The 288,358-nt window shown below is 27.5% G+C and overlaps 12 protein-coding genes and 2 non-coding genes across 31 annotated transcripts in view; 7 read left to right on the top strand and 7 right to left on the bottom strand.

Annotated features, from left to right (window-relative positions):
• Positions 1–84,288: 84,288 nt before the first annotated feature.
• On the top strand, positions 84,289–90,236 carry LOC113552305 (venom protease-like). Of its 4 annotated transcripts, none has more exons than XM_026955115.1 (9): positions 84,289–84,307; positions 85,645–85,789; positions 86,174–86,280; positions 86,985–87,203; positions 87,292–87,446; positions 87,511–87,632; positions 88,931–89,190; positions 89,285–89,457; positions 89,545–90,236. In XM_026955115.1, the coding sequence occupies exons 3-9, from the start codon at positions 86,178–86,180 to the stop codon at positions 89,719–89,721; spliced, it is 1,209 nt and encodes a 402-aa protein (XP_026810916.1). In that variant the 5' UTR covers positions 84,289–84,307; positions 85,645–85,789; positions 86,174–86,177; the 3' UTR covers positions 89,722–90,236. The 4 variants fall into 4 exon arrangements, with proteins under 4 accessions (XP_026810916.1, XP_026810914.1, XP_026810917.1 ...); XM_026955113.1 differs by lacking the exon at positions 84,289–84,307 and adding an exon at positions 84,776–84,911; XM_026955114.1 differs by lacking the exon at positions 84,289–84,307 and adding an exon at positions 84,896–85,025.
• A 7,601-nt stretch (positions 90,237–97,837) lies between these two features.
• On the top strand, positions 97,838–108,394 carry LOC113552086 (hemicentin-1-like). Of its 3 annotated transcripts, none has more exons than XM_026954768.1 (14): positions 97,838–97,939; positions 99,262–99,391; positions 99,712–99,877; positions 99,976–100,199; positions 101,204–101,401; positions 101,483–101,682; positions 101,876–102,008; positions 103,612–103,830; positions 104,077–104,241; positions 104,302–104,432; positions 104,619–104,786; positions 105,294–105,450; positions 107,250–107,500; positions 108,266–108,394. In XM_026954768.1, exons 2-13 carry the CDS (start codon positions 99,280–99,282, stop codon positions 107,435–107,437), a joined length of 2,061 nt encoding a protein of 686 aa, XP_026810569.1. In that variant the 5' UTR covers positions 97,838–97,939; positions 99,262–99,279; the 3' UTR covers positions 107,438–107,500; positions 108,266–108,394. The 3 variants fall into 3 exon arrangements, with proteins under 3 accessions (XP_026810569.1, XP_026810568.1, XP_026810570.1); XM_026954767.1 differs by having other exon boundaries at positions 97,880–97,939; positions 99,276–99,391; XM_026954769.1 differs by lacking the exons at positions 107,250–107,500; positions 108,266–108,394 and having other exon boundaries at positions 97,880–97,939; positions 99,276–99,391; positions 104,619–104,797; positions 105,294–105,445.
• A 186-nt stretch (positions 108,395–108,580) lies between these two features.
• On the bottom strand, positions 108,581–119,235 carry LOC113552077 (fibroblast growth factor receptor 1-like). Of its 5 annotated transcripts, none has more exons than XM_026954747.1 (13): positions 119,078–119,235; positions 118,130–118,245; positions 117,436–117,601; positions 117,113–117,330; positions 114,314–114,511; positions 114,024–114,232; positions 113,238–113,370; positions 111,590–111,808; positions 111,239–111,400; positions 111,049–111,179; positions 110,779–110,946; positions 109,712–109,868; positions 108,581–108,843 (listed from the first exon to the last, which is right to left on the bottom strand). In XM_026954747.1, exons 2-13 carry the CDS (start codon positions 118,218–118,220, stop codon positions 108,656–108,658), a joined length of 2,040 nt encoding a protein of 679 aa, XP_026810548.1. In that variant the 5' UTR covers positions 118,221–118,245; positions 119,078–119,235; the 3' UTR covers positions 108,581–108,655. The 5 variants fall into 5 exon arrangements, with proteins under 5 accessions (XP_026810548.1, XP_026810550.1, XP_026810549.1 ...); XM_026954749.1 differs by having other exon boundaries at positions 117,272–117,330; XM_026954748.1 differs by having other exon boundaries at positions 119,128–119,150.
• An 8,227-nt stretch (positions 119,236–127,462) lies between these two features.
• Positions 127,463–140,888, bottom strand: LOC113552634. Its single transcript, XM_026955481.1, has 13 exons — positions 140,773–140,888; positions 139,853–140,071; positions 139,610–139,764; positions 139,424–139,545; positions 137,213–137,472; positions 136,946–137,118; positions 136,688–136,858; positions 132,261–132,314; positions 131,094–131,290; positions 130,477–130,764; positions 129,478–129,746; positions 128,799–128,962; positions 127,463–128,171 (listed from the first exon to the last, which is right to left on the bottom strand). Exons 1-13 carry the CDS (start codon positions 140,882–140,884, stop codon positions 127,941–127,943), a joined length of 2,415 nt encoding a protein of 804 aa, XP_026811282.1. The 5' UTR covers positions 140,885–140,888; the 3' UTR covers positions 127,463–127,940.
• A 1,793-nt stretch (positions 140,889–142,681) lies between these two features.
• Positions 142,682–149,377, top strand: LOC113552633 (serine protease snake-like; the record flags this gene model as incomplete). Its single annotated transcript, XM_026955480.1, has 5 exons — positions 142,682–142,961; positions 143,056–143,228; positions 143,316–143,486; positions 149,025–149,072; positions 149,147–149,377. Coding segments are annotated over 5 exons (903 nt in total), but the record flags the coding sequence as incomplete, so codon positions are not given.
• Positions 149,378–151,654: 2,277 nt separating this feature from the next.
• LOC113554812 (fibroblast growth factor receptor homolog 1-like) lies at positions 151,655–185,844 on the bottom strand. Of its 2 annotated transcripts, none has more exons than XM_026958858.1 (17): positions 185,408–185,844; positions 161,687–161,809; positions 159,421–159,577; positions 159,070–159,353; positions 158,638–158,814; positions 158,362–158,561; positions 157,950–158,082; positions 157,672–157,863; positions 157,293–157,484; positions 156,963–157,150; positions 156,086–156,224; positions 155,753–155,994; positions 155,392–155,623; positions 155,010–155,308; positions 154,628–154,821; positions 153,521–153,661; positions 151,655–153,152 (listed from the first exon to the last, which is right to left on the bottom strand). In XM_026958858.1, exons 2-17 carry the CDS (start codon positions 161,796–161,798, stop codon positions 152,954–152,956), a joined length of 3,081 nt encoding a protein of 1,026 aa, XP_026814659.1. In that variant the 5' UTR covers positions 161,799–161,809; positions 185,408–185,844; the 3' UTR covers positions 151,655–152,953. The 2 variants fall into 2 exon arrangements, with proteins under 2 accessions (XP_026814659.1, XP_026814661.1); XM_026958860.1 differs by lacking the exon at positions 156,963–157,150 and adding an exon at positions 156,476–156,660 and having other exon boundaries at positions 151,656–153,152.
• A 6,772-nt stretch (positions 185,845–192,616) lies between these two features.
• On the top strand, positions 192,617–192,689 carry Trnar-acg. Its single transcript has one exon. It is a non-coding gene; the product is annotated as a tRNA-Arg (tRNA).
• Positions 192,690–194,011: 1,322 nt separating this feature from the next.
• On the bottom strand, positions 194,012–194,084 carry Trnar-acg. The gene has a single exon. It is a non-coding gene; the product is annotated as a tRNA-Arg (tRNA).
• A 40,566-nt stretch (positions 194,085–234,650) lies between these two features.
• LOC113551958 (26S proteasome non-ATPase regulatory subunit 1-like) lies at positions 234,651–240,029 on the bottom strand. Of its 2 annotated transcripts, none has more exons than XM_026954565.1 (11): positions 238,807–239,954; positions 238,477–238,735; positions 237,347–238,413; positions 236,948–237,068; positions 236,294–236,461; positions 236,039–236,230; positions 235,656–235,918; positions 235,453–235,563; positions 235,140–235,218; positions 234,870–235,059; positions 234,651–234,792 (listed from the first exon to the last, which is right to left on the bottom strand). In XM_026954565.1, the coding sequence occupies exons 1-11, from the start codon at positions 239,952–239,954 to the stop codon at positions 234,782–234,784; spliced, it is 3,609 nt and encodes a 1,202-aa protein (XP_026810366.1). In that variant the 3' UTR covers positions 234,651–234,781. The 2 variants fall into 2 exon arrangements, with proteins under 2 accessions (XP_026810366.1, XP_026810365.1); XM_026954564.1 differs by having other exon boundaries at positions 234,717–234,804; positions 238,807–240,029.
• A 2,832-nt stretch (positions 240,030–242,861) lies between these two features.
• On the top strand, positions 242,862–244,754 carry LOC113552631 (tektin-B1-like). Its single transcript, XM_026955479.1, has 6 exons — positions 242,862–243,064; positions 243,121–243,337; positions 243,420–243,634; positions 244,018–244,240; positions 244,301–244,524; positions 244,619–244,754. The coding sequence occupies exons 1-6, from the start codon at positions 242,862–242,864 to the stop codon at positions 244,752–244,754; spliced, it is 1,218 nt and encodes a 405-aa protein (XP_026811280.1).
• Positions 244,755–245,923: 1,169 nt separating this feature from the next.
• On the top strand, positions 245,924–248,814 carry LOC113551862. Of its 2 annotated transcripts, XM_026954410.1 has the most exons (3): positions 245,924–246,090; positions 248,279–248,491; positions 248,559–248,814. In XM_026954410.1, the coding sequence occupies exons 1-3, from the start codon at positions 246,081–246,083 to the stop codon at positions 248,729–248,731; spliced, it is 396 nt and encodes a 131-aa protein (XP_026810211.1). In that variant the 5' UTR covers positions 245,924–246,080; the 3' UTR covers positions 248,732–248,814. The 2 variants fall into 2 exon arrangements, with proteins under 2 accessions (XP_026810211.1, XP_026810210.1); XM_026954409.1 differs by lacking the exon at positions 245,924–246,090 and having other exon boundaries at positions 248,257–248,491.
• Positions 248,564–261,165, bottom strand: LOC113551861. Of its 2 annotated transcripts, none has more exons than XM_026954408.1 (6): positions 260,893–261,165; positions 256,919–257,005; positions 251,486–251,713; positions 249,658–250,412; positions 248,805–249,179; positions 248,564–248,705 (listed from the first exon to the last, which is right to left on the bottom strand). In XM_026954408.1, exons 2-5 carry the CDS (start codon positions 256,961–256,963, stop codon positions 248,810–248,812), a joined length of 1,398 nt encoding a protein of 465 aa, XP_026810209.1. In that variant the 5' UTR covers positions 256,964–257,005; positions 260,893–261,165; the 3' UTR covers positions 248,564–248,705; positions 248,805–248,809. The 2 variants fall into 2 exon arrangements, with proteins under 2 accessions (XP_026810209.1, XP_026810208.1); XM_026954407.1 differs by having other exon boundaries at positions 248,572–248,705; positions 248,816–249,179.
• Positions 261,166–269,857: 8,692 nt separating this feature from the next.
• On the top strand, positions 269,858–270,895 carry LOC113554101. The gene is made up of 2 exons (XM_026957792.1): positions 269,858–270,322; positions 270,388–270,895. The coding sequence occupies exons 1-2, from the start codon at positions 270,033–270,035 to the stop codon at positions 270,599–270,601; spliced, it is 504 nt and encodes a 167-aa protein (XP_026813593.1). The 5' UTR covers positions 269,858–270,032; the 3' UTR covers positions 270,602–270,895.
• Positions 270,896–271,712: 817 nt separating this feature from the next.
• LOC113552114 (dynein heavy chain, cytoplasmic) overlaps positions 271,713–288,358 on the bottom strand; it is a 21,514-nt gene continuing 4,868 nt past the window's right edge. For 2 of the 5 annotated variants that reach the window (XM_026954816.1, XM_026954818.1), the window contains 49 exons: positions 288,225–288,358; positions 287,893–288,153; positions 287,608–287,833; positions 287,259–287,518; positions 286,900–287,109; positions 286,382–286,528; positions 285,947–286,119; positions 285,137–285,875; positions 284,779–285,061; positions 284,453–284,710; positions 283,607–283,841; positions 283,346–283,532; positions 283,155–283,278; positions 282,989–283,077; positions 282,858–282,887; positions 282,515–282,750; positions 282,237–282,414; positions 281,668–281,892; positions 281,439–281,596; positions 281,158–281,368; positions 280,858–281,017; positions 280,608–280,795; positions 280,415–280,533; positions 280,161–280,320; positions 279,905–280,098; positions 279,525–279,786; positions 279,241–279,432; positions 278,893–279,073; positions 278,593–278,837; positions 277,959–278,532; positions 277,680–277,878; positions 277,499–277,616; positions 277,199–277,414; positions 276,979–277,134; positions 276,735–276,908; positions 276,505–276,669; positions 275,508–275,805; positions 275,051–275,439; positions 274,591–274,989; positions 274,218–274,510; positions 273,939–274,152; positions 273,685–273,879; positions 273,410–273,612; positions 273,208–273,338; positions 272,821–273,152; positions 272,555–272,752; positions 272,309–272,486; positions 272,153–272,249; positions 271,909–272,080 (listed from right to left, as the gene is read on the bottom strand). The exon at positions 288,225–288,358 is cut by the window's right edge and continues 50 nt beyond it. In XM_026954816.1, the coding sequence (XP_026810617.1) occupies positions 271,909–272,080; positions 272,153–272,249; positions 272,309–272,486; positions 272,555–272,752; positions 272,821–273,152; positions 273,208–273,338; positions 273,410–273,612; positions 273,685–273,879; positions 273,939–274,152; positions 274,218–274,510; positions 274,591–274,989; positions 275,051–275,439; positions 275,508–275,805; positions 276,505–276,669; positions 276,735–276,908; positions 276,979–277,134; positions 277,199–277,414; positions 277,499–277,616; positions 277,680–277,878; positions 277,959–278,532; positions 278,593–278,837; positions 278,893–279,073; positions 279,241–279,432; positions 279,525–279,786; positions 279,905–280,098; positions 280,161–280,320; positions 280,415–280,533; positions 280,608–280,795; positions 280,858–281,017; positions 281,158–281,368; positions 281,439–281,596; positions 281,668–281,892; positions 282,237–282,414; positions 282,515–282,750; positions 282,858–282,887; positions 282,989–283,077; positions 283,155–283,278; positions 283,346–283,532; positions 283,607–283,841; positions 284,453–284,710; positions 284,779–285,061; positions 285,137–285,875; positions 285,947–286,119; positions 286,382–286,528; positions 286,900–287,109; positions 287,259–287,518; positions 287,608–287,833; positions 287,893–288,153; positions 288,225–288,358 (10,766 nt within the window). Of the gene's footprint in view, positions 272,081–272,152; positions 272,250–272,308; positions 272,487–272,554; positions 272,753–272,820; positions 273,153–273,207; positions 273,339–273,409; positions 273,613–273,684; positions 273,880–273,938; positions 274,153–274,217; positions 274,511–274,590; positions 274,990–275,050; positions 275,440–275,507; positions 275,806–276,504; positions 276,670–276,734; positions 276,909–276,978; positions 277,135–277,198; positions 277,415–277,498; positions 277,617–277,679; positions 277,879–277,958; positions 278,533–278,592; positions 278,838–278,892; positions 279,074–279,240; positions 279,433–279,524; positions 279,787–279,904; positions 280,099–280,160; positions 280,321–280,414; positions 280,534–280,607; positions 280,796–280,857; positions 281,018–281,157; positions 281,369–281,438; positions 281,597–281,667; positions 281,893–282,236; positions 282,415–282,514; positions 282,751–282,857; positions 282,888–282,988; positions 283,078–283,154; positions 283,279–283,345; positions 283,533–283,606; positions 283,842–284,452; positions 284,711–284,778; positions 285,062–285,136; positions 285,876–285,946; positions 286,120–286,381; positions 286,529–286,899; positions 287,110–287,258; positions 287,519–287,607; positions 287,834–287,892; positions 288,154–288,224 lie in introns of all 5 variants that reach the window. The other 3 variants (XM_026954819.1, XM_026954820.1, XM_026954817.1) reach the window with 2 other exon arrangements.

Genomic DNA, 288,358 nt, shown 5'->3' with positions numbered 1-288,358 from the left:
ATTATATTTCATGATATAGGTGCTTATCGCCAAACTTTTTGTAATATTTATTTAAATGTTTTTTGTGTAAACAAATATTTATAAAGGCATGGGATGCAGTTGGCCAAACGTGCACCAAAAAACTATGAGATTCATTTTATAATTTTAATCATTTTATTTTACTTGTTCGGCCAAAAGGGTTGTGTTGTTTTATGATATTTTATTATTGATATTAAGTCAAATCTAAGCAGTAGAATTCATTTTTTTATACTTTTGATTTTTATTATTTAACTACATAATTTATTATTAAAATCATCATCGATTGTGCCGAACCGGCATACTTAATTATTATATTTTGTACGTGTTTGGCTCAAAAGGGCCGTACATTATTATTTTTTTATTATACTAAATACCTTTTATACCGGCTTGCGCCAGGGGGACGCACTGTCGCCTTCATTATTCAACCTAACTCTTGAAAGAATTATAAGAAATATCCATAAACAACGGCAAATGAAAAAAAGTAGAGAATCAGTGATGTTGCCTTATACCGATAACATTGTAGTGATGGTAGAAACCAGGGAGGAAATTGCTCAGACAACCGAAAAACTACTTAAGGCAAGCATGTCCGTGGGCTTATATCTAAATGAAAATAAAACTAAGTACATGGTGATGTCAAGCACCAAACTAAACATAAACGACCTATTGGTAAACAATTGGAAATTCGAAGCAGAGGACAGCTTCAAGTATTTGGGAGTAAACGTCAATAACAAGAATAATATGCATCAAGAGATGTATGAAAAAATCACGAGTGGGGACAGGTGTTACTATAGTATAATTAAGCTGCCAAAATCAAAATTACTATGACGGACATCAAAGATACGCTTATACCATAGTAATTTGCGACCAACAGTGACGTACGCGAGTGAGACATGGTCATTAACAAAAGGCTATGAGAGAAAGTTAATAATATTTGAAAAGAAAATACTCAAGAATATATTTGGACCACGCTTTAACGAAGAAACAAATACATTTGACAGAAGAAAAAATGAAGAGCTACAAAAGTTATACAGAAGACCAAACATTTTAGCCTTTATCAGGAATAAAATACTAGAACAGTTTGGGCACACTTGGAGAGTGGATGATCAACTAATAAAAAAAGTACTTATGGAAAAAATGGACAAAAAAAGACCCTAAGAAAAACCAAAGACCCGGTCGATTGATGTAGTTGCTAAGGATGTGAAAGCCGTAGACCAGAATGTGACATATGAGTTGACTTACAATAGAGAGTGATGGAGAGATTTGTTGAAGGCAGCAATGGTCCTTAATGGACCGGTAAGCTGAGAAAAAAAACCTATTATTAACTACTGAGTTACTATTTATTTAGTTACCTATCTGTTTTAATAGTTAACTACACACACACGCACACACAAAATACACACCACCCACACACTAGCACTCACAGGTTTCACTCACTTTCTGTTGAGTGCTATTTACAAATATACGCATAAATCACATAGATCTGTCTGTATGTAGAGCGTGTGAATTATTTTGGTGACCAGGTATATTATAACATATAAAATTATTATCATATTACATATTAGTAAATGCTCCTGGCCCGTTCAATATGTACCTGTATTAGAATAAGAGGGGTCTTGATAACAGTAAGAAAAACATTTTTCCCTGTTTATACTTATATCTTGTAGAACAAACGGTTGAACATTTATTTATTTGATTATCTATACCTAATAAACATATATTATATTAATAGCAGTCTTCCGTGTGCATTTGAAAACATAAGTTGCTTAATTATACCATAAAATAGTAATGTACCATATGTATTAAAACCTTTTTAGAAACATATTATCATAATATTATGATTTGATTTTCAGTACAAGGAAAGTGGGTCATTATAGTATTTTATTTATTAAAACAGTATACATTTTGGTTTTAAATAATTATTTCTTCCTCCTTAAATTAGCGTTTAGTCGAAATTTTTTTTTTGTGAGCGGTACAAAATACCAATAAATCATACAAATTAATTATATAATATACTAATATTTACTTATATTATTTTCATCATTTTAAAAATGTATTATAAATCAACTTACAAAGTAATAATCTCAAGTAAAAGAAAAAATTATTTAATATAATAACAAAAATATTAATATAAAATATAAATAATATAAATAAATTTAATGAGAAAATGATAATATATAATTGTTATCGATACCCGATAACCTGAAAACTAATATAGTGATTTCAATTTTACACATTGTAAAATAACATAATTATTTTCGTAATTCCATCATCACTACATCTCTCCCCTCCCAGCAGATTCTAAATTCCCCCCTGGGAGGAATTCTCCCCTGATACGGAATTTATTTTTCGTTTACGACCCGGTTTTTCTGCAAATATCCTTATTGGTTTAGCCATGTTGAATACATTTGTAAAATTATTTATATGAGTATTAGATCGTTTACTGGACTGAGTAATACAGTATTCGTCCACAGGTCCATAGGTTTTATTCAAAAATTCTGCAAAATTAATCGGTATTAGATTGATTAAATGTTTACCAACAGATTATCTTTTAATAAGTTTATTATTAAACTTGAATAGAATTGTACCTAATTAATAAGAATGATTTTATTCACAACAAAATCAGAATTTTACCTCAATAAATTCAAATTAATAATATTATAATATATATGTTGTAGGTCATATGAAAAATTATTTTTTTTGCAAAAAGCCTAGGCTCTTTGCAATGGGGTAGCTCGTTTGCAAACTACTTATTATTTTTTCAAACAGCCTGCTGTTTTTCAGATTCATTGTATACAGACTAACAGCAGTTAGGTCTTTTAAGAGTTACAATCATTTTATGGTAAAAACCATTTTAATTATTTTATTTTAAGGGTTATTGATAATAACACAGTGCAATATAATATTTAATATAAATATAATGTGTAGCATTATTATTCATTACTTATTACTTATTAATTTTGTACAGTTGTTGACTATTTGACTAGTTGTTTAATTGTTATCATATTATATTTATGTACAAAATGTATTATAAATATTATTACATTCAATTACTATTATATAAAATTCTATTTTTGCACAAACTTTTGTAAGATGTTATCTCTACTAGCAGTACTAAGTCATCATGTTGTAGAAATTTGAACACATTCTTTTATAAAACTTCAAATTATAAAAAATATGGTTATTAAAAAATACGAGTAGATTATGTAAGAGTAAGTGAATATTAATATTATACTCATAGTAGGGTCAATAGGGATTTATATTGCAGTAGGTATAATATTATTATTTAGTCATAATTAATAATCATAATTGAATTTTAAAACATCAATGCTTAACTTAGTATTCCTTACACATAGTAAGTTATAATAATTTTTGAGGTATTATACTATAATTATAATACCTCCATTACTAAAATATTGAAATAGTTACAGATTTTAATTTATTATAAATTTATTTATTAATTTTCTTGCATAGGTAATAAAACTGTTTTTTTTCAAAGTTATTAATAAACCAAATAGATACAAGGTACCTAACTAGTTTAAAAAAATAGTATGTATTGATCAACATAGTATGATAGCTGTCGCTGATAGCTCTGGCTTTTATAAAACCAAATTAGTGGGTATTATTACAGATAAGTAATATGTGTAAAAGGTGTCAAATCAGATAATGTTTGTTTCATTAGTGCCATATTACTTACAAAAGTCTTAAAATTATTTAATATTTAAAGTTAAATGAAAATCTAAAAATTAGTATGTCTATGAGATATAAATAACTATTTTACAAAATTAATGAGTGGGTAATGAATAATAATGTTACACATTACAATTATGTTACATATATTGTACTGTGTTATTGTCAATAACCTTTAAATAAAATAATTAAAATGGTTTTTACCATAAAATGATTGTAGTTCTTAAAAGGCCTAACTGCTATTAGTCTGTATGCAATGAGCCTGAAAAAAAAGAGGCTGATTGGAAAAATAAGTAGTTTGCAAACGGGCTACCCATTGCAAAGAGCCTAGTCTTTTTGCAAAAAAATTAATTTTCCATATGGCCTACGACATATATAACATAGGTTGTATTTAAGTATTCATAGTAAATATTGGTAAGTACACAATAATACATACCAGAATAAACATTTTGGTAATTGTTTGCTATAACTGTAAAAATAATCTAAATTGTTATATTTTTATTGAATTTAACGTTATAATTATTTTATAAAAGTAGTGTGGGAATAATTTATAACTAACAAATATCAAAGAAATTGATACACGTGATAATGATAGACCTTTTAATTTATTATACTAGTTACAGTGCTGTAGATAATAATGACAAAATATTGTCTAGATTAAAATGAGGTAACAACATATTTATGTAAAAAAAATATAGACAATTACTTATTATTTTTTTTTTATATACTCATATTTGTTACCAACCCCCAGCGCCCGGGCCGACAACGGTATAGGAGCGGTGGAACGGTACCGAACGGCCGGTCGTAAGTCTTTACCTTTCCACGTAGTACACACAATCACCGTCCGCCACCTTTGTGTCTTGGTTATTCTACGCCCAAATAGTCACATCCGATCACTTTGTTTTTTTTTTTTTTTGTTGAACCCCGCATTGTTAAATTGTCACCCCCGCATCACAGTGCGCCAGTTATATTGTTTTTATTTTGCGCTTCGTTTTCACTTAGACGAAATACTTAAGTTGCCCACGCCCCGGCGTACGAGTCATTGCACTCAAGTTCAAGACTCTTAGTTTTCTTGGTAATTTTTTTCACTAGAACGAAAATAAAGTTATTTTGCCATACGCAACGGTGCGTATTTTCGTCGTTTTGTTTTCGTTTTATTCCCTTAAATTCCGCCCGTGCCATCAGAGTTCACAGTCACCACATCAACGACACGCGGCCAGTCCAGCCACCGACGTCCCGTGTCATCATTATAACAACGGATTTTTCTGATTGTAGTTTAGTATAATCGCGCATTAAATATGATTATTTTTCATGGAATATGTGAAAAATAAAACATCATAACACATTTCAATAAATTTGACTAAAGATGTTTTCATAAGTTAAAATATAATTCAATATTTACAAAAATTGTTAATAAAAATATATAAAAATATTTAACGCACCCTAATAGTTATAAATATAATTTACATGTAATTAAATTAATAACATACTTACTATTTACTATTTCAACTAAAAAATAAAATTGTTAAGTTGTAATTTTAATGAGATATAAACTGTATCTTAAATTATGGTTCATTTTTATAAGAATCCATGTGGATATAATATCCTTTTTCAAACAAGCGTAGACTTTAAAAATTATAAAGTGATATTTTTATTTTTCATAATTGTACATCGTACTCGTAAAGTGAACCAATAATAACGGTCAAAAATACAACAAGAGATTCGTAAATCAAATTTGTTTGCAATTTCGATGAATCAAGTATATACAATATTAACTGCCGTATAAAAATCTATGAATAATTGGTATCAAGAACCAAATATAAACAATGTTTTACACCGCAAATGTATACTTATAAATAAATGTCTATGAACCGCAATTGCTACTTGTGCACAATCAACTTGTATTTTTATGTGAATATATCTACCGGAATAATGATGATTATGATAGTCATATCCTATGTCTTATTGAACGATTTTATACATATGGTTAGCAGAAAGTAAGTAGACATTTAAAAGAATAGCGATCATAAAAAATTTCAATACGTCAAATTTAAATATATATATAATGCACTCACTGAAATAATCTGGAATAAAATGAAAAACATGCTAATTAATAAATAATATTATACTCTATGAACCTATCTCACAATATAATTAGAATATTGATGATCTAACATTGTGTTTATATAAAATATTTATCAATATGTAGACTAACCCAAACTAATCTAACCTACCTACTGAGTTTTTGTTCTCTTTCTATTTCTTTATAATTCTATCCAGTGAATATTTTTTTTGAATGTGTGGTAGCATAACATTCAACAATACGGGCATGCCGTCTCATATTTGAAGGAATTTGACACTGTGTAGGATCAATATACAAATTTTAAGAGAACAAAAAGTCGTTACATTAATAAAATAATGCAAAAATCATGAGAGAGAGACAGTGGAACACAAAGAGGGACGTCAGTTATACAAAATCATATTCCATGAACTCTTTCAATTTGCTATCTGTTAGATAAGTATTAAGCTAAACACGATAACAATAGAAAAACCTGCGTGTTGTAAGAAGTTATGTAAATTTTTTTGATTTATCCTATCAGAAATCAGAAGTCAAAATAAATTACACCAACCTGGGCATGATTTTAAATCACGTCCATAATATATATAAAGAAAATCAAGGTTTTGAGTGTTGAAATGTAACGTCTACGAGTATCAAGCGTAGACGTTACATTTCAAGAAAACCAACAAATTTACATTTTGCCATCAGAATACATATTTTAAAATTTACTTAAATGAATTCAGGGATAATAAATAAATTAAATAAATAACTCATTATCGCACAAGGCATTTAAAATATTATTAGATAGTTTTGGACAAAAAAAGCTGTTTTTATAACACAATTCTATTTATTAAATATGTTTAGTCATCAAATAGCTTAATGTTAAATGTATGTTATAACGTTTATACAGTTCCTATAAACAAACGTTTGTGTTTTCAACTCACAATATTGATATTTATGAAATATGACTCTTGTCCGTATATTAAATAAATATATAAAATTGTGATGCATAACAGTACTTACAATTTGAAAACTATTATTAAATTAGTAATGCATATTTGTCATACGAAATATTTACTTTTGTTCCTTTAACCTTAGATTATGAACATTCAAAATTATTTACAAGATTCTAGGTACATGGTATTTCTGACAACTCTTTCAATATATAATGAACTTTGAACCCTTCTATAGTACAGGCATCAAATTATATACAATTGAAAGTTGTATCTAATTTTATATTAACACCTAATTAGAAGGTGCCTAGGTTGGGTTAGATTAATATTTCGTATTTTTGAAGCAATGAACAAAACTCTACAACCCCGGTATTTTTAACCACGAATCGTGTGGTCTAGGATTTATGATGTGCAAACGTTTAACTCCGCTATCGATAAACTGCAGAGTATAGGATAACTTATAACTGCGAAACATTCGTATTAAACATATAAATACGGCATTCACATATTCCCTAAGCTTTTTGATCAACATTATAGAGAGAAATGATGGTTCTGGTTCGCAAAGAATCTTTTGAATGTCAAATAAACCTAAAACACATGAAGAATATTCACTCTAGACTCTAGAGATTTAACGATGTTGCGATTATAAATGTTTGCAACTATATTGATTAAGGAATTTGTATAAAATGCCGCATCTATAAGCTTAAAAACAAAGCCAAAAACTGAATTTTAGTTGTCTAACATAAAACTCTTTACGTACTTCTAATCACTGTGATAATATAAAGAAAAAAACAATAATTTTAATAATATAAAATGTTAGTAATTATACTACTATAGTATATAGTTAATATTATTATATAAAAAGCAAGGTTATTAACATAATTTATTATTTATTTGTTTCTAATTCATTAGTAGTAATTCCATTGTAGAAGTACTTAAACTTCAAACTATAATACCATTTTTTATTAATAAATAAAATATGTCATTGACCATTTGATTGTTAAATTATTTTTTTTTCAATCAGATATATTTTAATCTTACTATATAGTATTACAACATTTATAATACTGAACCATCAAATTAATATTATATTTTTACACAATTAATTGAATATGAAATTACTATATGGTAATCTCTAAATTATTTTATACGTAGATAGGTTCTATTTACTTTACAATAAAATAATAGCGTGATTTAAAAAAAATCATTGGTGAACTAATTAAATACTAATTTGAATCATAAAGATATTACCTTCAGCTTTATCTGCAAATAAATAGTTATTATAATTGTTTGTGATTAAGTAATAAAAAAAAAAAATACAATAAATTAAGGTGTTTTATTATTTATCGTGATTTCAAAATGGCCAATGGAAGTTTAATTTATTAAATTTAGTATCTTATAGGTTTTGATTGAACTATAAGTTTTAATTTCAGAAATGGACAGTTTATAAAATAAACTGGGAACAACCAGATGTTTTTAGAAATGATTTAACATGAATGTCTATACTTTAATTGTATATTTCGGGCACTGTCCAATCGTACTAATCGTTGATGGGAGATGTACGGTATTTGACATCAATCGGTCAGACGACTTTTTATTTTTATTGAGATAATGTTGCAATATAAATATATTTACTAGCCCTAAAAAGTGTAATGAAAAATACATTGTCTATAAAATTTTCTGACAAAACACAAAGTTTTAGGCCATATTTCAAATAAAATACTATTATTATATACAAAATAAAAAAAATAACACTTACAATTTTCATCTGTGAACAATCATATTTTAATTAATTTTCCAATACGTACATATTGTAATATACAATATTTCTATATTATACTGAGTGATTCTATTATTAAACAGCACTTATTGTTTTAAAATCTATTAAAGTTTTGTAGAATATTTGTTTTTAAATAATTTTCAGTTTAATTAAACCATCTCAAAACATTTTAATTTTTTATTTTTTTGAATTACTGTCATATATTTATTATCTTATATTTTGGATCAACATTTTTTTCGGTGTAGGTATTAATACATTATATTAAATATAAATATATTTAATTTTATTTAATTTTATCTTTTTCCATATTCTCTGTAACTTATGTCTTTCCGGCGTTGAAATTTTAATAAATAAAACATATGTTTGTTTGGGAAATAGATAGAAGAAACAAAATTTAATACACAGTTTTTTTTTAAAACAACGATATAAAATTTCAAATTTTTTTTTGTATATTATAGGTTTACTTTTAAACATTCATATTATAAAGATTTATTCGTTTTGATTGCATAGTATTTAATTTTTTAATTTAATTTCTATAAAAAATAGAGATATGATATGAATTATATACTACTTTTACGAATTACGAATTTTAATATTTTATATATTGCAATACTTTAAAAAACATTTTTCTTCAGAATGTAAAATTAAAATGTGTATTGTCATGATATAAATATAATTTTTTTTAAAAAATTATTTTTATTTCAATGGTAATTCAAAAAATAAATGTTTTGAAATGCAACATTTTATGCAAATAAAATTAAAAAATACTAATTATATTCTGCGTACCATGAGCTGGGTCATCTATAAAAAAATAATTATAATTGTTACTAATAAATGTAGTCTTTTAAGTATTTGAATACTTTTTAAAGTCATTTTTGGTATTTTCAATGCAATTTACTTAAGTATTTTTAAGTATTTTAAACAAAATTTAAATACTAGTATTTAAAACCATAAAATCCGTAATATTAATTATTTTTCACAGACATTTGATGTACAATGAAATTTCATACTAATAAATTAAAAAATGTAATATTATTGTGCGTACGAAAAAACTTGCGATCTAAAAAAAAAAAAATTATAATTATTACTAATGAATGCAGTAATTTGGTAAGGCGCAGCCCGCTGTGGCGTCTGTACTGGTGACCATTGCGTACCGTGTCACTAATCAAGTATTTTTATGGTATTCTTAATTAAATTTTCTAAAGTATTCTTTATATATTCTGAATAGTTTTTAAAAGTATCTAAATAAAAATTTAAATACCATAAATTTCGTATTATTAACTATTTTTCAGAAAAATTTTACAAAAATATTTAAAATTTAATAATTAAATCAACATTACTTTGAACATCTATATATTGTAAAAAAAAAATATTTTTATTTGTGGCATTGCTAAAGTCTATGGTTATGTATTAATACTATAAATACTTAATATTTAAAAAAAAATATGAAAAGAGGAGGATTTTTACATTAAACTAGTTTTTAACCAAGTTGATTATCTCATTTTGTTGTCATTTTATAACAAATAATCGTACTTTTTGCATTGTTATGAGTTGCGGATGCGTTACCATGTATAAATGTTATTTGCTAATTTTTACCACCATTTTTAACAGCAAGATTCTATGTTATATATCAAAAATATGGAACTATAGAACTATATTTACCGTTATGAAATACATTTAAAATATAAAATTGTAGCCATGTTCTACGCGAAACCCTTTAATTAAAAATTAATAAATAAATAATACGTACCTCTTTCAAACTCTGTGGAAAAAAATTACTTAATTAATTTGAAATATGTAAACATTGTATGTTATATAAACAAAATATATATTTTCCTATCAATTAAAGCCACAAAAAAAAATAATCTACAGCCTACGTATAAATTATTTTCAAAATTTATTTAGTGTTGTTGGCTTTAATATTATGCTGATTTTATCTAATATCTAACTTAAAGGTAAAAAATAAAAATACTACCTCAAAGTTTAATAATTGTTTAATTATCTTCAATAATAAAGCTAATAACTCAAACCAGTTTCTCTGATAATAAATTAGCTAAATTAGACGTTTGAAAAATATAATTGACTCATACAGGTTAGGTACAACTAATGAGATAATAATGGAAGTAATAAAGCTTATTAAACTTTATTAAAATAATTTATTAGTTTAATATTATTTTCGTAGTTTAATACAAAATTATAGACATTGATAATCTCGTATGTTTTTGTGATGATCTATTCACACAAAAAGAAACAATATTAATTGAGAAGGTGATGAAGGTCAATGGTGATGGAGGAAACACAAAAGATGAGTTTTCAAAAATTTCAATCAGGTTTAGCATAAAAGCAAAATTGTATGAATAATTTATAGTAATATGTACGGCGGTTATTGATTTATATAAAACAAAAAAAAACACTTAAGAGTCCCAGAAGAACTATTCGACAATAATGATGGTTATAAGACTACCAAATAGTTAAATTTAAACATTAATAATTTGGTTTTCCATTTAACATATTTGCGTTAAAAACGGATATAAAAAAAAAAAAAAGATTTTAACAAGTTTTTATTTTATAGCACATACATTTTATTATCGTTAATTTGAAATTTCGTACAAATAAAATTAAAATACAAATTATATCTACGTACTCGAAATCACATCTAGAAAAATGTAATTATAAATGTTATACTAATAAGTTATTAATAATAATTATTATTGAATTAACACTTATAAATTATTGGAATTTTAAAATATTCAGTTGTTCTTTAGGAGAATTACATAAACTTCAAATTATAATATCTTCTTATACAGTAAAAAATTCTTCAGTATAACCACTTGGTTATCACATTTTTTTTCCGTTTAGTTAGAACTTTATTACGCGGAAGTAAAATTACTATTCATTTATTTACACACCGATAATAAGATATTACTTTTTGGTAATATCTGATTTATTTACCCATATAGAATTGTTCACTGTATTATAGAACCAAACCGTTCTATTTTTATCATAATCAAATAATAGCTGTAATAAATGTAAAATAAAAATATATAATAATTTCATACTTATATTATCTAAAAAAAAAAAAAAAAAAAACTAATTGTTGATGATAAAGTAATAAAAGAAATAAATAATAACTTAAAATGTATTATGAATAATCATAATATTCTGTATTTTATTTAATTAATAATATTGGAATTTCACATTTGCACTATCAAATTAATGTTAAATTATTTTATCGATAAATATAAGTTATTACTTTTTGGTAATCCCTTATTTATTTTGCCATATAAAATGAGACTATTTGTTTTTTATTGTACTTCAGAACTAATCAATTTTATTTAGATCAAAGACTGATTGGGTTACAACTCGGCTGCACAAAAAAACATTATCTCGATTTCGCACATATATTTTGACTACCTGTGACAAATATCTATAGTATCATTAGAACTCGTTCGGGCACACACATTCTTTTTCATTTTTACAAGCAAAGGATTGTCTTCTTCAAACAGTCATGATTAAAAATTTGTCTACGAGTGTATGTTTAATAAAGTATCAAAACAATAAAACATATATCATCATAGTATTGTCGCATTATCGTCATATAAATATATACTATGTTCAATACTTTGAATTATCGTCGTATTTCGTCATTTGTGATTCGAAACCTATGGCGTATTAATTTGTTTCGTTTTATACTCAAATAATTTTCATCACTATATGTAATGGTTCTTGTAGTGATTTCTATTATCAGTGTTCAATTAATATACTCATAACTATTTATAAATATTTTAGGCAACGTTTCACGCAAAATACCATAATTTTAAACAAAAGAAGTAAATAAATAATACATACTTGACGAATCTGTGGACAATAATTTTTAAGTTAATTTTTAATATGTACATTAAGTAGCCCCGCTCGTGATAAAATTAGCCGAGTCAATGATTCCCTCTTTTGTTTTCAAGATGGACAGATTGTTCAAGAGTCTAGAAGATAGAGACATTTAGAAATATTTTCATATATTTTGCGTAAAATCTATGATAGTTTTATTTGTAGATACTATGTTTATTTCATGAATTCATTATTTTGCGTATTATATAAACAATCTTTAATTAATTTTAAAAGCTTTTCTGCATATGACTTCTTATAAATACGTTCTACTTATCCAAATAAATCATAAAAAAAACATGAAAATTATTTACCGATTTGTCCTATAAACAGTATGTATAGAATATCGTAGTATTAATACAGTAATTATAATATTAAATAATATAATAATTAAAAAATTTACAATAATGACCATCATTCTGTTGTTTGCATATTTACAATACTGGCTTTAATATTACATGCAAATAAGAGTATTATTAAAAAATACTGCTCATTTTATTTTGTGTTTTTCCAGTTTTGGGGGTGTAACTATATATTTTATTATTTTTTTTTTTTAATACTCCAATAAAAAATTTTAAATGACAATTTTGATGCTTTTAAAATAATTCAAGAACTCATAGGTACTTCTTGATTAATATGTTTTCTAATATTTCTGAATTCCAATGTCTAATTACGAAAAAATTAACATTATAGATAATAGCTAATGGACGAAATAATTTATTTTTCAATATAAACTTAAAACCTCGAACAGAATAAAATAATACATTTTAATAAAAATAAAATAAAACAAAAATATACTTACTCAGTGTATCTAGAAAATGGACAATTAATAGATATATAAAACTGATTTAAACGGTTATATAAAGTGGAATTAATATTTTAATCTTAAAAAAATAAAAGTAAAACCATACTGACACAAGTACAGAATATTTGATTTTTTTTTCCTTTTAGTATTTTATTTCTATTATATTATGATCTATTGGTGATAACAATTATTATAGGTAATGATAAAAATTTACTGTAAGAAACGTATCACATAAAAATATATAATAAAATTGTGTAACGCGCAATAAAAATAAAAACTAAAATATTACGTACTTATCAGTTCTTCTAAATAAAATAAAAACATAATATAGGTATAAGTAATTATTCATGTTTGTAGTTGATATAATTAATTAAAATAAACCTTGTATAAAATGTTATTGAAATTTAACTAACCGTAATTTCCTATAAAAATTAATTAAAATATTATTTTGTAAACAACATAATGTCAATATAATTTACAATATTTTATTTTACTATATAGTTATTAATAATTGATAATATAGGAATGGGGGCATCAAAAAAAAAAAAAAAAAAATAATAATTAAATCTTTTAAAAACGATTAATAGAAGAGAAATTTAAAAATCGAATTATTTAGAACGTCTAGTATGATGTGAATCTAAAGCAATTTATTGTTTCAATTCAAAAAACTATACATCGCCATTACGACGTTTCTTGCAAGTATTTTTTTTTTTGTTATAACCAATAGTGTCTGCCGTATAAAATATGGCTTTATAATATGAAATATATTATACAAATGTCTTTAACATGGCACCATGATGGAAAATTTGTGAGACACAACATATCAACATGAAAAAAAACTTCCACTGTATATAATCCTAATTCTGCAGGACCACATAATCACCTAATTAGTGAATCATGAGGTGTACAGGTGGTAACTTAGGTGTCCCATAGGTCTTCATAATTTAAAATTTACTGTATGAAACAAATTCTATAATAGCGTTATATGATCCTAACTACTGAAAGAAATGAGAGTTATTCGATTTAGTTCAATTATCCTATCATTGACAGATATTTAAATTTGGATACATACAAAAATAAATTAATCTCCTGGAGACATTGAATAAAATTACGGTGTTGGTGGTAATAATCATAAAAATTAATGTTAAAAAATCATGGAAGGTAGTGATGGTACAAAATATTAGAGTGACGATGACATTAATTCATCAGAAGCATTCAACCATCAGTTTTTGACACAAACAAACGGGTTAGCCGATCAACTACAAAAACTCTTACGGTAATTCGTCACTAAATATAATGACAATAATTTTATTTGTAACTTAAATTTCAATTCGTGATACCATAATATAGAACATAATAGAAGCGACAGTCAAACACTTGATCGATTTGTTTACATTTTGTCGGCTACATTGTTGACTACATAATATAAGCAGCGACGACTTTCGATGATCATGGAACATGATCTAATACAGATTTTTAATGACTATACTCCAAACCTCCGCTGCCAATATGTCAAGCAGCACGAACTAATTTTAGGTCAACTAATATATTTATCAGTGAATAATGGCATTTTGACAGCTGTTTCTGCCATTAGGTTTTATGGTGATACCGAGTGCCAGTGTGACATCTAACCTTATTTTTTACTTCAATAAATCAAAATATTAATCTCTTAAATAGATATTTACTTTCGTCATCTATAAAAACAAATATATTAAGTTTAAAATTAATTGAATAATTCTAGTACATATTTTGTCATTTTTTATAATTGATTTTCTTTTGTTCTTGAGCTAAGTCGATGTTCTGATATACTGCTTTGCTATTTAGCTTATAATTTTACAATGGTTTTCAGTTATTTAACTGTCGCTGTCTCCCGTAGTTTTGAATGTGTTATACTACTCAACTGTAGTAATCATTATATTCGAGTACGTAAAATTAGGGTTTTAATAGAATATCTATGTCATACGATCACATAAATCACGAACCACGACTTAGACATTCTCATTATAAAAAACTATGATATTGAGTGTGTTTAATTAAATACAACCAATAATTTAATAAATAAAAACTTATTATACATGTCGATTATATAATGTGTCTGAAGAACAAATACTTACCGATATAATTATCTATAAAATGAAATAGTCATTTATTATTATACGGTTAACAATTCTTGACAATAGTGAGAATGTTATAGGTTAACAAAAAGTATAACATTATTAAGTGTGTCGAAATAAAAAATGTGGTCTTGAACAGTTCTCAAACAGAACTTTTTGTACATGTTATTTCAAACCGAACACGCACCAAGTATTATTAATATTTCTAAACAGATAGTTCTTATACTACTTATATGTGATCTAATAATATATTTTCAAAAATATTGATCCTTTGTTTAAATTTTTATCAATATTTATATAAAAAAAAAAAAAGCCATTAAATTATTGAAAACTTGGCATACTTATAAATAGCTCAAAAAGAGTTTAAATTGTTTTTTTAATTTTATCACGATGTAATAAAAATAATAATATATACAAAAATTTGTATGCTTTTTTAACTACAAAATAACGTAATATTGCAGGTTTTCACGAATTTAGTAAGAATTCTGGATTTTTCCCTCATGAAAATATTGTGACTAAATATTTTTTAAATTTTTAAATTAAGAAAGTTTTGAAAATTATGCTATGAATATAGATCGATAATGTAAATTCTTAGTTTATAATAATAAACTCTTTAGAGTACAAATTAAGTCCAATTTTTTATCTAAAACCCTTTCCATTTATAAAAAACCTAGAATTTTATCGACTACTTATTATGCATCTATATAAAAATAACATAAATTATTGTTAAATAACAACAACACAACTAGAATGCATTTCAAAATAATAAACAAGTATAAAATACTGATATGTTAAGTGTCGGTAAAATAGACAATAAAATAAAAAAAACATTGATTGCTCGTAATGTGTGTAAGAAGTGGATTTTAATTATCAAATTTAAAGCTTTTTAGTAAGATTTTTTTAAAACTACGTTCGAATTTCACACTCGAACCGAACGTCTGAATTTCTGGTCAATTATTTGGACTTCAAAATCTAGTATATCAGTTCATAACCAAATTCAAATAATAACATTTTAATAATGTCAACAGTTTTTAATTGTAATTGTATCTATGGTATGTTATATGATCTTTAAAGATAGTTTGTGGTTTAGAACATCCCTTTAGTAATTAGTTTGTTAATTAAATACACATTAAATATTAAAATTCAATTAAAAAAATGTGTTGAAATGTAAAATGTTTTACTGATTACTGGTTTATTATTTGTCACAATTGATGATTATTACATTTTAATAAGTAGTTAGTAGTTTAGATAATAAAATTGTTAACTTTAAATTTTCACAATTTTATTTTTTTTTAATTTGATTTATATAACCTGAAAATGGGTAATCTCCTTTATTATATTATTGAAAAAAAATAATTTTAAAATTGATTAAAAAAAATCACAAAAAATACCTACCTATATTGACTAAAAAAAAAAAAAAAAAGATAGGAAAATAGTCATTAAAATAAATAAAATATATGTATATTAACAACATAAATCAAAATGAATAATGAGTGTTCTTATGACCTAAATTCAAGCGTTTTTATATTACTAACCGTCTTGTCGTTATCAATCTGTCTGATATACTATTTGTGATAGAAAGTACTGATCTCAATATGAGTGGGTGTCGTAACTTTGTGGTGACTATACTATACGGGTCATAGTGATCTCACCATAACATTTGATATTCTTGTTAACTTGTTTCTTGTTGGCGGACTCCCGAATCCGACTTCTCTACAATCTTCAGTATTAGATATAGTTTTTTTCAAATAGCACTATGCTTTTCACGATGGTCTTAACACGTTTGTTTTTACAAACTGCCCGAATACTTGTGTCAACACACCTTTCGTGTGTGGGTTTTATTTAATAACTTTAATATAAATCCCCTAGGTATGCAACAATCATATCAATGTGTACGATGTTTAGATTAATCGATTCTATATATTGATTAAGAATTGTAAAACATTTGAATGTTTTGATTTAAAATTAATTGTTTAAAAGTTGTTTCTCAATACTAAATATAAGAGTTTTATGAAGTGTATAGTTGCTCTGTTTTTAGAGAAGTTTAAAACTTAAAGAAAATGACGACCAGGCGTACTTAGCGGAGGTCTAGATGGGCTTGAAGCCCGGGCGGTAAATTTGAATTTTGCAGAGCATTTTGATATAATACGGTAGCTATAGTTTTCTTACGTGGGCGCAAAATTACGCAAAATTCCTAAATACGTCTCTAATGATAACTAATTTGAAGTTACATACATAAACTAAAGATGTGTAGAAAAAGTTCCACCATAAATAATATTATAAATTGTATTTAGTTTTTTTCAAATAATTACATTTAAAAGGCACTCTTTCTTCTCCTTGCGGATTATCTGTAAATGTATTATATAAATATAATATAAAGCATATGCCAAGTAAAATTATTGAATGTAACCGTTTCCAAATATTATTTTAGACCACTGCTCAGTAACCTATAAACTAAGTACAAGTAGATATGAAGTATTGTTGAAGGTACTTGAATTTTATATTAAACATTCGTAATAATAGATAACAATCTTGGGGAAGATAATTTTTACTTCTATAAAGTAACAAAGAATAAAATACTGTAGCTTTTTAAAGAATAACAATCAATAAAACATTTTTTATTGGTATTTTACCTTTGTTGCATTAGTGTGTCGAATTTTGTATAGGTTGTTAGGTTAGGTTATTAGTATGTTTTGCAAGGTTTTATAAAATAATATTTTATTTCAATATTTCAAAATAATTTTAATTTACGTTATAAACAATAATAAATAATAGACAACTATAGAGGTAATATAACTTGTCGTCATACAAAACATTAATTATTGTAGGTGTCAATGCTTATATTTTTTTATAATAGTTAAAACTATAGCAAATATTCTTCAAAGAACTATATTATAAATGCAATATATTTACTACTTCATAATATAGATGCTTACCCTTAAATCCAGCAATATCTATTAGAATAACTGTTAAATTTCGATATAATTCATATTAATTTATTATATAAGACTTGCTTTAATTAGCTTAAAAATTGATACGATTCAAAAATATTAAATAAACTAACATCGTTTTAACGGTAACTACGAAGTGCCTTGCTTACTATCGATTGATTCAATATTTAGTGGTATATTTTTTTACTATCTGTTATGGGGCTATCAAACAGTTTTATCTATACGAGATTTCAAATATGAAATAAACAAAAAAAAATACTAAATAGGTTTTAATAATTAATTTAACAACTTTAAATAAAATACCATCAATAATTTGTTGTGTGTTTGACTAACCTAAATACCTAACCTTATACAAATCATGATACAATTATCAGATATTTTAAGTCGATTACAGCTTATTAGGAATCAATTATATTTTTTAAGGTTATTATCTGTCAATATATTTTTTTGAAGTTGTTAAAAAAAAAGAATAAAAAATGTTAAATATCTATGTATAGCTTTAAAATATTTTAATTATTAAAATTTTTCATTTTTAATTAATAAAAAATACTATCATAAAAATGTGTTGAATATTCTAAATATCTATATGGTTATCAATTATTCATAGTTTTTTAGATAATATACCGAAATCGATTTTATTTCAAATAGAAATTCCATTTTCATATATATTTTTTGCTCAATTTATTTAATTGATACGTGGAATTTTCAATTATTTCATCTGTCATCGAACTATCAAAGACACTATAAATATACAATATAAAATATCAACCTTTTAATATTTAATATTTTATTTCTTATTTATTTACTAATAAAAGTTAAAAACATTACATTTAAGATTGGCTGAAAAAAAATAATATATAGTTATATAGTAATATAGTATAACTTATGACATTATTATTTTAAAATTTGCGATTAGTAATAATTTGTTTAAATATAACAGCTATGATAACAGAGTAAGTACATAAAAATGTGATATACATCAAATTTAATATTTTTTTTATGTTTATTATATTATTTTTTTTTAAAAATCTTCACTCTTAACGTTTTCAATACTTATATATGGGTAATAAATATAGGCGGCACCCGTTCGCCAATATTCCGTTTCAACCAAAGCTATTTTAGTCGTTTTTAAATTAAGTTGGCAATGATGTTTAGATAATGTAATATATATATATATATATATATATATATATATATATAATTATTAAATATTTTTTTTTTAAAGTGATAGGAAATGTTTTTATAAAACACATATTTAATAATATATAATTATAGTTATAATACAAATGACTAGGGTTGGGATTTTTATGCAATATTGTGTAAAACTTTAAAGTAAAAACGGTGTAAGTTTTGATTCTCTCTATTAAATATTAAAATATCTTTGATTGTTTCTAGTTTCTAGATAATTTATAGTAAAGTTTACAAACCATTATAAATAAATATCAATACAATAACAATTTAAAAAATAATTATTATAATACATTTTACCATACCAGCATCAGTTTTGTCATATTGTTGAGACTGAAGTGGTAAGTTAATTTCTGTAAAAAACATAAAATGTAAGAAATGGTTAAAGTTATGTAATGAATATCAATATAATAACAATTAAACTTAGAAAAATAGTAATTAAGAAACAATAAATATAATCACACCCTTAAAATGTTCTTTATATTGGTCATATGCAGTTGCAGAAGTAATCAAAAATGGGATAACAGAGATTGAAATAGTTATAAAATACTGTTTAAAAATATTCATTTTAATTATTTTATGTGTATAAAGAATGATAATTATGTGAACGTAAAATTATAGAATGACAATAATAATACTCTTTAGTTACTTTTATAAAAAATTCCTTCCTACCTCACTCTGCGATAATAAAGAATTAAAAACAATCAAATAATACATAACAACAAATATACTATGACAACAAAAAATACTCATTATTTGTCTTCTTATGTTTAAATCGATACATTATGATATTTTTAAACTATTAGTCACGTTGTTTTAACTATGAGTATACGTTGTTTTAACAAACGTGCAAACAAAATAATATATATTTAGTAAAACAGTCTTCAAAACTAGGTTATGAATACAGGTATAAATGTTTAAATAGTAATGCATATAAGTACTATCTAAAAAAAAGTATATTTTATATACACATTTTCGATTTTGAAACACGAAGCTTAATCAAAATAAAATAATTTTGATTAAAGGTTTTTGATTTTGTTTACTACGATAAGTAAAACTTACAATAATCCATGTATTCAATTTTGAAGATTTTTTGGAATGCCAATTGTTTTGTATTTATATTTTAAAAAAAACTTAGAAAAATCGAAAATTTCAGTAGTCTATTAGTTCCTTCAAAATGTAATCGTAAATAGATAACGCTAATATTAACATTAAATGGAAATTTACAGTATTTGCAATTATTCGTTTTTGAGTTACAGCAAAATAACAAAATCTATTTTGTCTCAAACTGGTTATGCGTAACAATCCCCATTTTTCCGTTACTTTTTTAGGGTTTTCCCTCACACGTGATGAAAGACAAAAAAAAAAAATAAAAAAATCACACACCTTTGTAGAATCAATACATTCTCCACTTGGTTCAGAATCTAGAAAAAAATGTATAAGATTTTAATATCATTTGAGTTAAATATAAAAGCTAGAGTAGTAGGACTCATGAAAGTTTCGCAAATTATTGATAACTTTGCGAACTTAAAAGTTCGTAAAGTTAAATGTTTACTGTTAATAATATATAACTATTATTTGTTAATAAATTATAAATCTATATGATTGATGGCGTATATTGATATTTCTCTCTGAATATGAATGGTGGATTAATTTGTAAAACCGTTTTTATTGTATCATAGTTGACCGCGGGCTTGTACACAAAATATAATTTCGGGGTTGGAAGGAGGATTTACCTTTCCCCCTGTCCATATGTTTGTTTGACCGTAACCATGTTTTGACGATATCCATTTCTTTTTTTTCCAATTGACAAAATGCTTTTTTAGGTGTATTATTTAAAATAAATAAAGGATAACGATATTTTTTTTAGGTTGGGGGCGGGGCTAAATCATAATCAGAGGGACCTAATCCCTCTTAGTTGTGCCACTACTCTTATCTTATCAACAACTTTGAACGATTGTCAAAACCCCGAAATCACTTTAGTACAACCCAAAAATTAAATGTTAACAGGATTTATTTCAGTTTTTTACTTGATAGTTATATGTATATATATATATATAACTTATTACACAGGTATATTATAAAATTTTATGTGCCTATGTTCTTTCAATCTTAAACGAAATTTAAAAAAATATATATGTATAGTAGAAAATAATGTGGACATTTTTGAATTTTCCATAATATTACTTTTTAACAATTTAATTAAAACCATTTTTAATATCATGATATAATATATATATATATTATTATTATATTATGTTTATTATCATAAAAGGAACAATAATTTTTTTATTTCAGAAAAATTAATAGGTTGGTTTAGTCATCTGAATTTCAGAAAGATGACTATGAGTGACTAAGAAATTTAAAAATAATAATTGATATTCATAGAGATAAATAAGTATGTAATTTTTATTTATAGTATAATCATATTTTATGATGAATTGCCTTTTAAAAGTACCTACGTTGTATTAAACTATATTGTATAAAAATAATTATTACAGACTAGGAAGAAATTCTTTATAAATATCAAGTATACTAGTATAGAGGTAAATCCTCTTATTCTTCTAATCACTTCTAAAGTGATCTCGGGAGAATTGACAAATATCCAAGATTGTAGACAAGATAAGTGGTAACATTTCAAAATGTACTATTGCTACTTTTCACATTGTTCGGAAAACACGATTTTCTATTCTGAACTGTTATTAAATTGAATAAAAAAAGTAAAATACGAGGCATATCCAGAAAGTAAGTGTACTAAGGCTCTCACGACCACAGGAAATATTTTTTTAATATGTTCGCTACACTGCTGTATAGCATTACTCCTCTCGTTTATAACAAGACCATCACAAGTTCAATACGTTGAAAACTGTGGTCACAAGAATTTTTCTCATGAAACATGTCGATCGAGTTTGCCGCCAAGTGCGAAATCCGCGCCGTCATTCATTACCTCTATGGAACGCTAGAGGGTAATAATTTTCTCAAGTCTATTGTTACTGGAGATGAAACTTGGGTTGCACACTATATGCCTGAAACCAAGAGACAGTCCGAACACTAGTGTTCACCCTCAACCAAAAAGTTCAAAACCGATTTCAGTCAAAAAAATCATGGCATCGGTGTGTTGGGACCACAAAGACGTCATATTGATTGAATATTTACCTCAAGGTGAGACCATCAAAGCAGAAAGGTATTGTGAAACCCTATAAAAATTAAGGAGAGTTATTCAAAATAAAAGGAATGGTCTGTTAACAAGAGGAGTCTGCCTGCTGTACGACAACTCCAGACCCCACACAGCCAATATCGTGAAACAATTTTTGGGCTCATTTGGATGAGATGTTTTGAACCGCCCTCCGTATTCCCCGACCTGGCGCCTTCAGATTACCATTTGTTCACTTCCCTGATGAAGCACACGGGTGGAAAAAAATTGTTTACTGACGAGGAGGTGAAGGGGCGGTCGAGAAGTGGTCAAAGGAGGTGGCGGCAGACTCGATCGACATTATTCACAAGAAAAATTCTTATGACCACAGTTTTCAACGTACTGAACTTGTTATGGTCTTGTTATAAAGAAGAGGAGTAAAGCTATACAGAAGTGTAGCGAACATAGTAAAAATATATTCCCTGAGATTGTGATAGCCTCAGTGCACTTAATTTCTGGATATGCCTCGTATGTTAAAGATTCAGGAAAATATGCCAAAATGTCTTTAAATATATTAGGTATTTCTTTATGGTAATAATATAATAAATTATACAAAAAAATGATTTAAAAGTGAGTGTCATGTACACTTGAAATTTTATCATTTTGCTGATTTGAGCTAACTTAATATGTTGATATATACATATAAAATCTGTATTTATTTCGCTATTAGGCTTAGTAATTAATTGATTTTTAATTTTTATATGGAAAAACAGTTTTAAGCGAAACAAAATCATTCTTTTAAATGATAGATCAACCATTATTTTGTTTTAATTTAGAGAGAACTTTCCGTTACGTATCATTTTTTATTTTTTAATAAAATATATCAATAATTTTATATTTATAAACGAAAAAATTGAAAATTTTACAATCTTTAAAAAATAATTATTTTGAAATATGCAACACCCTAACGGAATTTCCAATGTACCTATATGTTTTTATAACTAAAGGTTCAATAAGATTAAAATTGTTATAACGTTATCAAACTACAGAGAATAATGAAAACGTAGACAATAATTATTTTATTTTATTGCGACATAAAAGTCTGTTGTCTAACCTAAATTTCTGACGTCATACGTACCGATGTTACGATGACACATGCAGTGACCGCGTATCTATTATTATCCTTCTACAAAACTTTTTTAGTTATCGTATTATTTATCATGACAATAATATATTTTCATAATCTTTTAGTACTTGAATATTATGTGTATTATCATAATATTATATTGTGCGATGTCCATTGGTTAACTAATATTGAGCTCCATTTTTTTTTTGGATTGAAATATAGTAATAACTAGGGCTAGGAAATTGATGCACTAAAGCCTACAATAAAAGCATTAAAAAAATGCCATTAATGTAACTAAAAAAGGCAATTTTAACCAGAAAATATGCATCCAAAAAAGACTTGAAAATGTAAAAGTTTAGCTGAAAAACATTTTTCAAATCAAAAAATAATTTATTAAACACATTTTTATATGTTCAAACAAATTAATTCTTAGAACAACTAAATACAATTTAATAAATAATAAAAAAAAGTAAATTAAAAACTGTTTTATTAATTTATAAACGAAAAAATTTGAAAATTTTACAATATTTAAAAAATAATCATTTTGAAATATGCAACACCCTATCGGAATTTCCAATGTACCATATGTTGGTATGATGGTGTCTTACGCCTCAAAACAATTTATATCTACACGCCGATAAACTACACGCATAAAAAAAGTTCAGGATGCAAGGTAGCAACCTTGCAAGAACCTCAGCCTGAACCTGAGGTTATTATTATATAAATATAGATTTACAAATTTGAAGTTATACCCAAACATTTTTTTTTACTAATTTCAAACTCTTAAAATATAAATTTTGAAAATTCCTTTCTTAGTGCACGGTGAAATTATAATATTAATTTATCCTCAAAATTCATGTTTTTATTTTTATACGGAATAACATTTTTGCGCTAAACAAAATCGTTCTTTTAATAAAATTGATAGATTAGTCAAATTAGTTGTGTAAATCAGGAGAAAGTATCTTGATATAAGATTCTGAACGAAGTAATGAATGTAATGATTTTTCAATGGTGTCTGTTTTTTTTTTATTATTTTATTTTTTCTTAAAAAAGAATAAATAGAAAATATTTTTGGCACACCATTTTATAACTATTGTTAAAAAAAACCCAATAGTTTTATCTACTTTTATTTTCTATTTTATTTTAGATTGAAATATACTTTCTACACATGACATTCATGATACATTATGTATAAAATATAATTTTTTTATGATAAAAACATTATGCTATTGAGCTTGGAATAGAAAGTTCTGAGTCTTTGTTATTAGAATATATAGCGTTTTGATATTTACTAGGCAGAATTATTTTTAATTTTATTTAGTTGTCCTAGTTGAGTATAATTATTTGAAATTACAATTGTGTCAACAAACTCGGTCGTTCGAAAAACGTAATATTTTCATATAGATAAACAAGTATGTAATTATTATTTATAGCTTATATCTTAAATCAAGTAGCACTAGAGTAAATCCTGTTCTCGGTTTTCACTTCTAAATGATCTCGGCAAAGTTGTAAATTGTCCATAATTGTAAACAAAATACGGCCATACGGGTTGACGTTCCAAAATGTACTATTGCAACTTTTCATATTGTTCAGGAATCACGATTATCTATTGTGAATTGTTATTAAATAGAAAAAAATAGTAAAAAATGTGGGCCGAGTTGACGGGATTATATTCCCCGTTCTGAGTTCACAACCGCCCCTTTGCAATGTATATGTTTTTATAACTTTAGGTTCGATAAGATTAAAATTATTTAATACTGTCAAACTACATAGAATAATAAAAACGTCAACAAAAATTTTTTTATTTTATTGGGACTTAAATGTCTAACCTAATTTTCTGACGTCATGCTTACCGAAATTAAGATGATACTGACTGGAACTGTGTATCTATACATACGTCTACAATATAAATATTTTCTAATTGCTATCTGGGATTGTTTCCGTTATCGTATTGTTTATCACGACAATAATATATTTTTGTTATATTTAAATGTTTGAATATTATCTGTGAATTGAAATATTTCTACGGTGGATCGTTTTTTAATTAAGAAACGTAAATTAAGCGAAAAATTGCCTGGTCCAAATAATGCTCATAAAATTGATGTTGAGGAATTGCCTGGTCGAAGTTCAATACTCCTAATGTTGAGGTGAGTGCGAGTAATAATGCTAACGTACGATCAAAAAATATTATTACGGAAGCTATTTATCATTTGGTTTCACGTCGAGTGGTGGAGAAATACCTATACCTCCATGCCTTATGTGTAGTGAAAAATTATCTATAAATTGTTTGCTAGAAATATTATACTGATATAAAACTACTTTGGTATTAATATTTAATACGATGAAAGTCAAGTATAAAAAAAAAATATGCATACATATATAAATCAATGACAGGTGTGCCGCGGCTAAATATGGGTTGGAATTAGTTTGCCGCTAGGGAAAAAGGTTGGGAAACGCTACTTTAAACAATGAGGCGATGAATTGATTACAAAATTATCAACTATACAAAATGCATGCTCATCATTGAGTTTAGCATTAATAGTGATATAGTAAAAGATAATTTATTCACAATAAATTTTTAATTATAATTTGTATTTGCTGTTCAATAAATAATATTTTCAATAACAAAAATAAGTTATGTAACTAAATATTATTATTCGGCGCATTAGATAGGCTATTAAGATACACCATTTCCTCCTGCTCCAACATATGGTTATATAAGCGAATATGCACTCAAAATAATATAATCATAATATTCGCAATATAGTTTAATTAAAATTAGTAAAATCTATTAAGTTCAATTCAGTTTTTACCTATGCACATAAAGAAGAATACACAGTGTAAGACATTAAGGTTGCACAAACTCAAATTGTTTCGAATAAATTTATAAGAACCTGTCCACTTCCTTTTGAGTGCTATTTACAATTATATGCATAATACACATAGATTGGTCGGTGTGTAAAGCGTGTGAAGTATTTTGGTGATCGGGTCACGTATATTATATCATATAAGACTATTATTTATTATCATATTACATATTTGCTGTATGCTCCAAGCCCGTTCAATACATAATAGTACCTGTATTAGAGTTGGAGAGGTCTTGACAACAGTAAGAAAGATATTTGACCCTTTTTATAACATCTAGTAGAACAACAGGTCGAACATTTATTTATCTATACCTAAGAAACATAAATTATATTAATAGGAGGAGTATTTATACCACTGTTAGCCCTAATCGTGATATATATGTCATATGTTAAAGCTGTTGATGAATTGTTGCAGTCTTCCATGTGCACTTAAAAGCCTAAGTTCACATCATTAAATAGATATGTATCATATTTCTTTAAACCTTTTTAGAAACATTTTATCATAATATTATGATTTGATTTTCAGTACAGGGTATTTGGGTCATTATAGTATTTCATTTATTAAGTAGTATACATTTTAGTTTTAAATATAATACTTTTAACATATTTATAGGTTGATCTATAAATATTTATAAATTGTTGAATTTAAAATGGTTTTGTATAAAATAAAAAGTTTCCCTCAATTTTTTTCCTTTTCTATTCCATTTATTGATAAAATTATAACATAAGTCTAAATGTACATATAAATATATATTATTATCTATTGTATTTGTATATTACATTTAACTATTGCTTGATTGTAAACATTCAATAGTTAATATACATAATAATTTAGATAAAGGTACTATAACATTTATTAAAATTATTAACTTAAAAAAAAAACTGTAGCCTTGACTATTTTATTAAATAAAATATTTTAATTTAAGCAAGGTTTTGTTTTTTAGCACAATGATTCCCAAAATTTTTCATTGTACGCTCACCTTGTAAATTTACTAAAATTTCATTCCTCATCCTTAAATAAGTATTTAGATTAATTTTTTTTTTGAGCGGTACAATATACAACTATATTTATTTTTACTTTTATTATTTTCATAAATAATAGAATCATAATATTCGCAATATAGTTTAATTAAAATTAGTAAAATTAAGATACATAGTAATAATATCAAGTAAAAGAAAAAATGATTGAATATAATGACAAAAATATTAATGTAAAATATAAATAATATAAGTAAATGTAATGAAAAATTAATAATGAATAATTTTTATCGATGCCCGATAACCGGGAAACTAATAAAGTAATTTCAATTTTACACATTTTAAAATAATATAATTATTTTCGTAATCCCATCATCACTATATCCCTTCGCGCCTGAGCAGATTTTAAATTCATTGTTGGGGAGGAATTGCCCTTGATTGGGAACTCTCAGCATTAGAAAATATATTTTTTGGTATGGCATCATCAAATATAATTTTAAAATATTTTATATCAGCATTCGGAGTATTGTCTTGAATACTGGTCATAGCAATACAATATTCATCTATAGGTCCATAATTCGTGTTTTTAATAACTGCAAAATTAATCGGTATTAGATTGGAAGAATGTTTACCAACAAATCATCTTTAAACTGGTTTATGATTAAATATGAGTGGAAATGTACCAAGTTAATAAAAATAATATTATTCACAACAAAATCAAAAACACACAATAATTAATACCTGTACAATTGTTTTTATAATGGGTTGCTATAACTGTAAAAATAAAAAACTACATTATTATTTTTATCTAGAATTTAATGTTATAATTATTTTATAAAAATTGTGTGGGGATATATTTCCATAACTAACAAATATCAAGGAAATGTATAGATGGGACAATGATAGACCTTTTAATTTATTAAACTAGTTAACTGGCCTGTAGATAATAATAACAAAATGCTGTCTAGATTAAAATGAAGTACCAATATATTTTTATAGACAAATTAGAGTTAATAATTATTTTTTTACTATTATTTGTATTTTAATGTATAGATTTACAAAGTTATGATACTTATGATAACAGTGGATTTTTCTTATTGCCATTTAATATAATCGCGCATTAAATCTAATTTGATTTTCATGGGATATGTGAAAAATATAACATCATAACACATTTTAACATTTATACCAATACCACTATTCAAATTAATATATTTCATTGAATTTTTAGTATTTATTATTATACTTCTACTGAATTTATCCGTGCATATAATAATTCATACAAATAATTAAATTATATCATCAAATAAAATCTAACATTTAAAAAAAATCTTGCATATGTATGTATCTAAGTACTTGCACTAACTGGCAATTTTACCAATTACTAAAAATAATATAGTTAAGACGCTAGTTACCACATTTCTTGTTTTGTATGTATTGATTTACTCATTATCAAATATTTAAAGTTTGGTCATCTCAAAGAATTAAATTTTAAATTGTTGACCTTTTAGTGTACTTTAAACACTTTAATTTTCAACTTGGAGACTGGATTCTTGTATAAAATTGAATAAAGGTGGTTTTTTGTGGATTCAAAGTATAAAATTACCAATATTTATCTAACTAACACAATAATTGAAAAAAAACACAAAAATGTTTTTACTATACCAATATTTGATACAATTGATTTTGATTTTGGTTGTAAGAAGCGTAAGTATTTGAAATTTTCATTAAATAAATGTATTAACAATTTCGAAACGTAGAACTATCTTATATATATTTTTACTCTTTTTGAATTATTTATTGATTTAAGGATTTTTTAATTTATTTCAAAAAATGTGTGTAAAGATGTTTTTATAAGTCAAAATATAATTCAATATCCCTCAAAAATTGTTAATAAAAGTATATAAATTATTTAATAAAAAACACCCCATAATAATTATAAATATATTTTGCATGCAATTAAATTAATAACATACTTACGATACACTATGGCTTCTAAAAAAAAAAAATTTTAAGTTTTTATTTTAATGTGATATAATCTGTATCTATTCCCACAATCAAATCGAAAAAAAAAAAATAAACTCATATGCGTTTAAAATTGTTATAAACCAATTTTAAATCAAAAGTAATAATACATGCTTGAAATATTGATGATAATAAATTTCAAATTATAGTACATTTTTATAAGAATCAATGTATATAAAATAGATGTTCCGGTAGATAATTTGTTATAAAGCGGGTACCGAGTACTGGTTGTACTAGTAAGTGAACATTTAAAAGAATGGCGATAATTAAAAAGTTTTGAGAAACAAAATTCTTAAAACGTTCAATACGTCAAATTAAAAAATATATTTATGTATAAATAATGCACTCACTGAAATAATCTAGAATGAAATGATAAACATACTAATTAATAAATAGTATTATACTCTATGAACCTATCTCATAATATTATTAGAATAATGATGATCTAACATTGTGATTATATAAAATATTGATCAGTATGTAGATTAACCTAAACTAATTTAACCTACCTACGGACATTTTTTTATTATTCTATCCAGTGATTCATTCTTTCGAATATGAGGTGGCATAATATTCGACAATACGGGCATGCCACCTCACATTCGAAGGAATTTGACACTGAATAGGAGCCATATACAAATGTAAAGAGAACAAAAACTGGTTATATTAATAAATAATGTAAAAAGCATTAGAGATAGGTGCCAGCCTTGTGGAACAGAAATAGGGATGTCAGCATACAGAATCATATTCCAGGAACTCTTAAAAATTGCATTCTGTTAGATAGGTATTAAGCTAAACACAATAACTATAGCAAAACCTGCGTTTTGTAAGAAATTGAGTAAATCTTTTTGATTCATCCTATCAAAGGTATTCGAGAAGTCAAAATAAATAATATCAACCTCCACATAATTTTATATCACGTCCATAACGTGTAAAATGAAAATCTAGGTTTTGAATGAAAACCTGGATACTCGTAGACGTTACAACTTTTCAAGAAATCCAACCAATTTACATTTTGTAATACGAATCCATACATAAAATATACTTAAACACATTCAGGGCTAATAAATAAACAAAATAAATAACACAGTTTCGGAAAGCATTTAAAATATTATAAGATACTTTTGGACACAACAAGGTGTTTTTATAACACAATTGTAGTTATCAAAAATGTTTAGACGTCAAATAGTTTGATGTTAAATAAGCTTCAAACTAGAATGATTACACTGATCCGTTAAACAAATGTTTGTATTTTTTGCACACAATATTTATATATTTCATGTAATATAACGTGTAAATATATAAAATAAATATATATAAAAATGTGATGATCTGCGGGACTTTCAATTTGAAAACTATCATTAAATTAGCAATGCTTAATACGAAATATTTACTTTCGTTACTTTAAACCTAGATTACACGCATTAAAAATATTTACGAGATTCTACGCACACCGTCTTTTTGACCTTGTATTGAAATTTAGTAATTAAAAATCGATAAATTAAAATAATCATTAGTTCATTGTTCTTGAATAAATAAAAATTTTCAGATGCTTTTATTAATGTTTAATATAAACAAATTAAACTTAAATATAAATGTTATTACATAAAAAGTTATATCAAAGTATGCCCCCCTCACAGTCTTTTAGACATTTTTTTCAATAAATAATATACCTTGACCCCTTATATAATACACACATCAAATCGTATAAAATTAGGAATTATAGATTATCTCCTAATTAGGAAATTTCTAGGTTGGGTTAGATAAATATTTTGTATTTTTGAAGCAATGAACAAAATTCTACAACCCCGGTATTTTTAACCACGAATCGTGTGGTCTAGGATTTATGATGTGCAAACGTTTAACTTCGCTATCGATAAACTACAGAGTATAGGATAACTTATAACTGCGAACCATTCGTATTAAACATATTAATACGGCGTTCATATTGTCCAAAAGCTTTTTGACTAACATATAGACAGAAATGATAGTTCTGGTTCGCAAAGAAGATTTTGAATGTCAACTAAACAAAAAATAAATGAAGAGTATTCACTTTAGAGGTGTAACGATGCTGCGATTATAAATGTTAGCCGTTATATTAACTAACAAATTTGTATAAAATGCCGCATCTATAAGCTTAAAATCAAAGCTAAAAACTTAATTTTAATTGTCAATTATAAAACTCTTTACGTACTTCTAATCACTGTGATAATATAAAGAAAAAATAATAATTTTAATTATATAAAATGTTAATAATTACTCCATTACAGGATAAATAATTTTGTTAAATAATTATTTAAAAAGCAAGGTTATTAATATAATTTGTTAGTTTATAAATCTTTATTGATTTCATTGTAGAAGTACTTAAACTTCAAATTATAATACCTTCTTTTTGAGTAAATAAAAAAAGTGATTTGTTGAATTATTTTTTCAATTCGTTATAACATATTTTAATTATAAATTATCAATAATTAGAATTATAGTTTTACACAATTAATTGAATATGAAATTACTATTTGATAATTTCTAATTTATTTTACACGTATTGGTTTCACCACTGTTTTTTAGAACCAAAAAGTTCTATTTACATTAAAATTAAATAATAGCGTACTTTAAAAAAAATCATTTGGTGAACTAATTAAATATTAATTTGAATCATATAATTATTACCTAGAGCTTTATCTGCAAATAAAAAGTTATTATAATTGTGTATGAAAAAATAAATACAATAAATTAAGGTGTTTTATTATTTATCGTGATTTCAAAATGGCCAGTAAAAGTTTAATTTATTAAATTTAGTATCTTATAGGTTTTGATTAAACTGTAAGTTTTACTTTCAAAAAATAGATATTTTTTTAAAATAAACTGGGACTAACCAGATGTTTTTACAAATAATTTAACATGAATGTCTATACTTTGTATATTTTAGGGACCCCCCCTATCTTACTAATCGTTGATGGAAGATGTACGGCATTTGACATCAATCGGTCAGACGACTTTTTTTTTTTTTTTTTGAGATAATGTTGCATTATAAATATTTTATATAAAGAACACATATTCTTTAAAATTTTCTGACAAAACAAAAAATTTTAGGCCATATTTCAAATAAAATACTATTATTATATACAAAATAAAAAAAATAACACTTACGAATTTTATCTGTGAACAATCATATTTTAATTAATTTTCCTATACGTGCATATTGTAATATAATATATTTCTATACTGAGTGATTCTATTATTCAACAACACTTATTGTTTAAAAATCTATTAACAATTTTGTAGAATATTTGTTTTTAAATAATTTCCAGTTTAATTAAACCATCTCTAAACATTTTAATTTTTAATTTTTTACTTTTTTGAAATACTGTCATATATTTATTATTTTATATTTTTGATCAACATTATTTTCGGAGTAGGTATTAATACATTAATATTAAATATAAATATATTTAATTTTATTTAATTTTATCTTTTTCCATATTCTCTGTAACTTATGTCTTTCCGGCGTTGAAATTTTAATAAATAAAACATATATTTGTTTGGGAAATAGATAGGAGAAACAAAATTTAATACGCAGTTCTTTTTTAGAACAAAGATTTCAAATTTCAAATTTTTTTTTTGTATATCATAGGTTTACTTTTAAACATACATATTATAAAGATTTATTCGTTTTGATTGCATATTTAATTTTTAATTTAATTTCTAGAAAAAATGAGAGATATGATATGAATTATAAATTACTTTTTGTTGGGTTATCTAAAAAAAAAATAATTATAAATGTTAATAATGATTGTAGTACAGTTAAATATTTGGATACTTATTTAAGTCATTTTTGGTATTTTCAATGCAATTTACTTAAGTATTTTTAAATATTATAAACAAGTACTTTAAACAAAATTTAAATACTAGTATTTAATACCATAAAATCCGTAATATTAATTATTTTTCACAGACATTTGATATACAACGAAATTTCATACTAATACAATTAAAATAAATAATTTTATTGTGCATACCAAAAAATTGGTGATCTAAAAAAAAAAAAATTATAATTATTACGAATGAATGCAGTAATTTGGTAAGGCGCAGGCCGCTGCGGCGCCTGTACATTGTATTGGTGACCGTTGCGTAATAATAAATTAAATACCATTAATTCCGTATTATTAATTATTTTTCAGAATAATTTAAAAATATTATTTAAAATTAAAAATATTATTATTTGATCAACATTACTTTCAACACCTATATATTGTGAAAATACAATATTTGAAAATTTATTTACATTTAAATAGACAGACATGTTATAGTATTTGTGACGTTAAAATCTATGGTAAGTATTAATACTATTATAGGTACTTATACTAATATAAGCTTCGATTTACAAGTTTGGGACTAGTTTCTAGTAGTAGAAAATTGAATCAACTTGGTACATTATACATCGGCGATGAGTGATTAATTTCCACAATTCCTCTTAGACAATTAAAAAAAAACTATGAAAAGACAATGATTTTTACATTAAACCAGTTTTTAACCAATTAAATTATTTCATTTGGTTGTAATTTAATAACGAATATTCGTACTTTTTACGTTGTTATAAGTTGCAACTCAGGATATTGATTTTTTTTTTTTGGGGGGGGAGGGCTAAATTTAAATCATTTTTAATTATTAATAGTAGTTATAATAATATAAACAGAGGTCTCTCCTCGGGCCGGAAATGACAGGTATAAATATATAATATAATGTTGTACCTAAGCCCGTTAGCCACCCCCTTAGGTGCGCCCTTGTGCGAAAGAATTACCATTTATGAATGTTATTTGCTAATTTTGACCACAATCTTTATCAGCAAGATTCTGTGTAATATACCAAAAATTTGTATCTAACCATAGAAGCATATTTACTTTTATGAAAAAAATTTAAAATATAAAATTGTAGCCAAGTTATACGCACAATACTTTAATTATAAAAAAAAAAATTAAGGAAATAATACGTACGTGTTTCAAAATCTGTGGATAATAAATATTTAATGAATTTAAAATATGTAAATTTGTATTTTATTTAAAGAAAATAGATATTTAAATACCTATTTAAACCACAAAACAAAATTCTTATTAGCCTACGTAGAAATTATTTTCACATATTTACTTTGTGTTGTTGGCTTTAATATTATGGTTAATTGATCTAATATCAAACTTAGAAGTAAGAATATCTTTCTTTGGATAATGATTTTTTATACAAATTATCGGGATTTATTTATTTTCATATTTTAAATATTATAACTTACTTAAAAATTTTAATATTGCAATATAGATGTAAAAGATAAAAATACTTCCTTTAAGTTTGATAATTGAACAGTTGTCTTTAATATTAAAGCTATCAACTCAAAACCAATTCCTCTAATAGCAAATTAACTACGTTGTTAGGATTTATTTAACTTGATTAAAATAATTTCATAATTTCAATACTAAATATTATACACATTAGATATTATGTCGTATATGTCGACTCACACAAAATGAAACATTATTAATTGAAAAAGTTATGAAGGACACACAAAAGCTGAACTTTCAAAAATTTCAATCAGCTACAGCATAAAAGAAAAATTGTATGAATAATTTATAATAATATATAAGGCGGTTATTGATTTATATAAAACCAAAAAACATTTAAGAGTCCCAGAAGTACAATTCGACAATAATGATGATGGTTATAAGACTACCAAATAGTTAAATTTAAATATTAATAATTTGGTTTTCCATTTAACATATTATGCGTTAAAAAACACGTTTGTTTTTTAAAAAACAAAAAAACGATTTTAACAAGTTTTTATTTTATAGCACATACATTTTATTATCGTGAATTTGAAATTTCATACAAATAAAATTAAAATACAAATTATATCTACGTACTCGAAATCACATCTAGAAAAATGTAATTATAAATGTTATACTAATAAGTTATTAATAATAATTATTATTGAATTAACACTTATAAATTATTGGAATTTTAAAATATTCAGTTGTTCTTTAGGAGACTTACATAAACTTCAAATTATAATATCTTCTTATACAGTAAAAAATTCTTCAGTATAACCACTTGGTTATCACATTATTTTTCCGTTTAGTTAGAACTTTATTACGTGGAAGTAAAATTACTATTCATTTATTTACACACCGATAATAAGATATTACTTTTTGGTAATATCTGATTTATTTAACCATATAGAATTGTTCACTGTATTATAGAACCAAACCGTTCTATTTTTATCATAATCAAATAATAGCTGTAATAAATGTAAAATAAAAATATATAATAATTTCATACTTATATTATCTAAAAAAAAAAAAAAAAACTAATTGTTGATGATAAAGTAATAAAAGAAATAAATAATAACTTAAAATGTATTATGAATAATCATAATATTCTGTATTTTATTTAATTAATAATATTGGAATTTCACATTTGCACTATCAAATTAATGTTAAATTATTTTATCGATAAATATAAGTTATTACTTTTTGGTAATCCCTTATTTATTTTGCCATATAAAATGAGACTATTTGTTTTTTATTGTACTTCAGAACTAATCAATTTTATTTAGATCAAAGACTGATTGGGTTACAACTCGGCTGCACAAAAAAACATTATCTCGATTTCGCACATATATTTTGACTACCTGTGACAAATATCTATAGTATCATTAGAACTCGTTCGGGCACACACATTCTTTTTCATTTTTACAAGCAAAGGATTGTCTTCTTCAAACAGTCATGATTAAAAATTTGTCTACGAGTGTATGTTTAATAAAGTATCAAAACAATAAAACATATATCATCATAGTATTGTCGCATTATCGTCATATAAATATATACTATGTTCAATACTTTGAATTATCGTCGTATTTCGTCATTTGTGATTCGAAACCTATGGCGTATTAATTTGTTTCGTTTTATACTCAAATAATTTTCATCACTATATGTAATGGTTCTTGTAGTGATTTCTATTATCAGTGTTCAATTAATATACTCATAACTATTTATAAATATTTTAGGCAACGTTTCACGCAAAATACCATAATTTTAAACAAAAGAAGTAAATAAATAATACATACTTGACGAATCTGTGGACAATAATTTTTAAGTTAATTTTTAATATGTACATTAAGTAGCCCCGCTCGTGATAAAATTAGCCGAGTCAATGATTCCCTCTTTTGTTTTCAAGATGGACAGATTGTTCAAGAGTCTAGAAGATAGAGACATTTAGAAATATTTTCATATATTTTGCGTAAAATCTATGATAGTTTTATTTGTAGATACTATGTTTATTTCATGAATTCATTATTTTGCGTATTATATAAACAATCTTTAATTAATTTTAAAAGCTTTTCTGCATATGACTTCTTATAAATACGTTCTACTTATCCAAACAAATCATAAAAAAAACATGAAAATTATTTACCGATTTGTCCTATAAACAGTATGTATAAAATATCGTAGTATTAATACAGTAATTATAATATTATATAATATAATAATTAAAAATTTTACAATAATGACCATCATTCTGTTGTTTGCATATTTACAATACTGGCTTTAATATTACATGCAAATAAGAGTATTGTTAAAATGTACTGTTTATATTTTTCGTGTATTTCAAGTTTTACGGTTGTATCTATGCATGTTCTCTAATATTTCTGAACTCCAATGACTAATCATTTAAAAATTAACTAGCTAATAGACAAAATAATTAATGTCACAAACAAATCTTAAAACATTGAACGGAATAGAATAAAATATTTTAATAAAATAAAATATATATATATACATACTCAGTGCCGCTGAAAACGGACAATTAATAGATTATATAAAACTCATTAAAACGATTTTACATAGAAAGATTGATGTTTTAATCTTAAAACAATAAAAGTAAAATTATAATGACACTAGAACAGAATATTTGATTTATTTTCCTTCGTGCTGTATTCTATTTCTGTTATTTTATGATATTATGATGATAACAATATCATAATACTAATGAAAAATATACCACGCACCACTCATAGTACCCATGAGTTAGGTGTAAAGGTCTCCCCGCACAGACGATCACAAATTAACTACCTAATTAGGTCACTGAAACTATCAGCCACGTATACCGTTATTATTATTATTATTATTATTATAATTAATCATCTGCGCGGCGTATGTGACCCTTTCCGTCGCCTGTCGTCTGTTCATGCCAACCACATATCATGGTATCGGCCGAAAACGTAAAGGCACAGCACTCCATTTTCTCCCGTCTTAGCAAGATGAGTAGAAGCCGTTTTTCGCTGGTGCGCCAAGAAGCGAAACATCCTCACACTTCACTGCTATTGGTATTGTTTCTGGTTAACACCATCATTTTTTTAAGTACATAAACAAATATATCACTGTAGCCGGTACTTTTATGTTTTATCATAATTAATTATGATTATTAAAAAGGTATTATTTATTGTTAATATTGCTTTCTATTCTGACCGAGTTTTATGCCAGGTGGCTTTCTTGCCACCAACTTACGCTTTTAAGCAAAAATATGCAAATAAATATTTAAATACTTCGTCTCCCCCAAATTGTTGTTTTTTATTATATTACTGACTACACTTATATTACTGTCCAAATGTCCCTACAACACTTATTCCCTTATGCAATAAAAAAGAATACTCTACGACACTCCGGCCTTCGGGCCTCGGTCCGTGATTGGTGACCCTAAAAACCATGTTTGAGGCGGACACATCACTCTCGACAGGAAACAAATTTGAGTCGAGTAGTCACAACACTCACGACTCTGTAACACAAAATAAAAATAAATACCAAAAATGTACGTACTTTTCAGGTTATCTAAATAAAATAAAAACATAATATAGGTATACGCATTGATTAGTATTTATAACCAATGGTATAAGTAATTCATTTTCATAGTTAATATATGTAATTAGGATAAACTTTGTATAAGAATGTTATTGAATTTAAACTTACCGTAATTCGCTATTAAAATTAGTTAAAATATTATTTTGTTAATAACATAAAATCATATTTTATTTTACTATAATAGGAATTAATTAAAAAATATAGGGATTGACATATCAACAACAAAATCAAATATTTTTAAAATGATTAAATGAAGATATATTTAAAAATGTAATTATTTAAAACAAGCTTTATATTGTGAATTAAAAACAGTTTCTTGTTTCAATTCAAAAAATTACATATTGGCATATTGACATAAACTACTTTTCGTGCAAGTATTGATACTGTATACTGTTAATAAGATGAATTTTCTATTCCACTAAAATTCGAGTCTGCCGTATAAAATATGGCTTAATAATATGAGATATATTATTGAGAGTAACTATCAAACTAATAGTTTGGTTTTACGAAAGTTAAATCTACGGTAGATGTCATTGATGGAGATGGCGTTTTGCAAAAAAAAGCAATATACAATTTCACAGTGAAATGTACTATCCATACTATCCATACAAATGTGTGTCGATTGTTTTAATTGACATGACAAATGTCTTTAACATGACACCGTGGTGGAAGATCGGTGAGATACAACATGTCAACATGAAAAACAACTTCCACTGTAAATAATCCTAATTCTGCAGGACAATACAATTACCTAGACAGCAACACACGAAGATTAGATGTGATAACTTCGGTGTCCCATAGGTCTTCATAATTTAATATTTACTATTTGAAACAAAGTCTATAATATTAAACTTTGGTCCTAACTGCTGAAAAAAATGAGATTTATTGGACTTACTTCAAAAATCCCATCATTGACAGTTATATTATTTGTAACTTTAATTTCAATTTGTGATGCCTTATAGAACATAATAGAAGTGAAAGTCAAACAGCTAACCGATTTTTTTACATTTTACAAGAAGATCAGCATAATTGACTTGCAGTAATCATAGAACCAATTTTAAATGTTGATACGGTTACAACATCATGCTAAGCCTCCGCTGCCCAATCTAACCTAACCAAGCAACCGGAAAAATTTTAAGGTCATCTGAAATATTTATCAGTGAATAATGACATTTTGTCCATTGTCACTTCTATTAACTTTTTTGGTGTTACCGAGTGCTAGTGTGACATCAAACCAGCAACATTCAATACCAATAATTATTTTTTACTTCAATAAATCAAAATATTAATCTCTTAAATAGATATTTACTTTGAAAACCTATAAAAACAAATATATTAAGTTTAAAATTAATTGAATAATTCTAGTATATATTTTGTCATTTTTTATAATTGATTTTCTTTTGTTCTTGAACTCAGTCTGGGTTCCGATATTTTGTTTTGCTATCTAGCTTATAATTTTACAATGGTTTTCAGTTATTTAAGTATCGCTTTCTTCTGCAATTTTGAAGGTCTTATATTTTATTTTATTTTATTTTATTATAATTCTATTATTTTTTTATTTTTGTCCATGCGAGATTGCTGAAATTACAGTTTTAATGGAATATCAATATCTATAATCACAAAAATCACGAACCATGACTTAATCATACTCATTATATAAAACTTTAATATTGAGTGCGTTTAATTAAATATAACTAAAAATAAACTAATTAATATAAACTAATTAGACATGACGATTATACAATGTATCTGAAACACAAATACTTACTGAAAAAATATCCTATAAAATGAAATAGTCATATATTATTATACGGTAAACAATTCTCGACAATATTGAAAATAAAGAAGGTTATAAAAGTATACAATTGTTAAAAGTGGATCGCAATCAAAAATATGGTCACGAACTGAAATGAACTGAAACAATACTCTTTGGACAAATTAACATCATTGACTAAATATTTATTAAATTTTAAAAACAAGAAAGTTTTGAAAATTATATTATAAATATAAATCGATAATGTAAATCCCTAATTTATCATTATGAACTCTTTAAAGTACAAACTAAATCCAATTTTTTATCTAAAACCCCTTCAATTTTTGATAAACCAAGCATTTTATCAACTACTTATTATGAATACTATATTTACTAATTAAAGATAGTTCATGGTTAAAATTATGCTTATTATGATAAAAAAATCCACACAATATTTTAAAATTTCATTGAAAAAATGTGTTGAAATATAAATCGACTTAATGAAAGTGGTTAAGTGTTTTTCACAGTTGATGAGTTAATAAATAATGAGTAATTTAGATAGTAAAATTATTATTAACATCAGTTAAAATTTAAATTTTTACAACATTATTGAAAAAACTTAATTTAAAACTTGTTAAAAAAAAATCACAGAAAATACGTACCTATATAAACTAAAAAAAACAGATAGATAAATAATTATTTAAAAATAAATATTTATTATAAAAATAAATCTTTTTTTTTTGCGATTAGTGATTACTGTGATGCTATGGTGCAACTAGAAATGTCATTTATAATTTAGTTAATTTTTTATTAAATCAGTATTCAACAGTCATATAAAACTGTACAATGTTTAGGTTAATCGATTGTTTATTGATTAATAATTGTAAAACATTTGAATGTTTTGATTTAAAATCAATAATTTAAAAGTTATTTCTTAATATTAAATCTAAGAGTTTTATGAAATTTATAGTTTCTCTGTTTTTAAAGAAGTTTAGAAATTAAAAAATATGATAACCATGCGTATTTAGTGGAGGTCTAGGTGGGCCCCGGGCGGTAAATTTGAGTTTTGCAGAGCGTTTTAATATAATACTGTAGCTATAGTTTTCTTACGTGTATAGCGATATTCCTAAATATGTCTCTAACGACAAGTATTTTGGTGTTATATACATTAACGAAAGAAATGTAGACAAATATCCACCATAGATAATTTAAAAAAATATATTTAGTTAACTTCAAAAAATTACTTTCATGTTGCACTATTTTTTCATATAGCACATCATCTGTAAATGTATCATATAAATGTAATATAAAGCATATATGTCAATTTTAATTATTTAACTTAACCGTTTCTAGATATTATTTTAGAACACTATAACCATATACAGTAACCTATAAACTTAGTACAAGTAGAAATGAACTATTGGCAAAAGTAGAACTTAAAAAGTAAAGTTAAACTTTATATTTAAAATTTTTAATAATAGAAAACTATATAACGAAAGATAATTTGTATTTCTATAAACTAAAATTATTCAGGAATAAAATACTGTAACTGTTTTAATTATAGCAATTAATAAAAAATAATTTATTTGTTTTTTATCTTTGTTGCATTTGTGTGTCGAATTTCGTATGGGTTGTTAGGGTGCGAGATTTTAAAAATAATGTTTTATTTCAATATATTTCAAATAGAGGTTCTAAAGATGACTACTATAAAGGCAATATAACTTTTCGTCATACAAAACATTAATTATTGTAGGCGTCAATACTTATAATATATTATAATTGTTATAACTATATCAAATATTCTTTAAAGAAAGATATAAGTACAATACAATTACTACCTCGTAATACAAAAATTCTTACTAGTAAATCCAGAAATATCTTTTAAAAAATCTGTTAAATTTTTAAATAATACATAATCAATTATTATAAAAAACTTTGTTTTATTAGCCTAAAAATATTGTTTAATTTTACGATTCAATAAATATATTAAATAAACTCATCTCGTTTTAACGGTAACTACGAAGTGCCTTGCTTACTATTGATTGATTCAATATTTAGTGGTATTTTTTTTTACAAACTGTTATTGGGCTATCAAACAGTTTTATCTATACAAGGTTTCAAATATGAAATAAACAAAATAAATACTGAATATGTTTTAATAATTACTTTAACAACTTTAAATAATATACCATCAATAATTTTTTGTATGTTTGACTAACCTAAACACCTAACCTTGTACAAATCATGATACAATTATCAGATATTTTAAGCCCATTATAGCTTATTAGGAATCAATTATATTTTTTAAGGTTATTGTCTGTCAATATATTTTTTTGAAGTCAATAAAAAAATAGAATAAAAAATGTTAAATATCTATAAATAGTTTCAAAATATTTTAATTATTAATATTTTTCATTTTTAATTAATAAAAAATAAAATTATAAAAATGTGTTGAATATTCTAAGTATCTATATGGTTTATCAATTATTCATAGTTTTTAGATAATATACCGAAATCGATTTTATTTCAAACAGAAATTCCATTTTCATATAGATTTTTTTGCTAAATTTATTTAATTAATACGTGGAATTTTTAATTATTTAAACTGTCATCAAACTATCAAAGACACTATGAATATACAATATAAAATATCAACCTTTTAATACTTAATATTAAAATTATGCCGATTTCTTATTTATTTACTAATGAAAGTTAAAAATATTACATTTAAGATTGGCTGAAAAAAAAATAATATATAGAAATATAGTAATATAGTATAACTTATGGCATTATTATTTTCATATTTGTGATTAGTAACAATTTATTTAAATATAACAGCTATGTATACAGAGTAAGTATATGTATAAAAATGTCATATACATCAAATTTAATGTTTTTTTTTTAGGTATCAAAAACAATACAATTTTGTTATAAAAAATAAAAATATGGTGTAAGTTATGTTTCTTTCTATTAAATAGTAAAACAATATCAATAATATATTATTTTTAGTTTCTAGATAATCTATAGAATAATCTACAAACCATTATAAATTAATATCAATACAATAACTTGAATAAAAAAATAATTATTGTAAATAAATACATTGTACCATACCAGCATCATTTTTGTTATATGAAAGATACGTATTTGGTAATTCCAATTCTGTAAGAAACATAAAATGTAAAAAATGGTTTAAGTTATGTATTGAATATCAATACATTTATAAATAAAATTAGAAAAAAATAATTAAAAAACAATAATTATGACTATACTCGTAAAATATTCGACATATTCTTGAAATGCAGTTGTTGGAGCAATCAAAATTGGTAGAGTTGAGATTGTAATACTTATAAAAAAACGCTGAAATATATTCATTTTAGTTACTTTATGTGTACGAAGAATGACAATTAAGTGAACGTTAAATTATGAAATGACAATAATAATACTGCTTTGTTTCTTTTAAATTTGATCCCTTCCTACCCTACTCTTCAGTGATATAGAATAAACATTTAACAAATAATACGTAACTACAAATGAACAATGACAGAAAATAATGTTCATTATTTGTCTTATTCTGTTTTAGGCAATATACATCATGATATTCTTAACCTATTAGTCACGTTTTAATTAAAATAAACTAGGTTAAAAAAACAGATTTCAATGTACAAATATTAATACATATGAGCCATATCTATAAATAGTGTATTTTATATACACATATTTGATTTTAAAACATAATGTTTAATCAAAGTAAAAAAAAATTGTGACTAACGATTTTTGATTTTTTCTTTTACTACGATAAGTAATAGTTAAATTAAACCTTGTATTAAATTTTAAAGATTTTTTGGAATGCCAAAGGGTTTTTCCTGGTGCATTTAGAAACTACTAGAAATTTATTACTTTTCACCTCCCCTCCTCAATGTACAAACTAGATTCACTTTTATTTTCAAAACGGGGCTGAAGTTATAAATCAAAGCGTTATTACTACTCCAAAACGTGATGATCGAAATAATATAATAATTAATCCGTTTAGAATATATAACAGTGTTAAATAAAATATAATAATTATAAATACTTAAATTATTTATTACAATATTGCCGTCTATGACATTTTGTACGTTATGTATTAGCCAAAAATCTGTTTAAATTTTTTCATTTAATAGCTATATATTAATATTAAATATACATAAACATAATTTTTTAAGACTATTTATCAGTCTTCAGTTAAAATTGTTCTTCAGAAATAATTAAATATAATTAAATTAAAATGTAACTCATCAATTACAACGATCAACTAAACTCCTATACACCACATATTAACAGTTATTTTCCCAAATTTTAAATCTTGAGTAGAGCAATTGAAGTATTGAATTAAATTTGCTGTTTGTGTTTGTGTACATTTTTTTTGTGTGTATAGTATATGATGTATACGCGATAGAATTTTTCGGTTTTAAACTTTAAGAACAGTTTTGAATAAAGAATTAGATTTTGTGAATGTTGACAAAAATATATTTTGGATATCTACTTCTTAATTATTATAATACCAACATTCTATCAGATAACATAGATTGTTTCATTTTTAAGTTGAATTACCACGTCTACCGATTACTAATGTTACTTTATCACAGTAGAGTACAAGGTTATTATAGGGTACAATTACAGCTAATGATACAAAAATAATTTACTCTAATTGTTATTAAAATCAATGTTTGTATGAAGAGTTTGTTTTACTTTTGTATAATATTTCCTGACAGTTCATATAAATATTTGTTTACGTCAGTTGTTAATCGTTTTTTTGAACGCTCTTTGAGTATAACATAAATGATATGTACAGCGTACACTACAAACAGAAGGTTGTGCAACAGGGTTATTGTGTTTAAGTTAAAATGTGGTGGTAGCAACACCAAAATGCGGTAAACACTGAACTGACAACGTATTGGATATTTTATACCATAAGATTATATTTTATTTATAGTATTTTATTATCATTCGAGTCAAATATAAAAGCTAGAGAAGTAGGACTCATGAAAGTTTCGCAACTTATTGATAATTTTGCGAACTTAAAAGTTCGTAAAGCTAAATGTTCACTGTTAATAAATTATAAATCTATATGTATACAAAATTTAAAAAAATAAAAAAAGGCAATTAAAATACACTATGAAGGAGATATTACATGCACCTAGTTTTCTTATTTCATATTTGAAACAAATAAGAATGGGGCCTTTACTTTTTTCGCATTGTGGCAGAATTTTTATACATGTACCATTGTATCGTTAGCACTTGAAATTTGTTTAAAATTTTTTCTCTATCAATAGTGTTTGATAAGTTTCTCTCAATATGAATGGTGGATTTATTTGAAAAACCGTTTTTTATCATAGTTGACTGCGGGAACGTACACAAAATATAATTTAAACAAATAGTAGTAGAAAAAAAATATATATGTATTACAATTCAACTTTAGATTATAATACTATGTATCCTAGGACATACATAATCATCTACATTTATAATTATTTTTCGTATCCAATGATACTTGTCATTGTATTCAAATTTAACACATCCATTATAGTGACCTACTCTCAACCACTACTATCCAGAAAAGCGATACCCACTTGCACAAATTTTGCTTTCTTTTTTTTTTATAAAGTTGGTTAAATTATGTTTTTTATAACTTAAAAAAACTTGAAACTTTAAACTACGCACAATAAAATAATCGTGTCTAATAATTTTTAATATTTTTAAACTATAATACACATGGAACAAAAGAACTCATCGCCCTATCAATACTTTCATTAGTCCACTGTATAATCTGAAATTAAATATTGATTGCATTATATATCCGGTAATTATATCACATTATATATATATAATACAATTGTAATGATTGTACATATACTTTTCCGAAATATGTGTGTTTTAGGGTCTAAATAAAATATAATAAAATATTTTATTATAATCATTTTATTTTTGTTTTTCACTAAATTATACAATATAATAATTAAAATATGTGTATAAAACCGTTTTTATTGTATCATTGTTGACCGCGGGCTTGTATACAAAATATAATTTCGGGGTTGGAAGGAGGATTTAACCCCCCCCCCCCCTGTCAATATGTTTGTTTGACCGTAACCATGTTTTGACGATATCCATTTCTTTTTTTTCCAATTGACAAAATGCTTTTTTAGGTGTATTATTTAAAATAAATAAAGGATAACGATATTTTTTTTAGGTTGGGGGCGGGGCTAAATCATAATCAGAGGGACCTAATCCTTCTTAGTTATGCCACTACTCTTATCTTATCAACAACTTTGAACGATTGTCAAAACCCCGAAATCACTTTAGTACAACCCAAAAATTAAATGTTAACAGGATTTATTTCAGTTTTTTACTTGATAGTTATATGTATATATATATATATATATATATAACTTATTACACAGGTATATTATAAAATTTTATGTGCCTATGTTCTTTCAATCTTAAACGAAATTTAAAAAAATATATATGTTTAGTAGAAAATAATGTGGACATTTTTGAGTTTTCCATAATATTACTTTTTAACAATTTAATTAAAACCATTTTTAATATCATGATATAATATATATATATATATATTATTATTATATTATGTTTATTATCATAAAAGGAACAATAATTTTTTATTTCAGAAAAATTAATAGGTTGGTTTAGTCATCTGAATTTCAGAAAGATGACTATGAGTGACTAAGAAATTTAAAAATAATAATTGATATTCATAGAGATAAATAAGTATGTAATTTTTATTTATAGTATAATCATATTTTATGATGAATTGCCTTTTAAAAGTACCTACGTTGTATTAAACTATATTGTATAAAAATAATTATTACAGACTAGGAAGAAATTCTTTATAAATATCAAGTATACTAGTATAGAGGTAAATCCTCTTATTCTTCTAGTCACTTCTAAAGTGATCTCGGGAGAATTGACAAATATCCAAGATTGTAGACAAGATAAGTGGTAACATTTCAAAATGTACTATTGCTACTTTTCACATTGTTCGGAAAACACGATTTTCTATTCTGAACTGTTATTAAATTGAATAAAAAAAGTAAAATACGAGGCATATCCAGAAAGTAAGTGTACTAAGGCTCTCACGACCATAGGAAATATTTTTTTAATATGTTCGCTACACTGCTGTATAGCATTACTCCTCTCGTTTATAACAAGACCATCACAAGTTCAATACGTTGAAAACTGTGGTCACAAGAATTTTTCTCATGAAACATGTCGATCGAGTTTGCCGCCAAGTGCGAAATCCGCGCCGTCATTCATTACCTCTATGGAACGCTAGAGGGTAATAATTTTCTCAAGTCTATTGTTACTGGAGATGAAACTTGGGTTGCACACCATATGCCTGAAACCAAGAGACAGTCCGAACACTAGTGTTCACCCTCAACCAAAAAGTTCAAAACCGATTTCAGTCAAAAAAATCATGGCATCGGTGTGTTGGGACCACAAAGACGTTATATTGATTGAATATTTACCTCAAGGTGAGACCATCAAAGCAGAAAGGTATTGTGAAACCCTATAAAAATTAAGGAGAGTTATTCAAAATAAAAGGAATGGTCTGTTAACAAGAGGAGTCTGCCTGCTGTACGACAACTCCAGACCCCACACAGCCAATATCGTGAAACAATTTTTGGGCTCATTTGGATGAGATGTTTTGAACCGCCCTCCGTATTCCCCGACCTGGCGCCTTCAGATTACCATTTGTTCACTTCCCTGATGAAGCACACGGGTGGAAAAAAATTGTTTACTGACGAGGAGGTGAAGGGGCGGTCGAGAAGTGGTCAAAGGAGGTGGCGGCAGACTCGATCGACATTATTCACAAGAAAAATTCTTATGACCACAGTTTTCAACGTACTGAACTTGTTATGGTCTTGTTATAAAGAAGAGGAGTAAAGCTATACAGAAGTGTAGCAAACATAGTAAAAATATATTCCCTGAGATTGTGATAGCCTCAGTGCACTTAATTTCTGGATATGCCTCGTATGTTAAAGATTCAGGAAAATATGCAAAATGTCTTTAAATATATTAGGTATTTCTTTATGGTAATAATATAATAAATTATACAAAAAAATGATTTAAAAGTGAGTGTCATGTACACTTGAAATTTTATCATTTTGCTGATTTGAGCTAACTTAATATGTTGATATATACATATAAAATCTGTATTTATTTCGCTATTGGCTTAGTAATTAATTGATTTTTAATTTTTATATGGAAAAACAGTTTTAAGCGAAACAAAATCATTCTTTTAAATGATAGATCAACCATTATTTTGTTTTAATTTAGAGAGAACTTTCCGTTACGTATCATTTTTTATTTTTTAATAAAATATATCAATAGTTTTATATTTATAAACGAAAAAATTGAAAATTTTACAATCTTTAAAAAATAATTATTTTGAAATATGCAACACCCTAATGGAATTTCCAATGTACCTATATGTTTTTATAACTAAAGGTTCAATAAGATTAAAATTGTTATAACGTTATCAAACTACAGAGAATAATGAAAACGTAGACAATATTTATTTTATTTTATTGCGACATAAAAGTCTGTTGTCGAACCTAAATTTCTGACGTCATACGTACCGATGTTACGATGACACATGCAGTGACCGCGTATCTATTATTATCCTTCTACAAAACTTTTTTAGTTATCGTATTATTTATCATGACAATAATATATTTTCATAATCTTTTAGTACTTGAATATTATGTGTATTATCATAATATTATATTGTGCGATGTCCATTGGTTAACTAATATTGAGCTCCATTTTTTTTTTTGGATTGAAATATAGTAATAACTAGGGCTAGGAAATTGATGCACTAAAACCTACAATAAAAGCATTAAAAAAATGCCATTAATGTAACTAAAAAAGGCAATTTTAACCAGAAAATATGCATCCAAAAAAGACTTGAAAATGTAAAAGTTTAGCTGAAAAACATTTTTCAAATCAAAAAATAATTTATTAAACACATTTTTATATGTTCAAACAAATTAATTCTTAGAACAACTAAATACAATTTAATAAATAATAAAAAAAAGTAAATTAAAAACTGTTTTATTAATTTATAGTAAATATGTACGTAAATTTTCAATAAATGTCGAATATGCGTATAATTATCAAAAACTACAACAAAAGTACCAAAAAAGCATTTATTTACGAATATCATAAAAAAAAGCCAAAAAAGTCAAAAACAAAATTGTATATCTGAACACTATGATGTTTGAATTGAATTTTGTTTTTTTTTTTAGCTGTGATCTAGAGTACTGTGAAAGAAAATGAAAATGCTATAAGATCCTAGCCCTAGTCATAACATATAATACTTTATTTTCTAACATTTATTAAATCAGATATATTATACCGATTATTAATTATTTATATTATACTAGCTTTCCCCCCGTGCACTCCGTTGCCCATACTAAATATACCCCTGTTAAGTTGAGTCGCCCATATTTCTAACAATGCTAACAGTTAGTTTCAGAATAACAACTATTTTTGGTTTTCTGATTTGGTGTATTTATAAATGATAATATCTCTGACATATCAATTTTACATTACTGTCCCTCCTAGATTTGCGTTTTTTCAATCGATTAACCGATTATATATCATTCGTTAAAAATAATCAATTATTCGAATAGTCGATTAATTAATCGCATAGTCTTTAATTAAACATAATAACAATACATTATAATTGAACTAGTCGATGACTTACGCCTCAGAACAATTTATATCTACATGCCGATAAAATGCATGCATAAAAAAAATTTCAGGTTGCAAGGTAGCTGGGAAGACATGGGCTGCCGTGCCGTACTGTATTTCCTGTTATCGGCAGATTGTTATTGTTACGACAATAAATGTTTTTATTTTTATATAAAATTACATTTTTACGCGAAACAAAATCTTTATCTTAATAATAATGATAGATTAATCACTTTTTTTTTCGTTAATAAGGAGAAAATATTCCGTGACGTAACGTTTTTTATATTCCAATAACTTGTCTTTATATTAGATTCTGAACGAAGTTATAATGTATTGAATTTCAATGATATGTGTTTGTTATTATTATATTCTTTTTTGTGTGTATCTATCAACAAATTTTGGAGTAGAAATAATATTTTGGTTTTTGCCTTCAGCTCCTCTTTGAACAGTAAACTGAATTTAGTCGGTGCTTTGAGGAGACAACATTTCCTGTATATTTTAATGTTCTAGTAGTATTCAAAAGCACCAGGAAAAACAGAAAAAAGTAACGGAAAAACAGGAATTCTTTCGCATAATCAGATAATCGATATTTTTATTTTGCTGTAACTCATAAACGAATCATTGTAAATTCATTAAATTTTCACCAAATGTTTTTATTAGTGTTGATTATTTAGGATAAAATTTTCAAAATATTTAGAATATTTTTAACAATTGATAGACAATTAAAATTTTAGATTTTTCTATTTTTTTTTTTTTTTGCATGAATTTCCTTTAAAAAATAATTTTGGGCACATCATTATATCTATGGTTAAAAAACCTAACACAAAGTACTCCATAACTTATTTTTCAAATAACTTTGAACTCTATCGGTAATTTATAAAAAATTTTATGAGCGTATGAAATTTATTTTTTCACGAGATCGCATAAAATAACGATATATTATTACAATTAAATATAGGTAATAATGTAATATATCCTATTAATTATTCTATACGAACTAATCATTTCCGTTCAGAATCGTTTTTCGTGTAGAATGATACATGTCATTGCATTCAAATTTCACACATCCATTATAGTGACCTACTCACCTTCTCTGCTATACAGCAGAGCAATTCCTACTAGCCCACCCATTCTTATATTTATAATCAAAAAAATAGAAATTTCATTATAATTTTTTTTTCAAATATGCAACACTCTATCGGACTTTCTAATGTATATGTTTTTAGTTTTGAGTCCTAGTTATTAGAATATACAGAGTTTTGATATAAACTTGGCAAAGTTATGTTTAATTTTATTTAGTTGTCCTAGTGTAGTAAAAATATCTAATATTACAGTTGTGTCAACAAACTCAGTCGAATAACGTAATATTAAAAAATAAAAATCGATTTTCTTATAGGTAAACAAGTATGTAACTATTATTTATAGCTTATATATTATATTGAATGTTTTTTAAAAGTACTTACGATGTATTAAATAATAATGTAAAAAAGGATTGTTACAGTCAAAGAAGAAATTATTTATAACTATCAAGTAGTTCTTAAATAAGTACTGTTCTCGATTTTCAATCTTGAAAGTCGTCCACAATTGTAAACAAAATACGGCCATACGGGTTGATGTTCCAAAATGTACTATTACTACTTTTCATATTGTTCAGGAATCACGATTATCTATTGTGAATTGTTATTAAATAGAAGAAAATAGTAACAAATACGGAACGAGTTGACAGTAGATCTTTTGAATATTTTTTTTCCTCTGACTGAGTTCACAATCGTCCCTTTGCAATGTATATGTTTTTATAACTTAAGGTTCGATCAGATTAAAATTATTTTATACTTTCAGACTACAGAGTATAATAAAAACGTCAATAAAAATTATTTTATTTTATTGGGACATGAAAATCTAACATAATTTTCTGACGTCATGCGTCCCGAAATTACGATGATACATGCGGCGGCCGCGTATCTATTATTATTGTTCTACAAAACTTATTTTCGTTATCGTATTGTTTATCACGACAATAATATATTTCCATAATATTTAAACATTTAAATATTATCTATGAAATATATTTATAACATATAAAACTTCAATTTCTTACATTTAACAAATCACAAATGCTATACCTAATAATTAATGATTTATACTATATTTTTTTATCTTTCATTTAATGATATAACTGTGCTAGAGCCTAAAAATCCGGTTATATAGCAGATAATCAATGATTATTTAAACGAATTAATATATAGATTGATCATTGAACTATAATAGGAAATTTATCGATATCGTTTAACTTTTTCACTAAATATTCTCTAACGATTTTAAAGTGGCAATCATACTGTTAAAACAATTTTGTGGTGAACGTATTGCTATAAAATCCATGTATTATTTGTATATAATAATATTAATAAATATTACATTACAGTATTCGTCGTGGCTTATATTTATTGGCTATTATAATTATGAATTGACATTTTAAAAACTTATATTTGAGATGTCTATTTCAGGTTTGTTATGATTATTTGAGTACTCTGTAAGATGTTTTATTTAATTTGTAATATATGTTTAATATTTATCCTACAGTTCTCAAATCTAACTGGGCACAGTATACTATGCCCGGACAATGTTAACTTATTACAAATTTACTCTTGATGTTCGGGAAATGTGCATTGCTAATCTTTGTTACTTAGCCCGTAAAATATTATATATAAATGTTTTTGTTAATAATGCATAAATAAAAATTATATTAATACTAAACTCAATGAATGTGATATATATTACCCTAAATTATGTAAAACTATTATTTGAATGTTTGTAATGATATTGAAATTGTTATGGAACATAAAAACTCCATAATTAGTTATCATCATAACACAATTATGTGTCATTATTAAAGCCAATAAATAATTCTATAAAACTATGTATGAATTATAATTCTCATTGACATGTATATAATTTATTATATATTATATTTATATAATTTATATTTATATTTATTAAATATAAATTATTATTAATATGACAAAATGTACTGTAATAGAACACATTTTGTACGTATGCACATTTTATATAAACAACAATAATTTTAAATTGAATAAGAACAAAAGGTCAGTATTAAAAGTAGAACATAATTTTGTTATGATGGCCAGCGTCTTCAACAGTCTAATACGTTCATAGATGCCTTTAATTTGGCTACTTTTGTTTCATTACAAATTATCAACTATACAAAATGAATGCTTATATTTGAGTTTAGCGTTAATAGTGATATAATATAAATGATGTCATTCATAATAAAATTGTAACTATAATTTTTATTTACTGTTCTATTAATAATATTTTCAATAACAAAAATAAGTTATTTACCTAAAAATTATTATTGTACGGCGTATTAGATAGACTATTTAGATACACCATTTCCTCGTGCGCTAACATTTTGGTCACATGAACGAATAGGTACTCAAAATAATATAATCATAATATTAACAATAAAGTTTAATTTAAATTAGTAAAACCTATAAAACTCAATTCAGTTTGTACCTATGCACATAAAGAAGAACTCACATCATTCTCTTGCGTGCCAGAATTCAGTTTTTACATGAAATGACCATAGTTATACAGTTGATACCAATCGTTGGGTATAGTATTTTAATAGAACATCGAGATGGTTTTCTTACCATTCATTATATTCATCAGCCTCTACTTCTAATTGTCATGGTTATTTACAGTGTAAAACAGTAAGTTAGCACAAACTCAAATTTTTTCGAATAAATGAAATTTCTTTTTAATCGGCAATAATAATTAACGTTTACATTTTTTGGACAAGTTTTCAATAGGTATATCATATTTTTTTTAATTCAAATTGTATACATACATTATATATATTTTATATTCGTAAAACTCAATCACCATATATTTGAAATATTCGATGCTTTAAAGCATGTGTTTAATTATGTGATATAAATTAAAAAATGTTTATTTAAAATTCAAAAATTGACGTCGGAAACTAATAGATAAAGAGGAATTCATAAGAACAGCGATGATGTAATTATAAAATAGTGAACTTAGTAGAATTATATATTATGAAAAAAATTAGAATATACAGAGAGCCTTTTTTTTTCTCTTTTGGTATCGAGAGCCAGAGAAGGAACCGCGTTAGCATTACGATCTATGATATAGAGAGCTGAGCAAGGTTTCTCAACATTTTGAGGTACATACCCCTTTCATACCATTTATGATTGTCACACCCCCCGCAACATAATGAGATTGAATTATGCTTAATGTATATATTTATAAACTTAATATTTAATTTGTAAAATATAGGTCATGCCTTTAATGTTGGTTTTTGTATTAATATAGAAGAAAATCAATGGAAGGTAACGTATTAATAAATAATAGTTAACTTAAAAATGTATTGAATTAATATTAATAATCAAAAATAACGTTTTATGTTTTTTGTTTTAAATTCATGCCTCCTTATAGAGCACGCCCCTCCTCCAGGTGGAGAACCGTTGTTACATAGGATTATCAATAGAAAAATAGATATATAATAAATTAGTGCGTAATATTATGTTGTAGATAACAATATAGACGATATTATACTACAACCATAATCCAATAATTAATTGAATACAATTGTATAATACCTAATTTAAAAATTAAAACAATTATAAATTTATAGTATACTGACAGCTCTAAGTCTGCAAAGGTGGGTAGGAAAATAAAAAATGTAATAAAGTGGAATAACAGAATTTTTTTTATATATATTTTAATATATTATACCATATTATATTGATATTAGTTAGATTATACACTGATAAGTGATTTGGACAGACTTCTCTAAGATCTGGCATAAAATTTGGACAATCATCTTAAAATCATGTGAGTGTATCGTTCGGAAGGTAACTTCAACACTTTTGCATTACCGTTGTCAAATCATTCGTTATAAATAACACTGGAAGCAATAACATTAATACAATTTTACGCCTTTAGAAAAATTGTTATTTTTTTCTTTAAAAATATAGTACTAGTTTGTAAACTATTCTAAAAATTCGAGAGATGCAACATGAACTTGGCAATCCGAACGAAATTTATTTCTGTTAAAAATATGCGGTATCAAAACATTTTTAAAAATAGTGTATACAATAAAATAGGAATGCCAACGTAATCGCAGCACCCCGATCTAAGTTTACTTAATGCAGTTGTTAAAAATAAATTCCAAAACTTGTTGCAAATTGTATGTCAAGCACGTTTTTCTGTTTCAATTGCATTCGATGCCACCGAATTTAGTCATTAGAAACTAATTATAATATTAACTTGAACATTCATATTTTTAAATTGTGATAGATTTTTTTTTTAAATGAAAGTGGCCCAGCTATTTAGTTAGAATCTGAGTTAATAGATTTGTTTGGTGTATAATTTTGATATACTCAGTAAATTCGTTTTAGAAATATTTAGAGGAAATAGTAAGACAGGTTTATATATTTATAGTGTTTATAAATCATATTTTAGAAGGTATAAAATAGCTTAACGTATAACTAAACAAAATTTAAGTTTTATATTTAGGTATATTTGTACTTCCTTTAAAATAAAATACAATATTAGTTAGCTTTTCTATAATTATGTAATTAAGTACAGTATTATACGAATACGAAGCATAAAATTGAATTAAATTAAATTATTAGTTCCATACCAACAATTGTTTGGGCATTTATTAACTATGCATGATATGACTTTTTACGGTACTGTCTTCATCACATGCAGCTCATGAATATCGTTGTTATTGAATGTAGAACATATCAAACCTGATTCAATTTATTTTAACCAAAAAACATGGTTTTTTTAGTTAAAAAAATACGGCCTTCTAAAGGGTTTTACGTTAAACACCTATCATACAAATTTGAACGACAATTTTCACAGAACCGAAAAAATCATGATTTATGACATCTTATTTTGATCATCTAATATTATGTTTTATTTAATTAATTTCCATATGATTTTTTATTTTTATCGTTAAATTATTATTTTTTGTTAGTATATTATAAGTATTGTTTATTGCTAGTGTTTTTGTTTTTGTCATATTTCTGAAATGCGCAATTCACCCCTTTTTGTTATATTTTTGCACATCGTGAATCTCCCTCTGTCTTACTATTGCAAGGCGTGAATCGCCACGATTGTTGTTGTTATATATTCTGTGCGCTAATTGGCTCATTTCTATTTTTTTTTTTTATTATGATTATACGTACACAAATCGCCGTTTTATTATATTGTATGTTATAGGTGCTAATTGCCAAATTTCACTATTTTTTTTTTCTATAGACGCCAATTGCCTAACTTTTTTAATATTTATTTTAATGTTTTGTGTGTATATGATTATTTATATAGATATGGGTTGCAGCTGGACAGCCGTGCACCGACAAACTATGAGTTTTATTTTATTATTTTGATTTTTTTGATTTTTCTTGTTTGACCAAAGGGGTCGTACTGTTTTATAATTAGAGTTTAAACGAATTTTTATTTTTTTGTGAGTGGTATACAATATAAAAAAATTATAGAAATATATATATTATATATTATACAACTATATAACTATATAACTTTATTATTTTTGTAGTTTTAAAAATGTATAATAAATCAACTTACGAAGTAATAATATTAAATATAAGAAAAAATGATTGAATATAAAAACAAAAATATTATAAGAAATTCATAATAATTAATTGTTATCGATGCCCGATAACCTGAAAACTAATATAGTGATTTCAATTATACACATTGTAAAATAACATAATCATTTTCAAAATCACTATATCTCCCCCCCCCCAGCATACTTTAAATTCCCCTCCGGGAGGAATTCTCCCCTGGCAAGGAAGATCTAGTTCGTTTGCGACCTGGCTTAGCAAATATTCCTTTTGGTTTAGCGTAGTTGAAATTATTTGTAAAATAATTTATACGAGTATTAGATCGATCACTGGTCTGAGTAATACAGTATTCGTCCACAGGTCCATTAGGCCTATTATTTACAAATTCTGCAAAATTAAAAGGTATTAGATTGATTGAATGTTTACCAACAGACCATTTTTAAACTAGTTTATTATTAAACTTGAATGGAAATGTGTTTAGTCAATAAAAATGATTTTATTTACAACAAAATTAGGATTTTACCTCATTAAATTCAAATTAACAAAATTATAATGTATAGAACATGGTTGTATTTAAGTATTCATAGTAAATATTGGTAGGTACACAATAATACATACGTGCAATAACATTTTGGTAATGGTTTGCTAAAGCTGTAAAAAAAAACTAAATTGTTATATTTATCTAAAATTTAACGTTATAGTTATTTTATAAAAGTAGTGTGAGAATAATGTATAACTAACAAATATCAAGGAAATTTATAGATGGGATAATTATAAAACTTTTAATTTATTTAACTAGTTAACAGGCCTGTAGATAATAATATCAAATTATTGTCTAGATTAAAATGAGATAACAATATATTTATATAGAAAAAAAAAAATTAATAACTATTATTAGAATATTGATGATCTAATATTGTGTTTATATAAAATATTTATCAATATGTAGACTAACCTAAACTAATCTAACATAGGTACCTACGGTACTGAGTTCTTGTTTTATTTACTTTTCTTTATTATTTTAGCCAGTGATTTATTCTTTCGAATATGAGGTGGCATGCCTGTTTTGTCGAATATTATGCCCCCTAAATTTGACACTGGATAGGATCAATATACAAATGTTAAGAAAACAAAAACTCGTTATATTAATAAATAATGTAAAAAGCATGAGAGAGAGAGCTTAAAACTAAAATGTTTATATTGATCCTTTAAACAAATATTTGTAATTTATGCACACAATATTGATATATTTAATGTAATATGATATGTCAATATATGTAATAAATAAATATATTAAAATATGATGCTTAACGGGACCTATAGTTTGAAAACTATTATTAAATTGGCAATGTTTACTACTCATTATTTACTTTTATTACTTTAACCCTAGATTAAGCACATTAAAAATATTCACGAGATTCTACGCACACGATTTTTTTAACGTGTATTTAAATTTAATACTTAAAACTCGATTAATTGAAATAATCATTATTTTGTTAATCTTAAATAATTACAAATTGTCAATTGATTTTCGTGATACTTAATATAAACAAATTAAACTTTAATATAAATGTTATTACATACAAGGACATTTTTTTCTATAGATTATGAACTTTTAGCCCTTTCATAGTACAGACATCAAATTGTATACATTTAAGAGTTGCATCTAATTTTAATTTATCACCTATAATGTCCTAATTAGAAGGTGCCTAGGTTGGGTTAGATTAATATTTCGTATTTTTGAAGCAATGAACAAAACTCTACAACCCCGGTATTTTTAACCACGAATCGTGTGGTCTAGGATTTATGATGTGCAAACGTTTAACTCCGCTATCGATAAACTGCAGAGTATAGGATAACTTATAACTGCGAAACATTCGTATTAAACATATAAATACGGCATTCACATATTCCCTAAGCTTTTTGATCAACATTATAGAGAGAAATGATGGTTCTGGTTCGCAAAGAATCTTTTGAATGTCAAATAAACTTAAAATACATGAAGAATATTCACTCTAGACTCTAGAGATTTGACGATGTTGCGATTATAAATGTTTGCAACTATATTGATTAAGGAATTTGTATAAAATGCCGCATCTATAAGCTTAAAAACAAAGCCAAAAACTGAATTTTAGTTGTCTAACATAAAACTCTTTACGTACTTCTAATCACTGTGATAATATAAAGAAAAAAACAATAATTTTAATAATATAAAATGTTAGTAATTATACTACTATAGTATATAGTTAATATTATTATATAAAAAGCAAGGTTATTAACATAATTTATTATTTATTTGTTTCTTAATCATTAGTAGTAATTCCATTGTAGAAGTACTTAAACTTCAAACTATAATACCATTTTTTATTAATAAATAAAATATGTCATTGACCATTTGATTGTTAAATTATTTTTTTTTCAATTAGATATATTTTAATCTTACTATATAGTATTACAACATTTATAATACTGAACCATCAAATTAATATTATATTTTTACACAATTAATTGAATATGAAATTACTATATGGTAATCTCTAAATTATTTTACACGTAGATAGAACCTATTGGTTTTAACACTATTGATTGGAACCAAAAAGTTCTAGTTACATTACAATAAAATAATAGCGTTACTTATAAAGCATCATTTGGTTATCTAATTAAATATTAATTTGAATCATATAATATTTACCTAAAGCCTTATCTGAAAATAAAAAGTTATTATAATCGTGTGAGATAAAGTAATATAAAAAAAAATACAATAAATTAAGGTGTTTTATTAATTATAGTGATTTCAAAATAGCCAGTAAAAGTTCGTTATTTTTTAAATTTAGTATCTTATAGGTTTTGATTGAACTATAAGTTTTAATTTCTTAAAAATAGATATTTTTTTAAAATAAGCTGGGACTAACCAAATGTTTTTTAAAAATAATTTAACATGAATGCTGTACTTTGTATATTTTGGGGACCGCTATATCGTATTAATCGTTGATAGGAGATGTACGGTATTTGACATCAATCGGTCAGACGATTTTTCTTATTTTTTTAGGAGATAGAGTACAGACCTACTTCTATCGAATGTCAGAGCTGATTAATAAAAAAATGATATTGATGATATTATATTTTAGATTTGATAATTTTGCAATTTAACTATTTTTACTAGTCCTAAAAATGTAATAAAAAACACATATTGCTTAAAAATTTCCTACAATTAGTTTTAGGCCATATTTCAAATAAAATACTATTATTATATACAAAATAAAAAAAAAAACTTACGATTTTCACCTATGAACAATTATATATTCATTAATTTTCCAATACGTACATATTGTAATAAACTATACTTATATACGGAGTGATTCTTTTATCTAACAACACTTATTATTTTAATGTTTATTAACGATTTTGCAGACAATTTTTTTTACACAATTTCCAGTTAATTTCAAATAACATCTATAAAAATTTAAATTTTTAAATTTTTACTTTTTTGAATGACGTCATATATTTTTAATTTTAAATTACGGAACAAACAATTTTTAAGAGTTGTTATTTATACGTTAATATATTGATATTAAATATGAATATAAATATATTTAATTTAATTTAACTTTATCGTATTCCATATTTTTTGAACTTTATTACGTTGACATTTATATATATAAGATACATTTTTGTTTTGGAAATAGATAGGAAAAACAAGATTTAATATTATATATTTCTTTGTTAAAACAAGGATTTTAAATTTCAAAATTTTTATTGTGTATTTTAGGTGATCTTCCATGCGTGCATATTTTAAAAATGTATTCGTTTCGTTAGGAACCCCTACATATTACTGGAGTATTTCAAGTGTATTACTTTAGTATAGTATGTAAAGCTTTGTGCATTTATTTTGTGATGTGGCATTTCCACGAAGAAGTCGCTCCGGGGGACTGAGCATTAAAAACGTGCTGATTCAACCCTTTGATTGGTAGCTCTGGCGTCGCTCGATTGCGGTCTAAAGTAATCTTTTAACAATTTCACTTATCCCGATTGAGGCATGTGTATAATATGTAGGAAATACTATTTAAGTGGTTATCAAAACTAAATAAATATCCTCATTGCGTCCAATACGTATTTTGACATAAATATAACTATCGATTATACACGATTGAACGATTTACACGATCACCAATAATCGGCGTGGTAATTCGGTGCTGCTAAATAGATTTAATCTCTTTATACAACCTTCAGTCTAAAATACAAATATTTTGTAACAATTTAGTAGAGACTTATATTAATGATGATTCTGATTTTCTTCCTAAAATATGGAATACTTGTAGTTCAAGTATGTATTTGACAACGACGCGTGTGAAAGTTTCCATTCGAAATTAAATTCACTATCCAAGTATATTAAATGTTTTCATTTTTTGGAAATTTTGAAACAATGCCAAACAGCTACTAAAATAAAAATGTAATCTATTGTTTGGAATCCTAAGGAAACAACCAAATAAATTATTAAAAAACATTTGTACAAACCCAGATTACAAAATTTAACAACTTAGAAATATCTATTTTTTTTTTTTTAATACTGAGTTAAAAATCTACCACTAACACTATAAATATTTATTATTTATTGATATATTAATTGTATTTTGTCTTTGTAAATTATGTAAAATATTATCTTAAAAAACGAAAGGTTATACTAATAAAATTAAAAAACTAATATATTTATGCGTACCAAAAGTTGGTTGAACTAAATAAAAGAAAATTATATTTTTTATTAATTAATATAATGAAATGTAAGTGAATTTAGTAAGTTAGTAAGGGAAGGGACAGGTCGCTGCGGTGCCAGTACTTTGTACTGACGACCGTTGCAACCCTGTCAACTGTATATTTATGGTATTCTTAATACATTTTTCTTAAGTATTTTTTAAGTATTCTGAATACTTTTTAAAAGTATCTAAATACAAATATAAATACTATAAATTCCTTATTATTAAATTATTTTTTAGAAAAATTGTACAAAATTAACTAAAATTAAAAATTTAATAATTTGATCAACATTACTTTGAACACCTATATATTTTGAAAAACATATTTGAACATTTATTTACCTTTAAATAGACAGTCATAATATAGTATTTGTGACGTTGTTCAAATCTATGGTAAGTATTAATAGTATTATAGGTGCTTATACTAACATAAGCTTCAATTTACAAGTTTGGAACTAGTTTTTAGTAGTAGAAAATTGAATCAAGTTGGTACATTATACATCGGCGATGAGTGATTAATTTCCAAAATTCCTCTTAGGCAATGAAAAAAAAAACTATGAAAACACAAAGATTTTTACATTAAACCAGTTTTTAACCAAATAAATTATCTTATTTTGTTGTTATTTAATAACGAATAATCGTACTTTTTACATTGTTACAAGTTGCGAAATTTATGGATGTTAATTGCTATTTTTTACCAACACTTTTACCAGCAAAATTCTATATTATATATCAAAGATATGTAACTATAGAAGTATATTTACTGTTGTGAAAAAAAATTTAAAATATAAAAAATTGTAGCCATGACTTATATGAATTACCTTAATTATATAAAAAAAAATAAAGAAATAATATTACGTACGTGCTTTAAAATCTGTGGAAATATGTAAAAATTATATGTTATATTAACAAAATAGATATTTAAAAATCTATTTATACCACAAAAAAAATACTCTATAGCATGCATAAAAATTATTTTCAAATATTTATTTTGTATTGTTGGCTTTAATATTATAGTGAATTTTCTTATTATCAAACTTAAAGGTAAAAGATAAGAATACTACCTTTAAGTTTAATAATTGATTAATTATCTCTAATATTAAAGCTAATAACTCAAAACCAATTCTTCTGATAGCAAATTACCTACGTTGTTAAGATTTAATTGAATTTATCAAAATAGTTTTTTAATTTAATATTATTATCGTAATTTTAATACTAAATTATAAACATTGAAAATGTCGTATGATTTTGGCGACGACCGATTCACACAAAAAGAAACATTATTAATTGAGAAGGTGATGAAGGTCGATAGGAATGAAGGGCACACAAAAGCTGAACTATCAAAAATATATACGAAGCTTATTGGCTTATTTAAAAATTGTAAAGACAAACAAAAAACTGTACAGTCCCAAAAGCACAATTCGACGATAATAATGATAATTATAAGGCTACCAAATAGTTCAATTTAAAAATGAATAATTTGGTTTTCCGTTTATCAAATTATATGTTAAAAATGGATTTAAAAAAAAATCAATTTTAACAATTTTTTGATTTATAGCACGTACATTTCGTGAATTTGAAATTTCATACAAATAAAATTAAAATACATATGATATTTACGTACCTGAAATCTCATCTAGAAAAATGTAATTATAAACGTTATACTAATAAGTTATTAATAATAATTATTATTGTATTAACATTTATAAATTATTGATAATTAAAATATTCAGTAATTCTTTAGTAGAATTACATAAACTTCAAATTATAATATTTTCTTATACAGAAAAAATTATGTCAGTTCGAAATCAAAAAGTTCTACAATATAACCATTTTGTTAATTTTTTTTTTGTTTAGTTAGAACTTTATTACGTGGAAGTAAAATTACTATTCATTTATTTACACACCGACAATAAGATATTACTTTTTGGTAATATCTGATTTATTTTACTATATAGAATTATTCACTGTATTATAGAACCAAACCGTTCTATTTTTATCACATTCAAATAATAGCTGTAATAAATGTAAATTAAAAATATATAATAACCACATACTTATATTATCTAAAAAAAAAAAAAAAAAACTAATTGTTGATGATAAAGTAATAAAAGAAATATACAATAACTTATAATGTATTATGAATAATCATAATATTATGTACTTTAATAAACCAATAATATTGGAATTGCACATTTGCACTGTCAAATTAATGTTAAATTATTTTATCGATAACTATAAGTTATTACTTTTTGGTAATCCCTTATTTATTTTGCCATATAAATAGAGCCTATTTATTTTACATTGTACTTTAGAACCAATCTCTTTTATTTAGATCAATGATTGATTGAGTTACAACTCGGCTGCACAAAAAAACATCATCTCAATTTCGCACATATATTTTAGATACCTGTGACAAATATCTAGAGTATTATTAAGACTCGTTCGGGCACACACATTCCTTTTCATTTTTATAGGCTAAGGCTGTCTTCATCAAACAGTCATGATTAAAAATTTGAGTACGTGTGTGTTTAATGAAGTATTATAACATAAATCATCATGGTATTGTCGTAGTATCACCGTATATAAATATACTACATTCAATAATATGAAGTATCGTCGTAATTCGTCATCTATGTTTCGTAACCTATGGCATATTAATTTGTTTCATTTTATGTACAAATAATTTTCTACACTACGTTTAACGGTTCATGTAGTGATTTCCATTATCAATGTTGAATTATTATACATACGATTATTACTATTTGTATTTATTTTATGCTAAGTTCCACCCAAAATACCACAATTTAATACAAAATAATTAAAGAAATAATACGTACACGTCGTATCTGTGGACAATAATTGTTATGTTAATTTTTAATATTTACATATAATAGCTCCACTCATGGTGGAATTAGTCAATGATTCCCTTTTTTTCGCCATGTAGGACAGATTAGTCTAGGTTTTAGAATAAAGAGACATCTAGACAGATTCTTATTTATTTTGCATAAATCTATAATAGTTTTAGCTGTAGATACTAAGTTTATTCCATTAATTAATCGTTTTGTGTATTAAATAAACAACCATTTATTCGTTTTTAAAGCTTTTCTACGTATGACCTATTATAAATACGTCCTATTTATCCAAGCAATGCTACAATATACATCAGGAGAAACAAACATTAAAAAAGCAGTAAATAAATAAACATAAAAATTATTTACCAATAAAATCTATAAACAGTATGTATATAATATCGTAGTATTATTACAATTATAAAATTATATAATATTATTAATATTAAATTTACAATAATGTCTGTTTTTTGCATATTGATAATAATGTCTTTATTATAATATATATATTAAAAAAAAAATATGCATTTAAGGGTATTAAGATACTGTTTATTTTACTCCGCGTATTTTCAGTTTAACGGGTGTTCTATGTATTTTATTCAATTTTTTTTTATATTCCAATACAAATAATTAAATGACATTTTTGGGGCTTTATAATCCAAGAACTTATAGGTACTTCTTGATTAATATGTTCTCTAATACTTCTTGAACCCCAATGATTAATTATGTAAAGATTAACATTATAGCTAATAGACGAAATGATTAATGTTACAAAACAATCTTAAAATATTGAACAGAATAAAATATTACATTTTAATAAAATAAAACAAAACAAAAATGTACATACCCAGTGCCGCTAGAAAATGGACATAGATTATATAAAATTGATTTAAACGATTTACTATAGTAGGATTGATATTTTAATCTTAAAAAAAATAAAAGTAAAATTATAATGACACTAGTATAGAATATTTAATTTTTTTCTTCATGTAGTATTCTATTTTTGTTATATAATGATATAATTATGATAACAATTATAATAATAACATCGATTAAATTTATTCAATACATTTAATCAATGGTAAAAATAAAAAATATACTGTCAGAAACGTATCACATAAAAATATAAAATGAAATTATGTAACACGCAATAAAACAAAACTAAAAAATTACTTACTTATCATGTTCGCTAAAAAAAAAAATAAAAACATAAAATAAATATAAGTAGTTATTCATGTTCGTAGCTAACAATATAATTAATTAGGATAAACCCTGTATAAAAATGTTATTGAAATTTAACTTACTGTAATTCGCTAATAAAATTAGTTAAAATATTATTTAGTTAATAACATAATGTCAATACAATTTACCATATTTTATTTTACTATATGTATATCAATCGTAAAATATAATTGTAAAAAAAAGCAAATATTTTAAAAACGATTAATAGAAAAGAAATTTAAAAATCTAATTATTTAGAACGTCCTTTATAATGTGAATCAAAAGCAATTTCTTGTTAAAATTCAAAAAACTACATATCGACATTACGACGTTTCGTGCAAGAATTGATCCTGTAAACTGTTAGTAAGATGAATTTGCTATCACACCAAAATTTGATTTTTTTTTTTTTTGCTATTACCAATAGAATCTGCTGTATAAAATATGGCTTTATAATATTAGATATATTAATATCATTGAGAATAACTATCAAACTAATAGTTTGGTTTTATGAAAGGTAAATCTACGGTAGATGTCATTGGTGGAGAATGGCGATTTGAAAAAGTGCAATATACAGTTTACAGTGAAATTTTTACTACCTATTAAAATGTGTGTCGTTTGTTTTAATTGACATGACAAATGTTTTTAACATGGCATCGTGGTGGAAGATCGGTGAGACACAACACGTCAACATGAAAAACAACTTCCACTGTATATAATCCTAATTCTGCAGGACTACATAATCACCTAATCAGTGACTCACGAGGTTTACAGGTGGTAACTTCGGTGTCCCATAGGTCTTCATAATTTAAAATTTACTATATGAAACAAATTCTATAATAGCTTAATATGGTCCTAACTACTGAAAGAAATGAGAGTTATTGGATTTACATAATTTATTCCTTCATTGACAGTTATTGAAATTTTAATTCATACAAAAAAAAAAACATTATCTCGTAGAGACATTGAATAAAATTACGATGTCGGTGGTAAAGATCATTACAAAAATTTTAAAAAGTGATGGTAGGTGGTGATGGTACAATATGCTAGCTTGGATGACATTTATTCACCAGAAACAATCAACCATCCTGTTTTGGTATGGGTTAGCGGATCAACTATAAAAACTCTTACGGGAATTCGTCGCTACTCAAGGGCCGGCATATTAGATTTTTTATACATAAACGCCGTAAATAATTATTAATAATAATACACCGAACGTATTTATCAGTGAACAATGGCATTTTGACAGCTGTCACTTCCATTATGTTTTGTGGTGTTAACGAGTACCAGTGTGACATAAAACCAGTAACATTCAATACTAATAAGTATTTTTAATTCAATAAATCAAAATATTTATCTTTCAAATAGATATTTACTTTCGTCATCTATATAAACAAATATATTAAGTTTACAATTAATTAAATAATTCTAGTACATATATTGTCATTTTTTATAATTGATTTTCTTTTGTTCTTGAGCTAAGTCGACTTTTCGATATTCTGGTTTTCTATATATCTTATATTTTTACAAGGCTTGTATGTTATTTAACCATCACTTTCCCCTGCAGTTTTAAAGGTTTTATATCTACTCAACTGTATAAATCATTATTTGCGTCTACTCGAAATTACAGTTTTAATGAAATATCAATATCTATGATCACAAAAATCACGAACAACGACTTAAACATACTCATTATATAAAACTATAATATTGAATGGGTTTAATTAAATACAGCCAGTAATTTAATAAATATAAACTTATTATACATGTCGATTATATAATGTATCTGAAAAACAAATACTTACTGACAAAATTATCTATAAAATGAAATAGTTATTTATTATTATACGGTTAACAAGTCTTGACAATAGTGAAAATAAATCAACGTTATAGGTTAATAGAAAGTATAACATTATTAAGTGTGTCGAAATCAAAAATGTGGTCTTGAACAGTTCTCAAACAGAACTTTTTGTACATGTTATATCAAACCGAACACGCAACAAGTATTTTTAATATTTTTAAATAACATAAATCATTGTTAAATAACAACACCACAAATAGAATGCATTTCAAAATAATAAACAAGAATAAAATACCGATGTATTGAGTATCGGTAAAATAGACAATAAAAAAAAAAAATAAATAAAAAAAATACTGATAGCTCGTTAGGTGTTAGAAGTGGAATTTAATTATCAAATTTAAAGTTTTTTATTCGATTTCAATGTAGTACGATTTATTTAAAACTATGTTCGAATGTCACTCTCGAACCGAACGTCTGAATTTCTGGTAAATTTTTTGAACTTCGTAATCTAGTATATAAGTTTATAACAAAATTCAAATCATAACATTTTAATAATGTCAATAATTTTAAATTTTTATTGTATTCTATAGTATGTTTTATGATCTGATAGTAATTAAAGATAGTTTATGGTTAAGAAAATCCCTTTAGTAATGATAAAAAATATACATAATATATCAAAATGTATTTAAAACAATGTGTTGAAATCTAAAAAGGTTTAGTGATTACTGGTTTATTATTTGTCACAATTGATGATTATTAAATTTTAATAAGTAGTTAAGATAATAAAATTGTAAACTTTAAATTTTTACAATTTTATTTTTTTTTTATTCGATTTATATAACCTGAAAATGGGTAATCTACTTTATTATTTTATTGAAAAAAATTAATTTTAAAATTGATTAAAAAAGTCACAAAAATACCTACCAATATTGGCTAAAAAACAAAAAGATAGGTAAATAATTATTTAAAAAATAAAATATATATATTATCAACATAAATCTGTTTTTTTGTGATAACTGTGACATTACAATGCAACTCCAAATTCCTAAATACGTCTCTAATGACAACTAATTTGGTGTTATATACATAAACTAAAGAAATGTAGATAAAGATCCACCATAGATAATTTTAAAAATTGTATTTAGTTAATTTCAAATAATTACGTGCATAATTCACGGCCCCATCTTCCGAATTATCTGTAAATGTGTTATATAAAATGTAATATAAATCATATGTCAATTTAAATTATTTAATTTAATAAAACCGTTTCTAGATATTATTTTAGAACACTGCCTCGTAACCTATAAACTAAGTACAAGTAGCTATGAACTATTGAAAAAGGTACTTGAATTTTATATTTCGAATTTAATAGATAACTATCTTGGGGAAGATAATTTTTACTTCTATAAAGCATCAAAAAATAAAATACTTTAACTGTTTGAAGAATAGCAATCAATAAAACATTATTTATTGGTCTTTTACCTTTGTTGCATTAGTGTGTCGAATTTCGTATGGGTTGTTAGCAAGAATGTTCCCATAGGGTATTTTACATATACGCCGTATATTCTCAAGATTTTTTTTTAATATTATGGGTATACTGTGTATGCTCTATATCTCAATATTTTTTTTATATTATTGACACGCTCTTTACTGGCTTTACTCCTATAGATCATAAGAAAAATATTCTTATTGTATTAAATGTTCATATTTTATAATATAGTTTACTCACGAAAAAATTAATTGAAACACATTTTTAGGTTAGGTTATCACTATGTTTTGCAAAGTTTTATTTCAATATATTTTAAATAGAGGTTATAGGGTACTATAGAGGTAATATAACTTGTCGTCATACGAAACATTAATTATTGTAGTAGTCAATGCTTATATTATGTTATAATTGTTATAACTATATCAAATATTCTTCAAAGAACAATGCAATAACTACTTTATAATATATAAATGCTTACTCGAAAATCCAGCAATATCTATTAGAAAATCTGTTTAATTTTAAAATAATACATATTCAATTATTATGTAAAACTTGGTTTTATTAACCTAAACAGTTGATAAATTTTACGATTCAAAAAAATTAAATAAACTAATCTCGTTTTATCTGTAACTACGTACTTTCTTGTTTACTATTGTCGGATTATTTAATATTTAGAGATTTTTTATTTTCATTTTGGTATGGGGCTATCAAATTGTTACGTCTAAACTAGGTTTAAAATATAAAATAAACAAACTAGGTGGTCTAATTGTGAACATGGGTAATTGTAAATGAGGTTGGAAATATAATATAACAAATAAATTATAACCATTGAACTTGATAATATAGTCATTTAATATAACATATTCATCTATGAAATATAATGATCACAGCATTTCATATATTACATATTTTGGTGTATACAATATAAAAAAAATACTATCTTATTATTAAAAATATTCATTTACATTTTTTCCATACACAATGTGATGATAACTTTATGGCTTATTCTGTTACTTTACATTTCCCCCAAAATCAAGGGGTAATGGTAAATGTCTGGAGTAAATATAAATAACAATTTCTTTTTGTGATGAAAAATTTATTAAAATAAAATTGAAAATATATTTATTACATCCACTAGTATTGCTATGTACTGATGAAATAGATTTATATGTGAGTAAACAGTCACAAACACAGCTTCAAAAATACTTTGTTAGAATCATTCACAATTACCCCACTTTATTATATATACTTAGTATATTTTAATAATTACTTTAACAACGTTAAATACAATACAATCAATAATTTTTTATATGCTTGACATATAAACTAACCTAATTTTACGTAACCTTATACAAATCATATTACAATTTTCAGATATTCTTAGCCAATTACAGATTATGATATTTGTTAAGGTTTTTAACTATGAATATATTTTTTCGAAATCGATAGAAAAAAAAATAGAATAAAAAATGTTAAATATCTATAAATAGCTTCAAAATATTTTGTAAAAACGTTTAGAAGATACTATTATAAACTTTTGTTGAATATTCTAAGTATCTATATGGTTAATCAATTATTCATAGTTATTTAGATATACCGAAATCGATTTTATTTCAAACAGAAATTCCATTTTCATATATATATTTTTTACTCAATTAACTTAATTAGTACATGGAATTTTCAATTATTTCAACTGTCATTGAACTATCAAAGACACTAAGAATATACAATATAAAATATCAACCTTTTAATACTTAATATTAAAATTATGCCGATTTATTATTTATTTACTAATAAAAATTAAAAACATTACATTTAAGATTGGCTGAAAAAAAATAATATATAGTAATATAGTAATACATTATAACTTATGGCATTATTATTTTCATATTTTCGATCAATAATTATTTATTTAAATATAACAGCTATGTTTACAGTGTAAGTATATAATAATATTATATACATCAAATTAAATAGTTTTTTAGTTATCACGAACAAAACAATTTTTTTTAAAACCTTCACGCTTAACATTTTTGATACTTATAATATAAGCAATTAATATTTTGTAAAAATGAAAATCAAACAATTTGTGTAAATTATATTTCTCTCTATTAAGTATTAAAATATCAACAATTGTTTTTAGTTACTAGATAATTTATAGAAAAATATACAAACCATTTTAAATGAATATTAATACAATAACAATAATAAAAAAATAATTATTGTAAATAAATACATTTTACCATACCAGCATCGTGTATGTTATATTCAGGATACACATGTGATGAGTTCAAATCTGTAAAAAAACATAAAATGTAAGAAAGGGTTTAAGTTATGTAATGAATATCAATACGATAATAATTAAAAAACTATAAATATGATCACACCATTAAAATATTTTTCATAGTCTGCATGTGCAGTTGCATGAGTTATCAAAAATGGGATAACAGAGATTGTAATAGTTATAAAATACTGTTTAAAAATATTCATTTTAATTATTTTATGTGTAAGAAGAATGAAAATTATGTAAACGTAAAATTATAGAATGACAATAATAATACTCTTTAGCTACTTTTATAATTGATTTCTTCCTACCTCACTCTACGATAATAAATAATTAAAAATAATCAAATAATACGTAATAAAAAATATACTATGACAACAAAAAATAATCATTATTTGTCTTCTTTTGTTTAAATCGATACATTATGGTATATTTAACCTATTAGTCACGTTTTATTTATGAGTATACATTGTTTTAACAAACGTACAAACAAAATAATATTGATTTGGCGAATCTGTTTATATTTTAAAGGTACCTTTAATTTTATAATTTAGAAAATCAACTTTTATAATTTTTAAATTAAAATAACGATGCTAATTACTATTTATAATAACTTTTATTTTTAATTAAATATTTTAAATATTTTAGATTTAAAACATTCCTTGGGATTATATTAATATTATGGATTTTATTTCATGCAATTACATTTTCGAAATACAAAAAGGAGGTAGTATCATATTATTTAATTAAAATTTAACACATCCATGTCAGTGGCAGTGACCCACTCGAAACCTATTGTACAGTAGAGTAATACTCACTGCCACCAATTGTTTTAGATTCTGAATGGAGTGATGAATGTATTGATTTTAAAATGTGTGTTTTTTTATATTTTATATATATTTTTTTTTTACTTTTGTACCTACTGTTCTCACGTTTTGAAGAAGTAATAGTGCTTTGATTTTTAAATTCAGCTTTGATTTGAAATGGAAAGTGAATATAGATGGTGCTTTGGGGGGTCAAAAGTAAAAAATATCTAGTAGTTTCCAAATGTGCCAAGAAAAGCCTTTAAATAGTAACGGAAAAACAGGAATTGTTATGCATAACCAGTTTTTGAAAAAATCGATTTAGTCACTACAAAAAATATTTTAAATGTCTAAGAGTGATTATAAAAAAATTAGCTTCGTTATTTTAATGTAAAAATTATAAAAGTTGATATTTTAAATTTTAAAAGTACAACCAGACCAAATAAATAGACCAAAAAGTGAAACATATAATATACACAGCCCGATACAGTTATATATGAATAATAAAAGTGTCTATGTTCTTTCATCTTAAACGAAAATTTAAAAAAAAGTATATTTATCGTTGAAAAATAATATGGACATTTCTGAATTTTCCGTATTATTACTTTTTAACAATTTCATTAAAACTATTCTTAATATCTTGTTATTTAGTTTAATATCATAAAAAGAACGATCATTTTTTTATTTCAGAAAAATTAATAGGTAGGTATAGTCATCTGTATTTCAGAACGATGACTAATCTTCAAGATTATCTGTTTGAATATTGCCAATATTGTTAGTTTAGTATACTTATTTCGATATTACAATTGTATCAACTAACTCATGCGAAAGACCTAGATTTTGAAAATAATAATTGGTATTCATAGCGAAAAATAAGTATGAAATAATTATTATTTATAGCATAATTATATTTTATGACGAATTGCCTTTTAGAAGTACCTACGGTGCATTAAACTATATTGTATAAAAATAATTATTACAGACTAGGAAGAAATTCATTATAAATATCAAGTATACTAGTATAGAGGTAAATCCCCTTCTTCTTCTAGTCACTTCTAAAGTGATCTCGCGAGAGTTGATAAATGTCCAACGTTGTAGACAAGATAAGTGATGACATTTCAAAATGTACTATTGCTACTTTTCATATTGTTAGGAAAACACTAAAACATTTTATATTCTGAACTGTTATAAATTAAATTGAATAAAAAAAGTAAAATATGTTAACGATTCAGGAAAATATGCCAAAATGTCTTTAAATATATTAGGTATTTCTTTATGGTAATAATATAGTAAATTATACAAAAAAATGATTTAAAAGTGTGTGTCATGTACACTTGAAATTTTATCATTTTGCTGATTTGAGCTAATTTAATATCGTTGATTAATGATTTTATAATATATATTATGTCACCGTGCACTTTATTACTCGTACTAAAAGCACCCATGTTATGTTTGGTTGACTATAATGCTAACATTTAGCGTAAGAATAAATACTGTTTTTGGTGATCTAATTTGGTGTAGGTATAAATGATAATATCTCTGATATATAAATTTTTCATAACTGTCCCGCCTAGAGTTGCATTTTTACAATCGATTAACCAAATATATATATATATCATTCGTTAAAAATAATCTATTATTCGAATAATCGATTAATTAATCGCATAGCCTATAATTAAATATAATAAAGAAATATCATAATTGAGCTAGTGGGTGTCTTACGCCTCAGAACAATTCATATCTACACGCCGATTTATACATGCACAAAAAGTATAGATAAACAAATTTGAAATTACATGTAAAAAATTATTTTTACCAATTTCAAACTCTTAAAATATAAATTTTAAAAAGTCTTTTCTTAGTGCACGGTGAAATTATAAAATTAATTTATCCTCAAAATTCATGTTTTTATTTTTATACGGAATAATATTTTTACGCTAAACAAAATCTTTCTTTTAATAAAATTGATAGATTAGTCAAATTAGTTGTGTAAATCAGGAGAAAGTATCTTAATATAAGATTCTGAACGAAGTAATGAATGTAATGATTTTTCAATGGTGTCTGTTTTTTTTTTATTATTTTATTTTTTCTTAAAAAAGAATAAATAGAAAATATTTTTGGCACACCATTTTATAACTATTGTTAAAAAAAACCCAATAGTTTTATCTACTTTTATTTTCTATTTTATTTTAGATTGAAATATACTTTCTACACATGACATTCATGATACATTATGTATAAAATATAATTTTTTTATGATAAAAACATTATGCTATTGAGTTTGGAATAGAAAGTTCTGAGTCTTTGTTATTAGAATATATAGCGTTTTGATATTTACTAGACAGAATTATTTTTAATTTTATTTAGTTGTCCTAGTTGAGTATAATTATTTGAAATTACAATTGTGTCAACAAACTCGGTCGGTCGAAAAACGTAATATTTTCATATAGATAAACAAGTATGTAATAATTATTTATAGCTTATATCTTAAATCAAGTAGCACTAGAGTAAATCCTGTTCTCGGTGTTCACTTCTAAGTGATCTCGGCAAAGTTGTAAATCGTCCACAATTGTAAACAAAATACGGCCATACGGGTTGACGTTCCAAAATGTACTATTGCAACTTTTCATATTGTTCAGGAATCACGATTATCTAATAGTATATTTATTTTATATTACAATCGTGTCAACAAACTCAGTCGAATAACGTAATATTAAAAAATAAAAATCGATTTTCATATAGATAAACAAGTATGTAACTATTATTTATAGCTTATATATTATATTGAATGTTTTTTAAAAGTACTTACGATGTATTAAATAATAATGTAAAAAAGGATTGTTACAGTCAAAGAAGAAATTATTTATAACTATCAAGTAGTTCTTAAATAAGTACTGTTCTCGATTTTCAATCTTGAAAGTCGTCCACAATTGTAAACAAAATACGGCCATACGGGTTGACGTTCCAAAATGTACTATCGCTACTTTTCATATTGTTCAGGAATCACGATTATCTATTGTGAATTGTTATTAAATAGAAGAAAATAGTAACAAATACGGGACGAGTTGACAGTAGATCTTTTGAACATTTTTTTTCCTCTGACTGAGTTCACAATCGTCCCTTTGCAATGTATATGTTTTTATAACTTAAGGTTCGATCAGATTAAAATTATTTAATACTTTCAAACTACAGAGTATAATAAAAACGTCAATAAAAATTATTTTATTTTATTGAGACATGAAAATCTAACATAATTTTCTGACCTCATGCGTACCGAAATTACGATGATACATGCGGCGGCCGCGTATCTATTATTATCGTTCTACAAAACTTGTTTTCGTTATCATATTGTTTATCACGACAATAATATATTTATACCCAATAATTGATGATTTGTATTATATTATTTTATCTTTCATTTAAAAATATAACTGTGCTAGAGCCTAAAAATCTGGTTAGATAGCCGATGATTATTTAAACGAAACAATATATAGGTTAATCATTGACCTATAAAAGGACATTTTATTCATATAGTTTAACTGAGTTACTATTTACTAAATAATCTGTAGAATTACTAAGTTAAACCATATAACGACTTTATAGTGGCATCGTGTTGTTATAAAACCTATGTATTATTTGTAAAATAATAATAGTACATTACACTATTTGTCGTGAATTATATTTATTGACTATAATGATTATGTAATGAGATTTTAAAAACTTATGTTTGAAACGTCTATTCCAAGTTTTTTATGATTATATAAGTACCTTGTCAAATTTTTTTATTTAATTTTTAATATTTTCTAATTGAGCGCAGTATATAATGTCCGTACAATGTTAACTTATAACAAATTTGCCCTTGATAATCAAGCACTGTGCACAATGCTCGACTTTCTTACTTTGACGTAACATATATATATACATACAGTAATATGGCACCTTTATAACAATAATATATTTTAACTAATCGAAGATATTTTTATAAAAATAAATAATAATAATATATAGTAAAATAACGTAATTAAAATGCACGTCCCTATTAATTAAAACTTATTAAATAATATACTAGTTAATATGGGTATTGATGTATTAATAATTCATTCATAGCAACGCTAGCTCCTACTATTGGTTCATTACAAATTATCAACTATATAAAAAGTATGCTTATATTTGAGTTTAGGGTTAATAGTGATATAATATAAATGAAGTCATTCATGATAAATTTGTTGTTATAATTTTTATTTTCTGTTCAATTAATAATATTTGCAATAACAAAAAAAGGTTATTTACCTAAAAATTATTATTGTACGGCGCATTAGATAGACTATTTAGATACACCATTTCCTCGTGCTTTTACATTTTGGTCACATGAACGAATAAGTACTCAAAATAATATAATCATAATATTAACAATAAAGTTTAATTTAAATTAGAAAAACCTATAAAGTTCAATTCAGTTTGTACCTATGCACATAAAGAAGAACCCACATCATTCTCTTGCGTGCCAGAATTTAGTTTTTACATGAAATGACCATAGTTATACAGTTGTTACCGATCGTTGGGTATGGTATTTTAGTATTACATCGAGGTGGTTTTCTTACCTTTCATTATATTCGTCAGCCTTTACTTCTAATAGTCATGGTTATTCACAGTGTAAAACATTAAGGTTGCACAAACTTATTTGTCTCGAATAAATGAAATTCCTTTTTAATCAGCAATAATATTTATCGTTTAAATTTTTTAATTTTAACTCGAAAATTAATTGAACAAGTTTGCAATAGGTATATCATATTTTTTTAATTCAAATTGAGTACAATTATATATATTTTATATTCGTAAAACTCAATCATCATATGTTTTAATTAGTCGATGCTTTAAAGCAAGTATAAATGATATAAATTTAAAAATGTATATTTCAAATTCATAAATTGACGTCGGAAACTATTAGACAAAGAGGATTTTATAAAAACAGCGATGGTGTAATTATAAAATAGGGAAAGTAGTAGAATAATATATTTTAATGGAAAAATTTAGCATATATAGCAAGCCTAGCTTGGGTTCTCAACATTTTTAAGTACATACCCTTTTCATACTATTTTATGATGTCACGCCCCCCGCACCATAATGATATTGAATTATGCTTAATATATATACTTATATATTTTATATTTAATTTGTAAAATATACATCATCATGCCTTTAATGTTGATTGTTGGATTAATATTAAAGAAAATCAATGGAAGATAGGTAACGTATTAATAAATTATAATTGACTTAAAAATATATTGAATTAATATTAATAATCAAAAATAACGTTTTATGCTTTTTGTTTTGAATTCATGCCTACTTTTAGACCACACCCCTCCCCCAGGTTGAGAACCGTTTATATATAGTATTCTCGATAGAAAAATAGATATATAATAAATTAGTGCGTAATATTACGTTGTAGATAACAATATAGACGATAATATACTACAACCATAATCCAATAATTAATTGAATACAATTGTATAATAACTAATTTTAAAATTAAAACAATTATAAATGTATAGTATACTGACAGCTCTAAGTCTCCAAAGGTGTGTAGGAAAATGTAAAATGTAATATAGTGGAATCACAGAATTCTGTTTAAATAAAATGTTTTATATATATTTATACCATATTATATTGTAATAACTAATAAGTTAGATTATACACCGGTTTGTGATTCGGACAGATCTCTCTAAGATATGGCATACAATTTGGACAATCATCTTTTGAATATGTGAGTGTATCGTTCAAATGGTAACTTCAACATTTTCGCATCACCGTTATCGAATCATTCGTTATGAATAACACTAAAAGCAATAACTTTAACAAAATTAAACTTCATACGCCTTTAGAAAAATTATTGATACATTTTTTTATTATTTTTTTTTTTTTTTAAACTTGTTACTATTTTGGAGATTATGTGACAAATTTGAAAGATGCAACATGAACTTTTAAAACTATTAAAATTTAAATAACTAATTGTTGAATGTACATTGTACACTATGAGCATTTTTATACAAAGCCAATAGATTACTTTAAAATGTACTAATTAACATTATCAGTTATTTTATTTATAATTTTTTGATTGTAGATTACTACCTACCTATTTTTTTTTAAAAAACAATTATACAGTTTTACATCAATTGTACATTTAAATTATCTATCTTCTATAAGCTAGGCTTGTGATGAAGATAGAGAGTTACAAATTGATACATATGCTTAAAAACTAAAATTAAAACAATATTATTGCGTAATAATTATACAATACAAAAAGAAAGAAAATATAATAAAGTTAACCTAAATTACATTTAAAGATACGTCATGTAGCTATTCATTAATTAAATTTTTAGCATTATTATGTTTATAATTAATATTAACATTCTTCTTTATAGAAAATGGCATAGAATTGTAATAAATAGGACCAAGATAATCAATAAATTTTTGACTAACTGATTTTTTAAATGGTGATGTTTTAGCATCGAATAACCGAAAAGCTCTTTTATTACTAATTTAATTTTTATCAACCCATTGATATAAATGTTTCACTACCCACAAACTATCCATTTTTTTTTAAATAAGATCAACTGGTAATACGTTGAGCACCTTAAAGTTAAGACCAGTTGATCCAACATAGTCTGTTTTTTGTAGACATACGCGCACTATCTATCGTTGATGAAGCAATAAAGGTGTTAAAGCGTTATCCGAGAAGCCTCTTCAGATTAACAGACCATACTGAAATATTTCTTGATATTGAGTTAGATATACAGTATGAACAGATACAATTTTACGTAGCTTATTTAAACTGTAATTTAGACTTCGAAGACGCATGACTATGTTATTCACATGAAGATTCCATCTCGGGTGATTGTCAAACGTTAAACCTAGATATCGTGTACTAGATACTCTAAATAATTTTTGACAAATTATGCCATTACACAATGTACCATTTTCACAGAAATGTAAGTTCATCAAAATTATCTTTAACATTATTTATCGAAAAATTCATAAACATAGTTTTTTTTTAATTGATAAATAGACTTCTAAGTTTTAAAAATTCCACGACAATTTTGGATTCTCGAGTTGCTTTGGTACTAACATCGCCCCAAGAGTCTCCACAATAGAGTAAGCAGGTGTCATCTAAATATGTAACTATTCTTCCGTCAATGTCCAAATTACACATAATATATGATTTATGTACAATATAAATAAGAGTGGACCTAACACACTTCCTTGAGGAACACCATAGTTTATAAACAGATCATCACCAATAATACCATTAACACGAACAGTTTGCTTTCTGTTTTCCAAGTAACTTGTGAACCGACTTAGGCTTGTTACAGTGATACCTATCAAAATTACATAAGATATTAATTATTTTTGTATGATTAACTGTATCAAATGCTTTGGAATAATCAAGAAAAATCGCGATTAATTTCTTACTGTTGTCTAGAAGTTTTTTTTTATAAAATTTGTTGCGCTATATAAAGCACTCTCCGTTCGCAATCCTGGTCAACGAAACTGCTGTTTCGAAAGGAGTTCATATTTTTCTAAAAATGTTATGAGCCTGTTTTTAACGATTTTTCCAGAATTTTCGAAAAATTGCTGAGCATAGAAATTGGTTTATAATTGTTTATACAGGTTTTATCCCCATTTTTATATATTGATTTAATTATAGCTATTTTAAGTTTCTTGGGAAAAATATCATTTTTAATACTACAATTATATTTATATGTCATAGGGCTTATAATACTGTCTATCACAAGTTTTAAAATTCTTACCGAGATACCATTAAAACCCACAGCAGTATCATCTTTAAGTTTATTTATCATTACTCGAACATCAGATTCTTTAATGTTTTCATTGAATGTACTGTTAAATGATATAGGAGTAATGTTCTACTCAAACTTAAATGTCGACCCCTCACTATTACAAGCTAGACTGTTACCAATATTTATAAAGAAATTGTTAAATATATTTGCAATATTGAGTGGCTCATTTTTGACATCAAAAGTGTTATCATCTAATTTAATAACTTTAACCTCATCATTCTTATTATTATTCTTATCTAATATCTCCTTAATTACCTTCCAAATGAGTTTTGAATTAAACGAAACCTCCTGAAATTTGTTTTTATAGTAATTAATCTTTGAAACTCGTATAATAGTTGTTAATTTATTTTTGTATTTATTATAGTATATAGCAAGTCTAATATTAATGGGTATTTTCTAACTTTTAATGATAATTTTTGTTAAATGTGAACCGAGCAAAGACGGCCAGCTGTAATCCATTCTCTAATTTTCTTATTTTTAGAGTCGATAACTTCTGATATTGTTGAAATTTTGACAAAAGTGTTAATTTTGTCTAGGAAAATATCCATACAGCTATTTACATCCTTGCAGTTAAAAAAATCCGCCAATAATTCCCTTTTAAATGACTTTTCCAAATCATTATAATTTATTGTTTTAACATTAAAATTAAAGACACTCTTTCCTTTAATAATTTCTATTGCCAAAAACGTGAAAAAGTGATTAGTAATATTTGTCTGAATGACTGCTGCTTCAATTTTGGAGTTCAATTCATTGCCTGATTTAATAAAAATATGATGCAAGCATGAATGTCTTTGGCCAATTGGGGTTCTAATATAAACATTAATTAGTGACCTAAAACCTTTTTTAGACATAGTATCAAGGTATTCATTTTCATCACAATCAGATCCAATAATATTTAGATTCATATCTACAATTATTATAAAATATCAATTTATACATTCATCATTAGACAGTATACTACTTATAATGGTCAAAAATTTGTTCTTATCACTAGAAGGTGATCTATATATAGAATAAACCTCAAAAATTACATTACATATCTTTACTGTGACTTTCATAATATTAGCCTCTATATATTTGTATTCAAAGATATGAACACATAAATGAGTTTTAACAAAAATTATAACACCATCAATTTGATTTCTTTTAAGTTTAGAAAAATACATATTATACCCATGTATAGAAAAATTACAAAAATTTACATCATGCCAGGTTTCAGTTAAGATAATTAAATCTAGGTTTTTATTATGTACATCATTTTCCAAAAATAACAAAAATTCATCAACATTATGCCTTTTACTTCTAATATTACAGTTTAGTACATTTAGAGTCGTATTATAAAGTAGATTGGATTTACATATGAATTCAGATATAGAGTTAAAATATTGCGTTTTATAATGTAGAAAACGATTAAATAAATTAGAATTATAATTAATTATTTATATGATATATAGTTTTGTTTAATTAATTGTTTTGTGTATATTATAAGCATTTTCACGGTATTTTTAGTTAAATTATCCTCGCCCAAGCGGTATGCATAGTGTACCAGAACTATTTAACAAATATAGTAACATTTGTAATGGAAGTTTGTTAAATAGTCTTGTTATACCTTATTTATCTATTCATCCAAACGGTAGATCATATATTGGGTCGATTCGCCCAAACGGTCTAGGCCCGATTTTAAACCATTAATTATACATTTAGTTGTTTTGTAGTATTTCACAATTTTTATTAATGTGTACATAGAAAATTTACATACGTTATTATAATTTATTAAATAACAAAAAAATACATTATACATAAAATAAAAACATAATATAGAATTACTATATTATTATCAACAAAAATTAATTTAGTCTACTTATGTAATACAATAGTAAAATAAAAAAATAATTTGTAAGTATATATTATCATTGATTTTGTAATATACATTACAATAGATGAACAATATTAGATAAGCCCAAATCTGCAAAATTATAAATTTGCACGTGTGATATACATGACACACATTTTAATCATTATACGGTATAATTTAGTGAAAAATATATTTAATAAAAAACAAAAGTAAAATGATTATTATATAAATATCAATATTCGTATTTCGAAAATGTAATTGCATAAAGTAAAATTCGTAGTATAGTTACGTAAAAGTTTTAAATCTCCATGCTTATAATAAAATAATAAGTACCGTTATCTTAATTTAAAAATTATAAAATTAGATATTTTTATACATTTATAATTTGTAAAATATAATATGTATTATGAAGAGTTCAAGTAAAAATTAAATGAAAATTTAAAAAAAGTATGTTTTATCTAAAAAATAATTTTGTCGACATTTTTAAGTTTTCCGTAATATTTTTTTAAACTATTTAATTAAAACTATGCAGTATACATAATATTATATTATTTAGTATACCTATCATATAAGGAATAATAGCTCTTTTATTTCAGAAAAATGATTAATTACCATCATCCGTTTAGAATATTACCGATGGAAGTTTTGATAATTTTTATTTTGATATTACAATTGTGTCAACAAGTTCATTCGAAAGACGTAATATTACAAAGTAATAAGTGATTTTCATATATATATATATATGCATGTAAATTAATAATATTTAGTAGCATACATTTTTATATTAATTGTTTTTTTTTTTTTTTTTAGAAGTATGATGTATTAAATTAAAACGTATAAGTCAAAATAATTTAATTCTAGTAGGTCACAGTGCCTTTATAATTATTTTTGTACTAACTTACCTAAAAATGAATATAATTTATATTTATTATATTATACAATTAATTAAAAATTGGAAAATTAATTTAAAAGATCTTATATTATTTCTATTATATCTTATAATGATTGATTAAGTATTTAACGTTATTTTATGTTCTAATTAATATTAAAAATGAATATTACAACGACATACAGACAATGTCACACTTTACTTCTAACAAAATTATCAATGTAAAATGTATGCACTAATGCACTATTATTATTTATATACGTTTAGTTTATTTATGTGAATCAATTATATACCTTCTGATATTATGTCTTTGGAATCAGCTTGATGGTACCATTTCACTACCAATAAAAATAATATAAAAACATTCATTGGTAAATTTCGCATTAAAATCAAATGATAGATCATTCATCTGAAATAAAAAAAAACTTTTTGTTATATGATATACTAAATAACATAATATTACACATATTTTTAAATTAAATAGTTAATTAGTATAGTTAAGAATACGTTTCTGTGTTTCAAAGAATAAAAATCCCCAATTTAGAATCTTACCGAAGAGCTAAATGTATTGATTTATACAAAGACGTTAATAAAATATGCAAGAGTATAGCCTAGCAAAAGTAAAAAAAAAAAATAAAACAAGCAAAAACCAAATTATATTTTGCTGGTGTTGGGTATTTAAATAAATATAATTTGACACAATTTTTATGTCCTGCATATTATTATTATTTTTTTTATAAAAAAATTAAAAACGTATATAAATATTATTTCATCATCGTACTCTTTTATAACCTAGTTAAATTAATTAGAGTCACCAAAATTCAATAATTAATTAATTATATGAATAATAAATATTAATTATATTATAATGCTTATAACAATAAACGAAGATGACGCGAATAAGTCTCTAATAATGGTGGCAGCAAGGAAAGCGTCGATACTGGCCGGCATATACATTGTATTTACTTGTATAATTAGATAATAATTAACGTTATTGAAATAAAATAAATGTGTCTAAAGTCCGACAACGGTGCGAGCGATATCAGAATCAGAAGGTATTGCGAATATTATAATATGTTACGCGTATATATGTATAAATTACAAAAATATAATTATCACAGCGGCGAAAGAACAACACTGGTTCATACACACCACGAAAGTGACGGTCTACACTTAAACACAACAGTTCTAAATAATTTAAATATATAAAAAAACATACAGATTTTGTTCGCGCGCTTAAAAAACGTGTTGCACTGAAGATCAACGGAACAGAACTGATTTCGGATTTCCTAGTACGAGAATGTTGACCAGACAGTCGATGAACTGGACTAAGTCTCACGACTCGCAGTATCGGTCAAACATGTATATTTTTATATTATAAAAAATGTAAAACTGCCTACCGAAAAAATATTAAGTTTTTTTTATTGATAACACGAACCTTTTAACGCCTGTGGTATTAATGTGATATTAATTTATAAGACAAGTCAATAACTAAAATGTTATATAATATATTATTACGAGTATATCGATAAATAAATGTAAAATTATTGATAAAAATTAGTCGAACGTGATACGACTACAATAGATAAACAAATGGTTAATATTACTTTTTATATTATGAGAATTAACCGGTGAAACGCAGGGATCACTAAATATATTTCTGTAATGATATTCATATTTTATATCATCAATAATAATATTAAAATTATATTTATATATATATATATAATTGTATATACGTATAGTTGTGATTTCACAGTTTAAATTAACAAGTATTTTAATTAATTCACCTAAAAAGTAAATTATTTGCTCTGTCTTCAACTGTTCTGTGGACTTTCACTTTGGATTCAGCACACAGAGGGATTAGCTCTATTTAAAGTTCACAATTATGAAGTAAGTGATCATACTATAAAAAACATCAAGCATAAAGGACTTACATTAAGTGTGATAAAACAATAAGGTTTTAAATATATACAAATAATAAAGGTTTAATTGTAATACAATATATATGTAACTTTTAATAAATCTGTACTCACTAATCACTACCCCAAGATACGTTCTCAATAGTAATAATGTATAGGCTTTAACTTATAGCAGGAGTAAGGTCAGGATTGTAGCAACTCCTAATAATATAATAATTAAATCGTTTTTTATTAGTTACGATAAAATAATAATAATTGTATGTGTAATATTCATTAGTACGGTTCATAGTATGCTGTTATTATAATTTAGTATACAGCTTGTAATAAGAAAATAAATATAAAAAATGATTACTATTAAAAGTTTTTATCACCCTTTATCTGGTTTCACACATACATAATACGAAAATAAAAAAGATAAATAAACCACGAACATTCATAAATTAAAATAAGTAACCTCTAATAATTGTTATAATATTTACAAGCAAATCAACGTCTATCTAATAGTTATTTGGTCTAGTTACGATATAGTTACATCGTACATTGAGCACGGGTATATTTTAATTTTACAAAGACTAGTAAGTGTATACATTTTTTTAAATATTTAATTACTTTAAATTTAATTGTTAATTTACAATAAAAACGCTTAGTTAAATTTAATGGGGAAACTGGAAAGATTACAGCCATAAAAGGTATTAAATTGACACTTTTTTAATTCCGCTTCTTTTTATTTAGGATTTGAAACAAGATTCTTCATTTACTTATTAAACATTTTACTGTAAGTCACATACATTTTTTATGACTGTTTGAAGTTCAATTTTTCTTTACACAAATGTCAATACCCAAATATTTATGCGTAAAATAATTTTTTATTCTTAAATATTATTTAATATTATTTTATAATTAAAAAACGACGAATCGTTCGTAGACGTAAAGAACTTTCACCAATCTTTAGTTAACATTTCCCACATAATTTCTAAATTTTTAAATATTTTTGCTGTATAATTAACACTCAAACATATTTTTAACAGCAATTTTTAATTATTTTTTTAGTCATTTTTCAATAAATATTCAAGGTAAGGTAAGGGTCTGCTAAAACGTGTGTACCTTTTTAAAGTGTTAAATTGGATACTTATATGGTATTAAAACTTTTATGTTTATTACATTTAAATAATTTATCAATTTAATATAAAAACACATAAAAGGCATTATCTATTTAACCTACATTAGATTCAATGGAATTAATTTCTATTAATAATGTTTGAGTGAAAAGATTTTTTGTTTAACCTTTATATTGAAATATCTTTGCAGTGTTCATTATTCTGGTTTTTATGAGAAGGAATCAATTAAATAAAATGTCAAGTCAATACGACGGGATTATATATTAATGTGCATATTTTAGAACGAAGTTCAAAACCTTCAATAAAATATATAAAGGGAGTTAAATGAAATCTTGGTACGTCCTGGTTGAACATTTAATAACAATTTTTTAAAATAGTAATATTTAAGTTTAAACATGTTCTTGAATTGTTCAAAAAGTTCCAATATATTTAAAAAAATATATTACATCTATATTCTATAAGATGTTAATACAAAATACTCGTATTTATACTTCGTGAAAATTTTTTTTTAGTAATTTTTTTTTAGTAGAATATTGGTAACCATTTACTTTGTTCCAACTAAATCCACTTATTTATTTCTCCACGCAGAATATAAAATGTGAATTTTTCTTAAATTGAAACATAGAAATTTATTTAATATTTACTATCTTAAAATTGTGCATAAATAATATCATGTTTTTGGTATATCATTAAAGTAACGATATTTTTTTTTGTTTTAGAACAATGATTATTCCGTTGAAAATACTACAAACAGTAGTTTTGGTAATGTTTTTATTGGTCAATCAACCATTGTGCCAAAATTTTTCGATGAAAATGATACAAAAAAGTAAAACATTATATACATTTTATATAAACACATTTATTAAATACATGTTCTAAATTGATTGTCAAATTTTTAATTGCTCCGAACTATATTAAAAGAAAAACCTAAGTAATAGCGCAAAAATCTTTCAGTTATTATTATACATAAAAATGACGTGTAATTAATTGCCTTAATTAAAAAAAAAAAAAAAATATATAAAAATATTTTCTACACAATAACAAACATATCATTATTTTTCAACTAAAACAGTGGCGTGTCTATATAAGGGTCAGCCTCGAACAGTTTCTTTTGGGCACTAGCTCAACTCATAGTATGTACGATAAACAATAGTAGAACATAGTATTTCATACTGTTAAATTATTTTAAATTTGAACGCAACAATAAACAATTGTTGTTGAATAACGATTTCGCGTAAAATAAGATGATGACTGTTTATGGAACAATACACCTTTAAATGTTACTTAATTAACAATCAGTTTTATTGTAAAAATGACTATATACACATTTAAAACTAATCTATAGGATACATATTTCATTATTAGTGTTTATGCTCAACCAATATTAAATTATATAAAAAATAAACTTACTTCAATATATTATTGAATAATTCTAACTTATAAAGTATGTGTTTTTAATTTGATTGTGCAAAATTATAATTATCATTTCTTAAATCTAGTAAATTGATTGAAATCTATTTATAAAATTAGGTATAGGTGAAGTTTGCCGCAAAGGTGATGGGATATCTTCTGACTACATATGTATGGATATTAAGGACTGTCAAGTTGCAAAAGAAGGACTTATGAAAAACATTTTTCCTCAACATTGCTTATTCGACAGAACAAATCCAAATCCAATTGTTTGTTGTCCGCAAGATCCTACAAAAAACAAAACAAACAATATTATTAACTCATATTCTTCCACTGAAAGTAAGTATAGGCGATAATTAATCTGCTAAAAAATATGTACTCAAATATTATTTATTACTTTTAAATATCATATTTTAACGATTAATAGTGTGTGAAGAATATTCAAAATTAATTTATCGTAATATTATGAACCCAATACCATCAGATGATCAGGATTTATACATACAATTTGCAGATTGTGTTGATGCCCATATCTTAATTACTAATGGTACACAATCTGAACCAAAGGAGTTTCCTCACATGGTGACCACATAAAATATAAAATTTTTATTTTTATTGTACTTATTGATATTTCATAATATTTCAGGCTTTACTAGGTTATGATGAAAAACCAGACATGTATTCATGGTTATGTGGAGGTTCACTGATAAGTAAGAGATTTGTACTAACAGCAGCCCACTGTGAAAAATCAGGCACTAAAGATACACAGTATGTACCTATATTTATTTACACATTATATTTACGGTTTATAGAATAAACAATTGTGTTCATGTAAAAGCTCAAAACGATCTCTCAAACATTTATCTTACAGAATACAACTTTCTAGAGAAATTTATTCTGAGCGTAACAATGTTCTTAATGAACATAAATGACATATCTTTCTTAATATTTCAAAACCTAAAAAATGATAATTATATCATTTTGCTGACGATTGCTAAATATATTGTAGTATAATTAAAATTATTACTACTATAGAATTTCATAAAAAGTACACCTTATACTGAATTACACTAATTCAACAAAACAGAATTCTTCTTATTCTCTTATAAAAGTCAATAAGTACATCAAATTTAATTAAAATTCACACTAACAGACTGTTTCAATAAGCTATTGGGATTAAAAAAATGGCATTCGATAACCAAATTAATTATATCCTAGATCTAAACAAACTAAAAATTATACTTTCATTTAACTCGTTTATATTAAGTATAGAGAAATAACCAATAAATGAGCTAATTAGCTTTACTGTAATAAGTTATTTTTCTTTATTTTTAACCTAGTATACTTTTTTTTTAAATGTATATCAACAATTCGGTTCACTTAAACCATTACTAATCACATAACGCTTAATGTTAGGTTTGACAACCAAATTTAATACTGTCTCATTTTTTTCGGACAACTAAATGTGCAGGGACAGCTAGTATAGTATTTACCTATAAAAACAAATATTTGAATAACACATTTTTCTTCTGTCATATTTTCAATGGTCATAATTAACTATTACCATAATATATACATATTAGTCACGTATATGCAGTACTAACAGAAATAAATTGAAATGATTGTATTGGCTTATCAAGTACTGCTATACTAGCATTAGTAGAAATGTTCAAAATAAAGTTAAAAATAATGATATATAAACATGTATATCATATATATTATATATATAATTAATAGATACTAAACAATAAACTAAAACATTTTTTTATTAACACGTGGGAAATGTTAATTAAAATTTTTAATAAGTAAATTAAATTATAAAAATTGGTACGCTCAATGACAATTTAAAAAATGAAGTTATCTAAATAATTAAATAAATAATAAAATGCCAAAAGCATAACATTTATATTATTGTTCTTACTATATCATTAAAACGTATAAAACACACATTGCAAATATTAAAACATTTTATTTTTTAGTGTTAAATACCTGTAAAACAGCGGCTTATAACTTTATCTGTGAAGTATGTAAATACATAAATAATCAAAAAATACCTATATTTTTAGGAGATTTGCAATATGGGCTCGCTTAGGTGAACTAGACTATCTTTCGATCAACGAAGATGCCAGACCTACAGACTATAGAATAGTAGAACGAATAATACATCCGAAATACAAAGCATATTCCCATTACAATGATATAGCATTGTTTCGTTTAGAAAGAGATGTAGATTTCTCATCATATGTACGACCTATTTGTCTCAATAGAAATCATTCTTTGACACCACCAGCAGTAATAGCTACGGGATGGGGTAACACTGATACAGGTAAGTTAATTGTATATATTCAATATAAAATATGAAACTTACATACATACATTTATAATTTATAAACGTAATGAAAATATTTATACTTATTTAGCTTCACTTGGCAGCTCACATTTATTAAAAGTACAAATACAAACTGTTTCGGCCGAAGAGTGCAATAAAAATTTTTTGTATCTGCCAAATAAAGAACAAAAATTAGCAAAAGGAATCCTTAAAGACTTAATGGTGTGTGCTGGCAATCCAGAAGGCGGAAATGACACTTGTCAAGTAAGCAATTTGTGTTCCTGTTTAAATAATTACATTTCTACACTATTAATATTTTATTAATTACCATTTATTTTACAATTTTTTTAGGGCGATTCAGGTGGTCCTATTCAAATAAAACATAATAGTTACAAGTGCATGTATTCACAAATAGGGATTACATCATTTGCAGGGCCATTTTGTGGACAAGCCAATTCGCCTGCTGTTTATACACGAGTATCAAAATATATTTCATGGATTGAACAAATTGTCTGGCCAAAAGTTTAAAAACTTATTATTAATTAAATTGTTTAAACGCTATTTATAGTCATATTTCTAAATTGTTTAGAGTACCAGTAAATTATGTTCATGTTTTTTATGGTTATACTCTTATATTGTCTTTGCTTATATCATAATAGATGTTCAATTAATAGCACAGATACATAGAAACCTTATATTATTATAATCATAATATACATAAAATAAGATTATTGCTCTTTAATAACCTTTAAAATTCAATTGATACGTTGTACTTATAATTATAATATCACAGACATACTGACGTGATTAACAATTACCTCAAACGATATATGTGATATTAGATTTTCTGATACGTCAGCATTTTGGATGCTGTACAGGAATTCCATTCATTTAATTATTTTTTACTTTAACCACATTCTTGATTACGATATTCGATAAGGTATATTTTTTTTTATTTATATTTTTACACTGTAGTAATTAACAGTGTCACTTGATGTGTATTTACAAATTATTCGGTAAAAATATTACCATCTATCTCATTATATACTATTTTATTTTATTATTTTTTTCATTTATAAATGTATCAAATAGTCCGCACACGCAAACTAGTATTTCCACTTCATGCAGATACATTGGAAGTTCATAATATGATATATGCCTTCAGGTTTTTCATGACGTTGTAGTGGGCTAGCAACTAGTTGTCTAAAGTACAAATCGTGTCGAAATAAAAAGAGTCGAAAAAATTCTAAGTGTCGTTTATTAATTATAATTGAAAATATTAAGTACAAATGACAAATTTCTGGTGTAGACTGACTTGAAGGTGCTTGCGCTAACTCTGGTAAATCACGTCTGCAGCAGTCCTATCCAAGGCCCCTTTATATAGTCAGTGTCCCCGACCTACTACCCATGTATCCTCTGGTCTATTCCTAAGTGTGTCATTTGTTCTCACGCTATTACGCATTTCAGGATGCACGTGCGATGATTAATCTATACATGATATATCCGGTGATGCTTGCCCACCCGACTGTGGTCAGCGTCGCTCGGGATTCTGAGAACTCAAGATTAATTTAAAATCATATTTCGATTTTAGACTTACAATGTATCATTGAGTTCGTTCATCTCCGATTTCCGAAGCTTAAAGTAACAGATGTTTTTAATTCTCCTATTATTATTTTTCATATCGATTAGGCCTAACATATTACCGCCCACTTCCCAGGTGTGTAGATATTCCCCATTACATGTAGATGTTTATTTCTACTTCGTAATATCCTTATTGTGCGTCATGTTATTATAATATGTAGGTAATTGTTATCCTAATACTTAAGCCTACGTCGTAGTATCCTTTATTGTGTACTATATTATTGGTATGGGACATCAGAGCACGTAGCAACGTTATGGTGAACCTCTCCGTATCACACAAATTTATAAAATTACCTCAGCCATAAGACATATATACGTCAAAAAATATCGTATACCTAATCACAAAAAAAAATCTTTATTTTAATTGTTGACATATTCATGAAGTCATATTTAATTATCATAAAAATTATTATTATATAAATAGATGTCATATGATCTGATTTTCAGTACAGGATAAATGGGTCATTATAGTACTTTATTTATTAAAACAGTATATATTTTGGTTTTAAATTTAAAACAATAACATATTCACATTTTGATTTATTAATATTTATAAATTGTTATATTTTAAATGGTCTTGTATAAAATAAATAGTTTTACCCATTTCTGTTTTTTGCTTTTTTTATTCCATTTATTGATAAAATTATAACATAATTCTAAATGAACATATACATATTTTATTATCTATTATATTTTTTTTTCAAAAAATGTTTTTTAATAATTTAATGTATTCACTTGTTACATGTTATTTAGCTTTTGCTTGATTAAAATATGCAATAGTCATTATACAAAACAATATAAATAAAGGTACTATAACATACCGGAAACCGGTCCCAAACAGCCAGTCGTCATTATTTACTTTTCCACGTAGTACACACACTCACCGTCCGCCACCGTTGTGTCTTTTGGTTATTCTAACGCCCAAATAGTCACATCCGATCACTTTGTTTATTTTTTTTTTTAACCTCATCTTGTTAAATTGTCACCCTCGCATTACTGTACGCGATTTTCATTGTTTTTCTTTTGCGCTTTGTTTTCACTTAGACGAAATACTGAAGTTACCCACGCCCCGGCGTACGCTCACATGCGCGACTCTTCGATTTTTTTTTTGATTTTTTCCAGTTGAACGAAAATAAAGTTATTTTTCCATAGGCAACGGTGCGTATTCCGTCGTTTTGTTTTTCAAAAATAAATTAACAACACACACATATGCACATACACACAGACCGCACATAATACACCGTAAACCTTGACATACTGAAATCAGAAAAGATATTAACAGGGTTCACGCTAAATGTCCGGGAAATTCATCAATCAACTCACGATCTCAAAACTACGTTACGAATGCAAACAGCGCGGATTGCACGCAGGGGGAATAAAATCTGACCTGGATGTACGACTTGCTCGATACCTAGAGATCAATGGCATCGCATCGACTAACGTCAGGTCCATGCCACAGGAAAGACGTACCGCCGGGACTGGAGAACACACCTTGGAACCGATGGAGAATAGTCAAAAATAGGGTTGTGTGGTCCACACAAGCCACACAAATCGACGCACACCCCCCGCCATAGCAGAAACCAGCGGATATTCCCCATCGTTACCCGATATCGAGACACACGCGGCTCAGACAATTAGCCGACACAACCACACGGCTTCTGGAACAATCCACGGTGATACCGTACGATCATATGCGCATAGCAAGATTGTCGCTGCCCAAATACAATGGGTAGATGCTCGAGTACCCCGTACGGTACAACACCGAGTGATATTACAACAGGCGAACATATACAAGTCAGGCTGGACGAAAACCGTAGAACCGCAGCTGAAAGGGACAGCCACGACTTGATGGAACACCATCAAGTTATTGGATCTGGCCAGGGACGAATTTTGAACGGAACGTATAGAAAAATTTGACAACGCAGAAATCCAATCAAAATGGAACCTACCAAACCATGGAGGAGGGCAACGTCCATACCTTGGGCACCGGGCAGACTGAGAACCCTGGACAGAAAGGTGGAAAAAATACCATCCCCCGACCAGTGTAGGTACTATGGAGCGGACCACTGGAACAGCGACTGCCCCAAACACCCACCCGTTTCGGGAAACGGCGGAACTTAGTCCGACACGCCGCCTCATCAACAACATACATGTCACCACCACAAAGATAACTTATAATAAACATAAAAACCAAGCCAGCTTTATTTCGCTCACGACCTTCTATATAGCGGCAGGCACCCGTTACAACACACACACGCGCTAGTCACGCCCCACGACAATAGAACGGGTGGACATGCAACTGGTTAGGTTGTAAACATTTTTTATTCCTCAGCATAATTTGCATAAGGCCAGAGCTTTTGGGCACTCACATAAAGTAAACCAGACCATAAGAAAATCCACTACTCCAAGTATTAATCGACACTATTGAATGAAACATGTAGAATAAATGAAATGCACCTATAAGCTATCAGATATACGCAGAGAGCAGATAAAGGCCCCCGGCGAGTCGGCAAGGCAGTTCAGTTAGTGTTCCCGGTCATTACGCTCACAGCTGATATCTGGTTAGCACTTGATCCTTCTTTCGGCTGCCGTAAAAATCGAGTTAGAGAAGGGTCAGTGTTCGGCCGATCAGCTGTGGGCTGTAATCAGTCATCGTATCGTTTCGTGCCGCGCCTTTTGTTGTTATCGTTCGTACCACGGCAAGTAAAAGTGCTGTTTATTCACATGTTATAATTTGTCGTGCCGCGCCGAGTAAAAGTGCCGTCTACCCACGTGTTGTAAATTTTCGCGTAGCGCCGAGAAGTGCCGTATCATTATCACCGGGTATTTTACCGCGACGTGCCGTCGGAATACCGCCGTGTATTCATTTTTACGTACTGCGACAAAAGCGCCGTTGTAATATCGCCGAGTATTACATTTGCGTATCGCGCCAAATATATAGTGTTGAGTATTCACTCATAAAAATACCGACGCGGGTCTAATTATTTAAAATGTCGTGTGTTCACCATATAATACCGGTGCAAGTTTCATAACAGCGTTCGCTAAAATATCGACGCGTAGAGCCTATTCCCTCCGTCGTCGCTCCCAATAGCAACAATACTATCGTCCGGTGTAAAATCCCCGTTTTGGACATATCACGCTCTTATGGCCGGTGGTCCATGTTCATATGTTGGTGTTTGACTGGGGAACCGCTGAGCAAATATCGTCGCGCTGAAAGCCAGTGCATTCAACAATCTGGTAATCTACATTGTTGTGAGTAACCAAAATTATAAATATATATGTGTGTGTGTGGGGGATTGTAGTATGAATTGTAAATCGCTAAACATTCTTATTATATTCGGACACCATTGTATTACGATTAATACATCGGTATATATATATATATATATTTGTGTGTGTTTAAAAAATATAATGTATGAATATAATCAATATTGTAAACAAAATGTATATTCCTTAAAATATTATGTTGAATAAAGCATCAAAATCTAATAATGTCAAATCAAGTGTTAAAATTATTTGTAAATAGACAGTAAAATAACACATCTATTACAAACTTAATAGCAATAGTAGCGCAATATTAATTAATCCATTTGTTATTTATTCCTGAAATTAAAAATAAACAGTAACAGTATTAATAAATATTAAGTCATCCTACAAAAAGGCACGTAAGCCTAAGTAACATTAGTAATATGGCCCCTTTATAATAATAATATATTCTAACTAATCGAAGATATTTTTATAAAAATAAATAATAATAATGTATAGTAAAATAAGGTAATTAAAACGCACGTCCCTATTAATAATAACTTATTAAATCATATACTAGTTAATATGAGTATTGATGTATTAATAATTCATTCAGAGCAACGCTAGCTCCTACTCTTGTTTCATTACAAATTATCAACTATATAAAAAGTATGCTTATATTTGAGTTTAGGGTTAATAGTGATATAATATAAATGAAGTCATTCATGATAAATTTGTTGTTATAATTTTTATTTTCTGTTCAATTAATAATATTTGCAATAACAAAAAAAGGTTACTTACCTAAAAATTATTATTGTACGGCGCATTAGATAGGCTATTTAAATACACCATTTTCTCGTGCGCTAACATTTTGGTCACATGAACGAATAGGTACTCAAAATAATATAATCATAATATTAACAATAAAGTTTAATTTAAATTAGAAAAACCTATAAAGTTCAATTCAGTTTGTACCTATGCACATAAAGAAGAACCCACATCATTCTCTTGCGTGCCAGAATTTAGATTTTACATGAAATGACCATAGTTATACAGTTGTTACCGATCGTTGGGTATGGTATTTTAGTATTACATCGAGGTGGTTTTCTTACCTTTCATTATATTCGTCAGCCTTTACTTCTAATATTCATGGTTATTCACAGTGTAAAACATTAAGGTTGCACAAACTTAATTCTCTCGAATAAATGAAATTCCTTTTTAATCAGCAATAATATTTATCGTTTAAATTTTTTAATTTTAACTCGAAAATTAATTGAACAAGTTTGCAATAGGTATATCATATTTTTTTAATTCAAATTGAGTACAATTATATATATTTTATATTCGTAAAACTCAATCATTATATGTTTTAATTAGTCGATGCTTTAAAGCAAGTATAATATGATATAAATTTAAAAATGTATATTTCAAATTCATAAATTGACGTCGGAAACTATTAGACAAAGAGGAATTTATAAAAACAGCGATGATGTAATTATAAAATAGGGAAAGTAGTAGAATAATATATTTTAATGGAAAAATTTAGCATATATAGCAAGCCTAGTTTGGGTTCTCAACATTTTTAAGTACATACCCTTTTCATACTATTTTATGATGTCACGTCCCCCGCACCATAATGATATTGAATTATGCTTAATATATATACTTATATATTTTATATTTAATTTGTAAAATATACATCATGCTTTCAATGTTGGTTGTTGGATTAATATAAGAAAAAAATCAATGGAAGATAACGTATTAATAAATAATAATAAGCTAATGATAATTAACTTAAAAATGTATTGTTTAAATATTAATAATCAAAAATAACGTTTACATGTTTTTTTTGAAAAATTCACACCTCCTTAGAGAGCCCCCCCCCCAGGTTGAGAACCGTTGATATATTGTCGATAGAAAAATAGATATATAATATATTAGTGCGTAATATTATGTTGTAGATTACAATACAGACGATATTATACTACAACCATAATCCAATAATTAATAGAATACAATTGTATAATAACTAATTTTAAAATTAAAACAGTTATAAATGTATAGTATACTGACAGCTCTAAGTCTGCAAAGGTGGATAGGAAAATGTAAAATGTAATATAGTGAAATCACAGAATTCTGTTTAAATAAAATGTTTTATATATATTACAATATATTATACCATATATTGTAATAAGTTAGATTATACATCGATTAGTAATTCGGACAGACTTCTCTAAGATATGGCATAAAATTCGGACATTCATCTTGCAAATATGTGAGTATAATATTCGGATGGTAACTTAAACACTTTCGCGTTACCGTTGTCGAATCATTCGTTATGAATAACACATAAAGCAATAACGTTAACAAAAGTAAACTTCATACGTCTTTAATTTTTTTTTATTTTTTTTTTAAACTTGGTACTATTTTGGAGTTTAAACGACAAATTTGAGAGATATAACATGGACTTGGCACTCCGAATGAAATTTATTTCTGTTAAAAATATACAGTACCAAATTATTTTTAAAAATATTGAATTTATTTGGACATAATACAATAAAGTTAGGATACCAACGTAAACACAACACCCCGATCTAAGTTTGATTATTGCGGTTGTAAGACTATGTTCAAAATTCCAAATCTTGTTATAAATTGTTTGTAACACACGTCTACCTGTTTCAATTGCATTCGATGACACCGAATCTATTCATAAGAATCTGATTATAATATTAACTTTAACATTCATATTTTTAAATTGTGAAAGACTTGGCTCAAAGGTAATTATACAAGTCAGAACCCGAGTTAATAGATTTGATTAGTGTATAATGAATAATTTTGGCACACTCAGTAAAATTGTTTTAGAAATATTTATAGAAAATATGGCAGGTTTAGATTATTCATATAACATGGTACACTAATGATTACGTCAATTGTAGTAATAACTAATAGCATAGTCGAAAAGTCGAAAGATCCGCTCCGGCTGTGCGCTGGCGGCCGTACTGTAGATAATAATCTGTACTTAGTAATTATTATATTTAAAAAAATCGAGGACAAGAGCGGCTTCAGCTACAAGGTACAGAGCCTGGTTTATTTAAACACAGTTTAAATTTAATTATTATTTAAATGAAAAAATGATCAAATTTTATTAGTATTTAGAAAATACATTAAAATGTAGTACCTATAGATAACAATTATATGGTCAACGGTCAACAAGACGGTAATATAGACTTTTAAACTATTAATTATACATTTAGTTGTTTTGTTGTAATTCACAAGGTTTTATGTGTACATACGACATTTACATAGGTTATTATAATTTATTAAGCAACAAAAAATACATTATATATGAAATAAAAACATAAAATACAATTACTATATTATTATCAATAAAAATTAATTCAGTCTACTTATGTAATACAATAGTAAAATTAATTACTACCTATGTCTACATAATAGTAAAATCAATAAATAATTTGTATGTATATATTATCATTGATTTTGTAATATACATTACAATAGATCAACAATATTAGATAAGCCCAAACCAGCAAAATGATAAATTTGCACGTGTAATTTACATGACACACACATTTTAATCATTACACGGTATAATTTAGTGAAGAATATATTAAAAAACAAAAATAAAATGATTATAAAATATTTTATTATACCTTATCTAGACTTTATAATACACATATTACGGGGGAAAATATGTTTAATCATGAAAACTCTAGTATATTATATAAATCCAAATCAGTTTACATTCATAACCGGATCAACGACTACTTAAAAAATAATTCTTCATCACACATAAAACATTCATATCAATATAAAATAAACAGTAATAAAATAAGCAAAAGTAAGTATGTACATTATTCTACATAAAATAAGTTAATAACTTAAAAACTTAAAAAGTTTAATTTTGCAATAAAAGTAATGAATTAAATTAAATGTTTAAACAGAATTAAAATATGAAATGTTATATTTTTATAAATTTTCAAAATCTGTCAATATAATATTAAACAAAATTTAAATTTAAAGTTTAAAATTATTATATCATCTTGTGTGTTGAAATGTTTTAAGCTTTTTAACTTGTAAAATACAAAATATAACCAGTATATCTTTAAAAAAATAAAGGTAGCAGTAGTTACTGCTCTGGTGTGTAATAGTTGTCAAGTGGGTTAGTGTATTGCATAGGCGTAAATTTGCCTTCTTAGAAGGGGGGCTAAAATTATAAACACAGAACAGGTCCGCGGAGAGTTTCTCCCCGTACCCCTATGTATAAATTTTACAATTTTATTGTAACATTTATTGTATAAGATGTTTATAAAAACTTTAAAATTATTTACTTAACGGCGTATAATACATGACTTTTTATCGTTGTCATTAAAAATATTATAACATATAGCTCGATCATTTAATTTTATTATAAATTTATAAATTTACAATACAAAATAAATTCATACATAAAGTTTAAATATTCACATATAACACATACCTATCGGATATCCTGATTAGGAATTACGTTTTACATTTAATAATTTTCTCTATTAAATAACCTAAAATTTCTTGAAAAATTTTAAAAAATGTAGGGGAGCTAAGCTCCCATAAGTTCCCCTCCCAATTTACGCCTATGCTGTATTGAATATATAGATATCTTATGTATAGATTAAATAATATTATGATTATACCACCTTTCCGTAAAATCGTTAAATAGTCTGAATAAGTGCATGGTATATTAATATAGGTAATATATAAATATCAATATTCGTATTTCGAAAATGTAATTGCATAAAGTAAAATTCGTAGTATAGCTACGTAAAAGTCTTAAATCTCCATGCTTATAATAAAATAATAAGTACCGTTATCTTAATTTAAAAATTATAAAATTAGATATTTTAGATTTTAAAATTTAACCTATAAAATATAAATAAATCAAAAAGTAAAACATTAATAAAATTATATTATTTTTATACATTTATAATGTGTAAAATATAATATGTATTATGAAGAGTTCAAGTAAAAATTAAATGAAAATTTAAAAAAGTATGTTTTATCTAAAAAATAATTTTGTCGACATTTTTAAGTTTTCGGTAATATTTTTTTAAACTATTTAATTAAAATTATGCAGTATACATAATATTATGTTATTTAGTATACCTATCATATAAGGAATAATAGCTCTTTTATTTCAGAAAAATGATTAATTACCATCGTCCGTTTAGAATATTACCGATGGAAGTTTTGATAATTTTTATTTCGATATTACAATTGTGTCAACAAGTTCATTCGAAAGACGTAATATTACAAAGTAATAAGTGATTTGCATATATATATATATATATATATGCATATATATTAATAATATTTAGTAGTATACATTTGTATATTAATTGTTTTTTTTTTAGAAGTATTATATCTATTATAATATGCAATTAATTAAGAATTGGAATATTAATTTAAAAGATCTTATATTATTCATTTGTATAATGATTGATTAAGTATTTAACGTTATTTTTTTTTATTTAATATTTAAAATGAATATTACAACGACGCAGAGATAATGTCACACTTGAATAGTTTTAACATTTTATCTTATATTTCTAAACTACTGTATTGTTTTCATTGTAGATGAAGAAAATGTTATTATTATAATTGGAAATGATCCTGGCGATGATAAAAATTTAAACGTAAAATGCGATTATTCGGGAACTTTTATGATCAATAGTTTTCAATGGAAAAGAGTTAAATCCAATAAATGGCACTCACCAAATGAAATGTTAAGAGAATCACAATGGTACTTTCCTATTACCTATATCATTATTTCTATAACCAACAATTAAGTATATAATTTTAAAATACGAATTAATTTCTTACATGGTTATATCAACATAGGTTGTGTTTCCAAAATGCGAGAGATGAAGATGAAGGACAATATATTTGTACAATAAATGGTTTTAACGGAAGTGGAACGTTTTATGAAAAACGTAGTTTTATTTTGAATTTTAGTGGTGCATATGATGTCACTAAAGATGTACCAACATTTCAAGAAATTGATATAGCAGAAAACGTGCCGTTATTAATAAATAGTACTTTACATCTAAATTGTCCATTTATGAGTAAGTAATTTATTTTTATAAACAATCATTATCGATATTATAATCTTATAATATACTTCATCAATGCCAAAAATTGTCTTCACTAACAGCGTTGATCAATAAACAAAATAACCGTTGATGAGTTAATTTTGTCAAACAATTTTTATAGATTATTATTATTTTTGGTGGTGAAATATATAAGTGTTTAATCAGTATGTTTTTAGGGACAGATTGTAATTTTTTTCCCATATTCAAAAATTATATTACCTGTCTTGACAATTCGTGTGCTCCCGCAATCCCCCCCATGCACAGATTAAGGAACGAGTTTCGTATTTTTTTTACTGTAATCTCCGTGTCAGTTAACGACACAATTACTATCCATTTTCCGAAACGAATCAGAACTTTGAAACTATGCGACGTATATACACTTTTGACATAATTATATTGTTGAATAACCACCGGTAATTAACAATAAATATATACGATAATTATTGGATATTTCCATCTAAAACAGGGGTCGGCAACCGTTTGAAACAGCAAAACTAAAAGTTACAATTTAAATAATTTTCTAGTTTTTAAGGAACCGCAAAACATATAAGTTTCAATATTTTAATATTTCCTTATATATAATTGATTTTTAATTTAAAATAAACGAATTTATATACGAAATAATATATATTCATGTAAAAACATACAAATACTTTAGCAATAATATCATAAATAATACAGTTATTGAGTAATAGATAGTTATATAGTTAGATCGATGGGAGCATTGGTTTTGTATGCATTTGGAAAGTTTGGTACACACTTTTAAATTTAGTTGATTACGATGGCCTGTGCAGGTACATCATATTCTAAAAGCGACAAAAATATAATGCAAAATAATATGTATTTTTTTTTTTTGATACCTAATAAAATGATTATTTTTTCGTGTGGACCTAGAGAGCCGCAACTTAATATCGAAAAAGCCGCAGGTTGCCAACACCTGAACTAAAATAATATATAAATTATGTTTAACACTGCAGGTACAAGTGATACTGTGTATTCATGGTATAAAAATGACAAATTACTTGTTGAAAGAAAAGCAATAGTTGACGGATTTCATAGGTTTGATAATGATTACAATTCAAAGTCGGTAAGATTGTCAGATGCTGGAAATTATAAGTGCGTTGTGAAAAATACTATGGGCTCAATTCAATTCAAATTCAACGTAGTTGTTTATGGTAAAGACAATTTTATTATAAACAAATTATTACATATTTTTTTAGTTAACTACATTATCAGTTAATACAATAAATCTACAGATGATGAAAAAAAAATGCCTCTTTCTTTCGCTTATCCACGAGATTTGTCATTAAAGTCTGGAGATTCGGCTCGGTTTTATTGCCAGGCTATTGCATGCAACTGTCTTCGACCTTTAAATTGGTATTATTTGAATAATACAAATCCAATGGACATTGATATACAAACTGTAGATCTTTCACAATTTAAAAAGATGAAGCATGTAAGATTATATTAATACTATATTTTTAAAAGTATATTCATTTTAATTCTTATTTAACGTTTAGTAGAAATAAATTTAGTTTTGATTTCACAATATACACATATAACTAATCACAATAAAAATACAGACATGATACATTTTAATTTATTGATTTAAACTGCAAATCATTATCTTTAAATATTTTTGAGTAAAGGTGGGATTGAATAACTTTAAGTTGATACTAGAAAACGTTACAGTTCGTGATTCTGGTTGGTATATTTGTGTTAGAGCAGGATCTAATAAAATGTTAATGGCTGAAGCCAAATTGGACGTGGACAAAAGATTGGGTATGTCTTCAAACATTTAATTTTATTAACTTTAAATTAACAACATAATACTGTAATAACACTCAAATATTATTATCACAAAATTTTAGTTGAATCATTCTGTGAGTTGAATGCTATATAATTCACAACTTGTTTGAAAAAAATACGAACAATTTCTGAATAATATCGATTGAAAACGTTTATTGCTATTTATAGGTATTTTAAATTTAATTATTTGGATCTTTTATTTTTTTCATTTATGTAGATACACATTTTAATTTCTTTTGGCTTCTAAATCATATTGAAAATGTTATGCAAGGTTTCTCATTTATAAGTCAGGCATTAAATTTAGCAAAATTTACCTACTTTTGAATTTTAAAAATTCAATTCACAGCTTCAAATGTTACCTAGGTCCTAGATAATAACAAGGATATTTAATTTAGATTAATTAAAAATTGCATATGACATATATAAATATTCAAACTTTTTAATTTAATAAATTAGTTTTTCGGTGATAAAATATTCTTTGATTTTTCTTTGTTTCCCAATTCTAGACTTGTATTTAAATATTTTATAATTTATCTTAAGTTTGAATTTACCATGATTTTTTTAATGGTTTATGGATTTTTGTAGTAGATAATATTATATTTTTACCTTTAATCTGATGTTGTAAATTTATCAATTAAATAAATCTTTGAAACAAAATGTTCTTTAGAAGTCTCATTTTAATTTGTTAGATTAATGAATATGACGCGATAGCTCCAATCGTTTTTATCGTTATCTTTCAAAATTAGGGTTGTGTTAAAAGACAGAATGGTCGATGATCAATGATCATCGTCACGGACCTGGTTAGACCAATTATTGTGGGATAATTTTTAGTATGTTGAGAGATTACGTGACCTAGCAGCTTAATTATGTCTATATAGTAAATAAATTTATGCTGTTAGCTTTAATATTAGAATCAATTTACCTATTATCAAACTTATAGGTGATTCAATAATTAAACTATCATCAAGGCACCTCATAGCTTTTATTAATATTTTAATTTTAAAGTGACTTACAAGCATTTTAAACTATTGATATTTTACATAACTATCAGTCGTATAAGTATGAAAATATCAATAAGATGTCTTAGATAATATTAGTATCTTTAAGTTTGACAATAGGTTAATATTGATTCTCTTATTGTAACTAACAGCATAAAATTAATTCCACTGGACGCAAATTTGCTATGTTTGACGTTCGTAAGATTTTTTGAAAAACAGCCATAACTTATTAGTCATTATGTATCTAGAGTGCCATATTCTTTAATTGTGCAGGGCTCTTAAAAAAAGGTTTTAAAAAAAAGTGTCTCTGTAAGTTTTGTATTATAATGCTTACGTTGTAATAATTAATTACAGTCAAGTCGCAATAACTCGAAAAACTTGACAACTCAATTTTTTTTTATTCCCCTAGAAATATAAATATAAATTAATCTAAATTCTAGTTAGATATCTCTAATAATACATATTTAGAAGCGAATTTTTATCTTCCTTCAACTTCGAGTTATTGCGACTCGACTGTATTTATTTTTTACAAGTCCGATGTTTGGTTATGTTTGATTATAAATTGTTTGTACTTATAGAAATGTGTCCTCCTCTAAAATCAGATAGTTTAGATATTAGTTGCTCTCTTAATGGTAAGTATGCTGATTGCTCAGATCAATCAATACCTAATACAATAGCAAGACCATCATGCAAGGCAAAATACATTGTGGAAAACGAAGAAGAATCAATAATGTCGCCTGAAATAACTTGTCAGTCTAATGGAGTTTGGAATTATAAATTATTTAAATGCATTCCAAGTAAATATTTTTTATCGTTTTAACATAAATTTTATCAAAATATATATTATAAATTAACTAAATTATCAATGCATCCAAATATTATGTTCGTTAAAATTTAAGATGAAAAAATAATCGATATATATTTGATATATATTTTTAAACCTCCAACATTATGGATTTATTTATTTTATTACTTACTAATAAGAAATTATTATTATTATTATTATTATAATCATCTGTGTTTGTATTCAAATTTTATTTTAGATTGTGGTATAGCATATATAAAAAACCAACCCACGATCAATGAAGGCGATAAAGCACTTGTTGGAACAGCACCTTGGAATGTTGGAATATATCAGTTAAATAGTCAAGGAAATTATGACATGATATGTGGAGGATCAATAATAACTCTAAATTTAGTAATCACTGGTAAAACGTTTTTACAATTTATTCGGGGAACAATAAAAATTAATTAAATTATATGTCTAGCGGCACATTGTTTTTGGGTAAAAGGTATATCTAAAATAATATCAGTAACAGGAGGTCAATATAAAATTGCTGTTGGAAAATATAAAAGAAATTACACAGTAAATGACAATGATTTTACTCAAATAATGAATGTAAGTTAATTCTTTAGACGTAATATCTTAGAATCTAATAATAATTGATATTACATTACGTATGAGTATAATATTAACTTGTCCAATATTGTCTAAATGTAGGTTAATAACCTGTGTCGTTAAAGCCTTAATTTAATTAAAAATAATAGTAATAATAATAATATATTTACTAAAACATTTTTATAGGTGACGAGAATTTACTTGCATGAAGGTTTTAATGGACCTACTGGATTCTATACTGGAGATATAGCTATCGTAGTAATGTCAAATAAAGTTTCTATTAATAATGGCGTTTCTCCTATATGTATCGATTGGAAAAATCATTTTAATGTACTGAACGGAACTCAAGGAAAAGTTGGTTTGAAGTATTAACTAAATTATATTCTTGTCGTGATTAAGAACACTACTAAAATATAATTTATACAATTATGCATAATATTTATCCAAAAAAAAAAAAAAAAAAAAAAATAAAATTATATTATATAATTATATAACCTGTGTCCCTCGATCCATAATGTGTGTTCTTTCAATATACGATATATAATTCGTTGTTGTATCATAGTCACTTTGACATAGTTAACACCTATCTATGATATCTATAATAATAACACTAGATATTTTAATAAAAAATAAAATATAAATATTGGCATACCTATAATTTCATATTACCACTATTATAGCATTATTTATAGTGATAAATATTATTTTTATTTTAGATCGTTTTTCAAAAAAAAAAAATTAATCAGTAATATACTAATACTTGATAACTTAATTTACTCATTGCCAACAATTACACAAAACTAGATTAATATTGAACATTTATTATCATTGTATGTTATACAATTATTTTATACTTAACAGATTGTTGGTTGGGGAATAATGACAAATAATAAACCAAGTCCGGACTTATTAGAAGCAAATTTATCATACATCGACCATATTTCTTGTCGAAGTATGTTTTCAACCGGATTTGAAAAAAATGTAGCTGGTGATAAGTTTTGTGCCGGTTCTACATCGGGTAATACAATATTAAATTATCAATATCATGAAATCATTTAAGTAATAAATTAATTTTCATCAAACTTATCTTATGTAATATATTAAACAATTAATATTAATACAAATACTTCTTTTAAATATGAACATTTATTTTAAATCCATTAAATTATTAAATCAAATTTTACAATTGATATAAGAATACAAAATATATACCTACATTAGTACGACTTAAATCAGAAAATTAGTTGTTAGATTAAAAAAATGGGTACGTATAAAAATGAATGAAAAAATATACGTACGTATGTACCATGTACCTATTCATAAATGCATATTTATGTGTACGGTTACTATCTTGATCAAGTATTTTGATTATTCCTGTTTTTTAAATTAATGTGAATGTTGTATACTTTTGTTTTACTTCTTGAGACTTTGGAAACAAACAAAATAAAACACTAGAAACGTACAAATAAATCGACAGCTAACCTATTAGTCGACTATAATTCATTAAGAATTGGCGAGATACGAGACTACGAGATTATGTAAGTGCGTTTAGTGTTATCCTATCGCAGTGGTTGAATTGGGAGTGGACGCGGGGAGACGAAGTCCCACTTCTATTTTAAAAATATTTTGCGTACCCCTTCTAATTTCTTTTAATGGGACGCTGAAGACAAATCAAACATGACATAGATCATTAATATAAACATTTATGGGCATATTTAAATGTATAAAACAAATAACAATTATTATTATATATACTATAATATATTTTTGTTTTTAATTTTTAAATAAAAAGGAATATTTATTTATTGCTGTAATTTTGTAAAATAAAATGTCATCGCAGCTAAGAGGGAGGGGACATATGCTACCACTTAACACTAAGACATTTAAATGTTCAGGGACGCACATATTTTTTATAATTTTGCATCCCCCCCTTTTTTTTCAATTAAAGCACTGTCCTATCGGATATAATATATTATGAGTTTCCAAATCATATCGTGTGCGTCGTATCAATAAAATCAAATTTTCAAATGACAATATTGTATTTTCGTGTATGAAAAAGAAGAAAGAAAGAAAATATTGGATACTGAGGTTGTTGGAGTAGCGAGTGTCGGTTAGCAAAGTCCTATTGTGTTTAAACAAATTTATCGAATAAACTTATTATACCTACATATATGTGATACTATAGTTGTTACATTACTTTAAGTCAGTTAACATCTTAAATTTCTTGATTATATTATATTATCATATTATTATAGTTTATCATTGACTATATATAGGCAAAAAGGTATTTTTAATACTGTTAAACTTAGTTGCCAAATAATCTGTAGAAATACTAAGTTGCATCATCTAGTGGCTTCGTGGTTTTTAGGTACCAAATTAATGACTTTTCAGACAAAGAGATTTTCTGCATCATTATTGGTTCTAAAATTAATAAAAGATAACTTAAGCCAATATATTATGTAAAATATGAGGAGTTGTAGTGGTTATATTTATATTGCATACTAATCGATATTTAATCTGATTTTGTAAATGTTGGAAAAAGTACGTTTTGAATATTTATCTATCGGTTATACTAGACTAGATATTATTGTACATAATAACAATATTCTATCAAATAACAGGTAATGTTCCATCTTTTAGTTTAAATGACACATCTATTAGTTACTGTATTACATTAGATACAGCATTTTGACATAATGTATATGTACAGATCTTTACATCATCTGTAATATAAGTGATGCAAATCTGCATGATACACGCCCAATAATGATGGAGTTATTAATTTTTATTGTATAAATAAAATATTTTTTGTTTTAGGACAAGAGGCTAGCAAAGGAGATAGTGGTGCAGGTTTTACTATTAAAATCAAAAATTCTTATTTTTTAACCGGAATAGTAAGTATCAAGGAAGCAGACTCAAACAATCGTAAACCAATCGGAGTTTTCACAGATATTAAATACTATATCAGATGGATTAAAAAATTGCGTGAGAAATATTCTGTATAACACAAAATGTATTCATATGAAAATGATAATTTATCAAAGTTCACTTATATGCTAATGATATAGGTAAAAATTAATTATTAGTAAATTTAATTTACTCTAAATGTTATTAAAATCTATATTTGTATGGATAGTTTGTTTTTCTTTTTGTGTAAAATTTCCTGACAGTTCATTAAATTATTCGTTTAAGTCAAGTGCAAAACTCTTTTGGATGCTCTCTTCGAGTATATACAATATGTACTAAATATACTACGGAATATGGGGTAGCACAAGATGGTTATATTTAAAAGAGATTGATAATAATGAGTGGATTGCAAGGTATCTAAAGATAGTATAGTTATGCCACTTATGTGAAAATAACAAAAATAATAATAAAACAGCTATTGTGGCTACCTCTAAGCGTAAACACACGAGATTTTCACAATTATTATTATTATTATTATGAATGTATGAAATATTATCATTTTTTATTTGATTGTACCGACAAAAAACAAAATGATTCCACTTTAATTGAACTAATAGAATGTGCAAATAAAATATAAGTCATATAGGTGTTAAGTATACTACCTTAATTATGTGTATAATATTAACTTATTATAATTCAATATGTTATAATACATTTTATATGCCATATTTTAGTCAGAAAAACTTTAATGAATCACTCAATCAACCAATACCCCCCCCCACACACACACAAACAAACATGTATACAAAAACTACCCATGCACCTTAACACTAATATCGTAATTCTCAGTTAATTTTATTGGTATATTTCAGTTCAATGTAAAGAACTTCATTAATATTAATAAGACTTAATTTTATTTTCCACAGGCAAAAGGTTGTTAGTGGTTAGGAAAAAATTATGAAATAGCACTCCAAGCAATAATCAAGTACAATAATGATTATAGAACATTTTATATTTATTGGAAAACAATATATAATGATCAATGATCAGGTGCCACATAATATGCACTATTAATTTATGTAAGTACATGGGATACAGCCATACTGAATAAAAATAAAACAATAATATTTAAAATAATGTTAAAATTTAGGTAATATTAATCCTAATAATAAAAAAAAAAATTACAATAAGAAGAAAGAGATAAATTTACAATTTACAAAATAAAATCTATAATTATTACCATTCAATTAATAAATAATTTAAATAGTTTAATATTTATGTCTATAATAAAATATCGTATCTTGTATAAATAAAAATTATGAAGAATATGTGTCATACAGTTTGCGAATCCACTGAATGTGTGGTTTAAGATCTGTAAAAGCTGAGACTGAATTATTACTCTCTGGGTTCCTCAGACTCGCTATTCCAGTTAAATAATGATAACTAGATTGTAAAAAAGTTAAGCCTGCACCACTATCCCCTAAGGCAATTCCATGACCTGAAACTAAAGATATTTTTTTCATAATACAAAATACAGACTCATACGACTACTGTAAGACAATAGATATAATACGGATTTACATTATCAATTATAAATGATAATATAAGTATCTACCACATTTTTTCAAAATGTGATGTGTAGTAAAAATGTTACGTGGACCTGATACTAAACCTATTGTTCATTTAATATAGTAATATAGGTCTATTGTCGGTTTATTATTATAACAATATTATTAAACTGTCTTTTGACCTTTGAGTACCTATTTAAAATTTCTTTAATTTTTATTTATTTTTAAAAGTAAAAGCATATTGTATTTGCTAGCAAAAACCATCTCCAAAGTTGAAAATTATTTTATTGTCTCAAAGAGTGATAACAGACAAAAAAAAACACATAATTTAAAAACAAACACATTCATCGCTCCACTCAAAATCATAAATTATATATGAATAATATAGATTATGGTTTCTGGACAAAACAAACCAATCAATAAATCGATATTATGCGTCTTATTTTATTTTTTTTACTAAACGTTTAATGTTAGAGCTTAATAGATTAAATCTATGTAAAGTACCTATGTAATTTAATTGTTACTATATTATATTTCCAATAACTAGTTAATACTAAATTTAATATAATATATAATATACTATGCTGTTATAAAAAATTATATAAAATAAAAGACCTATATTGAATATTGAGTTATATTGTGATTATATGTTTCTAAAAAAATGTTTAATTATGCTATTTTATGAGATAATCAAGTAAATTTAGGAGTTAAGTTCGATCAGCAGTCTAACAATTAATGATGTAATTTGTGTATAATTTATTTTATTTGATAAATCTATTTATAGAAAGAAAAAAATTTAATTACCCAATGTAGAACCAGCGCAAAACTTATCACCAAACAGAAATATTTCAAATCCGTTATACATATTTCGACAAGAACTAAGGTCAATGTATGGTAAAGATACTTCTAATAAAACAGGATTTGATATTTTTCCATTTAACTCTATCTCCCAAATAACAATCTGTAAATGTATAATACTATTATTAAATATACAATAATTAATTACCTATATTAAATGTTTAATATTAATATATTTTCAAATGTGTATTGGTAATGAGTATAATTATTAATAAAGTTCGACTGATTAACATTTTTTAATTTTGAAAATCGATATTATTATTATATGATTTGTATATGTTAACTATTATTCAATTGTATGTATTTCATCATTTTTTTTTTTTAACAACTATAATAAAAAGTATAAAATTTAAAATGTGTATGTATTAAACGGTAATCAGGTAATTAAAAAATATTATCTCAAAATTTGGTTAGGTTAAATGCAGTGTTTATAAATCATAGTTTAAAAGGTATAAAATATCTTAACGTATTACTAAACATAATTTTATATTTAAACTTAAGAATAAAATATAATATTAGTTAGCTTTTCCATAATTATGTAAAAGCGCAGCTTTTGAATACCGCTGTTTGAATGTATAACATGTCAAACCTATTTAAACTTTTTTTTTACCAAAAATACGGTTTTTTTAGTTCAAAATAATGAGGCTTTCTAAAGGGTTTTATGGTAAACACCTATCACACAAATTTGGGCGACAATTTTCTCAAAATCAAAAAAATTGTGATTTATGATATCTTATTTCGATCATCCAATATAATGTTTCATGGTAAATATATTTTTTTAAATTTTTATCGTTAAATTATTTAAATAATTACCTAATGCAAATTTCACAAATCTGATATTTTACATCTTATATACAATTCTACTCTACAATTTTGATGATAAGTGTTTTTATAGTAAATTCTAAAGTATAAGCCCTACTTGAAATATGAAACCATATTTTTATACCACATTTTTGTTGACTATTGCGCCTTCTTAAACCACAATATTAATATTCAATAATGATACAAACAACCTTTCCTTGAGCTCCATTCTCAATATTGTATTTATAATCCCAATCGATACAGACAGGTTCAACAACTTTACTAAAAGAAACTTTCTTTGCTAATACAATAACAGCTATATCTTGAGCATAAAATCCTTCGGCTCCATAATATTTTTCATCCACATAAATCATTTTCGCCTATTGAATTGTTTTGATTTGTATTATACATATCATATACATATTATTATTATTATAATTATTAGATTCTAAGATTCTACTTTTAAAATTTCAATGACTTACATCCACTATTTCAGTAGAGTTATTATGAATTAATGTAAAATTTCTATCATATTTTCCAACAGCAATTTTGTATTCACCATCAGTTATTGTTATATTTTTAGACATACCTTTTTTCCAAAAACAATGCGCCGCTAGAAATGTAATTAGGTAATTTTCATTTGTTCTTATATAATATTATACAAAGTTTTACCAGAAATTACTAAATTTTGTGTAATTATTGACCCTGTACATTTTAATTTATATTTGGAAGTACTTGTATTAAATCTATATATTATAACATTCCAAGGCGTTGTTCCAATAGATGCTTTCTCCCCATTACCTCCTTGGTGTTTGACATGTATTCTACCGCAGTCTAAAATAATATTTGAACTATAATTATTACTAATAATTAAATTTACATTACACCTAACGATAATATTTTATTTATATAAAATTTAAACCTTAAAGCATTTAAATACAGCGACAATAAATTAATATATTTTACTAAGTAAAATATACATAAATTGTGTATATTATGTTCATATGATAGAAATACAATTACTTTGAATGCACGTATTATATAAATTATTATTCCACATTCCATTAGACTGACAAAGTAATTCATTTGGAGTAGCTTCTTGTCCTTTTGGTACAATATATGTTGGCTTGCATAATGGTTTAGCAATTGTTTTGGGTAGCGAAGGATTTGAACAATTGGTATTTTTACCGTTTAGAGTACATTTAATATCTAAACTATCTGATTCTAGAGGCGGACACATCTCTATAAACATATAAACAAATATTAATTAAACATAACTATACATTTAAATTATCGTTTACAGTTAATTTAGTTACTGACTGAAACATTATATCTGAAAAATGTAATATAAATATTTTATATTTCTCCGCGAAAACCTAAAAACATTAGGTTAAGCACTAGGAAATATTTAGAAACATGGTGCTTCAAGTATACAGTTATACAGTGTCACAATTTATAAACATTTAACCCACCCGCATAGACATAATTATAAGTTGCTATATGTGACTTGGTTATATAGCTATACGCATATACTTATATGTGTATAATATATGAGTTATTTATTTCTATAATAATTAAGAAATTCTTAAAATCCACAAACGGACTTACTTACACATTTTTATAAAACGTTGGTATAAGACAGTTAAAACTTGAAGCATCGGTACCTTACCTTACCTACCGTTTACCTTTTCATGGGTTCAGAAATTTTGCGCAGAAGAACAATTTCTTCAAATCCTTCTCCCTATTGCACCACTGTATAAACTCATTAACCACATATTTTAGACGGTTAAATTAAGTTAAAACTGCGTTATACAGAGTGCCTAGCTCTTAATTGTACGTAATTATGTATTATCTAACTTATTTATAAAAGTACTATTGTGTATAGTGATTTACCTTACTGCAGTGTGACACTTGTCCTTAGTTAACTATATGACCTTCCTTGTTTCAGAATATTCGTCTAACTTTTGTAAATAATATGATATTGTATTAAAATTGTATATCATTTATTAGTAATATTTGTTCGCAATTAATTTTTTTTAATTTATTTATATCTAGTATTGAAGGAACATTTAAGAAAATAACAATCTATACCCCTCAGGAGAAGTGTGAAGTAGATATGCAAATATTTTCTTTTTAATATAACGTACAAAATGTCAATAAAATATGAATAATTGCATATAGGAAATAATAATGAAATTTAAAATTTTTTAAAACATTTATATTTTAAAGCCAACTACTTTTTAATAATTTTAATAACTATACGACCATCTAACCGTGTTTTAAACTTTTAAGCTAATTACACCAATTAATTAAAATTGTTTCTAAATAAATAAAATAAATAATAATAAAAAAAAAAATATCAGAAATATAGATTTAAAATATCCATAAATAGATAAGAAAAAAAAAATTCAAAATGTCATTAAAAATAATTGGTAAAAGTAACTAACCATAAAATTAATTTGGAAAATATTGACAAAAAAGCAAAGTTAGATTTTATTTAAAACTGCATAATTATTTTTGTTTTTGTTAAGTTATCCTGATTATTTAGTATTTTTTTATTTAGAATTGTTTTTTATAACCATATGTCCAACTAAAACTATTTGGTAATATACCTATTACCGTCATCGTATGTTATATTTTATGAACATTATATTATTTTACTTACACATACCTATTTTTTTCTCCAAATCCAATTTAGCTTCAGCCATTACATGATTAGGGATTCCTGGTGCAACACAAATATACCATCCAACATTATGAATCGTAACAGAATCGATTATTAATTCGTGATTGTCCAATGTAATCTGTTCATACAATATACTTAAATAAATATTTTCTATTAATTAGGTATATTTACATAATTAAATACACTTTATCCTAAGATATTATATTTTTATAATTTTATAATTTAAAGTTGTAATTATGGGTGGAACTACGACCTGGGCCAACTAAGTCATGGTCTAGGCTAATTGGCTCCGTATTAATGTATACACTAAACTTTCTAAGAACATATTATAATTTTAAATGTAATTAAAAAAAAAATAAGAAATTAATAGTACGTAATAAATAGAATAGTCTAAATGTTTAAAATATATTTAGAATCTGTATTTCACATCTAAGAATTAAGTTTAAATTAATAGTGATACAATTTTAGATTTATTACATCAATAATTACTTATGTATAGCATTAGTATTGTAATAAAAACCATTGGTGTTCCGTATGGCCCCTTCATGGTTAGGTTAGGTCAGGCTCCTTTGAGTATGATAGGTACAAAATGACTCATGATCTCATGGGTGGCCCAGTCTAATGAAAATGTCTAGTTCCGCCTATGATTGTAACTATTAATATTAATTTAGAAATCACAATTCGAGAATATTCACTTCTTTGCTATCAAAAATTTAGTTCAACAAATAAAATACAAGTTTAATAATATACGAGTAATATTAATAATCTCACATCAAAGTTATTCTTCAACTTTTTAAATTTTGAAAAATCCACACTTTTTATGTCCATATCCATTAGATTTGTATCATTTGTATAGTACCAACTGATTTCCCATCCAGGATAATAATCAAAAGCATTGCAACTAAATTTGCCAACCATTCCAGTTTTTAATAGCAAATCTTGTGGGTAATCGAGAGAAGGGGGCAATTTGTTTGCATCCTCTGATAATGAAACGTATTTATTAGTAATGTTATTAACTAGTAAACTAGTAAATTATTCAATTTTTTATTAATCCTTTTTACCATAAACACCAACATTGAATTTAAATTGAATTGAACCTTTACTATTTTTCACCACGCACTTATAATTTCCAGCATCCGATAATCTTACCGACTTTGAAGTGTAATAATTATCAATAAATTGTACACCTTCAAGTATTGCTTTTCTTTTAACAAGTAAGTTGCCATCTTTATACCATGAAAATTCTGTATCACTTGAACCTGAAAATAACATTATTTATTGATTACTAATACTAGCAATACTAATACTGACTCGGAAACCCTTATATTTCCTGGCAAGAAGTTTTATAAAACACTAAATTACAACATTAAATTTCATATTATAATATTAATTTCTTAATTGTATTGCCTATTTAAACTTCTGATAAAAATATTAATATATTATAAAACCACAATATAATTAAATATTCAACATAGGTACTTCGATATTTCAGTGTAACAATTTGACTATAAAATGTAAGACTACAATTATTGCATTATTTGATTTAAATTATTTTCTTTTTGTAGTTGCCGTTGGAAGTGTATTAAAACTTTAATAAATCAAAAACAATTTAATGGCACATATTAGTTCAATTATTGTATCATAATACTTAATAATAATTTTTAAATAAACTTTACACGACGAATAACTTTTTATAAACTTCATAAGTAATGATGTATGAGTTGTTTAAGTTTTGGCATGTGCGTTTCAAGCAACATATGTAATTAGATTATTTAAAATTCCATACAATGTAATTATTTTAATTTTGATTTTCTACCCAATTTCCATATAAAATGTGTTGATTAAAATTTTAAATATTCAAATTGACCACTAATGATAATTAATAATTATCCGTTCAAAAAAACTGCTGAATATTAATAAATAATATTATCATTATATAGAATTTAAAACTAATAACAGATCAAAATTATCTGAATATTACAATATTAGTATCAAGTTGCAAAAAAGGTGGTTTTTGTATACATTTTTTTGGAAGTTGATTGATTGAGTGATAGAGTGATATTCATTGAAGTTTTTCTGACCAAAATATACCTATATTTTGAAGTAGCAATTAAGTAAATATAAATAGATGTGATCGAAATTTATTGAGTTATCAACTAACAGTTATGTTTATTTCAAATTATTTCACAAATTCCAATGATACAATAATCAGTTTTGAATACAGACATAAAATATTTATTATGAAATATCAAAATACTCTAAAATCATAAATGTATACTTATTTTATGATTTATAATATCTGATTTTTTTGGTATTATTTTATAACGTTAGTAAGTCTTTAACTTTGAAATATTGTATTTTACTAGATCTTCACAAGCTGCTCAATTTGTCAAATTTGTCACCCAATCATTATTTGTAAGAATAGTTATTATACTTAATACTTAAATGTAACTATTTTTAATAGTTCATTTATATTCAATTCAATATCTATGACATTAAAAGCTTCGAATCATTGATAATGTTATACGATAAGAAAATATAATATAATAAATAGTATATATAATTTCGGTTATATACTTAACACTTATACATTATATTTAAATATTTTATTTAAACTTATTAAGGTGGAATATTTTTTTGTATGTAGATAAGCAAATTAATTATAATTATTTTATACATTTTTAATTATTATTATTATTATAGTATTGTACTCGATTATTAAATTAAATAGGTACTATTATTTTTAATTTTTTTTTTTGTTTCTATTCCAATAATTGCATTGAATTGTTTTGTTAAAATTTTAAATCATATCTTCTAATCTCAAATAAATAAAATATAAAAGAAAAATAACTATACACCTAAAGGAGTCTAAAAATTTGCCATGAATATAATATGGCCAGGTCTAAGAGATTATTCCCTACACATATAAGTTCTATAGAATACAATTACCTACTAGATACAAATATACAATTTACATTATTACTTTCCTCCTGATATTCAGAGAGCACTCGAGGTCGTGTACTCGAGAATTTGATCAAGTACATCGACGGAAAAAAATTGCTATCTAAAATATAAATAATAATAATAATAATAACATGAAGTATATCAAAATCGTGCACCTTGTCTTACTCGTAATAAATTTTATATATATATATATATATATATATATATATATCAATTTAATTAAAAACAACTTTAAACACGTAATTCCAAATAATTACATTATGTATATATCTTGTTACAAAAAAGAAGACTCAGTTGTCGATTAGGATTAGATATTGCTGATATGACTTATATACGTAATTAAATAACTATACAGATCAATAATAAACCATTTCAAAAAAAAAACCTATATTTTTAATGTATTTTAAGGTTATTTTAGACTTTAAGCGAATAAAATTGAAAATACAGGAACATTTTTCAATTATGGTGTGAAATCAATATTGAATATATGAAGTACAAATTATTTTGTGACAATTTTTGTTTAATTAAGTACATATTCAAAAAAATGCTTGTTTTTACTTTTGACTTATCACACAAAATATTGAATTTATTTCCATTGCTTCAAAAAACCACCCTCAGAGGTTACAAATATATAAAACATTGTCACAAAATAAAAAAATAAAAAATAAATCACAGTAAAATCATTACATTTATAACTTCAATCGGAATATAAGATTAAGCCAGGCAAATTATAGCTATATAAAATAGTTCTCAAGAAACAATTTTATATCATTGTTGAAATCTGATAATACATATTAAGTTAGTTTTACATATCGTTAGTTTAGGGTAGCAGAGCAAAGAGTGTTGATAATATATTATATTTTTGAATAAGTATTATTAATAAATGTATTTCTTACTCCTAAATGGACAACTAAGATGTAGAGTTCTGTTTACTAATAACGGTACGTTTTCGGTGAAATTTTTTTGAAATTTTACTTTGGAGTTTTTATCTACGGTTAAAGACATATCCAAAACAAATCCACGTTTTTCGTAAAACGTTCCAGTACTGTTCGTACCTTTTTTAAGGCAATAATATTGGCCTGAATCGAAGTCATTCACATTTTCGAATTTCAACCTATGTAAAACCATTAAATACAATAATAATATACAAATATTAGTTATTTAAATATTAATTTTCTTAATTATTGTTTATCTAAATAATTATTTATGTCTTATGTACCATTGTGATCTGCTAATTACATTTAATTTCTTTTCACTGTTCATCCATTTATTATTGTTGTAAATCTTTTTCCATTCAAAACTATTGGTCTTAAAGTCTCCTGAATAACCGCATTTTACATTTAAATTAGATGTAAAATATATCGAAATAATAACATCTTCTTCATCTAAAATCAAAACAATAAAACTGTTTAGAATCGTATACTATTTATGGCCATTTACATTTGAATATAACATTATATTTTATGTAGCATGGGGACACAATATCATAATAATATAATTTGAATATATTTTAATATGTAATTCACTAATATAAGTAGTGCTCGAGAAGCAAATAATGCCAAGGCTACATATGGCATTTAACATCATCACTATCGTGCATACCAGATAAATCCCATTGCTGTTATATAATTCGGTATGAATGTGTGAGCGTGCGTATGTGTGTGTATGTGCAATGGTCGTATAGAAACAGTGGCCATACATAAAATGTTTATAAGCACTGTGAGCCATAATTAAGTTGTTTTGTGAAATGTTTTTATTATCAAACTAAATATTTATGTACACCTACTGTACCTAGTGCATATAATTAAATCGTTAAATCGATTTAATTGTATACATTGTACTTCTAACAAAATTATCAATGTAATGCACTATTATAATATACGTGTAGTTTATGCCTGCGAATCAGTTATTACCTTCTAATATTATGTCTTTGGAATCAGCTTGATGGTACAATTTCGCGACCAATAAAAATAATATAAAAACATTCATTGGTAATTTTCTCATTAAAATAAAATGATAGATCGTTTATCTGAAATAAAAAAAAAATATTACTTATATGATATACTAAACAACATAATATTACACATAGTTTTAATTAAATAGTTAAGTAGTGTAGTTAAGGATACGTGTCTGTGTTTTAAAAAATCAAATATTCCCCCTTTAGAATTTTACTGAAGGGATAAATGTATTGATTTATACAAACACGTTAATAAAATATGTCAACACTCATAACTTTAAAACACATTTTAATAACAAATTGGTTGTAGTTGGAACTTAGGGTATTAAAATTAAAATGTCCACCACATTTTAAAATATTCCGGAAAAAACAAAAAATGGAACAATTTTGTGCAGAAATATTATAATGCTGTCTATATTATGAAGGAATTATCGAAATATTTTACTTTTTGAACCATATATGGACATTTTTGATATTATAACATTGCTAATAATTATTTTTTAAATCTTTTAAAATTAATACACGATTCCTCAATTTAATCTTGGAAAAGCCAAAAAATAAAAAACATAAAAAAAACGAATTTTATTTTTTTGGTGTGTTGAGTGCAATGTAGATACAATTTTTGTTGTCCTGCATATAATTTTTTTTTTTATATAACAAAAATTAAAATTTAGATAAATACGTATTATTTCACCATCGTGCTCTTTTATAGCCTAGTTAACTTTACTAGCACCACTAGGTAGATCAGTTCAGAAATAAATTAGAGTCACCAAAATTCAATAATTTATTAATTTTTTGAATAAAAATAATAGTTATATAATAATGCTTATAACAATAAACAAAGGATAAATCCTACTACGGTGGCGGCGATATCAGAATCAGAAGGTAAATATATATAAATTACAAAAATATAATTATCACGTCGGCGAAAGAACAACACTGGTTCATACACACAACGGAAGTGAAGGTCAATAAAACTTGAACACGACGATTCTAAATAATTTAAATATATAAAAAAAACATATAGATTTCGTTCACGCGCTTAAAAACGGTGTTGCAGAGAAGACCAACAGAACAGAACTGATTTCGGATTTCCTAGTACAACGGTGTTTATCAGGCAGTTAACTTACCGACTATTAAACTGCCTACCAAACAATTATTAAGTTTTTTATTGATAACACGAACCTTTTACCGCATGTAGTATTGATTTATCAGACAATTTAAAAACTAAAATGTTATATAATATATCATTACGAGTATATCGATAAATAAATTTAAAGTTATTGATAAAAATTAATCGAACGTGATACGACTACAATACATAAACAAATGGTTAATATTACTTTTTATATTATGAGAATTAACCGATGAAACGCAGGGATCACTAAATATATTTCTGTAATGATATTCATATTTTATATCATCAATAATAATATTAAAATTATATTTATATATATATAATTGTATATACGTATAGTTGTGATTTCACAGTTTAAATTAACAAGTATTCTAAAAAGTAACTTATTTGCTCTGTCTTCAACTGTTCTGTGGACTTTCACTTTGGATTCAGCACACAGAGGGATTAGCTCTATTTAAATTACACAATTATGAAGTAAGTGATCATACTATAAAATACATCAAGCATAAAGGACTTACATTAAGTGTGATAAAACAATAAGGTTTTATATATATACAAATAATAAAGGTTTAATTGTAATACAATATGTATGTAACTTTTAATAAATCTGTACTCACTAGTCACTACCCTAAGATACGTTCTCAACAGTAATAATGTATAGTATAAAATGTGAATTTTTCATCATAAAAGTAAAGATATTTTTTTTTTTGTTTCATTAAAATGATTGATCATCGGATTTCGTTGAAAATACTACCAACAGTAGTTTTGGTAATGTTTTTATTGGTCAATGAATTATTGCGCCAAAAGTTTTTAATGAACAAAAATACCAAAAAGTAATATATTATATACATTTTATATAAACACATATATTAAATACAGTAGAACTCGGATTATCCGGACTAATTAATGTCAAGGGTGGTCCGGATAAGCAAATATCCGGATGATTGACGTATGATATATCAAGAGTCATATAATTGTATGAATATATTGTATGTATGTATTTATCATTAATATATCATACTGGTCGTTGTACTTTCATATTTGGTGGTCCACTCGGAGATGACTGTTTACCAAAGTGGCACGCCGAACCAAAAAGGTTGGGCATCACTGCTCTAACGCCTCGCCATGTCATTTGCATTGCCATCATACATATTGCATTATATATGAGTCGACCTCGTGTGTCATTGGTGGCGCATCAGTTTCGTTGTGGACACCCCCTGCGGCCCGTCACTATTGCCGGACGACGCATCACGTCGAAATCGCGCGTCTTCGCCGGTGACGGAAACGCCGGCCGGTCACCTCGCAATTGTATTCCGTTGTGCGTATTAATGTGATTATCATTGTTGTCGATGGCGTATTGACGCGTTAATATCACGTATACACCGCGACCCGATGTCAGTGATGTCACCACAATATTTTGACGCATAACAAATATAATATGTATCGTCACCGTCACGGCTACAGTCGGGATATATAAGACGTATACATGACGTATCTCGTTCAGTACCGCCGTGTGTCACTGCAATCAGACATTGTCACCGCGTTCAAAGACATATGTCGACCATTGGGGTTGTACGTTCCCGCAATCCATGTCACTCGAGATATGTTTGTTTTTACTCGTACAATGATATGTCGTTGAGACGTCTCCGACACCGACACCGTACTTTTGTACGATCGCAAAATACCATTTGCAATTTTGTCGATTTTGATCGGCTGCTTTATCGGTGACCGATAATATTTCTATGCGTCTTCGATTGCGTTCGGCGGCCCGTCAGCCTCCTGGTGTGCTCCCGCAACTTATACTCGACGTTAAACGCTTTAGTACGTTTTTAATGTTTTCATCGTCGTTTGTCCGGCTCCTTCGCCGGCCGTTCCGTCGCCGACCGCCAACTTTTATACCGTTTGTCGTCATAGTTTTGTACGCGCGATGCAGTACATTCTCGCTCCGACCATACCGTTGTGTCCGTGACGTTTCGTGCCAATCAAGCAGTCGGTCGCATTGTCGCGTAACGATTGATAATTGTCGATCTCTCGTAAACAAGTAACGAACGGTGTAACTGCTATTGCAGGTGCCGTTAATAAGGTAGCACCGTCGTCCGTTCCGGTACCGCTTGGGTATGATACAGCCGCCGTGTCGCCGTTCGGCTGGCCGCCATACACGGGTGGGGGAGGGGTGTCTAACGCGTCCTTAACCGAGCGTGCGACACCCGCGAACTCGTCACACCGCGGGATGTCGGACAACGCGCCTCCTCTTTCTCGGGGGTACCTGCTCTCTGTCGTTCCTATCCGACGGCTTCGACTGAGAGCTGCAATTTCACGTACGTCGTCGGTTCGTCGACTGTTGTATCTTCAATGCACGAAACCGCTGTATTTGCGATAATGATAATATACGGTCACCGGTGGTCTCGTTGATAACAACGGTGAGTCGGTGACGTATTCGATTTCATTGGTGTTGGCCGATTCGAACTCTGAATTACAAATGAACCAGATTCTGGTTTGGTCCGATGCCGTGCCTTTCGCGACGACGAGCTTAGCGTTTTTTTTTTTTTTTTATTACTAGCCACCTATAGTGCGACGTTCATTATTCTCAACGGCCAATAGATGATGTTAGGAATGAACGCCTATTTTATCTTCTATAGACGGTTATTTTTATGTATGACACGTAGTACCTGCGGTAAACAGAATGTTATATTTTAATATCTTAACGAGGATTTGTATTATTTTGCACTCGTCTTATACTTTTAAGAGGTGGTCTTTTTTATATTTAATTTTTCTTCTTTCAATTTAAGTCTACAGACATATTTTTCCAATGAAACTAGGTAATTTGAAGAAAAAAAAACAGTGTTCGATTCAATGACTAGAAATCGTCATCATTAACAATGAGTGAATGCGCATTTTTATAAAAAAAAAAAAAAATAATATGCAGGACAACAAAAATTGTATCTACATTGCACTCAACACACCAAAAAACTAAAATTCGTTTTTTCTTATGTATGTATTTTTTTTTTTTTTGGCTCTTACAAGGTTAAATTGAGGAATCGTGAATTAATATTTTAAAATATTTAAAAAATAATTATCAGCAATGTTATAATATTAAAAATGTCCATATATGGTTCAAAAAGTAAAATATTTCCATAATTCTTTCATAGTATAGACAGAATTATAATATTTCTGCACAAAATTGTTCCATTTATTGTTTTTTCCTGAATATTTTAAAATGTGGTGGACACTTTAATTTTAATACCCTAAGTTCCAACTACAACCAATTTGTTATAAAAATGTGTATTAAAAGTTATGAGTATTGACATATTTTATTAACGTGTTTGTATAAATCGATACATTTATCCCATCAGTAAAATTCTAAAGGGGGAATATTTGATTTAAATTATTTAATATAAAAATTATGTATTATTTTTATTGGTCGCAAAATTGTACCATCAAGCTGATTCCAAAGACTTAATATTAGATGGTAATAATTGATTCGTAGACATAAACTACACGTATATTAATAATAATAGTGAATACATTTTACATTTTGTACAATGTATACAAATAAATTGGTTTAACAGTTTAATTACATGCAGTAGGTACAGTATGTGTATGATTATTTACCTGCTCATCATATAGGAACTTGCCGGGCATTAACTTTTTGCATATTAATAATAATACTAATAATTAGACATTAATATTCGTTAATTTTTATAGAATCAAATTTAAGTAGGTTCAGAAAATATATTTAATCTTTAAGGACAACAACCGTATATTTAATAAATTAGTTTAACTAATAATATTGTTAAACTAAAAAAGTAGGAAATATATATTTTTCAAATATCTTATAATTTTCAATTATATTTACCTTGTATGCTGTTTAACTAATGTTTTAGTAATTGAACTATTAACCGTTTTGAAACAAATTATAAAAGTTCTGAAATTGACAATTTTTTATCAATTTAGGTTATTAGGGATTTTAGCTCTTCCTTTTGTATCATATAAACTACATGTGGTGTATTCACTTTTGAGTTCGTATAATTTCATTTCATAGTTAATTATACAAGGTCCAATGTTTGCTAGTTTTATTTTAGTTGTACCATTATTAAATCAGTAAATAAATGGTTTTAAGAGTTTGATAATTATATTTATGTAATTATTACTTTGATTCATGTATAGTTCAAAATTGTTATAAAATTAGTTTTAAAATTGTCGATTTTTTATCAATTTAGGTAATTAGGGATTTATATTAATATTAATTAATATTCAATTTTATCGAAAACCGTAATCAGAAATTTGGTTGAAGTAACAAAAAAATATATGTATGGAAATTCCGGACAGAAAGACTGTGTGAAATGATGATTCATCGGAAAATCTAATATCACATATTTCGTTTGACGTAATCATTATTATATACGTAGGCATACCTGCGACCTGATATTATATAATATAACTATAAGTACAACGTATCAATTAAACTTTACAAGTACAATTATAAATAATCGTATAACATTAAATTTAATTATATACACCATTTATTATTAATTTGTTAATATTACTTAAACATGACGAAAATAAAATTATTATATGTTCATATAAAATTGAATTGAACTTAACGATAAAATTAATAGGGTTTTATTTTAAAAATTTTATACGAATTTTTAAATTTAAGATTATAATAAACCGAACAAAATTAATTTTTTAAACTTTAGATTCTAAGTACAGTGGTGTATATTAATACATCCATTCATTTTTCATGGATATAAAAATATGTCTCTATATTTTGTTTCTGTGTACAGTGTAAACAGTGTTTTAAAGTATAAGAAATGCGTCAGTCCTTAATTTAAGGAGTGGATTTTGGTAGAAAATTTGATCTGGTTGGTACTTTTTTTTCACACAGCAAATAGAAACTATTAAAATGTTCATCATTTTTGAAAAAAGTTTTTTTTATAAATATTTTGCACAAAATAATATTATACCATGCCCACTCATTCCATCGGCTATATCAACTTAATATGAAAATAAACTGTTATTGTAAATTATTATTGTTTATGTATTTTAGTATTTTGGGTTTGCATCCCTACACCTTTTTAAAATCCTGGCTACGCCACTGTTGCTACTGTACAACAAATATAATTTTTTGACAAATACAAGTATATACGTAGAGTATAAGAATTAATAATATGATATAATATAATAATTGATAAGTATTTTTTATAATATCAGAATTTATTGATATGTCAATATTTATCACGAATTTATATACAGGATGATTCTTATATCATAAAACACTCATTATTTTTTATTAACGTTTTTATTAAAAAATTATACTTTTAAATATTTTTTTTAAGATTTTACTTTTTTGAATGACAATATAGAGCTTTAATATCATATTCCAAAGCAGAATAATTTTCTGAGTATTTTGGTACATAAAAATCGAATTTAGAGCGAGTAGTTTATGAGTTATACATATTTTGAGTTACACTACAAAATGTTTGTCCACTACTCCGCTTGTCTAAACTTTAAATACGTATAACTCATAAACTACTCGCTCTAAATCCGATTTTTATGTACCAAAATACTCAGAAAATTATTCTGCTTTGGAATATGAAATTAAAACTATGTTTTCATAAAAAAAGTAAGAAAACGTTGTTTTTTTTACAAATTGAAACAATGTAAAAAAATGTTTTATGATAAAAGAATCATTTTGTATACACTGAAGTACACCCACGACCAATTTATTTTAAAACAATTTTTAAATAATTTCTTATAATATGAAAAAAAAAACATTACAATTTTATGCAAAATATGAATAAATACAGAAACATAGATGTATTTTTGGAAACGGTCAAACGGTAATAGGACTTTTTTCTCAAAAATGTTCTCATTTCTGTCTTTTAATTTGTCATAGATCGTCAATCGGTTAGACATTTTGAAATAAATTTACCAAATTAAAAACAGATTATTTTATTTATTATTATATTATTAGTAATCATATTTTATTTTTTATACTTTTGTACTGAATATAATATATTAGACTTATGAATTGATACATTTGAAAATGTTGCATATTATAGCATACGCTATAATCGTGTTAAGCTTTTTTTTTAAGATATTCTTTAATAATTTAATACATTTACAGTTGTACATTATAATATATTGCTGATCCATATTTTTCATATTAAGTTGGTGGAGTGGTGATGGTAAGCGAATCAATATTCGATGTTCAATAGGTATGTTCTGTTTAAGTTCCTACACAAGACTACACTATACAAATAATAACTTGTGTTTGTTCATAATTTTAGTTCCTTCTTAGAATATGATGGTATTAGTTGTTTAAATATTTTATTATATTACCAATACTAAAAAATATTTAGTTGTTAAATAATTGTAAAAAAATATATTTTATATTTGATAGTTAAATTATTGAAACAATTATTTTTTAAATATTATAATATTTTATATAGGTATAAATTTGTAATTAAAATGTTAGCGTTAAGTCTTCAAAAAAATAAAACGACACGATTCGTGTAAGCAATTACATTTATCTATTTTTTTCATCGTGAACTAACATTTGGCTTTAAACGAGTTGTGTCCCAAGACTCCCCAATGCTGAATTGTGTCCCTCTGTTTTTTTTTTTTTATTTGGTTACACGGGTTTTGTTTAACTAATATAAATAAAAAGTAAAAAAAACTTCACAAATAACTGTAATAATATTATACAACAGGCAAAAATTTAAATAAAACAATTTTTATAAATTAAGATTGAGAAATTTGTCCATTACAATACTGAAGATTAATATCTTTGTATATAACTTTTTTATATAATCGTTTTATATTTTACGCAAAATATAAGAAGTTTGTATAAAAAATCGTCATATTAATGATAGTAAAAATAGCAACATAACCTAACAATAATCAATTATAATAATGGGCAAAATTACCTTTTACTCTTGTAAAATATATTATGTGAATATATAAATAATATTTTAGTGAAAAAATTTCTTGATTTGAATTTTTAAAAATATCTTTCATTACAATTAATGAAACAACTTATTTTAATCTTGTGTAAAATATCGATTTGAATTTATTAGCACAGAACTTGTGTATAACTTAATAAAATAATTGGGACACAACTCTTGTACCTCACTTTTATCATTGGGATACATTATAGTGTACGAGAAATTTCACGTTTAATGTGCTGATATACCTAAATTTTCTTACTGTATAAAAACATAAATCATTTTTTATGAATTAATGTGTATAGTTTATTTAGCTGCTGGACGTGTAGGAACATGCCGAGCATAAACATTTCGCATCTTAATAATAATACTAATTATTAGACATTAATATTCGATAATTTTTATTGAAATAAATTTAAGTAAGCACAGAAAATGTATTTTATTTTTAAGAACATATATTGTATATTTAATAAATGTGTTTAACTAATAACATTGTCAAAGTAAAAAAGTAAGTCATGTATTATTTTTTTTAATATTTTCTAATTTTTAATTATATTTATCTTGCATGCTGTTTATTTAATGTTTAAATAATAAAACAATAAACTATTTTGAAACAAATAATGAAAGTTTTAAAATTGTCAATCTTTTATCAATTTAGGTCATTAGGGATTTTAGCACTTCCTTTTGCATCGTATAAACTATATGTGGTGCAATCAATTTTGAGTTAATAATTTTATTTCATAGTTACTTATAAAAGGTTCAATGCTTGCTAGTTTTACATTAGTTGTATCATTAGTAAATCATTCGATAAATGTTTTTAATAGTTTTATAATTATATTAATGTTATTATTACTTTGGTTTATCTATAGTTCAATAGTTGACGATTGCAAAAAGCGTTGACGAAACATAAAAGATACATATAATAAAAATAAAATTAAGGAGTTTCCACACTGAATGCAGATAAATCGGTACAAGTATATGTCTAGGTACGAGGAAACGAGGACTAAAATTCTAAAATATAGGCAACACTTTTGTCACGTAAAACTAATAAACATACTACAATATTATAATAAATATATATACTTTTTTGTTTAATGGTGTACAATAATATAATGATATAAAGTAGAGTGTAATTATTATACAATATAATATATTTAGGGTACAATAATATTGAACCTATTAACCTATGGTATAATAAAACATTTATGTAAATTAGTACAATGTTGAATTTGAATGTTATTTTTAATTGTTTACAGTAATAAAAGTTAATTTTGTTTAATTTGAATGTAAGAAAAAAAAATGATATTACTATTGTTGATTGTTTTGTGAACTAGAGAAATGTGCGGTTTGGGTGTGACGTTAAATTTATATTTATATTATTGTGAAAATATTAACCAATAGTGATATAAAAAAATTAAAAAAAATTAAACTATTTCGTTTTGCACTCGTTTATGTTTTAAACAACTTCATATATTGTTCTGATTTACTGTATGTTTCGTTTGGTACCTATACATACTATATACATTTTATACATTTTATAAATCAAAGTAAATTGTCTTATTGTATTTTATTTGTTCGTTCATCAATTGAATTTAAATAACGTTTACAAATCTGAATCTGTTTTACCGCGCACACTGTAATTATAAACCCCGTGGATTGGCATTCGCATTATACAAGCTCTATTCGAAGTCACCAGCAGACGTGTTGGGAATATAATTCGGATCATAGAAGCTCGTATCGAAATTTTCTTGAGCCATCTTTTCATCGATCCATTCTCTAAACTTTGCCACGTTTACATATACGGCAGGTATCTCATTGTTGCATCCGAGTCCCCATGCCACGATACCGGCCTGATGATATTGTTTAGGATTGTTCTTAAGTGGACATATTAGAGGACTTCCGCCATCACCCTAAAAATAAAATATATTTATAAGTTGTAAGTTAAAAACAATATAATACACTTTCTGTTAGGTCAAGAGTATACATTGCAAATGGACTTGGCCACATATAACCGATGACAATACATAATTAACTAAATTATTTGTATTATGAAATACGACTATCAGTATTATTTATACTGCAACCAAAAATATAACACATTTTTTTTTTAAAGAAATGTTAAGTTCTAATTTGAACGAAATTAGATATAAAAAAATAAGATGAGAAATTAAATTATTTTTCACGAGATATTTTTGATTTTTTTAATTTATTGTCAATAACAAAATACAAACTTTTGTTTTTCAGATGAAGACTTCATTTTTCTATTTCAATTTTCAGTTTAATTAAATAATTTGTTAAATTAGTAGTGGTTACTTTGATTATTTTTGTATTTTTAATTGATGAGACATTTAAATTCTATTAGATAATTTAAGGGACTTGGATTTATTTACTTTTTTTTATTAAATACTTAAATACCAGTACAACATAAATGAATATATATATATATATATATATTAAAACAAGTGCACTTATTATAACATGTTATAACATATTTTTGGACTTGTGGTTAGTTGAATTATATGTTCAAAACAAATTACTTCGCAAGTATCTTTGTCTTTTATCCCACCGGCACATATAAAACTCTCGTGCAGTATGAAATACTCGGTCAAACTGGTTTTTCTTAATAGTTTCAAGCATCGACCACGTGGCACGATTGGCAAATCAATTTTTTTTAAATTGGTTTGATATTTGCCAATTTTACCTATATAAAAATAAATTAAACTTAACAAATTATAGGTTTATGTGTTGAATTGATTATTAAGGATCTGAACTAATATTAGATTACTTTATTTAATTGTCTGTATAATCAGTATATTTGTTTAACTATAATTTATAATTAATGTAATGTTTAATTTGCATACTGTTTAATGTTTATAGCATAAGCAACGGATAAATTTAAGAATTAACTGGATTTGTTAGACTCAGAAATAAAGGAATTTAAAAGCTATCTACGAGTAAATAAAAATTAATGTAAGGTATATTAAAAAAAGTAAAATATCACAATATTATTTAACTTGCTTCACAGTACACGAGACCCCAATAAAAAGTAGTTCCCTAAACTATTTCACTAAAAAGGGTAAATATATTTTACAGATATTCCTTTATCTCTCAATACAATTATTGTAAATAAACAAAAATATACTAATTAATGTAATAATATTATAGAAAACACGAAATGTAGGTAAAAACTAGTGATATATTCGTATCTCTACTTACCGAATTTATCTTTGCCCCAACCACTGGCGTAGCATGTTTCGTCAGAGAACACGTAATTCTGGCTGGGTAGACAAATAGTGCCCACATTTTCTGTAAAGTTGAACGGATGAGTAAGAATGATCAGTGCCACGTCGTTTAAAAGTCCGTCATAGCAGAATTTTTCGTGTTTGATTATTTTCAAAACTTTGCTTTCTTGGTACGGTAATGGTTCGTTTTGCGTTGCTGAATCCTGTTCACCGGCTCGAATCAATAGATCGCTTGGGTTATTCCTTAGTTTAAAAAAATCATATAAGTATAACTAAAAAAACCACGACTAAAGACTTATGTGGATAAGCAAGACCAGGGTTTATATTATATTTCAACCTAGATTTTGAAAAATATTTATTGGTGAATTCTATTCTATAATTACTTACAACACAAAATAAGTGAACCGTACAAAATTGTTTGAATCTGTTTATAATCGACTGTTTGTCCAAATATGATATGATTGATTTTAATTTTTATGATCAATAACCACAATTTTATAATTTAAAATTATATTGACAATACTTTCGAGTAGTATCTAAATATGTATTAATGTAGTTTAACTACGTGCCACATGATTAAAAATTGTAATAATATTAATATTTTCTATATTTGAATTTATAATAAAACGAAACGTATTAATAATCAATTTTAAATGAATAAGTATAACATAGAATATGTATCATATTCAAAATAATTTTAGTATAATAAAAACCATAAGAATCTTCTATAAATTATGTTTTTATAATAATTGGAATAGTCATTATTGATTTATTTGATAAAGACACGTATTAAAAATAAAATTTGTCGATATTAACCGAATCAACTATAGTTCATATACAGGTCGGAAACAAAGTTTTAAAAAAAAAATGTAAGCATTAATAGTACTTATTAAATACATAATATGGTATTTTCAAGGTGCAGTAGAACTTTTTAACTACGATAAATAATTATAATAATAAGTTCAATTTTTACTCTCGTAAGGAATGGATTGCAGTCAACACGACTCGTGGGTGTATCAATGAACCACCGCTTATATAAGTTTTTGACTGGGTATATGAATCTATTTTGAGAATTGCCATCATCCAGGGGAACTCGCCGAATTTCGTATCATATCCATTTATTCGTGCGTTTAATATGCCAGTATTGTCAGAGTTTCGATGGCCACAAATCGTACGCTTTACAGGTATATCAACTTTTGTCGGTGGAACAGGATCGTAGCAACATTTTTCAAATTCGTTATCACATGAAACATTTTGAAACCTGTTGATAAATCGTAAAGATAGTGATGTATGACTAACAAAAAAATAAATATATTCAGTTGCCATTTTCTTCAAGTGACAAGGTAGTTGGAAATGGGTAGATATACAAATATTAAAATATTAAAATAATATAAAATCTGATCTGATTTTTAGCGTATACTGCAATCGGTGATCGTCGTCACTAATTTATTGATACTATTAAGATATAACTACTTATAATTACTATATATAATATTAGTATGATATTATTTAAGAAAAATAAAATAACTACACTAAATCATTGGTTTACAGGTGTCATTAAATATCTATAGTTATATTGATAAGAAATACCTTAGGTCTAATACAAATGTCCCAGCTGTATCAATCGTATTATTCCGACATAAATAATACGGTACGCATTTACATGGCGGTGGGAACAATTCCATTATTGTTAAATCAATGTTTGATGCGATTGTTTCCTCTTGACCAGAAACGGTTATTACAGTTACTTGAAAAAGCAATGTAGCAAACCACAATACGTATAAGTACTACGAACATAAGGAAAAAATTAAAAACATTTGTTAGGTATAATTGTTTATCTACGAAATTTGGGATAACAAAATAATTCAATTTTCTATTTGATGGTTTTATATTTTTGTAGCGATTTTGTTTTCTATATACAAGTTCACTAATTATTATGTACTATTGTAACAACATTTTTAAAATTTAATAGTGCGATGTCTATTTTATGCTTTGATACCGCCTAAATATTAATCCAAAATAATAACAGAATTATAACACACTTACACCCAAAAAGATAAAAAAAAAAGGTAGGTACAATGTTTTTAATGAACTTTTCAACAACAAAAAAATTACTGCGCACAATAATATAATAATAAAAAAATAAAGAAGTAAAATGTGAATACAAATTATTAGTGATATATGAACATGTTCACTAATAGAAACTTTTATTGTCAAAAAAGTATCAGAGCACATAATTCTGATAAATTATATTGATAAATCCACGTGTAGTGTATAATTTTGAAAATATTTTAGATATTAAAATTGTCTATAATCACCTAACCTAACATAGTGACCGAAATTTATAGAAATAATTTAATATTATAATAAATTGTTTGTATTATCATTTAGTAATACATTTTATTAATTGTCTATTTTAGTTATAAAATGATATTTATTAAAAGTTATAAATAAAGAAGATATATTAAATACATTTGATGACACAATGTGTAACTTATATGACATGATTTACATAATACTATAGAATGTTAAAAATACGATAAAAAAAACAAGTCAAATTAAATATTTTATTATTACTATTAATTTAATATTATCTAATATCTTATATTATAAATGGTATGAAACGTTATGCTCTAATAATTAAATTGATTATTTTAATTTAAAGAAAATGAAAAACATATTACAAAAAAGTTGTAAACAATAAGGTAAAAAAATAATTGATATAATTTACTGTTTTAATGGACCTAAATCACTTACCGGGGTTGACAGTCTTTTAAGCGTCGGTCCTGACATGACCGAAATGTCGTCGATCTTATTCGTCAATGTTTGGTACGTTTGCCACACCAAATTTTCGATAAATAATGCGGCGACGGACCATCAAATAATATATTATATTATTGTGTATAATAAAAGGCCGTTTGGATTACGGGGAAAATTTAGAAACGATTATTATTGTTTGAATATAAGTACATCGTTGAAAAATATAGTCTGCAGTATAGTTGTGGTTTGGAGGATGCAGTGGCGTTATGTCGTTATTATAGAATCACAAAGCGGAACGGGTGTGATGCTGAACGTGAATGAGCACAGGAATAATAAACAAAACTCATGAACCACTAATCTCTAAGCCACTCGTATATGACGATAACCTAATCCAACCACACATTGCCGGCTGACGATTATCATCACCACCATCACACTTGGAATGTATAATTATTACATATTATTTTATCGTAATTTATTGTTTATTTACTCATTTAATGGGCTGAATTTCACTGAAAACGTGATTTAAATATATTGGAAATAAATTATATAGACAGATAAGTGTGATATTTTAATTAATATTAGGTTAACCTAACGAAGTACAAAGTACCAAAAATCTAAAACTAAAATTTAGCATGTATAATAAAGATATAAATAAATATATAAAATATATACATTGAAAAAATGTTTTTCTTAACACCATAGTGTTTCTGCAGAATGACGCAGAATATTATTTAAACTAGGATCACTAGGACTCATATGCAAATGTATATTCATCTACAATACTTTTGATCACAAATGTCGACGTTTCGTAATGTGTAGATCTATGGTTAATGTTGTTTGCATATTATTGTATGTTTGAATGAAAATGCATATTAATTAAATATTTCTGCATATTTTATAACTATAATAATAATAATCGGTATAATTCTATCTTTATTAAGTTAAACAGTCATATTTATGCCTGTGCAAATATCAACTGTTAATCATAGATAATCCATTATAACGTACTTACAAAAGTTATCGGCGAATGACAAAAAATATTTAATTTTCAAAAAATAAAAATAAAGTTTTATTTTTTTGTGTTTATACAATATTTTATGACGTGTATATGTATTATGGTTGAGGTAATTTTATAAATGTGCGTGTGACAGTGAAAAGCTTACCAAAACGTCATGAACAACCTGGAGGCCTATAAAATAATATAAATGTCCGATTTATCTGTATGCAGTGGAAATACTAGTTTGCACTTGCGGACTATTTGACAAATGTATGTATGAAAAAATAATAAAAAAAAATAATTTATAATGAGGTGTAACATGTAAGGTTATTTGACGATTATTACAATTTGTATAGTCTTTAATGTAAGTTTAATTTTGTTTATAATTGTTTTCTTTTGAGAAAAAAAAAGACAAACAAGACTAATAATTGTCATTTGTTCGTAATTATATAAATTTAATTGTTAATTTAAATTATCAAGATAAATTGTATGTATTAAAAAAAATTGTATTGACGAAAAGGAAACCATAATTTACCGCCAAAAAGGCTAGGGGAAATTTTAATTCGCAATAATAACAATAATAATAATAATATCAAGTTACTTAATATCAATAGAAAATAGTAATGCTATAACTTATAAATAACATAATTAAAATGTACAAGCAGCCATTAATTAATGGTAAGAAAATAACAACAAGCGATATGAAATGAAAATCGTATAAGGATAATTTAATTATGCTTTAGAAAATATTGATAATGAATAGTGAATACCATAATAAATGTTAAAAGCCGACTAGGTCAGAAAAAGTCATGAATGAAATCGGTTAAAACCCAACACATGCATTATAATGAAAAATAAAACATAATAATTAGTGATTAGAATTTTTAGCGAATATTCTGTGAATATACATCAACTGACATTGTAAAAAATGAATAAAAAATATTATACCTTATCAAATATCGTAATCAATAATGCAGTCAAAATAAATAATAATTATATGTACTGAAATCCCGAACAGCATCCGAAACGCTGATGTATCAGAAAGTCTAATATCACGTATTTCGTTTGAGGTAATTATCAAATATGTATTATTAATTACAAGCAATAATAATATTTTAATATTAAATACTAATGAATGATAAATATTTATTTTATTAATTAAAATAATTTCAAATATATACAATAACCAGCTTAAAAAGAGTCAAAAATCAAAATATTTAGAAAATTATACTATTTGAGATATAGTAACCTGATATTATTTACTCCGATTTAAAAAAAAATCATTCTACCGCTTTGATCATAATTTTTTAGTGTCAAAACTTAGGATCTATTAATTACATAGTTATGATATTAATAGTTCTCTTATTTCATGATGATTCTCCTCGTTTTTTTCGGATCGTTGACAATAAAATATTCGACTATACTATTCGAACTTCTAGCTGATGATTGAAACACATATTTAAAAAAGTTAATTATATTATTAAATTCACAGATTCACAATAAGATTAAATAAACTTCAGAATTTAAATGTTAGAATAATGTAATGCAATTTAGTATAAGTGAATTTTCAGTAATTAATTTTCACGCAAAAAACAATATTACATTTATAAAAAATTCCTATTAAATGTATTTCCGTTATGAATGGTTTAGGAGTTTCTTTTGGCTTCAATTTAAAATTTAAAGGTCATATTATAATAAAATAATGCCTCTTAGATATTTAGTTTCTCAAACGATGTTGCTTTGGTTTTAATAACACGTTGGAAATTAAAACTATATATTTTATCTTACTTTGCCCCTAATTTATTAGAATATGCAGCCTAACACTGTAACTCAAGACCGTATTCTTGAATTCATATCGAAAATTTATTTTATGACACATTAGTTATAATTTTATAAATTTATAAGATGTATTTTTTTTTTTAAGATATTTAATAAATTCCATGTACCTATTGTCTATGTCTCACTAACGCATAACATAGAAAATATAAGATAGATGAATCCGTTTTACTTTACTGTATTATTTTTAATATTCAGTTTGTTAAAACTTTAAGACTAAAATACTATCTATGGTACTTCGATTTAATTTTTTTTTATTTTGAAATAAAAGATTATATTATATATATTATAATTTTGAATCTTAAAGTTGTCAATTTTTTATATTTAGGTCAATTTACTCTCATGCATAATAAAAACAAAAGAGGAAAACGGATTATATTGATGTAATTGCTAAACATCAACTATTATAAGATAATGTTTCATTTACAAGTGTTGTCTGTCTAACAAACGTATAACGTAGAAATTTGTATGATATGATACAATTTGATTAACTTATAACATATGGTTTTTAAATTGAAGTGAGGGCCGCATCAAAATCTACCGCAGGCCGCGGGTTGGACACCCCTGACTTATAAGATACCAAATGTATTTTATCAGCCGGCCAAATATTTTATTCAACGTTTTTATTAAATTATGTGTTACAACTAATAAGTCATTTTAAATTTTAAATAACTTGTGTTTTGCATACTTATACAAGATGTATATTAAATACTAGTCTGGGTATATACCCATCTCTAAATATTTAGTTATCAAGAAAAACCCCATAAGGCTTAAACCAAAAATTATCAATTTATAATTTTTAATACCTGTATAACTCACTGTTATAATTTATAATCTAACATTATCTTTAAGACTATTAATTTCAAATGTATACATATCCACCTTATATTTCTATATGCACAATCAATTTTGTGTCAGTTGACTTTTATTGTGCGCATGTACTACAACTACATGTGTGTAATGCATCCGAATATCTGAGTTATATATTTGCAATAGCCTATCATTAATTGTTTAACATTTATCATGCAGCCATTTTAGTATCATAGGCAATGATTCGTGTATTTTATTACAATGGGTATTTGCTTCATTGGAAATTCTATATATCTATATATTCTATATATTAGATCGATATTTTTTTATTTATTTAATTTAATTTTTTTTTTAATATGACAACTATATTCACACATGTGTATAGCTATACAATATGTGTTCCATCAAACGTGTGCCAAATGGAAATGTATATGTTGTCAAATCACGCACATTTTTATTTTAGTAACCTTTATTCGTGCACCAAATACATCATATTGTATTCTGAAAATATTTTTGTTGGTTGATGGGCATATTTTAAATTTTTTCCTCGTTCAGGTTTTGTGTTCTTAAAGCTTATTAAAGAGTAATAGTCTTATTTATATTGTATATTATGACTATAATATAAGGTTTCTAGTTTCTATATACCTGTGTTATTAATTGTACATCTATTATGATATAAGTAAAGACAATAATGAGGTATAAACATACAAATATAAACATAATTCAGATATACTATAAACAATTTAAAAATATAGTTATAAATAATTAGTTTTTAAACTTTTGGCCAGACAATTTGTTCAATCCATGAAATATATTTTGATACTCGTGTATAAACAGCAGGCGAATTGGCTTGTCCACAAAATGGCCCTGCAAATGATGTAATCCCTATTTGTGAATACATGCACTTGTAACTATTATGTTTTATTTGAATAGGACCACCTGAATCGCCCTAAAAAAATTGTAAAATAAATGGTAATTAATAAAATATTAATAGTGTAGAAATGTAATTATTTAAACAGGAACACAAATTGCTTACTTGACAAGTGTCATTTCCGCCTTCTGGATTGCCAGCACACACCATTAAGTCTTTAAGGATTCCTTTTGCTAATTTTTGTTCTTTATTTGGCAGATACAAAAAATTTTTATTGCACTCTTCGGCCGAAACAGTTTGTATTTGTACTTTTAATAAATGTGAGCTGCCAAGTGAAGCTAAATAAGTTTAAATATTTTCATTACGTTTATAAATTATAAATGTATGTATGTAAGTTTCATATTTTATATTGAATATATACAATTAACTTACCTGTATCAGTGTTACCCCATCCCGTAGCTATTACTGCTGGTGGTGTCAAAGAATGATTTCTATTGAGACAAATAGGTCGTACATATGATGAGAAATCTACATCTCTTTCTAAACGAAACAATGCTATATCATTGTAATGGGAATATGCTTTGTATTTCGGATGTATTATTCGTTCTACTATTCTATAGTCTGTAGGTCTGGCATCTTCGTTGATCGAAAGATAGTCTAGTTCACCTAAGCGAGCCCATATTGCAAATCTCCTAAAAATATAGGTATTTTTTGATTATTTATGTATTTACATACTTCACAGATAAAGTTATAAGCCGCTGTTTTACAGGTATTTAACACTAAAAAATAAAATGTTTTAATATTTGCAATGTGTGTTTTATACGTTTTAATGATATAGTAAGAACAATAATATAAATGTTATGCTTTTGGCATTATATTATTTATTTAATTATTTAGATAACTTCATTTTTTAAATTGTCATTGAGCGTACCAATTTTTATAATTTGATTTTTATATATCTTAAAAAAATGTTTAGTACGGTTCACATAGTATGCTGTTATTATAATTTAGTATAGATTACTATTAAAAGTTTTTATCACCCTTTATCTGGTTTCACACATACATAATACGAAAATAAAAAAGATAAATAAACCACGAACATTCATAAATTAAAATAAGTAACCTCTAATAATTGTTATAATATTTACAAGCAAATCAACGTCTATCTAATAGTTATTTGGTCTAGTTACGATATAGTTACATCGTACATTGAGCACGGGTATATTTTAATTTTACAAAGACTAGTAAGTGTATACATTTTTTTAAATATTTAATTACTTTAAATTTAATTGTTAATTTACAATAAAAACGCTTAGTTAAATTTAATGGGTAAATTGGAAAGATTATAACCATAAAAGTTATTAAATTGACACTTTTTTAATTCCGCTTCTTTTTATTTAGGATTTGAAACAAGATTCTTCATTTACATATTAAAAATTTTACTGTAAGTCGCATACATTTTTTATGACTGTTTGAAGTTCAATTTTTCTTTACACAAATGTCAATACCCAAATATTCATGCATAAAATAATTTTTTATTCTTAAATATTATTTAAAATTTTGTTATAATTAAAAAACGGAGAATCGTTCGTAGACGTATAGAACTTTCACTAATCTTTAGTTTACATATCCCACGTGTTAATAAAAAAATGTTTTAGTTTATTGTTTAGTATCTATTAATTATATATATAATATATATGATATACATGTTTATATATCATTATTTTTAACTTTATTTTGAACATTTCTACTAATGCTACTAAGCAGTACTTGATAAGCCAATACAATCATTTCAATTTATTTCTGTTAGTACTGCATAAACGTGACTAATATGTATATATTATGGTAATAGTTAATTATGACCATTGAAAATATAACAGAAGAAAAATGTGTTATTCAACTATTTGTTTTTATAGGTAAATACTATACTAGCTGTCCCTGCACATTTAGTTGTCCGAAAAAAATGCGACAGTATTAAATTTGGTTGTCAAACCTAACATTAAGCGTTATGTGATTAGTACTGGTTTAAGTAAACCGAATTGTTGATATACATTTAAAAAAAAAGTATACTAGGTAAAAAAAAAAAGAAATATAACTTATTACAGTAAAGCTAATTAGCTCACTTATTGGTTATTTCTCTATACTTAATATAAACGAGTTAAATGAAAGTATAATTTTTTAGTTTGTTTAGATCTAGGATATAATTAATTTGGTAATCGAATGCCATTTTTATATTCCCAATAGCTTATTGAAACAGTTTGTTAGTGTGAATTTTAGTTAAATTTGATGTACTTATTGACTTTTATAAGAGAATAAGAAGAATTCTGTTTTGTTGAATTAGTGTAATTCAGTATAAGGTGTACTTTTTATGAAATTCTAAAGTAGTAATAATTTTATTTATTCTATAATATGTTTAGCAATTGTCAGCAAAATGATACAATTATCATTTTTTAGGTTTTGAAATATTAAGAAAGATATGTCGATTATGTTCATTAAGAACATTGTTACGCTCAGAATAAATTTCTCGATAAAGTTGTATTCTGTAAGTTAAATGTTTGAGAGATCGTTTTGAGCTTTTACATGAACACAATTGTTTATTCTATAAACCGTAAATATAATGTGTAAATAAATATAGGTACATACTGTGTATCTTTAGTGCCTGATTTTTCACAGTGGGCTGCTGTTAGTACAAATCTCTTACTTATCAGTGAACCTCCACATAACCATGAATACATGTCTGGTTTTTCATCATAACCTAGTAAAGCCTGTAATATTATGAAATATCAATAAGTAAAATAAAAATCAAAATTTTATATTTTATGTGGTCACCATGTGAGGAAACTCCATTGGTTTAGATTGTGCACCATTAGTAATTAAGATATGGGCATCAACACAATCTGCAAATTGTATGTATAAATCCTGATCATCTGATGGTATTGGGTTCATAATATTACGATAAATTAATTTTGAATATTCTTCACACACTATTAATCGTTAAAATATGATATTTAAAAGTAATAAATAATATTTGAGTACATATTTTTTAGCAGATTACTTATCGCCTATACTTACTTTCAGTGGAAGAATATGAGTTAATAATATTGTTTGTTTTGTTTTTTGTAGGATCTTGCGGACAACAAACAATTGGATTTGGATTTGTTCTGTCGAATAAGCAATGCTGAGGAAAAATGTTTTTCATAAGTCCTTCTTTTGCAACTTGACAGTCCTTAATATCCATACATATGAAGTCAGAAGATATCCCATCACCTTTGCGGCAAACTTCACCTATACCTAATTTTATAAATAGATTTCAATCAATTTACTAGATTTAAGAAATGATAATTATAATTTTGCACAATCAAATTAAAAACACATAATTTATATGTTAGAATTATTCAATAATATATTGTAGTAAGTTTATTTTTTATATAATTTAATATTGGTTGAGCATAAACACTTATAACGAAATATGTATCCTATAGATTAGTTTTAAATGTGTATATAGTCATTTTTACAATAAAACTGATTGTTAATTAAGTAACATTTAAAGGTGTATTGTTCCATAAACAGTCATCATCTTATTTTACGCGAAATCGTTATTCAACAACAATTGTTTATTGTTGCGTTCAAATTTAAAATAATTTAACAGTATGAAATACTATGTTCTACTATTGTTTATCGTTCATACTATGAGTTGAGCTAGTTCCCAAAAGAAACTGTTCGAGGCTGACCCTTATATAGACACGCCACTGTTTTAGTTGAAAAATAATGATATGTTTGTTATTGTGTAGAAAATATTTTTATATTTTTTTTTTTTTTTAATTAAGGCAATTAATTATACGTCATTTTTATGTATAATAATAACTGAAAGATATTTGCGCTATTACTTAGGTTTTTCTTCTAATATAGTTCGGAGCAATTAAAAATTTGACAATCAATTTAGAACATGTATTTAATAAATGTGTTTATATAAAATGTATATAATGTTTTACTTTTTGGTATCTTGTACATTAAATACTTTTGGCATAGTAGTTGATTTACCAATAAAAACATTACCAAAACTACTGTTGATAATATTTTCAACGGTATTCGATGAACAATCATTTTTCTGAAACAAAAAAAATATAGTTACTTTTATGATATACTAAAAACATGATATTAATTATGTACAATTTGAAGATAGAAAAATATTAAATAAATTTCTATGTTTCAATGTAAGAAAAATTCACATTTTATATTCTGCGTGGAGAAATAAATAAGTGGATTTAGTTGGAACAAAGTAAATGGTTACCAATATTCTACTAAAAAAAATTACCAAAAATAAATTTTCACGAAGTATAAATACGAGTATTTTGTATTAACATCTTATAGAATATAGATATAATATAATTTTTTAAATATATTGGAATTTTTTGAACAATTTAAGAACATGTTTAAACTTAAATATTACTATTTTAAAAATTTGTTATTAAATGTTCAACCAGGACGTACCAAGATTTCATTTAACTCCCTTTATATATTTTATTGAAGGTCTTGAACTTCGTTCTAAAATATGCACATTAATATATAATCACGTCGTATTGACTTGACATTTTATTTAATTGATTCCTTCTCATAAAAACCAGAATAATAAACACTGCAAAGATATTTCAATATAAAGGTTAAACAAAAAATATTTTCACTCAAACATTATTAATAGAAATTAATTCCATTGAATCTAATGTAGGTTAAATAGATAATGCCTTTTATGTGTTTTTATATTAAATTGATAAATTATTTAAATGTAATAAACATAAAAGTTTTAATACCATATAAGTATTCAATTTAACACTTTAAAAAGGTACACACGTTTTAGCAGACCCTTACCTTACCTTGAATATTTATTGAAAAATAACTAAAAAAATAATTAAAAATTGCTGTTAAAAATATGTTTGAGTGTTTTTTACACAGCAAAAATATTTAAAAATTTAGAAATTATGTGGGAAATGTTAACTAAAGGTTGGTGAAAGTTCTATACGTCTACGAACGATTCTCCGTTTTTTAATTATAACAAAATTTTAAATAATATTTAAGAATAAAAAATTATTTTATGCATGAATATTTGGGTATTGACATTTGTGTAAAGAAAAATTGAACTTCAAACAGTCATAAAAAATGTATGCGACTTACAGTAAAATTTTTAATATGTAAATGAAGAATCTTGTTTCAAATCCTAAATAAAAAGAAGCGGAATTAAAAAAGTGTCAATTTAATAACTTTTATGGTTATAATCTTTCCAATTTACCCATTAAATTTAACTAAGCGTTTTTATTGTAAATTAACAATTAAATTTAAAGTAATTAAATATTTAAAAAAATGTATACACTTACTAGTCTTTGTAAAATTAAAATATACCCGTGCTCAATGTACGATGTAACTATATCGTAACTAGACCAAATAACTATTAGATAGACGTTGATTTGCTTGTAAATATTATAACAATTATTAGAGGTTACTTATTTTAATTTATGAATGTTCGTGGTTTATTTATCTTTTTTATTTTCGTATTATGTATGTGTGAAACCAGATAAAGGGTGATAAAAACTTTTAATAGTAATCTATACTAAATTATAATAACAGCATACTATGTGAACCGTACTAAACATTTTTTTAAGATATATAAAAATCAAATTATAAAAATTGGTACGCTCAATGACAATTTAAAAAATGAAGTTATCTAAATAATTAAATAAATAATAAAATGCCAAAAGCATAACATTTATATTATTGTTCTTACTATATCATTAAAACGTATAAAACACACATTGCAAATATTAAAACATTTTATTTTTTAGTGTTAAATACCTGTAAAACAGCGGCTTATAACTTTATCTGTGAAGTATGTAAATACATAAATAATCAAAAAATACCTATATTTTTAGGAGATTTGCAATATGGGCTCGCTTAGGTGAACTAGACTATCTTTCGATCAACGAAGATGCCAGACCTACAGACTATAGAATAGTAGAACGAATAATACATCCGAAATACAAAGCATATTCCCATTACAATGATATAGCATTGTTTCGTTTAGAAAGAGATGTAGATTTCTCATCATATGTACGACCTATTTGTCTCAATAGAAATCATTCTTTGACACCACCAGCAGTAATAGCTACGGGATGGGGTAACACTGATACAGGTAAGTTAATTGTATATATTCAATATAAAATATGAAACTTACATACATACATTTATAATTTATAAACGTAATGAAAATATTTAAACTTATTTAGCTTCACTTGGCAGCTCACATTTATTAAAAGTACAAATACAAACTGTTTCGGCCGAAGAGTGCAATAAAAATTTTTTGTATCTGCCAAATAAAGAACAAAAATTAGCAAAAGGAATCCTTAAAGACTTAATGGTGTGTGCTGGCAATCCAGAAGGCGGAAATGACACTTGTCAAGTAAGCAATTTGTGTTCCTGTTTAAATAATTACATTTCTACACTATTAATATTTTATTAATTACCATTTATTTTACAATTTTTTTAGGGCGATTCAGGTGGTCCTATTCAAATAAAACATAATAGTTACAAGTGCATGTATTCACAAATAGGGATTACATCATTTGCAGGGCCATTTTGTGGACAAGCCAATTCGCCTGCTGTTTATACACGAGTATCAAAATATATTTCATGGATTGAACAAATTGTCTGGCCAAAAGTTTAAAAACTAATTATTTATAACTATATTTTTAAATTGTTTATAGTATATCTGAATTATGTTTATATTTGTATGTTTATACCTCATTATTGTCTTTACTTATATCATAATAGATGTACAATTAATAACACAGGTATATAGAAACTAGAAACCTTATATTATAGTCATAATATACAATATAAATAAGACTATTACTCTTTAATAAGCTTTAAGAACACAAAACCTGAACGAGGAAAAAATTTAAAATATGCCCATCAACCAACAAAAATATTTTCAGAATACAATATGATGTATTTGGTGCACGAATAAAGGTTACTAAAATAAAAATGTGCGTGATTTGACAACATATACATTTCCATTTGGCACACGTTTGATGGAACACATATTGTATAGCTATACACATGTGTGAATATAGTTGTCATATTAAAAAAAAAATTAAATTAAATAAATAAAAAAATATCGATCTAATATATAGAATATATAGATATATAGAATTTCCAATGAAGCAAATACCCATTGTAATAAAATACACGAATCATTGCCTATGATACTAAAATGGCTGCATGATAAATGTTAAACAATTAATGATAGGCTATTGCAAATATATAACTCAGATATTCGGATGCATTACACACATGTAGTTGTAGTACATGCGCACAATAAAAGTCAACTGACACAAAATTGATTGTGCATATAGAAATATAAGGTGGATATGTATACATTTGAAATTAATAGTCTTAAAGATAATGTTAGATTATAAATTATAACAGTGAGTTATACAGGTATTAAAAATTATAAATTGATAATTTTTGGTTTAAGCCTTATGGGGTTTTTCTTGATAACTAAATATTTAGAGATGGGTATATACCCAGACTAGTATTTAATATACATCTTGTATAAGTATGCAAAACACAAGTTATTTAAAATTTAAAATGACTTATTAGTTGTAACACATAATTTAATAAAAACGTTGAATAAAATATTTGGCCGGCTGATAAAATACATTTGGTATCTTATAAGTCAGGGGTGTCCAACCCGCGGCCTGCGGTAGATTTTGATGCGGCCCTCACTTCAATTTAAAAACCATATGTTATAAGTTAATCAAATTGTATCATATCATACAAATTTCTACGTTATACGTTTGTTAGACAGACAACACTTGTAAATGAAACATTATCTTATAATAGTTGATGTTTAGCAATTACATCAATATAATCCGTTTTCCTCTTTTGTTTTTATTATGCATGAGAGTAAATTGACCTAAATATAAAAAATTGACAACTTTAAGATTCAAAATTATAATATATATAATATAATCTTTTATTTCAAAATAAAAAAAAATTAAATCGAAGTACCATAGATAGTATTTTAGTCTTAAAGTTTTAACAAACTGAATATTAAAAATAATACAGTAAAGTAAAACGGATTCATCTATCTTATATTTTCTATGTTATGCGTTAGTGAGACATAGACAATAGGTACATGGAATTTATTAAATATCTTAAAAAAAAAAATACATCTTATAAATTTATAAAATTATAACTAATGTGTCATAAAATAAATTTTCGATATGAATTCAAGAATACGGTCTTGAGTTACAGTGTTAGGCTGCATATTCTAATAAATTAGGGGCAAAGTAAGATAAAATATATAGTTTTAATTTCCAACGTGTTATTAAAACCAAAGCAACATCGTTTGAGAAACTAAATATCTAAGAGGCATTATTTTATTATAATATGACCTTTAAATTTTAAATTGAAGCCAAAAGAAACTCCTAAACCATTCATAACGGAAATACATTTAATAGGAATTTTTTATAAATGTAATATTGTTTTTTGCGTGAAAATTAATTACTGAAAATTCACTTATACTAAATTGCATTACATTATTCTAACATTTAAATTCTGAAGTTTATTTAATCTTATTGTGAATCTGTGAATTTAATAATATAATTAACTTTTTTAAATATGTGTTTCAATCATCAGCTAGAAGTTCGAATAGTATAGTCGAATATTTTATTGTCAACGATCCGAAAAAAACGAGGAGAATCATCATGAAATAAGAGAACTATTAATATCATAACTATGTAATTAATAGATCCTAAGTTTTGACACTAAAAAATTATGATCAAAGCGGTAGAATGATTTTTTTTTAAATCGGAGTAAATAATATCAGGTTACTATATCTCAAATAGTATAATTTTCTAAATATTTTGATTTTTGACTCTTTTTAAGCTGGTTATTGTATATATTTGAAATTATTTTAATTAATAAAATAAATATTTATCATTCATTAGTATTTAATATTAAAATATTATTATTGCTTGTAATTAATAATACATATTTGATAATTACCTCAAACGAAATACGTGATATTAGACTTTCTGATACATCAGCGTTTCGGATGCTGTTCGGGATTTCAGTACATATAATTATTATTTATTTTGACTGCATTATTGATTACGATATTTGATAAGGTATAATATTTTTTATTCATTTTTTACAATGTCAGTTGATGTATATTCACAGAATATTCGCTAAAAATTCTAATCACTAATTATTATGTTTTATTTTTCATTATAATGCATGTGTTGGGTTTTAACCGATTTCATTCATGACTTTTTCTGACCTAGTCGGCTTTTAACATTTATTATGGTATTCACTATTCATTATCAATATTTTCTAAAGCATAATTAAATTATCCTTATACGATTTCCATTTCATATCGCTTGTTGTTATTTTCTTACCATTAATTAATGGCTGCTTGTACATTTTAATTATGTTATTTATAAGTTATAGCATTACTATTTTCTATTGATATTAAGTAACTTGATATTATTATTATTATTGTTATTATTGCGAATTAAAATTTCCCCTAGCCTTTTTGGCGGTAAATTATGGTTTCCTTTTCGTCAATACAATTTTTTTTAATACATACAATTTATCTTGATAATTTAAATTAACAATTAAATTTATATAATTACGAACAAATGACAATTATTAGTCTTGTTTATCTTTTTTTTTTCTCAAAAGAAAACAATTGAATGGATGTATTAATATACACCACTGTACTTAGAATCTAAAGTTTAAAAAATTAATTTTGTTCGGTTTATTATAATCTTAAATTTAAAAATTCGTATAAAATTTATAAAATAAAACCCTATTAATTTTATCGTTAAGTTCAATTCAATTTTTTATGAACATATAATAATTTTATTTTCGTCATGTTTAAGTAATATTAACAAATTGATAATAAATAGTGTATATAATTAAATTTAATGTTATACGATTATTTATAATTGTACTTGTAAAGTTTAATTGATACGTTGTACTTATAGTTATATTATATAATATCAGGTCGCAGGTATGCCTACGTATATAATAATGATTACGTCAAACGAAATATGTGATATTAGATTTTCCGATGAATCATCATTTCACACAGACTTTCTGTCCGGAATTTCCATACATATATTTTTTTGTTACTTCAACCAAATTTCTGATTACGGTTTTCGATAAAATTGAATATTAATTATTGTGTTTCTACACCATATAAACAATGTTTCATGTGTTGGGTTTTAATTTATTTATTTAATGATATTTTTATCTGACCTAATTGGCTTTTAACATTTATCACGAAGTTCATCCTTCGTACTTTTCGTAGTTTGAATATATTATTCTTATACGGGCCCTATTTTATATAACTTACTATTGTTATTTTTACCATTAATTAATAATTGCTTATTCATTTTAATTATATTACTTATAATTTTATAATTTTGTTATTACTACTTATTAAACTGCTTGCTATAAGTATGTATTAAAATGTAGGTACTTTTACCATTTCGGCCAAAACGTATAGTTCCCTTTTCGACTACTACAGTTTTCTTTAAATCGTACAATTATAATAATTTAAATTGACAATTAAATTCATATTTTAACAAACAAGTAAAAATCTAGTTTATCTTTATTTTCAAATTATACTTGCATTGAACACTATAAAAATAGTAAAATTTATCAAATAAAAAACTAATTTTTATTTGGTTAAAGTAATATGTTAAAATATCATAGTAAAAATTATTTTATTTCATTATTTTTCACACATACATTTTTTAAACAAGTATATATCGTATAACTATAAAAAATAAAACCTCATCTTCACTTTTAACGTACCTATATTCAATATTCATAAAGACATATTTTTTCCACAAAGTTATAATATGTAATTATATTCGTAATTAAAAATACATTTATGAATATAATTGACACGGTAAAGGTGTTCGGTGAGTCGGCCAAGATAAAAGAATAACACAAATTTCACTATTTGTACAATGTATTTTTATTGATAATACCTAATTGATAAACAACGATACACAATAGCTATTTATCAAATGTCACTGTGTCAGGTGATGGCGACAAAAAAGAGAATACACAAAAATTATGCATTATACTTTATACGTTGTCGGTATTTTAAATTTATTATAAGAAGATCCTAACATATTAATAACTTCATCATTGTTGTTTATATATTGAATGATCTTCTGCGTTATTCCGATGTTAAAAAGAAATAATTTTTTAAATGTATGTATTTTGTATATTTCAATTATTTCTTATATTATATAAGCTGAATTTAAGTTTTAGTTTTTGATACTTTGTAAGCTAAACTAAAATGTATTATAGTACCATATTTATCTATCTATGTAATTTATTGCTAATATACTTCAATCAGATTTTCAATGAGCTTCAGTCTGTTAAATATATTAATAAATAAGTAAACAAAAAAACAATATCTATCAATTATGCAGTCCAAGAGTGTTGGTGGTATTCGTCTGCCAGTGATGTGTTTAGTTACGATAAAAATGCGATCTCTTATATCTATCTATTCTACCTAATATCAATAATAAGTTAAAAATGAAAAACAAGCAATAGTATATAATTCATTTTACGCTAAAGTTACAAATATTGAAATATGTATCAACGTAAATAACTAAATAATCAACCTTATTATTCATTATCGAATCTTAGTTGTAACAATATTGTACACTATACATTTTTAATTAAACAATAACTTATAAATTTTCGTGAGATTGACTAATTGTATTGAAATTAATTAAAAAATTAGATAATTTTAGATTCTAAGAGGAGGAATGAATATACTGATTTTACAAAGACGTGTGTTTTATTTGTGTCTGTGTGCACGATGAGTAGTCAGAAAAACTTCGATTATCAACTTTATTAATATTTTTACAAAACATAGTGTTTAAACATCAATTAGAAAAAAAATGTTTGTTTTGATATCTAATAAATCATAGGCAAATAATAATAAAAATTGTTTATATTTTGTTCAATGTATACGTAGTTATCTGAATTGTTGTTTTTCACGTTGACGTTTCAAGAAACTGTGATTGTGTAAAAATTAATGAAGTTTTCTTGCCATGTATATGCTTACCATTTTATCTATGCGTAAACAATATTATTGGTACGACTGGGGCAGTATAAATAATACTGATAGTCGTATTTCATAATACAAATAATTTAGTTAATTATGTATTGTCATCGGTTATATGTGGCCAAGTCCATTTGCAATGTATACTCTTGACCTAACAGAAAGTGTATTATATTGTTTTTAACTTACAACTTATAAATATATTTTATTTTTAGGGTGATGGCGGAAGTCCTCTAATATGTCCACTTAAGAACAATCCTAAACAATATCATCAGGCCGGTATCGTGGCATGGGGACTCGGGTGCAACAATGAGATACCTGCCGTATATGTAAACGTGGCTAAGTTTAGAGAATGGATCGATGAAAAGATGGCTCAAGAAAATTTCGATACGAGCTTCTATGATCCGAATCATATTCCCAAAACGTCTGCTGATGACTTCGAATAGAGCTTGTATAATGCGAATGCCAATCCACGGGGTTTATAATTACAGTGTGCGCGGTAAAACAGATTCATATTTGTAAACGTTATTTAAATTCAATTGATGAACGAACAAATAAAATACAATAAGACAATTTACTTTGATTTATAAAATGTATAAAATGTATATAGTATGTATAGGTACCAAACGAAACATACAGTAAATCAGAACAATATATGAAGTTGTTTAAAACATAAACGAATGCAAAACGAAATAGTTTAATTATTTTTAATTTTTTTATATCACTATTGGTTAATATTTTTACAATAATACAAATATAAATTTAACGTTACACTCTAATCTCATATAGACACAGATCATATTCCATTGTTATGTAGACGATTGTTTACGATAACTGTAAAACACACGACAAGTCTTAAATATTTTTCTACTGAAGGCTTTTCCTTGTCTTGGGAACTCTGGTTCTCCATTAATCTCTGTTTATTGTTAAAATATTTTTGTAACTACGTATACGTGTTACAGTTAGCCTGTCTCATCATTTATTCTATATAATATGTCTTCCTCGATCTCCATCTTATTTTCTGTCTGTTTTCCACCCTTCAAATATGGGCGATGGTAAACGCTACCAATTAAATAGTACCAACTCTCCTGATGGTAAACTCTCCTGGATCAATATTATGTTTATCTGAAATAAATTTTTAAACTCTCCCAGGTCAACATTATGCATGGTTCCCCGAAAGAATGTGTGTAAACTCTCCCGAGTTGTTTTAAATTTGTATTGCTATACTGTGAATAAGTGAACGATATTTTCAATTTGAAATCCAAAATCGCAATAAACAAAATAAAATAAGTAAATACATTCATACCAAAAGTAAAGAAAAAAACATATCACAAAAAATAATTGACTATAAAAACCAAAAATAACTACCTAAATAGTAAATATAATAATAGTTTTTGAAATCGGTATGTTCATATTATCAAAAAAATTAAATTTAAATGTTTTTATTTTATGTTTTATTTTAACTTTAATTATATTATAGCTCATACCAGCTTAAGGCATTCATTTATATTATTGTTATATTATTGAATTATATGAATTTTTAATTCGATTTGTACTAAAATAGACCCGAAGGAGTTAACATATTTTGATTAGATAGTACTGGAGTAGACACGAGAGAGCTTACAATCACCTTCAAATATGTCAATCATAATCGAATTGTGCCTCAGTAGGTGACCAAATATTTTTTACTTTTTCTCAAATAATATTTAACTAAATCATTTTTGCACTATTTAGTTACGTCTATTTTTTTTTTAATTTCTGCCCAATTAATTTTTAATATCCAAACATATTATACTTGCCATATCATTTACCTATATTTAATTTGTCATACTTTGGTTTTATGACCAAATAGTTATATTACTATAAATTATGTATCAAATTATATAAATATAAAGCTACATTATAACTAGTATAATTATAACAAGTATAAACTTTTACTTTAAATTGTGTTCCGCGTTCTAATACTCAAATTATAAAATTCAATCAACCGATTCTTGTATAGAAGTTATTAATTTTATTTTAAATATTAAAAATCACAAATGTATGCTTGTTATTATAGAAGTATACAAGAATTAAAAGAAAAGAAAAAAAATTATTTATCAACACGCATTACATTAAATGCCGTGCATTTTGTCAGGGCTACGAATTGCACAAGGGCGACTTGTTTAGTATAATTTGTATGTATTATTGTATAATTAAATGTGAAATAAAATAAAATGTTTATACCTAGGTGTTAAATATATTAACTTATTTTAGGTACCTTTCTCAATGTTTGTCATATTATGAATTTTAAATTAAATTTCAATTTATTTCTATCGTTTACCGTTTTGCTTCAGTTGATACATATAACGCGACAAAATTACAATGGTTAAATTTTTTGTTCCAAACATTAATTTAGAACATGTTTCGCAAAAAGACTTTTGACAAGATTCAAAAATGCTTAGAATTTGACATTAATGAAATATCGTTAAGATTGGTATTCGTCTTTATGCATTTACTTCAATTATAATATATCCATAATTAGAAAATCAAACATAATTACAAATCACAAAAGTAATCATTGTAATAAATAATTTCACATTTTATAATCTGTAACTTAAAAGTTTGTAAAATATATATTTGTACTACATAATATAATAGATAATAATACATTTTTAATGATTCCATAATGTTTTCATATATCTTTATTTACTTAACATATTTTAATATTATTTAGTAGTAATGTTAAATGATTAGTATATAAATACTATTTTAACGATAGTAGTATTGTAGCCTTTACTTTAAAACTAAAAAAATACTTATACAATATAATTAAAGATATTAAAAATAAAAATAATTTACATTTAATCTATCTTACCATAATTACATAATATTATATTGTATAGATAATATACCATACTAATTCATTACCTCGATCGAAAAATACAAATAAAAATGAGAATGGTGGCAGATACGATTAAGCATTAAACACTTGTGAAATAATGCTGAAGGCGGGCTACCACGTTTGAAATCGACTGGTATTTAATATAATAACAGTACAATGACAATTTAAAACATATCGGACACTCGTTTTATATAAAAAAGTAAACAAATGAGAAAATAAAAACGTCACAACGATATTTACCGTTATTGCGATAAATTAATTTCGTGAATCATAAACGCATAGTGGTTGAGAAAATACGCGATTATTTCATAATATACTATACAACAGTTTGGCGGTATATGCCTACACTTGACTAGAAGTCTCTCATGATCGAGTTAAAATTATGTTTTACGTTTGTTTAACGAATATTACAATCACGGTTATATATATATATATATATATAAATTAAAATAAATGTGTACAATATAATATGATTTATACATTTTATGATAAAAACAGGGATATTCGATTGTTGGACATTTCCAATCTGTAGAAATATCATTATTACAATAATATATCCCCGCATCTTTAAACATACGGAAATTTTTATCATTAAGTCTTGATTCCGTACGATATTCAGTCTTGTCGCGCCGCGCGCCGTTCGCTTTCATTGCATACCGTCTAATTTTTTTTTTCAATTTCTATCCAGTTTAAACACAACAAAAAACATATGCGGTATTATAACATAACGATAAAACAAAACTAGTATTTTACAAACAATTAAATAATTAAAATCAATAACACAATAATTCGTTTTACACAAAAATTATTTACAATAATATCATATTATATGCCTACTTAAATTCGGTGTATTAAATTAATAATAATAATAAATAAATAATGTTATAATATTATGTACTCGTTATTATCGTCTACTACGGCAAAAATGTGAACATCCACGGAACATACGTCGTATTATACTATAATACATATTATAATATAACATAGAAGTTATGGGAAATACTGATGCGGCTCTCGTCTCGAGCTAAAGGAAACTGTGGTCCACCGGGCCCGTGGGGGAGGAGCGCACGCACACCGACGACGATATAATACAATATGAACCGTCCGACGACGTGGTGCGGGTTTATCGGACGCGAAATCATCCGGCGAAATTGACCAGATCGTTTTCGTCGAACGACTCCTGGCTGGTGGGCGGCGTGTCCAGCTGCGGCAGCCCGAAGTCCACGTACTCCTGGTTGGCCGTCACCGACAGTATCTGATCGAGACTCTCCACCAGCTCGTCGAACATGGGCCTCTCGTTCGGATGGTAACTCCAACAGTCCCGCATTATCATGTATCTGAAGAATACGCAAGCGAAAAACCACACATTATTAACAATGACCTCTGTATACCGGAAGTCCGGAATTAAATTTGCACACGTATGATTGTTAAAAAAAAAATATATATATATATTTTGTGTAAAGCAAATAAGCGATGTCCGATCGACCATACCGATGGTGTTGTCGTCGGAAACGTTCGATACCGATATCGTTTTGGAATTAATAATCGATTATACGCATCGTATAGCGTAAATCCTAAGATTCGCTAATCTATTTTTTTTGTTCGATGTTTAAATAATGCTTCTTTGGGAACAAATAAATGTGAACTAGGTGACTCGACAGTTTTATAATATATATTATACCTAATAAAAAAATTGCAAACTTACATTTCCAGAGAACAGCAAGACGGTTTCTCCATACGATGTCCGCTCTGAAGCAGATTGAACAACTGCTCCATGTTGGGCACGGAAGGATAAGGCGTACCTCCCAAAGTCATTATTTCCCACAACAGAACTCCGTAAGACCATCTATATTTTTAAATATAAGCAACAAAATAAGTCATTACACTTTACCGTAACTGTAATGCATTATCGTTAATAATTATATCAACCATCATGTTATTATACACAGCATTTACAACGTCAAATATTAAATCTACGATTTTGTAAATATGCCAATTCTCATAATGATTCATAATATTATACACGTTTATACGACGATTTCTCCATCGTAATCTAAGAACTATAAAAATAATATTACCTATCCCTGTTAAATTGTTCTTTGTCTATTTATTTTTAAATGTAATTTTATTATGTTTATATTATATTATGTTCAAAAAGTTATAAGATATTTATATTGTTTAAATGGTTATATTATCTCATTATTTTATTATTATTTAATATTTTTAACTATAATAAATCCCTTTTTCCAACACAAGCTATCAAGCTTAAAGGAGGTCAATTAAAATTGTAATTTATAAAATACCTGTTTTTGTTGGATATTAATTTTAAAAAACTTATTATTTATTTTTATGAATTCAGATGCTAAAAATCAAGCTTATTCAATTTCTCATGATCTGTCCATAAATACATTAGTATTTTAATTTAGTTACTGTACAAAAAAAAATAAATTCACTGTGGACATACGTACGATTTTAATCTGTTACTATTAGCACATTATTGTTATTTATTATTCATAAAATATAATATACCTACTCGTGTTATATTTATTTATTTTTTTTTTTTAATTTAATTTAAATTTATCAAAAACTGTTTCAATATATCTATTGAAACAATTTTGGTTATTGTATATAGATTATTAGCTTACTATTTCATAAATGTTTAAGTTATAAATTTGTATATTATAGCCCGATATCAATGTTTTTACTTTTAGTTGATTATTTCAGTAACAATACAGAATTTTAAGTCTTGATGGTATACAAATTCATTAAATATTTATGAGATTTTTTTTCACTAAAAACAATTTTAACTTACACGTCCGACTGATTCGTGTACACTCTATGGAATAGAGCTTCTGGCGCCATCCATTTTACCGGAAGTCTTCCATCTGTAGTTTTCCTATAATATTCTTGATTCTGAATGTCTCTAGCTAAACCAAAGTCTGCAATTTTCATTACAAAGTCTTCGCTTACCAAGACATTTCTTGCTGCTAAATCTCTATGAATACACTACATAACAAATAAAAAAAACTTAAAGTTAGATAACATAAATATATAATAACTAAGTAAATACATATACTTATTATTATACATATTGAAATTATGTACATCAATTTTTTTAAATAATATTTCTAATTTTTTGAATTAAAACTATAACACAGTGTATGACCGACTATTGGTTGAAATATATTTCTCACCTTCCTCGATGCCAAATACTCCATTCCTCTGGCAACTTGATATGCAAACGAAACTAAATCCTTTTGCGTTAAAGTGTCTTTGAGGTTTGATCCAATAGCTGGTTCGTAGCCTGAAGATGGCCTATGTTGTCTCAAGAAATCCCTAAGGTTGCCGTGTAATGCAAATTCCACTAACACATACAAAGGTCCGTCTTGTGTACAACATCCCAATAAGTTTATGATGTTCACATGTTTACCGATCATCTTCATCATTTCCATTTCCGATACTAAATCCATCATTTCAGTATCAGTGTGTCCGTCTGCATAAATTATAAATTAAATTGAACATTTTTATATTTTAAATAGGTACCGACAAATTTGACGTTAAAAAAAAAATAATTACCTTTCAACATTTTTACCGCCACCGTGCTCATTACATTTTCGCACAAAATTCCATCGGCTTCGCCACGTAAGACTTTGCCGAATGCGCCTTCGCCAAGAGTTTTACCCAATGATAGATTGTCTCTCGAAAATTCCCAACAAGGATCGAGAGGTAACTCGTACTCGGACATACACACCTGGTCTAATTTTGTGTATTTGCTTTTTTGTTTTTCGATTTTCACTACGGGCATCAACTGAAATACATAATTAATTGGATATATTATTATCATAAAATATTTATTCAAATATCATAATTTAATAATGAAAAAATAAAAATATATATTTGTACATAGGTAATATTGTCAGTATAGAATTCAACTCACCAATGGTTCACTGGCATCGGCCATTTGTTGTTTTTCGATAATTATTTTCTTGGTCCATTGAGTGATCATAGCGTTTCTAGCTGATTCTCTCGCCACCAGTTCCTTCAATTTCTCCCTCTTCCTCTGACTGCACACCAGCATTATGATGCACACGATAATGACCAGTGCGAAGCTAATGCCTAGAGCAGCCAATTGGTACGTTTGTAATTGAAAAGCTTTGATTTTTATCGGATCTTCCAACTCTAAAATATTGTCATAATATACTTGATTATATCAACAGTAAACCAATGGGTTATATCGATAAAATTTTGATTTCCACAATTATTAACTTACCGTCAACAACTTTTAAATAGGCACTGGCGTAGCTCATGCCCAAACTGTTACCGGCCACGCATGTATACCATCCTTCGTCCAAATGCGTCACGTTAGACAGTTGCAATAATTCGGGGTTGCCTTCGCTGGGAGCGCCGTTCTACAATAGACGCGAGAGGTCAGACACGATTCATTTACACGGTTATTACGAATAAATGATATGTCTTAGGAAAATATTATATAATATTATGTTTCTAAGACCCGGCAAATCGAACGAAGCGAAAATAAAAATACACCATTACTGCGAGTGAGTGATGGTTATAGCGATATACAATATAATATTATAAGCGTAAAGCGTGTTAGTTAACCGAAAAGCTCAATTTTTTTTTTTTTTTTGATTCCCAAGCGTACCTCGACCTTCACCATTGTTGTTAAGTTTAGGTTTTCAGTATTCTCCACCGTGATTTCCCCAATATACCATCCGATGTACGGATGCAAGTCCGACAACACCTTGCACGCCAAAACACCAGAACCACCCAACACCAAAGTAAGATTGTGAGGTGCTTCCGTAAACACCGGACGATGGTGTAACCGCTCTAAAATAATAAAAAAAAATTACAGGTAAACACGTTTAACAACTTTGTGCACGTGACGCGTTTTACACGTTCATAATAATTATTATAATGTGTATAGCTTCCATCCCAAATAAAAATAAAAATATACACGCTCCGATGTGTGTGTGTGTGTGTGTGTGTGTGTGTGTGTGTGTGTGTGTGTTTGTGTGTGTATATATTTACATGTACATAATATAATTAATTATAATAAATATAAGCCCCAAAACCACGCGCAAACACCACCATAGCATGCCACCGATTTCCAAAAGTTTGGCTTTCGGTACCTGTATGACAGTGCCGTTTTCGAGATTTGCTTCGTTGACGTTCCCGACACTGGCGTTATGATAAAACCATCGCATGTACGGTTCGAGATCGGCTAGCGGAGTGCATTCAAACGATACGTTGGTGTGTACCAATGTGGTGACGTTATGAGGCTGCCCTTCTTTAATGTAGGGCTTATGCGGAAATCGTTCTGTTTTTATTTTGGGGTGGATTTCGTAAAATTAGTTTCAATATTTCGTATGTTTTTTCCAAATCATTTTAATATTATGTTATCATGTTATCAGTTACTAAACGATATTATACTGTGCGACGATCGTCGCTAATATGCTTACCTATTATTTCGACCTTATAAGTGAAATCTATACATCCGTTCTCATTGCTCACTTTGCACGTGTAATTACCGGAATCTGCCGTTACCAGATCTTCCAGGATGATGGCCCACTGTGTGTACCTGGCTATACCCAGTTGACGTTGAGGTGGCGTAACACCGTCTTTGTACCATGTTACGTTCGGTAAAGGATTACCTGTACACACGATGCAATTAATCATTATTAAACGATCGCTATATCACAATATACAACGATGGAAAATATACATCGTAAATTTTAAGTATACAATATGTTTAATTCCAATTGAATTAATTAATATCGGACAATTTTAATTTTTAACTACTTTATGCTACTCTCATCAATATATAAACTTGACAATTACCTTCAGCTACACATTTCAACTTCAACATATTTCCGGCGGGCTTTGCGATCACTCTGTGCATGCTATCAAGTTTCGTGAATTTAGGAGGAGTGGAATTTTCTGTTGCATTGAAAAACCCAATTTTTCTTGAATTATCGACAATTTCTCCGTCTTCTACTTCTATTCCAGAGTCTTGATCATTTCCATCATTAACTAAAATTAAAATTAAAAATTTCAATAACCGCATGATAATATTATTAAATTGAATTTCAAAGCAACATAAATATGATTCTACATACTCAAACTTTTGTCCACTTCCAATTTAGCACCAGTCATTACACGCGTTTTTGATCCATTTGTGTAACAAACATACCAACCAACATCATCGACTGTGACACCTTCGAGTACCAATACACCATTAAACAATTTAACCTATAAAAAAATTATATTTATTCTTATGTCTTCCAATTATAATATTTTAACTATGCATAAATGTATTAGAATTAAATTATTTGTAAAAAAAATTAACGTATTAACTATTATGATAGCGTTAAATATACATTTTTCTTATTAGCTATAGCCTATTTAATGAAAATTTGAAACTATTAATATTCATTTACTAAATAAAATATAAGAATGTGCGTTTTATAGCTGTCAAATAATAAATTAAGATTAATAAATCTATAAATAATACATTAATAATAATCTCACGTTGTGATTGTTGGCCATCTTTTTAAATAATAAAAGGTCCTCGGTCTCTATATCTCGTGGATTTGTACCATTCAGAAAATACCAATCAACTTTTGTATAAAGTTGATCAAATGTCTTGCAAGAAAACCGTGCCGTGTCCCCAGGTTTTAAAGTCAAATTGTGCGGATATTCGACTAAAAGAGGCAATTTGTTTTGATCCTCTGTAAATAAATTTAATTTAACCAATTAGGTATAATCAGAAATAAAAATGATACACTAATTTATAATCACCCATACCATAAACATCCACATTAAATTTGTGTTGGATAGAACCGAAATCGTTTTTCACTGTACAAGTGTAATTTCCCGCATCTGACAATTTTACTTGAGTCAAAGTGTAATTATTAACGTCTGCACCTCCTTCTACGAGTAACAAATCATTTTTATACCAAGAAAAAACTACATCAGATGTACCTGTAATCAAAAAACATATACATTTATTAATTTTAATTAAGAAAACACACTATATGTACGTTATTCTCTCTGTATATGAACAAATAAATTATATTTTTTTCATTTATGTCAGATGAACAAAGCAAAGTAAATAATTATACCTTCTTTAATATCTTTGACGTATACAATTCACAGAGAAGAGGTAATAAAGTGTATTGAATATCCATAATTAAATATATTATAGTTAAAAATAAAATGAAAATACAAATTGCTTACTCTCAAAGGGGCAACTCAGTGTTAAAATGTCATCTACTAATAACGCGACATTATTATCCATGAAAAGTCTGTTGATGAATTTCGGTTTGACTCCGTCCTTTCGGTGTGAAAGACTCAGAGGCGCTGTCATTTTCAGTGATTTTCCATTACCGGTAGTTTCCGACCTTTTATACGTTATTAACGTGAAATTTCGCCATTTAGAAAACATTCCATTCTCGGTAAAACCACTAATCAAGCAAGAATACCGACCGTGATCAGAGTGTTTCACATTCTTGAAACGCAACCTACGGAATCGACATAAACAATACTTATCAGTAATCGTTTACTTAATTATTTTTGAAAAATGTATACCATTGCAATTTTTTTGACAATATGCTTGGTGAGTCAAACGGAGTTTCATCGTCTGACTCTTTTGTCCATTGCACCTTAGAGATCTTAATGGCTTCTGAATAATCGCATTTTATGTTTAAACGGTCACCTTCTACAGCCGGAACAGTACTCACTTCATCTAAATAATAAAACGATAGAATACATTATTATGAAAAAATAAAAACATTTACTTATTTAACTAAAACACTGCACCTACTACTATATTATATAAAGTAATATTAAAACACATTAATAATGTTAAATTTCAATCGATTATTAATTATTATAATAAGTTCATACTTATACAAAATACCTATTCGTAGCACTAGTTTAATTCTGAAAAAATTGTTAAATTTTTGTGGTGAATAATAATATTATATTATAAGACGTATTGTTCATCATAGTCATTACTATTTATTTTATTATTAATTTAATCTAAAAATGTAAAACAATATTATAAAGTTTATAACTAAATCAACGTACATACGAGTTTTTTTCAGCGATTATATTATGTGAAAATCTATATTTTTTATCCGTCTATATTAAAGAAATTTATATTTTGAAAAACAAGATTCAAACTTTCATACATTCAAACGTTAATTCTATATTTAAACACGCGTGCACGCGCAATGGTTGCGTACGAATAAACATGATTAATAAAACGACTGCTTCAGGCGAATAAATACTTATTTTTTTATGAGCGTTATAATAATTTTTATACACCTTATTTAGATGAAATGAAACTAACGCCAAATATTGTAGATGAGACCAGAGTAATTGAACGATGTATCATATATTAAAATATTATGGTAAACACGTTCGTAAATACAGTTGTCGTATGACATTTTTATGTTAGCAGTGATATTTTTAACCGACACCTTTAGAAAAAAAATCTAGACAAGTCCATTTTAAGGTTATACGCAAAAAGACGTTTGATTTCCTTCGCTGGCATATACCTCTCAGAACTACGTAGTATGTAATAATAATATAAGCACACAAAAGAAATATTGTTATTATCATAATAACCAACGCTTTGGTCGGGATAATGTATACCTATAAATATATATATAATAATAACATTAGTAATTGTGTGTGTGTGTGTATGCATACGTATTATGGCAACATCCGAGTCGGATAAGATTTTTTTATATTTTTATTCGAAATCCAATACCGTTTCGAAACGTATTTTTAAACTGCGACCCTCCCGCAATTCTGAAAAATATACACGAGTTTCTTTGCACTGCGTTCCGAGAAAAAATAAATAAATAGAAAAAAAAATACTGTAAAAAATCAAATGGCCGCCTTAGCAATATTCCGTACCCGTTCCTGGACACGTTCCAAAGGTCATAGTGAACTACTAACCTTTGGCGTTTGGATATTTTTATATAATATATGTAATAGAACATAAACACGCGGCTGCATGTATACAATATATTATAATATACCTACATGATACGCACACTTATAATATGATATATTGTATACAATGTCCTATGTATGTGTATGTGTGAGTGTGTGCAGAAGTATTATACGTGAGGTGGTGATTCGCACGGATTATTCTCTATACGGCCGATTTCCGAATCCTGAGCAACAACCGTACAAAAAATGAACGACGTCCGTTTTGTTTTGAATTCGGTCTGTTGCAAAACTGTTATACAATGTACGTATATATATTATTATTATTATTATTATTGTTATTATTATAAACGGACAACGACTGTATTATAATGATCTATCGTCGGTTGCCAACGAATAACGCGAATCGGCGCCAGTTTTTGATCGCAGTAAAATAATTATTTTAATAACATATACACGGATATTAGACGCCACCATACATATGATATACATACATATAGTACATACCCTTGTGCGTCTGAGACACGTCTCCGTCTGTGATGTTAATGAATCATACACATGTTAAATTTCTATGTGTGTGTGTGTGTGTGTGTGTGTGTGTGTATTTCCTTAAAATTTACTGTGACTAATACACCCTGTTTTTTTCATATCTGAATCCGCCAGACCGTTATTATTATAGAACATGATCTATGAATTCGTTTTTAATACAAATCACGAGCAAGTTTGTTTTCTTTTTTTTGACAAAGGCCGAGTTTAAATTTAATTTCTGCAAGTATAATAATAACTCGAAAGCAGTTTATACACCACGACTACAGACAATTTTGAATCAAATAATAATTGACCTGAAATTTATGTTATATTATTTTATTAATGCGTTTAAATTTATATTTACCTTCTAATATTATATTTTTCGAATGGGCTGGTAGGCACAATCCTTCAACTAGGAAGACAATCGCCACAACTACCGTTGGTAATAGTTTCAACGGAACCCGATGATTAATCATTTTTCGATTTTCTAAAAAACAAAAAAAAAAAACAAATCTTTTAATTTAGTATAACAACAATAATATTATAAATAAATAGGAAATGCAAAATAAATCATTAAAAATATTAGGAAAAATTAATAACTTAAGCTACTACTACCATATTACAGTTCACGTTTATAATATTGCCTTTCAATCCTACTATAAGATTATATGTTTATATCAGATTCGAGATGATGCGCGACCACTTGAGTGACGTTCAAGTAGGGACCTCGCGTTTGGTCAGATTGGTTTCTTCCGTTCGTCCCTGCTTTTATCTCAATTTACATGCGGCTCCATACACTCTCAATCACTATTGTCTCCTCCGCACGAAACAGGGCCAGACGAGAGGCATCGAGACGTCGTTATCTCTGTCCGTTAATAAAACCACCATTAAACGATTAGGAGCGGCCTATCCGAGCACTTCAACGTGTGTTTTACAAGAACGAAGACGTACTACAGTACATGATATACGAGATCTGGTAATTGAGTAAAAACAAAAAATAAAAAACCGTGTAGGTACCCACGTACAATATAATACGTGAACAGCTCGCTTATACACAATATACATATATTACGTCGTATTATAGAAGACGGTACAGTCTTCGTCACTATTGAAACGGCGCAATGTGTTCAGACATAAAAACTAAATGGTAATAACTTATAATTATTCGTACAGCATTTTAAGAATTATATTCGCATATAAACCTATGCTTCGCTTATAGTTTAATACATTATTTTTATTGTTTCTTTGTCGGTTCGGTTAAAACAATGTTAAACATAATCGTATAAGATGATATTATGTGGTGTAAGTGCACAAGCGACAAGAATAGACTGATCTTTGTACACTACTATAATACAGTAATATACGTTTATGTTGCGTAGTGTTATAAAAAAATATGATTTGCACACACCCGGCTATGTGCATTTATAAATAGTATTTATTCAATAAACTATTATATACCTACTTGGCACGTTTGGGTTTCGTATTTAACATTATTATGAGGTTGTTAACGCAAGGTTATACTCGTAAGATTGATACAACGCAGATTACGACGTCCCAGTAATAATGTTAACCTGCAGCCTAACGACACACGAATAACAAGTATATTAACTCTCGTACGGTTGAAAAGTTACTTCAGACGACATAAACAATCGTATAATTCAATCAAATCAAAAAATGTCGAAATTCAAAACAAAAAAAATTTACACGTTTCGAACGTTCCCAATACGATGATACAATTACACATGACATATGCAAATCAATAATATTATGTTCATCGGGTTAAACAATATTTTAATATATACAAGCGACTCTATAAAAATTATCGACATTACAGTCGCTTTGGGAAAAAAATATAGAAACCCTTAACCTTTTCAGTGCCCAGACACATTTGCCAATGGCACATCCACAAGTCCGAGTTTTTTTTTAAATTTTTTATCTTCACCTCACCTTTATTTTTTTATACTAACCGAATAAATTATTTCCATACAAAAAAAAATATATTCATTGATTAGTTACTAAGTAATTAGCTAATATTAATCTATCAACCACGGTTTCCCAAAATTTAGCGATAATTGTTTTATGATAATAGATACCAAAATATTCATATATTACTGTTATTTATAGTATTAAAATATAACTGAAGGGTTTTGTTTTCATTTATAAAATATGTGTTAAGCATAATCACCATAATTAAGTCGCTTAAAGTACCCCAAACGAACGAACCCATCGCGTAGTCTTTTCAGTTGCATTGGTAAAGGACTATTTAAAGGTCGAGTTAAATACGATTTTGGTATCGAAAATTAGTTTGATATTTTACTAGCACATTTTTTTTTTCTATACAGCCAACGCGCAGCCACAGTGAAATAATTATTTTTGCTTCAGATTCAAGGGCAATGTTTATCAACTTAAACTCAAATTATTCAACGTTTGAACTATTACATCGAATTGCACACGTCAAGACGTATAGGTACAGGCATAATGATCTGTTAAATGATATTTTTTGTATCCCTGATTACGTATTATAAACGTCTGCTGTCTCGCAGCAACTCACAATATTATTATTATTGCCGACAGGTATAATATTATACTAGAGGGGAAAGCTAATTATTTTAAAACATATAAAATTTAATAATATTATCAGAAGAAATGGCAGCTGCTGCTGCTGCTGTTGCCGGTGCTGCTAAAACGATAATTATTATTATATTACTTTGCCGAAACGAATCTATCGGGTTTTAATTATCGAGCTGTCTGGAGGACCGGCCCAACACGGTGGTTCGTGCGAGATTGGTTTTTCGTTTTAATAATATTAATATTATTATAATATGTGATCGCGCGGGATAGAAAATTATAAGCGTCTGACGTGCTTCCACCCACGAACCAGATAATATACGAACCACTCGTCCGCTCGTGAACGATATCCCATCATGTTATATTAGTGTATAACGTAATATACTGTATCGCTTAATTATTATTATTATTATTATTATTATATAGCTATATATTGTATAATATTATTCGTCGGCGTTTTATTACCGTCGCGGGTATACATATGTAGATATTTATAACATATTATAAATATGTATTCATTTAAATATTATAATATAATGCGCTCGTGTATGTGCGTGTAGACCATGCAACTACTTGAGAGTAATTTTTTTTTTATGTGTCAAATGATCCCATATCGCAGGTCACATATAACCCAAAGCCACTATACCGTAGCGGTTTATCACGTTTACCTACTGTTTTGTTATTTTAGTACAGACGAAATTATAGTGGGTATATAACACAATATGTAGACCGCGGTTTTCTTTCTTATGTTTTTTTAATATTTTTTTTTATTATTATTATTATTTATATTGTATACGGTTTTTGGTCGTAAAAAACGATCTCATATACACGAATATTATTATATGCCTATACCGTTTTTTATGTGTATATTTTTTTATTTTTCGGTAGGTCCCATTTTACAAGGTTGCGTTACCAGTAGGTACGTCGTTTTGTGTACTTACGTTTTTCCCCTCCGGACGAATAACAATAATAATAACAACGACGACGACGACGACGACTATACGATATATAATAAAAAGGCGCATATAATACGGGCACCCGTGTACTTTATGATCACATTATAGATTCGTAGGTTTGTATTAATACTTACGAACGACGACACGAGAAAATTTCCTGAAATTTCACGGCGCGATTCGACGGTATGTGGCCCGCTGATAATATAGTTGTCATTTTTTTTTTTAACCAATAAACTATTACAATATATCAATATATTATTATTGTAATACTGTTATATATATAATAATAATATATTTATTATGTACATGAAATTACGGTGTGTGGAGGTCATTTATTGGGGTGAGGGGAGAACTGTTGTATCTACACGCTGCCAAACGTCTGATTCGCAATTCCCGTCACACACACACACTCACACGATGCAATAACATTATGAAGTTGTCGGTCTACACTTTCCTAATATATTGACACTGTATAACATTATTTATTATATTACTATATTATAGCGAATGATTTAATTTCAATAATTTAAAAATACAAACCTAAGCACGTACAGTTTTGTTACAAATCCTATGTATACCATCTTCTAAATTTGAAAATATATAAAGTGAAATACTCTCTAAATGGGTTTTTACTTATGATATACCTACACTATAATAAAAGATTTTGATACTATAGAAAAGTGTTTGCAATCAGAAATTTATAAATTGAAATTTCTTACAACATCACTATAAGTATCCACCAAAATACGTTATTATTATCATCATTATTGGCATTGTTGTGTGTTCAGCCGTCGCAGGACGATGCAGCGTGAAATTAATTTTGCAAACATTCTCCTAAGCGAGCGTAAGTGTGACTGGACAAAAACAAAATTTTTAAACGACACCGTAAAAACTCATTCTTTTACATATATTAAACGCATACGCCCCTACAAAACACTTAAAAAATATCAGTATATTATTTATTATTTCTCGAAATCGGTCGGCAACTTGGGTACCTACCTAAATATAGACGTATGCCGCACATATAAAAACAATATGCATATTGTAAATAGATGTATTATACTCGAGCCGTAAAACACGAGTATATAGAAAAAAATAAAACTAAATATCGGTTAGCTCATACAAAAATATTATATTCTGTGTCGTAATAATATCTACTTACGATATTTTTGATAAATAATTCATTTTAATTTTTAACGCTATTTAAATTATTGTTTGTATTTATAAACGTACTGCGACTAGGTGGTTCCAACGATAGTCTGAAATGTATAAATTATATTTAACTAACCGAATAGTGACGATGAATACATAATTAAATGTCGGACACTAGGAAAACGACGTACATAACATATACACCGTCCTACAATATACATTAAACGTACAGAATTTGAAATATACAACGGGGAAATAAAATCTGGTTTTCCTTCTAATGGTGATAAACTATAAGTAAGGCTCAGATTTGTTTTATGTGTAAATACATTTAATCGACAAATATACCAAATATCCTATGGACGTATTAATTGATTTACTAGGATATTCGACATTCAATTTAAATCGTTGTATATTGAAATCCGACTATCCTAGCCATATTAGTATTAATAGATTATTGGATTGAAGTATACGATTTAAAGTTCCGTTGGTCGTACCTAACACCGCCCATAAAGCGTCGATAAATTCTTGGAATATGTTTGGCGATCAAATAAGAATTATTGACATTAAACGCAAAATATACAACTCGTCGATATCATGAATACAATAAATTATGTAATAATAAATAATATTCATTGAATTAAAAAATAATTTTTCAATTTGAGAATAACTACCTATATATGTATATAGTCTGTTTTTTGAAACGATGTAAGCATAATATATCTAAACCCAACGAACGTCAGACTCCAATATTCGAGTTTACATTGTAGACGGATACCAAATACACGATAACGGGCACATTTGAAAGGAACGATACGTATTTTTTTCTCTTTTTTCTGTCACGTTGCGGGGACAGCCCCCAATAATTATTCGAATGTTTAATAGGCCACAATTCATCATCATATTATTATATTGTTATTGAGTTTTTGAAAACAAACCTTGTGTGTGTTCCGGATAAGAAAGAGGTTATCTTGTGTATCCGAGACGAGCGTTATATGATTACGGCGCTATGTGTGTGTTCCATCGGGCGTATATATTATAATATAATGGGTTTTATCGATTTCTTCCGCAAGACTTAAACGTCTATTATTCTGTCCATGTAACAAACATATTACATCCAATATATTATCATTATCTATTCTATAATTGTATGTGTATATATATATATTATATACAATAGCCGATTTAATCTGTTTTAGAAACGATACACAGCTGATTCTGTGTATTATAGATACGATATTACATTATGTACTCGGGTACTCACTGGTGACAAGAGTTTGAAACGAAACTCGCGTGTTTACATAATATTATTATTATTATTATATACGATAAAATAGAATTTACATGCCAGTTATAAAAATCCTTCGACGCGATATCGTCGGTATACATAATGTAACATGTACATCGTGATGTTATACATAATATCCAAGGCTAGGCGTCGACGAATTAAAAATTTAAATTAAATTAAAACGTTAAATTCATATTAACTAAGTCAAGTAACTACTCGTTACTTATTTTTATTTTTTTGCAACCAACTCTTAATACCTTGGTATTTATTTTAATATTTCTGGTGCCCGCCGCTACCTAAATTTGAATTCCGGTATTGGATGTTTTGAAAACACGCGGGGTAGACTTTATATTAAAATACGTTTTTTACCGATTTGACTGCAGTTTAAAACATATACTCACAAATTATAACACATTCAAATGATGAACAGTTGTACATGTATATAATGTATAGTGTTTGTGTTGTTATTAGATTACTATTCGATTGGTCGGTAGTTTGAGCTGTGATTGTGATAGTGTCATTATGCTTGTTTTCATCTTTTAATCAAGTTAATTTTATAATAAATTATTTTCTTTAACTTAACTTTTTCCCTTCACACATTCGATAACTGGCCCAACCTCGATAATATCTATGTGGTACGATATCGTTCCTTCACGACCACACCTCACTATATCGTATTATGATATTGTCTCGTACTCGCTTATACGACGTATGTTATTATTATCATTATGTATGTGTGTATTATACATACACTCGAGGACCAGAGAGTGCAGCAGCACACCACCTTCAACCCCATTACAACAGACACCTAGCTCGTCGTCCTCGACCCGTTCTCATAAATCCTTCCCGAAACCCGTCAATCAGATACACACACATATTATACGTATATACGAACCTTGTACAACACGTGCATTACACATAGTATTATTATTATTATTATTATTATTATTATTATATACAACGACCGAGTACGATACGATCACAGAAACTACGAGTGTGGTGACGCTTGGTGTACAGTCGAGTGCGGAGCGGGTCTGTCGAGCGTTATTATTTTTCCCATAACGACGACACAGTGTAAAACATCATGTTTATTATTATTGTCGTTGTTATCGTACAATATGACGCTGCGCTACCCTTAAGCCTTTCTCGCGCGTATATAATGTAATTACCTTATTCGTGCGACGTGTGTCCCCAACCCCACGATCTAGATAGTATAATGCGTGGACCGCCGTCAAAACAGACGCAATGACTGTCTATATTATTTATTATACGTACGGGGGTGGGAAATCATTATTCGAGCGCCACCATAGTTAATATATTATATATCATAATATTATGTCAGTGTACCTACATAGTTCAGGAAAAACGTATTGAAAAATCGTCTGTAAAACGCATTTTAATACTACAGCCGTCTGGTCTTCACCTACAAACCATCACACCGAATTTTCTTTGGAAACTGTTCGTACAGTTAAAATTTTGAGTGTTTAATAACAATAATAATATTATATGTAATTAAAACCATTATTGTAAGCCGAAAATGATTTGAGAATATAATATATTTTTTGATGATTTAAAATTCGAAACTACATTGTAAACTCTTTTAAAATACATTGTATCGGTGAGGATCGCATAATATAATACATGAACTTGACGCGATCGCCGCCAAATTGTTTGTGCTAAATTCATAAGACTATGATTATATTATTACAGCAGCTTTTTGCTGACGATTTTTCGTCAAACTTGTGTTCTCTTGAAATATCGAAATTATGTTCATCCCTCAATAATAATGTAGCTCCATTTTTACAAATTTTTGTAAGAATAAATTTAATGTTCAAATAATCGGTTTACAAAACTAGTGTGCTGTACTTGTTTTTTTCAAATTTATTTTTTCCTTGTTACTGTTTTATTCATTGTTGTATTTTTGTGTACTCTACATGTACGGTACATTATGTGTACATTTGATTGCACGATGTGGTCTCCTCGCAGCTCTGCGGCTTACTAAAAGATTTTGTTTCGTCCAATTCGAAAATGCGACGCTTTTGTATATATGCATATTGCTTAGTGTATATCCGAAAAACCGTAACGGTATATTATATTCACACACACACACACACACACACACACACACACACACATACACTGCACTCCTGGCCACATATGTCGCCAGTTGTGGTCGGCGTCGTCGCACAATCACCCTCCTCTTTTTTTCGAATACAATATGTGTGTAATTTAAAAATAAAAATAAAATAAATAAAACATTACTATTCTCACTTAAATAACTACCCTCGTGATAAAAACTTCCACCAAAGGGATGAACTCGCGACGGTCGAATAATGGTTGGCCTGACCCAAAATTTATATCGTCGATTGCGTGCGTGTACTTGTAGTATGCACACACAATGGCCCCTCGTCACGCGTAATTGAATAATAATGCAATAATTGAATCCTGTACGTACAATAAACATTATAAATATATATATACGAGTATATACGCGTTATTATGGTAAATAAATTAACCGCGTTTGATTAACCCATATTATGTGTATATATGTGATCGTTGCGCGCGCACAAGACTGATTTTGTGAGAGAAATTAAAGAGAGTGAACGAGAGGGAGAGACTATACAGAGAGACATATAGAATTCTGTACTACTGCAGCTGGGCAAAATCGCGTCGTAATATTTCATCTCCACCGGCCGCGGACATCAATTAACGCAACGGAAATTTACGAATCCGTTTAATTACACTATGCACTAGCAACACTTATTGGCGAATTGCGTAATCGTACAGCCCCTCCACCCCCACCCACACGGCAACAACACGCGCGCGCACGAGCGGTCACATACACTGGTCGGCAATATATCTGTAAAATCGTAGCCGTCAGTTGAGTTTTTGTTATTGTGATAAAAAATGATGATAATTATTATTATTACAACCATAATTATTGTCGTTTAATTATTATCATATAATATATTTACATTTGCATACTACTATAACACGACCGTGCGATTGCGGTAGGTCGAATTATCAACGACGTGCGTCGGGTTTACTCCATTACGCGTTGCGCTCGAACGTTTCGATTTTTTGTCACGAATATCGCAATATATTCACCAAACGACCGAGCAACCAAATTACACGAATTCCGACAGTTAACGTTGTATGTGTCTGTAGGGACGCCGCTCATTGACGTATATATATATATATATTACATATATCAGAAACTATATGTATCGCAACATAACTTATAAGTTTTAAAATTCGAAACGAGTAGACACTGTGATTATATACGATTTAATCAATTATAAATAATATATTATGTACGCATGTAATAGTGTAGATAGTCTTCGACATGGCTCATGTAGGATTGCAGCAATTCAAACGGAATAAAATATATCTTCATTATTCGTTAAGAATTCACTAAATATAATATTTCGTCTTTGGATCGCATCGATAATATGTATTTTATTATTATGTCGCAATTCATACATATTTATTAATAAAATAAAATTCCTCGGGTCACGATATGATTACGAAAACCGTGAGAGTTTTCCCAATTCAAGTCAACTAAAATATAAAAAATATTCAGCGGTAAAGCCTATTTTTGGGTGTATATAATATATATACGATTCGTAGGTATAACGAATTCCTCGCAAGTGTGTTATAATTTCTAATAATTTTCAAGATTCACACATCATGAACCAATTATGGTTTTATTATAATAGCTTTAACTTACAGTCAATTAATACCTATATAATATTATCATAACATTTTTATGAAAGTTATTAAACTGATTTATGATAAGAATAAACAGAACGCAATCTTGAAGCAAAAAATTCTATTCGAACATAATGATTTATGTAAAAACTGAATGTACAAGGTTACATACTTTGTGATGTTTGATACATAAAATGTTATTTGACTTTGTGTTCAAATAAAGAACTCATTATTTATTATAAACGCCAAACGGCATTTTTAGATTGTGTAAATGTTTAGTGTCAATAAGTGTTGAAATACGAACAATTACAAAAAATAGGTCTTATACAGTTATTAAAATTATAATTTGAAATAAAATACATATACATCGAACTCCACTGGACGCGTGTATAAAACGAGTGGAAAAATCGCTGCACGTTTCTAACAAATACGCAATTAAAATTGACTAAAATTAATTAGAAAATAAATCTTGAACGCTGAATTGTAATATAATATCGAAATAATGATTACGCGAGCGTTCTCCGGGCATTTAAAAACGTATAATTGCTGGCACAATTATTTTTGCGCCTACGCAAAACAGTATATTATAATAATCCGTCGACATCGTGTACCTACATAATATGATATTATTATTATTATTATTATAAATGACGGAGTCAAAATCGTACGCAGATTCGTCGTCGTACAAGACACTATATTGATCGATCCTGTAATTCGATTTTTTTTCCATTAATATTAGATAATAATATATCCGTCACTATGAATTATAACTTACTAAAATCGAAATAAGGTATATTATATCTGCATGTTGCATATTATTTTATACGTGTACTATTAATCCTTTTGAACGGTCGAAATAACGATTTGAAAACATTGTTGCGATACGAGTTTTTTTTTTTTTTTGTTTTAATAGATTTTATACTCGTTTGAGATTTGATAATTAAAAACGACCAACTTACAAGTATATTATATTTTAAGGACCAAACTGTTATACGAATTAAATAAATGCAATAAAAAAAAAAATAATAACAATAATTGATAATATTATATTCAATATAATATATTGCTATTTTATCGTTGACGTATTGCAAAATCGTAAATGGTTTAATTGCACATTACAAACTTCCATGTCTATATATCTGCGATATCATGTGTTAAAACTGGTGTAATTAACCACCTGTATCTCTGAAAATAATTCTTTAACACAATTTTTATTTTACTTAAAACACTTTAATCCACCCAATTATAATGATTGTTCAAAAGAAAATCCCTTTATTCGCCTATGTATATTATTATACATTGTTACTTACTTATATGCAATTTTTCAACCGTTCAATTATTAAACCATTAAATTATATGTGGCTATGTGACATATATACGTACATGTTATATTTTATATTATCTCAATCGATTCGCTACAAGTAAAAAATATAATATCTCAGAGACCGACGTATATATTATGGATTGACTTAAAAACAATATTATATCTTTGAAAATCAAGATTTATACAAAGAAATAACGGAAAGTTAAGGGATGGTTGTCGTTTAGTTGTCTTTCTGAAGTTTCATTCAATCCCGAGAGATGTACCTAGGTGCGTTCTTCCACAGTTACCTCACTACCTAAGTCGGTTGTTTTTAGTTAACGATAAGGTATTAAGATAGCAACTAATCAACAGAAAGCGTTATGCTTATTAAACCTCATAGACTATCGACCGACTGTTGAGTATACGAGTACTGAGTAGGTATGTCAAAAGTGAATCCCTGATGTCGGCCGTTCAGCATACTGAAAAAAACGTAAACTCTAGACATTGATTCGCCCAAAGGTCCATCGTGTTTTCTAATCATTACATACCTATACAGATTATCAACGGTTGTTGTGGTTGGCGTGGTGTTCTTTTTTTACTCACCACTCTGTATTACAATGACATGGCTTGCACACAACGCACATACGCTAATGTAATATAATATTATAACGTTTACGCTTTATTATATATATATATCAACTTGATAATATTTATAGTACAATAAATTATATCACTACTTATATGTGTATAATATACGTATTATACCGATATAAGAACCGCTTCATAAGGTGGAAGGACTGGCGAGAGGATAGGTTATGGTTCGCAGTGTGTGTATATTTAGTATATATCCATTATATATTATTATATACTGCACTGTGGTGTATAAATATTATTATTATTATTATTAACGGTTGGAGGAGGTGTAAATCATCCCGCGCACGCGATTGCGACAATGGTCTTCTGATTAAAAAAAAAAAAAAAAGAAAGACGAACTCACATCGTTTATGTAATATAAACTATACACCTGTGGCATATATAGGTAGATATATGATAATATTATAATATGATATAACGTCCGAGCATGTCGACACGGCCGGCCGTGCCGTAAATTAGCGTCTCCACCCTCGGCTCGTCGTGTATTGTAGACGGCACAAACACACGCGAGTCTAATATTATGATAATGTGTGTGTGTGTGTGTGTGTGTGTGTGTGTGTGTGTGTGTGTGTGAAAGAGCACTGTCTTCGGTCGTTTACACATAATAATAATAATTTTTACGTACTTTTATTTTATTTATATATTTATGTGGTAGATACACGATGATAATATTAAACTTTGTATATGTGTGTGTGTATCGTCACAGTAGTACCTAAGTCGCGACTACCATTTTTTTTTTCCTATTCGGTTCGTTAATATTCCAAAACGCACGCCGACCATATTATAGTATTGCCGTCTCTCTCTGTTTAGGTAAAACAACCGCGTCCGCGCGCACGGGGACACGTGTGCGTTTTTTATTATTATCGGTAGGTGTATATGTGTATATTATATTATTGTTTTAGTGGTTTTATTTTTCCCTTTTACTACTAGAACAACCACTGCCGACGCTGAAAAAATATATTTTCAGACACCGGGGTGGCCTCGTAAACATAATACAGCATTGTAATTTGTAATATACGCAGCGGAAATAATGTTTTTGCTAAATTTAAAACGAATACGATACGTATACATACTGCATAATGTTATTATATAACTACTCGCCGGTCCGTGTAAATTATTTCATAAAAATAAACTTTGATTACTTCTGTTTTTTTTTCATCTACGCCCGCACGATTACTGACGATGTGTTTGGATTTTTTCCCTATACTGTACGGAAGGTTTCAATCAATTTTACTAACGATTTTCTTTAAAAACACAATTTCCTAATAATGGCGATTAAAAACCCAAATAATTCGAACCCACATACCCAACTTTTAATAATTCTATGTAACGAAAAACAAATCCCTTACTCGAATGTCACCAGAACGCTGTAATGTGAAGTATAATATAATTTAATATTATCCACGCAGAATAATTTATGAGAACTTATATTGTGCCCGTTTCGAAAATCGTTTAATCGCGCTTTCTCCGCGCATATATGCACGCAGCGTATAAAATTATTGGACATTAACTAAGTATCCCGTACAAATACCATAGTATAAATAAATATTTTCTACCGTTAACGTGAAATCAGCCTCATCAACTTATATACTTATCATAGTCAGTGGTATCACGAACATTTTAACAAAAACGAATTATTAAAGTTAACCTACCCATCCACCCATGTAGCCATAACCACCTAACCATGTATACAACTAAAACCTAGTAAGGTATATTTTTTTCTATTATAATATAAATATTGATGTTATTTCACAATAAAAATTGATTAACATTGATATAATCTATAAATTACGTCTTCCAATAAGTGTCCTACGCATACAATATAATACTATCTTCTAAACTCCCCCTTATTATACGCAACAATACTGCATGCATTTTGTTGCCCATGTGCCAACTTCTAGAATAAATCAGCAAAATATACGTATTATATAATGATAATTTATCACACTAAATTAAAATGAACATAATATTATTATTAATTTGAAAAATTAACCCGAAAAATAAAATTATGTATAGCATATTATTATGAATTATGATCGTATAAAGTCGTAGTGTGCAGTATAATAATAACAACGACTAAAATGTATAATATTATTACGACGATGACGACCGGAAAACGTGTATGAGTTTAAATCGACGTGACGATGAAGTTTTTGGACTTGTCGTCGCTGTTTATTTTTGATTCGTTTTTTTTTCCATAACATACACAAACATATTATTATTATAATATTATGTATAGGAATACAAATTCGGCGACGTTCGACCGGAAACGATTAGCGACGGCGACGATGCGATGCTGTCACACGTGTGCGGGGGAGGAAGTTTTGTGCGACGCGTCTTCCCGAAAATAAAAAATAAATAAAACGGTGGAGCAGCGCGAGCGACGTATTATGATATTATAATAATATATGCGATGATGGCGAACAGTAAAAAAAAAATTCGTAAAAGCGTCTCGTACGATGTATATAACGTGAACGTATACACCCAATACGATATTGCTGCAGTGCGTGCGTGTTGTAAACGCGCCCGCTCCGCGGTAAAGCACTTAACGCCCTTTTTCTTCATTTTTTTTTTTTTTTTTTTAGCGCACGTGTTTGGCTAAATTCCGATGGGTTAAATAGACGGTTAAAAAACAGTAAGACCCGCGTTATTGGTATATGGTTTTATACGCCCTCGGAGAGTATACGCGACAATTATGTGTATAATGGCAAACACGCGCAAAGCGATAATATATGAAATTTTTGTTTGCAACTGTCACAGAAATTTGCGTTCCACAATAAACCTATACGCATGCAACGACCGCGAATCGTATGAAAAATACGTACACTTATTGAATTAAATTTTACTATACTATTACAATATGTGTATACAGTATAGAACTTGCATACGAAGGCGGTGGAGGCACTCGCAGATTATCGACAGCCCCGCTCGCTACACATGTGCCGTTCACGTGTGTGTGTGTGCGTGTGGCTCGCCGAAAACCCCGAGGAATACACCACTGCTGCTGCTGTCGTCATTTTATGGCCACGGACGACTCCTCATCTGCGTAGGTAGTTAAAACCCGGTAAATAGCTTCAGGTCCAGACGCAGAGGCCGTCGTCGTCGTCTCCCGTGAAAACGCTATGTACCCAAACGACGGTTATTTTAAAAATAGAAACACTATATACATGACAGGGAAGCGATGATGATCCTTTAAGTATCAAACTGTCAAAAAACAAAATTGTTAACGATTTGTTCGGGCGTGTGCGTCATTAATAAAAATTAAAATTGATAACATTTACCAGTCTAGACTCTAGTGTCCAATATAACTAAAACTGCCAACTTAAAATCACATTAAGTCTTAAACAACTCGAAAAGTAATCGCTCGAATTTCGACTTAGATTCATCGACATTTTCAATAAATATCATACATACTCAGCAATTTGCAATATAAAAGGGTGATTCTTGATTTGAAAAAATAAATGTGTATCACCACGGCACACACACAAACATCAATAAATTATTTAAAAATCAAAGTACCTTTATGGCTTTAAATTGTACTTAAATGTTTCAAAAATGAATTTATTGAAGGATAGATAAAGAGCGTAAGCATGCTTGGCGGCGAACCACTCTGTATAATATTATTATGTACAACGCTGCGCTGTTTTATTCTAATATTGTCGTGTGGTTTTGAACGTTTCGATAACCCAACGACTACACGACACGGAAATCTCGGACACAACATATATAACTACACAATAGGCTCTTCTCCACATTAACGCAATAACGCGTGTCAAGCTATACAGTCGGATTTTAAGAGAACGTGATGATTTTCTCTTCTCTTCTTTTCACTTAATCGCACCACCGTAGACCTACGACATGGTTTATTATCCATCATTGTTGGACGATGAGCAGTCTTTGTAACATCATTACGTATCATATAATATATATATTATATATATACACACACACACACATACACACTATATATATATTATATTATATAATATTAGTATATTACTATTTTTATTGTTATTATTATTATGAATTATAATGATAATAGCAATACTATATGCGCGCCTTTTCGACCCGTTTAGCCGGTGTAACGCTCTAAAAAAAAAAAAAAAAATGACCAAACCATTGATTCGAATAACGCTTGTTGTGTCGCATTTTACGCTTTTTTTTTTTTTTTTTTTTGATGATGAAAACGAATGGTATATTTTTTATAAATATAATATTTTTAAAGCGTGTCGCATCGTAGTCACACGTGCAACAAGAATACGAAAAAAAAAATATTGTCTTATACCATTGCAGCATTGCCTAACAATAATAATTATATTATGTTAAATCAGAATCATACCTCATCGCGAGTATATACTCTGCATCGTAGTCACCATATGTTTTGTATACAGAGTGATTCGTAAGAAATGTTCACCCCCTTTGTTTCTTAAAAAATGAATTTATTCAAAGTCTATTTTAAAATTATTGAGAATTTTTGTACTACTACTGAAAGTACAAAACTTCTGTTCATCAAATGAAACCCATTTTTTTACTGAATATTTTTTTTAAAACATTGATGTTCAACTAATTCGAAATTTGACCGAATAATTTTCGAGTTCTTTAACTATATGAGTACTAAGGATAATAAGTCATGATATCACGTTTTAAGATAAAATATGACGCTATGATGAATTTTAATAATTTATATTAATCAATTAAAATTTAAAATTTGTAAAAATGGTCTAAGAATAATAAATACTATATCCAATATTACATATATTTGATATTTTTTTAAGCCCATATTAATGACTATTATGCTTAATTTAAAAATTTCAAGAACTGTATAACTACTAGATTAAATTTTGAATGATACTGAATTAGACGACCACTAAAAAATGTACAATAGAAAAGTGTGTTTTCATTTAAAAAATAGAAGTTTGTATGGCCACAAACCACTCCTTGAGTAGTACAAAAAAATGTCAAGAATTTAAAAATATAGTCTTTAAGTAGGTATATTTAAAAATTCAATCAGAATTTGAATAAATTCATTTTATAAAGTAAAAATTCGGGGTGAACATACTTAGTGAATCACTCTGTATACTATTTGTATTATAAACCACCCCGATAGTATATTATACAATAATCCATTCATATATAGATCGCCGGGTCGCCCAGTTGAACCGTGTACGCTGCGTTCCTCCGATATGTAACTGAAAAACATACGAAACACGTGTGGGAAACGTAAAATATTATATTACCTCTACGATTTCGGCTGGCATAATTATGCGTCCTACTTATTATTACAATGCGATATTATTATGTCGTATCCAATTATACTTTAAATGAGTGAAATACGGAAAATGTGAGCTACTACACATAATAATTGCGCAACAATAATGATGGTGTATGTGTGTGTGTGGCACTTAGCAATCGAATACGATCGTCTTGCTTTTAAAATTCGTCCGCCTTTATGTACTAATACATAATAGGTACATTACAACTCCTTCATAGTTTACACGACAATAATAATCATAGTTTATTAACTCCGTCTTACAAGACGTAGGCGTATCGTATAATGTTTAATTTTTTAGTTGGTATAATTATTTTATTTTTGAAATGAACTATTAAATTTGTATATAAATATATATGTATGTATGAGATCATTCGTGATTCATTTTAGTAAATATAAGAAATGTTCAGCGTTAACTTATTTTTAAATAATTAATAATTATTATAATCATCGAAAAACATATTATAATATTATTGTAATCGTTAATATAATTAAAAAATATCTTTTATTTTTGAATATAGGTAGTTTAAAAATTTAGTGTATCTAATTATAAATAATTATAATTTATTATTAAAACGATAAGTAAATAGAAAGTAATAGCTGTTTCTGAAAGGCTATAATATGATATTATACCCATTATACAATGTATATTATAATTTATAACATGGATTAATGTAATTATAACACGAGAGTACCGTATTATAAGTATATATATATATATAAACAACTTGACTGCACACGCAATCATACTATACATATTTTTAGTCTCGATCATAAATCAACCAATGCTCAATAATGAGCTTAGGACGTTGTAAATATATAATATAAATATTATAATATTTTATGGAGTTCTTGTGGAATTTTATAGGTAAACGAAATCGGCGCGTGCATGTCAGGAGGCACGTCATCGTTTTGAAACTCACACATTTTAAGATTTACCAATGTCATCAAAACACGTTTGATAAGGTACGCGTCAATCGATACCTACTTCTGTAGATTACAGGCCGCTTTTATAGAATTCAAAAATATTGTTTGTATAACTGAATTATTAAACGACGATTCGAGGGGCTTATAATTTTTGAACAAATAACTGTTCTATGCATTATCGAGAAACATCGAACGCGTGGAGTAAAGTACTGCAGCGAACAAGATTTATAAACGAACGTAATTTCAGATTACGTAAACAAATTCATAGGAGTCAAACGGCCCAAACATAACCTATATCGGGCGGAGGGAAGAGGAAAAAGCGAAAATCGGAAGAAAATAAAAATTTTCGAATATATTTTTCCGGCCGTCTCGCGAGTTTAGGTAGCTCTCAGTGGCGGAGGTACCTACCCGACACGGGGACGATAATATAATATATGTGAAATCCGATATTATACTATATTTGCAGCGTGCACAGGATCGGATCGTTAACGCAAATTTGGGGACGGTGCCCGCTTATTATTACCTACCTTTCGACATTCGTTATTAATTATTTTATTTCGTGAAATATCGCATCGAACCCGACATCGTTATACGCATTATACACTGTACAGGGAGTATAGGCGTTATATTATATACACCGCGCGTCGTGTTTCAAATAAAATATTCGCCCGCCATGTTTTAATGATGCTGCAGATGGATACGCGCGCAACTCGTGTACCACCCGGGCATATTATAATGATACACACATATATATATACACGTATTTACTATTATAACATTATACAATATAGTATACCAACAATTTATTTTTCGTTTTTATATAGTATATTTTCCCCATATACCGGTGCGATGCCAATGTCGTGACATGTGCGTACGACATACGAGGGAATAACAATATGGCGTGTGTGTGTATATGTGTTACGATGACCGCTTTCGAGTTTGTAAAATAATGTGTATACTGTACACAGCATAATGCACCGTAAATTTATAAAAACTTTATCTAGCTGTAGCCTACAATATATACACTTTGGCCCCCGTGTTCATCGCGAGATTAGATAAAAACGTCGTCCGATTTTGGTGTGACTGTTGGTCTCCCGAGTGTAAATAGAAATATACAAAGACAGATATCTATATTTTTAAACGTTCCACCCGAACATGGCTCTGTTATTGATTTACTCGATCGTTTTTGTAAGTGCGTAGCTATCCAAAAAGTCGAGACGCGTATATACGTATATAGGTATATACGCACAAAATATGGGTGCAGCGTTTCGGGGCGAGGGCAAAGGTAAATAATATTGTAATAATACAGGTAGTGTCACCGAGACACCGAATAATATAGGTGTAGATAACGTATACGGTATACCCAAGGTCCGATAGTCGTTCGTCACCGATGTGACACGCGAGTGATCGTTTCACCGAAAATCCTATCGGACTCGCTCGATACTCAATCAAATTGATGTAGGTATTAATATTATTACAAATTTACGAATATTATCGACTAATTTGCCTAAAAATATAGTTCAATACCTAAACATGAATAGCAGCTATTAGATATATTGATTTTTTACACGTATTATATTATTTATTTATCACGTCATCGTGTCCGTATACTAATCCAACCAGATCGCACGTACCATACGAGATTATTATCAATATAATATCGATGCAGAAATCGCGTGTATCAGTGTGCATCGGCGTGCATCGGTGCAATAATATGACGATTACTCGCGCAGCATATGCCAACATTTTTTCACCGGTGAATCCGCACAACACAATGTACCAGCTATACCTATACATTATTGATATTATAACAGTGTACGTACATTATAATATACGTCATTACGGCATCGATACACGACGATATCTGTTTATTATCTGTCCTGCGCGTGGCCGTCACGGATTTAATGGTTTTATCAACACCCTATAATACTATGATGCACTACGGTATATACACACGCGGAATGAGACGCGTACGTACATATCGTCTGCACAGCGTCTCGGCCCGGTGTTTATATACATTATTATTATTATTATTATTATTATGTGTGCTCCGTGCCTCTGTACACACATACACACACACGTGTAGACTAACACACCCGCGTTTTATATTATAAAACAGTATATTTATTACGTATATTACGACGCGATACACGCGCACGCGCCTCCAACAATAACACGAAATAATATAATATTATTGTTGTACTGGGCCTCGCCGATAGTCCCTTATCATCATCAACGCATACGCGCACGCACACAACACCTGTTTGAGCCCGTCAACCACCCGGTGGCGGACAACCCCCGGAATAAACTCACCCCGCACAGCGTGCACATCCCGCGCTGCCGTGTCGAAGGACGAGTTGTTTCCCTAAAATAGCCTGCAGATTTTTATAACGTTTTAGCTGTTACACGAGGCAAGCGACATATACGATATTTAAATTTTCATATTTATAGGTACACGTCATATCGCAGTGACGATTGACACGACGACGACGATGAACGACGTGCCAGCGCGTGATGGACGGGAGATTTCAACATGTACCTATGTACAGCATGTATATAATACATATATGTAGACTGTAGGGACATAGCCATATAGACTATATAGGTACCTGTTAGCTGTTTGAAATCGTACCGAATAATACGCGATAAACTCTCGTTATACTGCCGTTGCACTTCCACGCGACTAGACAGCATAGGTGTAAGGATTAAACAAATATAAACGCGCGTACAAGCTAAAGAAGGTTAAGCAAACACCATATTATTATATTCGATAAACGGTGTTTGATTTGATATAATATTACGTCTCGTGAATGGATATTTACTATTTTCCGTCTCGTCTGTAAAGGTTTACACATAATACGTCAACGAGCTTATCGCGTATACATAGGTAATATAAATATACGAGTATTATAATACGGTCGCGGTACATAACATTATGTAAAGATGTTTTCTGTGGGTACAGATTTAATTTTCCGTAATACACATGACATGGCGTCGCATAACCGGTACTTGTAAGTTACTAAGTTGTAATAAATAATGCTATTATTGAGACATTGTATTCGAAACTCATCGAATAGACAGCATTATTTTTTAATCGTATAATTGGATTTTGGAGATTATATTTGTACACCCGGTGAGTATAACTGATATAGGCTTACAAACTAGTAGACAGATTTATTTTTTTCCTCAAATGTATTTATTATATTTACCAACATCACTTGTGATTTCTTTTGCTCTTTTATCAGAACCATCGCTTGCATGGTATGTATAACGCGCGTGTATTTATCAGTAAAACATATTCCATTTAAATTATATTTAAGTGTATTTATAAATATTTTGGATCATAAATATTTAATTGTTTTGAATTAAACTCGTCTATTAACGATAAGTATATGTTTTGTCCGTACGTGTACGTCTTATCGAAATCATATTACATTAACAATTTGAATATAACTTTTTTACGACCGTGGATGTTATACACGCGAAGTATTGAATCATTACAATATTGTTATGATACACTTAATTATAGTCTATGAGTGGATTAAAATATATAAATTATAGGTGTTCCACTGTTGACACTTGAGGATAGGTACTCAAAGGTCAGATTAATGATAGAACCGTAATTTTACTCGTCAATACTGGACTCATCCGTGTATTATATACATTTGAATTTAAAATCTAAAAAAATATTCATATGAAATATACATAACCGTTAAGCTATCAAATCAAGTGACTACACTTGTATTTTATTATGGAATATGACTTAATAGTTATGGTCCTAATGTTTGGTTGCCGGTCATTGAGTTAATTATTATTGTTCGTATAATATATAGTGTATAATAAGTCTTATATACGACCGCAAGCACCATGTGATAAGTCCGCGTGCAGTGTGTGTGTGTGTGATCAGCATGTGAACGGAGCTCCGATCACAATTATTATTTTCACAGTATAATAATTTAATTTCGAGATTCGGTGAGCTGTCATCATATTGAACTCGTAAAAACCGTATCGTGTGACGGATTTACATTATAAACGGCCGAAATTTATCGTCTAAACGCGAGTCGTTATGGCGCGTAGTTTTAGGGGACGAGAAATACATGCTATACGTGTATATATATATATATAGTGTCAATAAAAGTCAAACAGCACAAAGAGATGTTTCGTGATGTCCGACCGGCGAGATGGATTTGTTTTCTTTTCCCTCGAACCGGATATAGGTACTATCCACATTACACGATGTGATGCTGTGGTCGCAAAACGTCTCGCTCTAGCTGTGGTATATTATTACTATATAATACAGTGTAGTATATAGACGGACCGTTGTAGGATGAAAAGATTACGTCCGCGGCACGTTTGCGAATCGTAACAAGTAACTCGATACGATTTTATGGAGTATATACGTGGGATACACACTAAAGTATGGGATTTCGAGCTCATCAACAAAATGTGTCTACAGAGTTTGAAACATTTATATGTGGTTTTATTCGACATAAACTGCCTGCGAGTCTTATGAATTTATACATAGGTATTAAATGTGTACATATAAAATAATCAGTTGCGATACTTTTTGTTAGTACCAATTCTCAAAAATTCTATATAGATTTGCATATATTTATAAATAGCCATATTACCATATAGGTACCTACTGCACTTAAAAGTCAATTAACATATTTTATAGTTGAATTATTAAGTGAACGATAATTTTACTGATTGATTAATAAAATTAGTACACACTACATATCATATCTATGGATAAGAATTTAATCGTTCGGAATCAATGTGTCCGAGCTATATGTGGCTAGAATTTTAGGTTCTAATATCTTTATAAAAAACATACTGCACGTTGTCATGTGATCACGACGAGAAATGTGTGTCTTATGAATCTTTTACATCGACATGTAGGTATACACGAATGTGATAAATATGAGCTATGAGCAACGCGGGGAGGCCGAGGATATGGTGTTTAAATGTGTTACAATTTATGGCGGCGGCCACTATATTATTATTATGTATGAATGTGGCGGTGTTCGAGAGAGTAGGAGAAAACGACTGGCTAATGAATTATTTTGAGCCCTGATTTTTATTTATACGTAGCAGAGTCTACATCATTTCCAGAGAACCTAATTAAACTGGAGATTTATAATATTTCCTTCTGTATTATATATATAACCGTGAAACTTTTTAATGTTATTACGAGTTCTACACTTTTTATTTTTAATCAGCGGGTAATAGGTACTATAACAATAACGGCTTTTTAAAATCTAGAAAAAACTTACTACTGATACTACTGACTTCAATTATACGAATAGACCAATTAACCTATAAATCTGTATTACACATGTATATATCATATATGTGAAGAAAAATGTATAAGTATCTATATGTACGGTATATCTATAAATATTTTTTATATCTAGTATAAGATTGACTGAAAATAAGAAAATTATCAAATATTGCCTACAATTAGTACTTATATTTAGTTTAAAATTTAAAATTTTAAACAAGAAAAAAAATCGAATTTTTCAATATATCTATATTTGTTGTATAGAGGTACACAAAATAGTTATATTCATAATAAGACTATAACTTTTGTTACAACTATATATTTTAATCGAATACCAATCCTCGGAGTATACCACATTAAGGGTGTATAATATAAATTCTATCTTTGCTGCAACGTGTTATTGTTTACGCCGTGCAATGTGTTTTCTTGCGCAGGGTTGACATGGTTCACATTTTGGACGTTTCGAGAAAAACAGATGGTACCAACGATCGACCCCGCATGTGTCCTCCGATCGAAAAACATCGAGCGATGATTTGCGCTTAAATGCACTTATACGGTGCTATGTATATATGATATATATACTATAGCCTACATGGACTAATTTATATGCGTTATAATATATTGCTACTCAATGCCGCCAATGTCAAATCCGATATTACTTAAATGTTCAATTGAAACATGATGGTTAGTCTGAAAACCAGCGGTAATCACCTCACTAAATTAACTCTATTTTTCATCACCATTTTTTGTTGTGTGACGGTTATGATTAAAATATAGTAAATAATAATTAATAGACCAGCAAATTTTCAAACGTCTGCGCAGTACAAGTGTCGCACACATGCAAGATATTTGGTGGAAACCTACAAGACGAACTGTGCATTATATAACAATATAAAATGCAGTTGTATACGTAACAACAAAAAAATAAATAAATAAATAAAATAAGAAGCTAAATGGTACGAGCATAAAATCTTACTTGGCGAGCTGACGAATTGTGGTCTAGTTTGTTATTATGTGTACAATAACGCGCGCGCGCGCGCGTGTGTGTGTGGTACAAAATAAAACGCCGGTCGTCAGGCGAATTCGCGGGACTCGACGAAATCCATGGTCGAAACGCGTATATTATTAGACCGGTGAGATGTGTATGTCTTATATGTGGGAGTGTTGTACACGCGATTTTTCGATCTATATGATTATGTGTAACGATACACAACGATTAAAGTAGACGCACTGTGTTCGATTTGGATTAAGTTATTTTTTTTTTTTTCTGACGACGAAAAAAGTGCACAAAAAAATATCAATACGGAAATCGCGGGCGAGCAAATACACTGATGCGCGAAACACACGAGCGATACGACGGTCGGGTGGACTGTGTCTGCCGTGTGCCACACGACGATGATGATAATAATATAAACACACTGTGGCGGCGGCACAAGTACTATTCTTGTGTTGCGCGCCGCCGCGCTGTATTATCCTTTGGCCGGAGTCGGGGAACGCGCCGCTGCCATTGGTCCGCCGCGCCAGGGTAAACGGTCGCCCTCCACCTCTACTGCCGCCGGCACCGCAGACGCCGGTCGTGCGTACAAACTGAATAAAAATAATAATAAAATATTCGTATACATTTATACATCTATATCTATATGATTGTACGCCTAAGTCAATGATGAGCGCTTTAGACGGACATTTTGAATACATATGTACAAACGTTTTATGACAAAGATGCGTTGTAGAAGGAAATCACTGAAAAAAATTCATACAATTTTCCAAAATATTTTAATAAATTTTAGTGCCTCGTGCACACCGAATAAGTACAGTTCACCTGTAGGTATGTCATCATATCAGATATATTTTTAAATTTAGAAAAATTGAAAATAAGCTGTTTCAAAAAATTACACGTTTAACAGTTACTAACAATTTAGTTTCTCAAATATTTAATTTTTAAAATCCACCTAACTCATAACACTCAATGTATAGGTATGTTATTACTTATTATTATTCCATTATAAATATACAATATATAGGTACCTTAGTACCCATCTATAATACTATTGGACCATTACATAGTTAATCAATTAATATTTTAATATCTCTAAATTAAAATATAATTCATAAGTGAAACATATAATGAAATTATATAAAATTGTAAAAATGAGAATAAACGAAGTACCTATATATTATTATTTTAATAAAACATAATTCTTATGGAAATTCTGCTATAATTCTCAACGCTGTTTTAAATATTTTAAATAAAAATCAATGTCGTCATACTTGGCTAAGTTTCTATAGCAATACGTATATCGTATACCTATAGGATAGATTTTTTTATGCCCATAAGTATTTATTAACGTGATCAGGAAATGACCAATTAAGTATAAGTTGATATCCAGGGAATATCACGAAATTGGTATAATATAAAGCAAATAAATATACAAGGATCTTAAATGTAAGTTTTTTTTGTTTTCTATTAAATTTCCACAGACAATAAGACTATAAGTCTTATAAAGTTATAGAACAGTTGAATGGAGTTTTAAATCACAAATAACTGTACCGTAAACGTACAGAGTTCAGTAATATAATATATATGAAAGGTGTTGCTATGCCTATAATGTGTGCAGTGAATACTAATACGTTCTGATATACGAGTATATTATGTTGTGTTGTATTATTGTATTATTGAAGATAGGCCATAGGCCTTATAGTTAACACTGTGTGTAAATATATTATTTTTGTATTGGTTATAAGTTAATCATATTCTATTTGTACTACTTGTTTGTGTATGAAATGTAAAGTTAATACCTATAATTCTGTAATATAAAACTATATATACCTAGGTATCATATTATTGTATAAAATAATTATATAAACTATGATAATATGTAATACGAATAAAAATGTATTTAAATGTTATAAGAATTATCTATGTTTTAAAATAATAATAATTGTAAATAATTCGTGAAACATAAAAAATCTATTTCATTTTCAGATACCTAATAATTTTTAAAAAATAATAAGTACACTTTCATTTATATATTCGTACAACACATTTTCCAAAAAGTAGCCGGAACTTGAAATGTTTTTTTGAAATATTACCGCTGCTGTGCACGCAACAAGAGATAACGGCCGTTTCGATCGCAATTTTTTTTTTCAAATCGAAAAACTTTTTTACACAAATACACGTATTATCCGCCCGCTTAAATATTACATTCAACCATCATCAAACATAATACTATCGTATTTGCACTATGCCTTCATGGTTTAACAAAATCGTGACAAGAAAAAGTTTTTCTTCAAATTTTCTTTTACATAAATACCTTACACCCGTAGGTATGTACACGCACACTGAATTATCGTAATAGTTCACGTATATAGTGTAATGTATAGTTCCGCGCCCGGTCTTACTGTTTAATTGCGATATTTAAAGTATGATATAATTCGATTTTTGTATATTATAATATAATAAAACGTTGCTAAAAATGCTCATTATTTTTTTAAATGGCCCCTTCATAATATGGTTATCTATCGAGATACTATACGCGTGTTACGAACTTTTCACGATTATACTCTGCAGCAACGTAGTATAATTTTCTTTGACTATGATGATTTACTCTAATTTATTTAAAAGTCATAAGTCAATAATGCCGTCTACGTGTATAAGTAAATCGGTATATTGTAAAATGCTTATATTATAGATATAATGGTTATATTATTATTTTAAAATATTATATGTACAAATATTTAATAGTATCTATATAGATAATTCACCTGATTCGTTTTCTTGAAATTTTGTACACAATTTTATATTTGTAAATAATCACCTGAAATCATAAACTTTTAATTATCATTTGAATAATATAATAATATTAAAAAGTTAACATTTTACAGTTTTACACAGTCATTAATCAATTTAATTATATGATAAATATATTTACTACAATATATAGTATACTATAATATACTTATACATAAACATATGATACTCATATTAATGATGATATAAGATTTGTATGTATATTCCGTTATCAGCTAAAATTATGTTTTTTTAAGCTAAAACTTTATTTTATTTTTTAATACCTATTTTATGCTATCAAAATAATTATTCTTAATAAAAACTCATACTATAGAAAATAAATAATATTATAATAAAATATAAAATACATTTTAATTTGAGTGTTTAAAAACCTATTTTTAAATACACGAATACAATGACAACACATTCAATTATACAAAATAAAGCGATTTTTAAAATACTGAATAAATTATAACCTTATTCCTAATTAAATAAAAAACATGAAATTCTCATTTCTCATAATAGTATAATGTTGAAATCAGGATACGTTATTCGGGAGTATCAGCGGCGCACTCGGTCAACGGACCGTATAAATAGAACAAGACTGCTATACTCGCTAACACCAGTGGATCAAATATTATTTTTAAGTTCACGCGAAAACATAATATACATATATATATATATATACATAATTAAATATATTTCAACTCAAAGATATAAATATATTTTAATTAACCGAGAAAGTACAACGCATTAATATCTATGTATAATAAACGTATACTTTTAATCTACTAAATAAATTAAAAATGTGTCAAATATTTATAGGACAAATCATTATTCATGTACCTAGTACTGCCAGTAATATATATATATATATATATTATAACTATCAAAGTGTATAATATATAAGCTTTATTAATATATAGCTATATATCATATTTGTTAAATATAATATTTTGTTATAATCTAGTTTGAATTAATTGGTTTGTTGAAGAACGTCAGTTTTAATTTTTTATTCAACACTTTCAAATTTAAAATCATATATTGATAGACATTTTTTTTAATTTGTTCCTATATTCTTCCAATATTTAAATTTAAATTTTTTTAAAAATCAAAAGAAATAGTTGCAAACTAACAAGTTAAACAAATACAGACTTGATTACCTACCCCCTGTAAGCTAAAAGCTTGTGTTAGAGGTAGCTAGGGAGTTATAAAATGTACAGATATAATAATTCAATAAGGTAATTTCTAGTATATTATCTAGTATATACTTATATAAACATAAAGTGAATCATTATGATAACTATCACATATCCTAATATAAGTCGGCATATCGCCGTGTATGATATACGATATCTAGGAACTAATTGAAAAATAAATATTCAGACGTTCAATAGAAAAACAAATATCGGATAGTGAGAAATTTGGAGTTGAAATTAGAAAAAACAAAGAAAAAATGACATGACATTCTGGTAAATTATAATAATATGTATGGTGGTATAAGACGTACAATATTACTAAAAGTTGCCTAGAACACAATTATCAACCACCACTTGGTATAATAAACATAAACTCGTAAATAACTTGTTTTACGTTCATTTGTTTATTATAAATAAAACATATGTTCTAGTTTTATGTACTCAAAAGTGTCACTATAGCGTAGAAATTAAAAAGAGAATCTATATTGAGTAACCACCTAATGATTTATTTTATTTTAATAGCTTTTTTTTTTCTTATTGGACATTGGAACTTGGAGTGTATGTTTTTTATGATATTTTAAATTATCAACGCAACCACTAATTTCGTTTATATACAACTATAAATTATTTATTTTTATGTTATGATTTCACTAATAAGGTGATTTATATTTTAATTTATTGCTTACGACCATTATTAATTCAAATTAATTTTAAAATATCGGCATAATAAAACACGAAACGTAAATTAAATTAAACCATCTTACACGTATTTATAGTATACATTATGGTAATTTAAATTGAATTGAATGCACCTATCTGCACTTACCTATGTATACAATAATATAATATTAATAACTAACTTCTACGCGTTTATTTACACATTTAAAATTATAGCTATGACTATTATAATTAATATGCGTATTGGTTATTAATTAATTTTTATAAGTATAATATTATATACAACGGTAAAAACGTTTCGAAATTGAAGAGATTTTTTTTTCAGAAACACGATGCCGTACAACACACTGTTCTGGGGTTGGAAATAATGACCTTATACCATATATACCCAATACAGTGTTTAGCGTGTATATTTTTTTTCCAGTTGTTTTCTGCCGCGTTAATTACTGTATATACGTTATAGTTACGTGTGCGTCATTTTTCTGCACCGTATAGCGACGCGCGTCGTAGGATAATAGTACGTAGATAATAATATAGTTAGGTTAGGTACGTGTTGCGTTTCTGCAGACATGTGTTTTAGATAAAATGTCAAAGAAACGGTTTGAACGCGGCAACGACGACCACGATGACTGTCTGACGTAACATAGATATATACAATTCTGCCGGAATCAAGATGTGTCCGGAAACTCTGCATTTGAGACCTTAAGCCAAATTAGCACGTGCCCTCGCGATGAGCTTCTACTTATAATACGGCCGGATGACACACAATCCCGACGCACGGTAAACAAGATAATATTATACCATACATATACGATGTTGGTACGCGTATAAACGGAAAGGGGAGACGGATTTAGGGCACATATGTATAAAGGTGCACATCACGTTTACTATAGGATATAGGTATATTATATTATGTGTTATATACAAGCCGGTAGATTCCCATCTGAACGATACGTAAAGGTGCTCGGGAGGATGTAAAAACAAAAAAAAAAATATGTCTTTAATTACGATTACATGTGTAAGTTCTACAACAGAGATGAGCTGTCGAGAGTCGACGCATATTCATCGGCCGTCCATTCACGTGTACTCCAAATGGTCGCAACTGGAACAATAATAATATTCGTCGGTAGGAATCGTCGTCGTACACTATATATGCATCTATATAATATTATATGTATATACGGTTTTATGGGTTTCTGTGGGACCAGAACGTTGTTCTAATGATGTGCTCGTCTATACAGCTACGCACATATATATAGATATTATATTATATGTGGTGACTCTAGTCCCGCGGACATTTGATGACCTGCACATGTAGCACACACGCAGCAGCTCATCATCGCCGTCTATATACATATTCTATTACTATATGATAAGTATATATATATATAGAGAGAGAGAGAGAGATATTATGTGACCCGAAACGTCATTGTTAGCCGTTTGAGTTTTCCGAAATTCGAACTACAAGAAAAAAAAATATCCCAACCGTTTATGACTTATACTCGGCTTCAGTTTACTTTTTGCGTTGTGTGTTTCAAATATATAACGTTTCCAAATGTTTTTGACGTTTATACTCCATGATGACAAGAGGAACGTCGTTAAATACAGCGAATGAGCGAAATAATATTGTATTAAATATCCAAAATGTATTTGAATAAAATTGAACTCACGATATGTCGATAAGTATATTATATATATATACTTTTTTTTTAAAACAGTACGGATGTCCTAAAATTGCAAGTTATTTCATTATGATATACCTATACACGCAATTCTTGTAACAAAAATACTCAAAATCTTGTTTGCGCGTTTTTCAAATATTTTTATTGATCGATGTATTATAAATGTAAAATTTATTATTATATATCATTATCCTTCACGTACTTTATAGTTTATATTAAAATATTAATACTTATAACATAACGTATTAAAAGTATATTCATGTATGCTTTGAATGATTTTAAAAATTATTATCAAACTGATTAATATTAATATTTAAAAAACGACATAAATAAGACCGGTACAAAAAAATCACATTTTTGTCCAAAAGCTGTATGACAATTCAGTAAACGCATGTTTACATTATGCTTATATCTGATATTATGTTCACGATTTGATAGATACATCATACATACAATAAATGTTAATGTTTATATATCATATAAATGATAAAACTACTAGTACCTACTACCTACAGATAGATACATAATATAAGTCATAAGGAGTTAGTATCTGCCTATATAATCTCGACTCTCGAGTCTCGAAGAATTAATTTTAAGATTATAATTATTAATTTCCTAAACAGTTTAATAAGGTATTCAACAATTTGAATCAATTTTTTTTTTTGAACTCGCACTATGAGTTAAACAATTGTTAAATACATTTAGTTGTTAGATTTATATGTATTTAAAATTTGAAATATTCACTTAAAAATATTATAAATATGATATTATTATAATGAATATTTTTTAATAATAATAGAAAATGTAATATAATTTAATTTACAACGAGTAAAGCATATGGCCTTGTGGCGCAACGGATAACGCGTCTGACTACGGATCAGAAGATTCCAGGTTCGAATCCTGGCAAGGTCGAGTAAATCTTTTCCCATTTTTTTTATTCTTAACAATAAATAATTACTGATCAAAATATTTACATTATGATTTGTATATGATGAATTTGATTTAAACTTTTAATTGTTTACTTATTCACTCACTATTATGGTATTTATTTTATATATAAAGGTCGTACTCACTACTCAGTCAAATTGTTTTATAATATATTTGCAATTCCAAGAAAAATCATACTTCCGTTTGAAATTTAAATAACAATATATTATTTTTAAATGTGTACATAAAAATGTAACTTAATACAATTCAATCAAAAAATTCAATAAATACCTAAAATAATAAAATAAAATTATACTAAGTAGGTACTTTACATCTATTAATTTTTATACAGTTATACCACTCGGAGAGCAGTAGGTAATACTCACGTTTTTTCTTCCCGTGTAAGCGATTCAGCTCGAAGAAAAATAAAATACTTTTCCATCGTAAAATTCAACATTATAAACTGTAAAATATATTATTATAGTAAATGTAACGTACCTAACTAATAATATAAGAACAATGAACATAATACTATAATATTACAAAATAAAATTAATATAACATAATATTACTAAATCATTTATTAAAAAAACAGCAAAGTTACTAATAATTTGTAATGTTATTTATATTATTATATGTTATATATATATGACGATTGACAACTAGTACTTACATAGTTTTAGCATGGTGAACGATTGGTCAATACTGAGCTGCGTAAGGAAAACAAATATTCATATCCTATCCCCCGAAGAAAACGAGCATAAAATATAATATTGCATTATTTGGGTTAAAATTGACGGTTATTGTTGTGGAACTTGGGTAAAATAAAAAATAAAAATTTTTCAATAGACAGTAAAAACGCTTCATTTTCAGTACAACTTCACACATCAATACAATTGTTTAATGGTTAACCACAAAACTATGATAGTGGCACCATTAAGCCATTATATTTAATATAAAAATTTAATCTTAGTATGAGCAGTTGGTTTATTACTTGGTGAATTTCGCCAAATTACGTAGAAATACATACTTTTATGATTCTATCAACAATTTCATGACTAAATTTATTATTAGGATATTCGAGTATTTTTTAACTTGATATCGCAGATCTTCAGACTTCAGTCCTCGTGGTTAAATTTAGGTGGAGCTAGATCCATATCATAATATTTAAATCATAAAACAAGTTTTCAAAAAATCAGTGAGACCTAATAGAAGTGAATCCCGCGTCATTGTGAGCACGTGGCTCGCATAAAAACAGGGTGATAGGTAATTTTTCAAAACAAAAACATAAAAAACATGTATTTAGTCGACCCTGCCAGGATTCGAACCTGGAATCTTCTGATCCGTAGTCAGACGCGTTATCCGTTGCGCCACAGGGCCAGGTATTTACATATACTAAATATGTGTCCACATATTAACGTATAATATATTAATATACTCATAGTTAGTACGTTGTACGATGCAAATGTGACATATGTACACATTATCTAAATGTACAATATTGAAACATGTTATTAAAATATATAATAATAGTCTCCAATTCTCCATGTATTATTATTTATTAGTTATTATAAGCTTAGTGCGTAAACATGGAAAATATATAACCCTTATAAGTTATAATTTGAAGAAGCCGTGAATTTACTATATAACTACGGACTATACCTGCCTAAATCACGTAGGTTTTATGCGGTATCTAACCACTTAAACGTTATTATATCTATTGAAATATATTTTACTAATTTCCATATAAAAAATAAATATTAAATCGTAGGTTAAAAACAGTAAGTTTATGTAACTATAAGTTGTAACAATAATGTACATCCACATAAATAATGATGTTTGCATCCTGCAGAACACCTATTATTGGCACGGTCTAAGTCAAAACTGATTTTTAATGGTGTATAAGTGGGCATCGTTTATTTTTATTCGTTATTATTCAACACGATATGTATACACAATAAAACATAATATTATTTATTGATATTTTAATTTACATATTACCATCGTATCCGTTGCATACTATTCGTTTTAATAAAACAACACATTTGGCACGACCAAAATTGAATGGTTAATATCTGCACCCGAGTGGTAATAGTACAGTGGTATATACCTATACATATTACATAGATAAATCCTGTTGCTCATTTCATCAACCTACATATTTTAAAAACGACCAAAACGAAAATACATTAATCGACAGTGAAGAATTTATAGTTAAATAAACAACGGTAAAAATAAATGTTTTAAATTTTGTGCTGTTCGTATACCATATTATATTCTTGGAAACATCGAGGTGACGAAATAAATATCCGGCATACACGTCATTAATATTATGTAGGTAGGTGCGTGGAAGAGTAATATATCGATAATACATAATATAATATTATATATACTATATATTACACGAACTGCAGCTGTCACAGTTTAAGAACCTTTACGTACTACGTATAGTATACACTATGCAATATAGGTATAACTTTTAACTATAGTTATACACATTTTTTAAGTAGGTACATACGTTACATTTTTACAAAAAAACCAAACGAATTTTGTTGCTAAAAGTTTTTTTTTTTTTACAAGTTCGATATTAACCACAGGAACTAAAAATCTAGTTTTACTCCTACTTTTTTCTTTACCAATACCTTCTGGCTTCTATTATTTAGGTTTTTAAAAATATTCAGTTTAACATTATGAACTGAACGTACTGCTGAACCTATCGTAATTTCGTAGAATAGTGTTTATCGCTGTTGAATCGATTATCCATATAATATCTTCAGAGAGTTCACTGCTTTCGATGCTTTCTACGTGTTCGCAGTCCGACGACATCCATTTAACTATACTGAGGTTCTATGTACTAGTGGTGGCTACCTGGCTAGTGGGCAAACTACACGGCCCGGCCATTAAATTATTGTTATTATAAGCTGTAAAATAAATATAAACATGATTCAAAGATAATAAAACGTAGGTATGTTTAATTTTACTTTTGTACGTTTTTTTTATTTTTATTTTTTCTCCCTTTTCCCGTTAAAAAATATTGCCCATTCACACTTTAGACTTATTATTGTGTCTCATAACGTCCAATGATTATTGATTTTGCTGTTGTTGTTGTTAATCTGATTAATATAGTAATTTATTGTAATTATTGAAAAAAAAAAAAAATTGAAACAACTATTGGTTGTGTATGTTTGACGTAAACAATGATTTATCTGTTCTCAGATCATTATAACAATAGATAATATAATAATAATAATAACTTCGAAAAAGCTACAGTTAAAAATATACGAAGAGTGGGTACATTAAAAAAAGTTCAGATTCGCATAAAATAATATTGATTTTGATAGGTCCCTAACGAAAATATTTCAAAGACCTATCAATTATTATAGCCATTATATTTTTATTGCAAGGTTATATCAATAGAAGGTAATAATAATATTAGGTATGACGCAAATCTATATTGTATAGAGTTAAGGTTCGCGTTTTATACTTAATTTTATGCAGTTATATTTTGCTACGTAAAATTCTTTGTTTTTCTTTTGTTACAAAACAAACGTATAGGGTCCCTCATGGCATCACCGGAACCACATAATTAAACGTAATAATAAAAAAAAAATAACCTGGAAAAAAAAACAATAGTAGGTACCTATTTTGCTATACAATCGACTAATAAAGTTGCATCGATAGAGTAAAATGTATTTTATTAGATTAAAAACTGCCGTTTTTTTCTTTATATTATGTGGGAGTGAAACCTTGAATTGTATGGTAGTAAAAAACTAAAAACATGCTACGATCAGTGTTTACCCGTAGTGATTTTATGAAAACGAAAAACGACATGAGAATATCTAATGTTGGCCATTTGAATATAATAAATAATATTTACATACAGACATCCAATAAGCGAGTACGTGAAAAACGCTGAATTATAAATATTGTAATAACAAATATTCATATTTATATTTCACAGTTGTGGTCAAGATATTAAAATGTGTAAACAATTTATTTGTATATATCAATCCCAAAAATAAAAACCTTGAATTTGCCGTCCAACTATAATACCATAGAATAAGATAATACAAAAACAGTTCTAAAAATTGAAAGTTCTTTGTTTGAAATATAAGTTTAATAAATATAATTTCTTCCCGTAAAATCTCCTATAAAAACTTATTAAGTACAATGAGAGTTTATTTAAAACGTCAACTATTACCCATTCAGTATTCATTCATAAAAACGTACTGCTATATTACAATTTATAATAATTAATTTGTATCGTATCAAATATTATAAATTAATAAAAAAATTCTAATGAAAACCTCAAGTATAAATATATTATACCTACACGTAAATAAAATGCATTCAAACTGCATCTCACGAAAACAAGGTAATTGCAATAAGTCACAAACCGTATCATATAACGTAAAATTGAATTCATCCCACCAATTTTTTTTTTGTCTGTTCGCTTAACAACTCTACTCTTTTTGTTAAGTTTAATTATTCTCTGTAATACTGCATTTATGATGTATAGAACACTGACATTCTGCTTCATGCGTAATATTGGTGGAAATTTATTTTAAGCACAATTATTTAACATTTATGATTATAACGAGCTGTATCGTGTATTATTATTAAATATGTACACACACTTTATCGGTTATTACTGTAAGTGCTTCATATTGAGAAAATTAAAATATGTTAGTTGTTGGCTAAACGTTTTTTTTTAGTCTAATACGACTGTTATGTTATTATAACATACTCATATTTAATATCGTATACGCCCACACGCGTGCGTGGAATCAGCCACTGTGGTATGTCAAAAATACCAGTTTTATTGTCTTGTTTTTTCGTGAAAAGTGTTGTCCGCGGCGATCATTATACGGTAGCCGAAATAAAAAAAAAAAATTATAATAATAACCGTCACAATACCATTGACGACGTTCATGGGGCCAATTATCGTCGATGAAAATGCGTTCGGCAGTTGCCAGCCTATTCAGCCTGCAGATATTCCGTCCCACGAGCTCACAGCATATAATATTCTAATGATGTTTTGACGTTTTTATTATTATTTTATACATATTATTATACAGTGCATACTGCACAGTCCTGAAATACAGTTTTAATCTCCACCTCATCAAAAATCGTCTAGTGGTTACAATTCTTGATGTACTCCAGAAAAGTCTAATAATAAAACGACTGAACGAACACTATATGGCTCACTCATACAACAATTATTATGACTTGTGAACCTGCCGCAATCGAACTACAGTTGACTGATATAAATCTTTACCAACTGTTAACAATAATGTCGACACTCAACGCTGTTATAAATATTATGGTCGTTGATCCTAAATAAAATATAGGCATATAATATATAATATGTGGCACTTAGGTCACACAAACGAAAATGATGACGAATTATATCTCACGATTTCTATATGAGTACCAAGCAATACATTATATGATTTTAAATTTTAATATGGTTATTTATTCATTTATCAATTACAAAGGTGGCGGGATTTCAGTTAATATTGTACTCTATTACCGCCATACTATACAAATAAACTACTTCCCTATTTATAATATGCATTACATCACATTCATTAATATTATGCAGTCCGTTTTATTCAAAAAAACATTTACCTAACCAATTCTATACAATTTTTAGTGTCTTATGAAAACTAATAAAAAAATTATAATATATATTTCATAAACTTAATGCAATAACTAATAACATTCTGTGTTTAATGATTTCAAATCATAATTAATCATTCCAAAATTATTTAAATTTAGATAACTTACTAAGCTATATCAAATATGGTTTTTTTTTAGATTTTAGTGTTGTAAAAAAAATTTTATCGATGAAATTCTATTTTGTGAAATAATTTTTAGTATATTAGAGGATTTACAAAAAAATAAAAAATAAATAAATAATCGATTTCTCTTAGAAATTTGTTTAAAATTATAATATAAACCTATAATATTAGTTATATTATATAGGTTTCATACATATTTTAATCGACGACATTGGTTACATAGTATTTCACAATCACGGAATACCTGCCACGGAACTCTACGACGAAAATCGTAAAACGTAAGACTATTTGAAACACGACGCGAAACGGGAAAATCTAACACGAAAACACGCGTTTAGTATTTGACTTCCCTCACATCACAAAAAAATCAACACATGTACATAGCAAGAGTATGAATAATTAATAAAATAGTCAATATTATATTTTTCATTATAAATTCTTTCGATTTTAACTAAACTTAAAAAAAAAAACATGTTAAGAAATCTCACTCTGCGAGCGCAGTTAAATTCCCGATTTCTCGTCGTATTTTAATATAATGTAATTAACTAAAATTCCATCATATAATATACGATTTACATAGAATTTTCCGAATTTTTATCACGATAAACGTATATCGATTATAAATATATAAATATTACTATTTATACTTTTTATATCGGTTTGTATGAATTTACATAGAATAAAATTGTTATAAAATTACTTATTTATTTAATCAACTGTAGACTGTAGTATCTATTAAAATATTTATAAGACTAGTTATTATGGTTCGTAACTATTTACCGGATGGACACAATGGAAGTATTAGACGTTCTAAACCCATCTTTAGAAATATAAAACTCACGCCCAATCATTAAGTTTCAATTAGATTTGTTTTTATTTTCCGTTTTTCTAGAAAAAAATAATCAACTCTCCGCCCTATCTGAATCCATCGCCAAGTCCAACTCACACATTTAACGTGATATTTTATCCGGTAGGTACCTACCTGTTATGCTTACCCGGCGAAACACGTGTGCTAAAAACGCATCAGCGACCGTTTAAGAGTTACTAAAAGGGGTGTTGCGCGCGCGCGTCTCCCGCAACACCCCTTTCGCCGAGTTCTGCACCGCACGTTTTACTGCTGTCCTTATATATTATGTGATGTATACCGTACAAATAGTCGTCTCATCACGCGTTATATATTATAACAACTAGTGCGTGCGTGTTGTTTTTAGCATCGGCCCGAATGATTGTATATTTCTTCACGGCCATATTATCATCCGCTCGTCTGTCTGTGAACCGTAAGACCGTCACCGTCGTCCCGCGCGCCGGTTTCCTGTTCGGATGTAATATTATAACGTTCTGCGTCATATTATCATCGTCGTATACGTACGTATTCGTGTAGCGCGTGCTATACGCCGTGTATGTAAATAATATACCGCGAGCGTTATTAATTTGTAACCAAAAGCGACCGAGTTAATAATAAACGAGCGGAGCGAAATAGCTTTTCGGAAGCCGGAAACTTTTTTCCCTAGCGCCGTCGTCACGGGTCTGCAGCCAAACACGTTGTATTTTGTTATGTGTGTGTGTGTGTGTGTGTATTATGTACATATTATAATACGCGTACTCCCGCGTCTACCTATATACACCTATGATGCGGCGGCAATACGGACGACGAATGACACGAACGTCCGGGACGATTGTTGATGATCTAGCGTATCTAGCAGAGGAGTTTCTACACAGCGTCTTTGCGCTCAAACACCGTTTTTCCTCCGACGTATAGTATACGTCTTGTACGGGGACATGTATAAATATACTCCTGAGAAACCGTCATCATTACCGCGGTGACCGGTAAACCCGCAATGCCGTCGTCGCGCTGTTGGCGTCTCCCTTCGTCGTGATGGCGACCGGCTCGTGTTCGTCGTTTGTAAACGGTCAAACGGTTTAAGTGCCAAATCGTGTCCGCCGGATACAAATCCCCGAGGACGACTAATTCGGTCTCGCGGGCCACAGCCGCCGGCGCTTTTTAAGCATCAGCCATAACCAACACCTATTATACTATATACGGCGTAGTACACTCGTCGTCGTCGATTTATGTCGTGTTATCAACTTACTGCACGCAGCCACGTCCTATTATACCCAATGGCTAGCTGATATACAGTTTGGATCTATAATTTATGTGCAACGCGAGAAGTGTTTTTCGGATGACAATTATGACCTTTTTACGGCGGGCCTTATTTCTATAGTCTTCTTCTCCGGTTTAATATGTTGTGATGAAGCTTCTGCAGTTAAAACGTATGCTATGAGTGTGCAGTGGAAAACAGCTGTTTGATTTTCTAGACGTATACTTCCATTAGTCAAAAATATTAATCCAATACATAAATGCGTGATAAATTCACTGTTGAAAAAAAAGTTCAAGATCGGTCGCCATTAAATTTAATTTACTTTCGCATTAGTTTATTGTTATTGTTGATTAATGAAACTAAACATTTCATGACAGAAATAACAGACCAATAAATAATTGTTTATTCCCTAACTGATTTGTAAACTGTAAATAGTCAATATGTTTCTCCCATAATTGTTATAGTTTGCTGTGCATCATCATTCGATTCATTGATATATTATTATGCAATGAGTTAAGACAGTGTTATATAGGTATTAATTATTATTTAATGAGGTAATAAACATGATATTCATACTGTTTTTTTTATGAATTAACGAATAACAAATAAATGCTATTTTATATCACATACACATAAAGCATATGAATATCAGAGAGCATACAAATATAAGTATACAATTTATCGGTACACATAATACGTTTATAATCCATGAATAAACGCTATTATTTCCCAACCAGACGATGAAGCTTTCTTGCGTGGTCGAGACCAGCACTGGTACTGCTGTTTCTACCCGCCATAATGTTGGAGTTGTTCGACTATGCGTTCGATAATTCTTTATGTTGACGATTACCTGTAAAACGAAATGGCATATCAATATAAAAAAAAAAACATGCACAGTGTGTAGGTGTATAATATTTTGGAAACTATTTTATTAATATGATTTATAATAAATATGGTGTTTAACCATCATGTAATCTGGGTATCCAAAATTGTATAAGTTATATGATCTCACTGAAATAAAAAGGTAATTTCGATTGTACTTTTATAAGTAACAATATCATAGTATATTATGATTTATGACTCCGTTCTAGTACCATAGGTAAAATAATAACTGCAATTCTACTAGTACTTATAGCCACAATATTATAACAATACACGACTTGCAGTCGTTCAATTGAAGAGCTTTTAATTGTGCGCAAGGATTTGAAAATTTAAAAATAACTATTTTGATTTCTGGCTAGGCTTAAATATTATTTATTTGCCCGATTATTAATTAATATACAATTATTACAATGCTTTTTGTGTATTTCCTATTAATATATTATTATGTTAATATTATATTATTTCCTATTAATTAATTTATATATATTTATTTATTTTTTATTAATAAGTAGTTTATCACTATTGATTTATTAAACGGTCATATAAACTCACATCAACGGTACACGTTATTATCTCAATTTAAAACGATGTTACTAGAATATTTTAATCGCCTACATACAACTGTATTCACTAATTTATATATTATATTATAAGCAAACGTAACCATCCAAAAATAGCTAAATTTTAGCTGATTCGCTTGAGATTTTCCCTTGGCCCATTATATCAATTTAACTCATTTCAATTTACATTGCAGACGACCTTTGTATACGTCAAGTATATTTCAATAACAAATATATGATCATATTTATATGATATCCTAAGACGGGACATATTGTTTTGAAAAAAAATCATTCAAAAACCCGAGGCGACTTAGCCTTACCACTGACTAGTTTGGCGGATTTACAAAAAAATGAATACCGAAAACGACGGCACTAGCTAACCTTATTGTCCACGATAAACTCTTTGTGCCTGTTGCCATTTCTCATGTTCTGCTGCTTGTTTTGTTTATTGTCATTAATACCATGACGACCTTCGCCATTTCGGGTTTTATTAGCACAGTGTTGTCTGTGGCGGATTTTGCCAAAGGGCTTATCGCACTTCATGCTACAGTGCTCCTGATGTTGGCTTTTACCACAATGCTTATCGTGGTACTGATTTTCTACACGCCGATTTTTACCACTTTGCCTCTCATCATTATAACTCTCGCAATCACGGCTTTTGCCAAAGTTCCTGCCGTGGCAAGACATTCCACGACAAGTGCTGTAACGGGGAGACGACTTCGCCACTGTCCGCGCAAATTTATTGCTGTTAGAATAATCCGTGGAAATGGAGCTCCACCACTTTTGGAAAGGTTCGAGCAGTGTTGAAGAACAGCCTTGATGGGTAGAGGTAACTACCACAGGTGACCATGTAATGGGTACGACCGCCGCCGCCCATTCGTCGTCCAAATTCAATGGTGCGGCGATTACGGCTACGGTGGATAATTCGAGTAGCACCAGCAGTATGATCGCCAATATCTTGATGTGGGATAAATAAACGTTCTTCACTCTTCTAGGGAACTGATTAGCCGGAGTGATTAATGAAGAATTCTTCAGTTTAGCTGACAATGACATCATAGTTATTTCGAAATTATACACTATGAATATTGAATATAAATTTATAAATATCAAAGATTTTATTTAATTTAATAATATAAATATATGTATATATATACTGCAGTATTATTTCTGATTTACGACGAGGTAATATACACGACTTTGTCAAAAAACTCTATAATAATATATTATAACTGAACTGTAAACGATATAATACGTAGTTTTGTTTAATCAAACATTATTGATTTTATTACATTAAATTGTAGCTAGGTTACAATATAAAAAAATGTTTTCAAATGTTACAATATTATTATTGCACTTATTTAACAAACTGTTTTTTCCATTTCAACCTCACTTGAATTCTTAGAAATAGTATTTTGCACACATAATTGTTTAAAATATAGTATCAAAACTATACTATAATACGATCTTTTGATCAGATTCAAATCATGTAGTTAAAGTATATAAAGGTACCTAATAATATTACATTTTGTGATACACTGTTGCCACTTAATTTCATATAAATCATGATGTTTACTAATATTAGTTACTTACTACATTCTTAATAATTGAAATATTCGATTACTTCACAATGTAGTTAGTAATTTTTAACCCTATATGGGTGATATCATATTATGTTAAATAAATTTACGTTTTCATAATATAAACCATAAATTACTTATTTTAAAACGTTTTGTCGTCACAACTATTCGATTAAAATAATATTATTTTTGCATTTCCAGAAAAAAAAAACCAATACACCTAAATATTAATTATAAATTACTCAATTTCAAAACAATTTATTGTAATATTTAAATAGTAAGTATATTAATATACAAGAGTGTATTACTTTTATTATATTGTACGTTACGTTATTTTCAACCACACAAAATTAGTATCCTGGATGTTTAAATAAAATTTATTTTTATTGTTTTAACGTTTCTTAGTATGCAGTGTTTCTCATACTATTGCAACCTCACGATGATTTATAATATTTACACATTATTCCAGTGGTCCAAACAAACTAAATGATTATGTTGTAAAGGAACAGGATGTAATCCTCCAAACATCTGTGTGGATTGATGGTACATTTGACCCGGCGAGTGGTGACGGGTCTACTGGTCCGCTTGAATTTGCAGCACGCGGAATTCCGCATATAAAAGTAACAAAATACAGAGCTATTTGTCATTTCTTTCGGTGGTTGAAAAATGTGAAGGGACCGTGTGAACAGTGTCAAGGCTATCACGCTTAATAACTACATATTGTAAAGTATTCTATTATATACCACCTATATGCGAAAAAGATTTAATTTTATTATTTGTTTTAAATAATTTTTTCTATAATATTATATATGAACATTATTTTCATTAATCATTGTAAATAAATAAATAAATGTTCAAATAGTTAATTCATGCATATACGTCATTTTTAGTGAACAATAATACTATTATAATATAATTATTACGTTTTCATTCCACGTTTAAAACATTAAAATTTCATCAAGTTGCTTAATTTTATTAAACATTAATGTATAATTTTCAGTTAAAACGTTTAATATAAGAGTGTCGATTATTATATATATTAAAATAAGTAATAATTTATAATAAGTGATCATAATATATTTTTACACTTTATAGTTTATCAAAATTAATATTTGAGAAGCATTTAAAGTATAAAATAGTTTACCAATATTTACAGATATAATATGTATTAACACAACACATCAAGGCTTATTTTTAACATCTGCCAACAGTGGTTTAAATTTGATTTTAGGATTTATCTGAAAGCAAAGTAGTAGAGAAACGTAAACAAATAAAACAGCATTATGCTGTTAAATTTTATCAGATTAACATTAAAATAAACTTAACTATTTAAATTAAAAATTAAAAGCATTTTTGTTTATATATTATAAATAAAAAATATTAACAACGTTTAAAATCATATAAATCATTGAAACTATACAATCTCAATAGTCAATAAGCTAAAGAAATTTAAGCAAATTATATTCTAATGAATATTATTCTTAACGTCGTACCTATTTACATTAGACTGCAATACATTTTAAAATATAGGTAAATAATATTTCGAAAAACAATTCTATAAGTGAATTATTGTTAAATAATAAATAGGATTTATAATAGTGTTTTGAAATAATACATTTCACCAAAATTCAAACATAAAATTTTGAAAAGCTCATATAGTAAAATGTTTGTTATTGTTAGTAAAACCAAAACTTACTCATTACTTTGAGAATTTAAAAAATATTATAATTAATAATATACAGCAAAAAAATTAACCATAATCGTATAAAATATATTTATAGATAATTTGATATTTATACATAATCGTGATTTTCCGCTAAAGTAAAAAATAAATTATAACAATTGTTTAATATCTGAAGTACTATAGTCTATAATAATATTTTATACATAATATAGTAGAATTTTTATAAATTATATATCATTTAATTTAATCTACCACTCACTAATTAATAGTTATCCATCCATCAACTGTAATTTTAAGGATATCACTAAGTATAATTAGATTTAACTACCTACTATTTTTTACCAACAAACATTTATTATATTCATCTCCCAAGTTCAAACTTTATTGGTCTTATTCTTACAACATTAAAATCATTCTGTAAAGGCAATTAAAATTTGGTAGAGAAAACTATTGCTATATTACAGTCATTAGAAGATGGAATTCAAGGTATTTTATGAGCTGTTCGATGTAATTAATTAAAAGTCAAAACCCATCTAGTGACTAGCGCTGCACTAGCTGCTGTAATATACATAGAGTTCGTCCTCAGCCCGCAGGAGGAGACTACGATTTAGTAAGGCAACGTGCCAACTACACGGATGGATCCGGAAAGGAATAAACCGTTGGTACAAATTTGTGTGGACAAAAAAAAACTGACACGTTAAAAATAATTTCCTAACCAAAACGTCGACTGTCTGATCTGATTTCTTCAAACTTTCTTTGTAAAATATAATTACGTCTAATAATACACGAACAGTCGTATCAAAAACGATCTTTGAAGTTTTGAATCCTAATTCGAAAAATCTGAGATTATCGTTACTCTTGTTACGTTTCGAAGAACCACACATTGAAATACAAATATTATAATATATACATTATTTTTTATTAGATATATGTGATATGTGAGACTATACTTTAACGCTCATTATTGTTTTGGATTTCGTAACAGTTTTCCCACTGAAATAAACATCTTAAATTTACAGCCATCCGATCGATAATATACCGTTGTCTATATAATATATTATTATAAAAACTTAAACTTTGTTTACAAAAGAGCTAACGCGCATAAACCATAGGTTTTCAGAAAACAGTGATTTGTATACAAAAATCATAGGTATACGTTGAATTAAGTTAGTTAGTACGACTAGTACGAATAGATAAAAAAGATGTACGGTCCATAAATCGTACATATAAATATTTATAAATTATTACACTCTTAATATAAAATGAATACGTTCCCCGATGAGTGATGTCCCCTAACAATGGTACGAAATATTAATAAACAGGACAAGACATAATTAAGCTATATGGCATATGTTTAAAAAACATTTTTAAGTATACATTATGTGTCTTTTAGGACCGATAAACTTATTAATAATATTTCCACAACTCTTCTATCGCAGAATCTAAATATGCTTCATTTTAATTAACTAAATAATACGTGTTATTTATCAAATCGTTATTACTATTTTTCTGTTTTAAACATATATCGAGTGACATAACATATTATTATTTCGAAACCCAATAATAATATTTAAAAGAGTTAAATCTTGAATAATATAAGTCTATACTTAACTCAAATAATTATGATTTACAACATTATACACAAGGTGTATCTGCACAACCTGTAAACATATAAAAAAATTCTAATTTTATTATACAAATACGTAAAACATCTAAGAAAATATTTATGGTCTATAATATTGTGTCTATCACTCAATTACATTATAATTTATTAATATTTTGAAGTCACTCGATTATTCAACTCTGTAGAAAATATTTTTCACTGAGTCGAATTATTGCAACACGAAATATTTTTCATAATATGGAAACGATATAAATAGCGTGAGTTAACAAACGAAATCTAATTTTTAAATATTACAGCCTGCTTAAGATAAAAGTGGATCATAAAATAGAATTATACAAAATATATTTAAATTTAAATAATCGTCAGAACTATACCGACTATTTTTTGTTCTGGCATTATCTAGACTTAGTTTATTTATCTTATAAGATATCTTGTAGAGTAGACTGTAGTTGTACAATATTTCAACTCAAAGATAAAAAGTTCCGTGATACATAAAAATCATTAGAAAATTAAATAAATATAATATCAAAACTAATATTAGAAATTACTTTGAGGAAATTGTAATAAACACAGTTCTTAATGATCGAAAACTTTTTGTTTATTAAATATGAATAATAAAGTATGTTTGAATTGTTAACGAAATGACGATAAAAAACAGTGTAAGATAACAAACACACACAAAACAATTGTTACTCGTAAATATTCGTGTATACATTTTTTATATTATGTACAGAATTAGACTATATTAATCTGTACATAAATGGTAAGCTGTTCAAAGTAAAATCTTTCTAATAACTATTTAAATTCTTTCAGAGTTTCTTCACGACTACCGGTTTTGGATTAAAACATTAAAATATTGGTACGTAGATATTCTTTGTCGTGTTTTATTTTGAAAAAATATTATTGGTTTTTTCAAAATATATACCAATAGTATTTTAAAATTGTTTTCAAATAAAACAGCTAGTAAACACGCAATAAATGTAAGTTTATTATTTTTATGTTATTTGCTTTTGCATTTTAAAATAAATTCAACATCATACCGACTGAGGTATATACAACGTAAAAATCTAAATCTCAATTGTTCAAACAGAAGAATAAAAACACCTTTAGTACGGTGGTCGTAAAAAACACAACAGGTGGTACGTAGGTTTTATTACTTAAACTCACCCCCCCCCCCCATCCCCCAATCCGCAATATACAATCTCATAATCTCTAAAACGACGTGGCTCGTGCCTACTGGTTTCCGATGATTATGAAATTTTAAACAAATATTTGAGAAACTTTTTGGAAACAAACGAGCGTAAAAAATGTGTACAGAACCGATAATGGGTATGTGCGACTAATGTGTTTCAGAAACGAGGTTGAAGATTTACCCTTTTCTTTTACCGAACAAAACGTGTGACGGGCCCGGCGCGCGTCGGCATCTTTGACTCAAAAGAAGCCGAATGATTGAACACTCCCGCAGACATTTTCCATTGTACAAACACATTTTTTACGCCCATTTAACCCGATCGGCGAGTTTGTGGTTTTTTTTTTCAGTGAGTATAAATTCGAGGTATTAGTAAGGTATTATTTTGCAATAACGAAAAGAAGAATAAGATCGAATAATGTCATCGATATCACGACTTGTCGGCTTGTCGCTGCTACCGCAAGCATCTGGATCCAGATGAACCTAATCACCTGCGGTATTTAAAAAAAGAAATCACACACAATATATATGGATTATTATTATAATACATTGTAGGAGTAAAAAACATACAATATAATCTAGATTTAAGAATCGAATTACTCATCAATCACGTCGTGTCAATCACACGGTTTATTATACACGAGGCGAATTTTCAAGCACGTTCGTTCGATGTTCGCTCTTAAACTATGCATTTAATCGAAACACGATTTTTAGAATTTTCAAATCCACATTTTAATCAATGATGTTTTACGATGTGGTGTAGATATAATAATTTTTCCACGAAGTAAGTACCTTAGATTTCTAAGACAACGAACGGCTGTAGACTTGTAAAATCTTAAAATATTATACTAGTGTCCTGTGTGCCTGTATACTTACAAATTATAAAAATCAAAATTTAAATAAATACATATTATAATTTTAACATAAAAACGAGATAATATATACCTATACATTATGCGTTCAGTGCAAAAACTAATATAAAAAACATCGTAGCCGATACAACCATTGAATAAAAATTTAAATCTCTAAAGCACAAGTCCAAAATATGGGAATACAACTCTACTTCGGCGAGATATATATATATATATATTACACACTATATGGAAACGAAAAACGTGTGTGTAAACACGCGTAATGTACGGCCGCAGCATTCGTATTAATAATAACATTCGTCTTGGGTAGCGTGTGTGTACACAAGTCGCCATTGGATTTGTGGACATGTCGGCATGTATTATACGTATATATATATATATAAGTAGTATAATATAACCCTCCAGCCTCCAGAACCAGAACCCACGTGCATGGGCCGCCGCAGATTCGGTCGTGCGTATGACCGCCGCAGTCTGATTGACGATTTCAAATATTGTCCTTAATTAACACACGATGCCTGATCTGATTGAACTTAATTAAACGTCTACCCATGTACAAGCCATCGCGTTATTATAATATGCGACGAGGCTGCACAGTTTACACGGCTTCTGCTGGAAATGATTTAAACGTTTTGTGCATAATATTGTTGAACATCATTCCGATGTAGACAAACATCACGAACGCGATCTCAGCGCTAACTTATATATATATATATACTATATCACATCATCGTTATAATAATAATGTTTTATTATGACTAGCATGCCGTTTGGGGTTTATGTGTGAGATTTTCGTTAAAGGGCTGGTAGAGGGGATGTATAGTCTCTATACGACGTAGGTACTTGGAATTTCACCAAAAAGTGTCAGAAATCGAGCCGACGACGAAATATATATACTCGTCTCGAATGTATACGATTTAATTTATTTTCATACGGAACATAATGCAGTAGTATTGTAATAATAATATCACTCTAATGAGAAACTATTTTTATTGAGGAAAAAATACAATAATGATATGACTATATTTATCATTCGTGTCATGCGCGTGCGTATTGAAATTTGAAACTAACATTAATATTAAAATTAAATTCTATATTATAGTTACACGTGCCTGTATATTTTAATGCAAAATGTTATGTTTTAATAATCGAATAAAATACTGATTAACACACTAATAATATTGTTATTTGTCCTGGCAGACGCCGACTGCATTGTAGGCAGTAAAACATTTACCTACCTAGGTGTCCTAGGTTATGTAATAGACAATAGTATTTTCGGCTATTTGTTCAAAACAATAATAAGCAAAACCAGTAACACTATAAAAAATGTTGATCATTTTCTTATCAATATTAAACGAATATATAAATTAAAAAATCAAGAACTATACGAACACAAAATATGTCGATAATTTCATTAACTATGGTCTATGAGTTGGAGGACTATGTAAGTATAAACGTAATTAAATATAAATTATGCTTTTTGAAAATCATCCATGCCAACGACGCACGAAAGAAAGAAAAATGAAACAGTTATTTAAATGGTGAGTTAGGTTAGTTAAATACTTAAAATCGGTTAGAGTAAAAATAAAAGAGTATAGAGTAATAGGTTGTGTACGACATTAGGAGAGGACTTTAATGATCATTTATGGAAGTTAAATAAAGAAGCGAAATTAATGATGACCTACTCTTTTCGTATTTGAAACAATCAAGTTTAGAACTGTAAGCAAGCAGCCATACAGTGATAGCTGGTTAATAGCTCAACATGCCTGCATTGTAAATTGTAATTTGTTTAATTGATTTTTTTTTTTTTTAATCTTTATGCATTTTAAAATGTACACCGAGGTCTAAGAATAATAAAAATGATGTATGAAGTGAATGCATAATGTTTAAACTAACGTTTTAAATACGTATTTTTATATTTTTAACTTTCTGTACATGACTAAATTGTTAATTAATATAAAAAGTTATACATTTAATCTAAAAATAATTGTATTTATTCAATTTGGTTTGAAGTATGCAGCTACGTCATTGAGTCCCTTTATAATTGATTAGGTATATTATTAATACGTATTATGATAGGACATAGGTACGTAATATTATTTTATTATTTTAAAAACAATAGTGCATGACGTTGTTGTAATAAATAATATATTCAACACAATCAACGCACGTTTTATAAATCTTAATATATTTTCATTAGGTAATACAATTACGATCTTCTTCAATCAATCTTGTTTATTGTCTATTTTAGTAGGTATATATAAATTAATATTCGATATTTTTGTATCGCCTGACACCTATATTTATAAACGTACTTAATATTATATTATACGTTGTACAATAAATATTTTTAATATTATTATAGTAAACATATACTTATAAAACGTTGTTCTATATACTTATTCTTAATGTTCACGTTTACAATCAAAATTGAGGTCATATAATTTATACAGTATACTATGTTATTATTATTATTATTATTTGTACATTTAATTTGAAATTTGAATACGTACTTAATTTGATACCAAAAATGTTCATTTTTTACTGACTAGCAGATTTCTTTTCTCGTCCTATACTCGTCGAAAAGTTATTGAACTCAGTGTCATGTTTTATTTTTAAATTCAAATAGCTAGTAGAAATATAAAAACCAAAATAAGAATGGATGAAAAATAGTCATTCAGTACAGGGGTTTAAATTCTAAAATATAATGAGTATACTATAGGTATTACATTACTATTCAGCACTGATAAAATTCACAAAACATTTTAATGCTGCAAAAAAAATATACACGATAATATGTACGTAGCTATCGCTTTTTATAACTTTTTATTTTACAACCTTGAAGTCACGCGTAATTTTTTCTATACGTCTTATAGGTACTCCATCTCCATGTCGTGGTCAAGGAATCAGCATAGTTTGTGACGAATACAAAAACAAACTTTTTGATCAAATACATAGTGATCAACAACTCTAAATGCACAAACGTACGTGAAATCCATCTTCACAACACTAAGTACTCGATGAAGAAAATACTAAATCAATTTATACGAATGTGTTCATGAGATAAACGTAATCCAAAAATAGTAAAAAAAAAACATCGTTTGGTTTCATCAGATTTAGAATGCAATGACTTGTATTTATCTTTAAGCAAAAGAAGACTAAAAAAAATCATCAAATTTTGGTGTTAAAGATTTAACCGGAGGCGCCATTTGGTTACTTTGGCGCCTCAATTGTTTTCACGTCTTATTCATCTGACATTAAATTAACAAACGCGCAATAACATAAAAGTTAAAATATATTATGAAAACCGTAATACATACAACACGATATATTGTATTGTATATATTTTACTCTATAAAAATAAAGAACAAAAACAGAATATGTATAATATGGAGATGATGTGTATTTATCAATTATTATTATTTATAGATTTACCTATAAACTATTGTCAGTAGGTATTGGTATTATTGGCACGTCGTATGCACTACAAAAGCTATTTCTAGCTTCTGGGTTTCTATTTTTTATAATTTATTAAAATATTAAACGTATAACCTTTCAACCCTGGTCATGCGTCATACGTAAAGGTGCATAAAATATATGTTTGATGAAGGAAAAGTAAGCCAACAATAAAATAAAAATTGGCTTGCTGAAATTTTGGCATCTTGATTAAAAAGCTCAAACGCCAACTGGACTCAACAAATATTAAAATATAATGATTTTTTTCAACTACAGTATCGTAAAAAGTAACACATTATTATGATTTTTAACGTTCAATCATGTATATATTTAAATCCATTATGTAGTGGGCCTGAAGCTCAATAATTATCGCGTAGGAAGTATGTTTATTATAAGTCATCTGTTCCCGAATAACAGAAAAACACATAATTCGCGTACCGCTAAATCTGCAGACGTCTGCCGCAGTACCCTACTGTTGACTGTTACATTAAAATAATGTGTACGATACGCACCGCGCACGCAAGTCCCGAAAATCGTAATGGAATGTTTTATTTTTCGAAGCTTGCGGTTCGACGGACGCGACGTGTGATGAAAATGTTGATATATATAATTTAATAAAGAGAAAAACATCATCGCGGTTGTTGGCCACGCGTTTTAATTAGAATCGTAATAATAATGACAGTCGTCTATTTTCGGAGGCGCGACATTATTTTCGTCGTCTCCCCCCTCGTCGGGTGGCGTTTGACCAATTCGAATTTAATGTGAAGACATTTTCCCGCTTCTATATTTACGTGCCCGTTTCGATACGAGAAAATACGCTTCCGTCCGTGAAATGTACACGAGAAATCCGAACATGGCAGTAGGTACGTTATATGATATTATATGATATAAAAAAATAATATTAATAATAATAATAATAATATAAAAAAAAACACTCTTTTTCATATGCAGTCCGTTTGACTGCCATCGCCGTGACGGTATACGTTTGCCCACCCTCGAGTCGGCACGGCGCTTTTTTTCCACCCCGTTTGCAGCGCACACGTCGTCCGCTTTCGTGCGGTGCGTATACAGCGAGTAATTTCCGGATAACTACGACACGTGCAGCAGTGCTTCCACCGCGGAATACACTCGAAAACACGTGTGTTTAAGTCTTTTTCCCCTCTCTCGTCAACCGAGCTAGACAAATTGAAAATATTGCTCGTCGCGCGCGAGATGACAGTACTAATGTTGAGTGTATATAATATTATTATATAATAACATATTGTAACGGACAACGTGTACCACAGTATGACTATAGTGCTGACTGCTGCGATGGCTGCAATTTTTGATATCATATACTATAATACTATGTTCTAGCCAGCCCGCCAATGTACGTGTAAAAAAATAATAGACAAAAATCGGGATCATAAATATTCCTCATAAAACCATATAATACATCCATAAATCAAATGAATAAAAAATAAAAAAAAAAAACCGAAGACAAATTCAAACTTCCTGTTGTATATCATATTTTAATATACTATAAAATAGAAAGCAATTCCAAATATGCATTCCCGAGTGACGATGATGCATGTGCACATTTTATTGAAATATTTTAATTTTAGGTAAGTATATTATTATACAAAATATCCGGTTGATAATTTCAACTCCTAATTACGCGGAGACGCTGAAACTCGAAATATAAGATTAAATTACAATATATGAAATATAAATAGAGTATTCAACAGTATGTGTCATACTAATTAGATTTTGAATATCTAAATTGTATTGCGTATTTGCGTCATATTATTACTATCATACAAAATTAAATAATACGACCGACAAATAACTAACCGATAACTACAATAATTCCGCACCAATATAGTATAATATTATTTTGTGAAACAACGGGACGTTGCAGAAAAAATATATGTAACGATTTTTGATATTCATAAAATAATTTAAATAAGTCGACAACTAATAATTAAACCAATTCATGATATAATAATATTATTATTGTGATTTTGTTCGAGTTATATCTCTAGCTATAGCACGATAAATCGATAATACACGTTATTATTTAATTAGCACGAATCACATACAAGAGTTTGGCTCACATTCATCGTATTAGGCTATAACGATAATAATATTAATAAATATTACAGACTACAGTAATATATGCATGCCGGCACATAGAATACAGGTTAATGGTATACCGTAGAAATATGCATATATACATATAATGTTGGCACCGTTAATCGTTATATTCTAATACAATATTAATGAAAAATGCACTAAAAACAATGATTTGCGTACTATAGATTGATGCGTTGGTCAAAGAACCAACTACTGAAAGATTTAAATTGTATAACTTTAAATTGTAGCCGGCGGAGTCAATACAAAATTCGGTGGAATTGATAAATGCCCTCATAGATAACATCAATGTGTACAAGGACATAAATTGTTAAAAAGTGTTAGTTAATAAATAAACTTGGACGATCCTGTTTGGTCAGTCATTTTGCTTTTTGATACATATCGTTTGTTTTGTTTTGTTTTTATGAAGTAACTATACCACGACTTGTTTTTGATTGTTTTGGCACGTATTATGTTGTATAATGTCCTAAAAAAAAAAAAAAAAAAATTAAAAATAAATATTATAATATCATTAATATCAGTAATATCCATTAATATATAAATTGTAATCTGTAAAACTGTAAGCAAATCAACAATAGTATAAGAGTATAACTACAACATTTGGAGTATCATATAATATATAGTACCTACCTACATAAAAACATATCGAAAGAAAAATTGATAGGTAAGTAGTTATTATTCCTTTTTTTAATAAAAATTTAAAAACATTTGAACTGTTGAAAAAATTACTTATATAGAATCCATATTTTATAGATGAAGATGACTAAATATTTAAGATCATACAGCTTTATAATATACGAAATAATTCATATATTAGTAAAGGCAGAAGAGTGTCTAAGACTTGTAATAATTATAATAAAGCTACAATTATACCTATTACTTATTATAGTTAAGATTGACCTAAACAACTGTTAATTCATACTTAGTCGCTTAAGTATAAGCGAACTATACCGTATTACATTTTATAATAAATATACAATGTACATGATTTATAATATCAATCTTATATAATATATACACGTATTATGACTATTATGAAGTTTTAAAACCAAAAATTACATATTTTATCAAAAAAAAAAAAAAAACGTATTATATTTAACTAATATAAAATATTGTAAATGAACTCAAAGAGTAAACTTTAAAAACTTATTAATATTTACCAACGTGTTATGAAATCGGCAGTGTTACATATTTAGACGATATCACAAGGTTTAACACGTGCCCTAGTAAACGAACCCTATATTATTCACCATCCATGAACAAACATAATCGTGTTATTTTTATATTGCCTGGTGGAACTCGGATCTTTTGATCCGTATATTTCTTTGAATTTCTTTGTTGTCATTTCCCCTATTCGGAGATTTATGGGTTTGAAAGACAATATTATTGTTTATTGCAAAATCGAATTCATATTTATATTATTTACGTACCTACCTACACATTTATCATAAAATATTATTTTGCAATTTATCACATTTCGTAGAACAACTTTTAAACAATAAATAAAATATATACAATGCTCCGCAGTCTGCGTTTTATTTATCCGCGATAAAATCAAGTCAATGTATTTTATCACCCAACGTCTGAGTTGCTACAAAAAAAAACACACAACACATATTTTTTGATATGATTTTCTTCGTAACGCATGTATTAAATAAGTTTTTAGATTTACCGTTTGCATATGTTTTTCCAATAGGATGTATATCCTAACCTCCAGCTCACTAATTCACATTTCGAGAAATCAGTGTTAAAGAGATGATTCTATTATTCAAGTATTCACACCTAAATCACACACGCAAAACACACATTAGTACTCATCAATTCCTTCGAGAATCTATTCGTGAGACTATAGGAAATACTAACTAGACTAAAATCACTATCTATCCGTATCCTTGCGGATAGGTTACGCGGTCCGGTGGTACGAGTATTTACAGTTGTAAAGCTGTCAAACAATAGTAAAAAAATAAAACATTTAAAAAAAAAATTAAACGTAAGTATTTTAGATGTCTATCGATGATGGTTATCAATTGACCATAATTATATGTAATATCGAGTAATGCAATTATCGTTACACGACAAATGCATTTAGAGATTTTAAACTTTGAAACGTAACGCATTATTGTGTTTAAATAATCAAAACATATTATTAGGTATACTTTTCGACATAATAATATTAACGATATGTAATACTATATTATGTATGTATGTTTAAAGCGCGCATACATACACAATGGTTATAATATGTATATGCTTATCGGCAGTGTAAGTGTTATTGAGTTTATAGTACTTACGTGCGTACATTCACTTTTATCGGTGAATTTTGTACGTTTGACGTTTGGATAATATGATCATATAAATACTATGAAGAACATGATGATGTTTCAAAAATCGTACGATTTATTGTATATATCATACAAATCTAAACGACATGTCATCCCTGCAACTCCCAAGACGAGTTTCACTCTTTTTTTTCCGCTTGACCCTTTCTGTACTGAATCCTTTTATGAGACTCACGTAGTCACGTGCCATTATATATAGTGTGGTTTATGTTTGACATAATAAAACACATTTATTTTATTATTGCCAATAATGTAAACTAGTGTCGAATCCTATAGAGAAACTATAAAATTATAACACAAACAAATCTAATTATCCTGTTTTGATAATTCTGCCGTTCTATTAAATGTGTAGGTTTCTATCGACGAGTCAAATAATACATATAGCTAGTCTCGTTTCAAGCTACACATTATATGGGCTTTTGACACGTCTTTTATAGATTTTTTGTTTTAATATTAATTATTGTGTTTATTATTTAAAGGGTTAATTTCTCAAACAACGATACGTGCGAACAAAATATTATCTACAACTGAGTTTTTAAAGTATGATGTGACAACAGCTACACTACACAACTGCACGGCTACAGCTGCTGTACGGCCATGGATATTGCAGTGTTATACTGTTACATTAATACAGCAGCAATAGCCAATAGGTTTATCGCGTATTGACACGGAATACGACTGCAGCCATCGCTTATAACAATACTCGTATTATATACTTACGTGTATTATACGGCATACCGAATATACAGTACATTTTGTACGCAATATGTTGTACATGAATTGTCTCGACATACATTTTACCACCGTATATACCTACTTTGTGTCTATGTGCACACTCTAGCTGAGCTTAATGCATTTTTCAAAAACAATGATAATATTTCAATATCAATAACTTATCGTTAATACTCGTCTGTAGCAGAGATAGATATCAGAAGATGGGGTTTACTTTTACAGTTGAATTGTAATAATTGTAAGCTTTCTCTGCAATATATTTCTTGTGATGTATATCATATTCTTAAAAATACACCAATGCTATTTTATTGGTAACGCGTTGGTTATTTATTATATATAGTAGAATAAAAATAAAATAAAATAAAAACGTCAAACCTGAAATCATCTATGGACTATAGTCTATACAAATAATGAAATAGTGTCGAGTATGTTATATTATTCGTATAACATATTTTCTAGCCGATAGGTTATATTTTTATACATATACGTAAATAGATTTCTGAACAAATTATAAAATATTATCTTTTAGTTGAATTTTCCTTTAAAGCCAATAGAAATAATCGCGTGCTTATCATGTATAGTCACCTCTAACTTATTTACCTACCCCCTACTTGAAACCTTCACAATAATCCTGTTATTTTGCAGCAGTTGTTCTCTGAACTCGTTCTTGATAAATAATCACGAATATTAATTTTAAAATAGATCGTCAAAGCCTCAAAACGGACGAATGCGGTGAAACACCCTATATTCACATACGTGTATACTATATATGTATATTATGTATAATACACGACTATGATATACTTCATACGGTTAGGTGACAGTCGTTTTTTCAACTACATCTTCCGCCCTCATCATCGCCACACCACACATAATATTATACAACTCTGCCACATTATATAATATATAATATAATATTATAATTAACACACACACACACACATAAATATATTATAATATATACATCGAGGGTAGGGGCCGCTGTGCTTAATATTACATATACACGCTTATTATGATAAGTCATATAATATATACCGTTATATTTATGTGATTTCGTACACGGTGCCCGACGGTTTTTTAATTAGACACGTGTATAGACGCGGTGGTGTGATGAGCGGATAAGGGGAGGGTCGACGCGAGAATTATTTTTTCTCTCATCTGGTTTATGGATTTTTTTTTTTTTTTTAACAATATTATTGACGTATATTAATTGATTAAGGTATGTTTCCTCTCGCACCGTACTAAATCACCCGGCAATAATAATACGGGTAATAATTATTATGCTGTACATATTATATTGTATAGGCACACGAATGATGGATGTATTACAGTGTACGGCCATACGAAATACGAATCCGCTTATATCTATACCTTTTTTTTTTTTTTTTACCACCAAATATCGCTACCGCGTCTCCCCTACATAATCGCGTTACACTCGAGATGATAATCATCTCGACCGTACTACATATTATTATATATATATATATATATATATATATTTAGGTATATACCGAGTCGCGTGTCTTTATCCATCACACGTCTGCACCGAGGTTCTCGGTAGCCAGCTATTTTTATGAATGCGACAAACACACTCGTCCGAACCAAAAAGTCTAAATAATATTATGTGGTTGTGTACAACTATACAACTATACAATATACCAACAAAGCTTTTTTCTAAATACGTTCGTCGATTTACCGAACAGTGTTAGTTAATTTGTCGTAATAATATTAGGTAAGTAAATATATTAATTATTATTAATACCATAGCTGATATTGTACAGCGTTACCCAGCCAAATTAAATAATTCCTATATAGACTTATACCGTTTTTAACTCCGTTAATGTAAACTACAAAATTGTTTAACATAATCAAATTTCTTTAAAATTGATCACTAAAGATTTGTAAAATTATAGAATTCGTATTCCAATACATATATATATATATATATTATGTAATCAATATCAATACGTTGTTGAAAGGCGTATAGCGACTGTTCACAAATATTACTGATATAAATAAACATTAAGTATATGCTTTTTGAATTTATGCGTATACGCTTCATTTTTTATTATACACATTCGTGTATTTACTACCCATTTTTAACCCATGATTTTATATTATCGTGTGCAATAAATTATTATGTGTATTCTATTTTTATTATACGATTAATGTATTTTTGTAAATTATAATTATGATACATAAAAAAAACATTAAGGATATAAATCTTTACTAATGGGTATAATAATATAGCGTACAACGAAACAGCGATTTAGCTAACAGGAATCCTGACCACACCGTGTTTTCCGATCGAAACAAGGGTAGCATTTTAACAGCCAAGTATGTACTATATTACTTTAAATTCTTTTACGTTTTATAGCGACCAGCCTACAGCACTACAAGCATAACGATCTTATGGATTTGTATTTTAGGGTTTATCAACATTCCAAAACCTGTTTTGGAAGATACAACCCCTAAACGATTATTATGAAACGGTATGATAGAATTATATATAATAATATTACATCAATTACACATTCCCAGCTATAAAACTGCTGCAGTCGATTTTGTATTGGTTTATTTGTAATATTTTATTGCAGTATGGCATGTGTAAGCGTTTAAATAATCGAATTGTTAAAATATTAATGGTCAAATCAATAAATTTGTGAATAATATTATGTATTGTATACTCAATAGTCAGTAATAGTTTTACTTGTTCTTATTTAATTTTACTTCACATATGGCAAATAAAATACGTTAGACAATTTGTTTAAATTTTAAACTAGTTCATATATCTATATATATATATATATATACTGAATAATATTGAGCATAATGTACTTTGGTAAACGTTTATTGATCTACTTATTTAGAAAGTGATTTTCATATAGAAGATTGTTTTATATGTGTCGTCGAAAAAAAAATATTTCTATTATTATTATTATTATTATTGTGTGTCTTTGTACAAGTGTTCGTCAAAGAAGAAACTAAACGGAAGAGTCTCGTTAGATCAAGGAAACTGTGCAAATCGACTGGATCGTGTCACCCACGAATTCTTTAACTTTTTTTCGGTCGTATCCGTTCTATTTGTACACGCGTGTACACAAATTGAAAACTAAAAGGCAATGGGACAGAACGGACACGTTTTTAAAGAAAAAAAATTGAATTATTGCCTTCTTGTTTTTACTTCTTCTATAGCACTGTAATAATAGTCTTAACAAAACCTTAACATAATTACATAACGATATTTATAGTAGACACCTAATGAAAATGACGTAAAGTTAAAAACCTTTTATTATTTACCGGTATTGTTATTATAATAATGGTATAATATTACATTCTAAACACAAAAACACAATAAGCTGTTAACTTAAATTTTATGAAGTCTTTAGAAACTTGTAATTACAAACTCGAAAAATTATTATACACATATTTTTTTAAATTAATTGCGTTGTGATCATTAGAATAAATGCCGTTATTAAATTTTATTGTAGCTCATTAGAAACATTATTTTTATTTTTGAAATCAAATAATGCGATTAAATGTATAATAAGAATACGAGTATTACGTGTAACGGAATTCTTAACTTATTTCTTTGATAATCGTTTATTTATTTTTGTTTTTAATTTTCTAGTTATTTTAAAAATCGTCCTTGCAGCAATTAAACTATATACCTACCTACATGACGTATGACAAAGAAAAACTCCTATTCTCTGGGTCTGGACTGTCAATCAAAAACAAAGAGCTCTGCGTTTATTTTAATACTCCCTGCGGTCTTTTGACAATTCGCCAAAGGTCTTTTACCGTGCGGGCGTGCGTGCGCACATTTATTATTGACATTTTGTCACCACGAAGTCTATAAACGTAAACGTCTCGTGATTGACAAGCTCTGCGAGCAATATAGTTCGGTCTTACTAGACGTTTTAATGACCAACAACGCCACTCGTCAATGTGATTAATAGAAATCCTCTACATTACGTATAGATATGATTATAAAAAACGGTTTACGTGTGTTAAACCTAAGTTGATGTCCGGAATAAGCGGTACATGACATGTTTATCAGCTGCAGTTATTAACCAATACATAAAAAATAAATACTATATAACGATCGCGGTGTGTATTATAACATAAACGCATTATTGTGAGCTCGCGACGCAACTATTGGACACTAAATCATAAACAAAAATAAACCGCCATAAAATTAAAAAATTTAATCTTTCGTTTACTGCGCCGCGCTATTATATAACATGGTATACAAACTATTTACCCGCCACTGAAGAAGTTTCTCGGGGGAGCTACAAAAGCGTAGGTATATATATATATATCATATAAACGCTATTACGTTTTTTTTTTATTATAAAACGTTATTATTATTTTAAAAGTTATACGAAACGAAGCAAACGATATAATCGTAAACCGCGTGTGTAAGAAATACGATAAAAAAATTTTCAATAAAAAAATATAGTGTTCACGTGGCACTGCAGTTCTACTTTGGTGTTATCGTCGTATACGCAATAAAATATGAATTCATAATTTAGTAGCCCCACGTTTTGTGCGACGTATTTATAATACGAGCCCAAAAATACTAATTAGTTGCGCCTGCACAGTTGTACATCATCTTGTAATATTAATGATATTACACACGACGCGATTATTGTACGTCCATTTGTACACGGGATAAGTAATAACAATGAAAAAAAAAATTAAAATAAAAAAAACAACATCCGACGTAAGGAAACGTATTTTTCCCCCCGCTACGGCTCCGGGTAAACGACCCTCTCTCGGTGGCGGCGTTGTCCGGAAAGATGTAGTGGCATCAGCAAATCGTTTCCGTTCTGCCGTCGGGTTTTCAGCACCAAACCGCCATAGTATCATACACACACACATATAAAACATAACGTACATAAACAATAAGCGAATCGCGTTGGCCCAAACCGCGCTACCGTAGGTCATAATAATTCATATATATATATATATAAGTACGTTATACACGACACTGCGTTTACAGCAGTCGATTATCGTATACGCGCACCTATATAGCGGCTATACATATTGTTATAATAATATATGTAATATACAACACGCGCGCACGTACGCGTATAAACGCGTATATTCAAATCCGCCGAGAGAGAGAGAGAGACGAGCAGAAAACGAATATAATAACAAATAAATGTGGAGAAAAAAAGAAGTCGTACACTATTATCTATCTGTAAGTACGTTTGCCGTCGCCGCCGACGACGACGACGACCACCACCGCGTTTTGAATTTTGATAACCGGGTGCACTTCCTGCCATTGTGCCCGTGCCACACCGCCACCGCAACCGGCTCGTATACGTATATATAATATCATATTATTTACACACACACACACGTATAAGCGTTCAAGATTCACGGCCATGTGCCGCCGCCGCCGTCGTAGCCGACCCATGAAACTGGACGACATCCACTTCGCCGACGGCACAGGGCCCCCGCGTTTGAATACACAACTAACGTGCAAGTCGGAGGAAAGGTGTATAAAAACACGTACGCGCGTCGTACGTATAGGCATACACATACGATATTATTATTATATAATAAAACACACACATAAGCGTGCGCTGACTGCAGTGCAGCTGCCGCTAGTTTCGGGTTCGGCACGAGATCTACCACCCTCCCCCCACCCAACGCTACGCGTAGACGTACTTTTTTCGATTTTTTATTCTAGTCAACCCGAAACCACCGGCTCTTTGTATACAAATGTATTCTCATTTTGTATGCCCTCGCAATATGCGTAGGTACATGAAATCAAATATATTATTCTCACAATACGCATAATGGTCGTATATCCCTCCCTACCGTGGAAACAATCGGGGAATCGCAAATTACAGCGGAAGACCATAGGTACAAGACGTTCACCTTTATAGCGTAAATCTTAAAAATATAAATTCAATTATTGCAGTTTTAAAAAACTATATAAACAGTTACAGAATTACCGTGAGAGTAGTATGTATATATTGTAGCTTTTTGATGAGTAATCCATTGATGTAAACAAAGGATGGAATAATCTTTGAAATGGTATCCATCTAAAGTTCCATAAAGAGATCCTTCTCCCCCGCCTCCCATTATATCCGCTCGTGAATTTCCCTATATATATATATACATATATATGTATTATTAATTGAGCAATTTTAACGAAATTTCAATAAGTGACTTATAATACAATGATAAAAAATGCAGTTTTGAATTATAATATTATTCAGGTTTAGAAAATAACAGTCATTGCACAATGATGAATGGTGCCCATAAAATTATGTGTTGGTGGCAAACTCGTTTGCCAGGCGCATTAACATGTCGATAGGGTGATAGTGACACTGGTTGGAGACATATAAGGGGACGAAAAATGTAGAAATGGTGAGCGTGAAATGTCGGGGAACTCAGAAATGTTCACAGATTAGAAAATATATGATATAAGTTTAAGGTGAACGCTCAAAAAAAAAAAAAAAAATACAACATCTTCAATTAGTTTAAAAACTTATTTCTCTGAAATGATTTTAAGATTATTTTCGACCTATTATCGAAATTAGAGTAAACAGTATTTTTTATCATTCCAAATATAACGCTCATTTTATTGTTCATAAGAGTATCCGAGTATCTAACGGGATTTTTTTTTACCTACTAAATTAAATATCATATTTAAATAACCAATTAGTAATAACCATATTATTTATGACAATTTATGAATACTGTATGGTGCAATATTAATATATTATACGTAAATTAAATATTAAAATCATTATACAGTGACCTCCTTAATAATTATTGATATTCACCACTAGGGACATGTGCTGGTCACTGGTATTTGTTGTTTAGTGTTCAGACTGCAGCACTCTTCACCTTCTCTAGTCAAGGGTAAATTATATATAACTAAATAACTCATTAAAATGCTGTTGGAAAATTCAATTTTAAAGATAAAAATAAATATACGATATAATATATTATAACGTTCATGCAGTGTTCAAATCCTGGTCAAACACTTAAACGCGTTTTATCTTGGATGTATTTTACGTTTTACTCCCCTATAGCAGTCTTCGCCGCCGTAGTTATTACAGTGGTATAGAACCCCTCGTGAATAGTCTTGGTATATTTATAGGATATTCCCGATGTTTCGATAACTGATTTGTCGGCACGCTTGGGCATCTGAAAAAATATGGAAAGCGATACCTTGGCCGAATCGTATGTTCTAAGAGTAGAGATAATAACATTCAAATAATAAACAGTTAACTAGTGATTAGTGACGCATTCAGACATTATATTGTTCGAATTGTTCGAAACTTTAAACGGATAGTCTTATTATGAATTGGGTTATTGACTCAACCCGTCAAACGTGGATTGTGTAAATACTGTTTTTATTTTCTAAGTAAAAAACAAAATAATTATTCTTCATAAAAACCAATACAAAATTTGTTCAATTATTAATTGTATTAGATGCCTATGGAATATAGATTACGGAATTGACGTTTAAACAATAACAGTACCTAGTAGACTTTAAACGAAATTCTTTTGAGTGGGTCAATAAGAATGAGACTTTACGGAGTCGAGTTAAAAAATAAATATGTATTGTGCTTGTGCTTGTGCTGACTGATGACTGCAACTATACAGACATACTACACATTATAGTTATTATACTACCCGTAAAGTGATTGAAATTGCAAACATACGTCCAAGTCTGGCATAAGTCCAATTGGCAAATCAATACGTGACATACATACATCGAAATAATATAAATTGATTTATGCAGCTGAAACAAAGCGATAACAAGCATTGGCAATATTAGAAGATAGTTGAATAATGGTAATAAGTAATAACAAATATAATAATATTGTATACTCCTTCTTTTTTATAACTATTTACTGAATGATTATTATTATAGTCGTAATTTAATTTGAAATTAGTACAAAAATATTATGTATAAGACTATAAATACTAAATGTATGTATACTATATTTATATGGGTGCGTGTGTAACTGTATTATTTGTTTTATTAGTGACATTTAGTACACTATTCGCGTGATACATAAGAGCTTGAAGTATTAAACTATTACCTATACATAATTTTATATGATTTATTAATAAAAAATATATATTATTATTATTTATTATTTTTATTATTATTTATTATTATTTATTTATTAATTTATTTATTTATTTTTTATTTTATTTTATAATTGAACACACATTATATATACCTATATAAATTACAAAAATTAATTTAACATCAGTGTACTTTCATATCAATTATTATCAAAATGAAGACGAAAACTAAATTCAGGATTATACAATATGAGAAACTAAAGTTAGGTAGACGCCAATATGGTTTGTTCAAATAACCGCCAATTAAGTTGAAGTATAATATGTTTATTATAAAAAATTTAATAAATAAATAAAATCATTAACTACGTATAATTGAAATTGAATATATCGTTATGGAAAAATACAGATATACTCCGATACTCGTATGTTGTATGAAATGGGGAATAACTTTTTTTCTTCTAAACACGAATCGTGCAGTGCCTATATATTAAGTGATACTCGACAATGAATAATATTAATACTAATCAACAATAAAAAATATTCAAAATAAGAAGATGGATCAATCAGTCGTTATAACCTCAGTCCTTACTCAACAACAATTGTATTATTTTCAATCGTCGGTATTGTTTGCCCCGTCTCCCTAAAAAGAAAAAATACTAAATACACACTATTTCCGTTAGTATTTTTTATTTTTATTCTAACGTGTTGTACTGTTGTAATATTATATTAGACAATAAAGATATACATTTGTATAATTTTATTTTGTAAATAAGTCGTAAAATTAAAAAATATTTACAATCGCCTGTTTATTTGTCAAAACCAGCCCTCGGGCGCCTTCCACGACAACGTAAAATGAGTGTTCGGTATTATTATTATTATTATTATCATCGTGTCGTATAAATAAAGTGCGTGCCTATTGCCTATTGCCTGCTGCCTGGTATTTTGTTTCGTAAAAATTATTTTTCTTTGAAATACTAACAATGGAACAATAAGAACAAAATAAGGTCCGTGGCACGTGCAATCGTAAAAATGCGTATAAGGGGTATCTAACGCAGTATTGCAGTAATGCCGACAAAATTCGTCGGGTCATCCAAAGTGGCGTAATTATGTATAGTCGTATTATAGATACTTTGTACATAATATTATAACATAGAAGTGACACCGTATTGTATTTTCGATGTTCGTATTAAATTATATATGATACATTTATTGAACCTCATTTTATTTCCTAAGGTAGACAAAAATATAATGATGTATACATTGAAAAATTAAAAATTAAATGTGTGTTCATCAGACTTGTGTTATTATTTATAAATCTTAAATATTATGAGAATGAAATATAAATATTGTCGTACAAGATATTAAAAAAAAAATAAAATAAAAAACATATTTATTTATTTTCAACTTATTTATATGAGACACTTGTGATCTCAAATTCTCAATTATTTCGGTGATATTTAAAATATTAATATACACAATAAATTGAGTAATACATGACCATAGTATCTAGCTATATAATATACAATATGCAATATTTATAAAAATTGAGTATCGACTATTTATAATACACGATTAGTTTTAATAGGAGTTTATTTTATAGCTTTTCAAGTATCCGCGTTTAAGCTCACAACAAACTTTACTCGCCTTTATAATTGTAAAAACAAACATTTAATGAAAAATAAAAATCTAAAAAATAATGTAAATAATATTTAATAAATATATTGCCAACAGAATGTTCAGAGACATATGTACAATATTCATAATTTTGTAATAAATTACATAAATACTAATATTGAATGATTAATATTTAATTAATATATTAATAATCACTATTTAATATAATACATGAGCATGATTATGATTATGGTTTATTAATTTAGTATTTTATAGGTAGGTATACACCAAAATAACATAATACATAATAATTTTTTTTTTAATGTTACAGAACAATAAAGGTACCTCTATCTAAAAGGTATAGTTTACCTAACAACCCGTTTAAAAATAGTTCAATTAATAATAGGAGGCGAGCTGATTAAAATTAACTTGACATTAAACAAATTCGTAAAATAAACAAATATAAAAACTGTTATTTTGGCAATGCCGATTGAAACGGAAATGTTTTTTTTCTAACTTTATTTTTGTCTAGCTATTAGGTTCTTTTTTATAGAATCGTATACAAAATTCACCTGTGCGCGCACAAACACACGTGTATCTATATACATTAAGTATAATATTGCTTAGTATAAATCTAAAAATATGCATACCTAGAGTATAAATAAAAACATCGTTGTATAATATAATATGTATAATGTAACGAACCAAAAATCATTATTCAATAATTCATATATTATTATTTTCTACTTACTTCCAGTAGAACATGAAAAACGCTCAACTGTCAAAAATGTTAGTTTGATTATCACATATTATTTGGGATTATAGAACTAAGATCAGGAGAGAGTATAGTGGCGTCATTTGTGGGTGACAGGGTGAGCATTTGCCCCCTCCCATTGTCAGTAGCGACTAGCGGGCCGCTGTCAGGCCGGATATGTGCTAGTTTTGGGCCGCAAGCCCGCAAATATGATCCCTGACATTCGTGTTATTCTAAATAATATTTAACCATGATTCCAGTGGCGCAAATAGTAAAAATATTTAGAGGGGCTCAAGCCCCAAGACATTTTTTTTAATTATAATATGTTAGTACAATGTACATTAGTACATATCTTTAAGGATACCTGTATTTCTTCAATTCTGACTTAAGTAGTTAAGTATCATACATAGAACACATATATAACATAAGTATTAATATTATAGTAATACAAATTTATAATTTTATAAATAAACCGATTTATTTCATTAAAACAAATAATAATAATAATAATAATTTGTAGTTAAATAAGTAACACAATTGAACATAATATATAAATAAATAGGTAGGTATATAGTTTAATGTAATTGTATACGTCTCTCAGTTTTTTCAAAAATATTTAAAATGTCTTCATTATTGATACTAATGTCATTTTCTATATTCGAAATACTTAAATTACTAAATTTATCTTGATTCATACAAGTACGTAACCGTGTTTTAATACGTCGCGTAACAGAAAATGATCTCTCACGGGTTCCTGTACTTACTGGAAGAGTAATAGCTACTTGAAACATTTTGGAAAAATTTGGAAATACTTTACCATCGTATATTGCCAAATGCTGTTTAATTTGCTAATTAGTTAATAAAAAAAATTTTCTTATTGGTGTAAGGAAAAAATATCTAATTACAAGGTAAAAAATTTTTATTAAGATTTAATACACATAATATAATTTTTGAGGGGGCTTTGAGTAATTTTGGGGGCTAAGCCCCCACCCCAAAGGCCCCCCTTATTTGCGCCACTGCATGATTCATTAATACGTAAATAATTTTAGGGTATCTGTATGACTGTATCTTTATTAGGTTATTAGTTATAGCTGTAGATAAAAAAACAGCTTCACTAATGGATTTAAACCAAGCTGTTTGGAGCTATGAAAACTAGAATATACCCTATGTTATTGCCTAGCATCTAAGCTACTTTTGAAAAACATAAATTAATAATAAATATTCAATAATTTATTGTACATGTTTTGTTTTATTTTTTGTAAATACCTTTATACTCATATTTGGCGCAAATAGAACATAAATTAGGGTAAAATTTCCCTCGAAATAAGTCATCATATAATAGCTAATAGCATTGAGTAGAATATATACCGATGTATCCTCCCTCGTCTTGTCCAACCGGCAACCGCCTCTATCGAGGTCTTACTCTTGGTCACTTTTTTGTTGAATTCTCTGAACGGAATATTTCGTATGAGATTTCCTTCAGCCCAGAATCGTTTCACGTACAAGAACAATCTAATACATGGTTTGTTATACACTTATACATAACCTTTATCGATCATTGTTTTTGTCTTTCGTGTTTCCCATTTTAATTTTGTACAGATCCGTGAATTTTCCACAAAACTTTTCTTTCGAATACAATTAATTTCTCTTCGTCGCCCTGTATTGTGAACCATATTCAACATGCATACATATATACATACATACATGCATTACGTATACTATCGATCGCAGATAGCAAGTTTACAGTTTCTCTTTTATAGCTCTGGTCAGTAGTCTAGAGTTGAGCATCTTGTATTCTTTTACATGAAAATATAGGCTTCATTCGCCGTACTGATTCTAAATTGAATGATAATTTTTGTGTTTGTGATGACTGCTAAGCGTTCAATTGCATCCACTTCCTCAAAGGGGTAAGAAGCCACTCGTCTTATTCACTATACGTTATATGGTTATTACTAGAATTCTAGGTGCTTACTATTATTGGCTATAAATTTTAAAAATTGAAATCGTCTCACTTTGTAACATTATTGTGTCTTAAAAACTTCCAACATTTAAGTGCACAACATATAAACAATTATAGGTTCAGTACTTATACCAGTTATACCTACCAATTGCATTTTCATATTAAATTTAGTAAAATATATACAAAAAGTATTTATGTAAAATAAATAAAATTAATCAAATAATCAAATGATCATAGTATATTTGAAAGGTTATTATAGATTTTGGGAAGACTAGATCGCCCTCAATAGTCAATAAGTTCTCCTGACGATTTCCACCATTGCTGTATCACGCACTCTTTATAATATATAATATATTATGAATACTTCCGTGTTACGGTCGTACAATAGATTTATGCGCTATAGTGTTAGTGTCATACTGCCGTATATTATGACATAATATGCGCGTATATCCGGCACCGTTGACACTGTTGACAGGTTATTCTTTTGTGAGCGCGTCTAACGAATTTATCGTGTTATTTTTGGCGATCAAAGTATAATATAATATCGTCAAGTCAACCGAGCACACACGCACACAGACACACACGCACACACACACACATACAAGGATGGTTATAGCCGAGGTATTTATTATACATAACGTTATTATTATATTGTATTTTATGTATTATCTAGAGGCGTTATGTAGCTGCCGTCTTGCCGAGTTCTGGCTACAGTGTTGTTGAATACAACTGACGAAAAGGAAACCATCACGTGTCCCTGCGAGGCTGCAGACATTATAATATATTGTATTATGTACATACATTATCACATATTTTCTGAAACAAACGACACGTGGTGGAATCGTATAATAATCGTAATGATAATAATAACAATAATTAAAATTATAACAAGACCGTAGAGGAAATGGTACCGAAGCATATCCGGTATACGCGTACGACAAATCGTGTTACGCAGTGCGTGATACACATACGCATACGTGCTATTTATATTCTTTAATATATATGTATATATAAATATGTGTATATTATGATCGGTTTCAGATCGCGTTTGAAGAATCGATATGGGACATTACACTATACGATCGCTGTATACGATTATTTTAAACGATAATAAAATTTAGTGCGATAAATTTTATTGTCGTTTATATTTATAAAGCTGACGAGTTATAATGAGAACATTTTTTTTAAGGCATATCGACAAAGCTTTGATCATCAGCTTTACATACGTTTCATCCTTCCGAATTTCCTTTCCACTGTAAAATAACTAATATCAACGACCTTAAAACAATTAATGCGCGATTACGTATTATTATTTACTTCATTAAGATTGCTGATTAGAATATATGTATTAAAGAAACGTTGATGAACTTGGAGTAGCTAAATTTTAAAGACTTACAAATCACTTAAAAAAAAATATTTTTGGAACTTAGATTACATATTAATATATTATTTAGTTTATAGTGATTAATATATACCTATCGTATTTTTTTTTTAATTTAATAAAATAAATTTTAAAAAGTTGAAAGGTAGAACTAGAAAAGAAAACTTTTACCCTAAAAGCCCACCCTTAAAGTGGAGATATTTATAAATAATAATGAAATTCTTTAATCAATTTTACAATTTATTAAAATGTACTAATTGGATAACATAAACATTAAACTTTAAAAAACTTAAAGAATTAAAAAGTTTACAATAAAGCTCACAAATAAAAATAGCCTCTTTATCTAAACTCTATCACAAAAATAAAATGCCCACTTATGCATACTACCTATACTGCTCTCTGATTTTACCCATCAACCGATGTTGAACCCCACTTCGCCCCAAACATATATGTTCGTAATGGAAAGTATACCTATATCAATAAGTAATAATTGTAGGATGTTTACTTATATAGACTTATTTTGTACACTCACTTATTTATATATTAAAATAGTGTATAAAACTTAGTTACTTAGACATAACAATGTAAAAAACTGTTTTAGGTCATAATGAACACATAAAAATATATTTAAAAAACTGTAATAAAACATTTATAACAATTAATTTATAATAAGCATTTCGACTTGTTTTCGCTTATAATCGATTAGGTACCTAATTATAAGGGAACAATCACGATTTAAGATATATTAAAAGTAAATATCATAAATCAAGCCTCATGCAGTATATACTATTTGCAATATAAATCCAGTTTTTATCAGATAGATAATAACTTACTAAATCCTATATAAGTATTGTAATTTTACTGATCAGTGATCTTCCATGTACAATATCCTAAATCCTGATATCCCATTCTGATAAACGTTTCTATATTACTGTAAATCGTAATCAAAAACTACAAACAAACAACGAAGCGTTAAAATATATGTAACCAATTATACCTAACTGACAACTATATTAGATAAAAAGTTTTCATCCCTTTCATATTACCTATTGACATAACTCTGTGAAGACTTAAAAATGTTAGCGTATACTTTTGAGAAGATATTTTTGTGTGACGTATCTATAGCGAATTCCATGACCATCGAATGATCTTAATATCTAAGATCTGAGAAGGTTTTTGGGTTCCCCGCAGTGTCGTATTTATGGAGTGTAGAGGGTTTAGTGTTTACGGGACTTTTACAAGTTTAAATACAAAAACTGTTGAAATGAAGGCAAACATTTGAACTGTAATTGATTTGGTTTTGATCCATAGAAAATTATACTATGGAACAGGGTATGTATTTTATAAACACAATACTTATGTCTTGGAAAATTGAGCGAGTAAGTAGGAATGCACTCGTGGTACAATCTGTTATTACAGCGACTATTTAAAGAAAATTTGTACGAAACCGCATTTATATTCGACAGTGTTAAAACCTATGTTGTTTACATTTGTTGTTCATTTTCAAGAACGAAAGTGCACCTAAACGCATGCTGCACATGACACGTCTACGTTTACTCACATCACACCAAACACGTACACAGAAGGCCAGGGGATCAACCCTCTCAAAAAAAAAAAAAAAATGTTTCATTTATAGACATTATCCACACATAGACCTTCGTGACTTTTAAAGATCGATGTCAAACACTTACAATATGATAATGACGCCATCATAACGATAAATTAACAATATATTATATATATTAACAAAATAAGAATGTTCAATATTTTTACTCGAGAACCCAACAATTTTTTTTTTCCATATACGCGCCAGTGTCACGCACACTAGCGCGATTATACACGATTATGGTACACGATAACGTCATTTAGCGTATTTAAGTAGGTAAACCTATATATACCCGTAACATCGCATGATAATACACACGTTATGAAGGAGACTATACGTGCGGGACACTAAAAATGGCCATAAAAACTGACGGACCAGATGCCCCGTACAAACAGTGGCCGTGTACCTACAACATACTCATTATTATTACGTTATGGTACACTAGACTACGTCGAACCGTAATATAATAGTAATAATAATAATATCGTGTTTGTTTATCTCGCGATGAGGCCTTCTGTTCGCCGGGGCAAATCCCACCGAAACGCGCTTCTGGTTTTCACGGCTTTGACGCGACTAGTAAACCTACACTCGGTGCGCAAATATCACGACACCATAAAATCTTGTCAGCCTATTAAAATTTATCGTATTTCAACGATCGAGCGAATTACATTTTTCTGTGTCCGACTGATTAATGAAACGATCGATTGCAAAAGTCGAAATACTACACGAACTATAAATTTCCAAACCGAAGTGAATATAGGTATAGGTATTGACTATATCGATTACCGGAGTGCCACCGACTATAGAGGTTTTTTTAACTGGTTGGCATACATAAGAAACATCTAATGATTTTAGTTGCGTTTTGTTGTAATTTGACAAATATTTATTTATATAAATTATTATTTACTATGAGTAGTGAGTACACAATAAAATTTTCAAAATATTTACATAATTTTAAGATATTTATACCATCAACTTATAAACACCACTCTAAAAATTCTAAGTTAATAAAATAATAAAGAATATAGGCGACAGACCATCTCAGCTTAATTTTTCTTTGTATCACTGTAATAGTGACCTACTCAATAACATAACAAAATACCTATATTTGAATCTTACAATGCAACAGAACAGCCAGAACGCCTTTTTTTTTAATACCAAGTATTCTTTATAATAAATTATGTTACAGTTGTTTTGATTTAGGACAATAAATGAATATAAAAACATTACAAAAAAATCTACAGATAAAAAAGTTTATTAATGCACAATAGTTAATAGTTTGATTTGATTTCTGTTATTTTTAATACAAACATAAGTATATAAATAAATTAAAGTTTTCAAATTAATAATTGTTTTAAATGTATTCATGTATACCTAATAAATTAAAATAAACTTAATAATAACTAACATTAAATATTTATAAATAATAAAAAAGTTTAAAAAAAAAACACTTTATTTTATTAAGTATAACAAGAAATTAAAAATATTCAGTCCATACTTAATCAATGTAATACAAAAAGAGCTTTTAAAAAATATTCTATGTAGAAAACACCAAATAAAAATAACTAAACATTATTAAAAGTTCAATAAAGAACTAATTATTTTTTTTTCTATAAACTTTAAAAATTCTAAAACAACAAAACAATATATAAAAAAATAGATTACTTTTCTATCTTTATACGGCTATTTACAACTAATCCTATATTGTATTAATTCTACTTAAAAAATTAACTGGGAAATATTCAAGTCATTGAAAACCTAAAAATAATTCTAAATGAATGAATTTCTGTAATGAAATATAATATTGTATCTAAAAGATAATATAAATTACATACGTGAAGGAGGAATATTTGTAGCAAGTATTTCAGAACCACTATGCATGCTAACATTTTTTGATGAACATGCCTCCATGTAATTTGGATCATTATAGTTGAGAAAATCCCAAATGAGTATAGTACCATCTTTTGAACAACTTACAATTTGGAACTCGTCAAATTTAAGATCATACACTGCATCTGTGTGCATCTGCAATTAATTTAACATTTTTATCAACTTATTCCTTTTTAAGTATATTTTATATTTCAAAACAAGCACACAATAATTACCTTAAGTGTACGTAGACATAGACTAGATGCTGGAACTCTGGGGTCTAATGCTGCTTCTAAATCCCATATTTTAATTTTCCTTGAAATTATATAGGTATTTTTTGTATTAACATTTATTATATAATTTATAAACAAATTGTGTTACAGTTTTAGTATTATTGACTAGTTTTAAAGAAAATTTATATGATCATGGTGAATTTTATAAATTATAAATAACTGTCATATTATGTAATAAACAAAAGAATTGTAATATAACACAAAAAACAAAAATAAATTTATCAGATATACAAACAATATATTAAAATAGTCTTACCCGTCACATGCTCCAGTAACAATTATTTTACTGTTGATTCTAATGCGTAATATCAATTCTTCATAGTTATCCAGTATTCTTAAACAAATACCATATTCAATATCCCATAACCTAGTTACAAATAAAAAATAAAATTAATTGAATAATTTTTTATATCTTAAGTTAAAACACAAATTAAAAAAGTTAAATTCAATAAGTAGTACCTTATAGTTCTATCAGAACTTCCACTAACAATTAATCGGTCTTTATAATGAAGACAGATAACACCAGAAGTGTGACCAATAAGAGTGCGCACATATTCACAGTTTGATGTATTCCATACTCTAATACTACTATCTTCAGAAGCTGATACAATGTAAATATGATCAAAATTAACTACATTTACTTCGGCTTGGTGACCAAACAGAACACAACGTAAAGTAATTTCACATGGTGACCACATAACCCATACAGCTATTGAACAATCCTATAGTAGAGTATAATAATAATTATAATGAATATGAATAATATATGATGACCTCATTATTATGTTTAAAATTATTGGTAAAAAAATAAAATCATTAGAAAAAAAATCAATAAAACTTACTTTTGAACAAGTGACGATCATACTATTGTTAAAACTTAAATGCAATACTTCTTCAGTATGATGAATCAAAGTGTTCAACATTTCACCAGTATGGATATCCCATATGCGAATTGTACAATCACTGGAACTACTCACTATCATGTTGTCATCATACTGCAAACACAGAACAGGACCTATATGGCCAAGTAATACCTAAACAAAAGATTACGAGTGAAATATTTTGTTTTATTAAAAAGGCTCACTATTGCAAATTACCTTTAAACATTTTAACGTGCGTTTATCCCAGATTTGTATAGTATTATCAGATAAGCCAGCAACAATTTTATTCTCATCATACTGTAAACATTTAATACCTTTGTAGCTTTCAGAACAATTTATTCTTTGTAATAAAAAATGACCAGTTAACCAATTCAATTTTATGTCCTAAAATTTAAAATAAAAAAAATTATTAATTGTTTTTTCTGATTTAGTTCAGTGTTTAAATTTATATTGTAATATAACAGTAAATAGAAAATTAATCATTTTATGCTAAGTATCACATAGATTATCCTTATATTATATTTTTTATTTCAAGTCATCCGCAAAGTCTATGTTACATTATATTACACTACTGAATATTTTGCCAATCTACTACCCAAGTTTAAAAGCTTAAAAAATCCTTTATTAAATATTAATTGAGCATAAATAGTTTAATTTTAAGTTTAAATTTATCATAGTTAAATAGCTCAACAAATTTTCAAAAACAATCATTTTTACTTTATATTTTTGACTTAGGTAAGCCAAAAATATTACTTAAAATAATTGTAAATATGTCTTTACATTAGTATTGTAATATTTATAAATAATTAAAAATTATTGATAACAAACACTTTAAGAAGCACTAAATAATATAAAAATAACACTACATACTTCTATATCTTGTACAATTTTAGGAATCAGAACACTGTAATCAAAATAATCAAGTTTTGAGTGCTTTCTACGGCGTTTATTAGACTTTGACTTAAAATTTTGATTGAATAAGTACTGGATCCTAAAAAAAAATAAAATACTACAAGCTTAATTAAAAGATCAATCAAATACTATAAGGTATGTATTATGTACAAGGGCAAATACAAATATGGTGACATACTGACATCTTAAACTATTATATTTTAATACTATTGTACCCATTATTTTTAAGACCACATTTTTACCTTTATCTCATACTTTATATATTTTAATTGACATTTAATGATGTTCATTAAATGATATATGTGTCTTAACTTCTTAAGCTTACGACCAATGTAAACTGATAAACCTACAACTTACCATCCTCTTTTTTCTGCAAGTTCTTGAGGTAATGAGTTGTAACATATTGTATGATTGATTCGTTTACTACTTTTTAACTCTAAAACTGGCATATTAAGTTGTGTGTTCAATGTAATGGCACAAGTGGGTGTGAAAGCTAAAGTTAAGCAATGGGCCAGACATATACAGTACTGATATTGTGTGAACAAAAGTAGACCAACAATTGTTAAAATATTAGTGTGCCCAATTTTTGACTCCAATGAAATTGAAACATTACGACCACCACCATCAATAATACCCTGAGCTAAAATAGCTCCAAACTTAACCACATCATCTTCATGCTTATCGCTGATCACTTTAGCATATACAGAACGGAAATATCTGCCTTCAGAGCAAGAACTCTGTGTTTGGTGAATACAAATCATAGAAGAAACAATTAAAGCTCCTTGGCGCACAAAATTTACCAAGTCATTAGTCATTGGAACTAATAAATGAATAGCCTCTTCGTGTCCGGTACCAGCAAAAGCAATACCAAGTGCCATAACTGCACCATATCTAATGTAAGGGTTATAACTCTTTGTAAGTTTGCTGAGGATTTGAAGACACAGCTCAGGTGTCCTGAACAACAAAAATCCTAAGCTTGTAATAGCTGCGCATCGTACATCATCACTGACATCAGAATTTGAAAAGTGTAACAATTTTGTAATAGCAGTCTCGCTTCCAGTTCCACAGTATGCCATAGATATTGTGTACATAGCAGAACAACGTAATATAGGATTTTTGTTTTGTAACAAAGAAGTAATTAATTGATCAGCTTCTTGCAGTCGGTCATACATAAAAAATGATATTCCAACAGCTAAACCTCTCAATATTTGTTCGTTCTGTGTCACCTCAGCAAATGCCACCATGTCTTGAAGAGCTTCGTCATTTTTTGTTCCCAGCATAACCAAGCCCATTGCTAACCCATTAGCTTCACCAAACACATAGTTGTTTTGATACATATTAATTTTCAGTTGTTCAAAAATATCTTTACGACATGTGCCCATAGCGGATAGACCAATTCCTAAGCAGCATCCATGTTTCACAATCTAAAATAAGAAATACAATAACTGAATCATTGTCATTTTAATATTTAATTACTTTTAATCTACCTTATTATGTGCATCTTTGAGTTGTTTAAGAAGATAATCATTAATAGCTGCACCATGATTAGCAAAGATCAAACCTAAAGCATATAGGCTCCCGCCTTTACTATAACTAGAACTTTCAGATGAGTTATTTTTCTTGAGACACAAGTAGCTGTGTATTAGTTTCAGAGCATCTGTTTCATTGCCTCTATGAATAACACCAAGTGAAACCATAGCGGAAAATATTTCCCAAGTAGTCCAGTTGGCTAATTCCAGATTATATCTAAAACAAGGAATAGTTTATTGTTTAAATATTAAAAATATTATGTTATACTATGACATTAAATAACTTACCTTAAAAAGTGATCACTTGTTGTACCACTATTTATAAAACCATTAGCAATCATAATAGCCGTATGACAGATATTTGTATAAACTGAATCTCTTGTGTTATTTAAAATATACATATTTGTATGATTATTTCTAGTTAAAAATTGTAAATTCTTCTCTATACTTAATTTTCCACTCAACACTTTGGTAAGCTTTTGTATCATCTCTTGATGATGTTTATCATTAGGCCCAAGAGATTCAAAAGAATGTATCTTAGTATTATGTTCAATTGCAGTAACTTTGCTCGACACAACAGTTATAGTTTTAGTAGTACGAGTACTAGAAGGAATTTTTTGCCATAAAGATTTAAGAACACTAAACAAAAACCGTTGAGTTGCCAATTCAAATAAATCAATTGCAATTTGATATGCCATTAAACAAGATTTTTTATCATTTTTTTTAATAAGATTTTTAAGAAGCTGAGCAACTGATTTTGGGTCATTTAAAGATACGAAACATAGACTCAAACTGATAAAGTCACTTTGTTTTCGGTAAAGATTGACAAGAGACAGTAACACTGTATTACGAAAACTACGATTTTCAAAAGTGCTCATAGTCACTTGCTTAGCATATAACAACATTTCATTTACATTGTCTACTGATTTAATACATTTGTTGAACATATCCATGCGCTTTGTTCTCAAGGCTAATTTCAATGCAAGTATGTAATGCTTGTCGTCTAAACACTTTCGAAAGATACAGCTCACAACATCTTCCAAACGCACATCTGAGGCCAACAGGGGAGTTGTGTTTTCAGAACCTTTCACGCAGACTTTGGTGTAGTGTTCGAGACACTTGGCGATGATTTTCTGGGTGTATACATCGCAAGCTTCCATGTTGATCATATCGCTGGCAGCTAAAGCGTATCGCAAAGAATTTGGTAACGAATCGACGTGCAAGTATACTTTACTTGTAAACAAAGCGGCCAGACTCCGTTTCGCCAGAGTCTTGTCTTTATCGATAAATAGGTCGGGTTCGAATTGAATGGCACACGAGAAGTCTTGCCAAAATTCGTTCAAGACACTGTCCAACGTGTTGTTTCCGAAAAATATCAACTTTGACGTTAACTCCTCCAGCAAAACCACTACGTCCGCCGTCGAAGTTACACTCATGTTGCCGGCCGGTAGTGACAAAACTAGGTCTACGGAAACAATTCGAGTGCCGCGAGAAAAAAACACTGAAATGAAGTTCGTGCGTACGTGAAAAAATCATGTTTCCGTTCGACGATCGATTGCCGCGAACTACGGTGTATTTTTATAGATCGATTGATAATATTGATTACGATCAAAATGTCTACAAACTTAATTACCTAGACACCACTACCGCGGTCTCAGAAGATAAACTCCAAAAAGTACCTATTCATCGTTTGGTTCCGTCCACACTATTAATTGTCTCTTATTTCATTGTAGTGATTTCGACGTTCCGCGGTCGTTCGGCGGCAACGTGATATAGTGATCGTCAAACGAAGTACGCCTTGTCGAAAATTACTACGATTGGCAGTGTAGAATATTCTCACTAAACTCTGTCGATTATAATAATATCCGGTAATATACACCAATCACCATAGCCCGTGACCATATAAGTGGGTTGTTGCTATTCAGTACCTGTTTGCTATTAATAACATTTTTAATTCGAAACGTGACCGTTTTTTAACAGTTATGTCTTATCATTTTTTTTTTTGTTATCAGTAAACAGGTATGCACCACAGAACAATTAGTTCTGTACATGGCGTGTATGCACTATGCACCACGAGCTTAGATTAAACGTGATTAAACGCTAGATAATTTGAACATTTAGAGCGAATAACTATCATGCCTCAATTCCGGTTGCAAAAATCGACCACTTCCTTTAGCTCCATAGCCAATTTAATCAAATTTAATTAATTATTAGGTATCATGAACTAAGATGATATTATTATCTTAGTTCATAATTATTAGTTATTTATTACGAGAAATATTTGTTCCGAAAACCTATTGTCTCAGTCTCACTAATGACAAATGACAATCTATTTCAGCCATTATTTGTAGCCAATAAATCCAATAATTTTTTTTTTTTTTGATTTACGGCTCATTATTCCAAACAAAGCCCGGGACGACGGGACTAAGCAGCCACCTTTCAAAATAAAATCCATTAAACTTTATTTACAGAGGCAAACATGTATGCAAATAGAGTAAACTAAATAGAGTAAAATAATATAGTACCCCTCCCCCCCAAAAAATAAAATACTTATGTTTTGTGTTGCCTATGGAGGCCAAATCCATATAAATTTTCAATTTTATTTTTTCTGTATATTAGAACAAAAAGAACCCAAAACCATTTTCATAAAGTGTAAATTTTTATGAATAGGCTAGATGTTGTGTCTACTTAGGGAAGTAATGCAATTGCTTTTTTAACAAAGTCACACAACCTCTTCCCATTGCGATATCAAATTTTGGTTATTCTGATGTAGATATGGAGGTAGCAGTCATCTCGCGTAAACCAATTTGAACCATAAGAAGAATGAACATACGTATTGCAAAATAATTTTTCATAATATTATTGAATTATTCCCACTTTTCAAGTATCGTAAACACCATTTACTTCATTCATAATGAATAATGATTATTCGGATAATTTTATCGGATCGTCTGAAAAGTTATATTTACGTACAAATATTTCGTCATCGACTTGTCGTCAGATTTGCCTACACCGAACTCCTAGAAAAAAGTAGTTTTCTTATAATAATATATAATATTATTAGTATTATTACTAATACGGGTAAAAAAGATACAATATTTTTTTCGTTTCTTGACGTATTGAGTAGCTTAATTGTTTAATATAGCACAGACAAATATGTTTTTATTCAAATATTATATAACTATTATTTATTGTTTTTAAAAATGTGTTTTTTATGCACTTCATAGTTCATCATACATATTATAAGCACCTACATTCAGTATTAACAATATAGATAGATATTTAATAAAAAGCCTTTATTTCTTAACAAATTTCTAATTAATAAATTCTTGATTACATTATAGCCTATCGGACATAAAGCCTAGATGATAATAGCATTGGCGTTTTTTAATTTTGATCTATATCGTAAATTCATGATGGGTATTTAAATATTAGCCAATAGTTTGTAGCATTACTATCGAATTAAGCCATGATCTAAGTATGTTGTTGTGTTCTGAGGCCTGTGGAGATCGTCACCATAAATTTTGAATACAATGATAAATCTTGCATACAAAAAACGATTCTGAACAGTGAACGAAGAAAAAATATAATAACCAACAATAGTAAACAATAGTGTATAGTAAACAGTAAAATACCAACTAAAATACGTAATATTACTTTATAATGCTATAAAGTTTGAATAACCGATCTATGTTTTATTTTCTCTGCAGAACAATGAACTATCGATGCCTGCTGATGAGATATAATATCATATAGATCACTACTCAAACGTATACTCAACATAGATATTAAAGAAAATGTTCAATTTATTTTGAATAAATAATTTAAAATTTTGTTTAGACAAAATTACCTTGGATATTTAGTTAGCGATCACAGTATACGACCTATTTTAAAGTACATCGATGCAATGATATTCTATGCTATTCGAAACAACATGCATTATAATATTTATAATATTTCAAAATACTAAAAACAAGGAAGATATTATTCTGGAGTTGATTAGGAATTCAGTATTTACACAATATTTCAACCATAATTTAGTAGATTATAGTTTAATTTTGCTGTCAGCTTCAAAAAGTCTCAATATTGTGATTATATATTTTGTTTTAATATAAATTTATTTTTCTTACATTTAGTGATTTTCTGCAGATATATTAAAATAATAGTAACCATGGGATAATTTTTTTTTTTGTTATAACAATACAAATAAAAATAATTTTTAATGAAGCAATTATTTTATTTATATGTAAATTATATTAATATTTTCAATTGATTTCTAACTACAGTTAACTTAAATGTATATTTGGTTCATTAGTTTAAATAGCTAATATCAAATATAAACAATGTCTATAGTTACCTTTGAAAAACCTGCACCAAACATATCAGAATCTGATTGGTATTGCAAACTAACTAAATTAAGAGGATCTTGTCGCAAAAGCAGGCGTTGTGCATTTAGATTAGGTTATGAAGCACAAAGATTAAGGAATGAGACAAACCAAACAACTTATTGGAGTACATGTCATTCCAATTTTCATATCGTTAATAGGTATTTTTTTTACTATAATTTTAAGCAGTAAGACTAACATTCCTTTTATATTTTAGACAATTCGAAATAAAATGCTGGAAAACTAAAATTGAATTAAAGTTAATCCGCTTACAAACAGAAATTGAAGAAATTAAAATTGAAAAAAGAGAAAGTGAAAAAACTTTAGAATTTCAAAACTTAAACTTTAAGGTTACTAACCATTGCTTAGGTTTAAGAGATGAAAGAATTGGCGAAGATTTATGTAATGATATTGCATCTATTGCACTAAAAAATGTATACATTGCGTAATTATAACATATTATTTGATCATGATCATAGATCAGTAGTATCTATATGATAATATATGTTTGTTTAGGAACAACTATCTTTAGAAAAATTGAAAACCTCGCTAGCTGAAATATGTCAAAAATCTTGGGAACAGATAAATAATTTAGAAGAATTAGAAATTAATATCATCAGAGACATAGAAAATAAAAATAATACAATAAAAATAGATAGTGAGTTGTTGAAAATGACACAAAACTCAACAAATATTTCCCTTAAACCAAATCCGCCTAGTATTCCAAAAGAGTAAGTTTTCGAATAGAAATAAATAATAATGTATGCATAAGTAATTACTTAAATTACATCAGATATCCTAGTTAGTATTTACTATTTAGGTTGAATAGTTTAATTGTGTTAAGCTTATCATCTCATATTATTGAAAAACGAGGACGTACAGAAATAGTTGTTATTGTTAGTAGGTACTTCTATATGACTTATGCATCTAAATTCTATAGATATCTTTGTATTAGTTTAATAATTATTTTATTTATTTGTAAAAAAAATTTCTTTATTTTTATTTTTAATAATATAAGAATTTATACGATTTTCTTTTAAACAGCACTTAAAAATTAAGTTAAATTTTTTAATAAACTAAAAACCTATGATTAAACTTAGTTATACAATTTTAGTATCAATACGTACGAAAACTGGCTCCAACAGTGTGAAAAATTAATGGAAAGAATTGAAAATGAGTTGTTGCGCTCAGAAAAATTGCGTAACACTATGTATTTGTTACGACATAGAACTATAAGTGACATGATAGCTCTCAACGAAAAAGTTAATTTTGGTCTCAGAAAACGGATTCACATTACAAAAAGGGCCGAGTATGAATTAGAATGGCAAAAAGCGAATGTAAAGTAATTTATGAATAGAATATAGGTTCTTAACATAAAAAATTTTTACTTTTCATAGATGTTATTAGAGATGGAGACACTTGTAAAACAAATTAATAAACTCGAAAACGCTTTGGATGCAAAATTAAATTCAAAAATGTTAGTTGAGACACGGTGTGAAGGAATACTGTATAGAGATGGAATTGAATTGTGTCTTGATAAACCTACTATTGGATTGCATAAGGAAAATGATCTACTAGATGATTCCATAAAGATGATAAACGAAAAGCTAAAACAAACAAAGTAATGCATGCCTACGTAATACATTAGTTATTAATTAAATACGTCTGTATATATAATATATATAGTATATGGTAACTGGCGGATCTTTTTGCAGGGCTATGCATAATATTCTTATAGAACACTTGAATCTTATAGAACAGCAATTGAGGAACAAGACTCATGCGTTAAATGTCGACCAGAAATGTCTACAGTACAGAGAACAACTAGAAGACCCGAATCGTAGTTTGTAGTGTAAACTAAAAAAGTTAATAATATTAATATGGGGGAAAAGTTTAGCATGAAAACAAAATTGTTTTGTATTTACTCGACATGGACGATATGAGCATTTATATTATCGTTAATGACTTATTGTCGATGTTAGTCAAACATTTTGCCATTATAGTGTTCATAAGGGAAGTTATAAACTTATAAATGGTCATAACTCAAAAATAAATAACATTATAATATTATTATTATTAGGTATTCCCAAGGTATTCACCTAACCTTTTTTTTTAGTATACCTATCTGAGTAGAACAAGTTATACTAAAAAAAAGATTAAGTAGGTAACCTTATTAAAGTTAACCCCTGCATGGGTATACCTAATAATAATAATAATAATAATATTATAATTTTATTTATTTTTGAGTTATGACCATTTATAAATTTATAACTTTCCTTATGAACACTAACACTATAATGTCAAAAGCTTTGATTAACGTCGACAATCAGTCAATAACGATAATATAAATGCTCATGTCGTCCATGTCGAGTAAATACAAAATAATCTTGTTTCGTGATAACCTTTCCTCTATATTATGTATAATAAAAAATACTGTTACCACATTTTTAAATGAGGAAAAAAATAAAATAAAATAATAACAATAATTTCGTTTAAATTGTATTATGTATCTTATACAGTTATACCTACTAATAAACATAGGTACCTGTCAATTGAATAGTAGTTAACCGAGTGTTTTGTAAACGAGTAATTTCATTTTTCATAATATGTAATTTCATCTATATGAGTATGGCGTTTGTACGGTTTGGAATATTAAGTGCGATTTCGCGAAGGTACCAAGCGCAAATACTAAAATACCAAGAACAAAACTCGTTTCGTCGATAATTTTAAACTATAGTAGTTAATATAAATAAAATGTTTGCTACTATCGCCAACCGACTTTTTCCGGTTTTTCGACGGTTTAGTGACACATTTATTATACAAAATATCCCTTTTCGGATCGTTTTGACGATGAACAAAAGTCGCATAAGTTCGTTACCAAACCGAATGTTTTCGTTGCCTCCGTTCTGTGCCTCCATAAAAACACACTTTTATTATCAGCTACTATGATCCTCATGAACTAAGCTGACAATAACTGATAACACTAAATTGAAAATTCACTAAATTCTGTAATTTACTTTTTTTGAGTGTTCGCCATCTCGAAACTTTTTGTTTTGTTTTTTTTTTTAAGTTTTATTACTCTGTGATTAGTACAATAAATAAAAATATAATCCAATGTATACCGTTCAATGATTGTAAATGTGGTTTGGCAAATAAGTAATAACAAAATTCATTAACATGTTTGGATGTAAGTACTTATATAATATTATTTATACTGCTTATTTTTATAAAATATATGAACCTACTTTTAAGTATTTAACTAAAACATTTTTAACATTATTATATTGTTATGAATGTGTGCACCACAATGGCGTAGCGAGCATATTTCAAGCCCTAAGCAAAGTATTTAAACAATGACCCGTCCACTATAGCCCCTACTACATAATATATAATCTAAAACTATATGGTAATTTAGAATTTTCGTTATAGGACATGGGCCATCAACAGTTGAACAAAAAAAAAAATACTATGATAATTAACTATACAATCATCCACACAAATTTTAATTTTCAAGGCTAAGGGATTGCATTAGACAAACATCATTCACCACGTCATTGGTGCACTATTATAATGATTTGTTTTAGTTGTGTATATACTAAACGCATAATTTAATTGAAAAAATAAAGATTTACAATCTTTACCGGCCTTATCAAAGAACTTATTTAGTTGCTCTTTTACAATATTAATATCCTTAACGTGCTGACAGAAATAAAGTTCCAAAGACTAAAAATGTATTTTTAAAAATAAAATATTATAGGTACCTTTATATGATACAATATCTATAGTACAATTTCAAATATATATTACCTAATTTCATCATACACATAATAATAAGTATAATATATATTTTATTTTATTAACATGGTTGACTTCTTGCATTTGTATGATTTTATGATAATTGTAGAATATATTAGGTTGATTTTAAATAATATGTTTGGTTTTAATATGGTGAAATAAAAAATTAATTTTTACTACATATTTCATTATTTTTTTTACTTGAGCAAAAGACTTCTAGCAATCGCATATTTGTTTTGAGTAATCTTTAAAAAAAGGTAAGCTGAAAAATAGAGAAATATTTTTAATATTACAAAAAAGCCAAATTTGTAATTTATTTTATAAATTTAGTATTTTTTGAAACATTTAGCTTGAAGCATATTTCTATTTTATCAAAAACATTAATTGTTATATCATTTAATTATTTGAAGGTCACCGTACACTTTTATTGTGGGCCGATCGAGTACTTTATTAATAGCCGATATAAAAAATATAAATTTGACATATTTTAGGATTTTCATTTTCATAAATTACTTGCATATTTTATACTTTTTAGTTTTTTATGAATATGATATGCCATGGCCCTATCAATAATGAATACATTTTTTAATTTTATTTAATTATATGTTTTTTTTCATAATTCATAATTATAAATAAAAAAAAAAACATACAAAACCTACACATTTTAATGAATTTGTTGGTAATTTTGATTGTATACTTAAAACACTTTTAATTTAAAAAATCAAAAACATTAATGCCTATAGGGACTACAAAGTACAAGTACCAATATTTCAGTTAGGTATCTACTTTTGTTTTAAGGTACCTATTTGCTAATAGATTTTTCCAAAGAATAATTAATTTATTAATTATTTATCCTCCCACCAAAGTTTATTACTAGAATTGTTATATTGATAGAAGATTAAATATAAAAATAATATATAATTACATAATATTATTGAAAAATTAATGAATGTATTCTCATTCTCTATAAGTATTTTATTTTGTAACAATATATTACAATATTATCAAACATGAATATTTTTATTAATACATAATCATTTTTTTCGATAAACATTTAACTTGTTTTTATATATTTTAATAGTTGAATACAACTTGTAATTTAACAATAAATATATAAAAAACATACATTCAAAATAAATCATACTTAAATATTTATTATTATATACACAAATAATTAATACTAAGCATAAATTACAATAATATTTAGAAATTATTGAATAGAAAGTATATTAAGAACTAAGAATTACATAAATTAGTATAGTTTGATTTATACTACTTAATGTATAGTGACAGTAAACATGTCATAAATAGTAAAATACATATGAAATAATACTGAGTTATCTATACACTAGTCTTCATACAGTTAATTTTAATTATTTTTATTGAAAAACTTATATTTTACTTATACAAATCAACACAAAAAATTAAAAATATTTTTTTGACGCCGTATTACATATTTAGTTTTTCTGTACATGGTGTATGGTAACTATTTTTATTTTATATATAGAAATTTCCACAATTAAAATATTAAAATATAATTAACTAAGTATCAAATAATATGTTGTATTTAATTTTTCCAGATCGATTCCATTTTGTGCGCAGATTCTTCAGAAGATACATGAACCCAATGAGTGTTGAAGAAGCTGAAGCTAAAAAAACTATGCTTGCAAAAGCATACTTCTTTATAAGTTTAGTGACGTTTGGTTCTGTACTATACCAAGTGAAGCAAGGTCGCCTTGATTGGATAGCATCTGAAGGATTAGCTCCAAACGATGAAGCAAAACTTTCACCTGGTATGTTTACTGTAATATTATTATTGTATTTAAGTTAAGATGGAAATATTTTTTTTTTCTTTTTTAGCTTTTCAGTATGCCAGAATGCTAGGCGTTGATAAGGCTACTGTTATCAGAATTAAAGGTGCTAGTGTTATGGGTACTAAAGATTATGATAAAGAATCATTTGATCCAGCTCAACATGTACTCGAAGAAGAGAATTCTTCTAAAGATCCTGAAAGAAAATTTTTACAACTATAATTGGTATTATAAACTAAAAGTCTAGTCCACACAATTATTGAAATGTATATAAAAATAAATACAGTTTATTTACGTAGACTATACTTGACTTCTTTTAAAGTTTTTGTATCCATTTTGTGGCACGGCTGCAGCAGGTTGTTCTTCCCATCTCGACGCAGTGTGTAGCACATAGCCAGGATCATTTGGCGATTTAGGTTCTTCCATGTTTGCCCCAAAGTAAAATCGACTTTTAACCGATTTTTGTAATGAATCATTCACTCTCTCCACGGGTGATTTTAAGGGTAGATCAGTAGGTCTAGTCGGTCTCTTTTTTTCTGAAAAAATATACGGTACTCTGGCATTTTTCACTTCATGTTCATTTTCCTCCTTTGGACTTTCCTGTTGATGTTGCACAGTGCTCGTAATACTGGGTGATTGTAGTTTAGCACCATTCTTAATGTTTACAAATCTGAAACCAACAACGTCCTTTTTTAAATAACGATCTAATATAAACTAGGTAAATTATCAACTACTGAATTAAAGTTATTTTATAACGATTAAAAATATATATTTAATGAAGATTGAATTGTATGCATTCTGTTAATCATATAAATCCGACTAATAATTAAGTTTATTTTTGATTTCAGACTGCAAGGGTCTATTACTAGGAATTGTTAAATAATCATTTAAATTGCCTATTTAAAACCCCTGAAACAAGTTTTGTAGTTTTGCTGTGTTTTCGTCCTTCTGGAATATGAATTATGAAACAGAAATCATCAATCGATATTACACAATCGACTTAAATTTCCGGCGGTACAAATTAAAACGCACATCGTAATAGTAAGACTAGAACATTGTAAAAAAACATTGGTAATTTAAACCTCAATTTCGTTAGATATATCAGTTTTATATTACACTCGAGTGTATCAAGGTTAGGTCATTTATACCTGCGACGGTAGTCTGGAGACTCCTCTGTCGGCACATTGATCTCGAGTTTCTTCATTTTTGGTAGATCCATGTCCGTGTCGTACCAGTCCGCGTGCCTATGTCCGCGACCCACGTCGAACCCGCGGTCGTCCAAGTACCTCCGACCGTACTGTTGTGGCACCACCCCGTCAACGTCGTCGTGGTCTTCTTCCGGTCGTCCGCCGCGGTCCCTGTTCATCGTTGTCTGAACGCTCTCGTTTTTAGTTTCCACCACCCGACCGATCGTAGCCGCGGTCGTCCGCAGCAAGCCATTTTTTTCCTTGTTTTCTTCCGTCGTCTCCCACTTCTGAACGCCCTTCGTCCCGTTGACGTGCACCCCGTTCATCCCGTTGGCATGCACCCCGTTCTTCCCGTTGACATGCACCCCGTTCGTTCCGTTGGTGTGTACCCCGTTCATTCCGTTGGCGTTCAATCCGTTCGTCCCGTTGGCGTGCAATCTGTTCGTCCCGTTGGTTTGCATCGCACTGTCGACGGCGGCCCTAGTACGTGCAATGTCGCCGTACCGAGTGTTCTTCGGTAACAGGTGCGACTCCTTATCATTTCGCCTGGTCGACAGACACGTGTCCAGCACGAACACCATGCCCGTCACTATGGACAGGATGCCCAACACGAGCGCGTTGATGACCAGGTTCCCGGGTACGCTGTCCACGGCGGTCAACACCAGACAGCCGACGGCAATAAACAGCGCCGCACCGATGACCAACAAAAACGATTCCTATGAAGCACATGCAGAATATAATTATTGTTGTGGTTTTGAATTATTATTTTCATAATATTGCAGCTAAAACTATTGTCTGTTCATAAGATTTTAGATTAGCTGTAAGGGGGTAAAGGGTCAGGTGGTCGAATTTCTTTGAAACATTATTTATACACGAGTTATATATCGTAACAACAAAGAACCTACGCCTACCAAAAAATAAATATGATTTTTAAATTTGAAATTCAGTGATTCTGTGGCCATATTAAAGTTAGTTTTTGTTTTATCTACTAGGAATTTGTGTAAAAAAATTATTATTGTTACGTGTGTAAGCTGCAAGTAAACAAGCAAAATAATTATAAATTAGACATAACTTATAGTGATATTTAATATAGGCACAGTAATTCCTTGTTGTACGTGGAGGTTTAAGAAAGTCGAGCGAATAACGCGAGACTATAAAGCAATGTAATAAAAGAAGTTAGCCAAGTTAGGTTTAATTTTTTTAATACAATTAATATGTTTTACTTATTTTATAAATAAGTATACAAGAATAAAATGAATATTCTTATACATAAGAAAGGATAAAAAAACTTAGTAATTTAGTAGGTTCGGTGGCGTCATTTGTGGGATACAAGGGTGTACAAATGCATCCCATGAACATAATTATTGTTATTTGTTTTATACTATAATTCTATAAAATGATCTACATTTACAAAAAAAGTGTGTTGAAAGAATTCATGGGTTGACTCGACTATGCGAGTGACTGGTATTACTTTAAATTTTCAATATTGGTTTTGCATCCCATGAAAAAATGTGAAATGACGCCCCTGAGTAGGTTAGGTTAAATCACAGTAATAGTCAGCAATACTCAGTACTCATTTCAAACACAAATGACACCGAGGACTTAAACACATTTGAAAATTATTTTGAACAATACTGTTTGTGAGATTTTTCCTACTCAACAGTGGATAACAAGGGATTGACATTCAGTGTTATAGACATGGGACTATTTGAAAATGGAGATATAAATACGTCTTATAAAACGTATATAACTATATATCGTGATGGATACTGTCAGATGGTGGACTTACAGTTTTTTTGCTATTCTTCAGCTCGCCCATCAAGTACGCTATGTACAGCGCCACGCATATTATTATGTAACCGCCGAAAGTAACGTCCGCGAACAAGGATCCAGCCCCGTTTCTAGTAATGTTGTTGAGCAACGGCCATTCTCGGGATGACTTCTCGAAGAAATAAAACAGTCTGGTGGCTTCTGCGTCCGACCATCTCTTATAGAGCAGACAACTCAAACACAAAATCTGTACAAAAAAAAAAAAAAAGAAACAAATCATCGTGTGATCAATATACAAAAGAGTTTAACGGTTATTTTATGATGGGTAATTTATGTAAAACTTTTTCTGTTGAACAATAATAATTATACGCGTAATCGCAAATCGGTTAAATTTAGTATTTTCTTTTTATAAAGCTTTATTTTATCTAAAAACAAAGTTTTGCATGTTACAGTAATCAAACATTAATATTGATAATATTTTTTGGGTATTTTAAGAGTAATTAGACTTGTATGACTTGGTAGGTACCTATGTCATACGTTATACATGAATCACGAATGACCGATATGACCTGGTGAATAGTATAATAATGACTAATAAGTCGTATTTTTTACTATTGTATTATTGTATATAGTTACTATATTTAGTATAATAATAAACGCACAAACGCACAATAGATACCTACGCGCAGACAACTATACATATAATATACGTCTGTACACACATTACACACCATGGATTATGAATACCAGAAAATATTAACACTTAAACTACAAAATGGTCAATAATTATAAGTCAAAACGTTTTTAGTTGGTCTTATTAATGTATATTATACAGGTCGCCGGGTATGCCCATTGGCCATAATGGGTACACGTTCCCAACTGCGCGTTATTTCTTTTTATTTTAATGTTTTTATTACGAATGAACATGTTTTGATTTAATAGACATCACCTTGCTCACAATAATTACAATTGCTTATATTAGATATTATACACACAAAAGACGGAACACCTTTTTAAAAGGTGAGGTCTCGTTAACTAATTTGTTTTAATGGTTAATCGTTATCGTCATGGTGATATATAGCAAGCTGTGAACAATTTATTCTTCACAGTAGGTTTGTGTATAAAGATCTCTTAAACGTACCTACCTACATGAGAAATGAAAAAAATAAAATTACAGTTGTATTTGAATAATTACGAATTGGTTAAATGACAAACGTATATTAAAAAAAATACAATACATAAACAAAAATTTATTGAAATACCTATATCTTCTTTTATAAGTTTATTATAAAAATAATTTGTTCAATTTAGACATTTAGTCAAAATTAAATATAGATTTGTAAATGATACCTATGATACCTATATGTGAAGCTGAGTGAGTGTATAATCTGTTAAAAATTATGAAAATGTTAGTATAATGACAAATTATACACGTTTTAGATTCATATTACACTAGATTGGTGAACATTCCATTTATTACCTACATAATATCGTATACCTACCTTTCCACCATCCGTAATAATGTAAAAATGTCATTTTTTAAGTCGAGACATACTGAAAAAAATATTAACCAATATATATTCTAGTTATTACACTATTTATACTTATTATGTATTGCAGTGTATAACGTCATCTGCTATCAAAAACTAGCAAATACTCCCTACGGCTCTATGTACCCACATCTGTCCCACGAAAGAGTCAACGATTTCGACTAAATGATCTAATATTTTCAACATCTCAGTATAATGACTTTTATAATTTTCCCGGAGCGTTAGCTATTTATTCTGCAACGAAAAATAAAATAAAAATTAGCCTTCGGTCGATACTATACATGAATTTTCGACCACTCGACTCCCACGTACATAAGTAGTTATAACTACTGTGATGCAAACAAAAATATGTACCTGCGGATACACATTAAACGTGTACACGATCATTAAACGCACAAGATTCGTTTTCAAGTCGTTAATAAATCTATTGATAGATGAGTGATGCCTACATCGCACGTCGTTAATTCTTATGTAGGCCAATATAATATAGGTAGGTACATGGCGAAGTCGGGTTTAATTTATCCTTCAGTTTTAATTGTTATCGTGTTCAGTTATCATTTACAACTTAAACATACGCACTACTGCACTGAGTATAATATACACAAATGTATTATATCATATATAGGTGCGCGAGTTCGGGTCTGCGAATAAAAGAGCATATAATATTTACTTATTTTATTTAAATAGCTATTAAGCCATTATAGCCTATAGGTACGCAGATCTCTTCATTGATACGTGAGAGTACCTATCGCAACATACTTTTTATACCGATTTTTTAGATGACAATATGACATTGAATAAAGCACATGTATAACATTGTACGTATATATATATATATATATATATGTACGCGGCTGTATAATTTTTTCATTATTTCCCAAGACCTTGAGTTTCAAGAGATCTTCGTTTACTGAAATAAAATAAAATTACTTCTACATATACGAGGTACATCCAGGTACTTACTGCACGAAATAATTAGTAGTCTTACGACACAACGAAATACGATTTTGTTTTTATAATTACTAATACCAGTGAATAACCAACATAATTTATTATAATCATTTAATTGTACCATATTTTGTAATTTTTTCCTACCAATAATTATATAAATACCAATACATCATACCATTCATGCCAGTATGAAGACTACGAGGTATTGTCGTATTGAGATAGGTTGGTAGGTATTACATATATTTATATAACCATGCTGCAGGCACATATCATATTAGAGCGATTGAATTATTCGACCCGGGAATAAAATATTATCAACCCCGAATTTTTAAGTGACCTATATGTCTTATAAAGGTAAACATAAATCAAAGTACATATCAATTGGGTAAAAATTATTTTTCGTTATTGGGGAGTGGTCAAACCACTAGATCCATATAATACTACTATAATTTTATATAATTATCATAAAATATACTATTATTATTTTAGATCATTTAAGCCACATTTATTCTAAATTTTTACATATAGAACATAGCTGGTATTCACTATCTTAAACTTTGCTTTTATATATATATACATATATAGTTTTTATACTGTCGACCTTTTACACTATATGTTGGTACAATACATTTTTAGTTGTCCGTGTGCTTAGAGTGTAAATCAAATGTTATTGTTTTAAAAATATGCATATAGGACAGGTACTACCTACCTTTGCGTAATTGCATCGATATCAGATTTACGGTTTTGTTACCCGCTAATAATTGTTATTAGTTATAACTAAGTTTTACTACTGCCTCCGCCAAATTAAATTTTCAACATCATATACAACTATTTATGTGCAAAACAAATTTCTCGTAATTTCCGGTAATTCATTATTCGTCACATTTTTTCTGAATTAAAATTTAAACCTACTATTTAGTTTTTTATTGTATAGATATATTTATATTAACAATTTAATAATATACATGTAAATATTTGATTCTATAAACAATAAGGCATAATCAATTTACTCCCCAAAAATGAATCACGAGCATTTAGCTTTTTAAAATTCTATTTTCAAAAAAAAAAAAAAAAAATGATAATCGTTTGTCAATACTCAATAAAAGTACATTTCTGCTGTTTTATTTTTATGACATAACTCGTATCATACAGTTATTATGTATAATATTATATTCAGTCGTTCAGTGATACACCACATAATATAATATATATACCTACTTCAATATAGCCCATAGAAATTTTAATTAAATTTTCAACTCGTTTTCCATGTCATTGGACGACCGCAAGGCACAATTGCATAAACAATAATGGTCTTTATAATAAAGTCTCTATATTATATTATACGGTAAAGAATAGTTTATCGCAGACGTGTACATAATAATATAATACCGGTCATGCACTCGTATATTAAATATATATATATATGTAATATATGTGCCGAGCGCTTTAAACTTTAATATGCGATTCGCAAACGGTATATGCGACTGCCGCCGAGTGATATTATATAGAAAACCAGAAGAGCAAATACTTGAAATTCCCTAATCCCTATATATAATAATAATAATACATATATTTTTTTTTTTTTTGAAATGAACATTCTGATGTAGCAATATAGAGGTAGGTACGCATTCAAAAAAATTACATATTTTGTATTGTGCGAACATTTTATACATTATATCAAGTATCTGCGCTGTATAAAAATCATATTTTTTGTTTACCACAAATAAAAAGAAATTCGATACACGCATATGTTTATTATATTATGCTTAGTAAATAAGTAACTTGAAACGCAAAATAATATATTATGTATATATGTATATAGGTATCGGTTTACGTTAACGTAACTCGTGGCGCTTATATTATACGCATGCATATAAAATGTAACGCATATGACGTCTATACTAGTAATTTATATATATATAAATATATGTATTTATTTATTAAATAAATAAATAGACAACTTATAAAAGCACCTACGTATATGTCTGTTACCTAGTTATCATTTAATTGAATAATTAAAAAATTTAATTAATATAGTGGATAATAATCAATTCCATTTATTACAATTATTTACAATCGACAATTCAATTTATAGTTTTGTGTTCTATTGAGGGAGATATCTTAACACATATATTATTATTTACTATGAATTATTTAAAAAAAAAAACCAACTTCAATTGGATCCATTTATACATTTAAATGGCGGCTAGAGGTTTAAAATGTGGATAAATTAAATACAAATGTTCAGCCAATTTTAAATATTTTATAAAAATATAAACATTAAACAATAACATACATCATACATATAATATAGTTATTAGTTATACAGCGTAAATATAACAATTCGATATAGCAGGTACTAGTTGTAATAGTGTATAGCGCATAATTATAGTATAGTAGAGGTATAGGTAGTATAAATAATACTAAGTGGAAACCACTTTCAAGAATAATTAATTAATGTTTATGTATAATTTAATTAATTTTTTTTTAACTTAGATTCATTAATACCTTGTTAATATCTGTATCTGTATTATTTTTCTCATGCGCCGTTTAATTTATTTAAATTTTATATAAACAAAAATATGCAAAAAAATTATAACCAGTCTGATTGTTTATAAAGATAAAAGTGGAATTATTTATTATATAATCTGTACTTCTCCAGTCTCAGTAAAAATGTTTGTATTAAAAATGTTCTTCTTGGCAATTTACACGTTTTGTCAAAATAATCTTAAAGACACTTTTCGTACGCAATACGAATAAGAAAACATTATAACCTTGTGCATTTTCCCACAGCCCGTATTTTCATGAAGGTTATTCGCCAATATATTGTATAATTAAATAATTATTTCACATATTACATATGTATGTATAATACCTATATTATAAGGACTTTGTCACTATTATAATATATTGTTTTTAATTTTTATACTTTTATTGTTCATTTTACTTACAATTTGAGAAAACTTGAAACTGGCCCAGCAATCGCAAACGGACATGTTCAGACCTTGGATATTCCACCAAACTCATTTCATCACGACCTGTAATTTTATAAATGCAATATAGAGAAAAAAAGTATTGTAATTGGTTTTATTTTGTTAGTAAACGCATTCGCAGTAGATATTGTAAAATAAAATCTATTTGTCGTCGGCTATTATGTACGTTTAAAATGCACTGTAACAAAACTGTTCAAAATAAATTTTAATGTAACTCAATTAGGTAGTACCAACTGGCCATTATACCTATAAAGTACATCATCTACCTACATATAAACCGCATAGCATATACATAATACACCTAACTCCATTATATTTTTATCAACCAAAACAAATTTAACTTCCTATCCATAGACTATAACCACAGTGAAATATTATTGTTTTTTTTTGTTTTTGTTTAACTGGTTCTCCAAATTATTTAGTTTTGATGATGACATTTAGGAAAACTTAGAAATATAAATTATTTAAAATTGTATGTTTCGAAAATACATACATATCGTGCCCATAGTTATGTATATGATAAGTATATTAAACTAATAACTTTTCTGCAAAAGATATAAAAATCCAATTTATTAAAAAAAAATACTCTATCAAACAATATACTTCTATCAATCAACAAGGAAAAATGTAAATTTAAAAAATATCATTAAAAATACCAAAAATTACGTATCTCTATATAAATCAAAATTAATAAATGTACGATATGACATAATACGATATTGATATAATATAACGCAACAGTATATTGTATAAATTCGCTCGATTTATACAATATACGAGTATTTATATGTACCTAACATCAATTATAAACGATCTACCTAACTACGTATGGTTTAAATGCTTAATACTATATAACCAACTAGTCACGATTCATAATATTATATTGACATTTGACAGCAATAAGTAATTTAAAATATTTTGTGTGTTATAACTTATAATCAGTCAGTATAATAATCCCACATAGATATATTTTATTTTATTTATTACACTATTAATTATTTAATTTATTTTAAATGTTTATATTATACATCAAATAATACATATGTGTAGGTATACTAAGTAAATTGTAATAAACCAATTATATAGGTAACAATAATTAATACCTACATGACAAATAATTTAAAGGTAGGTACTTATTAGTAACATGTATTTTGTCATTCTTAAGTGTAATTTATTATCGATCTCGATAAATTATTTATTTACAATTTAAACCTAAAACATAAACTATATTTTGATTATAGTGAGTTAATATCAATTAAATATCTGTTTAATATATTTCAATGTTGTCTACGTTTATTTGTAATCAATTCTGCATTCACGTAAAATAATTTGTTCCCAGTTTGTATTTCAGACGACTAAAAACATAGGTTTAGCAGTATAATATAGTACTGAAGTCGTTTAAACGGAGTAAATGATTCAACATACTCGTATTTTCGAATGCGTAACTTGGTGAGCGAAAGTTATACACTTATACTCCGTGCGGTAATAAAATTTAAGTAGATATTCCTATCGTTTACTCGCGTATACATAATACATGAATTTTATCCTGCTCATTAAACTGGAATAGATGATAATATTATGCACGAGTATTGAAATTGAAGTAGTGCCTATCATTGTTATTGTTAACGATTAAGGAAACGTCAAAACATTTACATCATTATACAAAAAAGAAAGAGCATATATTATATTTACTTAATTTTTTTTTCTTTTATAGGTATATTACTGTATTAGTATAACATGTAAGGTATTATATTATTATAAACCCCTAAGAAGGTATTGAAGTATTATTGATAAGCCCCGATCACTCACAATACGTCGTGTCGATGTATTACATTTGTACATACTACATAATAATTATTGATGTAAACATAATATAAACCATAATATTTAAATCAATTTTATTGTCCATGTATGGGTTAATAATAGTAAATTGTAATTATGTGAATACTGTGAACAAATTATACTTTCATAACGCATACAAATAATAACCTATATGTTTCAATGTTGATATTTATTAGTAGCTGTAGATAGCTTAAAATTTTTTGTAGTCCCTTCTCTTTATTCAATTTTATTAAATATGAGACCGATAAATCTAGATATTCGGTATCATATGTTCATAATTGTCTTTAAATTGTACACCCCAATCATAAATTACAAACACGCGTTTTGATGATTTGATAATATTATAATAATTTTAATATAGAAGTTATAGTTTTGAATGCTGTACAGGATGATTATTTTACATTAAACCAATAATTAAAACATAGGGAATAAAAGACATTTTTAAAATATATACTTTTTAAAGTTTAAAAATATACTATCTTACGTTTTTATGTGACTAATCGGTATTATTTTTTAAAAAAAATAATTAAAAATGACTTATATTTTCCGGTTCTCGATGAAATAATCGTCCTGCAGTTTGATGTTTTCATACTATTTTATATTATATATACATCGTTATTCCCGAAGTTTATTTGGTATTGTTACTTTATGAAAATTAGCTGATAAAAAATTTGAATGATAAAAAGGGTGACCTTGTAACACATACTTAAAATAATTAGACAATATATTCTCAACGAATTTAAGCAATTCGTATTTAAATTTGAATGTCACTGTATGTTATTTAAAATAGTAACATACTATATTTTTTTATTATTTCTTATATACATTAGATAAATGAAACAAATCGTACAGATCAAAGATCGGTATAGGTATGTAACATAATATGTTACATTATGTGTAGAATATAGATGCATTTAATTATGAGATTCATGGGATTTGATACTTTCGAAACGATTGAGTCTATAATGATATTGCCGATTTTGGCTATTATACAATATTTAGGTACCCATGTGTACATTATGTGTATATTCGGACAGATAAAAATATCAAATTAAACATATAACATCATTAAGTTTATACTGTTTATAGTAAAACACATATTTACTTCACCTACAAAACAGTACGAAGAGAAGACTGTCCCCGTACGGCGGCGGTGCCCTATAATAATAATATTATGGTCGCGTGGAAGAGGTTGGGTAATATCGCAAATCTATGAAAATTTGTTGTATGTCTAAATTCATAAAAGGCATCTGATTTTATTGCAGCATAGGTACTTCTTATAGTTATAATAATCCCTCGGAATTTGAATCGAGAATTGCCCGAGAATGTAATTAATTATAAAAAATTTTGATTTATTTTATACATGAGACTTACATTTGATAGACTAAGTTATCAACGTATGTCTAACTATATTATCGTCATTTTAATGTGAATTTGTTGTTATTATTAAATGTATCATTAAATATTTACTATTTAAAATTATTTTTTAATTTATCATATTATAATTGTTTTATTAATTTACCATTTTCTGTATAGTTAAATCATTTATTTTAAATCTATGGTATATATATACTGGACTTAAGCCTTTATAATAATAAATAAATAATAAAAATACATAAATCGCAGGTACCTACTTCGCTTTAGAGCCGAATTAATGTAATAAGTGACCCTGGGCAATCCCATTTTTAGTGGTCCCGATTTTACAAAAAAATGTTTATACGTACATTTATTTATAAATATTGTTTATTAATGTTCTGGACTTCTGGAGTCCCCTTTTTTGGGGGGTCTTAAGATATAGCCCTCTTAGCCCCCCCCCCCCTTTAATCCAGCTTTGCTTCGACACTCATGTACAATATTAAATATATTGATCGACAAATAAATATGTAATAATTAACCTATTATGACTACAATATGAATGTAATACTTTAGCATTGTAACTCGAAGCACTGCAGGTGATCGGTAAAATCAGTACCACACACTAAGTATCTACCTACTGCAGATTATAAGCGATCGAAACTTGGTGTACCTATGTATTACACTATAATAACTACTAACAAAAGTCACGTAAAATTATTCTGAGTCGTACTTACAACAGTTCGGAGTGCGCATATAAATTAAAATATGATGGTATATTATTGTAGTTTTTGAATGTTTGTGTGCGGATGAGTTTCTTCGACACAGAGGTTGAAACGCGTGTGTTGACCAGACGACAGTCGGACGGTTACACTATATATTATAAAAATTATAAATGTATGTAATAATATTTTGATATGAATAAAAAATACTATAGATCGCTATACATGACACGCTGTGTAGATCTATCGGGCGTACATGATAGATATCATATGGCACGCGACTGCGGTCTCTCGGCTCCGCGGTGCGTCGCGCGGCGAGGATGACACACACGCGCCGTGGTGTTGCGCGAGGCCCGTCCTTGCCCCACCCACCACCACCGATATTTATCCATCCACTCCGTGAAAGTTTTGGTCGGTTTTTTTTTACGGTATTGTCGGAATTATAATTATTATTACATTGCAATCGCTCTAATGTCTTATATGTAAAATATCATATACGTCACCCGGTCGGGTCGGGTTGGGTCCCCTTTTTTGTTTTGTTATTGGCGTTTTCGACGTGATAAACGACCGTCTACATAATAATATTATAATACATAAACGCACAAGCCACACCACACGTGGTAAAATAATTATTTTAACGAATTTAAACGATATAGTAAAGTTACAACGCACGTCTGCACAGCGTGTAGTTATAGCTCGTAATATACAATTATGTTAGGTAAAAAAAATAAAAATGTGTAAAACCACGATATTATAGATATACCTTTCTCGGACAGTGAGTAAGACCCCTGCAGTCCTGCCATATAAACTGCCGACAAATGTATCATTTCATTGCTAGTATATGGAGTGATAACAAATACTTTATGTGTTTCATAATATTATATACATACATATTATTATGTATAGATAATATGCGAATGCGAAACAATCAATTAATAGAATGGCGCACTCAGTGGTATTAAAAAATTAAACTCAGTAAACTCGCCCTTCGGTCATCATCGAAGTACCTACTGTAGGTACACAATATATAACAGCGATCCCATGAATTATTGTAAGAAAGCGACGACAACTTTGATAATATTACGTGCGTTATGCGTGCAATGTGCATATAAACATTATAAACTATACTAAACGTCTAAATCAGATTTCACACCTAGATAATAAGTGAAGCCGGTGAAATTTTGCAAACGAAATGTGATGAAAATAATATAAACGTATCAATTTTATATTATTATTATTGTTATTTTGTAGATCTAAAAATATATATCAGATATATTGTTATTGTAATTACAGTCGGGCGTCTTCGCGTCGCGTGTGTTCACATAATGATGATGCAGATGAGGCGCGTTCAAGTCTTTTTAATTTTAAAACCCAACAGGTGGTTTTTCTGACATTTCTTCTATTCTACTGTGCATCTATAAAATATAATATATATATATATATATATATATATAAGATACGCGCCGAAGACATAAATTGATTTAACATTGAACTATATAAGTATAAGTATACGCGTTTACTGTATTGTTTGTGTATATATATATAAGCCATGTATATAATATAAAAAATCCCTACATAGGCATATTATATGACTTGTGAAATAAATTAAACTTCCGTGAAATATGCGGCGTGCATAATAGGTGTGTTGAAGGCGCGCTATATGCATACGACGATTATTCAATATATTTTTATAATACATTAAAACAAAACATAACAATTAAAAATAATTAAGACAAAACGCATGCAATAATAGTTAATGCACAGTGATTAGTTTTTTTTTCAATAAAAGAAATCGAATAAATTTAAATCGATATCAGTACGAATATATGTATAACAGTTGTCGATTAACAAAGAATATTATAAAATATAAATCATAGGAAAATACAATACAACATATTAATATTAAACTATTTTATACAACAAACGAGAAATGCAATAAGTATCAAATTGTGAAGAATCTAAAAAAAAAATCATACATTCATATGCTACGCTTTTGAGATATAAACATTTCAAATTCGTTATTGCATATTTTCTATGCTCATCCCATACCTAAATTCTGTGGAATATGTTGTTTTTTTACTGGACTTGTAAACTCGGTTTACGATAAACTAATAGATAATAAATTCTGTTTGCATGTTTCGCGTTTCTATATTATGAATAAGACATATAATCTATCTACTACTAATAAACCATAGGACGCATAAGACAAACACAGTAATTCTCCCATCTATTCATCTCAAATTATTGCCAGCTTAAAGCTTAACCTACCTATTTCACCACTTTTTATCATAAAAATAAAATAAATAATATCTGTGAAAAATTATAATCCACTTTATACCCAAAGCAATAAATTATATTATAACATCATCTTAAAAATATAACATCGTCATAAAGTAAAACATTACTGAAACTGAAACATCATGTCTAGTAAACCGCTCTACAATAATAATTGATAATATAGATAATAGGTACTCACAATCTAAATGTACAGAAACGTGTTTGAGTTGACACTGTGGTAATTTAAATTGCTAATTTATATCTGTGCGTTTAATTGCCATGTCCCAAAAATTGACACTTTCGATTTTGATTTGTTATTCATTTGTACAACTCGCATCTAATCGAAATTCAAATTGTACCTGTTCCTGTAGTAAACAGACAACAGAGTTATCACATATCATGTACAATGATACAAATTCCTATATTCGAGTGTTCAACAATAGTCCGTAATGACTTTATGTAACTTTTTACGACTCATTATTATTACTTATTAGCACACAGAATAATACACGTGAACGATAGACATATTAAATTGTAATAGCTTCAAAATACCTATAGGTACTAATACATGACGTATACATTATTACTATACTATAATAGCATAAGTGTATTAGTGTATAACATTTTGTGCGTCGAGTATCCATATTATATAAATATATCACGGCCTAAAGCCTAGATGTGCTAATCTAGTCGATAAGTTTATTTTTTGTGTAACCACAAAGGCACAAATCGCATATTATTATGGAACTGCTCAACTACATACGTACGTACGTTATACATTAAAACACCTTGTATTATATATTTTATACAGTAAACATATCTGTATATTATTACCAATGGACAATAGATGGTTATTACTTAGAACGGTAACGGTAACCTATAACATATAGTATTATATAATTATACTAATATATTTATAAATTAAACTAACCACAGCGAGATCGAGTTTAAGCCAGCTAATGCCCATAGGGAAATGCTGAAAAGTTATGAATACAGAATAGATTTTTTACAATTCTCCGAAATACTGCAGATACACTACAAATTAATTTATGAAAAAACCCATCAGTATGATAATTATAATTACGACATATGCAAAAACAAGCAAAATAAAATTTTATATTTGAATTCTCTGTACTATAAAAGGTATTTGTACATCACTCTGCTATGTTTTACTATATCTATGAATTATGATGGATATGCAAATTTTATAAGCCCCAAACCCTGATAATTATATCACTACGGCTGAAATCGTCGAGTAGGACAAATTCAATGTCCAGTTAACTACACACACACACACACACATATATATATATATATATATATATATATATATATATATATATATATATATTTATCATTATAAAAATATATTATTAATTATATTATAATTTATGTACCTTAACGACTAAATCTATAAATACTAATTATATGTAAGTTGTAAATTTGTAATACGCAGTAATTACATTAAATATAGTGATTAGTATCATATTGTGTACCTATGTAAACAAGAACATTATTTCAGACTGCAGAATTCGTGACTAATTCGTAGTAGTAACAGTGCAATACTCTCGTGAGTAATAAAATTAGCAATTATTATATATTATATTATAATAAGCATTAAAAAAAAAAAAAATTTGTCTACTTCTCCTCGGTGACGTCGTGGTGTTATTGAATCATCGAGTATTCCCCTATAAAAAAATACATTAAGTGTCTCCTAATCAAATAAGTCTTACAAGTTACAATATTCATAACTTATAATTTATAAATAAAAAAATTTAAATTATGTAATACGATATATTTATACTGGATTATTTCATTTCATTATTTTGGAACTATAAGCGTGTCAAGCAATGAAAATTATAGCTTTAAGGCCTTAAGGGCGATTTTCAAATAATTAAGATAATAAAATGAACATTGTTATTGTAAATCGTAATTGATGGTTATTTATTATGTGACCGTCCTCCCACTCAATCCGAACAACTTTGACTACTGATTAGCGATTACGATAATACATAATAAAGTACATTTAGGTAACTATGAAACCATAATACAGACTATAGGCCACTGTCACCCGGGGGTCATAGGTGTAATTCAATGTTCGTGCGCTAAAAGGAAAGGATTACCAAATACCGACTTCTCCGTGGACAAAATGTCTAAATATTCATAAGAGAGATGCATAGGTGTAAGAATGCGTAGAGTTTATATACGTACGTATGTCTTTATAGGTATGAGTAAATTTTGTACAACAGTATAATATCTATTGTCCCACAAATAATTATTCACGAATTAATGTATACATATATTACAAATCGTGTTCGAACTTTACATTTTACAATATTATATTACACATGTACGTAAATACTTGCAGCAGATTTACATATAAAGTCACAATAACGGATTAATTATCTGCATTCTGCGCAGACCTTGGATGAGATTTAACGTTATTATATACTACGGTAATTTTCATGATTATTACCATACCTATGTATAAGCATCGTATTTAAACCAAACACCCGCACCATATAATAATACACTGGATGTAATCTGCTATATTATATATTATTATTATTTGATATATTATGTAGACATTTATAAATGAAGATATGGGGATTGAGAAACACGATACTGCGTAAAATATATTTTAACATATTTTACTGCAAACATATATTATATAATATAGCTAGTAAGTAGAAATATTGTAAATTATATTTTTATAACCAATGGCTATTGTAACATGAATGCTTTTAGCATATTATAGAATATATAGTTACGATTTATTATTCAAGTTATAAAATTATTTAGGTATTTCTGCAATTTTCAAACATCGTTTATACACAAACTGTGTAATAATAATATTAACAGTTTGCCGAGATATGAGTATCTTTATGGTTACTTGCTAATGGTTGAGAATATGATAATATTACAAGCATTTAGGTACACTGTTTGACTAATAAAATATTTGACTTATTGAATTGAAAATAAAAAATGTATGACTGACTTACTTAAAAGTATTTGATATTAGTATTTTATTTTAAATGTAAATATTACCATCAAAAAAGTAATTAAAACATTTGTCCAAGTATTTTTTTTTAAATATACTTGAAAAGTTGAGAAGTAACTATTTAAATAATATTGCTAAAGTAGGTAGGTACTTCACAAGACTATATAGTATACAGTATATAGTACTAATTACTATAGTAATATACTCCCAACTCCCATGTATATAGGCAATAGGCAATTAAAATTTAAAAATCAAACTAATAATTTAAAATTTACCTACTTAAATATATTGATAAGTAATATATTATAGGTTAATTAATGATGCATTGATTAATTATTATAAAAGATTGATCAATTCACCGCGATTCGGCACCATTATATTAATATATAGCTGTTACAGACTTCAGAGGATTGCGCGATAATGACCTTTGAATAAGTACGTGTTATAGGCTCATTCGACCTCTAAATAAATAACGTAATTTTTTTCAACGAGAAGCTTTCGTTGAAAAACACTGCTTTTTATAAATAAGTAATTTAAACTAGTGGTATAAACACATACCAACGTCCAACATACACAACGATTGAAACTTGTGGGAAGGTCGATACTTGGCCGCGTATGACTGACATATACATTTTTGTTGTTGTTTCGAAACACTTTTTTCACAGTTTATACGATATTATACATATTTAGTACCCAAACATAACATAATATAATATACGTACATAAGTATAGGTATGTGTGCATGTCATCTTCGTGTGATAGATAGTGGACAGGAATTGGCCAGTTCTACGCGTACATATTATACATTTATACCTATTTTTGACGAACCACAGGAACATCATTTTGGCATAAAATTATTTCACCTTATATAATTTTCAGCTTAACGATCCATTTATTCCTGAATGTAGTCACTATTCATGACCAGTGCTACTATCGCAAGCTTTCTTAATTGATTTCTAAATCTAAATTAATACGATATAACTGCTAAATTTTCGGAAAATGAGAAATATACAGAAATTATAATAGGTATTCGATATTATTAATTATTATACGGTTTAATTTATACCACATCTAAGTCATCTAACTATCTATATATATTTAAAAAATACAGGAGTAAGGACAGTGTGTGGCGTATGTACATCGCGCGTAGTGTTGTGAAATGTTTTATCAGAATTTTTCACACGCCCTATTGTTATCCTACTTAATATAATACATCTATTATAGTACTATATCAAGACAATGTAAAATCACGTGCAAAATAATGTTATATTATTATATTGCGTGTATAGTGTACTGTATTTATATATACAGACGGGTAGTGATGCGTAGGTATGTTAAAATTAAATACAATTATACATACCTATATTTAATTTTAATTTTAACAAAAATTATTTGCTCATCGAGACATCAATACAACGACGTGTAGTATTATCTTGAGTTTTGACATTTATCATAGTACAATTCAATATCTCTTCGGTACTGAGTAAATAAAGCTACTTCACGTCGACACCTAATATTAACAAACTTATATTTATATAATTAATTTATTTTTGTTTTTGTTTATCACACTGTAATACGACTAAATTAAGACGATGACCAGAAGTTTGGCGTAATTAACTAGTTTTGTCCCATATTGACTGGTCATTTTCCATCACCTTAACTCGGTTGCACTATTATAATATAGTTATATACATTATATAATCAATACAATTAAACAAAATAATAGTTAAGTTGATACAAACTTATAAATTCATAATATCTAAGCCACTACAGCTAATGTAATACATTTAAAGATTAGTTTTAAACTATTAAATGATATTAACTTAACATTCTGAATGTTAGAACACTTTACTTTAGATACCTATTCAAGTTAATTTATATTATTATTGTTACATCCCAAGCTCACAAAGTTGTCATTGTGTTGAACATTTTTGAAAAATTATTAAAAACTGGGTTTTTGTCGGCTAATCGAGTAGATATAAGCTTATCCTTAGCCCTCTTACTTTACTAGGGGTACTATTAATGTATCTCGTACTTATAACTTGCCGGGCCGGATCTAGGAATATTTTTACTCGTAGAAAAGTATAAAATTAGCGTAATAGGTAATACAAACTGTTAATATATTCACTTATTTTTTGGTAATGTGGCACCTCCCGACCCATACTTCCGAGTCAAGTGCCCCGGGTTGTCCCCCTTAGATCTAGCCCTGTTTATAACTATTTACTATGTTTTGTTTAAGGTATTAAATATTTAATAACCGTGGATATCTTATCGTGTAAATAACTGCAGTGGTCCATGGTTGATAATAACTTATCCGTTGATTACATAAGCCGCAAATATATTGTGATATTTGTTTTCATTCTTGAGTGTAAATGATTTATGAGAATAAATAATAATACATTTCACTGATAAAATGTACTTACCAATGCTAAACTTGAAACCATATACACACCGTGTAGTATAGAAATAACTATCTACAATTTAAATGGTTTAAATGTTTAAAATAGTTTGATGCCTGTATGGGTCTTTGTTAATTATTGTGATTTTTACTAACGTACTGACGTTAGATATTACTGCGTTTACAGCATGTACTTTTTTAAACATATCCTGTATCAAGGTTCCAATAATAATAAATATCCCATAGGTACCTAACCTACACAAAGAATAAGGTTATACAGATTAATAATATACTATAATATGTTAGTACAAGCTTGATTTTCATTAATATTATACAATTCTAGAAAACTTCAAATTGTTATATAATCATAGTGTTTACACTTAACACGACATTGTATAGATTTGTCATTGGTAAATTATTCGATGGACAAAAGAACGAAACATCCAGAAGAGCGTCACAACGTCTTCCTACATTAAACTTTTAGACGTACATACTCGTACTAGGTAAAAATATTAATTATACTTTACCCCCACCCCGCAGACATAAAATTATCATATATTTATGATACTTCTGTGAATAATAAAGGCATAAATACGGGGATAAACTCTGTATAAAATATATTCTATTTTTCTTTATTTAGTATGGTCAAAACTTGAAGTCTATAGTCAAGTCTTATAGTTGCGCCTATTATGAGCAATGCGCAGCTTCTTATCATACATTCTGACCAAAATTATTGCAGTGACCTTTACGACTCTAGGATGCTATAATTGTATAAATATTAAATAATAAATATACTTACCTGTCTTCTTACCTTTAGGTACTTAACTTTGTAACAAAACTAATAATATAGTATTTTATTCTCTTAGGAAAATGTAAAAAATATGAATAATTTTATTTCCCATAATAGGTGAGTAGGAGTTGATTACTTGGACTTTGTACTTTAACTTTTAACATAAAAAAATAATCATGGATAAACAATTAAACTTCTTATTTTGTTATTTGCCCTTGAAATTAATTGATAATCACTTTATTTTTATTTATATCTTAAAATGCAATGAAAAAAATAATCCATCCGACCAAAAGAAATATTTTCCTTATTAATCATTTTATAAACCTGAGAGTTGGTAATTGTGTAAATATGTGAATATGTGGTTACTGATTATAATTAAGAACTATTTACTCATTCATCAATTAAAAGCTTTAGATAAATGTAATATATTTTTTTTTTTTTATCACTATGGGTTAAACGTTAAACATTCATAGACTCGGGTCGAATAATACACACATCTCATTATAATGAGAGTCTGTTGTAGATACTAATACATTGCATTATACACATACCAATGTTTCAGTAGTAACCATACACAAACAAAACTAAACGTCCTTGACTAGATTTGGTAACATTTAGTTTCGTTTTAAAACACAGCAGACAGTAAAATATTATGATAATTAGTGTTCATTGTGGTTTATACTAACAAAATGTATAAGACAAGTGTGCTATGGTTGTGTACTTTACTGTGGTCAGTTGGGCTAGCAGTCAGTCCGATACCATCACGGTCACCAGTAAAAAATACTAATGTTGATTGTACAGGACCAATTGCGTTTTCATCAACTGGGAGTACATCAGTCCATTCTACAGGTCTGGTAGCGTATAAACAGAATATTGTTAATTTAGCTGTTACATGGGATCGTGAGGTTGGTGTCTTCACATGCGCTTGTTCCGGCCTCTACCAATTCTCTTTCACTGGTTTCACCGAAGAGAATACAAGGTAATATGCATTGGTTACAAGGAAATAGACTTTTAGACAACCATGCTAACAAAATAATAACATAGGATGGTGTTGAAGAAAAGATTAAACAACGGTAAACAGTGGACACCAATTATAGCAACGAAACCAGGTGGTGGATCAGCTACAATACTTTTGGAAGTTGAAGGTGGAGATCAAGTAGCTGTACATTTGGATGGAAATTCAAAAAAGTTCAATGCTAGACATGAACAAGACGTAGAAGTTACATCGTTCAGTGGTTACAGAATAGCAAAATCTTAGTAAAAATAAAGTATTGCTTTAATTACATACAACACAATAAAAGATTGGTATTATTGTTAACAAAATACCTAAAATTAAAAAACCATTTTTAACCTTGAAAATTACTGAGTAAACAGGAATTGATATGGAAAATCTAGTTGATTTTCTAAAATATTATTTATACTTATTAAAAAACATTTTTTAATATGCTGTATGTGTTACTGGTGAACTATCGTTAGTAATAAGTTTAAAATTGATTTAATATATAATTAACACACGCACGCAAGAAATAAACATTAAAAATAAAACAGGAAAGATTATCTTATTCATTTGATATCAATCAAAATCAATAAATAAATTACCACAGAAAATTGAAAGTAAAATAAGACATTATTTGAATAAATGAGTTAAAGTTAACCATTTTTAATAGATAGATAGATATTTTATTTATTAATATTTCAAATAATAATTAATTTATAAGTATATTTTCAATAACTATCCATAGTAAGTACGCATATTAACAAATAAATATGGTAATTAATTTTTAACCCCTGCCTATATTTGGTAGTAATTAGTAATTAGTAATATTCTAGTTTATTAAAGAAGTTAAAAATATAAATAACATACATTTTGGTTTGTAACTCTTAAAATTTCAATTTAGTTTTGTTATTTTTTTTTTCAATTATTATTATTAGAAATCGTAAATTTGATAATTTTTTTTAAACTAATTATATTTTAGGTTTTCTTATATATGTATACATATCTAATAAGTATTGTTAAAAATGCATCAAAACCACATTAGTATATTTCTTTTTTTTTAATATGAAGCTCTTAACATTTTCTATATACATTAAAAAAATAGCAATAAATAAAACATTTACAGCACATTAAAATACATAAAAAATAAATTAAAATAAGTAACTTGCATTCGAATTAAACTTCTTCTATGGCTAATAACAGAGATTACTCGTATATAATAATAATAATAATAATAATAATAATAATAAAAGGAATAATAACCAATTACAAACTGAGCGACAAATACAAAATAATAGAAGTTTAAAACTCGTTGCACTTATAAAATAATCATTTAAATTGATTATAAAAGTAGATTTATTAATATAAAATATAAAATTAAATTTATAATAAAATAGGTTTAGTTATTAAATAAATTCACAGCTTTTTGAAATATTTGTTTTGGGATATATTAGAATAAATGGCACCGTTGCTTTGGACCACAATACATTATTTTAATTTATTAAACATATTATGTATATAAATATATAAATATAATTTAATTAACATTTTATTAGTTCGTATTATTTTACCTAATTTAAAGCAGCAGATGTTAATAATGCAACTCCTCTTTCATAAAATGTGTGATGATCTTGTCCGGGAGCTACATCTAGTTCCACGGTGAATAATAATTCAGCTCGAGTAGAATTCAAGTACACTGGCAAAGATAATTTATCAGGTCTTAGACGATCTTCAGCTGATACGCTGCAAAATTCAATTTTTACTTAGAAAATATACTTTCACAAGACATTTTTAGTAAATAAAATATATACTTACTGTGTCCATCGTAACAATGTTACTGGTAAATCAGTCATTATGGATGAAGTTAATAACAACTGATTATTACGACATTGCGCACCTTGCAGTTTTAAACCTTAAATCATAAAAAAAATGATTAATAATAGAATTTTTTTCCTTTTTATTACAACTTACCAATAACACCAAAGCTACATTCATCCTGTTGAACTGAATCATACTCTAATGCATCAGTAATAGTTACATCTAGTATCAATTCTTCTAAGGACCAAGAATTGGCTTGTGCAATACACTGTCTGGTAGCTGTTATATAAGCTTCTGGATTTAATAAACCCCCAAGCCACACCGGGAATGACTATAAATACAACAATTGTAAAAATAGTAATACAAAATAATTATACTTAAATATTTTTAATAACTTACTTTGATTTGATTTGCACCTCGTTGAGAAACAAGTTGTGATACTTGTTGTAATTGTTTGACACGTTGACTAAAATCAGACACCCATTGGATAACTGTGCACCCACTGGGTACCGTGTATCGGCGCCAACCAACTGGCAATTTTCCTTTAACCAAATCACTGAACAAGCTCCTATGATAATTGGTTTGTTTTTTTTCTCCCTATGAATAACAATAAATAAATAAATAAATAATCAAAAATTATTTATGCACATTGTGGTATAACATACTTGACATATAGCTACTACTTCATTTAAATCATGTATAACTTCTTGTAATAACTTTGAACCAAAGTTGACTTCTCGTTCGAAATATCGATAAAGCGGATCTTTTATGTTCTCTACAGTACGTTTTAATGTTTGAAGCGATTGAGGTAAAAGTTGTAGCCAAGTAGTTGCTGAGTTATGCAATGTTCTCATCCAAGCTGGACGACCATCAGATGTTGGGAGTCCAATACTAGAATCAGGTCCTCCGTCTTTAACAGCTTGTTCAGTAACATAAGCAAGTTCATCTTCATCTTCTAGTTGTTGCATCTTCAATAATTTGCTTACCAAATCGGTACCTATTTAATAATGAATTAATAAATGAAAACTGTTACTTATTAGTTATTGACATACCTCTAGTAGTCAGTAGTACTTTTTCAGCATTGTTTGGTAATCCTAGCCATGATGGTGATTGTCTATCTGACAAATTTTCAATCCAATGTAAAAAGTGGTCACGCCTTGATCCATTGGGCATTGTAATATGCCTAAAATAAATTTGTTTAATTAAATATAATAAAAAAATGAAGATAAAAATAAATTTATTATTCATCAGTACCTATTATCTCCTCCAACACCATCTACATTAGCTACTAATGCAAATCCAGTTTCAAAACTACGTGCTGTGAACAACTTGCTTAAAAATGATGTTAATAGCCTTTGGTCGTAGTCATTGTCAATTTTACCACCATAAATACACTGTGACAATAAAGTAACTAGTGCATCCCATGGAATTTTCTCAGGAGGTAAATTTGTACGGCTCTAAATGTTAATTAAATTAATTAAACAAATTCAAAATCAATTTCATTACATAAATTTTAAATTATAACATACTTTAGCTGTTGTTTCAATCCATGTATCTAATGTGTCACAAGCAACTCTTAGATCAGATTCATTGAATTCATAATGTTTGGCCCAACCAAGTGGAGTATAACGTAGCCGCTCTTGTACAATCGCATGGAACCATGCAAGTAAAAAGTATAATCTAGCTCTTTCATTGGGTACTTTCATCATGCGTGACGCCGGAATCTAAAATCACATTATATTAAATACATTCTAATATAGTTATTTAGATTTTCAATGCTTACAGTATTGAATGTTCGTAACAAATTGGCTTTAACACCGGGTGGTGGTTCAAATACAAATATGCGTCCAGCTCTCAATAAATTTACAGGTACAGCAGAATTTATTTCCATCGTTAAAAATAGTCTGAAGTTAGTATGTGGTTGAAGACTGTGTAGTTTCTTTTCAAGCTGCACTAACCACTGAGGAGCCAGATGAACATTTTTCAACAACACCCATCTTGAAATAATGAAAAAAAAAAACCATTATTTATGATAAGACAAAATTTATATTATGCTATTTACCGTCCAAGACGAACTGCAGAATTTATGGCATCAGTAGCTTGACGGAAACCTTCAGCTGAACCAATTGCTACAGATGACAATAATTGATTATGTTGAGTTGCAAGATCATCAACACGACCAGAAGCATCATATCCGGGGGCCGAGCATAAAAGTGCTGGTACACTACAGTCCAATTCGTTTAAGACAATAGTTGCCAAGTCAGGTTCACGTTCTGCTGAAGAGGTTAATTGAGTACCCAGAGTTGCTTCAACAAATAGATTAGCTGATGCTATCACTCTATCTGGTCTGAATGCCTAATTATAGAATTGAAAGAAATATAGTAATCACAAATGTATATCATACATAAATTAACATCATGATGAGTAAGAAATACTTGAATAGCAAGAAGTTGATACATGGCTGTAGCCACAGGACTAAATGGAGCTGATTCGTCCCACAATTTGGGTACACATTGTTCAGGTGTATTCTGTGCCAGCCATGGTCCAAACTCTGGCATCTCTTCGACTCGTTCTGATAGATTTTTAAATGATGAAATTCTATTTGATAATCTAATCATGGCTTCAATTTGTTCTTGGTTTAGACTACTAAGAGAACCCTGTCCTGATGAGTTATTGGAGCTCAAAACTCCTTCTTTACCACGGAGGAAGAATTGGAATTCAGAGTCCAATATATTACCAATTGGTGATCCCTTTAAACTGATTCGACACAACAATATTGCTAATGTTAACCTATCATTATGTAACATTCCTCTAGCTACTCTTTCATAACATACCTAGAAACAATTTTTTGGTTATTTTAAACATCAATACAGATAATTATTTTTTAATTCTTACAGTGAATAAATCCTTAGTGACAATATCTAATCGAGATGTGTGATCAGTGACAGATGCCAACCTGGGATTAGATAATAACACTGAACTGAAGATATCCAAAAAGAATTTTAATGAATACTGATAAAGGAAATGGACTTGATTTAAACTGTCCATAGTAAAGTACATATTACTACAAGCTTGTGCTAAAGGTTTATACTGTTGTGAAACTGTTTCAATTTCAGCAATAACTTTATCAGTTTCTTCCACCTTTTTGCTTATATCTGCTGCTTCTTGTTTAAGTCTTTCTAATGTTGTTATTACAGAATCATTATCCAATATTTTACCTTTAGCTTCATTTAATGCTTGTAACAGTGATTTTTCTAACTGTCTTAAACGTAAGTGGAATTCACCTAAAATAATAAAGGTTTATATTTAGTACACATTGAATAATAATTACATTATTAACAATTATACATACCTTGAAGTTTGAGTAAGTCAGATCGTTTTGTGTCAATATCAGGCCTTTCAGCCTTCAATACACGATCTAAGCATTGACTTTGTAATGATGATCTAGTTACTGTAAAGTTAACAAACATCACTCTTGAGCATATGTCTGGTGAAAATTCAACTGTTGGATCACGAGTAGACAAAAATATGACAAATTTTGGTGATAAATCAATGTCTTGGTCTCCCAGTGTTATTAAAACACGACCTCCAGTACGACGAAGTTCTCGATTTAATACAGGATTCAAAATTGGATCATAATTTTCAACATCCTAAAAGTTTAAATATACTGATGATATAAGTATAAACATAACAAAATATAAATACTAAAAGAGGAGGGAAGTAGGTAATTGATTTAGTGTACAGTAGGTGTCTAGTGAACCTCGTCATTAAGGAGTAAATCACTACAATGTATGTACAGTAGAATCCGCTTAATTGGGACACATTGAACGGGACCTATTTGTCCCCATTATCCTACTGTCCCGATTAACTGAATAACTAATGAACCGATACATTCGTTCGGGACTATGCAATCTGTCCTTATTAAGTGATTGTCCCCTTTATGTGATGTCCCAAATAAGTGGATTCTACTGAATTTAAATTCAATGATAAATCATTGCGTACAAAAAATGATTCTGAGCAAAGATAGTCCATCAATCAATGTTACTATAAATATTTTATGACATATTTATACAGAGATACCTCCCAATAGTGGACTTTTTTTGGGTATAGGGACATTTTCAATAGGAATCATTACATCATTGTAAAATCAATAGATGCATTAATTGCTCTGTTCAGAACCTAAAATATTCCCAAGAATTATTTATATTAGGATTATTTCTCAAACAAAAACAATTTGTTTAAGATAATAATAATGAAATCATTTAACTAATTTCTTTGACACACTGAGTGTAAAAAACCAAAAATTTCATGCATTGACAATATAATAATAATAGAATAATAGTTCTTACTTGAACAAGCAATGGATTTCCAAAACGTAATGCAGATTCAAGATTTTTTCTAAAGGAATCATCCAAGAAACTTGTTTTTGTGATTTTAGCATCAGCATACTCTTTGAGAATAAATTCGGTTGCTTGCCCCGATGGGTCAATTATTAACGGATATCTATTGTATCTCTAGAATTAAAAATACTATATTTAATAACACAATACAATAGTTATAAAAAAAATATGACAAATACCTTCAACATAATAGCATTTTCGGTACACAAGTCATCTGTAGGTAATGAATTAGCATGCCAGCGAAGTCTTTCATCTGGATTTGACAAATATTCAGTCAATGCTATATCAGACCTATACTGAATACCAGCTAAATATAAATGCTGACACCAAGTGGTAAACAAATTTTGGCGATACTAAAATAAAACATAATCTATTGATTAGAAAAGAATAACATTAAAATTAATAACAAATATAAATACTAACATGTTGATCAAAGTAACCAGCATAAGCCAAATAGGCTGATGATAATAGAACATCTCCAATAATTGTGGCCATCTGTGATCTAAATGTATCTCTTGTGCTTTCCCATCTTTCTCTTTCAATCACTAAAGATTTTAAGAGAGCAATTGATCGATCAACCTATGAATATATTTTATTTTTAATAGTAAAAAATCAAAAAAAAATCATTAATTTAAAATCATACTTTGCTTTGAACATTTTCTAAATCAGATTTAATTGCTTGAGCTTGTGAAATTAATTGTGCATACTCTTCTTGATATTCAGTGATTGTTTGCTCTAACTGAGCAATAAGAGATGTAGTTTCTTCATTTTTAACTTTATTTTCTGATGCTTGATTTTCAAGAGATTTCAATTCATCTCTTAATGGTTCTACTTTTTTTAGTACATCCGCATAACTAACCTAAAACATACATTTTATTGGTAATTTTATTAGTGCATAGACTAAAAAAAAATATCAATAGAAAAAAAAAAAAATTTATTTTACCTGAGCTATAGCCCATTTAACCATAGGACCACAAGCCATACTAGCACGATTAACTTTTTCAAATGTATAATCTGGGTTATTCAAATATCTACTATGCATTTTTTCACGAACATCATCACTATAAAAATGTTATTATTAATTATATTTATATTTTTTAATGATTCACTTTAAAATGACTTACGAAATATTTTCTGTACTAAAGTTGTTAACAATTGAATTAATGAAATTTTCTCGCATGACAACTGCTCGAATTGCTTTCCAATCAGATGCATTTTCGCCAAGCAACAAACAAATGGACTCCAATGCTAACTTAACGACTGCAGGTGGATTAGCCATTGATCGTACCTCAACTAATTGTTGTTTCTTGATTTCCTTTACCGCTATAAAAAAAGTTTATATTTTATAGTTACTAAGTACTATGGATATAAACCTAATAATTAAATATATAATTGTGGATTACCTTGTTGAGCATCCATGACAGCGGGTTCAACATGCGCAAGATCAGCCATAACATCTTTTCGTTTTTCTGATATTAATACTTGTTGTGCCTTGATTTGTGCTTGTATTTCTTGTGATTGCACTTTACGTTTTTCAGCTTCATGCTGTTCTTTAAACATCTGCTGTAGTTTGGCATTGGCTGCCTCATTTTTGGTATTCAATTCTATTGATTTAACTGCTAATGATTTTTGCATCTCTTCCACCTGTTCAACAGTTTCAGCTATTTTGGATAGACCTACATTCAAATGGAGTTGTTGTTCTTCTAGTTCAGCTCTCTTTTCTTTATGTAATTTCACAAAATGATTGATAAAGTCCAAATAATGTCTGGGAGTTATTGCCATTGTTCGTGAACCTCTTTTAACCAATCGGCTGTTTGCTTTGTGTAATGTTTGATGCACATAAACAAAAGCATTCACAACTGCAGTACGATAATCTGGAATACTAGGAACTAATGAACAAGCAGATGGGAAGAAATCAGGAGCTTTCCACATTGGCGGTCCATCCAAGTCAACAGATCGAGTGAATTCTTGACCAACCTATAAGAAATAAATAAGTTAAAAAAAAATGTAAATCTAAGTTTAATTGAAAATATTTACTTGGAATAATGCTGTATCTGACCAGTCTCCAAACCAATTAAGAACACATCTGTTAAAAAGTGCAGGGGAGGTAGCTGCTCTGTCTTTTAATCCTTCAGAACTAGGATTCATTGTGAAAACAACATGCAAATTTCTCATTACTTGACCAGTGAACCATTTATAAAGTTCTTCGTTTGAATCTAACATAAGACCTTCTCTTTGACTACCTTCCTTACATTGAGTCATTAAAGTAGTATATTCGTCTCCTAGTAAAAAAATAAAATAAATAACATATATAAGAATTTTATAATTATTACATACCTTCAAATAAACCAGGGACTTCTCCATTAGCCAATAAAGTGTTCATGCGTTCAAGAAAACCCGATTCTAATACATTTGATTCATCAAGTATGAATGTTATTTTTTCATTTTTACACCCCGATCTTCTTAACACTGCTCTCAGATCTTCATCAAAGTCTTCACTTGTGTATTTGTTGTGTACCTAAAGAAAAATGTAACAAACATAAAAGTTCTAATAAATATTTTTTAATTAAATGTACTTTAATAACTAGTTTAGCAAAAAATAAATAGTAAAAACTAATTATCTAAAGACTAATGATAATTAAAAATAGTATAATAAAACAAACTTAGTTGCTAAATAATACTTACTCTGATTTGAAATACTGAAAGACCATTCATAAATGCAACAAATCTTGACAGTGTAGTCTTGCCGGCTCCAGAAACACCAATTAACAACAAGTGACCTTGAGGTTGTCTAAATATTCTGTCTATTCGTAATACATGATCTAATACTTCATCAAAAAGCACAATTTTTACATCTAATTCTTCTTCATAAAAGACCTAAATAAATAATTGTAACTTTAATAACTAGTAACATACTGATACCATAATAACTATGGTATGATGATTAAATATGGAAAAAATGTCAATACCTTTAGCCGTGCAGCAACGTAATCACGTAATTGTTTTCTTTCGACGGGTACATAATCTTTATGTAACCAATTGCTATAAAGTATTGGTCTTTGAAGAGCTTCTTCTTTGTTGATTCCAGGAAAATGTTTCATAGCAACTATATCAATATTTTCGTTTGTCCATTGACGTTCAACATCATCTACTAAACGATCTTGGAATAAACGTAATGCTTCATGTGCCCAAAGACGTACTAAACCATCAACACTTAATGTTTCCAAAGGCCTAAAATTATTTTCAAATTTAATTATTATTTAATATTTATTCATCTAAAAATAAGATTTTTATTCAATAATAGTTTTTGAATCATATTTAATATTAGTCTTTTAACAAAATTAATTACCTGATTGCCTCACATATTCCCCTAACCCAACGGGTCATTTCTCTAGGAGAATATACATAATGAGGTTGCATATCTTGAGTAAACCGATCCTGAGATGCTAAATAAAATTCGACCATTGCATTTGTTAAAGGCTCTGCATAACCACGAAGAGTTGGAATTAATCGCAACATTGCTCTGCTGAAGGTTCCATAAATCTAAAAAATTTAAAAATACAATAAATTTTAAAGAAAAATTGTATGCCTATTATGTAATTTACTTGTTTCAAAGAAGTTTCACCAGGATAGTCAACATATATTACTGGAACATGACGTAAGAATCTATGCGATAAAGGCTTTCTACCTGGATCTGTTGGCGGATTACAAGCTCCGACAAATTGTATTCTCTCTAAAGATACCCAAGCTTGATCTCCAGTGGGTCTGCAATTAATTAAAATAGATAATTGGATTTTATCAGCAATAATAAAAATAATTTAATATAATTTACAAAAATAAAATATAAATATTTAATTACTTGTAAAAACCTCTACGTTCTACTAGTTGTCTCAAGAATGATATTACTCTTTGAGTACCATAATTATCCATATCAGGTAAATTGATTTCATCACAGAATAATACCAACCATTTGCCAAGCTTTACATATAACAAAAAAATATAAAAATAAACTCAAATTTTAATATTATTATGATAAAATGATTACTACTTACTTGAATAGGAGATAGAAAAATGCCATTAGGTGTTTTTCTGTATTCACAGTAATGATCAAAAGTTTTTAATAAAAGTTCTGGGGTAGTTGCTGATGAAAAGTTCAAACCAACAACTTCCATATCAGGAAGAGCTCTTAATGCCGAAAATAAGGTCATTGTTTTACCAGAACCAGGAGGACCACATAATACTGAACACATTTTATATTATTAATTTTGATTACATAACTATTATAATTATTAACTAAATTACCCAAAGGTTTATGTTCTGCAAGCCAAGTATAAAGCAATGTTTCATGTCTTACAGTGTCTAGTGTAGGAACAACAACATCAGGCGATGCAACTTTATGTGTTTCGACTTCCACTTGTGGAACCCTACTAGACCAAGGAACCCAATCTCCATGGACATTAATCTAGTTATAATAAATAAATTAAAATGAAATAACTAAAATAAAATCGACTATAACTACCAATGTTATTAAATTATTGAAAATACACAAAATATTAATAAAATTTGTTCATCTACAAATTAACTTAAATTAAAAAAACTTACTTCGTAATCAATAATGTTTTCAGTCATTGGTGGTAAAGCTACAGTTGTTACAGACCTAATAAATTCACCAATATCAGAACGCACTTTCAATTTTGCATCACCAGCAAAACTCCATAATAAAGCATAAACTAAACATTTTGGAATATACTGTTCTAATTGGTCATGTGGAAGTGGAAAATCAGAATGAGTTCTATTATATTGAAGAACATTCCTGAAAAAATAAAATTACATATTATAATATTTGTTCATGTTAAATATATTTTTATTACAAGATAAATTACCTAATGCTTTGATTAATCATAGAAAATAATGATCCAAGCGCTCTTAATCGGGTAAAGTCCATAATATGTTCTTGTTTTATAGCATACTCTAAGCATCTAACAACTAAACCATCTGATGATAAATGAGGTTGTAACATTGTTACAATATCCAACTGAAGCTACACAAATCAAAAATATTCAACTTAAATCATATAAATTATTCTTTTTGAATAATGTATGCAATTAATACTTGTAATGATGGAGACATAAATTGTTCAACAGTAGATCCTGATGTAGCAGAAACTGGTTGAGGAATAAGAGATATTGAATCTTCATCTCCTTCATCAATAGGTATATTTCTTAAACGACTCAAATAATTTTCAAATATCATTTCAGTAGTTAAAACATCTTCACTAAACCATATCATACCACAACGTGATACAGTAGCAAGAGTAGCATATTTTAAATCTTGTACCTAAAAAATTTAAATTACCATAACATTTATTTTACATTAAACTTTTATTATAATTTGATTGAATATTAATTATATTAAAAAAAAATGTCAGTAGTATTTTTCAATTTTAAAAACAATTCATTAGATTAGGTAATATAAGGTAACATACACCAGATTAAATATAGATAAAAAGACTACTATGTTCATAATTCTTTATTTTGAATGAATTATTAAGCAATAATGGCATTCACTGGAGTAAAAGTAAAAACCAACAGGAAAAAACAGAAAAAAAAGTTTAGTTAAAATTGGTCATGACTTTAAACCATATCATTAATACAAAATATTTAAACATTACAATTTGTTACCTCAAACATAATTCGAACATTGGGTGGAAGTGATAAACGTTCTCCATTCGGTAATGTTAATAACTTATTGTCATCTAAAACAGAATTTAAATTTTCAACCCATTCAGGATCAACATCACCATCAAAAATGATCCATTGTCTTTTATTTATTTCACCACGAACATTATCAACAATTTTTCTAAAATTCAAATATTGTTAATTAATAATTAATAATAATTTTTATACAGAATATATTAAAATTTTAAAATATAAATTATAGATTTTGATATTGGTCTTACCTTAATATATGAGTAAATAAACCATCAGTCCATTCCCTAGTATTGGGGTCTAATGCACCATACAAAGCTTCTTTAGATATTGCCTTAGGATCAATTACATGAGCTTGTCCTTCCATTCCATCCATCCTTTCGAGAGCTTTTAATAATACTTTCCATGCACTAGATTTACCTGATCCACTTGGACCAACCATCATTAAACCATGATTTAATTCACAAATTTGATATAGTTGTAGCACCTACAATTAAATTAATTTATTTTATTCAAATTATATTAATTTATGAAATAACTACAATAAATAATAATTTAATACTAAAAAGGACAATAATCAATTAATGAATATACCTTTTGGATCCATGTTTCCCCCATATAACACTAGGTAGCATGTAAATAAAATATTTGCTCAATAGTAAATTAATTTAATTACTGAGTTAATAAAAAAGGAATTTTTAAGTAATTTATAATAAATATGCTACCTTTTCCATCCAAGGACCACCAAGCTCGTCATCTTCTCCACAAACATAATATTCTTCTTGGCAAACTTTTCTTATTTGTTCTTTCAATTCTAATAAAAAAATGTAAAAACAAATATGATTATTTTAAATTTATTTTTAATTGATAGTTGAGTATAATATTATTTACCTGTCATTTGAGCACGTTTATATTGGACTTGAGGGAATACATCATTTAACAAAGAAAATAAAAGTGGAATATCCTCTGCAACTAATTTAGGTACCATTGTTTCACAGACAGATTGAATCAATATCTAAAGTGATATAAATAATAACAATATAAATTAATAATAATAAATAAATAAATAAATATGTAATTACTTCTTGCTCTGGTAGATTTTCTGCAATTTCAGCTTCATTCAAACTATGCCTTTCAGTTGTTGCACTAATACCTTTAATATGCTGAATACGATCTCTCTTAACATTTCCAGCAGATACTAAAACAGACTTTAATGCTCTTAGTCCAAAATCATAGTGAGATTGATTAGAAAGCTGTTCATCACATAATCTAAAGAAAATATTATACATTACATTAAAATTTAGATTAAATGCCTTGATGTTATTAAAGAAAAGTTTATTTACTTGAAAAATGGTACAATTTTACATGCAAGTTTCTCTGCTGTACGGAAACCTTGTGAAAACAACATTACTTCAGCTATAAGTTGTCTATCAGGTTTAGTCATTGCTAATGATCGGAATAACTTTTTAAGATTGTCTGGAAGATTTGAACGGCCTGCATAACCAGGATTCATAGTAATAAATATTGCCATGTCAGTAGATACTCTGACTTGTTTTCCAACTAGTTCCACAGTGATGTCTATTAAAAAAAATTATAATTATAAATTTTAAATAGCAAAATAAAAAGAGTTATATATTAAATAACTATGAAATTAATTATGATAAAAGGAATAACAATTTCAAGTAGTATAAAGTATACAATACAAGTTAAGGAAATAATGATTAAATATTTAAATATATAATATGTACATAAATAAATTAATTACATAGGTTAAAATTACATTTACATGTTTACAAATATATTAAGTTGTTAAATAATAAAAAAAAAAATTGAGCAAGACATATATTGAATATTATGTTTTTAAGTAGACGTAGAACCTATATATGTTGTCTCCATCTTACACACGTGCGACACAGAAAATTTTTGCTCACAAGTTTCAATATTGTGCTGTTGGTTTTGAATAATCTTACCTTTAAATTTTATAATAGATCAGTTTACTCTAATATGAAAACTAACAGCACAATATTGAAACTGGTAAACGAAAATTTGTCATGTCTCACACGTGTAAGACGGAGACAACACATACGGGTACTACATCCTCTTAATTACACAAGTTACCATAAAGAAATGAAGAACCATAAAATATTTTTTTAAAGTATCACACCAATTCTGGTCTGAAATTTACTTACTAGTTTTCTTAGAATCCATTTGAGATTTCAATGCTTCTTGAATAGTTTGTATCTGTTGAGAAACAGCAGATAACATTCTTTCCTCTAATCTATTAAATTCATCAAAACATCCCCATGCTCCCACTTGACAAAGGCCAACAAATATGCGTCCCATAGCTTGGAAGTCAAAAGTTTCATCACAATTGAATACCAAGACAAATCGTCCCAACTGATGGCCGAGAGCTTTGACAGATTCAGTCTTACCGGTACCAGCAGGACCTAAATTAATTAACCAATTAATAATCAAAGTTGAGTTATAATATATGCATAATAAAAATTGAACTAACCAAATGGTGATCCTCCCAATCTAGCTTCTAAAGCTTGTGTCATAGTCAAGTAACAACGATCAGTTAATGGAGTTTGAACTAATCTGTCTTGCACACCAAGGTATTCAAACCCATAATAGAAATTAGCATTAGCCATTTGTATGGTAAGTTGCTTTAAGACATCAGTCTGATTTGTGTCTAAATAGAAACGCATCTCACAAAGCCATTCAAAAGATCGAGGGCTGGATACTTTTCTAGAAATCAGTCTTCTAGTGATCATTCGTTTATGAACATATTCATTAATCTGAAATAAAATGAAAATTAATAATAACAATTTTTACAAATTATTAACTATTCATAAATTATAATAAATACATACTAAATATTCAAGTTTCTTTCTCCTTAATGGTGGTTGCTCTTGCAAAACAGAATCTGCTAAAAAGTTTAATGATGTTTCGACTTGGGCCAATACATTTTCTAATGGAGTTAGTTTGGGTGTAGAATCATTTTCATTTTCACACTGCACTTGAATTTGGTGCAAAGCTGTTTCTATGTCTTCACTCCACAGTATTTGAGCAGATAACACAACAATCTGGGCTTGATAATTATCACACCATGCCATAAAAGCATCGTGGTCAATAGTTTCTTGTTTAAATTGTTTACTATTAGTAACTGCTTCACTTAGACGTGAAGCCAAAGTAAATCGCATTTCTTTTTCAACCAATGTGAGCCATTCATTGATTTTAGGATGGTCAGTTGTAGATATAGGATTAGTAAATATAACTTCTTCACCTTCACGAGATGCCACACCAAGAATGTTTGTGGATGTTTCATCCAATATTATAGCAGCAACACCAGCAAACATTTTCTTGAAATGTTTCTGTAATCTTGAAATATTTTTACTGTTACCAATAATTTCTAAAAGATCTTCATCACCGACAAAATAAAAACGTGGGAATGACATTCTTTCTCTTTCCAAATATTCTCCAAGAGCTTTTTGTATTTTTCCTAATAAATCAGCTAATCTTTCAAGAGATCGTTGTACTCCTTGAATATTAAGAACATCAATTACCATTCTTGATTTAGAAACTTTTTTCATCAAGCCCAAAAAGTCAGAACTGTAAAAATTATAAAAATTATTATGCATACATTGCATACACATACAATAAAATAAAAATTTTAATATTACCTAATATTGTGAAACCTTGAAGTTTCAACTGGTAGCAAAGTTTTAATATCAGCACTTCCTGAGAAAATACCTTCCAAGTAAACCCAACGTCTTTGAACATCAATCCAGACATCAAACAAGGTATTAATTCGATTGAGTTTTTCTTCCCATGTTAAAGCTTCTTCTTCAAAAACCTAAATTTACAAAATTTACATATCATATTATACATTAATAATCATTTACATAAACATCATATTAAAATCATAACACGTGACAAGTACAATATTTCAATATAAACAATAAGTATTATAAATATTTCTAATAAAACAGGAGTCATTCTGATACAAAATTTAAAATATGAGTATCATTGTATTAATAACATATAAGCCAAATGTAATAAAAATGTTGAGTGTTAAAAAGGTCTTACAGAAAATTAATAGAGTAATTGATAGTTACTTTATAATAAGGTGATAACTTCATAGCTGCTACTGAATTGATATGTTCTTTAACAGTATTAAAAAGTTCGTCCCATCCTCTTATTAGACGACACTTGTTTTGATAATTGATTAAGTCCAAAGAATATGACTGCCAAGTATCTCGGACCTAATAATAAAAGTTAGGATTAATCAATAAATATAATTACAGTTTACTAAATAATCTATAGTCTATAGATAATAAATTGAAAAATAAGTTATAATGTAAAATGTTAAAAATGTTTAATTGTACGTTTAAACTATAGTTTACATTAAAATTATATCATTTATCTAATTATTTACTTATATATTTCTGAAAATAAATGTATCATCAATCAATTTAAACTAAATAAATAAAAACACCTTTTTTTTTCTATAGAAATAAAAAGTGCATAACTAATATTCATTATTGAATTGTTAAATACATAAATTTAAACTAAGTATAAATCAAACTTAATTTAACCAAACAAATAAAATAAAATATCATAAGTATTAACTTACTTGTTTCAAAAATTCTTCTAGAGCCATTTCTCCTTGTGCAGTCATAATAATATCTTTAACTACAGCTTCATTTGCTTGTAAATCTACATCCCAAATTTGTCCCAATGTTATATCAGAAAACGTCCAGTTCACTCGAAGTTTGCGCATTAATTGTTTCCAATGGCGATCTTTTAATGCATCTGATTTTAATTCTATTACAGTCATGTTAACCTGAAAAATTTGAATTTCCAAAATTGTAAATTTAACTATATACATATATAAATAAGATTATATTTAATATTTCAATTAAATATAATTAAAAATTAAAATTTTATGGAAGACCTCTAACTATAATAGAAAAAATAAATATTTAAGCTTACCTTAACATAACTTTGCAAGAGTTTTTTTACATATTCATACGAAGAATATTGTCTGAAACGGGCAGGTAATTCTTTTAACTGATTAGTTAGACCATCTAATTGTTGACGAAGTTTCCTAGGCTGAACTGAAAGCCATGGTTTTTCACGAATTTCATCAATCTGTATCCATATTTTTGAAAGTTCAGACCAAACACCTTTAAGATCTTGCATTTCTTCAAAAACTACAATCATACGATCTTCAGCACTTGATAATGCGCTACCTAATAAATTAAACAAAAGTTTATTAATGTATTTTTAAACATATATGAACTATAAATTGTTACAATTATCATGAAAGCATATTACTAACCAGCTGGATCTTTAAGTTCTAAGGCTTCTTTAGCTTTAGCTACATTATCTCTTTCTTCTTTTATACGAGTAAATTTATTTTCAAATACTTGAAGCTGAGATAAAGCATCATCAGGTTGTGTATTGCCAGCTACTGGTTTACCCTGTTCCCATTCTAAAAGGAAATCATTTGTTCTGGTTTCTACAGCTTTGTTTTCAGCAATTATCTTCATTTGAAGACTTTGAACCTAAATAAATACAATTTTGTTACATAAATCAAAATTTGTTAAATATGTGTATTAATTACTTGAGTTTGAATAGATTTGTCTTTGCGCTTAATTATTTCATTAAATGCGCTCCACTCGCCTTCAACATTATCCAAATCAAGCCAATTACTTGGAAACTGGAATCTTTGTCTTTCTAAAATCTTTTGTCCTTTTTTATAAAGATCAACTTGTTTTTCCCAAACTCTCATACTACGTTTTAAAAATTGTACATAAGTAATAAATGACACAGCATCAGATGTACTTGCAGCTTCGATCGATTGTTTTTCCATATCATTACGAGACTAAAATAATCAAATTATTTTATTAATTAACGGGTTAATTAAGTACTTTTTAAACTAAATTAACAACTTACTTTCGCCACTTGAACATGAAACTCTGTCATACTATTACCAAGCAATGCTCCAAATTTATTCAAAATTTCTTTATGCCAAGAATCATATTTCAAGGCTACTTTACTTTGAACCTTACCATATTCTATAATAAATG

Source organism: Rhopalosiphum maidis, chromosome 2 (assembly GCF_003676215.2).
Source record: "Rhopalosiphum maidis isolate BTI-1 chromosome 2, ASM367621v3, whole genome shotgun sequence".
Lineage (NCBI taxonomy): Eukaryota > Metazoa > Arthropoda > Insecta > Hemiptera > Aphididae > Rhopalosiphum > Rhopalosiphum maidis.
The sequence above is the reverse complement of the archived record's forward strand: the minus strand, read 5'-3'. Positions and strand labels throughout refer to the sequence as shown.

Bases quoted from the DNA above. Each gene is read 5' to 3' on its own strand.
- LOC113551861 (XM_026954407.1), bottom strand. From the start codon at position 256,963: ATGTCCGTTTGCGATTGCTGGGCCAGTTTCAAGTTTTCTCAAATT. The intron at 251,714-256,918 runs GTAAGTAAAATG...TTTTTTGTACAG, and splicing joins GTTTCAAGTTTTCTCAAATT to ATTTTGTGTTTGAGTTGTCT. The intron at 250,413-251,485 runs GTAAGTCCACCA...TGTGCTTCATAG, and splicing joins TGAAGAATAGCAAAAAAACT to GAATCGTTTTTGTTGGTCAT.
- LOC113551958 (XM_026954564.1), bottom strand. From the start codon at position 239,954: ATGAGTGTAACTTCGACGGCGGACGTAGTGGTTTTGCTGGAGGAGTTA. The intron at 236,231-236,293 runs GTAATTTGCAAT...TCTTTTGTTTAG, and splicing joins GCACGTTAAAATGTTTAAAG to GTATTACTTGGCCATATAGG. The intron at 235,219-235,452 runs GTAAGACTATTT...TATAATTTCAAG, and splicing joins GTTACTGGAGCATGTGACGG to GAAAATTAAAATATGGGATT.
- LOC113552086 (XM_026954768.1), top strand. From the start codon at position 99,280: ATGATTAATTACCATCGTCCGTTTAGAATATTACCGATGGAAGTTTTG. The intron at 102,009-103,611 runs GTATGTCTTCAA...TTGTACTTATAG, and splicing joins GGACGTGGACAAAAGATTGG to AAATGTGTCCTCCTCTAAAA. The intron at 105,451-107,249 runs GTAATACAATAT...TTTTTGTTTTAG, and splicing joins TTGTGCCGGTTCTACATCGG to GACAAGAGGCTAGCAAAGGA.
- LOC113554101 (XM_026957792.1), top strand. From the start codon at position 270,033: ATGTATAAGACAAGTGTGCTATGGTTGTGTACTTTACTGTGGTCAGTT. The intron at 270,323-270,387 runs GTAATATGCATT...ATAATAACATAG, and splicing joins TTCACCGAAGAGAATACAAG to GATGGTGTTGAAGAAAAGAT.
- LOC113554812 (XM_026958858.1), bottom strand. From the start codon at position 161,798: ATGATTAATCATCGGGTTCCGTTGAAACTATTACCAACGGTAGTTGTG. The intron at 157,151-157,292 runs GTAAGCATATTA...AAATAAAAACAG, and splicing joins TTATAAGGTCGAAATAATAG to AACGATTTCCGCATAAGCCC. The intron at 153,153-153,520 runs GTAAGTTTGCAA...CGTATTCTTCAG, and splicing joins TCTTGCTGTTCTCTGGAAAT to ATACATGATAATGCGGGACT.
- LOC113552077 (XM_026954747.1), bottom strand. From the start codon at position 118,220: ATGAGAAAATTACCAATGAATGTTTTTATATTATTTTTATTGGTCGCG. The intron at 114,233-114,313 runs GTAAAAAGGATT...TTTCATTATCAG, and splicing joins ATTCAATGTTGGTGTTTATG to AGGATGCAAACAAATTGCCC. The intron at 111,809-113,237 runs GTATGTGTAAGT...ATATGTTTATAG, and splicing joins GGATTTGGAGAAAAAAATAG to AGATGTGTCCGCCTCTAGAA.
- LOC113552634 (XM_026955481.1), bottom strand. From the start codon at position 140,884: ATGATTGTTCATCGAATACCGTTGAAAATATTATCAACAGTAGTTTTG. The intron at 140,072-140,772 runs GTAAAACATTAT...TTATAAAATTAG, and splicing joins AATGTACAAGATACCAAAAA to GTATAGGTGAAGTTTGCCGC. The intron at 139,765-139,852 runs GTAAGTATAGGC...AACGATTAATAG, and splicing joins CTCATATTCTTCCACTGAAA to TGTGTGAAGAATATTCAAAA.
- LOC113552305 (XM_026955115.1), top strand. From the start codon at position 86,178: ATGATTATTCCGTTGAAAATACTACAAACAGTAGTTTTGGTAATGTTT. The intron at 87,633-88,930 runs GTATGTACCTAT...CTATATTTTTAG, and splicing joins TCAGGCACTAAAGATACACA to GAGATTTGCAATATGGGCTC. The intron at 89,191-89,284 runs GTAAGTTAATTG...ATACTTATTTAG, and splicing joins ATGGGGTAACACTGATACAG to CTTCACTTGGCAGCTCACAT.
- LOC113552631 (XM_026955479.1), top strand. From the start codon at position 242,862: ATGTCTATAGTTACCTTTGAAAAACCTGCACCAAACATATCAGAATCT. The intron at 243,338-243,419 runs GTATACATTGCG...ATGTTTGTTTAG, and splicing joins CATCTATTGCACTAAAAAAT to GAACAACTATCTTTAGAAAA. The intron at 244,241-244,300 runs GTAAAGTAATTT...TACTTTTCATAG, and splicing joins TAGAATGGCAAAAAGCGAAT to ATGTTATTAGAGATGGAGAC.
- LOC113551862 (XM_026954409.1), top strand. From the start codon at position 248,257: ATGTTGTATTTAATTTTTCCAGATCGATTCCATTTTGTGCGCAGATTC. The intron at 248,492-248,558 runs GTATGTTTACTG...TTTCTTTTTTAG, and splicing joins TGAAGCAAAACTTTCACCTG to CTTTTCAGTATGCCAGAATG.